Genomic DNA, 288358 nt, shown 5'->3' with positions numbered 1-288358 from the left:
TTACCATCGGGTTCCTCTTACTCCATTCCATCTGTCATAATCACTGTGGCAGTGCGATCCTGCAAAACTGCAACAGGATCACAAAGGTGGGAACTCACTGAGGTGATGTAGGCTTCTGTATCTTCAGTACCATGTTGTGAGGTGGTCACTTGGCCATGCAGGTGCCTGCACAGTCCACCTGCTTCTCACCACACTCCATCAGAGTGACTGCAGTCTGCTGACTCACCTCCACATGTTAAACAAGCACTCCAATTTGGGACACGATCTGGGGTGCCTGCAGCATGGGGCAGTTTATCCCCATTTTCTCAGATGTAGCAATTCTTCTCGAGTTAGGGCTTGGGGGATCCCGGATTACTTGCAGGGTCCGGGCGGTTGCTGACCAAAAGCAACCTGGATGGAAGATGCTTTTTTTGTTCTTTCGTCGCTTCTGCCTTGTGACCAAATTACCACATATTTCGGCTGGCTGTGCAGCCATCTTTATACTGGGTAGCTCCTGGTCTAGCACCCACTCCTTCACTTTTGGGGCAGACCAGCGATAAAACTGCTCCCAGCAAATCATGTTCATCTGTCCCATGTATTTGCTTCAGAATCCGTCACCCGCTTCCGCAGCTGTCAACAGTTTCCTATGGACATTGGTCATTCCTCTGGGCCTCAGTCCATCTGGCGTTCTACTTGCTGGTATCATGCCATCAGTAACACCACCTGTGCTAGCTGAGGACGCGTGTGTTCCTCCTACAGAAACCCCCTCTACCTGCCTCCATACACCAAGCCACCCACCTAATATACCACTTACAAATACATATGGATGACTGGCGGTGGGGATACTGGCATTCACAATACCAAATCCGGCAGCGAGATGGATAGTATCCAGACAGGGGTAAGGTAAGTATACTTACCCTCACCACCCGCAAACCAACCCTAACACTGCTACCTTAAGCTAGCTAAACTCCAGGATCCCACTACCTTAACCCAAACCCTTCAGCCTAACCAATTGACCCCAACCCCCCCCCCCCAATGTGCCTAAACCTAACTCATCCTCTGGCTTAAGCCCCATCAATAGTCAGGATGTTAAATGCATCCTCCCAGGACACCCCTCCTGTCAACAGTACCACATTTGGAACAGCACCCTATGCTTCTTTTCCTTGCCCCCTCAGTCTTTAATTGTCAGGCCAGCCTCTTTTATTGATTGCATAGTCAGGTGACTTGCAGTGGAGGATATGTCATCACCGCAACATTCCTGGTTCCTGCACTAAAACTCAGCACGTCACGTCTACCTCACTACTTACAGGTCAGCAGACAATGAGGTACTGGAAGAACCCTGCCCTTTTATTTCGTGTCATCTATAACAAGTGAAAGATATCCCCCTATATTATATAAATGTGTGTGTTCCACCATAACTCTGGAATTGCTGGAGCAATTGACACAACTTGGTACACATCTGGAAAAAAATACTGTGTGGGAAAGACACCCCTAGGGGTGGGAAGGGAGTGACATGTAAAAATAAATAATAGAAAACAACCAACATTAGTGTTGAATCATTAGTTTTTGGGCTCGCTGAAATGTATAGTGACACTTCTACTGCCATTTAAGTCCAAGTTCAGTTCCCATCAGCATGGGGTATGGGACGGGGTGAAAAATACCTCCCTCGCATGCAATACCCCACTGCGGAGCCACCTGGGTTGCATACATTAGGGCGGATGTATTAAGCCTTAACAAGAGATAAATGCCAGGGTGATAAGGAGAGATAAACGTCCAGCTCCTTACAGAGTTTTTTTTCGGTACTTGTTTCCTAGCACGGCCACAACGATCATGATCGCGGGGCATCGGGGGTAAAATCGGGGCCATCGCGGGCATCACATGCACTAAAAAATGGGCTGCGATGGGCCAGACGCGATGCCCGCTATTTCCCCATAGAGAACAATGTTAAATGCCTCAATTTACCCGCGATAACCATGATTTCCCATAGGAAACAATGTGAAATGGCTCAATTTACCCAAATTATCATAGGAACAATGGTAAATGGACCAAAAACACCCCTGAACATTGAAATGTCCCCCCAAAAGTAGTTTACGCCACCACGTGATCAACGTGAACCCGAAGCGTGGCGAGCGCAGCGAGCCCGCGAGGGGCGGCGGTACGCGTCCTCCGACCTTTTCATACCCCTACTATCCACTAGGGCGTGGAGTTGAGAATAGAATAGTGTGGCGAGCGCAGCGAGCCACCGAGCCCGAAGCGTGGCGAGCCCTGCGAGGGGACGCGGATACCTGTGAAGCCCGCGAAGGGACACGTTTACCTGTGAAGGTATCCGCGTGCGCTCGCCACGCTTCGGGCTCGGTGGCTCGCTGCGCTCGCCACACTATTCTATTCTCAACTCCACGCCCTAGTGGATAGTGGGGGTATGAAAAGGTCGGAGGACACGTACCGCCGCCCCTCGCGGACTCGCTGGGGGGGCATGTCAATGTTCAGGGGTGTTTTTTGGGCTTTCTGGCCCATTTACCATTGTTCCCTATGATGATTTGGGTAAATTGACCCATTTAACATTGTTTCCTATGGGAAATCGCGGTCATCGGGGGTAAAGTTACCCATTTAACATTGTTCCTATGGGGAAATCGCGGCCATCGCGTGTGGACCATTTAAGCATTTTTAGCCGCACACGACGCGACCGACCCGATTTTCACTGTTTTCAATGCATTTCAATGGAAAAATCGGGGGCATTGCGTCGGTCGCGTCGCAGGCCACTAAAATGGCCGCGATTTGTGGCCGTGCTAGGAAACAAGTACCTTTTTTTCAAAACACAGCCTGTAACATGGCAGTTAGCAGGTGATTGGCTGGACGTTTATTTCTCTTTATCACCCTTTCATTTATCTCTTGTTAAGGCTTAATACATCTGCCCCAATGTATCATATGGGGTGCTTTAGCATGTAATTATATCTCATGTGAAACCAAGCAATTGCTGGGGGATCTGATAAGTCCTATATGCAGACCTTGCAATCTCCAGCTCCGATACAGATGGGGCCGCACCTCGGATCGGAATCAGAGGGTACCCACATATGATATGCCATTTTTTTGCCAAGTGCTCAAAACTTATACATTTACAGGGGTACTTGTGGAGTATCACGGCTCCCATGATGGCCATCGTACATGAAAAAATCGCATTGCATGCGATTTTTAACAGAAAAGCATCCAAATGTATTGAAATTAGTATGAAACATGTTCAATGGCCCCCAAATGGTATTTTTGAGGCTGTACCACCCCCACTATCAACGCGAACCCGAAGCGTGGTGAGCGCAGCGAGCCCGCGAGGGCGTCGGTATGCGTCCTACGACCTTTTCATACCCCCACTATCCACGTCGGCGTGGAGAATAGAAAGTGTGGCGAGCGCAGCGAGACCGAAGCATGGCGAGCGCGAGCCCCACGATGGCATGCGATGGGAGCCGTGATAATCCACAAGTACCTTTACAGGCACCCTAAGGCAAGTCTTGGGCTAGGATTAACATAAGCAGAGGCATGGGGTGACATTTAATGAGATGCGAAAATGTGAGTTTTGCGGGGTTTTTTTTGCCAAAAACGTCCGAAATCACACTTTTCCCAAATTCACATATTTAATGAGATGCAGAAAACAACAAAAACCACCGATTTGGCCGCAAAATCGCACAATCTGAAAGTGCGATTTTTAGTCGCGCCGGAACTCGCATCCACATGTTTTTCCATTTAAAAGTATACAATTTGCATATTTAATGAGATGCAAATTTGCGAAAATGTGTCTAAAAATTGCCAAGCATGTTGACCAGGTTCTGATGTGAATTGGCCAGAAACCTGCACAGATTGAGATCTGTGCATGGTCCTGTGTTAAAATATGTGCTAAAGTTTTTTTTTTTTAAATGGCGTGGGGTCCCACCCAGGGCCGGCGCCACCACTAGGCAAATCTAGGCATTTGCCTAGGGCGCCGGCCACTGGAGGGCGGCATTTCGCCCCCCCCCCCCCCCCCCGTGCCGCGGGGGTTACCTGTCCTGCGGCTGTGTATATAAAGCTTGCGGCGGCGGCAGCGGGGGGTCCCTGCAGTCAATAAGAATCTAATAACGAGCGCTATCCGCCTGGCTATGCGGAAGCGCTTCTGTTGTGGAAACACTGGCGCACGCTGATTGGCTGGGATTCAGCCAATCAGCATGCGCCGTGCGGCCAGTGTTTTCACAACAGAAGCGCTTCCTGCGTAGCCAGGCGGATAGCGCTCGTTATTAAATTCTTATTGACTGCAGGGACCCCCCGCTGCCGCAAGCTTTATATACACAGCCGCAGGACAGGTACACCCCCCCCCCCCGGCGCGCCCCCACCCCGACTCGCCTGGGGCGCTCCCGCCTCCTGAGCATAACCAGCCCCGGCTCATTGAGCCGACCCTGGTTCCAAAAAAATGGGGGACAAAAGCGTAGGGGTCCCCTGTATTTCTGAAACCAGCCCCGGGCTCTTGGACCGGTCCTGGTTCCGAAAATACGGGGGACAAAAAATCTGGGTTGAGCCGTCTTTCGCCGGCGCAGCTATCACCTTCTGTAGTGCTGTCCCAGCACTATAGAGGCTGATAGCGTCTCCATAACGTCCATGGAGACGCATAGCTCAGCCAATCATTTTTTTTTATAAACACAAAACCGTACATTTAATCAAATTTGCTCACGTTTTCATGCCTAAAAGTCGCACTTTTTTTCCCCGGAATACGCACCTCATTAAATATGCGAATTCGCTGCATAAAATGCGATTTTAAAGAGTGCAATAATGGGCGATTTTAAAAAGTGCGAAAAAATCGCATTCTATTAAATGTCACCCATGGAGTTCAGACTTCACCAGTGACCCCACAATTGAGCTTGGTTTCCACGCAGCCATCTGTCCTGAATCCAGGCATGGGACAGTTACATCAAGTAGCATCAGTAAGGTCATAATAAGGGGAGTCGTACATGGGATGGCGGTAAGGATGCAGCAGGAGAACAGGATGGTCACAACAATTTGGGGTCTAACAGGAAACATCAGCATCTCCCACGCTAAGATCAGTCTTACATAATCTATGGTAATTCCATGCCGTAGCCAGGACCTGGGCCCTAAATATAGGGTACTTGTTTAGTTTCACGGTGGCAGCTCTACGCTACGTTTGAATCCTGGCAGCCGTACGCCCAATGGCTGGTTACTTCTCTAAGCTACGTTATCAGCATAGCTCATAGGCTGCCTTGTACTATGTTGTCAGCGTAGTGACTCCGCACCAGCCCAGCGCTGTCAGGTCATTGTGGCACTCGTAGTTCCACAGAGAAATAGCCAGCCCGCTAACAAAGGGGGCATCTAAACTTGACACCCCGGAAAACCGCTAACAACGGGGGCGTGAAAAGGGTCCGTCTAACATTTAGACCAGTGGTAGCCAACCCTAGCCCTCGAGAGCTACCAACAGTGCACATTTTCCAGACAACCTAGCTTCTGCACAGCTGCACTCATTAATCACTGACACATTTTAAAAGATACACAGATGGAGCTAATTAGCTCACTTGTGATTCTGTGAGGAGACCTGCAAAACATGCACTGTTGGTAGCTCTCGAGGACTAGGGTTGGTTACCCCAGATTTAGACGCTATAGCGTCTAAGTACAGCACCGGCAAACCCCTAATAAAAGGGCACGTCAAAAATTTAGACTCTAGATCATCTAAATTTTAGTGGGGTATAGGGGTGCAGCATTATTACAAAAAATAGAGACCAAAAAAATTTGAAAAACACTAGTAAACCAGTCGACAGTGACACTTGTCGACGTTACAGCTGTTGACCTTGTTTATTCCACTATCCATGGCAGCCCGAAGCGTGGCGAGCCCCGCAAGGTGACGTGGTACGCGTCCTACCGACCTTTTCATACCCCCACTATCCACGTCGGCGTGGAGTTAATTTTATATACAGTGTGGCGAGCGGACGTGGGTAACTTCACATGTATTCCGCGTCCCCTCACCACGCTTCGGGCTCGGTGGCTCGCTGCGTTCACTACACTTTATAAAATCAACTCCACGCGGACGTGGATAGTGGGGGCATGAAAAGGTCGGTAGGACGCGTAACGCTGTGCTAGCCACGCTTTGGACTGGCTTGGATAGTGGCGTATTTCAGGAACACATTCACACCTGCCGATTTTGACAGGGACGCTTACGCTGACTACACTACGCTACTTCTGACTGACTACGCTGGTCGCGCTGACACAAGGCCGATTCTGAAAGGGACGCTACGCTAAGTACGTAACTGCCGCCGTGAAACTAAGCAAGTACCAAATATAGTCTATATTACACTCACATAGGGTGTTCCTTTGCTATAAAGATCACAGTTTCAACAGGACCTGTCCGTGTGTAACAATGCGTATTTCCCTATAGAGTGTAACACTGCAAGCAGAGCCCTCCTACGTCTATGTTTAGCTGTTCGTTTTATCACTATTTATGGTTATGGTAAAACCTACCTTCAGTTAACTCCCTTTCTTCAAGGTTCCTGGGCCCACAGGGATAACGTCGGGGGTTGTAGGCGGATCCATAGGACCGGGCACCAATTCTCCAAAGCTTTGAGGCTTCCTATTATGAATGGCTCCTCTCTATTATAACCCAGCCTCCATGCTCGGTTACTCAGTTTAGTTAACAAGTCCCAGCAATAAGCAGAGAAGGACAGAATACAGGCACGGTACACATTCACTCATTGAAGAGAAAATAGGACCAACGACCAAGGTCAGGGGTACTAGGGTGGGCGTCCTGTGGGCCCAGGACCCTCGACGAAAGAGTTAACCAAAGGTAGGTTTTACCACAACACCCATTTTGTTCTTAAGGGATGACCCAAAGCAGTATATTATGGGTGGGTAGATATGCCTGAGGGGCCACCAGAACCTGGCGCCCAAATGCAGCATCTTGGAAAGCAAAGGAATCAAAGGCATAGAACCTCAGAAATGTGCGGACCGAGGACCACGCTGCTGCCTTACACAGCTGTTCAGCGGAAGCTCCACGCCGAGCAGCCCACGAAGGACCAACTGACCTAGTCGAGTGTGCAGAAATTGATGAAGGCAACGTTAGATTAGCTTCTCATAGTCCTACGTAACAACCATCCTAATCCAGTGAGCCAAGGTCTGCTTGTGAGCAGGCTATCCCATTTGTGGAACCCATAGAGCACAAACCAGGAATCCGAACGTCTGGTAGATTCCGTAAGCTGTACATACATTTTAAGGGTCTGTAACACATCCAGAGATCTCTCTTTGTTGGAGAGATTTGAGGAACAGAGGGAAGGAACCACTATTTCCCGATTAACATGGAATTTCGAAACTACCTTAGGGAGGTATGATGGTTTTGTTCGCAGGACAGCCCTGTCCTGATGGAGCACCAGAAGCGGGCAACAATAGGACATAGCCACCAAATCTGATACCCTCCTTGTTGAGGCAATATACATCAGAAAGACCACATTGGCAGTAAGCCATTATAACTCCACCAAAGTTAAAGCTTCAAATTGTGGTTCTGAGAGAGCTTCTAGAACCACTGACAAATCCCAAGGAGGGATTGGAACCAGACAGATAGAGCAGAGACCTGAACTCTAAGGGATGCCAGAAGCAGACCCTTATCCAGGCCACTCTGAAGGAAAGCTAACAGTCTTGCCACTTTAAATTGTTTGGTGTCATAAGATCTTGCTTTGCACCAAGAGAAATATATGTGCCTCACCCTATATTAGATTTGTGCCGAGGCCAGCTTCCGGGCCTGAATCATTGTCTTAACAGCTTGATCAGAGAAACCCTTCCTTTTTCATATGTCTGTCTCAAGAGCCATGCGGTCAAAGTAAACCTCTGCAGGTCTGGGTGCAGACAAGGACCTTGACTGAGCAGATCCTGTCGCAGAAACGGACCAGCCGACAGATGAACTAGATCTGAAAACCAATGTCTACTGAGCGACACAGGGGCCACTAAGATTAGGCTTCCACCTCCCCCGTTTGAACTTCCGGAGAACCCGAGGAAGAAGTGATACTGGCGGATAAGTGTGGCCAGAGCATCCGTGAATGCGGACTAAGGATCTCTGGAGCCGAACAGTAGCACCTTGTGGCGTTGAGATGCCTTCAGGTCGACGTCCGGAGTGCCCCATCTTTTGGCTATTTGGCGAAACACTGTAGTGACCACTCTCCAGAATGAACATCCTCCCAATTAAAAATGTCAACACCTGTAATGCCGGAGCTGGTGAGGGACCCGTGACGGGTGTCAGACTGTCCACTAGAGTATCCAGCAACTGAGTGAATGCCGACCAAGGGCGGTTATTGCGCCTGAGGGGCCACTGATGGATTTAGCAAACAAGCCATCCTGGTCAGAAAGTGGCGCTGTGCATGAACACAGTAATTGGGAATCTGTCTGCTGCTGTTCCTGATCACTGGCCATGCTAGCAGTTACCTACAAACCCCGGTCACACGTGAAGCTCTATGCCCGGTGACCCGCTAAGAGTGTGACTAGTACTACCGCTTCCCCAGTGCACCTGTGCGTAATGCAAAAACTGAGTAATGCACAGTATACAGTTATACACAGGGGAAATCAGCACATTTAGTCACAGACGCATACAGAAGAATATTTACCGCACACAAACTACTGTAAATGGGACTATGTCCAGTACACCATAAGCCAGAGGCTGTGCAGGACAGTGAATGTATAAACCTGTCAGCAGGTGACGTTTTTTACAGGGGAGCAGCGCTCAGTGATCCAGGAGTCTGCACAGCGGTGAAGATGGCTGCCAGCTTCTGTGAGAGGAGCCGAAGGGGCGAATCCGCAGCTAATAGCCACGCAGCAGTGAGGTGAACTGGCGCCTAAAGCTGGGGGGAGGGGCCACTGGCCAGCACAGCCTCCCCTCAGATGGACTTCCCCCACCAGTATAATGGAGCCTAATTGTTAAATGGAGGACAGCTTACCCCTCTCAGGAGAATTGCCTCCAGCCTGTGCTCTGTTACCCTGGTGGGATAGTGGAATCCCTGCTGTGGAGGACAGTGTCCACCCCAGCGCCGTGACCTGCTCCCACAGAGTACACAACGTGAACAGCGATTTATGCTCTGTATGAGAGCACTGACCCTCTCACCATCCGGCCACTCTGTTCGGGAATGTTTCGGCGCCAAGCAGTGCTGCACTGGGCTCCTGTTCCGTCCACTTTGCCTGTGCACCCCCCCGATGGATGACAGGAGGTGATGGACACAGACGAAGTGATGAGCGCTGTAGTCGCCATGACTACCAGCGCTACTGGCTCAGTGTAAAACTAGAAAAAATAAGCTAATAGTAAAAAGCTTGGTATTGCCTCCAGGCAATCCCAGAAGAAACCACTAAAAAGCCCCTGCTTCCTGCAGGTTCCAAAATAAAAAATAAATAATGAGTCACCTAGAATGAAGGCGGGGTTACAGGAGAGAGGAGCCAGGCATGATGGGAGGCCTAAAGCTTTGGAGAATTGATGCCCAGTCCTCTGGAACTGCCTACAACCCCCGATGTTATCCCTGTGGGACCCAGGAACCCTGAAGAAGAAATATTCCGCACTACACAACAAACCTTACAGCCAGCTTGTTAAAACCAGCAGATTCTAATCAAGCTTAGATTTCCTTCTGGGCAACGTACAGACATTGTGCCTGCAAGAAAACTACCATCAAGAGACAACAGTGTGATCCTTAAGCAGTAGAACCACCACAGATGTGGCAGCGTGAGTTCGGGGGAAGGGGGATGAAGAACCACCACAGGCAGCTTTCTGATCCTGAGACGTAGAACCGCCACACAGGCTGCAGGGTAACAGCGGGGCAGTCGAGCCGCTGCAGATGCAGTGTGATTATAGGATGGTGGAACCACCCCAGCGGAGGTAGCACGATCCTGGGATGGAAGAGCAGCTACAGGTGTCAGTATGTATGTATGTATGTATGTATGTATGTATGTATGTATGTATGTATGATCCTGGGGTGTAGAACTGCCGGGTGTGGTCGACAGTCATTAGGTCAACATGGGTCTATGTCGACAGGGGCAAGTTCTATAGTCAAAAGGTCGACATGGGGGTTTCCACTGTTTTTTGACCGGAATGTCAACAGTCGACATGGACACTGAAACGTAGTGCTGCGCACGCCCTAGTGGATGGTAGGGCATGAAATACTGCCTGTCGGCTCAAAAGACAGTGATAAACCCCACGTGGACCTAATGACTGTTTCCCGAACTGCCACAGACGTCAGTGCGATTCTCGAGTAGAACCTCAAACACAGAGTGAAAAACAAAAAACAGACAGACTTTATTTCCCAGCCTTCTACTCTGGAGAATAAGGACAAATCCACAATCATATAAAATAAACAGTACAAGGACAATTGGGGGAAGGGATAAAAGTCCGAGAGGCTTCATGCCGATAGATCGCTGTTATCGAACCTCTCCTGATCGTAAACCTCTGCCACTACTTTCCGCCCCGCGAACCAGCGGCCGTTCAGAGCCTGTATGGCTTTGTGCGTTTCGCTGACCATTGAGAATTCAACAAATATTTTAACAATAATTTCCGCGTCTTCCTCCTCTCCTTGCTTCTCCTGATAGATGATAACTCTGTTCACTGCGCCGAACTTGCCACATTCCTCCGTCACCTCCCCCTCCAGGTCATCATCAATGTCTCTGGGATCCACCATGTTGCGTAGGACCATAACAGTAGACTGTGTGCAGGAAAGAGAAGCGTCAGAGCAGAAGACGTTACATGTTACTTGTACAAGGTCTGACTGATAGCTCGGAGGTTGCGCATGGACTCCCAAAGCTTGGGGAGACCACCAGGTAGGGAGACAGGTCTGTATCATGTGACCGGTGGGCAGTCACATACACAGGACCTCCACCTCACACCGCCCCAAGCCAGTGCTATATGTTCCTGCTGAAACCTCAGCAGCTAGTTCTGGCTGTGGCTAGCTCATCTTGGACCATAGTCTTCTACATGTTTGCAAGGAAGATCCAGCCCGCTCACACACTCACCTCCTGCTTGCGCATGAGTTTCTGCATAACCATATGCCGCGCACTGCTACCGGAGATACTCATGTGCTCCTGCTCACTCAGCATCTCTGGCCGCTCCGACTCCAGTGCCGGTTCCTCTTCCTCCTTCTCTTTCTTTATTTCCAGCTGTGCCATGGCTGGGGGGCTGGACAGGATTGGGTTCACTAGTCCCACCTGTGGGATGGTCACCGGGAGAGTGGGCCGCACTGGCGTTACACCTGGAAAAGAGAAAACAGATTATCATTAAGTGCCACAATTGTGTCAGAGTATCACATCTCGTACAGACACTGAATGCGTCACACTGCAGACAGCACTGGATCAGCACCATGACGTCACTGCAGCAATTTCATACTATCCACAGATTACATGGATCCCAGGGAAAACCACGTACGGACTCATGTGGATACCAACCTGTAATAACACCTGGGGCTTGTGCTGCCATGACAGCCTGTGGTAAGGCACCCAGCGGCTGTGCCAGGGTTAGTGCTGGTGACACCAGACCAGGACTACCCAGCGTCCCAAGAACTGCTGCTCCAGCCACTGCTTCCTGTAGAAGACAAGATGGGAATATATCGGTTTAAGAATCAGTGACATGACCACCTTTTCAGCAGAGACAGAGGAAAGCAGAAGATTATGGTAAGGAGCGTGAGTAGAGGTGAACACTTGTGTACCGCTGCCTTGTCAGACTAACCCCCATTGAAGTGTGGGAGGAAGCAGAGGTGAAACGCGCCACCAGTACTTGGTGTGACCACTATTATATATACCACTGCTGTGTCAGACTAACCCCCCCCCCCCCCCCCCCCCCCCACCCACCCCCACTGACTGACAGACATACAGACAGGAAAGCATATGATTATGGTAAGGAATGTGAGCTATTGAAGTATGGGAGGAAGCAGAGGCGAAACGCGCCACCAGTACTTGGTATGACCACTATTATATATACCACTGCTGTGTCACACTAACCCTCCCCCCCATTGACTGACAGACAGACAGGAAAGCATATGATTATAGTAAGGAATGTGAGCTATTGAAGAAAGCAGAGGTGAAACGCGCCACCAGCGGTGTGAACACTTATATGTACCACTGCCGTGTCAGACTAACCTCTCCACCCCCCTCACTGACAAACAGTTCTTAATGTTTAGTGCTATTACCCAGGTAGGTCAAAAGGAGAGAATATAATAGAGCGGATCAGCAGATTTACACTGTGCGATTGTATTCATTACTCGAGGTCCAGACTCACCTGAGCAGTGATTTTGGCAGTTGCAGCAGCGGCGGCGACAGCAGCTGCGGGCGGTAATCCTCCAGGGGTGGCAGGCGTGAGCAGAGGCATTGGTGGAGTAACTGCTTTCCCCACACGAAGATACTGACCACCCAAATCAAACAGGTTCATGGAAGAAACTGCGTCCTGTGAGGACTGGCCCTTCTCATACTCTGAAAACAGGAGAGACAGCAGACACTGAGATCTCATCTCCTATCCAGTCGTAATCGTAGCTTTGGGATGGAGAACCAGCTGTTGTTGAACTACACATCCCAGCATGCCCTGCAACAGTTTTGCAGTATGGCAAGCACAAAGCTTTGTATAACAAACCCCTTATTGCCCTTCAGGTAAAGGCTTCTGTAGGTATCATTACAGCTCTCATCTATGGCCAGAGCAGAGTATAACAACACGCGGGGATCTTCCTCTATGCAGAATGAGGAGTGGTAAAACCCAGCAACATTCTAAGTTCAATAATGCCACCCCACCCTCTGAAACATTGGAAAGTTATCCCAATGGTGCAAGGTCTGGTGTAGCTAATTACTTGGGACCGCCACCAGATTTACTGGATCTCCGAGTATAAGTGGCGGATCCCATATCTGTAGTGGAATGTTTACTACAATCCTGGGACCGTCCCTGGGGTGTGTAAATAAAGGTCAATAGTCCAAGTCTTATGGATCCTTAAAATTGTTGGAATTCTAAATTCCAATTTTGACTAAGTAATTTTGTCTAAGTAATGATAGCCTATGATAAAGGCAAAATTGCCTTGCCTGCTCAGACAATCTATGCTAGACAATATGGACTAAGCAGGAGAAATACTGGGGGATTGTGGCTAACCAAGGAGATTTGGACTATCTAGGTAAAATCTCACCGTGTGTACACACCCCTTAAAAAAACACACAACTTTGTACTATAATTTGTTGCATTAAGAAAAGTCGTTCCCATGTTGTATTTCCAAATAAAGTTCCTATTCCTGAAGAGAGGAAGCACGCTTCTAAGCCGGGGGTGGGCTATAAGCGGCCCTCCAGATGCTGATGAACTACATGTCCCAGCATCACTTTCGGCATGGCCAAATAGCAAAACTAAGGCAAGGCATGCTGGGATGTGCACTTCATCCACAACTGGAGGGCCACTTATTGCTGAGCCCTGTAATCTAAACCTTCCGCGTGACCCACGAAAGGCTGCTGATGGATAGATGGCAGGACACTCACCTATAAAACCGTAACCTTTGTGTTTTCCCGTCGTTGGGTCCCGCGCCAGCATACAAGACTTTATCTTTCCGAAGGCCTCAAATACACTCTTGATATCGTCATCTGACAAATCCTGGTGGACAGAGGCCACATAGATCCTGTTAAAGGAGCGGGCCTCCTCTGCCAACTGGTCTATGATGGGCTGCGCCTGGCCGATGTTGCTCGGTCTGCCCACCTGAATGCAAGGAGACAGGAGAAGAAGGTGAATGGAGGCAATAGGAGTCACTACTGACCAACAACCAACATTACAGCTAACGGCTGTTTACAGAAAGGGTGAGAAAGCGCAGTAGTCATCCATCTGCTTAGCCATGTGTCATGATCTCCAGAGCAACATCATAGACGCCAAGCTTCAAGTATATTATTCCAGGAACGCCAGTATTACAGAGTACAGTAACACTATATAAGCCACTACATTCCAGGCATGGTTCAGCACGGCTGTACATTGTCTATGTCACCCACCTTTATGTTCCTTCCACCCAACATCACTGAGTTCATCTGTTCCAGTGCAAGTTGTGCGGCTTCTGGTACCTCGTATTCCACAAATGCAAATCCCTGGAAGAAAAGGAGGAGAGCCTCATATACACGAGCAGCGCTGGATCTAGTGCCCGCCACCTGTGCAGCAGTGCCCACACAGTAATTACCACGGCTTATTGTAGTCCCGCATGTGTCAGGACCATTACACGGCATATACACGAGCAGTACTGGATCTAGAGCCACCGCCACCTGTGCAGCAGTGCCCGCACAGTAATTACCACGGCTTATTGTAGTCCCGCATGTGGCAGGACCATTACACGGCATATACACGAGCAGTACTGGATATAATGCCACCACCACCTGTGCAGCAGTGCCCGCACAGTAATTACCACGGCTTATTGTAGTCCCGCATGTGGCAGGACCATTACACTGCATATACACGAGCAGTACTGGATCTAGTGCCCGCCACCTGTGCAGCAGTGCCCGCACAGTAATTACCACGGCTTATTGTAGTCCCGCATGTGGCAGGACCATTACACTGCATATACACGAGCAGTACTGGATATAGTGCCACCGCCACCTGTGCAGCAGTGCCCACACAGTAATTACCACGGCTTATTGTAGTCCCGCATGTGGCAGGACCATTACACGGCATATACATGAGCAGCACTGGATATAGTGCCACCGCCACCTGTGCAGCAGTGCCCACACAGTAATTACCACGGCTTATTGTAGTCCCGCATGTGGCAGGACCATTACACGGCATATACACGAGCAGCACTGGATATAGTGCCACCGCCACCTGTGCAGCAGTGCCCGCACAGTAATTACCACGGCTCATTGTAGTCCCGCATGTGGCAGGAGCATTACACCACATATACATGAGCAGCATAGGATGATTAGGAAGAGGTTTGTGTGTATAACCTCGGCCAGAAAAGATTTTCCGCCTCACACATCCACCCGTTATACCACAGCTTTGTAACGCACCAATCCCAAGAAAATGCTTAAGTGCCTCCCTTACAGGGATATTATTGGTCTGAAACGCCAACGGTGTGTGATCCATCGGGCATTGTGCATTTACAAAGACCTGGGCGGGACTGTTGACCCTTAACGGTGTTCTGTTTTTGTACATGGTGCAGATCACCCCAAATCTAACCCCCTTCCCACAAGCTCGCCCGCTTCCGGGGTCTCACCTTGTGCTTCATTGTGACAGAATCCCAGGACATGTCAATGCTCTTGATTGGTCCGAAGGGAGCGAAAGCTTGCCGGATGGTATCTTCTCCCAGCTCGTAATAGATGGAGCCAACGTAGACGCGGCACATTATGGCGAGGGCGCGCTGCCTCTGAGCTGCCATCTAGGAGAGAAAGCCCAGCTGTCAGGAGAGGTGTAACCCACGAGGGGGGGGATTATGCGCACACCAACAACATGTCACCTGCCTCAACCCCACCTCCCACCCTCCACCGGACACTCAATCCCTTTATCTCACCACCTCCAAACGGCAAGCCAGTGGCCGCGGCTAGCCCTCCCAGACCTGCAGGAGGAGGAAAGCGGTTAGGGGACACGCTACAAATAGAAGGACCAGGATCCATTACCTGCAGTGTGACAGCCTCTTCCGCTGGCGGCGTTTTCCAGTGCGCTAACACTGACACTCGCTCTAAGCGGCCACATTACTTACACTCTCTAAAAAGACAATGTTCTCAATACAGAACAGAACGGAAGAATTAAGTCGGAAACAGCACCACCTAGATGATGATTAGTGCCGTCATGCATCACACCTCCTCCCAGGACCCGTCATAGCCCATGTTACAGTGTCTACGTGTGCCCCGTGCAAGTTACCTACACCACAGGTGCCGTACCCTCCCAGGGCCCAGCTCTCTCACACACACACACACACATCTCATGGATGGGGTGAGAATAATCACAGGAACAGACACACAGCTACGGAGTTATGGACATTAATGCCAGTTAGGAACTGACCGGCTGGCGCATTATATCACTTCACCGGGCGTAATGCATATGCCCCAGAATACCAGAGCAGATAGTAGGGGCCAGGGAAGCAACGCTCACCTAAGCGAGACTCCCACGCATTGTATGCCAACGGACGCTGCATAGGCACAATGGCATTGTCCAGTCTACTCAATGTGCAGTTGGGTTTGACCTTTGTATGTCTGCACTCTGTTACATAGTCATTTCCTGTGCTTCACAGGGATGTAGGTTTAGCACTGGGGAAGAATGGGATAGAATCCGGAGCTGCAGTTCAAATCCCGGCGTTCAAAATCCCGAGGCCGAAATCCTGACACTTTCTCCCTCCGTGGGTGTCCACGACACCCATAGAGGGAGAATAAATTAGTGTGCCGAGCGTAGCGAGCCCACGAGGGGGGGCGATCCACACCCCCCCTTGTTGGCATTCCGGCATTGGGATTTTGAACGCTGGGATTTCATATCAATCCCCTACCCACAGTGCACACACAACTGGTGCGATGATATAAACACAACGCTGTGAAGCACTGACAGAGACACAAATATAAAGTCATCTACAGGGACTGAGGGGGAATAGTTCCAACTGGAACAGAAGATGAATGTTAATAAACAAGTCCCAGCTTAAGTGGAGCTAAACGTAGGTTCCGTAGTCTCCTATGGTAACAGATGGCGCAGACCGGTACAGGTGAGCTGTAACAGAGGCCAACAGGGCAGCTTACTCCCAGTCACAGAGATGGGGTGAGGGTACCAGCAAGCGCTGTAGTCAGGTTCCGTGTTATAGACACAGGACACACACGCCATGCAGTCACAGACCAGCAAGCACTCACTAAGGATCCGTGTTATAGGCATAGGACACATAGGAGAGACATGCACTCACACGCCATGCAGTCACAGACCAGCAAGCGCTGTAGTCAGGTTCCGTGTTATAGACACAGGACACACACGCCATGCAGTCACAGACCAGCAAGCACTCACTAAGGATCCGTGTTATAGACACAGGACACATAGGAGAGACATGCACTCACACGCCATGCAGTCACAGACCAGCAAGCACTCACTAAGGATCCGTGTTATAGACACAGGACACATAGGAGAGACATGCACTCACACGCCATGCAGTCACAGACCAGCAAGCACTCACTAAGGATCCGTGTTATAGACACAGGACACATAGGAGAGACATGCACTCACACGCCATGCAGTCACAGACCAGCAAGCACTCACTAAGGCTGCGGGCGAGCTGTGACAGCTGGCAGGGTCAGTATTCATCTGACCCCCCCTGCATACGCTGATTCCCCCTCACGTTTTTGGAGCGAGGGGGAAACGGCGTATGCGGACACTAAAACAGCGAGACTCACAGCTAAATGCCGCGGGCTCCCTACATTAGCCGCAAGCCTCGCTGTTTGGGGGAATCCGAGTTCCCTGGAATGGGAGAATAGGGTGAGTGGCCGGCGCGGGGGTTAAACAGCGAGGATCGCTTGTTTTCGGCAATCCACACCGTTACCCCCTCGCCGGCTGCATGGAGTACAGTGTCCCCTCTATTCATTGCCCAGGATCGGATGTGGAGACGCAGAGATGGAAACACCAGTCAGTCGTCCCTTAATGCAAGTCACTGATGCTCGGTTAGCGGTGGGAGAGGCGTTGTCTCAGAAGGTGCCATAAAAGCACCATTGCTATAGACCACTGAGCTCACAATCCACATTCGTGCGTGCGCTATAATATCCTGCTCTGCGGTTACAGCCAAGCTGTGCAGCAGCCAACGACGCTGGGATAGTACACGCTTCCACCACCTGCAGGTGGCATGTACCCCTCGGAGTACCAATGCTGCCATCACCCCACTCCATGTGATACATGAGCAGGTTCAGCCTCTCCGTAACGGAGGCCAATGCCCGCTGCTTAGTCCCGGAGGTCCCCTACATGTTACACAATGACAGTACTGGGGTGTCTCCTGCTCTATTAATGCTTGTTGCCGTTGTCTGCCCAGGTGTTTCCATTTTCTGCACACTGCCTTACAAAACTCTGGCTCCTGTCACGCTGTACAGATCACACATCACCATGGCAACATGCTGGCTACGCCCCCCATTACTCCACAGCCAATGACACACTGACCCATAGGAGATGGCATACTCCCGTGTAACATGCATAGCTCTGATTGGCTGCAGGATCTTGTAGCCCTGCCCTACACCGCAATATGTACCTAGTTATGAAGAATACACATAACCGGTGCTCTGTTCCTAAATGTGGCTTGTAAATGTAATTATCCAAAGGCAATTTAATAAAGGTAGAGACCTCAGGGGGTGGGACCTGTAAAGCGGACTGGTATCGCCCCAATAACCATCAATCTGACCCAAAAACTATACTTTCTGTATAATAAGCTGCTCCATCGCACCAGGAGCAGTATACGGCGCACAACCTCAGAGTACGCAGGCACTTCCCCTTCTGTAACGGGAGGCTCTGCCCACTGCAGGATGGGTATATCACATAGGTGGGGGGTGGGAGAGGTGGTCTTTACATACCCTAATGCAGTGGTAGCCAACCCTAGCCCTCGAGAGCTACCAACAGTGCACATTTTCCAGACAACCTAGCTGCTGCACAGCTGCAATCATTAATCACTGACACATTTTAAAAGATACACAGATGGAGCTAATTAGCTCACTTGTGATTCTGTCAGGAGACCTGCAAAACATGCACTGTTGGTAGCTCTCGAGGACTAGGGTTGGCTACCCCAGCCCTAATTCAACATGGTCAGCGACTATACGCTATACCGGCCATCCACCCGCCAACATCGCCCAGCCTCAGGTACCACATTGGCTTAACATGTTCCAGCATCATACAATTATTCAGAATTAATTATATATTACCAACACTGTAGAGATGTACATTACTAAACATTATATGCACAAATTATGCAAATGATCTTATAAATCACACCCCCAGGGCAGGTTCCGTAAATATACAGGACACCGAGCAGACGATTACCAACATGTGCAATGGATCATGTAAAAGAAAAAAAGGAGAGTTATGGTAGACCTACCTTTGTTAACTCCCTTTCCTTGAAGTCCATGGGAACCACAGGGGACATCGGGGTTGTAGGTGGATCCAGGTGGTCCGAGGCACCAATCAGCGAAGCTTCTAACGATTTCCCAGGATGCCCGGGCCCTCTCCCCTACAGCCCCGCCTCCAGGCTCATCTAGTCAGTTTTTAGTAACAAGCAGGAAGCGGAGAAGAGAGAAGGACAGGAGGCACACATGCCCATAGACTCATACATACATAAGAGCTAACATGAGCCAAAAAAAGGGTCATTGCAGGTCACATAAGGATAATACCACTTCTAGGGATACCTCAGTAGCAAATTAAAAGGGAGGGCGCCCTGTGGTTCCCATGGACTTCAAGGAAAGGGAGTTAACAAAGGTAGGTCTACCATAACTCTCCTTTTCCTTTTCAGGGTCCATCGGGGATGTCACAAGCCGTATATTCAAGGGAGGGAATTTGCCTGAGGTGCCAGAAGAACCCGACGACCAAAGGAAGCATCCTGGGAGGCGAACGTGTCAAAAGCATAAAATCTAGTGAAAGTATGGACAGATGACCACGTTGCAGCCTTGCACAGTTGTTCGGCAGAAGCTCCTCTGCTTGCCGCCCAAGACGGACCAACCGCCCTGGTAGAATGTGCTTTGATTGACACAGGGATAGGTAACTTTGCCTGCTGATACGCTTGATGGATGGCCATACGAATCCAGCGGGCAATGGTCTGCTTTGTGGCCGGCCAGCCCTTTTTGTGAAACCCGTACAGTACAAAAAGAGAGTCAGATTTCCTGACTGTTCTGGTACGTTCCACATATGTAGTCAGAGCCCTGACCACATCTAGAAGGCGTTCCTGCTGGGAGAAATTTTCTGCTGTAAAGGCCGGTACCACTATTTCCTGATTCAGGTGGAACCTGGAAACAACCTTAGGAAGGTGTGACGGTTTGGTTCTCAGGACCGCCCTATCCGTATGGAAGATAAGGAAGGGAGGTTTCCAGGACAGGGCCGAGAGATCAGAGACCCTCCTAGCAGATGAAATTGCCAGGAGGAAAACTGTTTTTACAGTAAGCCACTTAAGGTCCACTGAGTGTAAGGGTTCAAAAGGTGGCTTGGTCAATGCTTGTAACACTAGCGTAAGGTCCCAAGGCATGGTAGGAGGAGTATATGGTGGCTGTACATGTAGTACTCCTTGAAAGAAAGTGCGGACATCTGGTAGAAGCGCAATTTTTCTTTGGAACCAGACCGACAGGCTTTCTGAAGGAAAGCCAAAATTCTGGCTATTTTAAAGACTTTGGGATTTTCATTTCGGCAAGTACACCAAGAAAAGAACGTGTGCCAAATCCAGTAGTAGATTCTGGATGACAACGGTTTACGTGCCTGAACCATAGACCTAGCCACTCTGGAGGAAAAACCTTTCTATTTCAGTAAGGTAGTTTCAAGCGCCACGCCGTCAAAGACAGACGCTGAGGGTCTGGGTGTAGGCAGGGACCCTAAGACAACAGATCCTTCCGAGATGGCAACAGAATGTGTGGCAGGTGCGACATTTGTAGCAAGTCCACAAACCAAGGCCTGCGTGGCCAAAATGGGACTTTCAATATCAGATTCCCGCGTTCCACTTTGAATTTCCTGATGATCCTTGGGATCATGTTGACTGGAGGAAATACGTACGGGAGATGAAATCCCCATGGAACTGTCAGAACGTCTGTGAATTCGGCTAGAGGATCCCTTGTCCTGGATCCGAACCTTTCCACTTTGCGGTTGTGCCTGGACGCCATGAGATCCACGTCCGGCACGCCCCAACTGTCTGTCAGAGTGGCAAAGACCTCCGGGTGGAGAGAATATTCCCCCGGATGAATGTCCTGACGGCTCAGGAAGTCTGCTTCCCAGTTCAGGACACCCGGGATGAAGACAGCTGAGAGTGCCGGAAGATTTTGTTCCGCCCACAAAAGAATTCTGGAAACTTCCTGTAGGGCCGCCACACTGCGGGTGCCCCCTTGGCGGTTTATGTACGCCACCGTCGTGGCGTTGTCGGACCGGATCTGTACTGGTTTACCCTGGAGCAGGTCCCTTGCTCCAAGCAGAGCGTTGTACGCTGCCCTCAATTCCAGGACGTTGATGGACAGCCTGGACTCCTGCACTGTCCATATGCCTTGCAAGGACTAGGATCCTACTACCGCTCCCCAGCCTCGCAAGCTGGCGTCGGTTGTGAGGACCAGCATTTCAGCGAACCAGAATTGTCGGCCTGTTGACAGGTGCTGCGATTGTAGCCACCACTGGAGGGATTCCCGGACTTCCCGTGTCAGTTGGAAGGAGGTAGTCCTGATATGATGGGTCAGGCCGTCCCACCTCTTCAATATGAGACTCTGAAGAGGCGAGAGTGGAACTGGGCCCACTCGACCATGTCGAAAGTGGATACCATCCGACCTAGGATTTTCATCGCCCAATGAACTGTGACCGTTTGGCTGGAGAGGAATTTGCGAATGTGCTGGTGTAAGGCAGCACTTTTGTCCGCTGGAAGAAAGAGCCGGAGGGCCTTGGTGTCCAGAAGAGCTCCCAGGTGAAGCATGCGTTGCGATGGAATTAGGGTGGACTTTTCCCAGTTTAGGAGCCACATGTGGTCCTGTAGAGTTGCAATTGTTGTCTGCAGGTGCAACAGGAGGATGTCTGGCGACTTTGCCACCAGCAAGAGGTCGTCTAAGTAAGGGAACACCCGAATGCCCTGCTGGTGTAGGAGGGAGGCCATTACCGCCATGATCTTCGTGAAGGTCCTTGGGGCAGTGGCCAGTCCAAAAGGCAGAGCCCTGAATTGAAAGTGCCTGTTTAGGATCGCGAACCTCAGGTACTGTTGGTGTGCTGGGAGGATGGGGACATGTAGGTAGGCATCCCGGATGTCCAGGGATACCATGTAATCTCCAGCCTCCAGTGCCAGGATTATTGACCTCAACGTTTCCATTCTGAACTTGGACACTGACTGACTTGTTTAGCGCCTTTAAGGTCAGAATGGGTCTAAATGTCCCGTTTTGTTTTGGGACCAGAAAGAGTGTTGAGTAAAACCCCTGTCCCTTCTGGTGGGCAGGTACGGGGACAATAACCTGAGACTGTAGTAGGGACTGCAAAATCTTTTGCAGGTGGTCTGCTTTTACAGGGTCATGTGGAAGGCCTGTGCAAAATAACTTTTTGGGTGGTGTCCTTTTGAAGGATATGGAGTAGCCCCGAGACACCACTTCCCTCACCCAGGCATCCTTTGTTGTGGACAGCCACCGTTGGGAGAATAGGAGAAGTCTGCCTCCCACCTGGGGCTCTCCCTGCGGGAGGCCCGGCCCCGTCATGCGGAAGGCTTGTCAGGCTTGTTTGGGGCCTGTCTAGCAGCCCAAGCCTGCTTTGGTTTTGCCTTACCAGGTTTACGTGAGGGGGAAGGCTTTGTAAAAGGTTGGCCTCTGGCCTTGCCCTGTGGGCGAAAGGACCGAAAGGCGGGTCTAGACTTTTGAGGAAGGGCCATTGGGAGACATGCAGTTTTAGCTGCAGCCAGAGAGGCTACTATTTTATTAAGTTCCTCTCCAAAGAGTGTTTCACCCTTAAAGGGTAGTAACTCCAGGGTCTTTTTTGACTCTAAATCCACTTTCCAAGGCCGGAGCCAGATGATGCGGCGTGCTAGCACAGAACTAGCTGAAGCCTTAGCCGCTAGTGTGCCAGCATCTGACATGGCGTCCATTATATAGGAAGCTGCTTGGAGGATACACAGTTTAGCATCCTCAGATGCGTCCTGTGTAAGCTCCTCCTCCAAGGTCTGAACCCACAGGAGAATAGCTTTAGCCGCCCAAGTAGCCGCTATAGTAGGCCTTTGAACTGCGCCAGTGTAGGAAAACGTGGCCTTAAGAGCCTGTTCCAGGCGCCTGTCAGTTTGGTCCCCAAGATTGGACCCAGATGAAACGGGCAGCACCGATGGTTTTACCAGTCTTGTAACGTGGGGATCCACTGAGGGTGGTATCTCCCATGGTTTACAATCCTCTGGTGGGAGGGGGTATTTGTTTAAAACCCTCTGTGGAATGCTGGCCTTCTTGCCTAACTCCTCCCACTGATTTGTCCTCATTTCTGTTAGGTAATCAGAATGTGGGAACTGGGCCTTAAGGACCTTTTGCTTTTTAAAGACATCTTTTGTCTTAGCGACAGGTTCAGGCTCCTCAGGGTCATATAATAAAACCTCTTTAATAGCATGTATCAGGGCTGCCACGTCAGGAGTCTCTGCATGAGCGGCAGGAGTATCCATGGGCATGGGGTCATCCTGATCATCATCCAAATTGATGTCATCACCTGCATTGTCGACATCATTCCCCCCATCGCCAGTATCAGTGTCATCCCGTGTATCTGCCAGCAACGGAGTTAACAGGGATCTACTGGGCTGTACTGTCTGGGGCAGCAGCTTTTGCATAGCCACCGTAGTCTGTTGCAAGGTCTGCACCGTGGTCGACAGGGCATCCACCCAAGGTGGAGGGGGCTGGACTACAGGGGGAGTAATAGTGGCGGGCAAGCGGTCCACAAGAGTACCCAGCAATTGTTGGAAGGCTGCCCATGGGGGTTGTTGTACCGTGGCAGTGTACTGCGCAAGGGATATGCAGTTGACACACAGGCCATCCTGAACAACATCCATATCAGACAGGCCTGCAGCACAGCCCTTGCAGGACAAGAGCTGAGGGGATTCTGTCTGCTGACGCCCTCTTTTAGACATGGTGTAAAACACACTGACAAGGAGAGCTGACAGTGCACAATAGGGTAATTCAGGAAAACCTAGAGTGATATAACTGAGTGTTGTGACCAATGAGGTATTGCCTCAATATTAGAGATGAAGGGACAGATCACTGGACAGAAGAAGTAAAAATCTAGCACAAGTCACACACACACACTATAGTCAGAAATAGACTACCTCACCCTGTGTCAACCGCTTAACTCTATGGAGAAAAGTGGGAATAAGGGTGGCTGTGAAAGCAGCTACTGAACCTGTAGGCGATTTCACAGGGGAGAAGTGTGCCCGCTCTCTGGAAGTGCTGCTGCAGAAATGGCGCCTGTCTGAGAGAGGGGGGCGGGCACCAAAGTCACGGCTAATGGGACGGCAGATCTCTATTGAGATTGGCGCCAAAGCCAAGGGAGGGGCTGCAGACCCGACGCCGCCTCCCCTTGCTGGACTTCCCCCACCGGGGATAATGTAGCTGATAATGGGGTCCCCTCTGACCCGTTCTGCGCTATTCCCCGGTGGTCTAGTGGGGTCCCGGGCCGAGGCCTGTACCCACGCCAGCTACCGCGTGCGTCTTCCACGCTAGCACGGTACAGCAGCGGTTTGCGCTCCAGGTGGAGCCTTACCTGCCCTCGATTCCGGCCACGCTGCCCGGGGGAGACCGTCGGCGGTGCTAGGCGTCGCGGTCTTCCCCGCCGAGGTCCTCCGTGACAGACGTCATTGGATGGAGCCGGCGCTGGGAGGGTGATGCGGCCGCTCGCTCCGCCGACAGTGATTGACGGCGGTGAGCGGCCTCAGCCGCAAAGCGGCTTCTGCCGCCGAGGCTGCAGATTTAAAAAAAAAAGGAAAAATAAAAATGAACAATAGCTTTGTGGGGTTACCTCAGTGAGGTAACCCCCGCTGATACAAAAGGTGCGTCTGCTTCCTGCAGGCACCAAACAAAAACTGACTAGATGAGCCTGGAGGCGGGGCTGTAGGGGAGAGGGCCCGGGCATCCTGGGAAATCATTAAAAGCTTCGCTGATTGGTGCCTCGGACCCCCTGGATCCACCTACAACCCCGATGTCCCCTGTGGGACCCATGGACCCTGAAAAGGAAATTGCAAGTTAAGGTCACATGATAAAGCCTTCGGTCCGCTGTGATTACACGGATGTACAAACACCCCTTACCTTACTCCTCTCTGACACGCAGCTAGCTCTGTATAACCAGTCTATGCTATCTAGTACAGGAACCTCTGTACCAGGTGACTGCTGTGTGATCACACACACACACACACATTACCCCCTTACCTTACTCCTCTCTGACACACAGCTAGCGCTGAATAACCAGTCTATGCTATCTAGTACAGGAACCTCTGTACCAGGTGACTGCTGTGTGATCACACACACACACACACACACACACACATTACCCCCCTACCTTACTCCTCTCTGACACGCAGCTAGCGCTGTATAACCAGTCTATGCTATCTAGTACAGGAAGCTGTGTACCAGGTGACTGCTGTGTGATCACACATACATTACCCCCCTTACCTTACTCCTCTCTGACACGCAGCTAGCGCTGTATAACCAGTCTATGCTATCTAGTACAGGAACCTGTGTACCAGGTGACTGCTGTGTGATCACACACACATTACCCCCCCTTACCTTACTCCTCTCTGACACGCAGCTAGCGCTGTATAACCAGTCTATGCTATCTAGTGCAGGAACCTGTGTACCAGGTGACTGCTGTGTGATCACACATACATTACCCCCCCTTACCTTACTCCTCTCTGACACGCAGCTAGCGCTGTATAACCAGTCTATGCTATCTAGTACAGGAACCTGTGTACCAGGTGACGGTACTTGTGAGTTATCTGGGCGTCCGATTTTGGTACTAGATCGCATGCGATATCGCATGCGATTTAGCATGCGATTTGCATAAGATTTGCTATTCATTTCATTACCCCACTATCCCCAAAGTGTGTCTATCAACGTGAACCCGAAGCGTGGCGAGCGGCGGCGGTACGTGTCCTCCGACCTTTTCATGCCCTACTATCCACTAGGGCGTGGAGTGAGAATAGAATAGTGTGGCGAGCGCAGCGAGCCCGAAGCGTGGCGAGCGCAGCGAGCCCCGCGAGGGGACGCGGACACCTTCACAGGTATCCGCGTACCCTTGCGGGCTTCACAGGTGTCCGCGTCCGCTCGCCACGCTTCGGGCTCGCCACACTATTCTATTCTCACTCCACGCCCTAGTGGATAGTAGGGCATGAAAAGGTCGGAGGACGCGTACCGCCGCCCCTCGCGGGCTCGCTGCGCTCGCCACGCTTCGGGTTCACGTTGATAGACACACTTTGGGGATAGTGGGGTAATGAAATGAATAGCAAATCTTATGCAAATCGCATGCAAATCGTAAATCGCATGCGATATCGTATGCGATATCGCATGCAAATCGTAAGTACCCAAATCGGACGCCCAGATAACTCACAAGTACCCAGGTGACTGCTGTGTGATCACACATACATTACCCCCCCTTACCTTACTCCTCTCTGACACGCAGCTAGCGCTGTATAACCAGTCTATGCTATCTAGTACAGGAACCTGTGTACCAGGTGACTGCTGTGTGATCACACATACATTACCCCCCCTTACCTTACTCCTCTCTGACATGCAGCTAGCGCTGTATAACCAGTCTATGCTATCTAGTACAGGAACCTGTGTACCAGGTGACTGCTGTGTGATCACACACACATTACCCCCCCTTACCTTACTCCTCTCTGACACGCAGCTAGCGCTGTATAACCAGTCTATGCTATCTAGTACAGGAACCTGTGTACCAGGTGACTGCTGTGTGATCACACACACATTACCCCCTTACCTTACTCCTCTCTGACACGCAGCTAGCGCTGTATAACCAGTCTATGCTATCTAGCACAGGAACCTCAGTACCAGGTGACTGCTGTGTGATCACACACACACACACATTAACCCCCTTACCTTACTCCTCTCTGACACGCAGCTAGCGCTGTATAACTAGTCTATGCTATCTAGTGCAGGAACCTGTGTACCAGGTGACTGTTGTGTGATCACACATACATTACCCCCCTTACCTTACTCCTCTCTGACACGCAGCTAGCGCTGTATAACCAGTCTATGCTATCTAGTACAGGAAGCTGTGTACCAGGTGACTGTTGTGTGATCACACACACATTACCCCCTTACCTTACTCCTCTCTGACAGGCAGCTAGCGCTGTATAACCAGTCTATGCTATCTAGTACAGGAACCTGTGTACCAGGTGACTGCTGTGTGATCACACACACATTACCCCCCTTACCTTACTCCTCTCTGACACGCAGCTAGCGCTGTATATAACCAGTCTATGCTATCTAGTACAGGAACCTCTGCACCAGGTGACTGCTGTGTGATCACACACACATTACACCCCCTACCTTACTCCTCTCTGACAGGCAGCTAGCGCTGTATAACCAGTCTATGCTATCTAGTACAGGAACCTCTGTACCAGGTGACTGCTGTGTGATCACACACATTACCCCCCTTACCTTACTCCTCTCTGACAGGCAGCTAGCGCTGTATAACCAGTCTATGCTATCTAGTACAGGAACCTCTGTACCAGGTGACTGCTGTGTGACCACACACACATTACCCCCTTACCTTACTCCTCTCTGACACGCAGCTAGCACTGTATAACCAGTCTATGCTATCTAGTACAGGAACCTGTGTACCAGGTGACTGCTGTGTGATCACACACATTACCCCCCTTACCTTACTCCTCTCTGACACGCAGCTAGCGCTGTATAACCAGTCTATGCTATCTAGTGCAGGAACCTGTGTACCAGGTGACTGCTGTGTGATCACACACACATTACCCCCTTACCTTACTCCTCTCTGACACGCAGCTAGCGCTGTATAACCAGTCTATGCTATCTAGTACAGGAAGGTGAAATGACGACAGGTAGTATAGAACTAGTGTCTCTGTGGTCATTGTTCAAAAACCGCCCCATTGAAGGACCAACGGCTCCCCCCTCCCTCTGCAGGCCCTGGGAAAACAAGAACAGGTAGAGGTAAACAGCCCGCCCCCCCACACAGCAATGGTGCCCCAGAAGAAATGAATATTTCTATTGACCGATTGTAAAGGTGAGAGAGGGTCTCCAAAGCTCATTGTCACTGCTGCCATCTGAAAGACAGTAAAGACAGAGTTCAGTCCGCTGCCACTTTCCGTGTCATTCGTTCTCTGCGCTAGATTCAAGTAGACAGAGGTAACAGAGAACCTGCAGAAATAAAGGGAGATAGGGGCTAATCCGCTAGTGTACAGTGATGGGGGAGGATCCCTGCGTTACACAGGAGATCGCGAGACATAGCGCCATGGGGGTGGGAACAATTCATGTACAATGCCGTAGAGATTTACAGTGGAAATGGCAGTCACCCCCTTATCTGGTGGGGGGTAGGGAATCCTCAATTACATTGATCGGAGGGAAACAGTGCTTCTCTCGGATTAGTCTAATGCCAAAAAAACGTTCTGAATGTTGAAAGCTTTTGTTAAAAACAAAAAAATAAACCACATTATAGTAAAACATTTAAAGCCACAGAAGGAAGAGGAAGGGAAATAAAAGAGGCGTATAAGACCCTTCTCCTGCCCGGGTCACAGCCAGTGAGTGGTGTCTGGCCCAGGCGTATGGAGGGGGCCCGGACAGGCTGCCCTTACCTGGAGGTTGGTAAGCTGCTGATGCTGGTGTGCAATAGTTTGCTTCACTAAGACACTCTTGATGCTCTGCTCCATCGCGTACTTCTTAGCCTATGGAAAAGCCATAAGACACACATGAGTAGGACACAAACACAAGCCCAGCGGAAAGTGTAGAAGACACAGAAAGGCGTCCCGATCGGATCTCTAGCCTTTAGGTTCCGCAGCAGGCGTTCCTCCATGCTCTGCGCTATACGGGGCACCCCCACCTTACCTCTCTACCACATGGGTGAGGAGGGGCAGCCTCCTCCAAGCCTGGTCACCTTTCCCACTCGCGGCGTTGCTCCAGCAGTGGGGTGAGCTCTATAAAATAGAAGCGGGAGAATCCCAGGAGGTTCTGACGCTTGTTTAGCGGCTGCAGTGACAATGAACTAATCATGCTTCTGAAATGGATCTCTGAGGCAGACGCCAACACAGCAAAGTCACAGACACCAGCATAGAATACATACCTGCCCCCGTACACCGGGAACTAACGGGCCCGGCTGCCTCTTAGAGGCAACATCTGGCTTACAGTAAGCTCTAACCCGGTGCTGACTGACCTGACACCATAGCTAAGCTGGCCACACATTAGACGATAATCAGCCATCCGTACACAATGGATGATATAGTGGCACATTATTCAGATGCATGCGGTCCAGCCTCCCACTGACCCCGAGGCCCAGCTGATGTGGGCAAGTGGTAGTGCGTACACACTACCCAATGAGCATGATATGTCGGTGCGACATACCGCCTAGTGCAGTGGTTCCCAACCTCAGCCCTCAAGTACCCCAACAGTGCACGTTTCCCAGGTCACCCAGCAGGTGCACTCATTTACTGACACAGGTGGAGTAATTATTTCACCTGTCATTCTGTGAGGAGACCTGGAAAACATGAACTGTTGGGGGTATTTGAGGACCACTGGCCTACTGTATACCACGCTTAACTCACTTGTGCATGACTGAAGACAACCAGAAACCATGGCCTGTTGGGGGTATGCGAGGGCACGTATCGGGAACTCCTGCTATAAAACATATCTGCAAAGTGTACAGCTTATATATATATATATATATATATATATATATATATATATATATTCCAGCCGTGACACAATTACCTGAGGGAACAATAGGAACATGTTTATAAAGCACCCTCTCCGCGGTCACCCACCGCACACGTGCCAGCCTTACATAGCACCCTCTCCGCGGACACCCACCGCACACGTGCCATCCTTACATAGCACCCTCTCCGCGGTCACCCACCGCACACGTGCCAGCCTTACATAGCACCCTCTCCGCGGACACCCACCACACACGTGCCAACCTTACATAGCACCCTCTCCGCGGACACCCACCACACACGTGCCAACCTTACATAGCACCCTCTCCGCGGACACCCACCACACACGTGCCAACCTTACATAGCACCCACTCCGCGGTCACCCACCGCACACGTGCCAACCTTACGTAGCACCCTCTCCGTGGTCACCCACCGCACACGTGCCAACCTTACGTAGCACCCTCTCCGCAGTCACCCACCGCACACGTGCCAACCTTACATAGCACCCTCTCCGCTGGGAATGAATGCTTTCTCAGATTTTGACAACAAAAAAAAATCCTTTTACTTTAATAAAAATAAAAATTTTCAAAATATGCTAATTTCAGAGGAAACAACCAGAACACGCCCCAGGGAGAGGGCACACGTATTATCAGCATAACCCCGGATTTGTTTTTGTGATTGTTAATTTTTTGATAAATATTATTTTTACCCAACGATAAATATTTTTTCCTGATATATTATTAACTATCAACTTTATCAAATTATTATTTTTTTTATATCTTCCTTATTATGTACTGTAATACAGCTATGTTAGTATTCTGGGGAATATAGGAGGAATACTATTATTCCCATTTACTAGTTGGCTAAGCACATCGTGATCCCTGCAGCTGATACAACACAGGGATTTATTGTGTATACACTGTCCGACATACCAGCTGTACATTGTGAGTCTGTCAGAGGGTGTGTACCCCCAATGTGTCTGAACAACATTGATCACAGACCTTCTGCAACGGCCCTGAAGCACAGCTCATATATCTGCAGGCAGGGGGGGTAGCGATGTCAGATCTGCCCATGTCAGGATGGGTAAACACAGGACTGTCAGACGTGCCATCCAATCCAGTGATTGGGTTTAAGTGTTCCGCACAAAGCAACCTACCAACACTCCCCCAACATACCTAGCCACATGAGCATGCAGGGACGTCACTGGGGTTCACTCAGCGTGCTGCTAAGTCAGCCTAGTGGATTTCTGCTCGCACCCCTCAAGGGATAAAATCAGACAAAATTAGGTCCACCATGCGGTTTTGTGCAATGACGCAGCGCAAACACCATCGCAGCAGGGCGCTTACGTTGGACAATGGCGATTCTCGCACTAGCAGCATTCTCACACAGAGCAGCGGATGAACTGAAGGGCTCGGAGAGCTCCGTTCCAGCGCTATTCACTGCCTGCTGAACTGAATCAATCCAAGTGTCTGCGGTTCTGAAGGCAAGTTTGGGATGCTAAGATATATGGGTATCACAGCCAACGTGGATCAGACGTTATGGATTGTATCCCAGGGCCAACATTTACAGCAGTGGTTCCCAACCCTGGTTCTCAAGTATCCCCAACAGGGCATGTTTTGCAGGTCTCCACACAGAATCACAGGTGACATAATTAGCTGCACCTGTGGATCTTTTACAATGTGTCTGAATAATGAGTGCACCTGCTGGGTGACCTGGAAAATGTGCACTGTTGGGGGTACTTGAGGACCAGGGTTGGGAACCACTGATCTACAGGAACAATATATTGGCAAGTCTTAGCAGTCTGCCTGTGATCTAGTGACATCTACAGCTAAATACAGGGACTGCAGCACAATTACAATGATGAAAATCAGGATAAATATATTATACAATAAAATAGAAAAATTCACCTTCCCACAGCATACATAAATATTATGGATGATACAAGCCCTGTAATGTGTCCTTAGTCTGCCTCTATACAGATCAGTATCCAGCCCTGGAATAACAAACTGATCACCAAACAATGGAATAACATATACACAATGCAGAGCGGGTCTAATAACATGCGTTCATTCTGTAAAGCCGTTAGCCAGCTTTTTACTGTTCACCATCACCCCCAACATATAACGGAACAGGCCGGAATATTCCTCTTCATAGTTCCATGCTCCTTATGGTGAAAATGAAGCATTTACTAATAATGCAAAACACTGCTCACCAGTACAGGAGGGGACCCTGGACCATTATAAGCCCTGGCAGCCTGTCTTACACTAAGACACAGTAATATTATTGTGCATGATATATGAGTCTGGTGCTTACTGACCTCCATTTACCTGCAGCCATGTAGCCTGCGGTTCTCACTGTAACACATGGGGGTGCACATCATCTCTATAGCCCAACCAATGTGCCCAGACAGGGCCCACCCAGCACAGATATCCCACTACAACCAATTTGGGGGAAGGAGAACAGGGGCAGAGAGGGGACTATGAAGGACCATTGCATGCAGGTTGCCTGGTTCTGGAGTTTGGGCTTTAGATTATTCAGCTTCCAGGTCTGGTTTTAGAGAAGCTGATAGACCTGCTAGATTTCCACCATAATGCAACAGGGTAACAGTGATGCGTTCTACACAGCTACAGCCTGTGCGGCACAGCAGAGCGAGTGGCTGGTCAGTGTGTGCTGTTCTGTACACTCAGATAGGGGAGTACTCACCTTCTGCAGGGCCTCCTGCTGCTCCAGGGTGAGCGGTGGGAGTCCCAGTTTAGATGAGGTGCTCTGGCCATTTTCCAGTTTAATGGAGTCAACTCCCTGCAAAAAAATAAGAAATCTCATTAACAGCATGTAATACACATATCCAATCTCTGCGCTCACTATGGTAGGCTGAGGTGGACGCCCTGATAACATGGCCGGCAGCTGCATGACCTCACAATAGCACATTATTACACACTAATACGGTACAGTGGCGACATAGTCCCCCATCCACTACTGAGAGCTCTCACAGCAATTGGTTTCATGCAATTCCCCTACAACCTGACCGGAACACTTGTGATTTGGTACTTTAGTGCTTTGTATTTACATAACATTTAATACATGCAAGCTCTCCTATGTAGCTCTTAAGGTGCCCATACACAGTGCCAGGGTACTAAGCGATGCGTGCACCCACGGGCATCCTATCGCACAGCACAGTCTGTGCAGCCCGAGATTTTTGAACTAGGTCCCAATCGCATGCGATCTAGTTCAAAACACACGGGAATATTGTACCGTGTATGGGCACCTATACAATTATGAGATTTTATACAATCATTTGGTTTCGATCACATCTGTTCGATAAATCGAATGATTGTATGCATTTTATGTACCATGCAATACGTAGATTTGGCCAGTTGAATGTCACGCTGATAGATAGTATGTGCTGCACATAGTATTTATTGAATGGCATGCGGGATCGCATGTGGTGTTTAACCAAATGCGATCACCTGGGGTGCCTTGGGAGACTTGCAGGGGTGCCCTGGATCAATTAATTTAATATAATAGGCAAAACCAGTGCTGGTGACTACCAATATTACATATATCTATAAATCTATTTATATCTAGTGTCCGTGAGTCTCCGAAACACTGCCATCTGCTGACAGAAAGTGAAACTACATCTCTTTCTCACACATACAGATGTAGCCCCTGCCATCCTTGGCCGCGGCTCGCCAGACCCTCCCCGCTAGCGAGCGTCGGCGGACAGGGGCTACACTGAACTGGGACGCGCATGCGTCTCTCACACACACGCGCGCGCGCGTCCCAGTCTCTCGGCGGGGACGCTGCGTGTCTCTGCCCGTCTCCGCTTCAGGGAGATGGGCAGGGTTAGGGGGGGGGGGGGCGCTCGGGGTACCAGCGGCGGGGACCGGAGGGAGGCTCCATTGCCAGGGGGCGTGCGAGCATTTCGTACGCGTGCGCCTTCTGGCGGGTTAGAAATGCCAGCCCCTGCAAAGATAAGCCAACCTCCATCTGTACACAAACACAGGAAGTAGCAGACTAGCGTTCATCTTTGCTTCAAGCAGCCTTACTAGTTATAAAATATGTAGGCAAACAGAAGCGAATCTTATCCCTCACCACATAATTTAATCTAAGGATTACATATAAAACACAATTTACTAAATCAAATATTTTACTTTCTTAATAAGAATGCTTTGGCCTGGGGTGCCATGAGACCAATCTGATACAAAAGGGTGCCACGACTGAACAAAGTATGGGAACCCAAAGTCAGTCCCCATTACCCCACACAGGGGGTGATTCTGGTTGGCTTGCAGTGCAAACTCCTTCTTTAATGGACAAAACCATGCTGCAATGCAGGTGGGGCAGATGTAACAGGTGCAGAGGTTAGATTTGGGAGTGTTATTTTGTTTTAAATACTAGAAAAATACTGGCTGCTTTATTCTTAGGGAATCCACACACTAGAACGATTTTTTTTGCAGAATGGCCGATTTTTTTACCGCAAATCAGCCGATCGCATGCGCACTCTGGCTGATCTTTTGCTAAATCTTCTGATCTTACATGTTTGCATGAAAGATCAGGAAATTTAGCAAAACATCCATAGGAACGCACATCGGAACTTAACCCTTCGTTGCATTATACCCCCCATCTCCCCGGTATCACTCCCCCTCCCCACATCTATCTCATTATATCCCCCATCTCCCTGGTATCACTCCCCCTCCCCACATTTACCTCATTATATCCCCCATATCACTCCCCCTCCCCACATTTACCTCATTATATCCCCCATCTCCCTGGTATCACTCCGTCTCGACACATCTACCTCATTATATCCCCCCATCTCCCTGGTATCACTCCCCCTCCCCACATTTACCTCATTATATCCCCCCATCTCCCTGGTATCACTCCCCCTCCCCACATTTACCTCATTATATCCCCCCCATCTCCCTGGTATCACTCCCCCTCGCCCCATCTACCTCATTATATCCCCCCATCTCCCCGGTATCACTCCCCCTCCCCTCATTTACCTCATTATATCCCCCATCTCCCCGGTATCACTCCCCCTCCCCTCATTTACCTCATTACACCCCCCATCACCTCGGTATCACTCCCCCTCCCCTCATTTACCTAGTCCACCCCTGTTCACACCGGCCCCCTATCTCCGGTAATACCCCTCTCCACCTCCTTATATCCCCCGGTGACGGACGATACCCCCGGTTTGGCGCTCCCCTCCCGGACTCACCAACATGATCGCAGCCGCCATCCGAGCCTTCGGGATTAATCCTCCGCGAGTAAGAGAATATCGCGAGATTTGCCGCAGGAAGTGGTGGTCACATGGTACATCGGTTCTCGCGAGAACGTCGGACCGAGTCTGACTCCTTCCCGCCCCAAGTCCCGCGAGATGACGGCGTCAGCTGCTCTGCTTGGTGTGGACCTGTCAGAGAGCTCGTCACTTTGTTTCTCTAGTTTTAAACGTTGTTTTGTACAGAGAACAGGCGGGCGGGTAGTACACAGTCACACACAGTGACACAGGGCGGCCGCGGGCTGGCTGGCTGGCTGGCTGGGGGCCCGCCCGCACTCACACAGGAAGCCTGTAGCTCCTCAGTCAGTGTATACAGACAATCAGGGGTGTATGTACTACATTGCGTTTTTACTGAAGTGGGGACGTTGCCCACAGCAAACAGATTCTAGATTTTATATTGTATAAAGTACTAAACAAATGAAGTAGAATCTGAGCGGTTGTTATGGGCAACAGCGCCACTTCTTGCACACTTTAGTAAATATTCCCCAATCTGTGACCACACCGGCCTCACTGTGCCAGGCAACCTCAGATTTCAGGAGGATCCTTGGATATCATGGGGGCACTTTACCATGCCTAGGGACTACCTGTTGCCGCCGGTAACCTCCTATTTATATACAATAATGTATAATATATTATTTACTTACAGTTTCTTATATAGTGCAGCACTAATTGTTTATATGTATAAAGGTGGCCATACACAGTACAATTATTGTATACAATTTGGACTAGAATGTATTGCATCGTATATCATGGAATGGAATCTCATTACACCCACCACTTGTACCGTGTGTATGGGCACCTTTATGCTGCTCCTCACCTCTATTGGGGGCATTCAGGTGTTGTACACCTGGAGGATAATACATCCTGAGTATCCTGGGAGTAGGAACGTCTCCAAATGACCCCCCTAAGGGACCCTACCTCTTATCCCCCAGGTTCTGTTGTTTCTGGCCTGTGTGTACATGAGGGGACACAAGCTCTCCCCGCTACATAGACATGACGGGTTAGTCAGAGGCCGCGCTTATTCTTCCTGGTTCTGGTGTTTCTGGCCTGTGTGTACATGAGGGGACACAAGCTCTCCCCGCTACATAGACATGACGGGTTAGTCAGAGGCCGCGCTTATTCTTCCTGGTTCTGGTGTTTCTGGCCTGTGTGTACATGAGAGGACACGAGCTCTCCCCGCTACATAGACATGACGGGTTAGTCATAGGCCGCGCTTATTCTTCCTGGTTCTGGTGTTTCTGGCCTGTGTGTACATGAGAGGACACGAGCTCTCCCCGCTACATAGACACGATGGGTTAGTCAGAGGCCGCGCTTATTCTTCCTGGTTTTGGTGTTTCTGGCCTGTGTGTACATGAGAGGACACAAGCTCTCCCCGCTACATAGACACGACGCGTTAGTCAGAGGCCGCGCTTATTCTTCCTGGTTCTGGTGTTTCTGGCCTGTGTGTACATGAGGGGACACGAGCTCTCCCCGCTACATAGACATGACGGGTTAGTCAGAGGCCGCGCTTATTCTTCCTGGTTCTGGTGTTTCTGGCCTGTGTGTACATGAGGGGACACAAGCTCTCCCCGCTACATAGACATGACGGGTTAGTCAGAGGCCGCGCTTATTCTTCCTGGTTCTGGTGTTTCTGGCCTGTGTGTACATGAGGGGACACGAGCTCCCCCCGCTACATAGACATGACGGGTTAGTCAGAGGCCGCGCTTATTCTTCCTGGTTCTGGTGTTTCTGGCCTGTGTGTACATGAGGGGACACAAGCTCTCCCTGCTACATAGACATGACGGGTTAGTCAGAGGCCGCGCTTATTCTTCCTGGTTCTGGTGTTTCTGGCCTGTGTGTACATGAGAGGACACGAGCTCTCCCCGCTACATAGACATGACGGGTTAGTCAGAGGCCTCGCTTATTCTTCCTGGTTCCGGTGTTTCTGGCCTGTGTGTACATGAGAGGACACGAGCTCCCCCCGCTACATAGACTTGACGGGTTAGTCAGAGGCCGCGCTTATTCTTCCTGGTTCTGGTGTTTCTGGCCTGTGTGTACATGAGGGGACACGAGCTCTCCCTGCTACATACACATGACGGGTTAGTCAGAGGCCGCGCTTATTCTTCCTGGTTCTGGTGTTTCTGGCCTGTGTGTACATGAGAGGACATGAGCTCTCCCCGCTACATAGACATGACGGGTTAGTCAGAGGCCGCGCTTATTCTTCCTGGTTCTGGTGTTTCTGGCCTGTGTGTACATGAGAGGACACAAGCTCCCCCCGCTACATAGACATGACGGGTTAGTCAGAGGCCGCGCTTATTCTTCCTGGTTCTGGTGTTTCTGGCCTGTGTGTACATGAGGGGACACAAGCTCTCCCCGCTACATAGACATGACGGGTTAGTCAGAGGCCGCGCTTATTCTTCCTGGTTCTGGTGTTTCTGGCCTGTGTGTACATGAGAGGACACAAGCTCCCCCCGCTACATAGACATGACGGGTTAGCCAGAGGCCGCGCTTATTCTTCCTGGTTCTGGTGTTTCTGGCCTGTGTGTACATGAGAGGACACGAGCTCTCCCCGCTACATAGACATGACGGGTTAGTCAGAGGCCGCGCTTATTCTTCCTGGTTCTGGTGTTTCTGGCCTGTGTGTACATGAGGGGACACAAGCTCTCCCCGCTACATAGACATGATGGGTTAGTCAGAGGTCGCGCTTATTCTTCCTGGTTCTGGTGTTTCTGGCCTGTGTGTACATGAGAGGACATGAGCTCTCCCCGCTACATAGACATGACGGGTTAGTCAGAGGCCGCGCTTATTCTTCCTGGTTCTGGTGTTTCTGGCCTGTGTGTACATGAGGGGACACGAGCTCTCCATTCTACATAGACATGACGGGTTAGTCAGAGGCCACGCTTATTCTTCCTGGTTCCGGTGTTTCTGGCCTGTGTGTACATGAGAGGACACGAGCTGTCCCCGCTACATAGACATGACGGGTTAGTCAGAGGCCGCGCTTATTCTTCCTGGTTCTGGTGTTTCTGGCCTGTGTGTACATGAGGGGACACGAGCTCTCCCCGCTACATAGACATGACGGGTTAGTCAGAGGCCGTGCTTATTCTTCCTGGTTCTGGTGTTTCTGGCCTGTGTGTACATGAGAGGACACGAGCTCTCCCCGCTACATAGACATGACGGGTTAGTCAGAGGCCGCGCTTATTCTTCCTGGTTCTGGTGTTTCTGGCCTGTGTGTACATGAGGGGACATAAGCTCTCCCCGCTACATAGACATGACGGGTTAGTCATAGGCCGCGCTTATTCTTCCTGGTTCTGGTGTTTCTGGCCTGTGTGTACATGAGAGGACACGAGCTCTCCCCGCTACATAGACATGACGGGTTAGTCAGAGGTCGCGCTTATTCTTCCTGGTTCCGGTGTTTCTGGCCTGTGTGTACATGAGGGGACACAAGCTCTCCCCGCTACATAGACATGACGGGTTAGTCAGAGGCCGCGCTTATTCTTCCTGGTTCTGGTGTTTCTGGTCTGTGTGTACATGAGAGGACACGAGCTCTCCCCGCTACATAGACATGACGGGTTAGTCAGAGGTCGCGCTTATTCTTCCTGGTTCCGGTGTTTCTGGCCTGTGTGTACATGAGAGGACACGAGCTCTCCCCGCTACATAGACATGACGGGTTAGTCAGAGGCCGCCCTTATTCTTCCTGGTTCTGGTGTTTCTGGCCTGTGTGTACATGAGGACACGAGCTCTCCCCGCTACATAGACACGATGGGTTAGTCAGAGGCCGCGCTTATTCTTCCTGGTTCTGGTGTTTCTGGCCTGTGTGTACATGAGAGGACACGAGCTCTCCCCGCTACATAGACATGACGGGTTAGTCAAAGGCCGCGCTTATTCTTCCTGCTTCTGGTGTTTCTGGCCTGTGTGTACATGAGAGGACACGAGCTCTCCCCGCTACATAGACACAATGGGTTAGTCAGAGGCCGCGCTTATTCTTCCTGGTTCTGGTGTTTCTGGCCTGTGTGTATATGAGGGGACACGAGCTCTCCCCTCTACATAGACATGACGGGTTAGTCAGAGGCCGCGCTTATTCTTCCTGGTTCTGGTGTTTCTGGCCTGTGTGTACATGAGAGGACACGAGCTCTCCCCGCTACAAAGACATGACGGGTTAGTCAGAGGCCGCGCTTATTCTTCCTGGTTCTGGTGTTTCTGGCCTGTGTGTACATGAGAGGACACAAGCTCTGCCCTCTACATAGACATGATGGGTTAGTCAGAGGCCGCGCTTATTCTTCCTGGTTCTGGTGTTTCTGGTCTGTGTGTACATGAGAAGACACGACCTCTCCCCGCTACATAGACATGACGGGTTAGTCAGAGGCCGCGCTTATTCTTACTGGTTCTGGTGTTTCTGGCCTGTGTGTACATGAGAGGACACAAGCTCCCCCCGCTACATAGACATGACGGGTTAGTCAGAGGCCGCGCTTATTCTTCCTGGTTCCGATGTTTCTGGCCTGTGTGTACATGAGGGGACACAAGCTCTCCCTTCTACATAGACATGACGGGTTAGTCAGAGGCCGCGCTTATTCTTCCTGGTTCTGGTGTTTCTGGCCTGTGTGTACATGAGGGGACACGAGCTCTCCCCGCTACATAGACATGACGGGTTAGTCAGAGGCCGCGCTTATTCTTCCTGGTTCTGGTGTTTCTGGCCTGTGTGTACATGAGAGGACACAAGCTCTCCCCGCTACCTAGACATGACGGTTTAGTCAGAGGCCGCGCTTACTCTTCCTGGTTCTGGTGTTTCTGGCCTGTGTGTACATGAGAGGACACGAGCTCCCCCCTCTACATAGACATGACGGGTTAGTCAGAGGCCGCGCTTATTCTTCCTGGTTCCGGTGTTTCTGGCCTGTGTGTACATGAGAGGACACGAGCTCTCCCCGCTACATAGACATGACGGGTTAGTCAGAGGCCGCGCTTATTCTTCCTGGTTCTGGTGTTTCTGGCCTGTGTGTACATGAGGGGACACAAGCTCTCCCCACTACATAGACATGACCGGTTAGTCAGAGGCCGCGCTTATTCTTCCTGCTTCTGGTGTTTCTGGTCTGTGTGTACATGAGAGGACACGAGCTCTCCCCGCTACATAGACATGACGGGTTAGTCAGAGGCTGCGCTTATTCTTCCTGCTTCTGGTGTTTCTGGTCTGTGTGTACATGAGAGGACACGAGCTCTCCCCGCTACATAGACATGACGGGTTAGTCAGAGGTCGCGCTTATTCTTCCTGGTTCCGGTGTTTCTGGCCTGTGTGTACATGAGGAGACACAAGCTCTCCCCGCTACATAGACATGACGGGTTAGTCAGAGGCCGCGCTTATTCTTCCTGGTTCTGGTGTTTCTGGTCTGTGTGTACATGAGAGGACACGAGCTCTCCCCGCTACATAGACATGACGGGTTAGTCAGAGGTCGCGCTTATTCTTCCTGGTTCCGGTGTTTCTGGCCTGTGTGTACATGAGAGGACACGAGCTCTCCCCGCTACATAGACATGACGGGTTAGTCAGAGGCCGCGCTTATTCTTCCTGGTTCTGGTGTTTCTGGCCTGTGTGTACATGAGGGGACACGAGCTCTCCATTCTACATAGACATGACGGGTTAGTCAGAGGCCACGCTTATTCTTCCTGGTTCCGGTGTTTCTGGCCTGTGTGTACATGAGAGGACACGAGCTCTCCCCGCTACATAGACATGACGGGTTAGTCAGAGGCCGCGCTTATTCTTCCTGGTTCTGGTGTTTCTGGCCTGTGTGTACATGAGGGGACACGAGCTCTCCCCGCTACATAGACATGACGGGTTAGTCAGAGGCCGTGCTTATTCTTCCTGGTTCTGGTGTTTCTGGCCTGTGTGTACATGAGAGGACACAAGCTCTCCCCGCTACATAGACATGACGGGTTAGTCAGAGGCCGCGCTTATTCTTCCTGGTTCTGGTGTTTCTGGCCTGTGTGTACATGAGGGGACACAAGCTCTCCCCGCTACATAGACATGACGGGTTAGTCATAGGCCGCGCTTATTCTTCCTGGTTCTGGTGTTTCTGGCCTGTGTGTACATGAGAGGACACGAGCTCTCCCCGCTACATAGACATGACGGGTTAGTCAGAGGTCGCGCTTATTCTTCCTGGTTCCGGTGTTTCTGGCCTGTGTGTACATGAGGGGACAAAAGCTCTCCCCGCTACATAGACATGACGGGTTAGTCAGAGGCCGCGCTTATTCTTCCTGGTTCTGGTGTTTCTGGTCTGTGTGTACATGAGAGGACACGAGCTCTCCCCGCTACATAGACATGACGGGTTAGTCAGAGGTCGCGCTTATTCTTCCTGGTTCCGGTGTTTCTGGCCTGTGTGTACATGAGAGGACACGAGCTCTCCCCGCTACATAGACATGATGGGTTAGTCAGAGGCCGCGCTTATTCTTCCTGCTTCTGGTGTTTCTGGCCTGTGTGTACATGAGGACACGAGCTCTCCCCGCTACATAGACACGATGGGTTAGTCAGAGGCCGCGCTTATTCTTCCTGGTTCTGGTGTTTCTGGCCTGTGTGTACATGAGGGGACACGAGCTCTCCCCGCTACATAGACATGACGGGTTAGTCAGAGGCCGCGCTTATTTTTCCTGGCTCTGGTGTTTCTGGCCTGTGTGTACATGAGAGGACACGAGCTCTCCCCGCTACATAGACATGACGGGTTAGTCAAAGGCCGCGCTTATTCTTCCTGCTTCTGGTGTTTCTGGCCTGTGTGTACATGAGAGGACACGAGCTCTCCCCGCTACATAGACACGATGGGTTAGTCAGAGGCCGCGCTTATTCTTCCTGGTTCTGGTGTTTCTGGCCTGTGTGTATATGAGGGGACACGAGCTCTCCCCTCTACATAGACATGACGGGTTAGTCAGAGGCCGCGCTTATTCTTCCTGGTTCTGGTGTTTCTGGCCTGTGTGTACATGAGAGGACACGAGCTCTCCCCGCTACATAGACATGACGGGTTAGTCAGAGGCCGTGCTTATTCTTCCTGGTTCTGGTGTTTCTGGCCTGCGTGTACATGAGAGGACACAAGCTCTGCCCTCTACATAGACATGATGGGTTAGTCAGAGGCCGCGCTTATTTTTCCTGGTTCTGGTGTTTCTGGTCTGTGTGTACATGAGAAGACACGACCTCTCCCCGCTACATAGACATGACGGGTTAGTCAGAGGCCGCGCTTATTCTTACTGGTTCTGGTGTTTCTGGCCTGTGTGTACATGAGAGGACACAAGCTCCCCCCGCTACATAGACATGACGGGTTAGTCAGAGGCCGCGCTTATTCTTCCTGGTTCCGGTGTTTCTGGCCTGTGTGTACATGAGGGGACACAAGCTCTCCCTTCTACATAGACATGACTGGTTAGTCAGAGGCCGCCCTTATTCTTCCTGGTTCTGGTGTTTCTGGCCTGTGTGTACATGAGGGGACACGAGCTCTCCCCGCTACATAGACATGACGGGTTAGTCAGAGGCCGCGCTTATTCTTCCTGGTTCTGGTGTTTCTGGCCTGTGTGTACATGAGAGGACACAAGCTCTCCCCGCTACCTAGACATGACGGTTTAGTCAGAGGCCGCGCTTATTCTTCCTGGTTCTGGTGTTTCTGGCCTGTGTGTACATGAGAGGACACGAGCTCCCCCCTCTACATAGACATGACGGGTTAGTCAGAGGCCGCGCTTATTCTTCCTGGTTCCGGTGTTTCTGGCCTGTGTGTACATGAGAGGACACGACCTCTCCCCGCTACATAGACATGACGGGTTAGTCAGAGGCCGCGCTTATTCTTCCTGGCTCTGTTGTTTCTGGCCTGTGTGTACATGAGAGGACACGAGCTCTCCCCGCTACATAGACATGACGGTTTAGTCAGAGGCCGCGCTTATTCTTCCTGGTTCTGGTGTTTCTGGCCTGTGTGTACATGAGCGGACACGAGCTCTCCCCGCTACATAGACATGACGGGTTAGTCATAGGCCGCGCTTATTCTTCCTGGTTCTGGTGTTTCTGGCCTGTGTGTACATGAGAGGACACGAGCTCTCCCCGCTACATAGACATGACGGGTTAGTCAGAGGCCGCGCTTATTCTTCCTGGTTCTGGTGTTTCTGGCCTGTGTGTACATGAGAGGACACAAGCTCTCCCCGCTACCTAGACATGACGGTTTAGTCAGAGGCCGCGCTTATTCTTCCTGGTTCTGGTGTTTCTGGCCTGTGTGTACATGAGAGGACACAAGCTCTCCCCGCTACATAGACACGACGGGTTAGTCAGAGGCCGCGCTTATTCTTCCTGGTTCTGGTGTTTCTGGCCTGTGTGTACATGAGAGGACATGAGCTCTCCCCGCTACATAGACATGACGGGTTAGTCAGAGGCCGCGCTTATTCTTCCTGGTTCTGGTGTTTCTGGCCTGTGTGTACATGAGGGGACACAAGCTCTCCCCACTACATAGACATGACGGGTTAGTCAGAGGCCACGCTTATTCTTCCTGCTTCTGGTGTTTCTGGTCTGTGTGTACATGAGAGGACACGAGCTCTCCCCGCTACATAGACATGACGGGTTAGTCAGAGGCCGCGCTTATTCTTCCTGCTTCTGTTGTTTCTGGTCTGTGTGTACATGAGAGGACACGAGCTCTCCCCGCTACATAGACATGACGGGTTAGTCAGAGGTCGCGCTTATTCTTCCTGGTTCCGGTGTTTCTGGCCTGTGTGTACATGAGGGGACACAAGCTATCCCCGCTACATAGACATGACGGGTTAGTCAGAGGCCGCGCTTATTCTTCCTGGTTCTGGTGTTTCTGGTCTGTGTGTACATGAGAGGACACGAGCTCTCCCCGCTACATAGACATGACGGGTTAGTCAGAGGTCGCGCTTATTCTTCCTGGTTCCGGTGTTTCTGGCCTGTGTGTACATGAGAGGACACGAGCTCTCCCCGCTACATAGACATGACGGGTTAGTCATAGGCCGCGCTTATTCTTCCTGGTTCTGGTGTTTCTGGCCTGTGTGTACATAAGGGGACACGAGCTCTCCCCGCTACATAGACATGATGGGTTAGTCAGAGGTCGCGCTTATTCTTCCTGGTTCTGGTGTTTCTGGCCTGTGTGTACATGAGAGGACATGAGCTCTCCCCGCTACATAGACATGACGGGTTAGTCAGAGGCCGCGCTTATTCTTCCTGGTTCTGGTGTTTCTGGCCTGTGTGTACATGAGGGGACACAAGCTCTCCATTCTACATAGACATGACGGGTTAGTCAGAGGCCGCGCTTATTCTTCCTGCTTCTGGTGTTTCTGGCCTGTGTGTACATGAGGACACGAGCTCTCCCCGCTACATAGACACGATGGGTTAGTCAGAGGCCGCGCTTATTCTTCCTGGTTCTGGTGTTTCTGGCCTGTGTGTACATGAGGGGACACGAGCTCTCCCCGCTACATAGACATGACGGGTTAGTCAGAGGCCGCGCTTATTCTTCCTGGTTCTGGTGTTTCTGGCCTGTGTGTACATGAGAGGACACGAGCTCTGCCCTCTACATAGACATGATGGGTTAGTCAGAGGCCACGCTTATTCTTCCTGGTTCTGGTGTTTCTGGTCAGTGTGTACATGAGAAGACACGAGCTCTCCCCGCTACATAGACATGACGGGTTAGTCAGAGGCCGCGCTTATTCTTCCTGGTTCCGGTGTTTCTGGCCTGTGTGTACATGAGGGGACACGAGCTCCCCCCTCTACATAGACATGACGGGTTAGTCAGAGGCCGCGCTTATTCTTCCTGGTTCTGGTGTTTCTGGCCTGTGTGTACATGAGAGGACACGAGCTCTCCCCGCTACATAGACATGACGGGTTAGTCAGAGGCCGCGCTTATTCTTACTGGTTCTGGTGTTTCTGGCCTGTGTGTACATGAGAGGACACGAGCTCTGCCCTCTACATAGACATGACGGGTTAGTCAGAGGCCGCGCTTATTCTTCCTGGTTCTGGTGTTTCTGGCCTGTGCGTATATGAGAGGACACGAGCTCTCGCCGCTACATAGACATGACGGGTTAGTCAGAGGCCGCGCTTATTCTTCCTGGTTCCGGTGTTTCTGGCCTGTGTGTACATGAGAGGACACGAGCTCTCCCCGCTACATAGACATGACGGTTTAGTCAGAGGCCGCGCTTATTCTTCCTGGCTCTGTTGTTTCTGGCCTGTGTGTACATGAGAGGACACGAGCTCTCCCCGCTACATAGACATGACGGTTTAGTCAGAGGCCGCGCTTATTCTTCCTGGTTCTGGTGTTTCTGGCCTGTGTGTACATGAGCGGACACAAGCTCTCTCCGCTACATAGACATGACGGGTTAGTCATAGGCCGCGCTTATTCTTCCTGGTTCTGGTGTTTCTGGCCTGTGTGTACATGAGAGGACACGAGCTCTCCCCGCTACATAGACATGACGGGTTAGTCAGAGGTCGCGCTTATTCTTCCTGGTTCCGGTGTTTCTGGCCTGCGTGAACATGAGGGGACACAAGCTCCCCCCGCTACATAGACATGACGGGTTAGTCAGAGGCCGCGCTTATTCTTCCTGGTTCCGGTGTTTCTGGCCTGTGTGTACATGAGGGGACACAAGCTCTCCCTTCTACATAGACATGACGGGTTAGTCAGAGGCCGCGCTTATTCTTCCTGGTTCTGGTGTTTCTGGCCTGTGTGTACATGAGGGGACACGAGCTCTCCCCGCTATATAGACATGACGGGTTAGTCAGAGGCCGCGCTTATTCTTCCTGGTTCTGGTGTTTCTGGCCTGTGTGTACATGAGGGGACACAAGCTCTACCTTCTACATAGACGTGACAGGTTAGTCAGAGGCCGCGCTTATTCTTCCTGGGTCTGGTGTTTCTGGCCTGCGTGTACCAGAGAGGACACAAGCTCTGCCCGCTGCATAGACATGACGGGTTAGTCAGAGGCCGCGCTTATTCTTCCTGGTTCTGGTGTTTCTGGCCTGTGTGTACATGAGAGGTACCCCCGCTACATAGACATGACGGGTTATGCTGGCCACACATCAGACCAACTTTTTTAAAACCCTTCAAACCTCCAACCATCCAACATGACAGTCCAACTAAAACAGTTCCCCACACATCTAACCAACTTTTCTTCCAACCAGTAAACTTTTTTTTTTCAGCCAACTTCTGTCCAAGTCCTGATGTCACAGAAGTGGGCGGACAGGTTCTGCCTAGTTTTTTTTTTTTTTTACATTTATTTTAATAAAATGGTTTAATTCCACCTTTATGTAGTAGAGAGCAAGTGAAAAGTGAAAGTAAATGAACTCTGCTTCACACACCAGGCAATCTCCTCAAAGTTACATGTTCACATTGTTAAATGCAAATAATTTGCAACAATATTCCTCAGTGTTGCAATATACACAATAGATTACCTTTTAAAAGATATTGCTCATGTTAGCCCTTCTAATACCCCTTTTACACCAAAATCCATAGTCGGACCCTGGTCTTCAAACACTGGAGTATCCAGGGTCTGTTGGGCGTTGCCAAGGCATTTCCCCTCACCGCCGCCCCACGCTCGCCCATCTGCACTGGTAGGTGTGAACGGGACTGCGAACTAGCAGTTTGCCTTACCGATTCACACCCAACGTATGCACATCCGCAGAAGAAAAACATTGCTCCCCTGCGCGTACACACAGTGAATAACCCCCTATGTGTGCAATGCACCTTATATGTATAGTGAATAGGCAGTCATTTTACAACTGGTCTATTCACTATATAACTGGGATACCAGTACAGCTGTAATGCAGATTGAATCAAATGGACACTACACACAAAGCGATTAAGGGGCATTTTCTAAGCAATCTCCCCAGATCACTTAGAAAATGTCCCTACGTCGTTTCATGTGTAGGGGCATAGTGATGTGCATCCCTACATTTTTCTTTTGCCCTGGCGATTAATATCCAGCACGCTGGATACATTTATATCTCCTCCGTATATGCCCGATTACATCACAACACTACACCCACATACGCTACACTACAACCCCCTATACACCACACTACATCGCTACACTACACCTCCTCTATGTCACACTAGTATGCTACACTACACACATCCTAAATGCACTGCAGTATATCGTTACACTACACACCCCTATATGCCACCCTACAACAATACACACACACATAATACTTTCTATATCTTTGACTGGTTATGGCAGTGTAAATGTGTGTGCCGACTAATTTCATATACATATTTGTATGTCACGGGACATATTTGACTGTCTATGGGTTTCTAGCAGGTTGGCAGTTAGATTGGGCAGTGGAGTGGTTGGTGAGGAAAGGGTTGAGACACTGGCAAAGGTGGTAATTGAGATAGTGGGGGACACTGGACTGAATGTGAGATATGTACAGTGAGATAGGGGTGGGAGGGAGGATACTAGGCAGGCAGTTTGAAGGGAGCACTGACCTGGGGTTGTTGCTGGTGTTCCTTCCTGACATGCATGGTCCTGCAGACTTGTTGCTGCACCATGCTATTACACAGCAGCCTCCGAGCAGCCCCTCAGCTCTGGCTGGGATAGGGCATACCAGTGTGTGCTTGTGAAGAGGCTGCCTCACCATGGTGGTACTTCAGTGCAGGGGCACAATGTAGCGCAGTCTGCAGGTGCCAGTGCCGGCCCAAGAGACTAAAAATAGACCAGCCTGTGGGGCATCTGACACCCTGTCCCAAGCCCGCTACTGCCCCGCCTAACCCCAGGTCGTGCCCATGCCTCATACGCAGCGCAGGGAGAGTGAACAGCAGCAAGGAGTGTACCTAAGGCGGTGACCCCTGCACGCAGCCTTTACCTTGACAATACCGCAAGACAAGTGCCGGGAGCCAGGACGCGATGCTGCAGTAAGTGTTCTTTGATCAGGCCGCAGACACAGCCCATCAAAGTTTCGGTGCGCGGGGACAGGGGTGGACAGACGGGGGGCGGGTCGCAAGAACTGATGACAGGACACCCCGGGACCCGGCGCTGATGACAGGGGACCCGGGACCCGGCACTGCCTGCAGTACACCCTGGGATTACGCCCAGTTTTGCCCACTTTGAAACCATGCCCTTGTGTACGCCCACATGACGCCAATATGTCCCGAGGGAGTTCGGTGCACATTTGTAGACAGTATTGGTGAGAACGAGTGCGCAGACACTACGTTGCGCATGCGCAGATAGCTAAAAAGCGCCCTCCGAACGAATTCGGAACGGACCGCACCAACCAGAATAAGGCCCTAAGTGTCACAAATATTTGCTGTAGATTTTTCTACTGATCTCTATTCTGACGAATAAGTTTCTACATGTATGACCTATCACTATTATCATGGAGAATACAGATTGTCAGCTATTCACAGCTATTCTGTGTTGTCACCTGCTGCTGTCGGTAATCCCAGGGCAGGAATTCCCACATAGCTCCGTGGTTCCTCATAAGCAAGGATGATCGTATAGACATTGTGTGAATGATCGCTGTATTGTATATTGTACAATGTCCTCTGCATTGTATAGAGATCGTGAATAATCTCTGTATTGTTCTATTGGACTGTACAATGCTTGGAACTTGTTTCCTAGCACGGCGCCCACATTTTCTACATACGGTACCATACAGATATCATATCGCATCGCATGCTGTGTTATAGTGACATGCGATACGTGCGATGCGATTTCAGTACCATTCACGTTCCCGCTCACTGACATTCCCGCCCCCTGTTGGATTCCCTCAGAAATCACTCTGAGGGGATTTTCTGTGACTAGTGGGCGCATCCGTCCGAGCTCCTGCTGTTTTATTGATATACGCTATTAAATCTATTGACATTGCAGCATCATTGGATATCTTCACGTTGCCTCAGTCCGAGCAGGAGGCGATTTAAGTTTTTTCAGGACCGTGGACTTCTCCCAGTCGCACAGAATTGCGCAAACGGCCACATGATGCGCCTTGCAGTTAAGGAGTCAATGTGGCGGTGCCACGTGAAGGCGTGCCAACTTCAGGTCAGCTTGCGTGCGGCGCAATGGTTCCCTGGCTGCCACTTACTGTTTCTCACATTGCTACGGTTCCTGTGCTCGTGGGCACAGGAGATGACGTCTGTGGAGTATTGTGCGCAGCAGCTCCACATCTCCAAGAAGACCACAGTGCTGTACAACCGCTGGGTCAGGGAGGCGTGTGCCCTAGATGTCATGGCGCAGCCACAGCGGTGCATCGGTGGGCCAGGGATAATCGTGGAATGTGATGAGACATTGTTTGTGAAAAGAAAAAGTAATGCAGGACGAATTTTGCCACAACAGTGGATCTTTGGCGGTATATGCCGGGAAACTGGACAATGTTTCTTGGAGAAGGTGGCCGCCCAGGATGTGGCCACATTGATGAACTGCATCATGCAGAATGTAAAGGCCGGCACAAATGTGTACACCGACTGCTGGAGGGCATCTATAGCTCTGAACAATTACAACAGGCTGGCTACCACCATTTCACTGTAAATCACAGATATATCTTCATTGATCCAGCAACAGGTGTTCACACAAACTGCCGTGAGGTTGTGGGGCCAATGCAAATGGCGCAACAAGCGCCAAAGAGGAACAGCCAGGCATCAGCTGAAATCTTACCTCACAGAATGTATGTGGATAAAGACACTTGGAGCTGAGGATCCTTTCAAAAGGATTCTGGAAGCACTTAAACTGCCCCCAAAGGACGATTAGCTGTGTGTGGAAGTGTCCATTAATATTGTCTTTTTAATAGTTTTCTTAATGTTATCTTTTCTTGTTCTAATCAGTGATCAATCATTCTTGTAATCAATGTTATTAATTATTTATGATTATTTAATGAGATTCTTTAAGTAAATATCAGTTTAACGTTAACACATGTCGTCATTACTTTGTCAGATATATGATAATGCAGGTTCCTAATACACTTCCACTATCCACACCACCCCGAAGCGTGGCGAGCCACCGAGCCCGTAGCGTGGCGAGCGGACGCGGAATACATGTAAAGTAATCTGCGTCCCCTCACAGGGCTCGCTGCGCTCGCCACACTATATAACATCAACTCCATGCCGACGTGGATAGTGGGGTATGAAAAGGTCAGAGGACGCGTACCGCCGCCGCTCACCACGCTTCAGGGTGGCGTTGATAATGGGGTTGACGCTAAACAATAGCAGATTCTGTTACAGTGTCTTATATGGCGCAGCAGACTCCGCTACAGCGTCTTATATAGCGCAGCAGATTCCGTTACACTGTATTATATAGCGCAGCAGATTCCGTTACACTGTCTTATATAGCGCAGCAGATTCCGTTACAGTGTCTTATATAGCGCAGCAGATTTCGTTACAGCGTCTTATATAGCGCAGCAGATTCCGTTACAGTGTCTTATAAAACACAGCAGATTCCGTTACACTGTATTATATAGCGCAGCAGATTCCGTTACACTGTCTTATATAGCGCAGCAGATTCCGTAACAGCGTCTTATATAGCGCAGCAGATTCCGTTACAGTGTCTTATATAACGCAGCAGATTCCGTTACAGTGTCTTATATAGCGCAGCAGATTCCGTTACAGTGTCTTATATAGCGCAGCAGATTCCATTACACTGTATTATATAGCGTAGCAGATTCCGTTACACTGTCTTATATAGCGCAGCAGATTTAGTTACCGCGTCTTATATAGCGCAGCAGATTGCGTTACAGCGTCTTTTATAGCGCAGCAGATTCCGTTACAGCGTCTTATATAGCGCAGCATATTCCGTTACAGTGTCTTATTGAGCGCAGCAGATTCCGTTACAGTGTCTTATATAGCGCAGCAGATTCCGTTACAGTGTCTTATATAGCGCAGCAGATTCCGTTACAGTGTCTTATATAGCGCTGCAGATTCCGTTACAGCGTCTTATATAGCGCAGTAGATTCCGTTACAGTTACTTATATAGCGCAGCAGATTCCGTTACAGTGTCTTATATAGTGCAGCCGATTCCGTTACAGCGTCTTATATAGCGCAGCAGATTCCGTTACAGTGTCTTATATAGCGCAGCAGATTCCGATAGTGTCTTATATAGCGCAGCAGATTCCGTTACAGTGTCTTATATAGCGCAGCAGATTCCGTTACAGTGTCTTATATAGCGCAGCAGATTCCATTACAGCGTCTTATATAGCGCAGCAGATTCCGTTGCACTTTACAATTGGAAACAGTGATTAAAAAAACTGGGTAGTTACAAACCGACATGGAGGTAGGAAGGCCCTGCTCGCAAGCTTACAATCTATAAGGATAAGGGCATTCCATAGGATGGGAGCAGCCCGACAACAATCCTGCAAGTGTAAGTGGGAGCAAGTAATGAGTGTGGATGAGAGACGTAGATCTTGTGCAGAGCGGAGAGGTCGAGTGGAAACAACAGTGATCAAACAAGCTGGGTAGTAACAGACTGACCTAGAGGTAGGACCTAGGGCCTAGGACCTAGGGTCCTGCTTGCAAGCTTACAATCCATAGGAATATCGGGGGAAATTTACCAATATGAAAAACCTAGTTTTTCGTATTGGTATTTCCCCTACGACTGTTTCAGTTGTATGCAAAGTCGTGTTCCGGAGGGGAATGTACAAAGCAGTCATATACGACTGCTTTGTAACCCACCGATGTCGTAGGAATTCGTATTAGCTGGCCATATATACGGCCGCTAATACGAATTCGTACAGGCAGTCTGCACGGATCAGTCAGATCCGTGCAGGCTGCAAGGTGTAAAAAAAATAGAAAAATTAAATAAATAAATAAAAAACGGCGTGGGGTCCCCCCCACAGCTGTAACCAGCACCAGGCTGAAGGAGCCGGGGCCGGTAATTAAAAATCAGGGAACCCGACAAATAGGGGTTCCCCGATTTTTAACAACCAGCTCCAGGTCCGGGGCTGGTTCCCAAAATACGGGGGACAAAATGACTAGGGGTCCCCCGTATTTTAAGAACCAGCCCCAGGCCAAACCAGCCAGCAGGGTAATGCTACAGCCGGGGGGAGACTTTTTATACAAGTCCCCCCGGCCAAAGCATTAACCCCCTGACCAGTCAGCCTGGCCAGGGGCCCTGGGGGAGTGGGGACCCCCCCAATAAAGGGGTCCCCCCCCTCCAGGACTTACCTGACCAGGCTGAAGCCTGGTGCTGTCCTCGATGCCCCTGGGCGGTGGGCATCGAGCTGATAGTGGTGTAAAAAATAGAATAATCTATTGTCTAATACTGGGGCACTATGAGTCCCAGCAAGCCTCCCCCGCAAGCTGGGACTTGGAGAACCACAAGTCCCAGCCTGTGGGGCATTAAAGGGCCCGCTGGGTCTTGTAGTGCCACAGTATTAAAAATAGTAAAATAAAACACACTGACACACACTTAAAATAAAACTTTAATACATACAAAGCCCTTACATACTGATACTTACCTATCTTCTTCCCGTAGGTAGCCCTGGTCCTGATGTCCTGTGTGGTCTTCTGGTCCATGTCGACGTCGCTGTCCATGTCGGCGATGGCGTCCGGAGTCCGACGAAATCCATGTGGGAACCTATGGAAGGAAACCATACTCACCTGTCCCAGGGCGACGTAGTCCAGGTAAGGGGTCTTTGCAAAAAAACAAACCGACACCCGAAACCAGCCCGGACAGCTGAGCCGCACGGTGTTGGTGTACATCGTGCGGCTCCGCCTCCCGAATGCCGCTATTGGCCGCCTTGCGGCCTAGCGGCCAATCAGGAGCCGCTAGGCCGCAAGGCGGCCAATAGCGGCATTCGGGAGGCGGAGCCGCACGATGTACACAAACACGGACTCCGGACGCCGACGCCATCGCTGACATGGACAGCGACGTCGACATGGACCAGAAGACGACACAGGACATCAGGACCAGGGCTACCTACGGGAAGAAGATAGGTAAGTATCAGTATGTGTGGGCTTTGTATGTATTAAAGTTTTATTTTAAGTGTGTGTCAGTGTGTTTTATTTTACTATTTTTAATACTGTGGCACTACAAGACCCAGCGGGCCCTTTAATGCCCTGCAGGCTGGGACTTGTGGTTCTCCAAGTCCCAGCTTGCGGGGGAGGCTTGCTGGGACTCATAGTGCCCCAGTATTAGACAATAGATTATTCTATTTTTTACACCATAATCAGCCCGATGCCCACCGCCCAGGGGCATCGAGGACAGCACCAGGCTTCAGCCTGATCAGGTAAGTCCTGGAGGGGGGGGACCCCTTTATTGGGGGGGTCCCCACTCCCCCAGGGCCCCTGGCCAGGCTGACTGGTCAGGGGGTTAATGCTTTGGCCGGGGGGACTTGTATAAAAAGTCCCCCCCCCCGGCTGTGGCATTACCCTGCTGGCTGGTTTGGCCTGGGGCTGGTTCTTAAAATACGGGGGACCCCTAGTCATTTTGTCCCCCGTATTTTGGGAACCAGCCCCGGACCTGGAGCCTGGAGCTGGTTGTTAAAAATCGGGGAGCCCCTATTTGTCGGGTTCCCTGATTTTTACACCAATAAGCAGCCGTATTATCAGTACGGCTGCTTAGTACATCAGGAACCACCATTCTTTTGAATGGTGATTTCTGTCGTATTCTATCGATGGTGTAGACATTCGTATTTGTAAATACACATACGAATGTTCCATCTTTAGGAATACGAATTGTTGTATTTTCGGGATTGAATGTGTAAAAAATAGGTGTATTTCTGCCTACGAATACACCTATTTTTTACGAATCCATTTTGGTAAATTTCCCCCATCATCTGGCCCTGGTCATACTACTCTACACTGGTAACCAGGACTCCGGCTCCTCCATCATCTCCGTTATAATGGACTCTAGACTTCTGTCCCTCTATTAAAGTGCAGTGCACCAAAGGTCGACCCATGAAAAAAAGACCAGTCCTGTTTTTATAGGTTTTTATCTTGTAGCACACGGGCCCCCAATGACTGTACTGCATCCTCTGGCATCTGCACTTTACCAGTCATAGTCCGCATGGATGGGCAAGTATGAAATAGTTCAAAAAAGGAAAATAAAACCGTGAAAAATTCATGTCGACCATAGGCTGTGTTGACCATTTTGACCTAATGCATGTCAACCAATAGTGACGTAATAACTATGGGCCTAATGGGCTACACACAGAGCAATCTCACCAGATCACTGGGAAATACTCGTACATCGCTCTGTGTGTAGGGGCGATAGCGACGTGCGGCTATCACCTGGTGATTATTCACCTCCTAATCGCTGGTCAGGGCCAGTATTCTCTGACAGATCGCTCAGCACACAGCGCTGGCACATCCTGGCTGTTCTGTGCAGTGTCCACCAGGAGGCAGCGTAAGCCAATGTTACCACGCACAGGCCTATACTGCAGACTGCTGGATTGCTGGGTGAGCACCTAGACTTGCCAAGGTAAGAGGTGTCCTCATTATCCATATAGGATCTATCTACCAAGCCCAGACGGGGCATTTATCTGATGCCACCTTTATGTGGCCTTAACCCATTGCAGCCTATGGGCAACCTTTTCGCAAGCATGTCATTTTGGAGAGGCTTCCTCTGGGAGCGTCCAGGGCTCATGTGTTACACAGGGTATTGGGTCATTGGGTCGACACAAGCATTAGGTTGACAGTCAAAAGGTCGATGGGTTTTTCATGTTTTTTTTTTTGTCATGAATGTCGACACAGTCCACAGCCTGCCATAATCACGCTACGGTGGCTTAAACGGACGCACCAATCAGTGCACTGAAAGTGGGCGTCGCAGTCCTCGCACATTTGCAGAGATACGGCCGCCAAACTCATGTGTTGACATTTTCCATATCACCCATTTGCTTGTGTCGACTGTTTCCAGTGTCGACCTTGCGCATGTGACCGTGTCCATCTGTCTGGTTTACTAAATAAGCCCCTTAGTGTCTGCGCTTAGCTCTGACTATCACTAGATAGTAGTGCGGGGGGCGGCTCAGCTGCTGCGCCATTGGCCGGACTCGGACATTCTGCTTCCGCTGGGAATCTGCCCGGAGCCTATTTCCTGTCGGTATGACAGCGTGAATGGGGCTCGCTGAGATTTTCTCCAATTAGTTTTCATGTCTTGTGCTCGGAGATAATAGATTCCTGACCCAGCGGTTATGGAAATGTTTCCCAGGCACAATCTTGGCTCTTCCGCTTGTTTTCTGAGCGCAGCAGGAACAAACATCGCCCTGTCTCAGGACTGTGCGAGATGAAAGGCGGCTGCTTGCAGGGCAGACCCTACAGAACAATAGCTGGAATACGCAGCACGTCAGGAAGTCTGTGCGCAGAAATGGCCAAGTTCTAGCTCTCTATACTCTGTACGAGTTCTTGCAGTGCATCGCGCCTCTCCCCTCTGTGCGAACTCTTGCAGTGCATCGCACCTCTCCCCTCTGTACGAGTTCTTGCAGTGCATCGCGCCTCTCCCCTCTGTACGAGCTCTTGCAGTGCATCGCACCTCTCCCCTCTGTACGAGTTCTTGCAGTGCATCGCGCCTTTTCCCTCTGTACGAGTTCTTGCAGTGCATCGCACCTCTCCTCTCTGTACAAGTTCTTGCAGTGCATCGCACCTCTCCTCTCTGTACGAGTTCTTGCAGTACATCGCACCTCTCCTCTCTGTACAAGTTCTTGCAGTGCATCGCGCCTCTCCCCTCTGTACGAGTTCTTGCAGTGCATCGCGCCTCTCCCCTCTGTACGAGCTCTTGCAGTGCATCGCACCTCTCCCCTCTGTACGAGTTCTTGCAGTGCATCACGCCTTTTCCCTCTGTACGAGTTCTTGCAGTGCATCGCACCTCTCCTCTCTGTACAAGTTCTTGCAGTGCATCGCACCTCTCCTCTCTGTACGAGTTCTTGCAGTACATCGCACCTCTCCTCTCTGTACAAGTTCTTGCAGTGCATCGCGCCTCTTCCCTCTGTACGAGCTCTTGCAGTACATGGCGCCTCTCCCCTCTGTACGAGTTCTTGCAGTGCATCGCGCCTTTTCCCTCTGTACGAGTTCTTGCAGTACATCGCACCTCTCCTCTCTGTACAAGTTCTTGCAGTACATCGCGCCTCTCCCCTCTGTACGAGCTCTTGCAGTGCATCGCGCCTCTCACCTCTGTACGAGTTCTTGCAGTGCATCGCGCCTCTCCCCGCTGTACGAGTTCTTGCAGTACATCGCGCCTCTTCCCTCTGTACGAGCTCTTGCAGTACATCGCGCCTCTTCCCTCTGTACGAGCTCTTGCAGTACATCGCCCCTCTCCCCTCTGTATGAGCTCTTGCAGTACATTGCGCCTCTCCCCTCTGTACGAGTTCTTGCAGTACATTGCGCCTCTCCCCTCTGTGCGAGCTCTTGCAGTACATCGCCCCTCTCCCCTCTGTATGAGCTCTTGCAGTACATTGCGCCTCTCCCCTCTGTACGAGTTCTTGCAGTACATGGCGCCTCTCCCCTCTGTACGAGTTCTTGCAGTACATTGCGCCTCTCCCCTCTGTACGAGCTCTTGCAGTACATTGCGCCTCTCCCCTCTGTATGAGTTCTTGCAGTGTAACGCGTCTCTCCCCTCTGTACGAGTTCTTGCAGCACATCGCACCTCTCCCCTCTGTACGAGTTCTTGCAGTACATTGCGCCTCTCCCCTCTGTACGAGCTCTTGCAGTACATCGCGCATCTCCCCTCTGTACGAGTTCTTGCAGTACATTGCGCCTCTCCCCTCTGTACGAGCTCTTGCAGTACATCGCGCATCTCCCCTCTGTACGAGTTCTTGCAGTACATTGCGCCTCTCCCCTCTGTACGAGCTCTTGCAGTGCATCACGCCTCTCCCCGCTGTACGAGTTCTTGCAGTACATGGCGCCTCTCACCTCTGTATGAGTTTTTGAAGTACATCGCGCCTCTACCCTCTGTACGAGTTCTTGCAGTACATCGCGCCTTTCCCCTCTGTACGAGTTCTTGCAGTACATCGCGCCTCTCCCCTCTGTACGAGCTCTTGCAGTACATCGCATCTCTCCCCTCTGTACGAGCTCTTGCAGTACATCGCATCTCTCCCCTCTGTACGAGTTCTTGCAGTACATCGCACCTCTCCCCTCTGTACGAGTTCTTGCAGTACATCGCGACTCTCCCCTCTGTACGAGCTCTTGCAGTACATCGCGACTCTCCCCTCTGTACGAGCTCTTGCAGTACATCGCATCTCTCCCCTCTGTACGAGCTCTTGCAGTACATCGCATCTCTCCCCTCTGTACGAGTTCTTGCAGTACATCGCATCTCTCCCCTCTGTACGAGTTCTTGCAGTACATCGCACCTCTTCCCTCTGTACGAGCTCTTGCAGTACATCGCACCTCTCCCCTCTGTATGAGCTCTTGCAGTACATCGCGCCTCTACCCTCTGTACGAGTTCTTGCAGTACATCGCGCCTTTCCCCTCTGTACGAGTTCTTGCAGTACATCGCGACTCTCCCCTCTGTACGAGCTCTTGCAGTACATCGCATCTCTCCCCTCTGTACGAGCTCTTGCAGTACATCGCACCTCTCCCCTCTGTACAAGTTCTTGCAGCACATCGCACCTCTCCTCTCTGTACAAGTTCTTGCAGTACATCGCGCCTCTACCCTCTGTACGAGTTCTTGCAGTGCATCGCGCCTCTCCCCTCTGTACGAGTTTGTGCAGTACATCGCCCCTCTCCCCTCGGTACGAGCTCTTGCAGTACATCGCACCTCTCCCCGCTGTTCGAGTTCTTGCAGTACATTGCGCCTCTCCCCTCTGTATGAGTTTTTGCAGAACATCACGCCTCTCACCTCTGTATGAGTTTTTGAAGTACATCGCCCCTCTCCCCCCGGTACGAGCTCTTGCAGTACATCGCGCCTCCCTCCACCCCCCTTTCCCACCTCTGTATCGAGTTTATTACTGACCCCCAATGCCTCTCTTCCTTCCATACTTTGCATTGCCTTCCCCATTGTATGACAGTTGCAGAGAGTTGCTGAGCGCTGGATGGTTATTACATGGGGCTGCAGTCCGGGGGTCTATGTTTAGAACCGCAGAATAGCATTTTGATCCTTTCTTTCTTCCTCTGACCCCTCAGTTTGTTTCCACCTCCTGCGGTCGCTGTATTACAGTCAGTGTTGCATTATAACAAATGCTATTTTGGCCGTGACCTTGCTCCTGCTTGCTCTGTGTATTTATCTTGGAATGATGCCTTCCTTACGTTTTACCGTATACACTGATTGCAGTCAGGAGGGGAATTATTCCTTACAGGGACATTTGTAGAGGACATTCTGTCTTATTCTCCTGTCAGCATCTTCTAATAATACCTCCCCCCACCCTCCTCCCAATAATACCCCCTTCTCTTACACACACAGAGCTTTTCAGTAATTCGCAGCATGGAAGTTGCTCAATAAATGTATTGGCCGGCACATGTGCGTGTATGGGAGCGGTTAATCTAGACAAGGAACAGACAACGTAAATGCGACATGTATGTGACGGAGCCATCGTCATGCACGGTGTATTTTGCAGGGTGTCGTGGAATCGTTTTTGTTTATTCTCACCAGGACGCCTAAGTCGGCAGAATCTAAACAGCGTCAGCGTATGCCGGCCAGTGTAAGGCGGACTCATTGCTCGCCATAAATGCTTGTATGCAGATAGTAAGTAGGGGTTTTGGATATCGAGGTCTCTCGTAGTAACCAGGGCTGGACTGAGACTGAAGATCGGCCTGGGCATGTAAAGCACACAGGCCCTCCTCAGCGATGGCGTCGGCCTCCTGACATCCCGCTCTGGGCCAGGATGTATTATGTAATGACAAACGATTCTAGCAGCCGGGAAAAAGTCGCTTGAAGTTTTACGTTAGAATGTAGAACTTTTTCAGCAATCGCCGTGCAAATGGGATCCGACTTCTCACTGCAGGAAGCGTCTGACTTTTTATAACCACCCTGAATGCGATGTATATAGGGGATGGCGAATTTGCAATGGGGACCGATATTTATGTACTGCACATAACCGCTTCTTGCATAGTCGCCCTGGTGCTCGCACGGGGAGGGGGTTGGCAGGTATGGAAGTGGGCAGGGGGCATTCGCATGCGTTTCCTGGGTGTCCCCGTGTGAACACAGGCAGACACCTGCCTTCCTGGAGCATGCGGCTGATAGGTCAACCGTCCGCCCTGGACCCGGGTGCCGCAAGACCGACTTAGATTTGCGAAAAAGGTAAAAAAAAATTGATGGTTGGTGACCATGGAATGATTCTGGCCCTGTCCGCTGAGCGGCGGGGATGTGCGGGCCGCTACAGGGGGTGGCCATTTGTGAGCGGGCAGATGGCTCACTGGTCAGCGAGTCAGTCAGAATCACCTCATAGTGTAACAGCTGCAGGCCAGGAAATAACGGGAGCGGGAACACAAAACAGCTCTATAAAGTCAGACATAGTTACAGCCGGTTCCTCGGGGTGACTTATAATCTTACTGCACACGTGTAACACGGAAATAGGAAATATACTTTGATCTGTCAAAATAGCTCATGTGCTCTACATGTCATGTTTTCATTTTCTCCCTGGTACATGCATCGTATAAATGACAGGATGCTAACTGGGTGCACAAGCAGCTTCTGCTGATGAAATGATATACAGCATGCCTATATTCTATATGTGATTCTATAGTGTATTCCAGCCACACAGTGTAGAATTATTTGTCAGTGAGAGGGGCCTAACGGCTTCCACCCCCACCTGCGAGACACTGCAGCCAGAGGGTGGGATGGCAGGACAGTGCCTGAAAAACGGGATTGTCCTTTCAAAATTTAGACAGTCTGAAGGCATGTAAGAGGCTCCCAACATCCACCTATCACATCGCACCTTGCACCCATCCCACCAAGCAGAATGCCCGGCCATGCCTATAAATGCATCGGGCTCTGACTGCCACCTATCTGTTGCCCATAGCGCAGGGAGATGGAACTGCTCGCGAGGCCTCCACCGGCTCAGCATCTGACTCACTGGCGTGGCGTATCACACCCCCAGAGCAGTCAAACGGTTAATTCAGTCCCGGATAGTAACTAGAGGTGAAGCAAGGGTGGCAAATCAGGTGACCTCAAGCCATTCAGAACCTCAGGTCAAGTAGCCAGATCATTTCCAGCTGGTACTACTATGGTTGGAATATACCTAGGGGATGGACCTCCAGCTACCACCTGCCATCTCCCAAATCTGCGTACAGCACCGGGCATCCACCAAGTGGGGACTTTTAATATTACCAGGAACATCTCCCGGGCACTCTCCAGATTGGAAACCGAGGATGTGATGAAGGTTTCCCTCCGTTTCAACGGACAATGCATTCCAAAGGGATCAACCCACTCACGTGAGCTCAGCATACTCTATGGTTAGTTTGTGCCCACTGAAAAATGCATTGCCCATTTAACGGCATGCAACATGCTGCAGCTTTGCCAGAAAAATGGTATGAATTTAAAATAAAGAGACTTTTATTGTGCTGGAGAGAATAAAGAATGAAATAACTTCTGTATGATGAAAGGTCTGAGAATGTCCCGGTATTATTACAGAAATAGCCAAGTAATGTAAACCATCAAAAACGTCATATTCGACTGAAATAACAACATTGGTTTCCTGCTACTTCCTGTGCTAGGCCGATCTGTGTATTCTTTATCTTTCCTGAGCATCGCCCCCTCTAACTGGCCTCAGATGTCCCCCAGCATGGGTCGGACAGGATACCCAGCTCTCACTATATATAGGATTGTGTACAGTCCCAGAGGATGAGCCATCTGAAACGTGTTCTCTGTGTGTTGTGTGATATTAGGCAGCCCTGGCAGACCTTACACAGTATTCATGAATTGGATACTGTGAACAAACTACATATCCCACCATCCCCTGGGGTAACGGGTAATTGGACATGCACAGTAGCTACAGTATATGTATCTTTTTTTTTTTTAGCAGGACCATTTTCTTACAGATTGGATGGAGGAGGGGGGTGAGGGAGAAGGAGAAGACCTAGCTTTCAGCTGGAGACCAGGAGGAGGGTTAGACTTTGGCTATTCCAATATCTGGAGGTCCTATGCACATGAACAATGATTGGAGAGACTGCTGTCTGAGATGACACAAGGTGCTGAATCCAGGAGGCCGCAAAGGCTGATTGACCTCAAAGTCAAAGACACTCGCCTCCTTCACTCATTGCAGAAGAAACTGAACCATGACAATTATGGAGGAACCTATGGCCCAGAGCAAGGTTTAGGAGCACTACATCAAAAGCTCATTCCCCGTCCGCAGAGATTGTCGCATCCACAAGATTGAGAGATGTTCCTGGTGAAGCTACAGGTATTGGATAGTAGTGCTAAGTCTCAAGACCCCAGATCAAGAAGGTCTTTCCAGATTCTGGGATCTACTGTACACCATGAGGGGCAAGGGGCTAAGAGATGCTGTTACCTAACTTCCTCCAAGTGTTGAAGCCCTAGCACCGTAAAGCTAGGACTCCTGGATGGGTTGAGGGGGCCAGCAGCAGAAGTGAGTAGGACTGTGGCACTTTCCATCTGTAGACTACATCAGTGACTATAGGATGATTGGTGAAGGATGACAGAACCGACAGAATAATAGCATCAGCCACTACTGGCCAGGTAGCCCAGAGGTACGGTGTCACCTGTAAGGAGTCAGAGATGATAGCTTGCGATGGGGTGAAGGTTTCCATCACTGTTTATTTATAAGGAGCCACAAAAGTCTGCATCTCCAAACAATCAATATAACAAATTACACATAAAGCAAATATCACATTAAAAACAAAAACATAGCACAGGCATATAAGGTTGGCTGATACAGGAGCACGAAGGCAGAGGAAGTTCTGTCCGGGGATGAGGGCAATGTGGAAACAATAGGAGCTAGTGGGAAGGACTGGTAGCTAGTGGTGACCAGAGGGTGTAGTAATAGGTGGGAGAAAGATTGGCTTCAGTGAAGAGGTGGGTTTTAAGAAAGCTCTTGATACATTGAAGGTTGGTGGAGGATTTTGGACAGTTGGGGTAGCTGGTTTCATCAGGGGAGAAGTTTTGAAGGCAGCCGTTACAGAGGAAGCGAGACAGAGGTTATAGAGAGATCTAAGGGAGAGTAAGTGGTGATAAGGTCACAGGAAGGCAAGACGTGGGCTCTGAGGGTGAGTGCTAGAATTATTTGTCTCTGGGGAATAACAAATGCAGGTGGAAACCAGTGGCAGAGAAGAGCTTCTTCAGTGGATCTCAGGTGTAGACATGGTAATATGGACCCTCAGCACTTACCCAACTCTCGGACCCCCCCCCCCCCCATCCCCACTATATACTGCAACAATATCATCCTTACAGATAGCCAAGGAACATAGGAGAGGGGATTGGGACAAGGCCTTAGTCCATGGCAGATGGGATCTGAGAACAACCCTCATCTTCTAGAGTAGAAGCTGTTCTTAGATTGGTCAAGAAGGGTATCACCAAGAAATACGGAGGGCACCAGTGATGGAGGCCACTAGGAACAAGGCCATTAAGCTCATAATCTTCTGTAATCATGGGCAGGAAGGAACTTCACCAACAGCAACAGAATGGTCCCAGGCAAGTAGGCAGCACGGACAGTGGACAGTCCACGGGTGAGAAATGATGCTGGTAAGAAATATATATATATACACATGTATGTTTCATAGCTTCCATGGCAACAAATGTGTGAGCAAACGCAGGCTTTAATATATATAATATGACACATCTGCGTTTTCCCAACCCTTCCCTTGTACTCGGGCGCTTCCTGTCATTCAGATTCTCAGTGGGAGCGGGATCGTAGCAGCACCAGACACGCACATTGAGATCACAGCACATGCGCAATTTGCCGATAATCTCTCTGTTGCGTGATAATCGGCCATTGCGCACAGACATGAACTCTGCCCAACATGCCGGAATCACAACGCAGAGCATGGTGGCGGCTGTGAGGAGCATAACAGAAAAGAGGGTGGGGCTGACCGGAGTTGAGGGCGGGACCAATCATGGGTGGAGTCTGTGGTGACCCAGCAGTAGATTCATGTGTGTATAGGTTTCGGAAATGGAAGATGACTGTTATTCGGATCATTCACCTCCGCCCCAAAAGCTCTGATCATCAATGTGCAGGGATGTGATGGGTCCTACATACAGATACATGTTCCATGTGACACAGAGCTGCAGACCATGAAGCTGCCTACATACGTGACCAGTGTGTGCGTGTACTGGTAGAACAGAGGTGTGTGCGGTACGGGCAGGTCATGTACAAAAGAGCATTCACAGTCTCGTATGTCCGGTGCTGGATGTTTACATTTCTCACAATCACACAAAGCACAAAGCTGTTGGCAGAGAGCAGCACATGGCACTATGAGCCTCTGTTCCCGGGTACCCACAATGCCGCTGGTCGCTCCCTCACTGTCTACTAATTGTTCTCACTGTTCCACCAGCCGCCTTTCACTTCACCCCACCTTCTGGGCGTAACAACAGTGGGTGCAAGGGGGGAGAGGCATTGCTATGGGGCCTAGAGGCTTAGGAGGCCTGGACACAGATTATAAAGTTGCATACCAATTTCCCAGATTTTCCTGCAAAGCAGCTGGGTCTGATCCTTCGCCCGGCCTGGTCTGTGTGATATTACATTGGCAGTGAGAGGAGTGTGTAGTGGTTGTTAGAATGGTAAGGGGCCACTGCAATGTGGCATAGTATGAGCTGGAGGCCACTGTAATCTGGCACAATATGAGCTGGAGGCCACTGCAATGTGGCATAGTATGAGCTGGAGGCCACTGCAATGTGGCATAGTATGAGCTGGAGGCCACTGTAATGTGGCACAGTATGAGCTGAAGGCCACTGTAATGTGGCACAATATGAGCTGGAGGCCACTGTAACGTGGCACAGTATGAGCTGAAGGCCACTGTAATGTGGCATAGTATGAGCTGGAGGCCACTGTAACGTGGCATAGTATGAGCTGGAGGCCACTTTAATGTGTCATCTCATCTACTCATTGTAATGTTGAGGGCACTATAAAGTTACATAGTAAGGACTAAGGCACTTTAATATGGCACAATATAAACTGGAGGGCACCGTAATGTGGCACAATATGAGCTGGAGGGCACTGTAATGTGGCACAAAATGAACTGGAGGCCATCGGAATGTGGCACAATATGAGCTGGAGGGCACCGTAATGTGGCACAGTATGAGCTGAAGGCCACTGTAATGGGGCACAATATGAACTGGAGGGCACTGTAATGTGGCACAATATGAACTGGAGGGCACTGTAATGTGGCACAATATGAGCAGGAGGCCACTGTAATGTGGCACAATATGAGCTGGAGGGCACTGTAATGTGGCACAATATGAGCTGCAGGGCACTGTAATGTGGCACAATATGAGCTGGAGGCCACTGTAATGTGGCACAATATGAGCTGGAGGCCACTGTAATGTGGCACAATATGAGCTGGAGGCCACTGTAATGTGGCACAATATGAGCTGGAGGGCACTGTAATGTGGCACAATATGAGCTGGAGGCCACTGTAATGTGTCATGGTCTCATCTACTCATTGTAATGTTGAGGGCACTATAAAGTTACATAGTAAAGACTGAGGCACTTTAATGTGGCACAATATGAAATGGAGGCACTATAGTGTGGCATACAATAAACTAGGGCACTACAGAATGACATAATATGAACCATGGACATGGTATGCCATAATGTGATTTGGGGTTACTGTGTAGCATAATGAGTACTGGCAGCCCTACAATGTAGCATAACATGAACTAGGGCACTACTATGGGGCATAACATGAACTAGAGCACTACTATGGGGCATAACATGAACAAGGGCACTACTATGGGGCATAACATGAACTAGGGCACTACTATGGGGCATAACATGAACTGGGGCACTACTATGGGGCATAACATGAACTGGGGAACTACTATGGGGCATAACATGAACTAGGGCACTACTATGGAGCATAACATGAACTGGGGCACTACTATGGGGCATAACATGAACTAGGGCACTACTATGGGGCATAACATGAACTGGGGCACTACTATGGGGCATAACATGAACTAGGGCACTACTATGGGGCATAACATGAACTGGGGCACTACTATGGGGCATAACATGAACTGGGGCACTACTATGGGGCATAACATGAACTGGGGCACTACTATGGGGCATAACATGAACTGGGGCACTACTATGGGGCATAACATGAACTAGGGCACTACTAATATTAATAATTAATAACTGCCCTGAAGAGGTGTCTCTCAATAAGCATTGGAACAGGGTTCCCTTCAATATGTTTCTATGGGGCCTGCAAAGTTCTGGTTATGCTCCTGACAACCACCCATACTCCACATCCCTCCTGCTCAGAGTTCCACTACTCCCCTTATTCCACATCCCTCCTGCTCAGAGTTCCACTACTCCCCTTATTCCACATCCCTCCTGCTCAGAGTTCCACTACTCCCCTTACTCCACATCCCTCCTGCTCAGAGTTCCACTACTCCCCTTACTCCGCATCCCTCCTGCTCAGAGTTCACCACTGCCCTTACTCTACATCCCTCATGCTCAGAGTTCCACTACACCCCTTACTCCATGCCCTCCTGCTCAGAGATCCAACTCAACCCTTACTCCAGATTCGTCAGGCTCAGAGTTCCACCACGACCCTTACTCCACATGCCTTCTGCTCAATCCCACCACGGCCCTTACTCCATGCCCTCCTGCTCAGAGTTCCACTACACCCCTTACTCCATACCCTCCTACTCAGAGTTCACCACTGCTCTTACTTCATGCCCTCCTGCTCAGAGATTCACCACTGCCCTTACTCCATGCCCTCCTGCTCAGAGTTCACCACTGCCCTTACTCCATGCCCTCCTGCTCAGAGTTCACCACTGCCCTTACTCCATGCCCTCCTGCTCAGAGTTCACCAATGCCCTTACTCCATGCCCTCCTGCTCATGGTTCACCACTGCCCTTACTTCATGCCCTCCTGCTCAGAGATTCACAATGACCTTTGATCCTCAGCTTTCCTTCTCAGTTACACCAACACCACCATCCTTAAAGTACTGCACCCCCGCTTAGTGTTTTATCGACACCTTTAATCTTCACCCTGTTGCTAAGTGTTCCACATCAATTTACAATACATCGTTCATGCTCATTGTTGCAATGTCATCGCTCCTCTACACCCAGTTTCTCTAGGATTTCTTTTTTGATGGACCTGCATTTTAGTATATGTAATCTACGTTGACACATAAGACTGGGACGCAACGCAATTGCCACAGAAGGACTCAACTTTGCAATTAGCACCATAGTTAAATCTACCACCAATCCTGAAGCTCACCCTAGAGCATCTCAGTCTTCATTATTGCAGATATAAGTATTCTCCAGCAGTGAGTTCTGGACAGTCAGTTTAGTAGGACACACAAGGATATTTGTGGGTTTGGTAAGCCCGGACTGTGTACCGAGAGATTGCACAATTAGTCCCTGGGATTGCCAATGGACGTGTGACACAACGTGGTCAGGAAGGAGGTTACTCCTTCAGTGCAGACTGTTTCCTGACTGCTGAAGCCAGGGATTCTCCTAAGCCACAGTCCTATCTGCAGGAGCTCCTCCAGGCTGGATTCAGGACTAGCCTCCTCCTCTCAGATGCATCCTTGCACATGACAACTTTGGCCCTGGGACATTCCAGGCCTGTCCCACTCACAAGCGCCCCCCGCTGCCTTAGTCTGACATCTAACTGGTGCCTCCGCCACATCAGTTGATGGGGTGGCGCTGTGTGTGTAGGGCATCCTCCAGGAAGTTGGACATCTTCTGGCAGTCATCCTGGCGAAAACAAAGATGGAACACCATTAAAGTCAGCCCTAGAACTTTATGATGTAAAAGAATGTACATAGAAACATAGGATGTGATGGCAGATAAGAACCACTTCGCCCATCTAGTCTGTCCTTTTATAAACAGGTTACCTCAAACCATATTTGATCCTTATTTCTGTGTAAGGATATCACTATGCCTATCCCAAGCATGTTTACATTGTACTACTGTATTTGCGTCTACCACCTCTGATGGGAGGCTATTCCACTTATCTACTACTCTTTCTGTGAAGTAATTCTTCCTCACATTTCCCCTGAATCTTTCTCCCCCTAGTGTCAGTGCATGTCCTCGTGTTCTGCTGCTCCTCTTCCTGTGACTAATGTCTCCCACCTGTACCTTCCTCCCTCTAGTGTCAGTGCATGTCCTCGTGTTCTGCTGCTCCTCTTTCTGTGACGAATGTCTCCCACCTGTACCTTCCTCCCTCTAGTGTCAGTACATGTCCTCGTGTTCTGCTGCTCCTCTTCCTGTGACTAATGTCTCCCACCTGTACCTTCCTCCCTCTAGTGTCAGTGCATGTCCTCGTGTTCTGCTGCTCCTCTTCCTGTGAAGAATGTCTCCCACCTGTACCTTCCCCCCTCTAGTGTCAGTGCATGTCCTTGTGTTCTGCTGCTCCTCTTACTGTGACGAATGTCTCCCACCTGTACCTTCCTCCCCCCCGTGTCAGTGCATGTCCTCGTGTTCTGCTGCTCCTCTTCCTGTGACTAATGTCTCCCACCTGTACCTTCCTCCCTTTAGTGTCAGTGCATGTCCTTGTGTTCTGCTGCTCCTCTTCCTGTGACTAATGTCTCCCACCTGTACCTTCCTCCCCCAGTGTCAGTGCATGTCCTCGTGTTCTGCTGCTCCTCTTCCTGTGACTAATGTCTCCCACCTGTACCTTCCTCCCCCAGTGTCAGTGCATGTCCTTGTGTTCTGCTGCTCCTCTTCCTGTGACTAATGTCTCCCACCTGTACCTTCCTCCCCCTAGTGTCAGTGCATGTCCTCGTGTTCTGCTGCTCCTCTTCCTGTGAAGAATGTCTCCCACCTGTACCTTCCTCCCTCTAGTGTCAGTGCATGTCCTCGTGTTCTGCTGCTCCTCTTCCTGTGAAGAATGTCTCCCACCTGTACCTTCCTCCCCCCAGTGTCAGTGCATGTCCTCGTGTTCTGCTGCTCCTCTTCCTGTGACTAATGTCTCCCACCTGTACCTTCCTCCCTCTAGTGTCAGTGCATGTCCTCGTGTTCTGCTGCTCCTCTTCCTGTGACGAATGTCTCCCACCTGTACCTTCCTCCCCCCAGTGTCAGTGCATGTCCTCGTGTTATGCTGCTCCTCTTCCTGTGAAGAATGTCTCCCACCTGTACCTTCCTCCCCCTAGTGTCAGTGCAGGTCCTCCTGTTCTGCTGCTCCTCTTCCTGTGACTAATGTCTCCCACCTGTACCTTCCTCCCCCCAGTGTCAGTGCATGTCCTCGTGTTCTGCTGCTCCTCTTCCTGTGAAGAATGTCTCCCACCTGTACCTTCCTCCCTCTAGTGTCAGTACATGTCCTCGTGTTCTGCTGCTCCTCTTCCTGTGACTAATGTCTCCCACCTGTACCTTCCTCCCTCTAGTGTCAGTGCATGTCCTCGTGTTCTGCTGCTCCTCTTCCTGTGAAGAATGTCTCCCACCTGTACCTTCCCCCCTCTAGTGTCAGTGCATGTCCTCATGTTCTGCTGCTCCTCTTCCTGTGACGAATGTCTCCCACCTGTACCTTCCTCCCCCCCGTGTCAGTGCATGTCCTCGTGTTCTGCTGCTCCTCTTCCTGTGACTAATGTCTCCCACCTGTACCTTCCTCCCTCTAGTGTCAGTGCATGTCCTTGTGTTCTGCTGCTCCTCTTCCTGTGACTAATGTCTCCCACCTGTACCTTCCTCCCCCAGTGTCAGTGCATGTCCTCGTGTTCTGCTGCTCCTCTTCCTGTGACTAATGTCTCCCACCTGTACCTTCCTCCCCCTAGTGTCAGTGCATGTCCTCGTGTTCTGCTGCTCCTCTTCCTGTGAAGAATGTCTCCCACCTGTACCTTCCTCCCCCTAGTGTCAGTGCATGTCCTCGTGTTCTGCTGCTCCTCTTCCTGTGAAGAATGTCTCCCACCTGTACCTTCCTCCCTCTAGTGTCAGTGCATGTCCTCGTGTTCCGTTGCTCCTCTTCCTGTGAAGACTGTCTCCCACCTGTACCTTGTTATAACCATTCATGGGGACACAAGAGCTGGGCTGTGTGACGCCATCTGAGGAGCCCGAAGTGGGTGATGAGGAGGCCGTGGCAATGACCCAGTGTAGATTCTGGTACCCGGCAGAAACATAAGGGATCCGTCAGAGAATACTCACCTCGCTGATGAAGCCGTAATGCACTAGCTCGGAGGCAAGCGTCTGAGAACTCTCACCTGCAGAAAAGTAAGAGGATCATTCAGTTCCCAGCACAGTCTACAACTAACTACTAACAGCATCGGCTGCAGAGAGCGGGGTCACCTGCCCCCCCCCCCCAGTGTGTGTGACATAACAGCATTAGCTATAGAGAGCGGGGTCACCTGCCTCCCTCCCAGTGTGTGTAACATAACAGCATCAGCTATAGAGAGAGGGGTCACCTGCCCCCCACCCAGTGTGTGTAACGTAACAGCATCAGCTACAGAGAGCGGGGTCACCTGCCCCCCCCACACACACACACTGTGTGTAACATAACAGCATCGGCTATAGAGAGCGGGGTCACCTGCCCCCCTCCCCCCCAGTGTGTGTAACGTAACAGCATCGGCTATAGAGGGCGGGTTACCTCCCCCCCCCCCGTGTGTGTAACATAACAGCATCAGCTTCAGAGAGGGGGTCATCTGCCCCTCCCCCCCCCCCCCCCCCAGTGTGTGTAACGTAACAGCATCGGCTACAGAGAGGGGGTCACCTGCCCCTCCAGTGTGTGTAACGTAACAGCATCGGCTACAGAGAGGGGGTCACCTGCCTCCCCCCCCAGTGTGTGTAACGTAACAGCATCGGCTATAGAGAGGGGGTCACCTGCCCCCCCCCCCCCCCCAGTGTGTGTAACGGAACAGCATCGGCTATAGAGAGGAGGTCACCTGCCCCCCCAGTGTGTGTAACGTAACAGCATCGGCTATAGAGAGGAGGTCACCTGCCATGTGTGTAACATAACAGCATCAGCTATAGAGAGCGGGGTCACCTGCCCCCCCCCCCCCCCCCCAGTGTGTGTAACGTAACAGCATCGGCCACAGAGAGCGGGGTCACCTGCCCCCTCCCCCCCCCCCAGTGTGTAACATAACAGCATCGGCTATAGAGAGGAGGTCACCTGCCCCCCCCCCCCCAGTGTGTGTAACGTAACAGCATCGGCTACAGAGAGCGGGGTCACCTCCCCCCCACACTGTGTGTAACGTAACAGCATTGGCTATAGAGAGCGGGGTAACCTCCACCCCCCCCCCCCCCCCCAGTGTGTGTAACGTAACAGCATCGGCTATAGAGAACGGGTAACCTGCTCCCCCCCGCCCCCCCCCCCCAGTGTGTGTAACGTAACAGCATCAGTTACAGAGAGGGGGTCACCTGCTCCCCCCCCCCCCAGTGTGTGTAACGTAACAGCATCGGCTATAGAGAGCGGATCACCTGCCCCCCCTAGTGTGTGTAACGTAACAGCATCGGCTATAGAGAGGGGGTCACCTGCCCCCCCAGTGTGTGTAACGTAACAGCATCGGCTATAGAGAGTGGGGTCACCTGACCCCCTCCCCCCAGTGTGTGTAACGTAACAGCATTGGCTATAGTGAGCGGGTCACCTGCCCCCCACCCCCAGTGTGTGTAACGTAACAGCATTGGCTATAGAGAGGAGGTCACCTGCCCCTCCCCCCCCAGTGTGTGTCCTGTTATTACTGTACTATGGTGTATATACCGTTGGTGTTACGCGGTATTCCCCGTTATGTGCACTGGAGGGGGAGATAACCTGTCCTGTTATTACTGTACTATGGTGTATATACCGTTGGTGTTACGGGGTATTCCCCTATATAAGCACTGGAGGGGGAGATAACCTGTCCTGTTAATACTGTACTATGGTGTATTTACCGTTGGTGTTACACGGTATTCCCCGTTATCAGCACTGGATTGAGAGATAACCTGTCCTGTTAATACTGTACTGTGGTCTATTTACCCTTGGTTTTACGTGGTATTCCCTGTTATGAGCACTGGAGGGGGAGATAACCTGTCCTGTTATTACTGTACTATGGTGTATATACCGTCGGTGTTACGGGGTATTCCCCGTTATGAGCACTGCAGGGGGAGATAACCTGTCCTGTTATTACTGTACTGTGGTGTATATACCGTTGGTGTTACGTGGTATTCCCTGTTATGAGCACTGGAGGGGGAGATAACCTGTCCTGTTATTACTGTACTATGGTGTATATATCGTCGGTGTTACGGGGTATTCCCCGTTATGAGCACTGCAGGGGGAGATAACCTGTCCTGTTATTACTGTACTATGGTGTATATACCGTCGGTGTTACGCGGTATTCCCCGTTATGTGCACTGGAGGGGAGATAACCGGTCCTGTTATTACTGTACTATGGTGTATATACCGTCGGTGTTACGCGGTATTCCCCGTTATGAGCACTGCAGGGGGAGATAACCTGTCCTGTTATTACTGTACTGTGGTGTATATACCGTTGGTGTTACGCGGTATTCCCTGTTATGAGCACTGGAGGGGGAGATAACCTGTCCTGTTATTACTGTACTATGGTGTATATACCGTTGGTGTTATGTGGTATTCCCCGTTATGAGCACTGGAGGGGGAGATATCCTGTCCTGTTATTACTGTACTATGGTGTATATACCGTCGGTGTTACGCGATATTCCCCGTTATGAGCACTGGAGGGGGAGATAACCTGTCCTGTTATTACTGTACTATGGTGTATATACCGTCGGTGTTACGCGATATTCCCCGTTATGAGCACTGGAGGGGGAGATAACCTGTCCTGTTATTATTGTACTATGGTGTATATACCGTTGGTGTTACGCGGTATTCCCCGTTATGTGCACTGGAGGGGGAGATAACCTGTCCTGTTATTACTGTACTATGGTGTATATACCGTCGGTGTTACTCGGTATTCCCCGTTATGAGCACTGGAGGGGAGATAACCGGTCCTGTTATTACTGTACTATGGTGTATATACCGTTGGTGTTACGCGGTATTCCCCGTTATGTGCACTGGAGGGGGAGATAACCTGTCCTGTTATTACTGTACTATGGTGTATATACCGTTGGTGTTATGTGGTATTCCCTGTTATGAGCACTGGAGGGGGAGATAACCTGTCCTGTTATTACTGTACTATGGTGTATATACAGTTGGTGTTACTCGGTATTCCCCGTTATGAGCACTGGAGGGGGAGATAACCTGTCCTGTTATTACTGTACTATGGTGTATATACCGTCGGTGTTACGCGGTATTCCCCGTTATAAGCACTGGAGGGGGAGATAACCTGTCCTGTTATTACTGTACTATGGTGTATATACCGTCGGTGTTACTCGGTATTCCCCGTTATGAGCACTGGAGGGGGAGATAACCTGTCCTGTTATTACTGTACTATGGTGTATATACCGTTGGTGTTATGTGGTATTCCCTGTTATGAGCACTGGAGGGGGAGATAACCTGTCCTGTTATTACTGTACTATGGTGTATATACCGTCGGTGTTACGCGATATTCCCCGTTATGAGCACTGGAGGGGGAGATAACCTGTCCTGTTATTACTGTACTATGGTGTATATACCGTTGGTGTTATGTGGTATTCCCTGTTATGAGCACTGGAGGGGGAGATAACCTGTCCTGTTATTACTGTACTATGGTGTATATACCGTCGGTGTTACGCGGTATTCCCCGTTATGTGCACTGGAGGGGGAGATAACCTGTCCTGTTATTACTGTACTATGGTGTATATACCGTCGGTGTTACTCGGTATTCCCCGTTATGAGCACTGGAGGGGGAGATAACCTGTCCTGTTATTACTGTACTATGGTGTATATACCGTTGGTGTTACGTGGTATTCCCCGTTATGAGCACTGGAGGGGGAGATATCCTGTCCTGTTATTACTGTACTATGGTGTATATACCGTTGGTGTTACGTGGTATTCCCCGTTATCAGCACTGGAGGGGGAGATAACCGGTCCTGTTATTACTGTACTATGGTGTATATACCGTTGGTGTTACGCGGTACTCCCCGTTATGTGCACTGGAGGGGGAGATAACCTGTCCTGTTATTACTGTACTATGGTGTATATACCGTTGGTGTTACGTGGTATTCCCCGTTATCAGCACTGGAGGGGGAGATAACCGGTCCTGTTATTACTGTACTATGGTGTATATACCGTTGGTGTTACGCGGTACTCCCCGTTATGTGCACTGGAGGGGGAGATAACCTGTCCTGTTATTACTGTACTATGGTGTATATACCGTTGGTGTTATGTGGTATTCCCTGTTATGAGCACTGGAGGGGGAGATAACCTGTCCTGTTATTACTGTACTATGGTGTATATACCGTCGGTGTTACTCGGTATTCCCCGTTATGTGCACTGGAGCAGGAGATAACCTGTCCTGTTATTACTGTACTATGGTGTATATACCGTTGGTGTTATGTGGTATTCCCCGTTATGAGCACTGGAGGGGGAGATAACCTGTCCTGTTATTACTGTACTATGGTGTATATACAGTTGGTGTTACTCGGTATTCCCCGTTATGAGCACTGGAGGGGGAGATAACCGTCCTGTTATTACTGTACTATGGTGTATATACCGTTGGTGTTACGCGGTATTCCCCGTTATGTGCACTGGAGGGGGAGATAACCTGTCCTGTTATTACTGTACTGTGGTCTATTTACCCTTGGTTTTACGTGGTATTCCCTGTTATGAGCACTGGAGGGGGAGATAACCTGTCCTGTTATTACTGTACTATGGTGTATATACCGTCGGTGTTACTCGGTATTCCCTGTTATGTGCACTGGAGGGGGAGATAACCTGTCCTGTTAATACTGTACTATGGTGTATTTACCGTTGGTGTTACACGGTATTCCCCGTTATCAGCACTGGATTGAGAGATAACCTGTCCTGTTAATACTGTACTGTGGTCTATTTACCCTTGGTTTTACGTGGTATTCCCTGTTATGAGCACTGCAGGGGGAGATAACCTGTCCTGTTATTACTGTACTATGGTGTATATACCGTCGGTGTTACGGGGTATTCCCCGTTATGAGCACTGCAGGGGGAGATAACCTGTCCTGTTATTACTGTACTGTGGTGTATATACCGTTGGTGTTATGTGGTATTCCCCGTTATGTGCACTGGAGGGGGAGATAACCTGTCCTGTTATTACTGTACTGTGGTGTATATACCGTTGGTGTTACGTGGTATTCCCTGTTATGAGCACTGGAGGGGGAGATAACCTGTCCTGTTATTACTGTACTATGGTGTATATATCGTCGGTGTTACGGGGTATTCCCCGTTATGAGCACTGCAGGGGGAGATAACCTGTCCTGTTATTACTGTACTATGGTGTATATACCGTCGGTGTTACGCGGTATTCCCCGTTATGTGCACTGGAGGGGAGATAACCGGTCCTGTTATTACTGTACTATGGTGTATATACCGTCGGTGTTACGCGGTATTCCCCGTTATGAGCACTGCAGGGGGAGATAAACTGTCCTGTTATTACTGTACTGTGGTGTATATACCGTTGGTGTTACGCGGTATTCCCTGTTATGAGCACTGGAGGGGGAGATAACCTGTCCTGTTATTACTGTACTATGGTGTATATACCGTTGGTGTTATGTGGTATTCCCCGTTATGAGCACTGGAGGGGGAGATATCCTGTCCTGTTATTACTGTACTATGGTGTATATACCGTCGGTGTTACGCGATATTCCCCGTTATGAGCACTGGAGGGGGAGATAACCTGTCCTGTTATTACTGTACTATGGTGTATATACCGTCGGTGTTACGCGATATTCCCCGTTATGAGCACTGGAGGGGGAGATAACCTGTCCTGTTATTATTGTACTATGGTGTATATACCGTTGGTGTTACGCGGTATTCCCCGTTATGTGCACTGGAGGGGGAGATAACCTGTCCTGTTATTACTGTACTATGGTGTATATACCGTCGGTGTTACTCGGTATTCCCCGTTATGAGCACTGGAGGGGAGATAACCGGTCCTGTTATTACTGTACTATGGTGTATATACCGTTGGTGTTACGCGGTATTCCCCGTTATGTGCACTGGAGGGGGAGATAACCTGTCCTGTTATTACTGTACTATGGTGTATATACCGTTGGTGTTATGTGGTATTCCCTGTTATGAGCACTGGAGGGGGAGATAACCTGTCCTGTTATTACTGTACTATGGTGTATATACAGTTGGTGTTACTCGGTATTCCCCGTTATGAGCACTGGAGGGGGAGATAACCTGTCCTGTTATTACTGTACTATGGTGTATATACCGTCGGTGTTACGCGGTATTCCCCGTTATAAGCACTGGAGGGGGAGATAACCTGTCCTGTTATTACTGTACTATGGTGTATATACCGTCGGTGTTACTCGGTATTCCCCGTTATGAGCACTGGAGGGGGAGATAACCTGTCCTGTTATTACTGTACTATGGTGTATATACCGTTGGTGTTATGTGGTATTCCCTGTTATGAGCACTGGAGGGGGAGATAACCTGTCCTGTTATTACTGTACTATGGTGTATATACCGTCGGTGTTACGCGATATTCCCCGTTATGAGCACTGGAGGGGGAGATAACCTGTCCTGTTATTACTGTACTATGGTGTATATACCGTTGGTGTTATGTGGTATTCCCTGTTATGAGCACTGGAGGGGGAGATAACCTGTCCTGTTATTACTGTACTATGGTGTATATACCGTCGGTGTTACGCGGTATTCCCCGTTATGTGCACTGGAGGGGGAGATAACCTGTCCTGTTATTACTGTACTATGGTGTATATACCGTCGGTGTTACTCGGTATTCCCCGTTATGAGCACTGGAGGGGGAGATAACCTGTCCTGTTATTACTGTACTATGGTGTATATACCGTTGGTGTTACGTGGTATTCCCCGTTATGAGCACTGGAGGGGGAGATATCCTGTCCTGTTATTACTGTACTATGGTGTATATACCGTTGGTGTTACGTGGTATTCCCCGTTATCAGCACTGGAGGGGGAGATAACCGGTCCTGTTATTACTGTACTATGGTGTATATACCGTTGGTGTTACGCGGTACTCCCCGTTATGTGCACTGGAGGGGGAGATAACCTGTCCTGTTATTACTGTACTATGGTGTATATACCGTTGGTGTTACGTGGTATTCCCCGTTATCAGCACTGGAGGGGGAGATAACCGGTCCTGTTATTACTGTACTATGGTGTATATACCGTTGGTGTTACGCGGTACTCCCCGTTATGTGCACTGGAGGGGGAGATAACCTGTCCTGTTATTACTGTACTATGGTGTATATACCGTTGGTGTTATGTGGTATTCCCTGTTATGAGCACTGGAGGGGGAGATAACCTGTCCTGTTATTACTGTACTATGGTGTATATACCGTCGGTGTTACTCGGTATTCCCCGTTATGTGCACTGGAGCAGGAGATAACCTGTCCTGTTATTACTGTACTATGGTGTATATACCGTTGGTGTTATGTGGTATTCCCCGTTATGAGCACTGGAGGGGGAGATAACCTGTCCTGTTATTACTGTACTATGGTGTATATACCGTCGGTGTTACTCGGTATTCCCCGTTATGAGCACTGGAGGGGGAGATAACCTGTCCTGTTATTACTGTACTATGGTGTATATACCGTCGGTGTTACTCGGTATTCCCCGTTATGATCACTGGAGGGGGAGATAACCTGTCCTGTTATTAATGTACTATGGTGTATATACCGTCGGTGTTACGCGGTATTCCCCGTTATGAGCACTGGAGGGGGAGATATCCTGTCCTGTTATTACTGTACTATGGTGTATACACCGTTGGTGTTACGTGGTATTCCCCGTTATGTGCACTGGAGGGGGAGATAACCTGTCCTGTTATTACTGTACTATGGTGTATATACCGTCGGTGTTACGCGGTATTCCCCGTTATGAGCACTGGAGGGGGAGATAACCTGTCCTGTTATTACTGTACTATGGTGTATATACCGTCGGTGTTACGCGGTATTCCCCGTTATGAGCACTGGAGGGGGAGATAACCTGTCCTGTTATTACTGTACTATGGTGTATATACCGTTGGTGTTATGTGGTATTCCCTGTTATGAGCACTGGAGGGGGAGATAACCTGTCCTGTTATTACTGTACTATGGTGTATATACCGTTGGTGTTACACGGTATTCCCTGTTATGAGCACTGGAGGGGGAGATAACCTGTCCTGTTATTACTGTACTATGGTGTATATACCGTCGGTGTTACGCGGTATTCCCCGTTATGAGCACTGGAGGGGGAGATAACCTGTCCTGTTATTACTGTACTATGGTGTATATACCGTCGGTGTTACGTGGTATTCCCCGTTATCAGCACTGGAGGGGGAGATAACCGGTCCTGTTATTACTGTACTATGGTGTATATACCGTTGGTGTTACGCGGTACTCCCCGTTATGTGCACTGGAGGGGGAGATAACCTGTCCTGTTATTACTGTACTATGGTGTATATACCGTTGGTGTTACGTGGTATTCCCCGTTATCAGCACTGGAGGGGGAGATAACCGGTCCTGTTATTACTGTACTATGGTGTATATACCGTTGGTGTTACGCGGTACTCCCCGTTATGTGCACTGGAGGGGGAGATAACCTGTCCTGTTATTACTGTACTATGGTGTATATACCGTTGGTGTTACGTGGTATTCCCCGTTATCAGCACTGGAGGGGGAGATAACCGGTCCTGTTATTACTGTACTATGGTGTATATACCGTTGGTGTTACGCGGTACTCCCCGTTATGTGCACTGGAGGGGGAGATAACCTGTCCTGTTATTACTGTACTATGGTGTATATACCGTTGGTGTTATGTGGTATTCCCTGTTATGAGCACTGGAGGGGTAGATAACCTGTCCTGTTATTACTGTACTATGGTGTATATACCGTCGGTGTTACTCGGTATTCCCCGTTATGTGCACTGGAGCAGGAGATAACCTGTCCTGTTATTACTGTACTATGGTGTATATACCGTTGATGTTACTCGGTATTCCCCGTTATGTGCACTGGAGAGGGAGATAACCTGTCCTGTTATTACTGTACTATGGTGTATATACCGTTGGTGTTACTCGGTATTCCCCGTTATGTGCACTGGAGGGGGAGATAACCTGTCCTGTTATTACTGTACTATGGTGTATATACCGTTGGTGTTACGCGGTATTCCCTGTTATGTGCACTGGAGGGGGAGATAACCTGTCCTGTTATTACTGTACTATGGTGTATATACCGTCGGTGTTACGTGGTATTCCCTGTTATGTGCACTGGAGGGGGAGATAACCTGTCCTGTTATTACTGTACTATGGTGTATATACCGTCGGTGTTACGCGGTATTCCCCGTTATCAGCACTGGAGGGGGAGATAACCTGTCCTGTTATTACTGTACTATGGTGTATATACTGTCGGTGTTACTCGGTATTCCCCGTTATGAGCACTGGAGGGGGAGATAACCTGTCCTGTTATTACTGTACTATGGTGTATATACCGTTGGTGTTACTCGGTATTCCCTGTTATGAGCACTGGAGGGGGAGATAACCCGTCCTGTTATTACTGTACTATGGTGTATATACCGTTGGTGTTACGCAGTACTCCCCATTATGTGCACTGGAGGGGGAGATAACCTGTCCTGTTATTACTGTACTATGGTGTATATACAGTTGGTGTTACTCGGTATTCCCCGTTATGAGCACTGGAGGGGGAGATAACCTGTCCTGTTATTACTGTACTATGGTGTATATACCGTTGGTGTTACGCGGTATTCCCTGTTATGTGCACTGGAGGGGGAGATAACCTGTCCTGTTATTACTGTACTATGGTGTATATACCGTCGGTGTTACGTGGTATTCCCTGTTATGTGCACTGGAGGGGGAGATAACCTGTCCTGTTATTACTGTACTATGGTGTATATACCGTCGGTGTTACGCGGTATTCCCCGTTATCAGCACTGGAGGGGGAGATAACCTGTCCTGTTATTACTGTACTATGGTGTATATACTGTCGGTGTTACTCGGTATTCCCCGTTATGAGCACTGGAGGGGGAGATAACCTGTCCTGTTATTACTGTACTATGGTGTATATACCGTTGGTGTTACTCGGTATTCCCCGTTATGAGCACTGGAGGGGGAGATAACCCGTCCTGTTATTACTGTACTATGGTGTATATACCGTCGGTGTTACGCAGTACTCCCCATTATGTGCACTGGAGGGGGAGATAACCTGTCCTGTTATTACTGTACTATGGTGTATATACAGTTGGTGTTACTCGGTATTCCCCGTTATGAGCACTGGAGGGGGAGATAACCTGTCCTGTTATTACTGTACTATGGTGTATATACCGTCGGTGTTACGCGGTATTCCCCGTTATGAGCACTGGAGGGGGAGATAACCTGTCCTGTTATTACTGTACTATGGTGTATGTACCGTTGGTTACTGTCGGGCACTTACTAGGCAGCAGGTCACAGCTCAGGTGTCTGTGTAACTTGTCCTCCATCTTCAGGTACAACGTGAGCTGAGCAAAAGAAAACACAATGATTGTCCTTGTAAGAGGAAAAGGTGACATTATAGGGACAGGTACCAGGTAAGGGGACAGGTTACAGGGACAGGTGCCAGGTACGGGGACAGGTTACAGGGACAGGTTACAGGGACAGGTACCAGGGACAGGTACCAGGTAAGGGGACAGGTTACAGGGACGGGGACAGGTTACAGGGACAGGTACCAGGTAAGGGGACAGGTTACAGGGACAGGTACCAGGTAAGGGGACAGGTTATAGGTTCAGGTACCAGGTAAGGGGACAGGTTACAGGGAAAGGTACCAGGTAAGGGGACAGGTTACAGGGAAAGGTACCAGGTAAGGGGACAGGTTACAGGGACAGGTGCCAGTTACGGGGACAGGATACAGGGACAGGTGCCAGGTACGGGGAGAGGTTACAGGGACAGGTGCCAGTTACGGGGAGAGGTTACAGGGACAGGTACCAGGTAAGGGGACAGGTTACAGGGACAGGTACCAGGTAAAGGGACAGGTTACAGGGACAGGTACCAGGTAAGGGGACAGGTAACAGGGACAGGTACCAGGTAAGGGGACAGGTAACAGGGACAGGTACCAGGTAAGGGGACAGGTACCAGGTAAGGGGACAGGTTACAGGGACGGGGACAGGTTACAGTGACAAGTACCAGGTAAGGGGACAGGTTAAAGGGACAGGTACCAGGTAAGAGGACAGGTTACAGGGACAGGTACCAGGTAAGGGGACAGGTTACAGGGACAGGTACCAGGTAAGGGGACAGGTTACAGGGACAGGTACCAGGTAAGGGGCAGGTTACAGGGACAGGTACCAGGTAAGGGGACAGGTTATACGGGACAGGTACCAGGTAAGGGGACAGGTTACAGGGACAGGTACCAGGTAAGGGGACAGGTACCAGGTAAAAGGACAGGTTACAGGGACAGGTACCAGGTAAGGGAACAGGTTACAGGGACAGGTACCAGGTAAGGGGACAGGTTACAGGGACAGGTACCAGGTAAGGGGACAGGTTACAGGGACAGGTACCAGGTAAGGGGACAGGTTACAGGGACAGGTACCAGGTAAGGGGACAGGTTACAGGGACAGGTACCAGGTAAGCGGACAGGTACCGGGTAAGGGGACAGGATACAGGGACAGGTACCAGGTAAGGGGACAGGTCACAGGGACAGTTACCAGGTAAGGGGACAGGTCACAGGGACAGGTACCAGGTAACGGGACAGGTTATAGGGACAGGTACCAGGTAAGGGGACAGGTTACATGGACAGGTACCAGGTAAGGGGACAGGTTACATGGACAGGTACCAGGTAAGGGGACAGGTTACAGGGACAGGTACCAGGTAAGGGGACAGGTTACAGGGAAAGGTACCAGGTAAGGGGACAGGTTACAGGGACAGGTACCAGGTAAGGGGACAGGTTATAGGTTCAGGTACCAGGTAAGGGGACAGGTTACAGGGAAAGGTACCAGGTAAGGGGACAGATTACAGGGACAGGTACCATGTAAGGGGACAGGTTACAGGGACAGGTGCCAGGTACGGGGAGAGGTTACAGGGACAGGTGCCAGTTACGGGGAGAGATTACAGGGACAGGTGCCAGGTACGGGGACAGGATACAGGGGCAGGTGCCAGGTACGGGGACAGGTTACAGGGACAGGTACCAGGTAAGGGGACAGGTTACAGGGACAGGTACCAGGTAAAGGGACAGGTTACAGGGACAGGTACCAGGTAAGGGGACAGGTAACAGGGACAGGGACAGGTACCAGGTAAGGGGACAGGTAACAGGGACAGGTACCAGGTAAGGGGACAGGTACCAGGTAAGGGGACAGGTTACAGGGACGGGGACAGGTTACAAAGACAGGTACCAGGTAAGGGGACAGGTTAAAGGGACAGGTACCAGGTAAGAGGACAGGTTACAGGGACAGGTACCAGGTAAGGGGACAGGTTACAGGGACAGGTACCAGGTAAGGGGACAGGTTACAGGGACAGGTACCAGGTAAGGGGCAGGTTACAGGGACAGGTACCAGGTAAGGGGACAGGTTATACGGGACAGGTACCAGGTAAGGGGACAGGTTACAGGGACAGGTACCAGGTAAGGGGACAGGTACCAGGTAAAAGGACAGGTTACAGGGACAGGTACCAGGTAAGGGAACAGGTTACAGGGACAGGTACCAGGTAAGGGGACAGGTTACAGGGACAGGTACCAGGTAAGGGGACAGGTTACAGGGACAGGTACCAGGTAAGGGGACAGGGACAGGTACCAGGTAAGGGGACAGGTTACAGGGACAGGTACCAGGTAAGCGGACAGGTACCGGGTAAGGGGACAGGATACAGGGACAGGTACCAGGTAAGGGGACAGGTCACAGGGACAGTTACCAGGTAAGGGGACAGGTCACAGGGACAGGTACCAGGTAACGGGACAGGTTATAGGGACAGGTACCAGGTAAGGGGACAGGTTACATGGACAGGTACCAGGTAAGGGGACAGGTTACATGGACAGGTACCAGGTAAGGGGACAGGTTACAGGGACAGGTACCAGGTAAGGGGACAGGTTACAGGGACAGGTACCAGGTAAGGGGACAGGTTATAGGGACAGGTACCAGGTAAGGGGACAGGTTACAGGGACAGGTACCAGGTAAGGGGACAGGTTACAGGGACAGGTACCAGGTAAGGGGACAGGTTACAGGGACAGGTACCAGGTAAGGGGACAGGTCACAGGGACAGTTACCAGGTAAGGGGACAGGTCACAGGGACAGTTACCAGGTAAGGGGACAGGTCACAGGGACAGGTACCAGGTAACGGGACAGGTTACAGGGACAGGTACCAGGTAAGGGGACAGGTTACAGGGACAGGTACCAGGTAACGGGACTGGTTACAGGGACAGGTACCAGGTAAAGGGACAGGTTACAGGGACAGCTAACAGGTAAGGGGACAGGTTACAGGGACAGGTACCAGGTAAAGGGACAGGTTACAGGGACAGCTAACAGGTAACGGGACAGGTTACAGGGACAGGTACCAGGTAAGGGGACAGGTTACAGGGACAGGTACCAGGTAACGGGACTGGTTACAGGGACAGGTACCAGGTAAAGGGACAGGTTACAGGGACAGCTAACAGGTAAGGGGCAGGTTACAGGGACAGGTACCATGTAAGGGGACAGGTTATACGGGACAGGTACCAGGTAAGGGGACAGGTTACAGGGACAGGTACCAGGTAAGGGGACAGGTTACAGGGACAGGTACCAGGTAAGGGGACAGGTTACAGGGACAGGTACCAGGTAAGGGGACAGGGACAGGTACCAGGTAAGGGGACAGGTTACAGGGACAGGTACCAGGTAAGCGGACAGGTACCGGGTAAGGGGACAGGATACAGGGACAGGTACCAGGTAAGGGGACAGGTCACAGGGACAGTTACCAGGTAAGGGGACAGGTCACAGGGACAGGTACCAGGTAACGGGACAGGTTATAGGGACAGGTACCAGGTAAGGGGACAGGTTACATGGACAGGTACCAGGTAAGGGGACAGGTTACATGGACAGGTACCAGGTAAGGGGACAGGTTACAGGGACAGGTACCAGGTAAGGGGACAGGTTACAGGGACAGGTACCAGGTAAGGGGACAGGTTATAGGGACAGGTACCAGGTAAGGGGACAGGTTACAGGGACAGGTACCAGGTAAGGGGACAGGTTACAGGGACAGGTACCAGGTAAGGGGACAGGTTACAGGGACAGGTACCAGGTAAGGGGACAGGTCACAGGGACAGTTACCAGGTAAGGGGACAGGTCACAGGGACAGTTACCAGGTAAGGGGACAGGTCACAGGGACAGGTACCAGGTAACGGGACAGGTTACAGGGACAGGTACCAGGTAAGGGGACAGGTTACAGGGACAGGTACCAGGTAACGGGACTGGTTACAGGGACAGGTACCAGGTAAAGGGACAGGTTACAGGGACAGCTAACAGGTAAGGGGACAGGTTACAGGGAAAGGTACCAGGTAAGGGGACAGGTTACAGGGAAAGGTACCAGGTAAGGGGACAGGTTACAGGGACAGGTACCATGTAAGGGGACAGGTTACAGGGACAGGTGCCAGGTACGGGGAGAGGTTACAGGGACAGGTGCCAGTTACGGGGAGAGGTTACAGGGACAGGTGCCAGGTATGGGGACAGGATACAGGGGCAGGTGCCAGGTACGGGGACAGGTTACAGGGACAGGTACCAGGTAAGGGGACAGGTTACAGGGACAGGTACCAGGTAAAGGGACAGGTTACAGGGACAGGTACCAGGTAAGGGGACAGGTAACAGGGACAGGTACCAGGTAAGGGGACAGGTAACAGGGACAGGTACCAGGTAAGGGGACAGGTACCAGGTAAGGGGACAGGTTACAGGGACGGGGACAGGTTACAGTGACAAGTACCAGGTAAGGGGACAGGTTAAAGGGACAGGTACCAGGTAAGAGGACAGGTTACAGGGACAGGTACCAGGTAAGGGGACAGGTTACAGGGACAGGTACCAGGTAAGGGGACAGGTTACAGGGACAGGTACCAGGTAAGGGGCAGGTTACAGGGACAGGTACCAGGTAAGGGGACAGGTTATACGGGACAGGTACCAGGTAAGGGGACAGGTTACAGGGACAGGTACCAGGTAAGGGGACAGGTACCAGGTAAAAGGACAGGTTACAGGGACAGGTACCAGGTAAGGTAACAGGTTACAGGGACAGGTACCAGGTAAGGGGACAGGTTACAGGGACAGGTACCAGGTAAGGGGACAGGTTACAGGGACAGGTACCAGGTAAGGGGACAGGTTACAGGGACAGGTACCAGGTAAGGGGACAGGTTACAGGGACAGGTACCAGGTAAGCGGACAGGTACCGGGTAAGGGGACAGGATACAGGGACAGGTACCAGGTAAGGGGACAGGTCACAGGGACAGTTACCAGGTAAGGGGACAGGTCACAGGGACAGGTACCAGGTAACGGGACAGGTTATAGGGACAGGTACCAGGTAAGGGGACAGGTTACATGGACAGGTACCAGGTAAGGGGACAGGTTACATGGACAGGTACCAGGTAAGGGGACAGGTTACAGGGACAGGTACCAGGTAAGGGGACAGGTTACAGGGAAAGGTACCAGGTAAGGGGACAGGTTACAGGGACAGGTACCAGGTAAGGGGACAGGTTATAGGTTCAGGTACCAGGTAAGGGGACAGGTTACAGGGACAGGTACCAGGTAAGGGGACAGGTTACAGGGAAAGGTACCAGGTAAGGGGACAGGTTACAGGGAAAGGTACCAGGTAAGGGGACAGGTTACAGGGACAGGTACCATGTAAGGGGACAGGTTACAGGGACAGGTGCCAGGTACGGGGAGAGGTTACAGGGACAGGTGCCAGTTACGGGGAGAGATTACAGGGACAGGTGCCAGGTACGGGGACAGGATACAGGGGCAGGTGCCAGGTACGGGGACAGGTTACAGGGACAGGTACCAGGTAAGGGGACAGGTTACAGGGACAGGTACCAGGTAAAGGGACAGGTTACAGGGACAGGTACCAGGTAAGGGGACAGGTAACAGGGACAGGGACAGGTACCAGGTAAGGGGACAGGTAACAGGGACAGGTACCAGGTAAGGGGACAGGTACCAGGTAAGGGGACAGGTTACAGGGACGGGGACAGGTTACAGTGACAGGTACCAGGTAAGGGGACAGGTTAAAGGGACAGGTACCAGGTAAGAGGACAGGTTACAGGGACAGGTACCAGGTAAGGGGACAGGTTACAGGGACAGGTACCAGGTAAGGGGACAGGTTACAGGGACAGGTACCAGGTAAGGGGCAGGTTACAGGGACAGGTACCAGGTAAGGGGACAGGTTATACGGGACAGGTACCAGGTAAGGGGACAGGTTACAGGGACAGGTACCAGGTAAGGGGACAGGTACCAGGTAAAAGGACAGGTTACAGGGACAGGTACCAGGTAAGGGAACAGGTTACAGGGACAGGTACCAGGTAAGGGGACAGGTTACAGGGACAGGTACCAGGTAAGGGGACAGGTTACAGGGACAGGTACCAGGTAAGGGGACAGGGACAGGTACCAGGTAAGGGGACAGGTTACAGGGACAGGTACCAGGTAAGCGGACAGGTACCGGGTAAGGGGACAGGATACAGGGACAGGTACCAGGTAAGGGGACAGGTCACAGGGACAGTTACCAGGTAAGGGGACAGGTCACAGGGACAGGTACCAGGTAACGGGACAGGTTATAGGGACAGGTACCAGGTAAGGGGACAGGTTACATGGACAGGTACCAGGTAAGGGGACAGGTTACATGGACAGGTACCAGGTAAGGGGACAGGTTACAGGGACAGGTACCAGGTAAGGGGACAGGTTACAGGGACAGGTACCAGGTAAGGGGACAGGTTATAGGGACAGGTACCAGGTAAGGGGACAGGTTACAGGGACAGGTACCAGGTAAGGGGACAGGTTACAGGGACAGGTACCAGGTAAGGGGACAGGTTACAGGGACAGGTACCAGGTAAGGGGACAGGTCACAGGGACAGTTACCAGGTAAGGGGACAGGTCACAGGGACAGTTACCAGGTAAGGGGACAGGTCACAGGGACAGGTACCAGGTAACGGGACAGGTTACAGGGACAGGTACCAGGTAAGGGGACAGGTTACAGGGACAGGTACCAGGTAACGGGACTGGTTACAGGGACAGGTACCAGGTAAAGGGACAGGTTACAGGGACAGCTAACAGGTAAGGGGACAGGTTACAGGGACAGGTACCAGGTAACAGGGAAAGGTTACAGGAACAGGTATCAGGTAAGGGGACAGGGTACAGGGACAGGTACCAGGTAAGGGGACAGGTTATAAAGACAGGTACCAGGTAAGGGGACAGGTTATAGGTTCAGGTACCAGGTAAGGGGACAAGTTACAGGGACAGGTACCAGGTAAGGGGACAGGTTATAGGGACAGGTACCAGGTAAGGGGACAGGTTATAGGTTCAGGTACCAGGTAAGGGGACAGGTTACAGGGACAGGTACCAGGTAAGGGGACAGGTTACAGGGACAGGTACCAGGTAAGGGGACAGGTTACAGGGACAGGTACCAGGTAAGGGGACAGGTACCAGGTAAGGGGACAGGTTATAGGGACAGGTACCAGGTAAGGGGACAGGTACCAGGTAAGGGGACAGGTTACAGGGACAGGTACCAGGTAAGAGGACAGGTTATACAGTAGGTTCAGGTACCAGGTAAGTTAACAGGGACAGGTACCAGGTAAGGGGACAGGTTACAGGGACAGGTACCAGGTAAGGGGACAGGTTATACAGTAGGTTCAGGTACCAGGTAAGTTAACAGGGACAGGTACCAGGTAAGGGGACAGAATATAGGTGCAGGAACCAGGTAAAGGTAGAGGTGCCAGGTAAGGGGAGAGGATACAGGTGCAGGTACCAGGTAAGAGCAGATGATACCGGGACAGATGTAATATAAGGTGAGAGGTGCCAGGTAAGAGGACAGGTACCAGGTAAGGGGACAGACGCCAGTGAGAGGATACAGGGACACATGTCATGTAAGGAGAGATGTGCCAGGTAAGAGGAGAGATATCAGGTAGGGTGACAGCCAGGTTAGAAGAGAGGATATAAGGGCAGGTACCAGGTAAGGGGAGAGGATACAGGGACAGGTGTAATATAAGGGGAGAGGTGTCAGGTAAAGAGAGAGTATACAGGTGTCATATAAGGGGAATGATGCCAGGGAAGAGGACAGGTGCCAGGTAAGGGGAGAGGATACAGGTACAGGTGTCATAAGGGGACAGGTTACAGGGACAGGTACCCGGTAAGGGAGAGGATACAGGGACAGGTTACAGGTGTCATATAAGGAGAGGTGCCAGGTAAGGGGACAGGTTACAGGTACAGATGTAAGGGGACAGGCACCTGGGAAGGGGACAGGTTACAGGGACAGGAACCAGGTAAGGGGATAGGTTACAGGGACAAGTACCAGGTAAGGGGACAGGTCACAGGGACAGGTTATAGAGACAGGTACCACGTAAGGGGACAAGTTATAGGGAGAGGTACCAGGTACGGGGACAGGTTACAGGGACAGGTACCAGGTAAGGGTACAGGTTATAGGGACAGGTACCAGGTAAGGGGACAAGTTACAGGGACAGGTACCAGGTAAGGGGACAGGTTACAGGGACAGGTACCAGGTAAGGGGACAGGTTACAGGGACAGGTACCAGGTTACAGGGACAGGTACCAGGTAAGGGGACAGGTTATACAGTAGGTTCAGGTACCAGGTAAGGGAACAGGGACAGGTACTAGGTAAGGGGACAGGTTATAGGGACAGGTACCAGGTAAGGGGACAGAATATAGGTGCAGGAACCAGGTAAAGGTAGAGGTACCAGGTAAGAGCAGATGATACCGGGACAGATGTAATATAAGGTGAGAGGTGCCAGGTAAGAAGACAGGTTACAGGGACAGGTACCAGGTAAGGGAGAGGATACAGGGACAGGTTACAGGTGTCATATAAGGAGAGGTGCCAGGTAAGGGGACAGGTTGCAGGTACTAGGTAGGGTGGCAGCCAGGTAAAGGGAGAGGTACCAGGTAAGGGGACAGGATACAGATACAGATACAGGTGTAAGGGGACAGGTTACGGGGACAGGCACCAGGGAAGGGGACAGGTTACAGGGACAGGTACCAGGTAAGGGGACAGGTTATAGAGACAGGTACCAGGTAAGGGGACAGGTTATAGAGACAGGTACCAGGTGAGGGAGAGGATACAGGGACAGGTTACAGGTGTCATATAAGGGGAGAGGTGCCAGGTAAGGGGACAGGTTACAGGGACAGGTACCAGGTAAGGGGAAAGGTATCAGGTAAGGGGACAGGTACAGGTTTAAAGGGACAGGTACCAGGTAAGGGGACAGTTTACAGGGACAGTGATCAGGTATGGGGACAGGTTACAGGGACAGGTACCAGGTAAGGGGAAAGGTATCAGGTAAGGGGACAGGTACAGGTTTAAAGGGACAGGTAACAGGTAAGAAGACAGTTTACAGGGACAGTGATCAGGTAAGGGGACAGGTCACAGGGACAGGTACCAGGTAAGGGGACAGGTAACGGTACAGGTGTAAAGGGACATGTACCAGGTAAGGGGACAGGTTACAGGTACCGGGTAAGGAGACCGGTAACAGGGACAGGTACCAGGTAAGGGGACAGGTTATAGGTTCAGGTACCAGGTAAGAGGACAGGTTACAGGGACATGTACCAGGTAAGTGGACAGGTTACAGGGACAGGTACCGGGTAAGGGGACAGGTTACAGGGACAGGTACCAGGTAAGGGAACAGGTTACAGGGACAGGTACCAGGTAAGGGGACAGGATACAGGGACAGGTACCAGGTAAGGGGACAGGTCACAGGGACAGGTACCAGGTACGGGGAGAGGTTACAGGGACAGGTACCAGGTAAGGGGACAGGTTACAGGGACAGGTACCAGGTAAGGGGACAGGTTACAGGGACAGGTACCAGGTAAGGGGACAGGATACAGGGACAGGTACCAGGTAAGGGGACAGGTCACAGGGACAGGTACCAGGTAAGGGGACAGGTCACAGGGACAGGTACCAGGTAAGGGGACAGGTAACAGGTAACGGTACAGGTGTAAAGGGACATGTACCAGGTAAGGGGACAGGTTACAGGTACCTGGTAAGGAGACCGGTAACAGGGACAGGTACCAGGTAAGGGGACGGGTAACAGGGACAGACTAGTTGCATGGGCCTATGGTCTTCTCCTGTAAATAACATGTACATGATACATACGTGTAAGCGTGCCTTGTCATCTCTGCGCTCTAGGTTGCAGTGCATCTGGATTACCTGTAGTGACACAGGACACAGAATGAGTCCAGGTCTGTGGGTCTGATTTGGAGGTGGGCGCAGTGGTGATGTTGGACGCAGACAGACAATGTTTTCAGTCTGTGCATGGCGTCCGTGGCACACTGCGCATGCCACTCAATTTTTACTACCAAGAGACACACATGAAAATTGCCCGCAGAGAGATGAAGTTAAGGTGGGCGCATGTGGGTGGTAATAAGGGAAGAATCTGCCCTCCATAGGCCTGGGGCAGTCTGTGATGGTGCATCACAGTGACCGTACCTTCCTAGTCTCCACCTCCAGCGGCTCAGGTGTGGGAGTCTGTGCTGTCTGTATGTCTTCCTGGGACTGCGACAGGACGCGTGGCAGAACGTGAGGACGAGACACAGCAAAGTTCATGAGTGGGTATATTCCATTTCTAGGGAAACCACAGGCGCAAGAATTGTAAGCAGGAGAGACAGGGTACGGACAGACGGAGGGAGACAGGGTACGGACAGACGGAGGGAGACAGGGTACGGACAGACGGAGGGAGACAGGGTACGGACAGACGGAGGGAGACGGGGTACGGACAGACGGAGGGAGACAGGGTACTGACAGACGGAGGGAGACAGGGTACGGACAGACGGAGGGAGACAGGGTACGGACAGACGGAGGGAGACAGGGTACGGACAGACGGAGGGAGACGGGGTACGGACAGACGGAGGGAGACAGGGTACTGACAGACGGAGGGAGACAGGGTACGGACAGACGGAGGGAGACAGGGTACGGACAGACGGAGGGAGACAGGGTACGGACAGACGGAGGGAGACAGGGTACGGACAGACGGAGGGAGACAGGGTACGGACAGACGGAGGGAGACAGGGTACGGACAGACGGAGGGAGACAGGGTACGGACAGACGGAGGGAGACAGGGTACGGACAGACGGAGGGAGACAGGGTACGGACAGACGGAGGGAGACAGGGTACGGACAGACGGAGGGAGACAGGGTACGGACAGACGAAGGGGGACAAGGTACGGACAGGCAGGGAGACAGGGTCCTGACAGGCAGGGAGACAGGGTCCTGACAGACAGGGTCCTGACAGGCAGGTAGACAGGGTACTGACAGACGGAGGGAGACAGGGTACGGACAGACGGAGGGAGACAAGGTACGGACAGACGGAGGGAGACAGGGTACGGACAGACGGAGGGAGACAGGGTCCGGACAGGCAGGGAGACAGGGTCCTGACAGGCAGGGAGACAGGGTCCTGACAGGCAGGGAGACAGGGTCCTGACAGGCAGGGAGACAGGGTACTGACAGACGGAGGGAGACAGGGTACGGACAGACGGAGGGAGACAGGGTACGGACAGACGGAGGGAGACAGGGTACGGACAGACGGAGGGAGACAGGGTACGGACAGACGGAGGGAGACAGGGTACTGACAGGCAGGGAGACAGGGTACTGACAGACGGAGGGAGACAGGGTACGGACAGACGGAGGGAGACAGGGTCCGGACAGGCAGGGAGACAGGGTCCTGACAGGCAGGGAGACAGGGTCCTGACAGGCAGGGAGACAGGGTCCTGACAGGCAGGGAGACAGGGTACTGACAGACGGAGGGAGACAGGGTACGGACAGACGGAGGGAGACAGGGTACGGACAGACGGAGGGAGACAGGGTACGGACAGACGGAGGGAGACAGGGTACTGACAGGCAGGGAGACAGGGTACTGACAGGCAGGGAGACAGGGTACTGACAGGCAGGAAGACAGGGTACGGACAGACGGAGGGAGACAGGGTACTGACAGACGGAGGGAGACAGGGTACTGACAGGCAGGGAGACAGGGTACTGACAGGCAGGAAGACAGGGTACGGACAGACGGAGGGAGACAGGGTACGGACAGACGGAGGGAGACAGGGTACTGACAGGCAGGGAGACAGGGTACTGACAGGCAGGAAGACAGGGTACGGACAGACGGAGGGAGACAGGGTACTGACAGACGGAGGGAGACAGGGTACGGACAGACGGAGGGAGACAGGGTACGGACAGACGGAGGGAGACAGGGTACTGACAGACAAAGAGAGAGATAGGGTACTGACAGACAAAGAGAGAGACAGCTGGCACACGCAGGACTTCTCACCTCACATCTTCCAGAAACTTGTCCAGCTCCATAGAAGAGACCTGACAGTACCTGAGATATAAGGGAACCAAGATCATTTCTGCTTCCCCCAAAATAGTTCCCACCTGCACCGCTCTCATCCCACCTGCACCGCAGCTCATCCCACCTGCACCGCAGCTCATCTCACCTGCACCGCAGCTCATTCCACTTGCACCGCAGCTCATCCCACCTGCAACGCAGCTCATCCCACCTGCACCGCTGCTCATCCCACCTGCACCGCAGCTCATCCCACCTGCACCACAGCTCATCCCACCTGCAACGCAGCTCATACCACCTGCACCGCTGCTCATACCACCTGCACCGCTGCTCATCCCACCTGCACCGCTGCTCATCTCACCTGCACCAGCGGCCCAGACCTCATGCCGATAACTAAACTAGGAAGATGTTTGGGGATCACAGAATAATCTTATATGTGATCAAACTAACTACAGATCTGTCGGCCACAGGTCTGCCCAGGAACACCTACCGCACCCCTAACTCCCAGCTTCTATCCACCATATGTCTGCCTCCAATTACCCATCCCAGCCTCTACCTGCCCCTGCTCCTTGTGTCTGCCTCCTATTACCCATCCCAGCCTCTACCTGCCTGTCCCCAGCACTGCCCCTTGGGTGTGCCTCCCATTACCCATCCCACCCTCTACCTGCCCTTCCCCAGCCCTGCCCCTTGTGTCTGCCTCCTATTACCCATCCCAGCCTCTACCTACCTGTCCCCAGCACTGCCCCTTGGGTGTGCCTCCCATTACCCATCCCACCCTCTACCTGCCCTTCCACAGCCCTGCCCCTTGTGTCTGCCTCCCGTTACCCATCCCAGCCTCTACCTGCCCTTCCACAGCCCTGCCCCTTGTGTCTGCCTCCTAATAACCATCCCACCCTCTACCTGCCTGTCCCCAGCACTGCCCCTTGGGTGTGCCTCCCATTACCCATCCCACCCTCTACCTGCCCTTCCCCAGCCCTGCCCCTTGTGTCTGCCTCCTATTACCCATCCCAGCCTCTATCTGCCCTTCCCCAGCCCTGCCCCTTGTGTCTGCCTCATATTACCCATCCCAGCCTCTATCTGCCCTTCCCCAGCCCTGCCCATTGTGTCTGCCTCATATTACCCATCCCAGCCTCTATCTGCCCTTCCCCAGCCCTGCCCCTTGTGTCTGCCTACTATTAGCCATCCCACCCTCTACCTGCCCTTCCCCTGCCCTGCCCTGCGTGTCTGCCTCCTATTAACCATCTCAGCCTCTACCTGCCCTTCCCCAGCCCTGCCCCTTGTGTCTGCCTCCTATTACCCATCCCGCCCTCTACCTGCCCTTCCCCGGCCCTGCCCCTTGTGTCTGCCTCCCGTTAGCCATCCCACCCTCTACCTGCCCTTCCCCAGCCCTGCCCCTTGTGTCTGCCTCCTATTACCCACCCCAGCCTCTACCTGCCCTTCCCCAGCCCTGCCCCTTGTGTCTGCCTCCTATTACCCACCCCAGCCTCTACCTGCCCTTCCACAGCCCTGCCCCTTGTGTCTGCCTCCTAATAACCATCCCACCCTCTACCTGCCTGTCCCCAGCACTGCCCCTTGGGTGTGCCTCCCATTACCCATCCCAACCTCTACCTGCCCTTCCCCAGGCCTGCCCCTTGTGTCTGCCTCCTATTACCCATCCCAGCCTCTATCTGCCCTTCCCCAGCCCTGCCCATTGTGTCTGCCTCATATTACCCATCCCAGCCTCTATCTGCCCTTCCCCAGCCCTGCCCCTTGTGTCTGCCTACTATTAACCATCCCACCCTCTACCTGCCCTGCCCCTGCCCTTTGTGTCTGCCTCCTGATAACCATCTCAGCCTCTACCTGCCCTTCCCCAGCCCTGCCCATTGAGTCTGCCTCATATTACCCATCCCAGCCTCTATCTGCCCTTCCCCAGCCCTGCCCCTTGTGTCTGCCTACTATTAGCCATCCCACCCTCTACCTGCCCTTCCCCTGCCCTGCCCATTGTGTCTGCCTCCTATTAACCATCTCAGCCTCTACCTGCCCTTCCCCAGCCCTGCCCCTTGTGTCTGCCTCCTATTACCCATCCCACCCTCTACCTGCCCTTCCCCAGCCCTGCCCCTTGTGTCTGCCTCCCGTTACCCATCCCGCCCTCTACCTGCCCTTCCCTGCCCCTTGTGTCTGCCTCCCGTTACCCATCCCACCCTCTACCTGCCCTTCCCCAGCCCTGCCCCTTGTGTCTGCCTCCTATTACCCACCCCAGCCTCTACCTGCCCTTCCCCAGCCCTGCCCCTTGTGTCTGCCTCCTATTATCCATCCCAGCCTCTACCTGCCCTTCCCCAGCCCTGCCCCTTGTGTCTGCCTCCTATTACCCACCCCAGCCTCTACCTGCCCTTACCAGCCCTGCCCCTTGTGTCTGCCTCCTATTACCAATCCCAGCCTCTATCTGCCCTTCCCCAGCCCTGCCCCTTGTGTCTGCCTCCTATTACCCATCCCAGCCTCTACTTGCCCTTCCCCAGCCCTGCCCCTTGTGTCTGCCTCCTATTACCCATCCCTGCCCCTTGTGTCTGCCTCCTATAACCCATCCCAGCCTCTACCTGTCCTTCCCCAGCCCTGCCCCTTGTGTCTGTCTCATATTACCCATCCCACCCTCTACCTGCCCTTCCCCAGCCCTGCCCCTTGTGTCTGCCTCCCATTACCCATCCCAGCCTCTACCTGCCCTTCCCCAGCCCTGCCCCTTGTGTCTGCCTCCTATTACCCATCCCACCCTCTACCTGCCCTTCCCCAGCCCTGCCCCTTGTGTCTGCCTCCCATTACCCATCCCAGCCTCTACTTGCCCTTCCCCAGCCCTGCCCCTTGTGTCTGCCTCCTATAACCCATCCCAGCCTCTACCTGCCCTTCCCCAGCCCTGCCCCTTGTGTCTGCCTCCCATTACCCATCCCAGCCTCTACCTGCCCTTCCCCAGCCCTGCCCCTTGTGTCTGCCTCCTATTACCCATCCCACCCTCTACCTGCCCTTCCCCAGCCCTGCCCCTTGCGTCTGCCTCCCGTTACCCATCCCAGCCTCTACCTGCCCTTCCCCAGCCCTGCCCCTTGTGTCTGCCTCCTTTTACCTATCCCACCCTCTACCTGCCCTTCCCCAGCCCTGCCCCTTGTGTCTGCCTCCCATTACACAGCCTATATTTGCCCCTGCACCACGTATACTGCCACGTTTCACACTCACCTCCATAATACTTCGGCCTGGCCTTTCCGTGGTATAGAGGACATAACAGCCTGTGGGTCAGTGAGTTTAGTTTTTTCCTCCAGGAGGCTGTCGTGCATGATGTCTGGGCAGGAGGAAGAGACGTGAGGTTATGTGCTGTATAATGTACAGAGGCCACATCATTAGTCTGACCCCCCTCCCTAGTATCCGCCAATGGGTAATAAACCGTTATCATGTCGCTCTGTATACACATGTATTGTGGAACACAAACTATAGTATAAGTAACACTCAGTCCATATACACACAACATACATTATTAATCAATGCATAAATACATGTGTAGCCAGTGAGGCGTGTGCTTAACGTGTACATCATTCAGCGTGTCTGTTTGCCAAAGTATTAGGTACTGGGGCTCATTAAGTGTTGTAGGTAAGGGGACCACGTGGGGTACATGAATATCTATGCGTCCACACCCCCACACCCACATAATAAGGAGCCATGTCGCTGCGCAGTTACACCCACTCTGTCACAAGTGAAGATGCCACGGAGCATGCACAGTACTAAATATGGCAAGATGTGGCGTGGAACTCCGCACCGACCTCAGGGGCACATTTATTAAGCTCGGTGAAGTGATAAAGTGCTAACTGTGAAGTTACAGGCTTGGTTTGAAAAATGACAGGTAGGAGCTGATTGGCCGGTGATAAAAACCAGATACTTTATCACTTCACCGAGCTTAATAAATCTGCCCCTCAGATCCTATGTCAGCCTCACGTGGCTGGAACGTCACATTTCCTGGCAGGAGCGGTTCACATGGTGCGGGAGACGGCATGTGCCACAGACAGTGATAAATCATCTGCATTCTGGAGTGTGTCTGCACACGCCGTGGGGAGTATCTGATCCCTACCCTCATCCTTCCACACACCCCATTCCTGCATCTCCCCACCTGGTGCCCTTCCTCCAGCTGCAGTGATGTGTTCTCGCAGCTCCCCCAGTCTGGGACTATGGTAATTATACACAGCGGACCCCAAGGACCTCACTTGTCTCCTCTGGAGACTGCACCGGGGTTTATCCAGGTGACATTAATTGCTGAGTATATCTTATTAGTGCAGAGTATTAATCACACAGGGGCTTATTCAGGGTGAGACGGATACACTATAAGAATGTGCAGAGCTGAATAATCTACCTCCTTCTTATATGTAGGCCCAATCGGTTACCATGTACAAGGAAAGGCCCGGGACCAGGGCGGTAAGGGCAGTGCAGACTGGGGCAGAGGGCATACATACAATATGATGAGTAAGGAAGGGGAGTATGTATGCTGAGTAATACAGGGTACAGCGAAAGAGGGGAGTATGTATGCTGAGTAATACAGGGTACAGCGAGAGAAGGGAGTATGTATGCTGAGTAATACAGGGTACAGCGAGAGAAGGGAGTATGTATGCTGAGTAATACAGGGTACAGCGAGAGAGGGGAGTATGTATGCTGAGTAATACAGGGTACAGCGAGAGAGGGGAGTGTGTATGCTGAGTAATACAGGGTACATCGAGTGAGGGGAGTATGTATGCTGAGTTATACTGACAGGGTACAGCTACAGTGGGGGGGTATGTATGTTGAGTAATACTGACAGCGTACAGCGAGAGAGGGGAGTATGTATGCTGAGTAATACTCACAGGGTACAGCGAGGGAGGGGAGTATGTATGATGAGTAATACTCACAGGGTACAGCGAGGGAGGGGAGTATGTATGCTGAGTAATACTCACAGGGTACAGCGAGGGAGGGGAGTATGTATGATGAGTAATACTCACAGGGTACAGCGAGGGAGGGGACTAGGATTGATGAGTAATACTCACAGGGTACAGCGGAGGAGGGGACTGGGATTGATGAGTAATACTCACAGGGTACAGCGGAGGAGGGGACTGGGATTGATGAGTAATACTCACAGGGTACAGCGGAGGAGGGGACTGGGATTGATGAGTAATACTCACAGGGTACAGCGGAGGAGGGGACTGGGATTGATGAGTAATACTCACAGGGTACAGCGGAGGAGAGGACTGGGATTGATGAGTAATACTCACAGGGTACAGCGGAGGAGGGGACTGGGATTGATGAGTAATACTCACAGGGTACAGCGGAGGAGGGGACTGGGATTGATGAGTAATACTCACAGGGTACAGCGGAGGAGGGGACTGGGATTGATGAGTAATACTCACAGGTTACAGCGGAGGAGGGGACTGGGATTGATGAGCAATACTCACAGGGTACAGAGGAGGAGAGGACTGGGATTGATGAGTAATACTCACAGGGTACAGAGGAGGAGAGGACTGGGATTGATGAGTAATACTCACAGGGTACAGAGGAGGAGAGGACTGGGATTGATGAGTAATACTCACAGGGTACAGCGGAGGAGAGGACTGGGATTGATGAGTAATACTCACAGGGTACAGCGGAGGAGGGGACTGGGATTGATGAGTAATACTCACAGGGTACAGCGGAGGAGGGGACTGGGATTGATGAGTAATACTCACAGGGTACAGCGGAGGAGAGGACTGGGATTGATGAGTAATACTCACAGGGTACAGCGGAGGAGGGGACTAGGATTGATGAGTAATACTCACAGGGTACAGCGGAGGAGGGGACTAGGATTGATGATTAATACTCAGGGTACAGCGGAGGAGAGGACTAGGATTGATGAGTAATACTCACAGGGTACAGCGGAGGAGGGGACTGGGATTGATGAGTAATACTCACAGGGTACAGCGGAGGAGAGGACTGGGATTGATGAGTAATACTCACAGGGTACAGCGGAGGAGGGGACTGGGATTGATGAGTAATACTCACAGGGTACAGCGGAGGAGGGGACTGGGATTGATGAGTAATACTCACAGGGTACAGCGGAGGAGGGGACTGGGATTGATGAGTAATACTCACAGGGTACAGCGGAGGAGGGGACTGGGATTGATGAGTAATACTCACAGGGTACAGCGGAGGAGGGGACTGGGATTGATGAGTAATACTCACAGGTTACAGCGGAGGAGAGGACTGGGATTGATGAGTAATACTCACAGGGTACAGCGGAGGAGGGGACTAGGATTGATGAGTAATACTCACAGGGTACAGCGGAGGAGGGGACTAGGATTGATGAGTAATACTCACAGGGTACAGCGGAGGAGGGGACTGGGATTGATGAGTAATACTCACAGGGTACAGCGGAGGAGGGGACTGGGATTGATGAGTAATACTCACAGGGTACAGCGGAGGAGGGGACTGGGATTGATGAGTAATACTCACAGGGTACAGCGGAGGAGGGGACTAGGATTGATGAGTAATACTCACAGGGTACAGCGGAGGAGAGGACTGGGATTGATGAGTAATACTCACAGGGTACAGCGGAGGAGGGGACTAGGATTGATGAGTAATACTCACAGGGTACAGCGGAGGAGGGGACTGGGATTGATGAGTAATACTCACAGGGTACAGCGGAGGAGGGGACTGGGATTGATGAGTAATACTCACAGGGTACAGCGGAGGAGGGGACTGGGATTGATGAGTAATACTCACAGGGTACAGCGGAGGAGGGGACTGGGATTGATGAGTAATACTCACAGGGTACAGCGGAGGAGGGGACTGGGATTGATGAGTAATACTCACAGGGTACAGCGGAGGAGAGAACTGGGATTGATGAGTAATACTCACAGGGTACAGCGGAGGAGGGGACTGGGATTGATGAGTAATACTCACAGGGTACAGCGGAGGAGGGGACTGGGATTGATGAGTAATACTCACAGGGTACAGCGGAGGAGGGGACTGGGATTGATGAGTAATACTCACAGGTTACAGCGGAGGAGAGGACTGGGATTGATGAGTAATACTCACAGGGTACCGCGGAGGAGGGGACTAGGATTGATGAGTAATACTCACAGGGTACAGCGGAGGAGGGGACTGGGATTGATGAGTAATACTCACAGGGTACAGCGGAGGAGAGGACTGGGATTGATGAGTAATACTCACAGGGTACAGCGGAGGAGAGGACTGGGATTGATGAGTAATACTCACAGGGTACAGCGGAGGAGAGGACTGGGATTGATGAGTAATACTCACAGGGTACAGCGGAGGAGGGGACTGGGATTGATGAGCAATACTCACAGGGTACAGCGGAGGAGAGGACTAGGATTGATGAGTAATACTCACAGGGTACAGCGGAGGAGGGGACTAGGATTGATGAGTAATACTCACAGGGTACAGCGGAGGAGGGGACTGGGATTGATGAGTAATACTCACAGGTTACAGCGGAGGAGGGGACTGGGATTGATGAGTAATACTCACAGGTTACAGCGGAGGAGGGGACTGGAATTGATGAGTAATACTCACAGGGTACAGAGGAGGAGGGGACTGGAATTGATGAGTAATACTCACAGGGTACAGAGGAGGAGGGGACTGGGATTGATGAGTAATACTCACAGGGTACAGCGGAGGAGGGGACTGGGATTGATGAGTAATACTCACAGGGTACAGTGAGGGAGGGGACTAGGATTGATAAATAATACTCACAGGGTACAGCAGAGGAGGGGACTAGGATTCATGAGTAATACTCACAGGGTACAGTGATGGAGAGGACTAGGATTGATGAGTAATACTCACAGGGTACAGCGGAGGAGGGGACTGGGATTGATGAGTAATACTCACAGGGTACAGCGGATGAGGGGACTAGGATTGATGAGTAATACTCACAGGGTACAGCGGAGGAGGGGACTAGGATTCATGAGTAATACTCACAGGGTACAGCGGAGGAGGGGACTAGGATAAGAAATACTCACAGGGTACAGCGGAGGAGGGGACTAGAATTGATGAGTAATACTCAGGCTACAGCGGAGGAGAGGACTGGTATTGATGAGTAATACTCACAGGGTACAGCGGAGGAGAGGACTAGGATTGATGAGTAATACTCACAGGGTACAGCGGAGGAGAGGACTAGGATTGATGAGTAATACTCACAGGGTACAGCGGAGGAGGGGACTAGGATTGATGAGTAATACTCACAGGGTACAGCGGAGGAGGGGACTAGGATTGATGAGTAATACTCACAGGGTACAGCGGAGGAGAGGACTAGGATTGATGAGTAATACTCAGGGTACAGCGGAGGAGAGGACTGGGATTGATGAGTAATTCTCACAGTGTACAGCGGAGGCGGGGACTAGGATTGATGAGTAATACTCACAGGGCACAGCGGAGGAGGGGACTAGGATTGATGAGTAATACTCACAGGGCACAGCGGAGGAGGGGACTAGGATTGATGAGTAATACTCACAGGGTACAGCGGAGGAGGGGACTGGGATTGATGAGTAATACTCACAGGGTACAGCGGAGGAGGGGACTGGGATTGATGAGTAATACTCACAGGGTACAGCGGAGGAGGGGACTGGGATTGATGAGTAATACTCACAGGGTACAGCGGAGGAGAGGACTGGGATTGATGAGTAATACTCACACGGTACAGCGGAGGAGGGGACTGGGATTGATGAGTAATACTCACAGGTTACAGCGGAGGAGGGGACTGGGATTGATGAGTAATACTCACAGGTTACAGCGGAGGAGGGGACTGGGATTGATGAGTAATATTTACAGGTTACAGCGGAGGAGGGGACTGGAATTGATGAGTAATACTCACAGGGTACAGCGGAGGAGGGGACTGGGATTGATGAGTAATACTCACAGGGTACAGCGGAGGAGGGGACTGGGATTGATGAGTAATACTCACAGGGTACAGTGAGGGAGGGGACTAGGATTGATGAGTAATACTCACAGGGTACAGCAGAGGAGGGGACTAGGATTCATGAGTAATACTCACAGGGTACAGTGATGGAGAGGACTAGGATTGATGAGTAATACTCACAGGGTACAGCGGAGGAGGGGACTGGGATTGATGAGTAATACTCACAGGGTACAGCGGATGAGGGGACTAGGATTGATGAGTAATACTCACAGGGTACAGCGGAGGAGGGGACTAGGATTCATGAGCAATACTCACAGGGTACAGCGGAGGAGGGGACTAGGATAAGAAATACTCACAGGGTACAGCGGAGGAGGGGACTAGAATTGATGAGTAATACTCAGGCTACAGCGGAGGAGAGGACTGGGATTGATGAGTAATACTCACAGGGTACAGCGGAGGAGAGGACTAGGATTGATGAGTAATACTCACAGGGTACAGCGGAGGAGAGGACTAGGATTGATGAGTAATACTCACAGGGTACAGCGGAGGAGGGGACTAGGATTGATGAGTAATACTCACAGGGTACAGCGGAGGAGGGGACTAGGATTGATGAGTAATACTCACAGGGTACAGCGGAGGAGAGGACTAGGATTGATGAGTAATACTCAGGGTACAGCGGAGGAGAGGACTGGGATTGATGAGTAATTCTCACAGTGTACAGCGGAGGCGGGGACTAGGATTGATGAGTAATACTCACAGGGCACAGCGGAGGAGGGGACTAGGATTGATGAGTAATACTCACAGGGCACAGCGGAGGAGGGGACTAGGATTGATGAGTAATACTCACAGGGTACAGCGGAGGAGGGGACTGGGATTGATGAGTAATACTCACAGGGTACAGCGAGGGAGGGGACTAGGATTGATGAGTAATACTCACAGGGTACAGCGAGGGAGGGGACTAGGATTGATGAGTAATTCTCACAGGGTACAGCGGAGGAGGGGACTAGGATTGATGAGTAATACTCACAGGGTACAGCGAGGGAGGGGACTAGGATTGATGAGTAATACTCACAGGGTACAGCGGAGGAGAGGACTAGGATTGATGAGTAATACTCACAGGGTACAGCGGAGGAGAGGACTGGGATTGATGAGTAATACTCACAGGGTACAGCGGAGGAGGGGACTAGGATTGATGAGTAATACTCACAGGGCACAGCGGAGGAGAGGACTGGGATTGATGAGAAATACTCACAGGGAACAGCGGAGGAGAGGACTGGGATTGATGAGAAATACTCACAGGGTACAGCGGAGGAGGGGACTGGGATTGATGAGTAATACTCACAGGGTACAGCGAGGGAGGGGACTAGGATTGATGAGTAATACTTACAGGGTACAGCGGAGCAGGGGACTGGGATTGATGAGTAATACTCACAGGGTACAGCGGAGGAGAGGACTAGGATTGATGAGTAATACTCACAGGGTACAGCGGAGGAGAGGACTAGGATTGATGAGTAATACTCACAGGGTACAGCGGAGGAGGGGACTAGGATTGATGAGTAATACTCACAGGGTACAGCGGAGGAGAGGACTAGGATTGATGAGTAATACTCACAGGGTACAGCGAGGGAGGGGACTAGGATTGATGAGTAATACTTACAGGGTACAGCGGAGCAGGGGACTGGGATTGATGAGTAATACTCACAGGGTACAGCGGAGGAGAGGACTAGGATTGATGAGTAATACTCACAGGGTACAGCGGAGGAGGGGACTAGGATTGATGAGTAATACTCACAGGGTACAGCGGAGGAGAGGACTAGGATTGATGAGTAATACTCACAGGGTACAGCGGGGGAGGGGACTGGGATTGATGAGTAATACTTACAGGGTACAGCGGAGGAGGGGACTGGGATTGATGAGTAATACTCACAGGGTACAGCGGAGGAGGGGACTGGGATTGATGAGTAATACTCACAGGGTACAGCGAGGGAGGGGACTAGGATTGATGAGTAATACTCACAGGGTACAGCGAGGGAGGGGACTAGGATTGATGAGTAATACTCACAGGGTACAGCGGAGGAGGGGACTAGGATTGATGAGTAATACTCACAGGGTACAGCGAGGGAGGGGACTAGGATTGATGAGTAATACTCACAGGGTACAGCGAGGGAGGGGACTAGGATTGATGAGTAATACTCACAGGGTACAGCGGAGGAGGGGACTAGGATTGATGAGTAATACTCACAGGGTACAGCGGAGGAGGGGACTAGGATTGATGAGTAATACTCACAGGGTACAGCGGAGGAGATGACTAGGATTGATGAGTAATACTCACAGGGTACAGCGAGGGAGGGGACTAGGATTGATGAGTAATACTCAAAGGGTACAGCGAGGGAGGGGACTAGGATTGATGAGTAATACTCACAGGGTACAGCGGAGGAGGGGACTAGGATTGATGAGTAATACTCACAGGGTACAGCGGAGGAGAGGACTGGGATTGATGAGTAATAGTCACAGGGTACAGCGGAGGAGAGGACTGGGATTGATGAGTAATACACACAGGGTACAGCGGAGGAGGGGACTAGGATTGATGAGTAATACTCACAGGGTACAGCGGAGGAGGGGACTAGGATTGATGAGTAATACTCACAGGGTACAGCGGAGGAGGGGACTAGGATTGATGAGTAATACTCACAGGGTACAGCGGAGGAGGGGACTAGGATTGATGAGTAATACTCACAGGGTACAGCGGAGGAGGGGGACTAGGATTGATGAGTAATACTCACAGGGTACAGCAGAGGAGGGGACTAGGATTGATGAGTAATACTCACAGGGTAGAGCGGAGGAGGGGGACTAGGATTGATGAGTGATACACACAGGGTACAGCGGAGGAGGGGACTGGGATTGATGAGTAATACTCACAGGGTACAGCGGAGGAGGGGACTAGGATTGATGAGTAATACTCACAGGGTACAGCGGAGGAGGGGACTAGGATTGATGAGTAATACTCACAGGGTACAGCGGAGGAGGGGGACTAGGATTGATGAGTAATACTCACAGGGTACAGCGGAGGAGGGGACTGGGATTGATGAGTAATACTCACAGGTTACAGCGGAGGAGGGGACTGGGATTGATGAGTAATATTTACAGGTTACAGCGGAGGAGGGGACTGGAATTGATGAGTAATACTCACAGGGTACAGCGGAGGAGGGGACTGGGATTGATGAGTAATACTCACAGGGTACAGCGGAGGAGGGGACTGGGATTGATGAGTAATACTCACAGGGTACAGCGAGGGAGGGGACTAGGATTGATGAGTAATACTCACAGGGTACAGCGAGGGAGGGGACTAGGATTGATGAGTAATACTCACAGGGTACAGCGGAGGAGGGGACTAGGATTGATGAGTAATACTCACAGGGTACAGCGGAGGAGGGGACTAGGATTGATGAGTAATACTCACAGGGTACAGCGGAGGAGAGGACTAGGATTGATGAGTAATACTCACAGGGTACAGCGGGGGAGGGGACTGGGATTGATGAGTAATACTTACAGGGTACAGCGGAGGAGGGGACTGGGATTGATGAGTAATACTCACAGGGTACAGCGGAGGAGGGGACTGGGATTGATGAGTAATACTCACAGGGTACAGCGAGGGAGGGGACTAGGATTGATGAGTAATACTCACAGGGTACAGCGAGGGAGGGGACTAGGATTGATGAGTAATACTCACAGGGTACAGCGGAGGAGGGGACTAGGATTGATGAGTAATACTCACAGGGTACAGCGAGGGAGGGGACTAGGATTGATGAGTAATACTCACAGGGTACAGCGAGGGAGGGGACTAGGATTGATGAGTAATACTCACAGGGTACAGCGGAGGAGGGGACTAGGATTGATGAGTAATACTCACAGGGTACAGCGGAGGAGGGGACTAGGATTGATGAGTAATACTCACAGGGTACAGCGGAGGAGATGACTAGGATTGATGAGTAATACTCACAGGGTACAGCGAGGGAGGGGACTAGGATTGATGAGTAATACTCAAAGGGTACAGCGAGGGAGGGGACTAGGATTGATGAGTAATACTCACAGGGTACAGCGGAGGAGGGGACTAGGATTGATGAGTAATACTCACAGGGTACAGCGGAGGAGAGGACTGGGATTGATGAGTAATAGTCACAGGGTACAGCGGAGGAGAGGACTGGGATTGATGAGTAATACACACAGGGTACAGCGGAGGAGGGGACTAGGATTGATGAGTAATACTCACAGGGTACAGCGGAGGAGGGGACTAGGATTGATGAGTAATACTCACAGGGTACAGCGGAGGAGGGGACTAGGATTGATGAGTAATACTCACAGGGTACAGCGGAGGAGGGGACTAGGATTGATGAGTAATACTCACAGGGTACAGCGGAGGAGGGGGACTAGGATTGATGAGTAATACTCACAGGGTACAGCAGAGGAGGGGACTAGGATTGATGAGTAATACTCACAGGGTAGAGCGGAGGAGGGGGACTAGGATTGATGAGTGATACACACAGGGTACAGCGGAGGAGGGGACTGGGATTGATGAGTAATACTCACAGGGTACAGCGGAGGAGGGGACTAGGATTGATGAGTAATACTCACAGGGTACAGCGGAGGAGGGGACTAGGATTGATGAGTAATACTCACAGGGTACAGCGGAGGAGGGGGACTAGGATTGATGAGTAATACTCACAGGGTACAGCGGAGGAGGGGACTAGGATTGATGAGTAATACTCACAGGGTACAGCGGAGGAGGGGACGAGAATTGATGAGTAATACTCACAGGGTACAGCGGAGGAGGGGACTGGGATTGATGAGTAATACTCACAGGGTACAGCGGAGGAGGGGACTAGGATTGATGAGTAATACTCACAGGGTACAGCGGAGGAGAGGACTAGGATTGATGAGTAATACTCACAGGGTACAGCGGAGGAGGGGACTAGGATTGATGAGTAATACTCACAGGGTACAGCGGAGGAGAGGACTAGGATTGATGAGTAATACTCACAGGGTACAGCGGAGGAGGGGACTGGGATTGATGAGTAATACTCACAGGGTACAGCGGAGGAGAGGACTAGGATTGATGAGTAATACTCACAGGGTACAGCGGAGGAGGGGACTAGGATTGATGAGTAATACTCACAGGGTACAGCGGAGGAGGGGACTAAGATTGATGAGTAATACTCACAGGGCACAGCGGGGGAGGGGACTAGGATTGATGAGTAATACTCACAGGGTACAGCGGAGGAGGGGACTAGGATTCATGAGTAATACTCACAGGGTACAGCGGAGGAGGGGACTAGGATTGATGAGTAATACTCACAGGGTACAGCGGAGGAGGGGACTAGGATTCATGAGTAATACTCACAGGGTACAGCGGAGGAGGGGACTAGGATTGATGAGTAATACTCACAGGGTACAGCGGAGGAGGGGACTAGGATTGATGAGTAATACAGGGTACAGCGGAGGAGGGGACTAGGATTGATGAGTAATACTCACAGGGTACAGCGGAGGAGGGGACTAGGATTGATGAGTAATACTCACAGGGTACAGCGGAGGAGGGGACTAGGATTCATGAGTAATACTCACAGGGTACAGCGGAGGAGAGGACTAGGATTGATGAGTAATACTCACAGGGTACAGTGGAGGAGGGGGACTAGGATTGATGAGTAATACTCACAGGGTACAGCGGAGGAGGGGACTAGGATTGATGAGTAATACTCACAGGGTACAGTGGAGGAGGGGGACTAGGATTGATGAGTAATACTCACAGGGTACAGCGGAGGAGGGGACTAGGATTGATGAGTAATACTCACAGGGTACAGCGGAGGAGGGGACTGGGATTGATGAGTAATACTCACAGGGTACAGCGAGGGAGAGGACTAGGATTGATGAGTAATACTCACAGGGTACAGCGGAGGAGGGGACTAGGATTGATGAGTAATACTCACAGGGTACAGCGGAGGAGGGGACTAGGATTGATGAGTAATACTCACAGGGTACAGCGGAGGAGGGGACTGGGATTGATGAGTAATACTCACAGGGTACAGCGAGGGAGAGGACTAGGATTGATGAGTAATACTCACAGGGTACAGCGGAGGAGAGGACTAGGATTGATGAGTAATACTCACAGGGTACAGCGGAGGAGGGGACTGGGATTGATGAGTAATACTCACAGGGTACAGCGGAGGAGGGGACTGGGATTGATGAGTAATACTCACAGGGTACAGCGAAGGAGGGGGACTAGGATTGATGAGTAATACTCACAGGGTACAGCGGAGGAGGGGACTAGGATTGATGAGTAATACTCACAGGGTACAGCGGAGGAGGGGACTAGGATTGATGAGTAATACTCACAGGGTACAGCGGAGGAGGGGACTAGGATTGATGAGTAATACTCACAGGGTACAGCGGAGGAGGGGACTAGGATTGATGAGTAATACTCACAGGGTGTGTTGATGAAACAATGTGCAGCCAATAGCTTGAGGGAATGGACCTCGAACAATACTCTGTGGAAGAGGAGGTTGTGCGCGGAGGGCCGGTGACCCGGGGCGGCTGACAGACACTGCAGGATAAATTCCTGGGGGACAGAGAATGGGGTCATTATATGCAGCCGCATCCAGAGACCGTACAGGAGAACCCGGCTCCTATAGCTCCTGTCCTCACCTTCATGTTGGGGTCCTCCAGGGACCCGACTGCTCGGGTAACGCTATCCGTAGTGACTTTATCCCCGTTGGTCTGAATCTCCAACACAGCCATCTGCAGGGAAAGCACAAGGCATTATGGGACTTGTAGTGCAGCCTTCCAACTCACAAAGGCCCAGTACAAGCTGCCCCTTGTATATTATAAGCATAGAGTGCTGCAGGACAGGCATTCCTGGGGTCATCTCTGCAGTGCATTGCTTCAGGAGTTCCCTGTTTTGGATCTTGTTGTGTATGTTATATGGAATAAACCCAGCAGACGGACACCTGCACAAAGCATGCAGCGATGTAGGGGTATACATGCTCCGTCCATCAGTGTCCTGCACCAGGACGATGTCCTCACTCACCTGCGCTCAGGGCAGGTACTCAGTAAGTCCAGGGATTGGCTGGCTGTTTATCACTCTCCATTTTATCACTTTTTGAAGCTTGATAGAGCTGGCCCTATTATAGGGGAAAGTCTATGTCACATGGGATGTTGCTATTGACAAACAATCAGAATCTACTTATTAATTTAGCAGCTTCTAGAAGAGAATAGACAGGATCTGATTGGTTGCCCATAGCAACATCCCATGTGACATAGAACTCCCAGCTTAGTAAATGTCCTCCTACACCAGGAGGCCGCCCAGTTCCACATAATACAGCGTGTTGCGGTGAGGTGATGACCTGCCGGGAACCTGGGAACTCGTGTTCCTGCAGATATGAGCGACTGCCAAGCCCTCGCTCCCTCCAGCAGCCTCATGAGGCACTGTGTGGGGGGGTGCGGGGGGTGTCACACATGCCAACATCTGGAGCCAAAACACTATCAATGTGCTCAGCAAGTACATTGCTCTGTCCTCGGTTATCACACAAGGAGGTTATCTATCTACAACACATTGCTGGGAGCTGATCACTCTCCTGCATGGAGGCCTCGCCCTAGAACCGGGCCATGACCCTAGGTGGGGCCGAGACATTGCCATCGCTACGCTGCTCTGCTTCCTGTCCCAGCAACCAACTCTGTTACATGGCTCTGATCACTCTATGCCAGGGGTTCCCAATCTTTTTTGATTCACGGCACCCTAGAGTATCAAAAACATTTTCACGGCACCCCCTAGGCCAAATTTTTATTTATTAGATTGGGTTTATATGTGATTCTTAGGGTCAGTTATTTGGTAAAGGGCAGGAGTTGCTTCTGTTTATACACATTTTATAATTGGCAGCCACCAGCACTGGTTTTGCTCATAAATAATTAGACATTAATAATTAGAATTGGTCCTGGACCACCAACCCAGGGCACCCCTGCAAGTGTCCTGAGGCACCCCAGGGAGCCACGGCACACAGTTTGGGAACCACTGCTCTATGCAATGGGATAAGGCTGGTCATAGTACCTCTACCTCACTCTCCTCCCCGGGGATCTGCCCTCAGACCTGGGCACATCACTCTAGGTGAGGACTGGGAAGTGGTACCTCTACCACACTCTCCTCCCCGGGGATCTGCCCTCAGACCTGGGCACATCACTCTAGGTGAGGACTGGAGAGCGGCATCTCTACCTCACTCTCCTCCCCGGGGATCTGCCCTTAGACCTGGGCACATCACTCTAGGTGAGGACTGGGGAGCGGCACCTCTACCTCACTCTCCTCCCCGGGGATTTGACCTCAGACCTGGGCACATCACTCTAGGTGAGGACTGGGGAGCGGCACCTCTACCTCACTCTCCTCCCTGGGGATCTGACCTCAGACCTGGGCACATCACTCTAGGTGAGGACTGGGGAGTGGTGCCTCTACCTCACTCTCCTCCCTGGGGATCTGACCTCAGACCTGGGCACATCACTCTAGGTGAGGACTGGGAAGTGGTACCTCTACCTCACTCTCCTCCCCGGGGATCTGCCCTTAGACCTGGGCACATCACTCTAGGTGAGGACTGGGGAGTGGTGCCTCTACCTCACTCTCCTCCCCGGGGATCTGACCTCAGACCTGGGCACATCACTCTAGGTGAGGACTGGGAAGTGGTACCTCTACCTCACTCTCCTCCCGGGGGATCTGCCCTCAGACCTGGGCACATCACTCTAGGTGAGGACTGGGGAGCGGCACCTCTACCTCACTCTCCTCCCCGGGGATCTGACCTCAGACCTGGACACATCACTCTAGGTGAGGACTGGGAAGTGGTACCTCTACCTCACTTTCCTCCCCGGGGATCTGACCTCAGACCTGGGCAAATCACTCTAGGTGAGGACTGGGAAGTGGTACCTCTACCTCATTCTCCTCCCCGGGGATCTGCCCTCAGACCTGGGCACATCACTCTAGGTGAGGACTGGGAAATGGTACCTCTACCTCACTCTCCTCCCCGGTGATTTGACCTCAGACCTGGGCACATCACTCTAGGTGAGGACTGGGAAGTGGTACCTCTACCTCACTCTCCTCCCCGGGGATCTGCCCTCAGACCTGGGCACATCACTCTAGGTGAGGACTGGGAAGTGGTACCTCTACCTCACTCTCCTCCCCGGGAATCTGACCTCAGACCTGGGCACATCACTCTAGGTGAGGACTGGGAAGTGGTACCTCTACCTCACTCTCCTCCCCGGGGATCTGCCCTCAGACCTGGGCACATCACTCTAGGTGAGGACTGGGAAGTGGTACCTCTACCTCACTCTCCTCCCCGGGGATCTGCCCTCAGACCTGGGTACATCACTCTAGGTGAGGACTGGGGAGTGGTACCTCTATCTCACTCTCCTCCCCGGGGATCTGCCCTCAGACCTGGACACATCACTCTAGGTGAGGACTGGGAAGTGGTGCCTCTACCTCACTCTCCTCCCCGGGGATCTGACATCAGACCTGGGCACATCACTCTAGGTGAGGACTGGGAAGTGGTACCTCTACCTCATTCTCCTCCCTGGGGATCAGACCTCAGACCTGGGCACATCACTCTAGGTGAGGACTGGGAAGTAGTACCTCTACCTCACTCCTCCCCAGGATCAGACCTCAGATCTGGGCACATCACTGTAGGTGAGGACTGGGAAGTGGTAGCTCTACCTCACTCTCCTCCCCGGGGATCTGACCTCAGACCTGGGCACATCACTCTAGGTGAGGACTGGGAAGTGGTACCTCTACCTCACTCTCCTCCCCGGGGATCAGACCTCAGACCTGGGCACATCACTCTAGGTGAGGACTGGGAAGTGGTACCTCTACCTCATTCTCCTCCCCGGGGATCTGACCTCAGACCTGGGCACATCACTCTAGGGGAGCACTGGGGAGCGGTACCTCTACCTCACTCTCCTCCCCGGGGATCTGACCTCAGACCTGAGCACATCACTCTAGGTGAGGACTGGGGAGTGGTACATCTACCTCACTCTCCTCCCCGGGGATCTGACCTCAGACCTGGGCACATCACTCTAGGTGAGGACTGGGGAGCGGCACCTCTACCTCACTCTCCTCCCCGGGGATCTGACCTCAGACCTGGGCACATCACTCTAGGTGAGGACTGGGAAGCGGTACATCTACCTCATTCTCCTCCCCGGGGATCTGACCTCAGACCTGGGCACATCACTCTAGGTGAGGACTGGGAAGTGATACCTCTACCTCACTCTCCTCCCCATGGATCTAATCTCAGACCTGTGTACATCACTCTGTGGCCCTCATTCTGATCGGTGCGGATTTTTCCGCATGCGGTCGTACCGCCGATGGTTAGCGACTGCGCATGTGCAGAGGTCACTCTGCGCATGTGCAAGCGGTTTCGCCGTACGTATTCTTTAGACGCCGCACAGGGGGCGGAGAGGGGCGTGAAGAGCTACTTAGCCTCATTACCCTATGCATACGCCCCGCGTTTCATGGGCGTTCCCATGCAAACGCAGGGCGTATGCATGGTAATGAAGCCGTGACGCATGTGTAGGGGGCGGGCATCTGACATCGCCGGATGTCAGCTGCCCGCCCCCATACATGATTTCATACGGACAAGTGTCCGTGTGGTCTAGGGTGGCGGGCGCTGGTGGAGCGTGCGGCCCTGCATTCGATGTTCGGCGACCATCGAATGCAGGGGCTGCTCCCAAGATGGAGGAGGCGTATCCCCGTCCACTTTCATGCGGACCGCCACATATCCGCGTACGGACGGAGGTGGCGATCCGTATGGAAGGCGGGGATTCGCCTGCACGGTCCTGGCCGCATATTTATGATCTGGCCGCACCGATCAGAATAAGGGCCAGGGGGCGGAGAGGGGCGTGAAGGGCTACTTAGCCTCATTACCCTATGCATACGCCCCGCGTTTCATGGGCGCTCCCATGCAAACGCAGGGCGTATGCATGGTAATGAAGCCGACGCATGTGTAGGGGGCGGGCATCTGACATCGCCGGATGTCAGCTGCCCGCCCCCATACATGATTTCATACGGACAAGTGTCCGTGTGGTCTAGGGTGGCGGGCGCTGGTGGAGCGTGCGGCCCTGCATTCGATGTTCGGCGACCATCGAATGCAGGGGCTGCTCCCAAGATGGAGGAGGCGTATCCCCGTCCACTTTCATGCGGACCGCCACATATCCGCGTACGGACGGAGGTGGCGATCCGTATGGAAGGCGGGGATTCGCCTGCACGGTCCTGGACGCATATTTATGATCTGGCCGCACCGATCAGAATAAGGGCCTAGGTGAGGACTGGGAAGTGGTACCTCTACCTCACTCTCCTCCCTGGGGATCAGACCTCAGACCTGGGCACATCGCTCTAGGTAAGGACTGGGAAGTGATACCTCTACCTCACTCTCCTCCCCATGGATCTAATCTCAGACCTGTGTACATCACTCTAGGTGAAGACTGGAAAGTGGTACCTCTACCTCACTCTCCTCCCCGGGGATCTGACCTCAGACCTGGGCACATCACTCTAGGTGAGGACTGGGAAGTGGTACCTCTACCTCACTCTCCTCCCCAGGATCAGACCTCAGACCTGGGCACATCACTCTAGGTGAGGACTGGGAAGTGGGACCTCTACCTCATTCTCCTCCCTGGGGATCAGACCTCAGACCTGGGCACATCACTCTAGGTGAGGACTGGGAAGTAGTACCTCTACCTCACTCCTCCCCAGGATCAGACCTCAGATCTGGGCACATCACTGTAGGTGAGGACTGGGAAGTGGTAGCTCTACCTCACTCTCCTCCCCGGGGATCTGACCTCAGACCTGGGCACATCACTCTAGGTGAGGACTGGGAAGTGGTACCTCTACCTCACTCTCCTCCCCAGGGATCTGACCTCAGACCTGGGCACATCACTCTAGGTGAGGACTGGGAAGTGGTACCTCTACCTCACTCTCCTCCCCTGGGATCAGACCTCAGACCTGGGCACATCACTCTAGGTGAGGACTGGGAATCGGTACCTCTACCTCACTCTCCTCCCCGGGGATCTGACCTCAGACCTGGGCACATCACTCTAGGTGAGGACTGGGGAGCGGCACCTCTACCTCACTCTCCTCCCCGGGGATCTGACCTCAGACCTGGGCACATCACTCTAGGTGAGGACTGGGAAGCGGTACATCTACCTCATTCTCCTCCCCGGGGATCTGACCTCAGACCTGGGCACATCACTCTAGGTGAGGACTGGGAAGTGATACCTCTACCTCACTCTCCTCCCTGGGGATCAGACCTCAGACCTGGGCACATCACTCTAGGTGAGGACTGGGAAGTGATACCTCTACCTCACTCTCCTCCCCATGGATCGTATCTCAGACCTGTGTACATCACTCTAGGTGAGGGCTGGGAAGTGGTACCTCTACCTCACTCTCCTCCCTGGGGATCAGACCTCAGACCTGGGCACATCACTCTAGGTGAGGACTGGGAAGTGGTACCTCTACCTCATTCTCCTCCCCAGGGATCTGACCTCAGACCTGGGCACATCACTCTAGGTGAGGACTGGGGAGCGGCACCTCTACCTCATTCTTCTCCACATAGATTCAACATCAGATCTACAGTAAATCACTAAACAGTATTTTAGCCACAATGGAGATTATTACAACTGTAATTTCTGCGTTGACTGGAAGATTATAGATTCGGAGGGCGTAATCATGGATGGGGGGGAGGTAAATGAAACCACAAGGTTCTTACCTCAAGAGCACACATGCCAAAGGAGAAGATATCTACAGCAGTTCCATCTTCCACAGCTAGAGGGAGTATGGAGAGAGTCAGGTCAGCAAAGGTCATACACAGTGGACGTCACGTGTACATACAGTGATGGGGACACATACATGTATATATGCACATTGGTATATAGGAGGTGTGCACATTGGTATATAGGGGGTGTGCACATTGGTATATAGGAGATGTGCACATTGGTATATAGGAGGTGTGCACATTGGTATATAGGAGGTGTGCACATTGGTATATAGGAGGTACGCACATTGGTATATAGGAGGTACGCACATTGGTATTTAGGAGGTGTGCACATTGGTATATAGGAGGTGTGCACATTGGTATATAGGAGGTACGCACATTGGTATATAGGAGGTACGCACATTGGTATATAGGAGGTGTGCACTTTGGTATATAGGAGGTACGCACATTGGTATATAGGAGGTACGCACATTGGTATATAGGAGGTGTGCACATTGGTATATAGGAGGTGTGCACATTGGTATATAGGAGGTGTGCACATTGGTATATAGGAGGTGTGCACATTGGTATATAAGAGGTGTGCACATTGGTATATAAGAGGTGTGCACATTGGTATATAGGAGGTACGCACATTGGTATATAGGAGGTGTGCACATTGGTATATAGGAGGTGTGCACATTGGTATATAGAAGGTGTGCACATTGGTATATAGGAGGTGTGCACATTGGTATATAGGAGGTGTGCACATTGGTATATAGAAGGTGTGCACATTGGTATATAGGAGGTGTGCACATTGGTATATAGGAGGTGTGCACATTGGTATATAGGAGGTGTGCACATTGGTATAGAGGGGTATATAGAATGGGATACAAGTGACTGGGGGTACATAGTGGGTATATAGATTAGGATATACGGGCAGGTGATCGTCTCTTACAGCCGTACTCTGGAGGAAAGAAGTGCAGAGTCCGATGTTCTTCCCGCAGGATCTTTATTGGAGTTCGAAGATCATCGGGGACCGGAAGCTCTGAAGGGGAGACACATATATCAGTGTACAGTCATGGGGTCACCTACAGTATACCTTAGCTGCATCCCCTCCAGCATTCTGCAGGAGACTCCCTGACATAGCAGCAATCTCCCTCTCTCCCTCATTAGTCTAGCAATCTCCCTCATGTCACCTAGCCCACATTACACTGTTACATCATAGTTACCTCTCCTCCTGCATTCTGCCGGAGACTCCCTGACATAGCAGCAATCTCCCTCTCTCCCTCATTAGTCTAGCAATCTCCCTCATGTCACCTAGCCCACATTACACTGTTACATCATAGTTACCTCCCCTCCTGCATTCTGCAGGAGACTCCCTGACATAGCAGCAATCTCCCTCTCTCCCTCATTAGTCTAGCAATCTCCCTCATGTCACCTAGCCCACATTACACGGCTACATCATAGTTACCTCCCCTCCTGCATTCTGCAGGAGACTCCCTGACATAGCAGCAATCTCCCTCTCTCCCTCATTAGTCTAGCAATCTCTCTCATGTCACCTAGCCCACATTACACTGTTACATCACAGTTACCTCCCCTCCTGCATTCTGCAGGAGACTCCCTGACATAGCAGCAATCTCCCTCTCTCCCTCATTAGTCTAGCAATCTCCCTCATGTCACCTAGCCCACATTACACTGTTACATCACAGTTACCTCCCCTCCTGCATTCTGCAGGAGATTCCCTGACATAGCAGCAATCTCCCTCTCTCCCTCATTAGTCTAGCAATCTCCCTCATGTCACCTAGCCACATTACACTGTTACATCATAGTTACCTCCCCTCCTGCATTCTGCAGGAGACTCCCTGACATAGCAGCAATCTCCCTCTCGCCCTCATTAGTCTAGCAATCTCCCTCATGTCACCTAGCCCACATTACATTGTAACATCGTAGTTACCTCCCCATCTGCATTCTGCAGGAGTCTCCCTGACATAGCAGCAATCTCCCTCTCTCCCTTATTAGTCTAGCAATCTCCCTCATGTCACCTAGCCCACATTACACTGTTACATCATAGTTACATCCCCTCCAGCACTCTGCAGGAGACTCCCTGACATAGCAGCAATCTCCCTCTCTCCCTCATTAGTCTATCAATCTCCCTCATGTCACCTAGCCCACATTACATTGTAACATCGTAGTTACCTCCCCATCTGCATTCTGCAGGAGACTCCCTGACATAGCAGCAATCTCCCTCTCTCACTCATTAGTCTAGCAATCTCCCTCATGTTACCTAGCCCAAGTTACACTGTAACATCATAGTTACCTCCCCTCCTGCATTCTGCAGGAGACTCCCTGAAATAGCAGCAATCTCCCTCTCTCCCTCATTAGTCTAGCAATCTCCCTCATGTCACCTAGCCTACATTACACTGTTACATCATAGTTACCTCCCCTCCTGCATTCTGCAGGAGACTCCCTGACATAGCAGCAATCTCCCTCTCTCCCTTATTAGTCTAGCAATCTCCCTCATGTCACCTAGCCCACATTACAATATTACACCATAGATACCTCCCCTCCTGCATTCTGCAGGAGACCCTGACATAGCAGCAATCTCCCTCTCTCCCTCATTAGTCTAGCAATCTCCCTCATGTCACCTAGCCCACATAACACTGTTACACCATAGTTACCTACCCTCCTGCATTCTGCAGGAAACTCCCTTACATAGCAGCAATCTCCCTCTCTCCCTCATTAGTCTAGCAATCTCCCTCATGTCACCTAACCCACATTACACTGTTACATCATAGTTACCTCCCCTCCAGCATTCTGCAGGAGACTCCCTGACATAGCAGCAATCTCCCTCTCTCCCTCATTAGTCTAGCAATCTCCCTCATGTCACCTAGCCCACATTACATTGTAACATCGTAGTTACCTCCCCATCTGTATTCTGCAGGAGACTCCCTGACATATCAGCAATCTCCCTCTCTCCCTCATTAGTCTAGCAATCTCCCTCATGTCACCTAGCCCACATTACACTGTTACATCACAGTTACCTCCCCTCCTGCATTCTGCAGGAGACTCCCTGACATAGCAGCAATCTCCCTCTCTCCCTCATTAGTCTAGCAATCTCTCTCATGTCACCTAGCCCACATTACACTGTTACATCACAGTTACCTCCCCTCCTGCATTCTGCAGGAGACTCCCTGACATAGCAGCAATCTCCCTCTCTCCCTCATTAGTCTAGCAATCTCCCTCATGTCACCTAGCCCACATTACACTGTTACATTACAGTTACCTCCCCTCCTGCATTCTGCAGGAGACTCCCTGACATAGCTCCGATGCAGCTAACAGCTTCTGTCGCGCTGTCCCAGCGCGACACAGGCTGAGAGCGTGATTGGGCGATGCGTCTCCATGGAGACGCATAGCTCAGCCCTGATTGGCTGAGCTATGCGTCTCCATGGAGACACATAAGCCGGAGACGCTCTCAGCCTCTGTTGCGCTGGGACAACGCGACAGAAGCTGTTAGCTGCATCGGAGGAAGCCGGTTCAGCCCGCTGTCAGTGCGGGGGTAGCCGGCTCTGCAGCAGAGAGACCAGCGCTGGATCCTGGATCGGTATGTATAGCGGTGTAAAAGTGAGGTGTTTGTGTGTGTGTGTGTAATAAAGTTTTACTTTTCTGTGTGTGTGTTTTATTTTAACATTCTTTTTACAGGTGGACTACAAGTCCCAGCTGGCCCATTAATGCCCCGCATGCTGGGACTTGTGGTTCTCCAAGTCCCAGCATGCGGGGGAGGTCTGCTGGCACTTGTAGTTCTCCTGTATTAAGCAATGTTAGGAATGTGAATTTAACCCTATCAGGCCGGCGTCCAATTGCCAGGGACGCCGGTGACAGCCCCGGGCTTCAGCCCTGGACGGGTGAAGCCTGGGGGGGGGGACCCCTTTATTGGGGGGGTCCCCACTCCTCCAGGTACCCCGTCCAAGGCTGACCAGCCACGGTGCTCATGGTATGGCCGGGGGACCTTATGTAAAAAGTGTCCCCCGGCTGTGGCATGACACTGCGGGCTGTTGGAGCCCGGTGCTGGTTTCAAAATACGGGGGACCCCCAGATTTTTTGTCCCCCGTATTTTTGGAACCAGGATCGGTCCAAGAGTCCGGGGCTGGTATCAGAAATACGGGGGACCCCTACGCTTTTTGTCCCCCGTATTTTTGGAACCAGGTCCGGCTCAATGAGCCCGGGGCTGGTTATGTACAGGAGGGGGGACCTCACGCCAATTTTTTTTATTACTTTTACACATATTTTACCAAAGAACCATACACAGATCACAATGATCTGTGCATGGTTCTGACAAAATCGCCAGTCAGGATCAGGTCTATTTTTTTTTTGAACTTTAGACCATTTTTTTTGGCGATTTCCAAATTCGCATCTCATTAAAAATGCGAATTGTATATTTTTCAATGGGGAAAACATCTGGATGCGAATTCCGGAGTTAAAAAAAATCGCACTTTATGCGGTTTCGCGGCATAAAGTGCGATTTATGCCGCAAATCGCCACCCATTAAGTAGTCGATTTGGGAAAAAAATGAAAAAACGGCCGTTTTTGCAATAAAAATCGCCAAAAACCCAACATCGATCTCTAATAAATGTCACCCCATGACTTCATCTTATCCAGTGTATGTGATTCCTTGTCACATTTGGCGCCCAAACAAAGACAATACAACTGGAGTCTACAATACAGCAGAGAACCTTGTGTAAGCAGCTGCCTGCGTATCAGACTGGCAAGTGTTTGGTTAAACACCGTGCAGCTGCCTGGGCGCCAGACAGGGGGTGCGCTTCAGGAACTGGTTAGTATGGTCAGTATGTGCCTGTAGTGGAGTAACAGAGCAGCTTGGAGTTATAGTGGATTATGTGAGAGGTAGCCAGCCTTAAGGGCCACCGTATCATTAAATACAAACATATGTACTGCGCATGTGGCCAGCTTTGGCAGCAGCCCATAGAAGTGATCATGGTCCCGGCGCCTGTACAATATAAGTTACAGGCACCGGGACCAGCGCGTGCGCAGTACCGATATAGGTACTGCGCATGTGCATTTGCCCGGCAGCCCGCAACAAGGCGTCCCGGAGGGAGGTAACAACTCCCAATGGCACTGCCTTTGTGACTGGCAGGTCGAACTTCCAATAGGAAGTCACAGTGAGTCGGTGCAGTCTCACAGACTGCATCTGGCTTCACTACAATGGCGGATGTTCCCTGGGGGGGCTGCAGCCCATAGGTAAAAACCGCCACTGTGACTGAGTCTGGCACATTGTATTAAGCCTCCTAAATTTGCCCTTAAAGGGGAAGTGCAGACACAGGTCATCCAACACTATGTTGTGACTCCACCCGGGGTGGTCATTAAACAAAGGCCATATCGCATACCCGAGGCAAAGCGCAGCAGTAACGCAGGAGGTGGAAGAGATGTCACGCCCGGGGGTTATAGAGGAATCCACCAGTGAGTGGAATAATCCCATTGTCCTAGTACCTCAGCCTTCAGGTGCTTTAAGGTTCTGCAATGACTTCCGTAACTAAACCAAGTGTCCCGGTTTGATTCTTACCCTATGTCCCGGGCTGATGAGCTGGTAGAACATTCAGCCAATAGTCAGGATCTCACTACAATAATCTGACAAAAGGTTATTGGCAGATTCCATTAACAGAAGCTGCTAAGGCAAAACCAGCCGTCCCCACCCCAGAGGGTTTATTCCAGTATACAGTGCTCCCATTGGGTTACACGGTGCCCCAGCAACCTTCCAGTGAGCTATGAATAAGCTGCTGCGGCCCCACAGGGAATATGCGACTGAATATTTACAGGACATTGTTATTTTCAGCTCTGACGGAGTCACACCTGCCACAGGTAGAAGCCGTCTCTACGGACACACGGGATTACCGCCAACCCTGAGAAATGGGCCATTGGTATGGAAGAGGCCAAGTATTTGGGGTACATTGTGGGCAGAGGACAGGGTAAACCTCAGCCTAGTAAGGTAGGAGCAGCTCTCACCTGGTCTAAACCTAAATGTAAGTCACAGCTTAGGACATTTCTCCATCTGGTGAGAAATTATCGCAGGTTCATGCAGGATTTCACCACTAGAGCGGCTCCACTAACCGAATGTCTGAAGAACCAGTCGCCAGACAAGATAACGTGGTCTAGACCAGTGGAAACGGCTTGGCCGGATGTAAGACGAGCTCTGTGTACCGAGTCTGTATCCCAAGCACCTGACTTTAGAAAACAATTTGTGTTACAGACTGAGGCCTCTTGGACAGGATTAGGAGGTAGATGGAGAGGAGAAGCCCATCCTCCACCTTATCCGTACATTACATCGCAGAGGGAGACCGGGACTGAACTGCGTGCAGGGTCCTGCCTCCCGCCTGATCCCTCTGCATCGCTGCCTGCGTGCAGCGCCGTACGTGCGATACGTTACAGTTATCATCAGGTCTCTGATACCTGCCATTCTCTGATATCTGACCGTATTCTGCTCACGCCGTCCTCTCCCCCTGATCCCTCTGCATCGCTGCCTGCGTGCAGCGCCGTACGTGCGATACGCTATAGTAATCATTAGGTCTCTGATACCCCCCATTCTCTGATACCTGACTGTATTCCGCTCTCGCCGTCCTCTCCCGCCTGATCCCTCTGCATCGCTGCCTGCGTCTAGCGCCGTACGTGGGATACGTTATAGTTATCATTAGGTCTCTGATACCCGCCATTCTCTGATACCTGACCGTATTCTGCTCTCGCCGTCCTCTCCCGCCTGATCCCTCCGCATCGCTGCCTGCGTCTAGCGCCGTACGTGCGATACGCTATAGTAATCATTAGGTCTCTGATACCCCCCATTCTCTGATACCTGACTGTATTCCGCTCTCGCCGTCCTCTCCCGCCTGATCCCTCTGCATCGCTGCCTGCGTCTAGCGCCGTACGTGGGATACGTTATAGTTATCATTAGGTCTCTGATACCCGCCATTCTCTGATACCTGACCGTATTCTGCTCTCGCCGTCCTCTCCCGCCTGATCCCTCCGCATCGCTGCCTGCGTCTAGCGCCGTACGTGGGATACGTTATAGTAATCATTAGGTCTCTGATACCCGCCATTCTCTGATACCTGACCGTATTCCGCTCTCGCCGTCCTCTCCCGCCTGATCCCTCTGCATCGCTGCCTGCGTCTAGCACCGTACGTGGGATACGTTATAGTAATCATTAGGTCTCTGATACCCGCCATTCTCTGATACCTGACCGTATTCTGCTCTCGCCGTCCTCTCCCGCCTGATCCCTCCGCATCGCTGCCTGCGTCTAGCACCGTACGTGGGATACGTTATAGTTATCATTAGGTCTCTGATACCCGCCATTCTCTGATACCTGACCGTATTCCGCTCTCGCCGTCCTCTCCCCCTGATCCCTCCGCATCGCTGCCTGCGTCTAGCACCGTACGTGGGATACGTTATAGTAATCATTAGGTCTCTGATACCCGCCATTCTCTGATACCTGACCGTATTCTGCTCTCGCCGTCCTCTCCCGCCTGATCCCTCCGCATCGCTGCCTACGTCTAGCACCATACGTGGGATACGTTATAGTTATCATCAGGTCTCTGATACCCGGCATTCTCTGATACCTGACTGTATTCCGCTCTCGCCGTCCTCTCCCGCCTGATCCCTCCGCATCGCTGCCTGCTTCTAGCACCGTACGTGGGATACGTTATAGTTATCATTAGGTCTCTGATACCCGCCATTCTCTGATACCTGACCGTATTCCGCTCTCGCCGTCCTCTCCCGCCTGATCCCTCTGCATCGCTGCCTGCGTCTAGCACCGTACGTGGGATACGTTATAGTTATCATTAGGTCTCTGATACCCGCCATTCTCTGATACCTGACAGTATTCTGCTCTCGCCGTCCTCTCCCCCTGATCCCTCTGCATCGCTGCCTGCGTCTAGCACCATACGTGGGATACGTTATAGTTATCATTAGGTCTCTGATACCCGCCATTCTCTGATACCTGACCGTATTCTGCTCTCGCCGTCCTCTCCCCCTGATCCCTCTGCATCGCTGCCTGCGTCTAGCACCATACGTGGGATACGTTATAGTTATCATTAGGTCTCTGATACCCGCCATTCTCTGATATCTGACCGTATTCTGCTCTCGCCGTCCTCTCCCGCCTGATCCCTCCGCATCGCTGCCTGCGTCTAGCACCATACGTGGGATATGTTATAGTTATCATTAGGTCTCTGATACCCGCCATTCTCTGATACCTGACCGTATTCCGCTCTCGCCGTCCTCTCCCGCCTGATCCCTCTGCATCGCTGCCTGCGTCTAGCACCGTACGTGGGATACGTTATAGTTATCATTAGGTCTCTGATACCCGCCATTCTCTGATACCTGACCGTATTCTGCTCTCGCCGTCCTCTCCCGCCTGATCCCTCTGCATCGCTGCCTGCGTCTAGCACCATACGTGGGATACGTTTTAGTAATCATTAGGTCTCTGATACCCGCCATTCTCTGATACCTGACCGTATTCTGCTCTCGCCGTCCTCTCCCGCCTGATCCCTCTGCATCGCTGCCTGCGTCTAGCGCCGTACGTGGGATACGTTATAGTAATCATTAGGTCTCTGATACCCGCCATTCTCTGATACCTGACCGTATTCTGCTCTCGCCGTCCTCTCCTGCCTGATCCCTCTGCATCGCTGCCTACGTCTAGCGCCATACGTGGGATACGTTTTAGTAATCATTAGGTCTCTGATACCCGCCATTCTCTGATACCTGACCGTATTCTGCTCTCGCCGTCCTCTCCCGCCTGATCCCTCCGCATCGCTGCCTGCGTCTAGCACCATACGTGGGATACATTATAGTTATCATTAGGTCTCTGATACCCGCCATTCTCTGATACCTGACTGTATTCTGCTCTCGCCGTCCTCTCCCCCTGATCCCTCCGCATCGCTGCCTGCGTCTAGCACCATACGTGGGATACGTTATAGTTATCATTAGGTCTCTGATACCCGCCATTCTCTGATACCTGACTGTATTCTGCTCTCGCCGTCCTCTCCCCCTGATCCCTCTGCATCGCTGCCTGCGTCTAGCACCGTACGTGGGATACGTTATAGTTATCATTAGGTCTCTGATACCCGCCATTCTCTGATACCTGACCGTATTCTGCTCTCGCCGTCCTCTCCCCCTGATCCCTCTGCATCGCTGCCTGCGTCTAGCACCGTACGTGGGATACGTTATAGTAATCATTAGGTCTCTGATACCCGTCATTCTCTGATACCTGACCGTATTCCGCTCTCGCCGTCCTCTCCCCCTGATCCCTCTGCATCGCTGCCTGCGTCTAGCACCATACGTGGGATACATTATAGTTATCATCAGGTCTCTGATACCCGCCATTCTCTGATACCTGACCGTATTCTGCTCTCGCCGTCCTCTCCCCCTGATCCCTCTGCATCGCTGCCTGCGTCTAGCACCGTACGTGGGATACGTTATAGTAATCATTAGGTCTCTGATACCCGCCATTCTCTGATACCTGACCGTATTCTGCTCTCGCCGTCCTCTCCCCCTGATCCCTCTGCATCGCTGCCTGCGTCTAGCACCGTACGTGGGATACGTTATAGTAATCATTAGGTCTCTGATACCCGCCATTCTCTGATACCTGACCGTATTCTGCTCTCGCCGTCCTCTCCCCCTGATCCCTCTGCATCGCTGCCTGCGTCTAGCACCATACGTGGGATACGTTATAGTTATCATTAGGTCTCTGATACCCGCCATTCTCTGATACCTGACCGTATTCTGCTCTCGCCGTCCTCTCCCCCTGATCCCTCCGCATCGCTGCCTGCGTCTAGCGCCGTACGTGGGATACGTTATAGTTATCATTAGGTCTCTGATACCCGCCATTCTCTGATACCTGACTGTATTCTGCTCTCGCCGTCCTCTCCCGCCTGATCCCTCTGCATCGCTGCCTGCGTCTAGCACCATACGTGGGATACGTTTTAGTAATCATTAGGTCTCTGATACCCGCCATTCTCTGATACCTGACCGTATTCTGCTCTCGCCGTCCTCTCCCGCCTGATCCCTCTGCATCGCTGCCTGCGTCTAGCGCCGTACGTGGGATACGTTATAGTAATCATTAGGTCTCTGATACCCGCCATTCTCTGATACCTGACCGTATTCCGCTCTCGCCGTCCTCTCCCGCCTGATCCCTCCGCATCGCTGCCTACGTCTAGCGCCATACGTGGGATACGTTTTAGTAATCATTAGGTCTCTGATACCCGCCATTCTCTGAAACCTGACCGTATTCTGCTCTCGCCGTCCTCTCCCCCTGATCCCTCTGCATCGCTGCCTGCGTCTAGCGCCATACGTGGGATACGTTATAGTTATCATTAGGTCTCTGATACCCGCCATTCTCTGATACCTGACCGTATTCTGCTCTCGCCGTCCTCTCCCGCCTGATCCCTCCGCATCGCTGCCTGCGTCTAGCACCATAAGTGGGATACGTTATAGTAATCATCAGGTCTCTGATACCCGCCATTCTCTGATACCTGACCGTATTCTGCTCTCGCCGTCCTCTCCCGCCTGATCCCTCCGCATCGCTGCCTGCGTCTAGCACCGTACGTGGGATACGTTATAGTTATCATTAGGTCTCTGATACCCGCCATTCTCTGATACCTGACCGTATTCTGCTCTCGCCGTCCTCTCCCCCTGATCCCTCCGCATCGCTGCCTGCGTCTAGCGCCGTACGTGCGATACTTTATAGTAATCATCAGGTCTCTGATACCCGCCATTCTCTGATACCTGACCGTATTCTGCTCTCGCCGTCCTCTCCCCCTGATCCCTCTGCATCGCTGCCTGCGTCTAGCACCGTACGTGGGATACGTTATAGTAATCATTAGGTCTCTGATACCCGCCATTCTCTGATACCTGACCGTATTCTGCTCTCGCCGTCCTCTCCCCCTGATCCCTCCGCATCGCTGCCTGCGTCTAGCGCCGTACGTGCGATACGTTATAGTTATCATTAGGTCTCTGATACCCGCCATTCTCTGATACCTGACCGTATTCTGCTCTCGCCGTCCTCTCCCGCCTGATCCCTCCGCATCGCTGCCTACGTCTAGCACCATACGTGGGATACGTTATAGTTATCATCAGGTCTCTGATACCCGGCATTCTCTGATACCTGACTGTATTCCGCTCTCGCCGTCCTCTCCCGCCTGATCCCTCTGCATCGCTGCCTGCGTCTAGCGCCATACGTGGGATACGTTATAGTTATCATTAGGTCTCTGATACCCGCCATTCTCTGATACCTGACTGTATTCCGCTCTCGCCGTCCTCTCCCGCCTGATCCCTCCACATCGCTGCCTGCGTCTAGCACCGTACGTGGGATACGTTATAGTTATCATTAGGTCTCTGATACCCGCCATTCTCTGATACCTGACCGTATTCTGCTCTCGCCGTCCTCTCCCCATGATCCCTCCGCATCGCTGCCTGCGTCTAGCACCATACGTGGGATACGTTATAGTTATCATTAGGTCTCTGATACCCACCATTCTCTGATACCTGACCGTATTCTGCTCTCGCCGTCCTCTCCCGCCTGATCCCTCTGCATCGCTGCCTGCGTCTAGCGCCATACGTGGGATACGTTATAGTAATCATTAGGTCTCTGATACCCGCCATTCTCTGATACCTGACCGTATTCTGCTCTCGCCGTCCTCTCCCCCTGATCCCTCCGCATCGCTGCCTGCGTCTAGCACCGTACGTGGGATACGTTATAGTAATCATTAGGTCTCTGATACCCGCCATTCTCTGATACCTGACCGTATTCTGCTCTCGCCGTCCTCTCCCGCCTGATCCCTCCGCATCGCTGCCTGCGTCTAGCGCCGTACGTGCGATACGTTATAGTTATCATTAGGTCTCTGATACCCGCCATTCTCTGATACCTGACCGTATTCTGCTCTCGCCGTCCTCTCCCCATGATCCCTCCGCATCGCTGCCTGCGTCTAGCACCATACGTGGGATACGTTATAGTTATCATTAGGTCTCTGATACCCGCCATTCTCTGATACCTGACCGTATTCTGCTCTCGCCGTCCTCTCCCCCTGATCCCTCTGCATCGCTGCCTGCGTCTAGCACCGTACGTGGGATACGTTATAGTAATCATTAGGTCTCTGATACCCGCCATTCTCTGATACCTGACCGTATTCTGCTCTCGCCGTCCTCTCCCCCTGATCCCTCTGCATCGCTGCCTGCGTCTAGCACCGTACGTGGGATACGTTATAGTAATCATTAGGTCTCTGATACCCGCCATTCTCTGATACCTGACCGTATTCTGCTCTCGCCGTCCTCTCCCGCCTGATCCCTCCGCATCGCTGCCTGCGTCTAGCGCCGTACGTGCGATACGTTATAGTAATCATCAGGTCTCTGATACCCGCCATTCTCTGATACCTGACCGTATTCTGCTCTCGCCGTCCTCTCCCGCCTGATCCCTCTGCATCGCTGCCTGCGTCTAGCACCGTACGTGGGATACGTTATAGTTATCATTAGGTCTCTGATACCCGCCATTCTCTGATACCTGACCGTATTCTGCTCTCGCCGTCCTCTCCCCATGATCCCTCCGCATCGCTGCCTGCGTCTAGCACCATACGTGGGATACGTTATAGTTATCATTAGGTCTCTGATACCCGCCATTCTCTGATACCTGACCGTATTCTGCTCTCGCCGTCCTCTCCCGCCTGATCCCTCCGCATCGCTGCCTGCGTCTAGCACCATACGTGGGATACGTTATAGTTATCATTAGGTCTCTGATACCCGCCATTCTCTGATACCTGACCGTATTCCGCTCTCGCCGTCCTCTCCTGCCTGATCCCTCTGCATCGCTGCCTGCGTCTAGCGCCATACGTGGGATACGTTATAGTAATCATTAGGTCTCTGATACCCGCCATTCTCTGATATCTGACCGTATTCTGCTCTCGCCGTCCTCTCCTGCCTGATCCCTCTGCATCGCTGCCTGCGTCTAGCACCGTACGTGGGATACGTTATAGTTATCATTAGGTCTCTGATACCCGCCATTCTCTGATACCTGACCGTATTCCGCTCTCGCCGTCCTCTCCCCCTGATCCCTCCGCATCGCTGCCTGCGTCTAGCGCCATACGTGGGATACGTTATAGTAATCATTAGGTCTCTGATACCCGCCATTCTCTGATACCTGACCGTATTCTGCTCTCGCCGTCCTCTCCCGCCTGATCCCTCCGCATCGCTGCCTGCGTCTAGCACCATACGTGGGATACGTTATAGTAATCATTAGGTCTCTGATACCCGCCATTCTCTGATACCTGACCGTATTCTGCTCTCGCCGTCCTCTCCCCCTGATCCCTCTGCATCGCTGCCTGCGTCTAGCACCATACGTGGGATACGTTATAGTTATCATTAGGTCTCTGATACCCGCCATTCTCTGATACCTGACCGTATTCCGCTCTCGCCGTCCTCTCCCGCCTGATCCCTCTGCATCGCTGCCTGCGTCTAGCACCGTACGTGGGATACGTTATAGTAATCATTAGGTCTCTGATACCCGCCATTCTCTGATACCTGACCGTATTCCGCTCTCGCCGTCCTCTCCCCCTGATCCCTCCGCATCGCTGCCTGCGTCTAGCGCCGTACGTGCGATACGTTATAGTAATCATCAGGTCTCTGATACCCGCCATTCTCTGATACCTGACCGTATTCTGCTCTCGCCGTCCTCTCCCGCCTGATCCCTCTGCATCGCTGCCTGCGTCTAGCGCCGTACGTGGGATACGTTATAGTTATCATCAGGTCTCTGATACCCGCCATTCTCTGATACCTGACCGTATTCTGCTCTCGCCGTCCTCTCCCCCTGATCCCTCCGCATCGCTGCCTGCGTCTAGCACCATACGTGGGATACGTTATAGTTATCATTAGGTCTCTGATACCCGCCATTCTCTGATACCTGACCGTATTCTGCTCTCGCCGTCCTCTCCCGCCTGATCCCTCTGCATCGCTGCCTGCGTCTAGCGCCGTACGTGGGATACGTTATAGTTATCATTAGGTCTCTGATACCCGCCATTCTCTGATACCTGACCGTATTCTGCTCTCGCCGTCCTCTCCCCCTGATCCCTCTGCATCGCTGCCTGCGTCTAGCACCGTACGTGGGATACGTTATAGTTATCATTAGGTCTCTGATACCCGCCATTCTCTGATACCTGACCGTATTCTGCTCTCGCCGTCCTCTCCCCCTGATCCCTCCGCATCGCTGCCTGCGTCTAGCGCCGTACGTGCGATACGTTATAGTAATCATCAGGTCTCTGATACCCGCCATTCTCTGATACCTGACCGTATTCTGCTCTCGCCGTCCTCTCCCGCCTGATCCCTCTGCATCGCTGCCTGCGTCTAGCACCGTACGTGGGATACGTTACAGTAATCATCAGGTCTCTGATACCCGCCATTCTCTGATACCTGACCGTATTCCGCTCTCGCCGTCCTCTCCCACCTGATCCCTCCGCATCGCTGCCTGCGTCTAGCGCCGTACGTGGGATACGTTATAGTTATCATTAGGTCTCTGATACCCGCCATTTTCTGATACCTGACCGTATTCTGCTCTCGCCGTCCTCTCCCGCCTGATCCCTCCGCATCGCTGCCTGCGTCTAGCACCGTACGTGGGATACGTTATAGTTATCATTAGGTCTCTGATACCCGCCATTCTCTGATACCTGACCGTATTCTGCTCTCGCCGTCCTCTCCTGCCTGATCCCTCTGCATCGCTGCCTGCGTCTAGCACCGTACGTGGGATACGTTATAGTAATCATCAGGTCTCTGATACCCGCCATTCTCTGATACCTGACCGTATTCTGCTCTCGCCGTCCTCTCCCGCCTGATCCCTCCGCATCGCTGCCTGCGTCTAGCGCCGTACGTGGGATACGTTATAGTTATCATTAGGTCTCTGATACCCGCCATTCTCTGATACCTGACCGTATTCTGCTCTCGCCGTCCTCTCCCCCTGATCCCTCCGCATCGCTGCCTACGTCTAGCGCCATACGTGGGATACGTTATTGTAATCATTAGGTCTCTGATACCCGCCATTCTCTGATACCTGACAGTATTCTGCTCTCGCCGTACTCTCCCACCTGATCCCTCCGTGTCGCTGCCTGCGTCTAGCGCCGTACGTGGGATACGTTATAGTTATCATTAGGTCTCTGATACCCGCCATTCTCTGATACCTGACCGTATTCCGCTCTCGCCGTCCTCTCCCCCTGATCCCTTCGCATCGCTGCCTGCGTCTAGCACCGTACGTGGGATACGTTATAGTTATCATTAGGTCTCTGATACCCGCCATTCTCTGATACCTGACCGTATTCTGCTTTCGCCATCCTCTCCCGCCTGATCCCTCCGCATCGCTGCCTGCGTCTAGCGCCGTACGTGCGATACGTTATAGTTATCATTAGGTCTCTGATACCCGCCATTCTCTGATACCTGACCGTATTCTGCTCTCGCCGTCCTCTCCCCCTGATCCCTCCGCATCGCTGCCTGCGTCTAGCACCATACGTGGGATACGTTATAGTTATCATTAGGTCTCTGATACCCACCATTCTCTGATACCTGACCGTATTCTGCTCTCGCCGTCCTCTCCCGCCTGATCCCTCTGCATCGCTGCCTGCGTCTAGCGCCATACGTGGGATACGTTATAGTAATCATTAGGTCTCTGATACCCGCCATTCTCTGATACCTGACCGTATTCTGCTCTCGCCGTCCTCTCCCCCTGATCCCTCCGCATCGCTGCCTGCGTCTAGCACCGTACGTGGGATACGTTATAGTAATCATTAGGTCTCTGATACCCGCCATTCTCTGATACCTGACCGTATTCTGCTCTCGCCGTCCTCTCCCGCCTGATCCCTCCGCATCGCTGCCTGCGTCTAGCGCCGTACGTGCGATACGTTATAGTTATCATTAGGTCTCTGATACCCGCCATTCTCTGATACCTGACCGTATTCTGCTCTCGCCGTCCTCTCCCCATGATCCCTCCGCATCGCTGCCTGCGTCTAGCACCATACGTGGGATACGTTATAGTTATCATTAGGTCTCTGATACCCGCCATTCTCTGATACCTGACCGTATTCTGCTCTCGCCGTCCTCTCCCCCTGATCCCTCTGCATCGCTGCCTGCGTCTAGCACCGTACGTGGGATACGTTATAGTAATCATTAGGTCTCTGATACCCGCCATTCTCTGATACCTGACCGTATTCTGCTCTCGCCGTCCTCTCCCCCTGATCCCTCTGCATCGCTGCCTGCGTCTAGCACCGTACGTGGGATACGTTATAGTAATCATTAGGTCTCTGATACCCGCCATTCTCTGATACCTGACCGTATTCTGCTCTCGCCGTCCTCTCCCGCCTGATCCCTCCGCATCGCTGCCTGCGTCTAGCGCCGTACGTGCGATACGTTATAGTAATCATCAGGTCTCTGATACCCGCCATTCTCTGATACCTGACCGTATTCTGCTCTCGCCGTCCTCTCCCGCCTGATCCCTCTGCATCGCTGCCTGCGTCTAGCACCGTACGTGGGATACGTTATAGTTATCATTAGGTCTCTGATACCCGCCATTCTCTGATACCTGACCGTATTCTGCTCTCGCCGTCCTCTCCCCATGATCCCTCCGCATCGCTGCCTGCGTCTAGCACCATACGTGGGATACGTTATAGTTATCATTAGGTCTCTGATACCCGCCATTCTCTGATACCTGACCGTATTCTGCTCTCGCCGTCCTCTCCCGCCTGATCCCTCCGCATCGCTGCCTGCGTCTAGCACCATACGTGGGATACGTTATAGTTATCATTAGGTCTCTGATACCCGCCATTCTCTGATACCTGACCGTATTCCGCTCTCGCCGTCCTCTCCTGCCTGATCCCTCTGCATCGCTGCCTGCGTCTAGCGCCATACGTGGGATACGTTATAGTAATCATTAGGTCTCTGATACCCGCCATTCTCTGATATCTGACCGTATTCTGCTCTCGCCGTCCTCTCCTGCCTGATCCCTCTGCATCGCTGCCTGCGTCTAGCACCGTACGTGGGATACGTTATAGTTATCATTAGGTCTCTGATACCCGCCATTCTCTGATACCTGACCGTATTCCGCTCTCGCCGTCCTCTCCCCCTGATCCCTCCGCATCGCTGCCTGCGTCTAGCGCCATACGTGGGATACGTTATAGTAATCATTAGGTCTCTGATACCCGCCATTCTCTGATACCTGACCGTATTCTGCTCTCGCCGTCCTCTCCCGCCTGATCCCTCCGCATCGCTGCCTGCGTCTAGCACCATACGTGGGATACGTTATAGTAATCATTAGGTCTCTGATACCCGCCATTCTCTGATACCTGACCGTATTCTGCTCTCGCCGTCCTCTCCCCCTGATCCCTCTGCATCGCTGCCTGCGTCTAGCACCATACGTGGGATACGTTATAGTTATCATTAGGTCTCTGATACCCGCCATTCTCTGATACCTGACCGTATTCCGCTCTCGCCGTCCTCTCCCGCCTGATCCCTCTGCATCGCTGCCTGCGTCTAGCACCGTACGTGGGATACGTTATAGTAATCATTAGGTCTCTGATACCCGCCATTCTCTGATACCTGACCGTATTCCGCTCTCGCCGTCCTCTCCCCCTGATCCCTCCGCATCGCTGCCTGCGTCTAGCGCCGTACGTGCGATACGTTATAGTAATCATCAGGTCTCTGATACCCGCCATTCTCTGATACCTGACCGTATTCTGCTCTCGCCGTCCTCTCCCGCCTGATCCCTCTGCATCGCTGCCTGCGTCTAGCGCCGTACGTGGGATACGTTATAGTTATCATCAGGTCTCTGATACCCGCCATTCTCTGATACCTGACCGTATTCTGCTCTCGCCGTCCTCTCCCCCTGATCCCTCCGCATCGCTGCCTGCGTCTAGCACCATACGTGGGATACGTTATAGTTATCATTAGGTCTCTGATACCCGCCATTCTCTGATACCTGACCGTATTCTGCTCTCGCCGTCCTCTCCCGCCTGATCCCTCTGCATCGCTGCCTGCGTCTAGCGCCGTACGTGGGATACGTTATAGTTATCATTAGGTCTCTGATACCCGCCATTCTCTGATACCTGACCGTATTCTGCTCTCGCCGTCCTCTCCCCCTGATCCCTCTGCATCGCTGCCTGCGTCTAGCACCGTACGTGGGATACGTTATAGTTATCATTAGGTCTCTGATACCCGCCATTCTCTGATACCTGACCGTATTCTGCTCTCGCCGTCCTCTCCCCCTGATCCCTCCGCATCGCTGCCTGCGTCTAGCGCCGTACGTGCGATACGTTATAGTAATCATCAGGTCTCTGATACCCGCCATTCTCTGATACCTGACCGTATTCTGCTCTCGCCGTCCTCTCCCGCCTGATCCCTCTGCATCGCTGCCTGCGTCTAGCACCGTACGTGGGATACGTTACAGTAATCATCAGGTCTCTGATACCCGCCATTCTCTGATACCTGACCGTATTCCGCTCTCGCCGTCCTCTCCCACCTGATCCCTCCGCATCGCTGCCTGCGTCTAGCGCCGTACGTGGGATACGTTATAGTTATCATTAGGTCTCTGATACCCGCCATTTTCTGATACCTGACCGTATTCTGCTCTCGCCGTCCTCTCCCGCCTGATCCCTCCGCATCGCTGCCTGCGTCTAGCACCGTACGTGGGATACGTTATAGTTATCATTAGGTCTCTGATACCCGCCATTCTCTGATACCTGACCGTATTCTGCTCTCGCCGTCCTCTCCTGCCTGATCCCTCTGCATCGCTGCCTGCGTCTAGCACCGTACGTGGGATACGTTATAGTAATCATCAGGTCTCTGATACCCGCCATTCTCTGATACCTGACCGTATTCTGCTCTCGCCGTCCTCTCCCGCCTGATCCCTCCGCATCGCTGCCTGCGTCTAGCGCCGTACGTGGGATACGTTATAGTTATCATTAGGTCTCTGATACCCGCCATTCTCTGATACCTGACCGTATTCTGCTCTCGCCGTCCTCTCCCCCTGATCCCTCCGCATCGCTGCCTACGTCTAGCGCCATACGTGGGATACGTTATTGTAATCATTAGGTCTCTGATACCCGCCATTCTCTGATACCTGACAGTATTCTGCTCTCGCCGTACTCTCCCACCTGATCCCTCCGTGTCGCTGCCTGCGTCTAGCGCCGTACGTGGGATACGTTATAGTTATCATTAGGTCTCTGATACCCGCCATTCTCTGATACCTGACCGTATTCCGCTCTCGCCGTCCTCTCCCCCTGATCCCTTCGCATCGCTGCCTGCGTCTAGCACCGTACGTGGGATACGTTATAGTTATCATTAGGTCTCTGATACCCGCCATTCTCTGATACCTGACCGTATTCTGCTTTCGCCATCCTCTCCCGCCTGATCCCTCCGCATCGCTGCCTGCGTCTAGCGCCGTACGTGCGATACGTTATAGTTATCATTAGGTCTCTGATACCCGCCATTCTCTGATACCTGACCGTATTCTGCTCTCGCCGTCCTCTCCCCCTGATCCCTCTGCATCGCTGCCTGCGTCTAGCGCCGTACGTGCGATACGTTATAGTTATCATTAGGTCTCTGATACCCGCCATTCTCTGATACCTGACCGTATTCTGCTCTCGCCGTCCTCTCCCGCCTGATCCCTCCGCATCGCTGCCTGCGTCTAGCGCCGTACGTGCGATACGTTATAGTTATCATTAGGTCTCTGATACCCGCCATTTTCTGATACCTGACTGTATTCTGCTGACGCCGTCCTCTCCAGTCGCCTCTAAGCCCAGATAGAAGGGATTTATCCTCTAATTCTTACTAATCCATCTTTCTTAACCATTAACCTTCTTTTCTACAGGAAAAATCTGAAGTGCTGCAGAAAGGGTTTAGGAACAGTGAGTCTGGTGGAAATTTACAAAGATGGGAGTTCTGCTTCACATGTGATGTTGCTATGGGTAACCGATCTTATGCTATCTTTTATCTTCTAGAACAGGGGTGTCCAAACTTTTTGGGACGAGGGCCAGATTTGGTGAGGTGAAAATGTGGGGGGCCGACCATTCAGCCTGACATTCTTAGAAGCATTAATCACATCAGAATGGTCCCCCACTCTGCCCCCATTCACTATGTTCCCCAGCCTTCCCCTTCTCTGTATTTCCCCCAGCCTGCCCCCATTCACTGTATGTCCCCCAGCCTGCCCCTCCTTCACTGTATGTCCCCCATTCACTGTATGTTCCCCACTCTGCACCCATTCACCCTGTCCCACATCCTGCCCCCTTCTCTTAATGTCCATCAGTGCCTCCACTATGTACCCCACTCTGCCCCCATTCACTGTATGTCCCCCAGCCTGCGCCTGCTCCTCCTTCTCTGAATGGCCATCACTGCCTCCATTCATTGTATGTCCCCCACTCTGCCCCCTCCCTTCTCTGTATGTTTCCCAGCCCCTTGTGTGAGCCAGAGGACGGAAAGGCAAAGCAGGCACTGCAAGGACAGGAGATGCTTGGGCTCCCGCTGCCACCCTCCTCCACTCTGCATGTTATGGGCGCAAGCTTCCCCCTTGCTGCCCCCCTCCCCGCACACTGCTGTCACTGTGATTGTGGAGTAGGGTGATCTACGATTGCAGCAGCAGGGGTAGGACACCAAACACATCTGACTGTGGCGGCCGGCACCTCCTCACTGCAGCAGACAGCAAGGTAAAGGCGCGCTCACCGGGGCCCCACCTTTAGTGTCCTGTGCTTCCCACATCTGATGCTCTGCCCGCTTCCAGCTGGAGGCTGCGGGCCGCAATTGGCCCCCGGGCCTGACTTTGGGCATGCCTGGTCTAGAAGGTGCTAAGTAAATAAGTAGAGGTTTATATGGCAGTGTGCGCATTACTATACATGTGTGTCCAGAGAAGCAGTGAATGGTTTAGTGTCCTTTTTATCACTGTGTGTGCAGTGCAGGTGCGGGCAGTGCAGGTGCGGGCAGTGCAGGTGCGGGCAGTGCTGGTGCGGGCAGTGCAGGTGCGGGCAGTGCTGGTGCGGGCAGTGCAGGTGCGGGCAGTGCTGGTGCGGGCAGTGCAGGTGCGGGCAGTGCTGGTGCGGGCAGTGCAGGTGCGGGCAGTGCAGGTGCGGGCAGTGCAGGTGAGGGCAGTGCAGGTGCGGGCAGTGCAGGTGTGTGCAGTGCAGGTGTGTGCAGTGCAGGTGTGGGCAGTGCAGGTGCGGGTAGTGCAGGTGCGGGCAGTGCAGGTGCGGGCAGTGCTGGTGTGTGCAGTGCAGGTGCGGGCAGTGCTGGTGTGTGCAGTGCAGGTGTGGGCAGTGCTGGTGTGTGCAGTGCAGGTGTGGGCAGTGCAGGTGCGGGCAGTGCAGGTGCGGGCAGTGCAGGTGCAGTGCAGGTGCGGGCAGGGCTGGTGTGTGCAGTGCAGGTGTGGGCAGTGCAGGTGCGGGCAGTGCAGGTGTGGGCAGTGCAGGTGCGGGCAGTGCAGGTGCGGGCAGTGCTGGTGCGGGCAGTGCAGGTGTGTGCAGTGCAGGTGTGGGCAGTGCAGGTGCGGGCAGTGCTGGTGCGGGCAGTGCAGGTGTGTGTGCAGTGCAGGTGTGGGCAGTGCAGGTGCGGGCAGTGCAGGTGCGGGCAGTGCAGGTGCGGGCAGTGCAGGTGCGGGCAGTGCAGGTGTGTGCAGTGCAGGTGTCGGCAGTGCTGGTGCGGGCAGTGCAGGTGTGTGTGCAGTGCAGGTGCGGGCAGTTCAGGTGCGGGCAGTGCTGGTGCATGCAGTGCAGGTGCGGGCAGGGCTGGTGTGTGCAGTGCTGGTGCGGGCAGTGCAGGTGCGGGCAGTGCAGGTTTGGGCAGTGCAGGTGCGGGCAGTGCAGGTGCGGGCAGTGCAGGTGTGTGTGCAGTGCAGGTGTGGGCAGTGCAGGTGCGGGCGGTGCAGTGCAGGTGCGGGCAGTGCAGGTGCGGGCAGTGCTGGTGCGTGCAGTGCAGGTGCAGTGCAGGTGCGGGCAGTGCAGGTGCGGGCAGTGCAGGTGCGGGCAGTGCAGGTGTGTGCAGTGTAGGTGTGGGCAGTGCTGGTGCGGGCAGTGCAGGTGTGTGCAGTGCAGGTGCGGGCAGGGCTGGTGCGGGCAGTGCAGGTGCGGGCAGTGCAGGTGCGGGCAGTGCAGGTGTGTGTGCAGTGCAGGTGCGGGCAGTGCAGGTGCAGTGCAGGTGCGGTGCAGGTGCGGGCAGTGCTGGTGCGTGCAGTGCAGGTGCAGTGCAGGTGCGGGCAGTGCAGGTGTGTGCAGTGCAGGTGTGGGCAGTGCTGGTGCGGGCAGTGCAGGTGCGGGCAGTGCAGGTGTGTGCAGTGCAGGTGTGGGCAGTGCAGGTGCGGGCAGTGCAGGTGTGGGCAGTGCAGGTGCGGGCAGTGCTGGTGTGGGCAGTGCAGGTGCGGGCAGTGCTGGTGCGGGCAGTGCTGGTGTGTGCAGTGCAGGTGTGGGCAGTGCAGGTGTGTGCAGTGCAGGTGTGGGCAGTGCAGGTGCGGGCAGTGCAGGTGATGATACTGCAGTTATATAGGTACGCATCAGAGGATGCCTCACAGCATGAACAGACCAGTTACTTAACCAGTGCTGCTGACTAACTGATAGCACATACAGCTGTACTCACTGTTACATGCGCACCAATGACCGAGTTTTGTAGCATGTCATACAGCTCTGACTCCAGCTGTGGAGCGTGTTCTGCAAACAGATACATGTGCAGGGCTGCTGGAACAGCTTGGTAGCAGTTATTAGACAGGACTTCTGCCTCCCACCTTGTGATTCTACACACAAAGTGAACTTGGCAGCCATCTTGGGATAGGGCATGAAGCCTACCTGCACAACACTCTTGTATTGCAGCATATATCTACAATGCACCATCAAGCACTGCGGCCATTTAACACTATTTTTATGAGGATTGTTCATATGAAAAAAAGACGAAATAAAATGAAGCTGTTACTGGGATCCTGATAACAACTCCCTCCGTGAGGAGCTGGAAACCATCTTTCTGCAGCCAGCAAATGCATCACTGGAGGCTGTAGGAGAGGGGTCCTGAAGATCCCTTTCCAGTAATATTTGTAATATAGCAGTCATAAGCTTCTATTGGAATATAGGTCAAAACCAGAGCGCAGCAGCCACCACAGAGAACCACGGCTGCTGCATTTGCCGTCAGATAGACCACGGCTAATATCGGTCTCCCATCATCCACACCTCCGGCCAATAGGATGCATCCTTTCCCCACATCACACATTTACAGTTCTACCAAATGTCCCAGTCTTGCAAACCAATGTCTGTGAGGGGAGGAGTCAAGAAAAGGGGAAGTGGCCACATAGAAGTGGCCACGTTGGGGGCTGTTCCCGTGTCATGCCCCCTCTTTACAGTGTCATGGCGAGAGAACGAGGCATTACTGAACTTTTTGCAACTTTTGGTGGACACTTATTTAATGAACTGTGGAATGCGGAACCTCAGGGACGGTGTGTTACAGCCACGTAGTTGGTGGCACTTGTTACCCCGTTATTCTATGTACATGTGACTTACCGTTCACAAACACCCGGTGCCAGACTGAGGAGTGATCGTTCCGCGGAGAGACCGGAAACAGAACAGAGAGACAAAGACACAAAGTCAGTAGTACAAGCAGCCATATGTATATAACGCATACAGTCAAATCCCGACGGCCAAAGCGCGGACCACCAATGACCGATGGTGTGTGGAACGTGTCGGTATTTTGACCAACATTGATTATGCCGACATGGTGAAAATGCAGAGATGGTCAAAATATCGACATCTAAAACGTCGACAGGTCAAAGAGTCAACATGAGATTTTCCTGATCTTTTTCATTGAAACTGACTTGTTCATCCTTCACCACGGATGGAGAAGCTGCAAACTATCAGTGATTGACAGATGGAGGCGGTGAGGGGGCGGATTGCTGCTGCTTTAGGGGAGGAGCATGGCCAGATATGCACCCGGCCAATGGTGTCACAGGTGATCCGGTGCTGCCTCTTAGCACATTAGGGCCCAATTCAGATTTGATGGCAGTGCAAATTTGTTCTCAAAATGGGCAAATTCATGCTGCACTGCAGATGGGGCAGATGTAACATGTGCAGAAAGAGTTAGGGGTTGGGTATATGTTTCTGTGCAGGGTAAATAAATACTGGCTGCTTTATTCTTACACTGCAATTTAGTTTTCAGTTTGAACACACCTCACCCACATCTAACTCACTCTGCACCTGTTACATCTGCCCCTCTGCAGCGCACCATGGTTTTGCCCATTTTGAGAACAAATTTGCCCTGCGGTCATAGAACAGATTCCTAGCGCAGCGTCCTGTGGCATTACCGTGTCAGCAGAGGCGACAGCGGCTACACCCACATCTACATCAGGGTCATTGTCCAGGGGGTGAGGGGGGGGGGGGGGGGGCAGAATCCAGGGTCCTATAGTGCCCAATGGCAATGGTGACGCAGAACCTTATGCTTTGGGCCAGATCACCAGGGCACAGGAGATGGCTCAGCTGCCCCACGGGTATATCCTGATAACCTGCAGCTAAGCGGGATCCTTGTTATTGTCCCATTCTTCTGAATGCGACAGTTACGGATGAACAGAACGAGAGAACAGGAACATTTCATTGGGAACCTGGAATTCTCTGCAGCTTTGCTGATGCGTCATACAGAGCACAGGGAGAACAGAGCGACGTCCTGGCCGACATTCTTACGCTGTCTGCGCTGGAGGTGGCCGCTATATATAGTACATCCAGGAGGTTTATATTGCCAGCAGCGCTCAGCAGCCCAAGACGACGCACGAAGAAATGCAGCCGTGGAATTAGTATGTAAGCCGTGTTCCCTACGGAGATCTGGGGCCCTGTGCTCCAGAAAACCTGGCTCTGCAGCACTGCAGTGAGTCGGTCATGTGTTCCAGGGGGACTGGGAAACAGAGTGTGACTGATACACAGGGGGGGTTATTCTAATACAAATCGTGTTCGCACGGGGGACTGGGAATCACTGTGACTGATACACAGTGGGGGTTATTCTAATACAAATCGTGTTCGCACGGGGGACTGGGAATCAGAGTGTAACTTACACACAGTGGGGGTTATTCTCATTCAAATCGTGTTTGCACGGGGGACTGGGAATCAGAGTGTCACTTACACACAGTGGGGGTTATTCTCATTCTAATCTGAGTGTTCACAGTGCGCGTAGGTTTTTATGCACATGCACCACAGAACTCCGGGGGGAGGGGCGGCCAGGGAATTTGACTATGGGAACCCTGAGTGTTTCATGGGCGTTCCCATGGTGATTCCCCATGACGTGGGGCAGTTGGCGTCAGCGGATGTCACCATAGAGATGTCTCAGGTCTGCGAGTGCTGAAGAGATCATTGGCCGACCATGGGACGGTTTCCCCCCCGCACCCAAGGCTGCGAAGCGATGATTATACAAGTCATGCATTCACATACCTGCAGGGGTTCAGGGGGGGGAGCGTGCGGGCGGCATCTGGGGGACTTTCGCAGCCTTGTGAGTCAACCAGAATAAGGACCAGTATGTGCGCTCACAGCGATCCTTCCCAGATCCTACACAGATTACCAGCCAGCACACGTCTGAATCAGGCCCTAGTCGGTGATCACAACCATGCTGCGCTGCAGGTGGGGCAGATGTAACAGGTGCAGAGAGAGTTAGCTTTGGGGGAGTTATTTTGTTTCTGTGCAGGGTAAACACTGGCTGCTATATTCTTACACTGCAATATAGATCTCCGTTTGAGCACACTCCACCCAAATGTAACTCCCTCTGCACCTGTTACATCTGCCCCACCTGCAGAGCAGCATGGTTTGTCCATCTGCAGATATTGCTAACAGAGTCAGGCTCCCGTGTCCACGACCAGCTGACACCCGGGAATTTGCTGCCTCGTTTGGGTGACTCAGCAAATTCCTGCATCACATGTCAGAAAGCAGCCGGCAATTCACCCCGATCAGATGACAAAGCCGGGTCACACCTGGGATTATGTCCATGGGTGCACCCCAGAGGCCGCCTGGGTGACCCCCTTTCAGACTGGCTTATTGCCTGGTCAGCGATTGCAGATCATTTCCAACTGCTGGCTGTGAACAGGTCCTGGGTCACATTGACCCGGATGACCCATTCACATGGCGCAGCGACACGAGTGGGTCCTGGGTCACATTGACCCGGATTACCCATTCACATGGCGCAGCGACACGAGAGGGTCCTGGGTCACATTGACCCGGATGACCCATTCACATGGCGCAGCGACACCAGAGGGTCCTGGGTCACATTGACCTGGATTACCCATTCACATGGCGCAGCGACACCAGAGGGTCCTGGGTCACATTGACCCGGATGACCCATTCACATGGCGCAGCGACACGAGAGGGTCCTGGGTCACATTGACCTGGATTACCCATTCACATGGCGCAGCGACATGAGAGGGTCCCGGGTCAGCCATGATGTACGTTCTCGTGCAATAAGCTGGGACGTTTCTGCCAGCCTGGAAGGGGAATTAGTATTAGTTTAACCCTTTAATTGGACCTGAGACCCACCGAAGGAGGCAGCTACAGGAACCAGGGTGTGGCGCTTGTGTGGGCAGCGGGAGAGGCGCAGATATCCGTGGTCACAAAGTGGGCTCCACTGTTACCCCCATATCAGACAGAACAAGGCACATCCCTTCCCCCTGTCAGAGTACAGATCCCACGCAGACAGGAAGCTCACACTACTGCTATCCTGAGGTCAGGAGGGTGCACCCCGGGGGGATAAACCCCCACCCTGTCCTGTAACCTCCCCACCCCCGGGGGAGATCTGCCTGACATCTCCTCTTACCTGAGCCGATCTTGATGAGCCCGTTGTGCTGGATGAATATTGTGTCATTGGTGAGATTTCCATGTATGATCACGGGATCACATGAGTGCAGGTAGCTGGGGGGACACAGAACATGCAACTCAGACATGGACCTTCCCTGCTACAGTGCCACCCTTACATATACATGGCATTACCAGTCTCCCTCATATATATACATGGTGGCAGTGCCAGTCTCCCTCATATATATACATGGTGGCAGTGCCAGTCTCATATATATATATACACAAATGTAGTTGAACCAGCACTAAGTACTAAAACCAACAAGTCCAGCAGTATAAACTAGTTGTGAAACAAGGGGTTAATGGCTGTCACCAAAGTCCAATTTCTGCAGGTCACCGGCTGGAGGGGGTCACCAGGCGCAGCAGAACGCTTCACCCTGACATCAGAGGGCATGGCTGCTGCTCCTGTTGACCCCCTCCAACCTGACACCGTCCAGGCGCCACATTGCAGGGGAGAAGCGCTGCAGGAATCCGGGCACGGTGAGAGCAGATTTGCCTTGGCGATATGTTTCACGCCATGTGGTAACAGCCCATGCCATTTTTACTTTGGTACGAGCAAAACTTATACCAACTTGTTTTTAATGCACCATGAAGCGCATCTTCTCATGTGTATGTATGTATGTATGTATGTATGTATGTGTGTTATATACATATAATATACACACACATGATGGCAGTGCCAGTCTCTCACTTATACTTAAACAAAGACAATGCCACTCTCCACCCTTACTATTACACATTGGTAATGCCACCCTGTCCCTTCCACATACATCATGGCAGTGTCAGTCACCCCCTTTACTTATACAGCGGTGGTGCCAGTATCCCTTGTGTGCATACAAAGCGGTAGTGCCAGTTGCCCCTGTACACATACACAGCGGTAGTGCCAGTCTCCTCTGTACACATACACAGTGGTAATGCCAGTCTCCTCTGTACACATACATAGTGGTAGTGCCAGTCTCCCCTGTATTCATACACAGCAGTAGTGCCAGTCTCCCCTGTACACATACACAGCAGTAGTGCCAGTCTCCCCTGTACATACACAGCGGTAGTGCCAGTCTCCCCTGTACATACACAGCGGTAGTGCCAGTCACCCCTGTGCATACACAGCGGTAGTGCCAGTCTCCCCTGTGCATACACAGCAGTAGTGCCAGTCTCCCCTGTGCATACACAGCGGTAGTGCCAGTCTCCCCTGTGCATACACAGCGGTAGTGCCAGTCTCCCCTGTGCATACACAGCGGTAGTGCCAGTCTCCCCTGTGCATACACAGCGGTAGTGCCAGTCTCCCCTGTGCATACACAGCGGTAGTGCCAGTCTCCCCTGTGCATACACAGCGGTAGTGCCAGTCTCCCCTGTACATACACAGAGGTAGTGCCAGTCTCCCCTGTACATACACAGCGGTAGTGCCAGTCACCCCTGTGCATACACAGCGGTAGTGCCAGTCTCCCCTGTGCATACACAGCGGTAGTGCCAGTCTCCCCTGTGCATACACAGCGGTAGTGCCAGTCTCCCCTGTGCATACACAGCGGTAGTGCCAGTCTCCCCTGTGCATACACAGCGGTAGTGCCAGTCTCCCTTGTGCATACACAGCGGTAGTGCCAGTCTCCCCTGTACACACACAGCAGTAGTGCCAGTCTCCCCTGTACATACACAGTGGTAGTGCCAGTCTCCCCTGTACACATACACAGTGGAAGTATCAGTCTGCTCTGTGTGCATACAGCAATAGTGCCAGTCTCCCCTGTATTCATACACAGCAGTAGTGCCAGTCTCCCCTGTACACATACACAGTAGTAGTGCGCGTCTCCTCTGTGCATACACAGCGGTAGTGCCAGTCTCCCTTGTGCATACACAGCGGTAGTGCCAGTCACCCCTGTACATACAAAGCAGTAGTGCCAGTCTCCCCTGTACACACACAGCAGTAGTGCCAGTCTCCCCTGTACATACACAGTGGTAGTGCCAGTCTCCCCTGTACACATACACAGTGGTAGTACCAGTCTGCTCTGTGTGCATACAGCAGTAGTGCCAGTCTCCCCAGTATTCATACACAGCAGTAGTGCCAGTCTCCCCTGTACATACACAGCGGTAGTGCCAGTCTCCCCTGTACACATACACAGTGGTAGTACCAGTCTGCTCTGTGTGCATACAGCAGTAGTGCCAGTCTCCCCTGTATTCATACACAGCAGTAGTGCCAGTCTCCCCTGTACATACACAGCGGTAGTGCCAGTCTACCCTGTACATACACAGCAGTAGTGCCAGTCTCCCCTGTACATACACAGCAGTAGTGCCAGTCTCCCCTGTACATACACAGCAGTAGTGCCAGTCTCCCCTGTACATACACAGCAGTAGTGCTAGTCTCCCCTGTGCATACACAGCGGTAGTGCCAGTCTCCCTTGTGCATACACAGCGGTAGTGCCAGTCACCCCTGTACATACACAGTGGTAGTGCCAGTCACCCCTGTACATACAAAGTGGTAGTGCCAGTCTCTCCTGTACATACACAGCGGTTACATCCTATTATGGGCCTCATCTCACCTCAGCGCTGACAGGATCTGTGTGCACCACCTCTTCCATGCCTGGGACACAAGTTACACAAAGTTAGGGCAGTAGTATCACTGATTGTTAAGGTCATTATCTCAGAAGGTGCAGACAACACAATCAAATCATCTGATGAAACCACAACCAGAGCAACGGAACGCATCAGAATCATATCTAAAGGGCAATGTCTTACCTGTGACAGATGCTGAGGGCCAAAGGTAATAGGGTGTGAGAATCAGAAAGTCAGAGATTTGGAGAGTTTTCCCTTTTTTTTTTTTAAAGCGGCAATAATTTATATGGCAAAATCATCCTGGTTGTGCAGTGTAAATGATTGCCGCTTTAAAAAAATGGGAAAACTCTCCCAAATCTCTCACTTTTGACCCTATGGGTGACATTCTATGGGATGAGATTTGTGTTTTTTGGCGAATATTAGTAAAAAAAAATGGCGACATCGCATTTTTCCTTGAAATCGCATATTTAATAGGATGCGCTAAGGGACGGATATCGCATATTATGTGCGATAACTCATGCGGACTGAAAGTGTGGGAAAAAAAATCAAATTTTTATCGCATCCAGATGTTTTCGTACAGAAAAGTATTCAACTCGCTTATTTAATGGCATGCGTTTTCTCAAATCACATTTTTTTCAGACCAGGTTCTGTTGAGCGATTTGGCCCAGAACTCACTTTGGTCAAGTGCACAAATGGTTAATTTCAACACAGGTGCCCTCAATTTCACTCAGAAACACCCCTACATATACCCCAACATCATTAAGGACACCTGTGAGGGTTTGAGACATGGAGATTTTGCAGAGTGGTTTGGAGTTGCTTATCTGTGATGTGGCCCATTTGGAGGAGCTGCGCAGGAGGGAGGATGCTGCGCACCAGATCCAGGTAGCCCCCCAACTACTGCGTACCCCCCGTATGTATCGTGCTCGGCTGTACCTGGACTCCCTCTCGGATCAGCAGGTTGTGGGGATGTTTAGGCTGAACCGCAATAATCTGTTGGACTTATATGAGCAGGTGAGAGATGATTTGGACCCTTTTGGGGGGAGCCAACTATGCAGTGTCTGGGCTGCAGAAATTAATGTGTGCCCTCTACTATTTGGCCACAGGCTCCACTCAGTCTGTGACCTCATGGTCCTTGGGGGTATCACAGGCCACTTTCTCTAAGCATTTTACTCAAGTGTTACTTGCTTTAAAGAAGTTGTGGCGGACATACATCAGATTCCCCAGTTCTGAGTTGGAGTGGCAGGACCACAAGTTGGCTTTCTATAGACTCTCAGCATTCCCGCACGTGCTGGGAGCTATAGACTGCACACACATTGGGATTAGGGCACCGCACGTGCGGGGCCACGTCTATGTCAATAGGCGTGGGCGGCTGTCCCTGAACGTGCAGGTTGTATGTGATGCTCCGCGACGTGCATGCCAGGCAGGACCTCAGGGGGTATGATGCGCTTTAACTTGACCTCATAGGACGTGTAGCAGACAGTGGTGGGGCTTCCTCCGCCAGTCTTGGTGGCCTCCTCCAACTCCATGGCCATTTTACTTTTCAGCTGCCTTTTGATGTCATTGAATCTCTTCTTGACATTTCTGACCAGGCGCTTGTGCTGACTGACAGCGTTCACCGCCTGGGTGATGTCCTTCCACATAGCCCTTTTCCGCTGTGCAGTGGTCTTGTGGTGACTTTTCCCCAGTAACCGGTCAAACACTGGCATGATAGCCCGGACAAGTGCAGCATTTTCCTCATATGAGAATCTCACCTTTCGGCCACTTTTTGTGCGGCCAGCTTCTACCTCCTCCTCCTCCTCATTTTCTACTCTAGCCATGTACCCCTCCTTCTCCATGCCAGTGTCTTCCTCCTCCTCACCTCCATCTTCCTCCACCACTGACATGTGGCCCTCCTGCAGCTGCTCTGGGGTATAGGATGGGGATGCCAGCGGATCCTCCACCTCCTCCTGCTGGGGCTGGTCTGCCAGGGCCTGGTCTGGGGCTGGCCTTGCTGTGGCCATGCTGCCTGCCACACTGCTGCCACTCCCTGTAATGGAGGACGACCTCAGCAGTCCTCTGCTGCCTCTCCCACTTGGCTGGCTGCTGCCACTGCTCCCTCTGCCACTGCTCCCTCTGCCACTCCTCACTCTGCCACTCCTCACTCTGCCACTCCTCCCTCTGCCACCAACACCTCTTCCTCTTCTCACACTGCCACTGCTCCTCTCCATGCTCCTTACTTCCTATCAAAGAGTGAAATGGCGCCAATGCCCCTTTATATAGGGGGTGTGATGCATAATGGAGGGGACAGAGGTGGGCCAATAGGTTAGGGCAGTGGTTCCCAAACTGTGCGCCTAGGCTCCCTGGGGTGCCTCGGAGCACTTGCAGGGGTGCCTCGGTTTGCTGGTCCAGAACCGATTAAAGTTTTTGTGGTCAATGTAGTAGGCAAAACCAGAGCTTGTGGTTTCCACTTTTAAAATATATGGATAAACAGAAGTGAATCCTGTCCCTCACGATGAAATATAAGCACAACTTATTTAATTTAATATTGTTTTCTGAAATTCTCAGTAGCAAACTTTGCACCTAGGGGTGTCGTGACAAATATTCTGATAATCTAGGGTGCCGTGATGCAAAAAAGTTTGGGAACCACTCGGTTAGGGTGTTCTTATTCATGCAGAGACAGTCTTGTAAATCGCACTCCGGTTGGTCCAAAACTCGCACATGACCGGCGGAAGAAATCACACTTTTTTGTGTCATAAAATCGCACCACTTCGCACTTTTCAGCCTCCAAATCGTATCCCATTAAATATGCGAATTATTACCAAAAATGCGAAGAGCGGCGATGTGGTGCGAGATAAAAAAATGCGCATTTATCTCATCCCATAGAATGCCACCCTATGTGTCTTGAATATCAACCATTAACACAGGACTGTGAGATGCCGACTAACAGGTGTTCCTGACTGGGTGGATTTTCCTGTTCCTGGGTGTACTATTCATAAACCGTGCCATAATGTATATCCTGGGGCAGGGCCGGACTGGCAAATGGCAGAGGGGCCGATGACCAGGTGGGCCGATTTGTCCAATCAGAGTGGAAGCACCAGCTCCTGATCCGCACACAGAGAGAGATGCTGAAATCATGGTGGGTCCGGCGGCTCTCTCTGGGCAAGATGCACAAAAAGCTTCAAAAAGTGATAAAATGGAAAGTGTTAAACAGCCAGCCAATCAGCTCCAACCTGTCATTTTTCAAACCCAGCCTGTAACATGGAATTTAGGAGCTGATTGGTTGGTTGTTTATCACTCTCCATTTTATCACTTTTGAAGCTTAGTGCATCTGGTGCCAACAGGGTCCAGGAGAGATTGGGGGCATCACATGCAGCTTCAGCGTGCGAGGGCACAAATGCCAGGGCCGATTCGGAGGCCCAGTCCATCCCTGCCCTGGGGTAATAGTTAGACAACAGTCCCAGCATAGGCCTATAGGGTTCAGGTCTTGGTCGATAGGGCCACATTACAGGGCCCCTGTCCCTACACAGACTCACCTTCGCATTCATTGTTTTACGATTTTTTTTGGTCTTCTTTAGGAACTGCCTCAGACTCCCTGAAGAGACATATTCTGTTATAAAGACCACCTGGGGAGACAGAGCAATGTTATACACAGGAGAGGGATCTTCCCCCCCCCCCCGGGATGTCACACATACACAGGAGAGGGATCTCCCCCCCGGGATGTCACATACACAGGAGAGGTATCCCCCCCCCCCCCCCCCGGTCTGTCACACATACACAGGAGAGGGATCTTCCCCCCAGTCTGTCACACATACACAGGAGAGGGATCTTCCCCCGGTCTGTCACACATACACAGGAGAGGGATCTTCCCCCGGTCTGTCACACATACACAGGAGAGGGATCTTACCCCGATCTGTCACACATACACAGGAGAGGGATCTTCACCCCGGTCTGTCACACATACACAGGAGAGGGATCTTACCCTCGGTCTGTCACACATACACAGGAGAGGGATCCCAGATAATCAGTATCACACATACACAGGAGAGGGATCTTCCCCCCCCCCCCCCCGGGATGTCACACATACACAGGATGTATCTTCCCCCGGTCTGTCACACATACACAGGAGAGGGATCTTCCCCCCGGTCTGTCACACATACACAGGAGAGGGATCTTCCCCCGGTCTATCACACATACACAGGAGAGGGATCTTATCCCCGGTCTGTCACACATACGCAGGAGAGGGATCTTTCCCCCAGTCTGTCACACATACACAGGAGAGGGATCTTCCCCCCGGTCTGTCACACATACACAGGAGAGGGATCTTATCCCCGGTCTGTCACACATACACAGGAGAGGGATCTTCCCCCCCGGTTTGTCACATACACAGTAGAGGGATCTTCCCCCCGGTTTGTCACATACACAGTAGAGGGATCTTCCCCCCCGGGATGTCACACATACACAGGAGAGGGATCTTCCTCCCCGGGATGTCACACATACACAGGAGAGGGATCTTCCCCGGGTCTGTCACACATACACAGGAGAGGGATCTTCCCCAGTTCTGTCACACATACACAGGAGAGGGATCTTACCCCCGGTCTGTCACACATACACAGGAGAGGGATCTTACCCCTGGTCTGTCACACATACACAGGAGAAGGATCTTCCCCCGGTCTGTCACACATACACAGGAGAGGGATCTTCCCCCGGTCTGTCACACATACACAGGAGAGGGATCTTCCTCCCGAGCTGACACACATACACAGGAGAGGGATCTTACCCCGATCTGTCACATATACACAGGAGAGGGATCTTCCCCCCGGTCTGTCACACATACACAGGAGAGGGATCTTCCCCAGTTCTGTCACACATACACAGGAGAGGGATCTTACCCTCGGTCTGTCACACATACACAGGAGAGGGATCTTCCCCCGGTCTGTCACACATACACAGGAGAGGGATCTTACCCTCGGTCTGTCACACATACACAGGAGAGGGATCTTACCCTCGGTCTGTCACACATACACAGGAGAGGGATCCCAGATAATCAGTATCACACATACACAGGAGAGGGATCTTCCCCCCCCCCCCCGGGATGTCACACATACACAGGAGAGGGATCTTCCCCCCGGTCTGTCACACATACACAGGAGAGGGATCTTCCCCAGTTCTGTCACACATACACAGGAGAGGGATCTTACCCTCGGTCTGTCACACATACACAGGAGAGGGATCTTCCCCCGGTCTGTCACACATACACAGGAGAGGGATCTGACCCTCGGTCTGTCACACATACACAGGAGAGGGATCCCAGATAATCAGTATCACACATACACAGGAGAGGGATCTTCCCCCCCCCCCCGGGATGTCACACATACACAGGATAGGGATCTTCCCCCGGTCTGTCACACATACACAGGAGAGGGATCTTCCCCCCGGTCTGTCACACATACACAGGAGAGGGATCTTCCCCTGGTCTATCACACATACACAGGAGAGGGATCTTATCCCCGGTCTGTCACACATACGCAGGAGAGGGATCTTTCCCCCAGTCTGTCACACATACACAGGAGAGGGATCTTCCCCCCGGTCTGTCACACATACACAGGAGAGGGATCTTATCCCCGGTCTGTCACACATACACAGGAGAGGGATCTTCCCCCCCGGGATGTCACACACAGGAGAGGGATCTTCCCCCCTGGGATGTCACACACAGGAGAGGGATCTTCCCCCCGGTTTGTCACATACACAGTAGAGGGATCTTCCCCCCCGGGATGTCACACATACACAGGAGAGGGATCTTCCCCCCCGGGATGTCACACATACACAGGAGAGGGATCTTCCCCGGGTCTGTCACACATACACAGGAGAGGGATCTTCCCCAGTTCTGTCACACATACACAGGAGAGGGATCTTACCCCCGGTCTGTCACACATACACAGGAGAGGGATCTTACCCCCGGTCTGTCACACATACACAGGATAAGGATCTTCCCCCGGTCTGTCACACATACACAGGAGAGGGATCTTCCCCCGGTCTGTCACACATACACAGGAGAGGGATCTTCCTCCCGAGCTGACACACATACACAGGAGAGGGATCTTACCCCGATCTGTCACATATACACAGGAGAGGGATCTTCCCCCCGGTCTGTCACACATACACAGGAGAGGGATCTTCCCCAGTTCTGTCACACATACACAGGAGAGGGATCTTACCCTCGGTCTGTCACACATACACAGGAGAGGGATCTTCCCCCGGTCTGTCACACATACACAGGAGAGGGATCTTACCCTCGGTCTGTCACACATACACAGGAGAGGGATCCCAGATAATCAGTATCACACATACACAGGAGAGGGATCTTCCACCCCCCCCGGGATGTCACACATACACAGGATAGGGATCTTCCCCCGGTCTGTCACACATACACAGGAGAGGGATCTTACCCCGGTCTGTCACACATACACAGGAGAGGGATCTTACCCCCGGTCTGTCACACATACCCAGGAGAGGGATCTTCCCCCGGTCTGTCACACATACACAAGAGAGGGATCTTACCCCCGGTCTGTCACACATACACAGGAGAGGGATCTTCCCCCGGTCTGTCACACATACACAGGAGAGGGATCCCCAGATAATCAGTATCACACATTCACAGGAGAGGGATCTTCCCCCGGTCTGTCACACATACACAGGAGAGGGATCCCCAGATAATCAGTATCACACATACACAGTAGAGGGATCTTCCCCCGGTCTGTCACACATACACAGGAGAGGGATCCCCCAGTCTGTCAGACATACACAGGAGAGGGATCCCCAGATAATCAGTGTTACACAGTAGAGATGGAGTGCTAGCTCTATGTCCCATAAATGCCGATTTGTCTCACCCGTGCTGATGTGTCCCTCACATCCAGCCAGTACTTGTGGAACTTCACTACATTTGGATGATCTATGACGATAAGGTTCTGAAACATGGTGCGGATCTTCTCCTAGAGACAGATGTGAGAGTAAGGGGTGAGTAAGGGGTGACACAGCCCTCGCCTGGTAACGTGACTGTCAGGTACACCACACAGAGCTACGGCACCTGTACAGGGAGTAAGGGGGGAGGAGAGCGACACAGCCCTCGCCTGGTAACGTGACTGTCAGGTACACCACACAGAGCTACGGCAAGGGGTGAGAAGAGCGACACAGCCTTCTCCTGGTAACGTGACTGTCAGGTACACCACACAGAGCTACGGCACCTGTACAGGGAGTAAGGGGTGAGGAGAGCGACACAGCCCTCGCCTGGTAACGTGACTGTCAGGTACACCACACAGAGCTACGACAAGGGGTGAGGAGAGCGACACAGCCTTCTCCTGGTAACGTGACCATCAGGTACACCACACAGAGCTACGGCGCCTGTACAGGGAGTAAGGGGTGAGGTGAGCGACACAGCCCTCGCCTGGTAACGTGACCATCAGGTACACCACACAGAGCTACGGCGCCTGTACAGGGAGTAAGGGGTGAGGAGAGCGACACAGCCCTCGCCTGGTAACGTGACCATCAGGTACACCACACAGAGCTACGGCGCCTGTACAGGGAGTAAGGGGTGAGGTGAGCGACACAGCCCTCGTCTGGTAACGTGACCATCAGGTACATCACACAGAGCTACGGCGCCTGTACAGGGAGTAAGGGGTGAGGAGAGCGACACAGCCCTCGCCTGGTAACGTGACTGTCAGGTACACCACACAGAGCTACGGCGCCTGTACAGGGAGTAAGGGGAGAGGAGAGCGACACAGCCCTCGCCTGGTAACGTGACTGTCAGGTACACCACACAGAGCTACGGCACCTGTACAGGGAGTAAGGGGAGAGGAGAGCGACACAGCCCTCGCCTGGTAACGTGACTGTCAGGTACACCACACAGAGCTACGGCGCCTGTACAGGGAGTAAGGGGTGAGGAGAGCGACACAGCCCTCTCCTGGTAACGTGACTGTCAGGTACACCACACAGAGCTACGGCACCTGTACAGGGAGTAAGGGGTGAGGAGAGCGACACAGCCCTCTCCTGGTAACGTGACTGTCAGGTACACCACACAGAGCTACGGCACCTGTACAGGGAGTAAGGGGTGAGGAGAGCGACACAGCCCTCGCCTGGTAACGTGACTGTCAGGTACACCACACGGAGCTACGGCACCTGTACAGGGAGTAAGGGGTGAGGAGAGTGACACAGCCCTCGCCTGGTAACGTGACTGTCAGGTACACCACACGGAGCTACGGCACCTGTACAGGGAGTAAGGGGTGAGGAGAGCGACACAGTCCTCGCCTAGTAACGTGACTGTCAGGTACACCACACAGAGCTACGGCGCCTGTACAGGGAGTAAGGGGTGAGGAGAGCGACACAGCCCTCGCCTGGTAACGTGACCGTCAGGTACACCACACAGAGCTACGGCACCTGTACAGGGAGTAAGGGGTGAGGAGAGCGACACAGTCCTCGCCTAGTAACGTGACTGTCAGGTACACCACACAGAGCTACGGCACCTGTACAGGGAGTAAGGGGTGAGGAGAGCGACACAGCCCTCGCCTGGTAACGTGACTGTCAGGTACACCACACAGAGCTACGACACCTGTACAGGGAGTAAGGGGTGAGGAGAGCGACACAGCCCTCGCCTGGTAACGTGACTGTCAGGTACACCACACAGAGCTACGGCACCTGTACAGGGAGTAAGGGGTGAGGAGAGCGACACAGCCCTCGCCTGGTAACGTGACTGTCAGGTACACCACACAGAGCTACGGCACCTGTACAGGGAGTAAGGGGTGAGGAGAGCGACACGGCCCTCGCCTGGTAACGTGACTGTTAGGTACACCACACAGAGCTACGACACCTGTACAGGGAGTAAGGGGTGAGGAGAGCGACACAGCCCACACTTGGTAACGTGACCGTCAGGTACACCACACAGAGCTACGGCACCTGTACAGGGAGTAAGGGGTGAGGAGAGCGACACAGCCCTCGCCTGGTAATGTGACTGTCAGGTACACCACACAGAGCTACGGCACCTGTACAGGGAGTAAGGGGAGAGGAGAGCGACACAGCCCTCGCCTGGTAACGTGACTGTCAGGTACACCACACAGAGCTACGGCGCCTGTACAGGGAGTAAGGGGTGAGGAGAGCGACACAGCCCTCTCCTGGTAACGTGACTGTCAGGTACACCACACAGAGCTACGGCACCTGTACAGGGAGTAAGGGGTGAGGAGAGCGACACAGCCCTCGCCTGGTAACGTGACTGTCAGGTACATCACACGGAGCTACGGCACCTGTACAGGGAGTAAGGGGTGAGGAGAGCGACACAGCCCTCGCCTGGTAACGTGACTGTCGGGTACACCACACAGAGCTACGACAAGGGGTGAGGAGAGCGACACAGCCCTCGCCTGGTAACATGACTGTCAGGTACACCACACAGAGCTACGACATCTGTACAGGGAGTAAGGGGTGAGGAGAGCGACACAGCCCTCGCCTGGTAACATGACTGTCAGGTACACCACACAGAGCTACGACACCTGTACAGGGAGTAAGGGGTGAGGAGAGCGATACAGCCCTCGCTTAGTAACGTGACCATCAGGTACACCACACAGAGCTACGGCGCCTGTACAGGGAGTAAGGGGTAAGGAGAGCGACACAGTCCTCGCCTAGTAACGTGACTGTCAGGTACACCACACAGAGCTACGGCACCTGTACAGAGAGTTAGGGGTGAGGAGAGCGACACGGCCCTCGCCTGGTAACGTGACTGTCAGGTACACCACACAGAGCTACGACGCCTATACAGGGAGTAAGGGGTGAGGAGAGCGACACAGTCCTCGTCTGGTAATGTGACTGTTAGGTACACCAGACAGAGCTACGACACCTGTACAGGGAGTAAGGGGTGAGGAGAGCGACACAGCCCTCGCCTGGTAACGTGACTGTCAGGTACACCACACAGAGCTACGGCACCTGTACAGGGAGTAAGGGGTGAGGAGAGCGACACAGCCCTCGCCTAGTAACGTGACTGTCAGGTACACCACACAGAGCTACGACGCTTATACAGGGAGTAAGGGGTGAGGAGAGCGACATAGCCCTCGCCTGGTAACGTGACCGTCAGGTACACCACACAGAGCTACGGCACCTGTACAGGGAGTAAGGGGTGAGGAGAGCGACACAGCCCTCGCCTGGTAATGTGACTGTTAGGTACACCACACAGAGCTACGACACCTGTACAGGGAGTAAGGGGTGAGGAGAGCGACACAGCCCTCGCTTGGTAACGTGACTGTCAGGTACACCACACAGAGCTACGGCGCCTGTACAGGGAGTAAGGGGTGAGGAGAGCGACACAGTCCTCGCCTAGTAACGTGACTGTCAGGTACACCCCACAGAGCTACGACGCTTGTACAAGGAGTAAGGGGTGAGGAGAGCGACACAGCCCTCGCCTGGTAACGTGACTGTCAGGTACACCACACAGAGCTACGACACCTGTACAGGGAGTAAGGGGTGAGGAGAGCGACACAGCCCTCGCCTGGTAACGTGACTGTCAGGTACACCACACAGAGCTACGGCACCTGTACAGGGAGTAAGGGGTGAGGAGAGCGACACAGCCCTCGCCTGGTAACGTGACTGTCAGGTACACCACACAGAGCTACGGCACCTGTACAGGGAGTAAGGGGTGAGGAGAGCGACACAGCCCTCGCCTGGTAACGTGACTGTTAGGTACACCACACAGAGCTACGGCACCTGTACAGGGAGTAAGGGGTGAGGAGAGCGACACAGCCCTCGCCTGGTAACGTGACTGTCAGGTACACCACACGGAGCTACGACACCTGTACAGGGAGTAAGGGGTGAGGAGAGCGACACAGCCCTCGCCTGGTAACGTGACTGTCAGGTACACCACACAGAGCTACGGCACCTGTACAGGGAGTAAGGGGTGAGGTGAGCGACACAGCCCTCGCCTGGTAACGTGACTGTCAGGTACACCACACAGAGCTACGGCACCTGTACAGGGAGTAAGGGGTGAGGAGAGCGACACAGCCCTCGCCTGGTAACGTGACTGTTAGGTACACCACACAGAGCTACGGCACCTGTACAGGGAGTAAGGGGTGAGGTGAGCGACACAGCCCTCGCCTGGTAACGTGACTGTCAGGTACACCACACAGAGCTACGGCACCTGTACAGGGAGTAAGGGGTGAGGAGAGCGACACAGCCCTCGCCTGGTAACGTGACTGTCAGGTACACCACACAGAGCTACGGCACCTGTACAGGGAGTAAGGGGTGAGGAGAGCGACACAGCCCTCGCCTGGTAACGTGACTGTCAGGTACACCACACAGAGCTACGGCACCTGTACAGGGAGTAAGGGGTGAGGTGAGCGACACAGCCCTCGCCTGGTAACGTGACTGTCAGGTACACCACACAGAGCTACGGCACCTGTACAGGGAGTAAGGGGTGAGGAGAGCGACACAGCCCACACTTGGTAACGTGACTGTCAGGTACACCACACAGAGCTACGACACCTGTACAGGGAGCAGCACTTACCTCATGGACCTTGAAGATTCTTTTATCAGTGAAATTCAGCTCGTTCCACACGACCTCCACGCCTTCCTCCGTATCCATAGCCAGAAACGTGCTCTCAATGCCAGGCATGTTCCCCTGATTCACCTGCGGCCAACAAAGTAATGTTATAGCACAGATAAGTAATAACAAGAGAGAGGCAGGAAATGTGATAGTACTGCAGCGCTAGAGAAAGCCAGTGGCAACACTGGAGGCACTGGCTGCTGGGCTCCTGCAGTCAGAGGGGCACCAAGAAAGAAAGCGCAAATGGGCTGCTGAACAAGGACAGATCTCTCTCCACTCACAGTGATGTATTACAGTCACTGCTGACTGTGGTCCTGGCTCACAAACCCCTTAGCCGTCCCCTTGTACCAAAGTGTGGTGAATGTGTGATAACAGAACATAGGGGGTAATTCAGGACGGTAAGCATCGGAAATCACTGTTTACTGGGCACTTTAACGCCTGCAAAAAATCCATCGATAGTCACCAACCATCGAATGATGTAGTGTATACAGTATACAGTGAGCTACAGCTCGGCTCTGTCTGATATGAGATAGAAAGGAGAGCAGACGCTGTTTTAGGGAAATACACTGATAACTCTATTACAGGTTTTTTATGAAAGCTTGGAGAGAGATAAAATCCCATCCAATCCACTCCTATTTCACCTCCGGGCACCGGGTAGCGATACGATAATAGACCTGGAAGATATTACACGAGCCGCCATATCAGCCCCACCAGCTAAGTCACTACTAGACTACAGGGATGTTTTCACATACTGCAATGTCAACATCACATTACTGTCGGCTTGATGTGTCGAAATGGTGCCTCACTATGCTTGGTGCACTATTCTATTCTCCCACCACGCCCTAGTGGATGGTAGGCATGAAATACCCCCTGTCGGCACATGTCGGCTCAAAAAAACTGTGACAATCTAATGTCAACCTTTTGACTGTCGACCTAATGCTTCTGTCAACCTTCCAACCCCGTCGTATCCCCCAGTAACACACGAATCTGGCCGTATTGTACATGTATCACCCGTCGGCCTCCTCCGGAGCTACTGCTGGTATTCGCACACAGTCTGAAATGTGCAAAACCGCAGGTTTCCATTACTCGGCCACAGACTCATTCGCACGCCTTCTTCCCAGTCTCTGGGGTACCGAGCGGAGCTCCCCCCGTCCATTTCCAGCCTGAAACACAACATTTCCCTCCGCTAGATCATTATTATTTTATCAGCATGTATGAGGCGCTGAGCAGCGGCGGTCCATCCTGTGGTCTCAGCAACATTACAGCAGCCTGACGCAGGAGCGCCCATTACTGTATCACCTCTGAGCCTTTACGCCAGGCATGTCCAAACTGTGGCCCTCCAGCTGTTGTGGAACTACACATCCCAGCATGCCTTGCCATAGTTTTAGCATTCTCTAATAGCAAAACTGTGGCAAGCATTATGGGACTTGTAGTTTCTCAACAGCTAGAGGGCCATAGTTTGGACATGCCTTCTTTGCGTTAATGCTGCAGCCAAATCTGTGTCATTGCGTACTCGGGGGGCGAATACGTTTGCAGCTGCGATCCCGTACGCGGAGGATGTGTGACGATTTGCTATTGCTGCCGATGCACTGAGGCGCTTGCGCCATGCTTTCTGCGCTCAAGATCGCAGATGTAGGCTGAAACGAAACCAAGGAAATGTTTGCGACACCCCCGCGCTTTGCCGCCATGGTTACAGAACACAGAGGCCCTTATTCTGATCGGTGCGGATATATCCGCGTGCGTTCGGCCCGCCGATGTTTTGTGTCTGCGCATGTGCAGAGGCGTCTCTGCGCATGTGCGAGCGGGGCGTACGGCCAAATCCCGCATGAAATGTGAACACTCCGAACAGGGGGTGGAGAGGGGCGTGAAGGGCTATTTGGGCTCATTACCATATGCATACGCCCCGCGTTTCATGGGAGTTCCCATGAAAACGCTGGGCGTACGTATGGTAATGCGGCCGTGACGCACGTGTAGGGGGCGGACATATGACATCGCCGGATGTCAGCTGCCCGCCCAGATCCCTGCTTTTGCACGGAAAAATGTCCGTGTGGTCTGAGGTTGCGGGTGCTGGTGGAGCACTCGGTCCTGCATGGGGGAGGTTCCCTTAGATGGAGGAGGCGTATTCCGTGAAAAATACACGTGCGGTCCGTTCGGACAGCTTCTTATCGCATACGGACGGAGTTGGCGATCCGTATGGAAGGCGGGGTTTCGCACGCACAGTCCTGGCCGCATAATCGGCTCCGGCCGCACCGATCAGAATAAGGGCCAGAGAGACACTTGATTCATGATACTGACTATGCGCTAATAATGCAATGTTGCATTGGCGTTATATGTCCTGTTCTGTTATCACTATTAATGGGATTATTTCATTGTTTATGAGTAAGAATAACTGGATCCCCACGGCTTCAATTGGAGATTCAGGTTCCTCAGGGATGTGGTGCGAGATGTCATAGGGAGCGATTTTTAGAATGTGCGATTTTTTGGTCAAAAATGCCCTAAAAATTGCACATTCCCATTACAAAAAAAAAAATCGCCAGAAATTGCAAATGATTTTTGACTTTCGCACCATATCACATGAGCGATTTTCGTGACATGTGCGATATAGTGCGATTATTTAGCTGTCTATAAAATTGCACCGTTACATCTCGTGGTCTCTGCATTTGCACCAGAGGACCCCACGAGTGGGCTGTGAGGTGGCTGAAGCTCGCTAGGAGGTTACCGACTACAGGAGAGAGACTCCGCGCTTCAGAGGACAGAGGGCATCTAAGGTTCAAGCGCTGCCACCAATAACAGGGGGACATTCATGGGAGCATCCGGGAGATTTATAAACACTTTCCATGGACAAGAAGAAAATGGAGCCCCGTATATGGCCTCAGAAGGGCCACACGTGGCTCCCCAGGGCACAGTGGTCTTGCTCAGAGTGAGAGCATATATGAAACATATAGTTACAGAGGGGCAGAGGGAAATCCTCGGGGGTGAGCGCCTGGATTTACGCCAGTGATCCAACATGATTGAGTAGTGCCACGTGCCACGCAACATAGTGCCACGTGACACTGCGGTCAATGAAATGATAAGCCCTCAGGGTTACAATCCTGCGCTGTGAAGGAGACGCCAGTCCCAGGCTGCGGCACACCACAGGTGTGTACATATAGAGATGGGAAGGTGCCTCTGGTCAGGTGCTGATAACAACCAGGCCAATCCCTTGTGTATCAGATACACAGAGCTGACTGCTGGACTCTGCCCGGGACAATGCTCCCTTGTGTGAGGGTCATGTGTTCCTGAGGGATGTGTGCTCGGACAGGGGACAAGCCGGAAGGGCAGAGGAACGCTCCCAGAATGCTTTGCTCTATGATTGAGGTCAATGTAAAAGTGCACAGGCTAAAAATAATCTGTGGAGCGAGGGAACCTACCAACTGGAGCAGAAGTAAGTGTGGCAGCCTGGCGCGTGCCTGATCCTGGATCCACCACGTGTGTGTGTGTGTAGTGCTGCCTGTGTCAGCCTATCAGGGTGCAATGGGCCACGTACAGAGATTGGGTGCAGCCGCTGTGCTGATGCCACAGGCCAACTACTGACGGGTCCGATAACGCAGCGATGGATCGTCTACATGAACATCGGACGTCCGATAACGCAGCGACGGATCGTCTACATGAACATCGGACGTCCGATAACGCAGCGACGGATCGTCTACATGAACATCGGACGACTCAGTAACCCTCAGATGGTGGGAAGTCTGCATGGTTGACACATCACCGACACAGCTATAATTTATAAAAGGCTCACCCCCGTCCCAAAATGGTACTGTGATTGTTACCGCATCCACTGATCTGCAAATGCGCAGATCAGCAACCATCGGAGATGTTCGTTAACCATCGGGTTCGCGCACATCACTGAATCAGCGCTGCTGTCAGCTAATGCTCGTCACCGGTATCGCCGTATACAGGCCGATTCAGACCTGAACATCGATGACATAATACTGCACATCGTAACGATTCTTAGTGCGCTTGCGCGAAGTCCCCCTGCACACAAAGCCATCGCTGTCCATTTGCAAGTGGTGACAGGTGCCAGGTGTTTGTGGGTGGGAACCCGGCGATTTCTGGGAGTGGCACCGAGAAACACAAGCGGATCCTGCCCGTTGGATGCTGACATCATCAACGGCCCCAATCTCCCCTCACCTATCACTGAGGAAGTCTAACGCGGCCGCTGCACGCGGGAGCGGGTGGGAAATCCATTCATTGGGGAGTGGCTGTGAATGGATTTCCGCCATATTCGCACAGCTGCGAGCACATTCACAGACAAGCACCCGGGTGGGATTTCACTGTGGCAGGGTGGCGGCTAACTGATCGCTGAGCTGCGATCAGGTCTGAATTGTGCCCACAATCCTGCAGGATATCGCCAGGGGCCAAACTCCCAAACTTGGCAAATCTGACTGCTCAGCAGCCCCCATAGGTTTCTATGGCGGAAACGGAGGGACCGGGGCGGGAATCTGAGCTGCTGGACTCCTTGGATCAGTCGGGTGATACCTAATATTTGCAGTTATCCCCCCAAAACGGGTGATTTCAGGTGGATATGGTGCAAATAGTGAATGAGAATTAGGCCCCTAAAGGCCCCCGTACGCTGCTACGATTTGGCCCTTTTCTACACAATTTAGACACATTGGATCGCAGCAGTCCCTGGTGAATGGGACCGGATCCAGGGATTGTCACTGCTGCACCAAGGTGGGTGGTGAATGGGATCCCATGCCCCCGGGGACCGCGAGGAGTTACTAGGGGCGGCACCTGTTATGGGCGGCAGCACGTGCCCCCTGTCATTTAGATGATTTAGAAAATAAAAAACAGCTACAATAAAAGATACCTGACCGCCATCGGTCGGTTCCCGTCTGACACCTCCCGCGGGAGCCCAGAGCCGCACATCGCCGGACCCACCTGACACCTTCCGCGGGAGCTGAGAGCTGGGAGGCCAGAGGAGGAGGAGGACTCTAGTGGGAAAGCAGACAAGGGAGGTGATAGTCAAATATAAAGCTATATATACACTGTTTACTCTCTCTCTCTGACTGTTCCCTCACCCCCTTCCCCCTCTCTTCACTCCTCCTTCTCTCTCCCTCTCTATTACTCACTGTGCACTATAACCCCCTCTCTAATAGGGGGGGGGGGGGGGGGGCAGACAAAAATGTTGTGCCTAGGGGCGGCCTGACCCCTAAATCCAGCCCTGGGTATCACACGCAATATATCTAGCCGCCGGGGAACAGTGGAGAGTTACTGAGGTATCACATGCGATATATATATCCGCCAAGGGCAGCAAAGAGTTACTGAGGTATCACACACACGAGGCTGCAGTCGATACCGCGGCCTAGTGTATGAAGGTATTATAAGGGCCAGATTTATCAGCTTCAAAAAGTGCTTAAATGGAGAGTGATAAACAACCAGCCAATCAGCTCCTACCTGCAATTTTTATACCCAGCCTGTAACATGACAGATAGGAACTGATTGGCTGGCTGTTTTTCACTCTCCATTTGATCACTTTTTGAAGCTTAGCACATGTGGCCCTAAGGAACAGACTCCGCCTATGTTAGAAGCGCCAGGACTATACACCTATTATATACTCGGGAGTCGGGGGACAAATCCTCTATTTCCAGGCTAGAAGTGGGGTCCGCGGTGGTAAAGAACTCCGTCCTCTCTTGTTTATGGCGGTGAAAGGCGCAGAAGATGTCACCAGCGATAATTGCAGGGAATGAACGCCTCCGATGTTATCTAGATAACAAAACTTTGACAGTAATTATACAAACAGGCTCAAACTTTTTATTCTATATCAAATTCCATACACTGGCCACACATGGGACACAGCGGAGCCTTTACAATCACAGAAGCTGAGACACGCCTCTGTAAGAGGTCACGGCACACCGGCATTTGGCTCAGTGTGCCTGTTACCTACGGCAACTGCTCACCGAACGCCAACCAAACACAATCCCATCAGGAAGCACATTAGCTACGTTCCAATTACCACTGGATGAAAAGAGGGCAAGTCCTGAATGTGGGTGTCCTCTGACCACCCAGACAGCATTGTACTTCTGAGGGGTCTCTGTACGCTGGGACTGTGCCAAGCACGTCACCTACAGTATTTCTGTACCTCCTGTGACTGCCAGAGGAGCACCAAACGCTACTTGTTCTCCGGCTGATCTGGACTGTGCCCGGCGTCTCCAGGCTGAAACCCTATGCCAGCTACTCTGTGCAGACTGGTCCATAGTGAGGGACCAGTGGGCGCAATGTCAGACTACATACTACCTGCCAATGGTCCTGATGGCAGCAGCATCTGAGATATGAGTACGCCTAAACGTAGGCCAAGAACACACTTACCGGCACGATATGCCATTTCCAGGATAATGGGGATGACATATATATATTCTGGTCGGCCATGCTGGACAGCCAAACAGAAGATGGTGTACAATGTGGTGCAGCTAAATTAAGAAATAAAATTGCACAGTGTTGTCTTACTTCTCGCTGATTGGCCGTCATGCAAGTGTCTACCTGGCCCTGCTGCAAGGTCAGTAATATGTGCAGACACCGGCGGCCTCATTACTCCCTTAGACCAATTCACATTACACCATGGAGTGGTGTCCATTATTCACCACTTGTACACATTGCGCCAGGTAGAGCCCTATAGAGTAACATCACTTATGCACGCTATGCCCACAGTAGTAGTGCTGCTTACGCACACAATGCCCACAGTAGTAGTGCCGCTTACATACACAATGCCCACAGTAGTAGTGCCACTTACACACACAATGTCCACAGTAGTAGTGCTGCTTACATACACAATGCCCACAGTAGTAGTGCCGCTTACATACACAATGCCCACAGTAGTAGTGCCGCTTACATACACAATGCCCACAGTAGTAGTGCCACTTACACACACAATGTCCACAGTAGTAGTGCCACTTACACACAAACACAATGCCCACAGTAGTAGTGCCGCTTACATACACAATGCCCACAGTAGTAGTGCTGCTTACATACACAATGCCCACAGTAGTAGTGCCGCTTACATACACAATGCCCACAGTAGTAGTGCCGCTTACATACACAATGCCCACAGTAGTAGTGCTGCTTACATACACAATTCCCACAGTAGTAGTGCCGCTTACGCACACAATGCCCACAGTAGTAGTGCCGCTTACATACACAATTCCCACAGTAGTAGTGCCGCTTACGCACACAATGCCCACAGTAGTAGTGCCTCTTACATACACAATGCCTACGGTAGTAGCTCTGCTTACGCACACAATGCCCACAGTAGGAGTGTCACTTACAAACACAATGCCCACAGTAGTGGTGCCGCTTACATACACAATGCCCACAGTAGTAGTGCAGCTTACATACACAATGCCCACAGTAGTAGTGCCGCTTACATACACAATGCCTACGGTAGTAGCTCTGCTTACGCACACAATGCCCACAGTAGGAGTGTCACTTACAAACACAATGCCCACAGTAGTGGTGCCGCTTACATACACAATGCCCACGGTAGTAATGCAGCTTACATACACAATGCCCACAGTAGTGGTGCCGCTTACATACACAATGCCCACAGTAGTAGTGCAGCTTACATACACAATGCCCACAGTAGTGGTGCCGCTTACATACACAATGCCCACAGTAGTGGTGCCGCTTACATACACAATGCCCACAGTAGTAGTGCAGCTTACATACACAATGCCCACGGTAGTAGTGCCGCTTACATACACAATGCCCACAGTAGTGGTGCCGCTTACATACACAATGCCCACAGTAGTAGTGCAGCTTACATACACAATGCCCACAGTAGTAGTGCCGCTTACATACACAATGCCCACGGTAGTAGTGCCGCTTATGCACACAATGCCCACGGTAGGAACACTGCTTACATACACAATGCCCACAGGATTAGTGACCACATATGCCCACAGGAGTAGTGACCACATATGCCCACAGGAGTAGTGACCACATATGCCCACAGGAGTAGTGACCATATATGCCCACAGGAGTAGTGACCACATATGCCCACAGGAGTAGTGACCACATATGCCCACAGTGGCTTACACATATCGCACACAGGAGATACAACACTTATGCACATCGAGGCCTTGGGAGTAGCGCTGCTTACGCACATAGGCTCTCATTCAGGCTGGCTCGGTAAGATGACCGATGCAGTACGTTGGTGCATCTATCCTGACTGTTACCGCTCAGAGATGCAGCGCAGAAATGGGTGCTAAGTCAGTGGATTTTACTGAGCACTTCTGGGAAGTACGGGGGGTGACTGATCTGGCGTGGGCATATAGCAGACATGTCGCTGGAACCATCCGCATGCAAAGGTGCACAGCCACACACACCAGATGTCCTATATTTCCTGCATGTGTTATTACCGCCTGTTTGTGATGTCATTTTCCTCTTTGTGATGTCATCACCAATATTTGCACCAACTCTGGTTCCCCCACCTAGAGTCTATCTGTGCAGAGGCGATATATGACCTATAGAGGGCACCTGAGTAACCAGCACCCCACCCTTATATCCCTAACGCCTCATATGCATGGCTGCTCCCCTGCTCAGCTTCATCTGCTGCAGAATGGACCCCTCAGAGAAGACACTGTTCATGTTCTAGCCAAGATCTGTGGCATTGTGTGTGTCTGACAGGAGGCCGGAGACGCGGACATTTACCAGAACATGGCGATCAGATAAATCACCCAAACAATGGGGTGTTTATATCTGCGCTGTAGGAGCAATCCGGAGCCTTAACCGTTTACACGCATAACTCACTGACATGAGGCCAGAGGATAAACCTGGCAGACAACCGGTACAAGGATCCTGCTGCGCCACAAACCCTGATCACCTAGAACAGGTATCTGCACCTGGACTGTCTTACTATATTGTGTCAGTAATGCCCTCCACAGAGGACCATGCGCCATATGATCCTGCATACATACTGATCTCACACCGCTCTCCTGCATCCATACTTATCTCACACCGCTCTCCTGCATCCATACTGATCTCACACCGCTCTCCTGCATCCATACTGATCTCACACCTCTCTCCTGCATCCATACTGATCTCACACCGCTCTCCTGCATTCATACTGATTACAGTGATAGTGATCTCACACCTCTCTCTTGCATCCATACTGATCTCACACCGCTCTCCTGCATCCATACTGATCTCACACCTCTCTCCTGCATCCATACTGATCTCACACCGCTCTCCTGCATCCATACTGATTACCGTGATAGTGATCTCACACCTCTCTCCTGCATCCATACTGATCTCACACCGCTCTCCTGCATCCATACTGATCTCACACCGCTCTCCTGCATCCATACTGATCTCACACCGCTCTCCTGCATCCATACTGATCTCACACCGCTCTCCTGCATCCATACTGATTACAGTGATAGTGATCTCACACCTCTCTCATGCATCCATACTGATTACCGTGATAGTGATCTCACACCTCTCTCCTGCATCCATACTGATCTTACACCTCTCTCCTGCATCCATACTGATTACAGTGATAGTGATCTCACACTGCTCTCCTGCATCCATACTGATTACAGTGATAGTGATCTCACACCGCTCTCTAGCATCCATACTGATTACAGTGATAGCGATCTCACACCTCTCTCCTGCATCCATACTGATCTCACTCCACTCTCCTGCATCCATACTGATCTCACACCTCTCTCCTGCATCCATACTGATCTCACACCTCTTTCCTGCATCCATACTGATCTCACACCTCTCTCCTGCATCCATACTGATCTCACACCTCTCTCCTGCATCCATACTGATCTCACACCTCTCTCCTGCATCCATAGTGATCTCACACCGCTCTCCTGCATCCATACTGATCTCACACCTCTCTCCTGCATCCATACTGATCTCACACCTCTCTCCTGCATCCATACTGATCTCACACCTCTCTCCTGCATCCATACTGATCTCACACCTCTCTCCTGCATCCATACTGATCTCACACCTCTCTCCTGCATCCATACTGATTACAGTGATAGTGATCTCACACCTCTCTCCTGCATCCATACTGATTATAGTAATACTGATCTCACACCTCTCCCCTGCAGCGATAGTGATTATAGTAATACTGATCTCACACCTCTCTCCTGCATCCATACTGATTACAGTGATACTGATCTCACACCTCCCTCCTGCATCCATACTGATTACAGTGATAGTGATCTCACACCTTTCTCTTGCATCCATACTGATTATAATGATAGTGATCTCACACCTCTCTCCTGCATCCACACTGATTGTAGCGATCACACACCTCTCCCCTGCATCCATACTGATTATAGTGATAGCGATCTCACACCTCTCTCCTGCATCCATACTGTTTGGAGCGATAGCGATCTCACACCTCTCTCCTGCATCCATACTGATTATAATGATAGTGATCTCACACCTCTCCCATGCATCCATACTGATTATAGTGATAGTGATCTTACACCTCTCTCCTGCATCCATACTGATTGTAGCGATAGCGATCTCACACCTCTCTCCTGCATCCATACTAATTGTAGCGATAGCGATCTCACACCTCTCTTCTACATCCATACTGATTATAGTGATAGTGATCTCGCATCTCTCTCCTGCATCCATACTGACTGTAGCAATAGTGATCTCACACCTCTCTCCTGCATCCATACTGATTATAGTGATATTGATCTCACACCTTTCTCTTGCATCCATACTGATTATAGTGATAGTGATCTCACACCTCTCTCCTGCATCCATACTGATTATAGTGATAGTGATCTCACACCTCTCTCCTGCATCCATACTGATTATAGTGATAGTGATCTCACACCTCTCTCCTGCATCCATACTGATTATAGTGATAGTGATCTCACACCTCTCTCCTGCATCCATACTGATTATAAGGATAGTGATCTCACACCTCTCTCCTGCATCCATACTGATTACAGTGATACTGATCTCACACCTCTCCCCTGCATCCATACTGATTATAGTAATAGTGATCTCACACCTCTCTCCTGCATCCATACTAATTGTAGCGATAGCGATCTCACACCTCTCTCCTGCATCCATACTGATTATAATGATAGTGATCTCACACCTCTCTCCTGCATCCATACTGATTACAGTGATACTGATCTCACACCTCTCCCCTGCATCCATACTGATTATAGTAATAGTGATCTCACACCTCTCTCCTGCATCCATACTGATTGTAGCGATAGCGATCTCACACCTCTCTCCAGCATCCATACTGATTATAGTGATAGTGATCTCACACCTCTCCCCTGCAGCCATAATGATTATAGAGATAGTGATCTCACACCTCTCCTGCATCCATACTGATTATAGTGATCTCACACCTCTCCCCTGCATCCATACTGATTGTAGCAATAGTGATCTTACACCTCTCTCCTGTATCCATACTGATAATGATAGTGATCTTACACATATATCCTGCATCCATACTGATTATAGTGATCTCACACCTCTCTCCTGCATCCATACTTAATATAGTGATAGTGATCTCACACCTCTCTCCTGCATCTATACTGATTATAGTGATAGTGATCTCACACCTCTCTCCTGCATCTATACTGATTATAGTGATAGTGATCTCACACCTCTCTCCTGCATCCATACTGATTATAGCGATCACACACCTCTCCCCTGCATCCATACTGATTGTAGCGATAGTGATCACAAACACACACCTTTCTCCTGCATCCATACTGATTATAATAATAGTGATCTCAGACCATGATTCTGTATACTGTACATATTGGTTATAGTGATACTGCTCTTGCACCTCCTTCCTGTACATATAATTATTAGCGTGATCTCACAGCTCCAGTACTAGTGATAGGTGTAGAGGGGGAGGGTTATTGCATTACGCCCTCTTTGTCCTTAGCTGACACTTTAGCGATAGAAGATGAATGGAGGCTGCGGAGAGAGAGGAGGTCTGACCCTGGTGTATTGTGGGGTTAGCTACAGGGCAGCCGCCCCTGATATCAGTGTACTACACAGGGTCTGGCAGCTGAGATGGGAATGACCTGGGTGGCTGCACTATAGATAAAGAGCATAATATTATTACACCACAGCAAAACAGGACACACAGCACTGATCTCCTGCACGTATCACCAGCACTGGGCACACAGCGCGGGTCTCCTGCACATATCACCAGCACTGGGCACGCAGCGCGGGTCTCCTGCACGTATCACCAGCACTGGGCACACAGCGCGGGTCTCCTGCACATATCACCAGCACTGGGCACACAGCGAGGGTCTCCTGCATGTTTCACCAGCACTGGACACACAGCGCGGGTCTCCTGCACGTATCACCAGCACTGGGCACACAGCACTGGTCTCCTGCACGTATCACCAGCACTGGGCACACAGCGAGGGTCTCCTGCACGTATCACCAGCACTGGGCACACAGCGAGGGTCTCCTGCATGTTTCACCAGCACTGAGCACACAGCGCGGGTCTCCTGCACATATCACCAGCACTGGGCACACAGCACTGATCTCCTGCACGTATCACCAGCACTGGGCACATAGCGCGGGTCTCCTGCACGTATCACCAGCACTGGGCACACAGTGCGGGTCTCCTGCACGTATCACCAGCACTGGGCACACAGCGCGGGTCTCCTGCACGTATCACAAGCACTGGGCACACAGCGCGGGTCTCCTGCACGTATCACCAGCACTGGGCACATAGCGCGGGTCTCCTGCACGTATCACCAGCACTAAGCACACAGTGCGGGTCTCCTGCACGTATCACCAGCACTGGGCACACAGCGCGGGTCTCCTGCACGTATCACAAGCACTGGGCACACAGCGCGGGTCTCCTGCACGTATCCCTAGCACTGGGCACACAGCGCGGGTCTCCTGCACGTATCACCAGCACTGGGCACACAGCACGGGTCTCCTGCACGTATCACCAGCACTGGACACACAGCGCGGGTCTCCTGCACGTATCACCAGCACTGGGCGCACAGTGCGGGTCTCCTGCATGTATCACCAGCACTGGGCACACATCGCGGGTCTCCTGCACGTATCACCAGCACTGGGCACACATCGCGGGTCTCCTGCATGGATCACCAGCACTGGGCACACAGCGCGGGTCTTCTGCACGTATCACCAGCACTGGGCACACAGCGTGGGTCTCCTGCACGTATCACCAGCACTGGGCACACAGCGAGGGTCTCCTGCATGTTTCACCAGCACTGGGCACACAGCGCGGGTCTCCTGCACATATCACCAGCACTGGGCGCACAGCGCGGGTCTCCTGCATGTATCACCAGCACTGGGCACACATCGCGGGTCTCCTGCACGTATCACCAGCACTGGGCACACATCGCGGGTCTTCTGCAAGGATCACCAGCACTGGGCACACATCGCAGGTCTCCTGCACGTATCACCAGCACTGGGCACACAGCGCGGGTCTCCTGCACGTATCACCAGCACTGGGCACACAGCACGGGTCTCCTGCACGTATCACCAGCACTGGGCACACAGCGCGGGTCTCCTGCACGTATCACCAGCACCGGGCACACAGCGCGGGTCTCCTGCACGTATCACCAGCACCGGGCACACAGCGCGGGTCTCCTGCACGTATCACCAGCACCGGGCACACAGCGCGGGTCTCCTGCACGTATCACCAGCACCGGACACACAGCACAGGTCTCCTGCACGTATCACCAGCACCGGACACACAGCGCGGGTCTCCTGCACGTATCACCAGCACTGGGCACACAGCGCGGGTCTCCTGCACGTATCACCAGCACTGGGCACACATCGCAGGTCTCCTGCATGTATCACCAGCACTGAGCACACAGCGCGGGTCTCCTGCACGTATCACCAGCACTGGGCACACAGCGCGGGTCTCCTCTACATATCACCAGCACCGGGCACACAGCGCGGGTCTCCTGCACGTATCACCAGCACTGGGCACACATCGCAGGTCTCCTGCATGTATCACCAGCACTGGGCACACAGCGCGGGTCTCCTGCACGTATCACCAGCACTGGGTACACAGCGTGGGTCTCCTCTACATATCACCAGCACCGGGCACACAGCGCGGGTCTCCTGCACGTATCACCAGTACCGGGCACACAGCGCGGGTCTCCTCTACATATCACCAGCACCGGGCACACAGCACGGGTCTCCTCTACATATCACCAGCACCGGGCACACAGCACGGGTCTCCTCTACATATCACCAGCACCGGGCACACAGCACGGGTCTCCTCTACATATCACCAGCACTGGGCACACAGCGCGGGTCTCCTGCACATATCACCAGCACTGGGCACACCAGCACGGGTCTCCTGCATGTATCACCAGCACTGGGCACACAGCACGGGTCTCCTGCATGTATCACCAGCACTGGGCACACAGCGTGGGTCTCCTGCACATATCACCAGCTGTGGGCACACAGCGCGGGTCTCCTGCACGTATCACCAGCACTGGGCACACAGCTGGACGCACGGCCACATCACTGTTACCTGTCACACACACACGATGGAGGAGGTTATTAATCCGCTACTCTCCTACCTGTTCCTTCCTCTTGTGCCAGCGTCCGCAGGGACTCTCTTCCACCACCTCACTCTCATCCTCGCTCTCCTCATCTCTCTCCTTCTCCGGCTTCTTCTGTGAGGGAGAAATGTGCGTCAGAGCCATAGTTACTGTCACAGGGATGTACACATGTCACCGTGCCAGGCTATACAGCTACCAGGGCTGATCAGTGGGGTAAAGGGCTGAGTACAGACATAGCAACACCCTCTGCTGAACAACAACCTCTGTATATCTCAGCTCCACCTCATGCCTCCCCCACTGACACCCATCACACTGAGGCACCTCCCATAGTCCACACAGGCCAGAGAGGCGTGTACTGTGTATACATACACCAGGAATGTGTATACAATCCACAGTCATATAACACTGACACGCTCCCTGAGTGCTGTAGCAGAGATCACTGACACACTCACTCAGTGCCGGAGCAGAGATCACCGACACACTCACTGAGTGCTGGAGCAGAGATCACCGACACGCTCACTGAGTGCCGGAGCAGAGATCACTGACACACTCACTGAGTGCCGGAGCAGAGATCACTGACACACTCACTGAGTGCCAGAGCAGAGATCACTGACACACTCACTGAGTGCCGGAGCAGAGATCACTGACACACTCACTGAGTGCTGGAGCAGAGATCACTGACACGCTCACTGAGTGCCGGAGCAGAGATCACTGACACACTCACAGAGTGCCGGAGCACAGATCACTGACACACTCACTGAGTGCCGGAGCAGAGATCACTGACACGCTCACTGAGTGCCGGAGCAGAGATCACTGACACACTCACTGAGTGCCGGAGCAGAGATCACTGACATGCTCACTGAGTGCCGGAGCAGAGATCACTGACACACTCACTGAGTGCCGGAGCAGAGATCACTGACATGCTCCCTGAGTGCCGTAGCAGAGATCACTGACACACTCACTCAGTGCCGGAGCAGAGATCACTGACACACTCACTGAGTGCTGGAGCACAGATCACCGACACGCTCACTGAGTACTGGAGCAGAGATCACCGATACGCTCACTGAGTGCCGGAATAGAGATCACTGACACGCTCACTGAGTGCTGGAGCAGAGATCACTGACACGCTCACTGAGTGCTGGAGCTGGAGCAGAGATCACTGACACACTCACTGAGTGCCGGAGCAGAGATCACTGACACACTCACTCAGTGCCGGAGCAGAGATCACTGACACTCACTCAGTGCCGGAGCAGAGATCACTGACACACTCACTCAGTGCCGGAGCAGAGATCACTGACACACTCACTGAGTGCCGGAGCAGAGATCACTGACACTCACTGAGTGCCGGAGCAGAGATCACTGACACGCTCACTGAGTGCCGGAGCAGAGATCACTGACACGCTCACTGAGTGCCGGAGCAGAGATCACTGACACTCACTGAGTGCCGGAGCAGAGATCACTGACACTCACTGAGTGCCGGAGCAGAGATCACTGACACACTCACTGAGTGCTGGAGCAGAGATCACTGACACTCACTGAGTGCCGGAGCAGAGATTACTGACACTCACTGAGTGCCGGAGCAGAGATCACTGACACGCTCACTCAGTGCCGGAGCAGAGATCACTGACACTCACTGAGTGCCGGAACAGAGATCACCGACACACTCCCTGAGTGCCGGAGCAGAGATAATTTTTACACTACTGCTTTGATCCAGGTTAGTGCCCGATTTGGTCGTGTACAGTGTGAACGGGTCCAGATACCAGGCCAGGTAGTGAGCAGGGTTGGTCCTGGGACGGACCCCATGTACAGGGCAGTGTGAACAGTGAACATCTGACCCAGGTCCCATTTACAGCACACAGAGAGCTGGATCCTTGGTGCATAGAGGGGAATTGCTCATTGGGTCACCACTGAAGGTCAGCTTGGCTCACGCCGACACATGAAATAGGTTGATATGGTTGCAAGGTTGACACAAGCATTTGGTCGACAATGGCTATGTCGACAGTCACCCCCTCCCAGTTTGGGGGGTTGAAGAGTAGATGGCACCTGGCACGTTGCCCTTGTACTGGATGCATTAAGGGTCCATGACCAGTGCGGTATAATATCATAAGGACGCCGCCTGCTGCCGGTGCATTGTAGTTATCTGGGACTGACGACACAGTGTGAATCTACCCCACCTGCTTCAGCCAAACATAAGCACCCTGCTGACGGAGCCCCTACACGGAGCCGGAATGTATATGTGCTGCCCGAGCCCCTACACAGAGCCGGAATGTATATGTGCTGACCGAGCCCCTGCACAGAGCCGGAATGTATATGTGCTGACCGAGCCCCTACACAGAGCCGGAATGTATATGTGCTGACCGAGCCCCTACACAGAGCCGGAATGTATATGTGCTGACCGAGCCCCTGCACAGAGCCGGAATGTATATGTGCTGCCCGAGCCCCTACACAGAGCCGGAATGTATATGTGCTGACCGAGCCCCTGCACAGAGCCGGAATGTATATGTGCTGACCGAGCCCCTACACAGAGACGGAATGTATATGTGCTGACCGAGCCCCTACACAGAGCCGGAATGTATATGTGCTGACCGAGCCCCTACACAGAGCCGGAATGTATATGTGCTGACCGAGAGCCGGAATGTATATGTGCTGACCGAGCCCCTACACAGAGCCGGAATGTATATGTGCTGAGCGAGCCCCTGCACGGAGCAGGAATGTATATGTGCTGACCGAGCCCCTGCATGGAGCTGGAATGTATATGTGCTGACCGAGAGCCGGAATGTATATGTGCTGACCGAGCCCCTACACGGAGCCGGAATGTATATGTGCTGACCGAGCCCCTACACAGAGCCGGAATGTATATGTGCTGACCGAGCCCCTGCACGGAGCCGGAATGTATATGTGCTGACCGAGCCCCTGCACGGAGCCGGAATGTATATGTGCTGACCGAGCCCCTGCACAGAGCCGGAATGTATATGTGCTGACCGAGCCCCTACACAGAGCCGGAATGTATATGTGCTGACCGAGCCCCTGCACAGAGCCGGAATGTATATGTGCTGACCGAGCCCCTGCACAGATCCGGAATGTATATGTGCTGCCCGAGCCCCTACACAGAGCCAGAATGTATATGTGCTGAGCGAGCCCCTACACAGATCCGGAATGTATATGTGCTGACCGAGCCCCTACACGGAGCCGGAATGTATATGTGCTGACCGAGCCCCTACACAGATCCGCAATGTATATGTGCTGACCGAGCCCCTACACAGAGCCGGAATGTATATGTGCTGACCGAGCCCCTGCACGGAGCCGGAATGTATATGTGCTGACCGAGCCCCTGCACGGAGCCGGAATGTATATGTGCTGACCGAGCCCCTGCACGGAGCCGGAATGTATATGTGCTGACCGAGCCCCTATACAGAGCCGGAATGTATATGTGCTGACCGAGCCCCTGCACAGAGCCGGAATGTATATGTGCTGACCGAGCCCCTACACAGATCCGGAATGTATATGTGCTGCCCGAGCCCCTACACAGAGCAAGAATGTATATGTGCTGACCGAGCCCCTACACAGATCCGCAATGTATATGTGCTGACCGAGCCCCTACACAGAGCCGGAATGTATATGTGCTGACCGAGAGCCGGAATGTATATGTGCTGACCGAGCCCCTACACAGAGCCGGAATGTATATGTGCTGAGCGAGCCCCTGCACGGACAGGGAATGTATATGTGCTGACCAAGCCCCTGCACGGAGCCGGAATGTATATGTGCTGACCGAGAGCCGGAATGTATATGTGCTGACCGAGCCCCTACACGGAGCCAAAATGTATATGTGCTGACCGAGCCCCTACACAGAGCCGGAATGTATATGTGCTGACCGAGCCCCTGCACGGAGCCGGAATGTAAATGTGCTGACCGAGCCCCTGCACGGAGCCGGAATGTATATGTGCTGACCGAGCCCCTACACAGAGCCGGAATGTATATGTGCTGACCGAGCCCCTGCACAGAGCCGGAATGTATATGTGCTGACCGAGCCCCTACACAGAGCCGGAATGTATATGTGCTGACCGAGCCCCTGCACAGAGCCGGAATGTATATGTGCTGACCGAGCCCCTACACAGATCCAGAATGTATATGTGCTGCCCGAGCCCCTACACAGAGCCTGAATGTATATGTGCTGAGCGAGCCCCTACACAGATCCGGAATGTATATGTGCTGACCGAGCCCCTACACGGAGCCGGAATGTATATGTGCTGACCGAGCCCCTACACGGAGCCGGAATGTATATGTGCTGACCGAGCCCCTACACAGAGCCGGAATGTATATGTGCTGACCGAGCCCCTGCACAGAGCCCGAATGTATATGTGCTGACCGAGCCCCTACACAGAGCCGGAATGTATATGTGCTGACCGAGCCCCTGCACAGAGCCGGAATGTATATGTGCTGACCGAGCCCCTACACAGAGCCGGAATGTATATGTGCTGACCGAGCCCCTACACAGAGCTTCAATGTATATGTGCTGACCGAGCCCCTACACAGAGCCAGAATGTATATGTGCTGACCGAGCCACTACACAGAGCCGGAATGTGTATGTGCTGACCGAGCCCCTACACAAAGCCGGAATGTATATGTGCTGACCGAGCCCCTGTAGGAAGTCGGAATGTATATGTGCTGACCGAGCCCCTGCACGGAGCCGGAATGTATATGTGCTGACCGAGCCCCTGCACAGAGCCGCAATGTATATGTGCTGACCGAGCCCCTGCACGGAGCCGGAATGTATATGTGCTGACCGAGCCCCTACACAGAGCCGGAATGTATATGTGCTGACCGAGCCCCTGCACGGAGCCGGAATGTATATGTGCTGACCGAGCCCCTGCACGGAGCCGGAATGTATATGTGCTGACCGAGCCCCTGCACAGAGCCGGAATGTATATGTGCTGACCGAGCCCCTACACAGAGCCGGAATGTATATGTGCTGACCGAGCCCCTGCACAGAGCCGGAATGTATATGTGCTGACCGAGCCCCTGCACAGATCCGGAATGTATATGTGCTGCCCGAGCCCCTACACAGAGCCAGAATGTATATGTGCTGAGCGAGCCCCTACACAGATCCGGAATGTATATGTGCTGACCGAGCCCCTACACGGAGCCGGAATGTATATGTGCTGACCGAGCCCCTACACAGATCCGCAATGTATATGTGCTGACCGAGCCCCTACACAGAGCCGGAATGTATATGTGCTGACCGAGCCCCTGCACGGAGCCGGAATGTATATGTGCTGACCGAGCCCCTGCACGGAGCCGGAATGTATATGTGCTGACCGAGCCCCTGCACGGAGCCGGAATGTATATGTGCTGACCGAGCCCCTATACAGAGCCGGAATGTATATGTGCTGACCGAGCCCCTGCACAGAGCCGGAATGTATATGTGCTGACCGAGCCCCTACACAGATCCGGAATGTATATGTGCTGCCCGAGCCCCTACACAGAGCAAGAATGTATATGTGCTGACCGAGCCCCTACACAGATCCGCAATGTATATGTGCTGACCGAGCCCCTACACAGAGCCGGAATGTATATGTGCTGACCGAGAGCCGGAATGTATATGTGCTGACCGAGCCCCTACACAGAGCCGGAATGTATATGTGCTGAGCGAGCCCCTGCACGGACAGGGAATGTATATGTGCTGACCAAGCCCCTGCACGGAGCCGGAATGTATATGTGCTGACCGAGAGCCGGAATGTATATGTGCTGACCGAGCCCCTACACGGAGCCAAAATGTATATGTGCTGACCGAGCCCCTACACAGAGCCGGAATGTATATGTGCTGACCGAGCCCCTGCACGGAGCCGGAATGTAAATGTGCTGACCGAGCCCCTGCACGGAGCCGGAATGTATATGTGCTGACCGAGCCCCTACACAGAGCCGGAATGTATATGTGCTGACCGAGCCCCTGCACAGAGCCGGAATGTATATGTGCTGACCGAGCCCCTACACAGAGCCGGAATGTATATGTGCTGACCGAGCCCCTGCACAGAGCCGGAATGTATATGTGCTGACCGAGCCCCTACACAGATCCAGAATGTATATGTGCTGCCCGAGCCCCTACACAGAGCCAGAATGTATATGTGCTGAGCGAGCCCCTACACAGATCCGGAATGTATATGTGCTGACCGAGCCCCTACACGGAGCCGGAATGTATATGTGCTGACCGAGCCCCTACACGGAGCCGGAATGTATATGTGCTGACCGAGCCCCTACACAGAGCCGGAATGTATATGTGCTGACCGAGCCCCTGCACAGAGCCCGAATGTATATGTGCTGACCGAGCCCCTACACAGAGCCGGAATGTATATGTGCTGACCGAGCCCCTGCACAGAGCCGGAATGTATATGTGCTGACCGAGCCCCTACACAGAGCCGGAATGTATATGTGCTGACCAAGCCCCTACACAGAGCTTCAATGTATATGTGCTGACCGAGCCCCTACACAGAGCCAGAATGTATATGTGCTGACCGAGCCACTACACAGAGCCGGAATGTGTATGTGCTGACCGAGCCCCTACACAAAGCGGAATGTATATGTGCTGACCGAGCCCCTGTAGGAAGTCGGAATGTATATGTGCTGACCGAGCCCCTGCACGGAGCCGGAATGTATATGTGCTGACCGAGCCCCTGCACAGAGCCGCAATGTATATGTGCTGACCGAGCCCCTGCACGGAGCCGGAATGTATATGTGCTGACCGAGCCCCTACACAGAGCTTCAATGTATATGTGCTGACCGAGCCCCTACACAGAGCCAGAATGTATATGTGCTGACCGAGCCCCTACACAGAGCCGGAATGTGTATGTGCTGACCGAGCCCCTACACAAAGCCGGAATGTATATGTGCTGACCGAGCCCCTGTACGGAGTCGGAATGTATATGTGCTGACCGAGCCCCTGCACGGAGCCGGAATGTATATGTGCTGACCGAGCCCCTGTACGGAGTCGGAATGTATATGTGCTGACCGAGCCCCTGCACGGAGCCGGAATGTATATGTGCTGACCGAGCCCCTGCACGGATTCGGAATGTATATGTGCTGACCGAGCCCCTACACAGAGCCGGAATGTATATGTGCTGACCGAGCCCCTGCACAGAGCCGGAATGTATATGTGCTGACCGAGCCTCTACACAGAGCTTCAATGTATATGTGCTGACCGAGCCCCTACACAGAGCCGGAATGTATATGTGCTGACCGAGCCCCTACACAGAGCCGGAATGTATATGTGCTGACCGAGCCCCTGTACGGAGCCGGAATGTATATGTGCTGACCGAGCCCCTACACGGAGCCGGAATGTATATGTGCTGACCGAGCCCCTGCACAGAACCGGAATGTATATGTGCTGACCGAGCCCCTGTACGGAGCCGGAATGTATATGTGCTGACCGAGCCCCTACACGGAGCCGGAATGTATATGTGCTGACCGAGCCCCTGCACGGAGCCGGAATGTATATGTGCTGACCGAACCCCTGCACGGATTCGGAATGTATATGTGCTGACCGAGCCCCTACACAGAGCCGGAATGTATATGTGCTGACCGAGCCCCTGCACAGAGCCGGAATGTATATGTGCTGACCGAGCCTCTACACAGAGCTTCAATGTATATGTGCTGACCGAGCCCCTACACAGAGCCGGAATGTATATGTGCTGACCGAGCCCCTACACAGAGCCGGAATGTATATGTGCTGACCGAGCCCCTGTACGGAGCCGGAATGTATATGTGCTGACCGAGCCCCTACACGGAGCCGGAATGTATATGTGCTGACCGAGCCCCTGCACAGAACCGGAATGTATATGTGCTGACCGAGCCCCTGTACGGAGCCGGAATGTATATGTGCTGACCGAGCCCCTACACGGAGCCGGAATGTATATGTGCTGACCGAGCCCCTGCACGGAGCCGGAATGTATATGTGCTGACCGAGCCCCTACACAGAGCCAGAATGTATATGTGCTGACCGAGCCCCTACACAGAGCCAGAATGTATAGGTATATGACCGGCTAAGTGTCTGCGCAGGCTGAGCTTGCGTTTCAAGGCCGGACGCAGCCAGCGTCCTGTGTGCTCTGCGGCTGTCCTGCGGTCATCTCCCAGTTCGCTGTGCTGTGCGCCACTCCCCTCACGATGAGTGACAGTTCCCAGTGTCCGGCAATCCTCCAGTCCGCCGCCATTGCTCCTGGCCACAAGCATGGTGGATACAAACAGACTTTCCTGCCTTAGCCTGACATGGGGGCTGCCATGCTCCTTTCAGTCACATGTCAGGCTGAACCAATCATGTGCAGTCTAAGCTCCCTGTCATACCTACCCATCCAATCAGGGCCTCCCAGTGGGTATAAGTATGCTGGGAGCCCACAGACTGATGCTGGTGCTTCAATTGTCAATTGGTATTTCAGCTCTTGTGCAGTTCTTGGCCTAGCTCCGCATTCGATGTTCCAGCCATCGTTCAGTACCCAGTCGATGTTCTAACCATCGGTCAAGCATTTGATGTTCCAGCCATCGTTCTGCATTCCATCTCAATCCCAGGCAGCTCCAGTAAAGTATTGCTCTCACATTGGTGTTGGCTGTTTGCCACTGAAAGGACTTCATCAGTTCGCTCACTGCATCTGTACCTGTCCTCCATTGTTATTGGTTACCATCCTGCATATTTACTTCCTGCCCGTTGCCAAGTACAACCTTCCTGTTACCATCTATTTCAATAAACCTGGTTGTACTTTTATCTGGTCTCCTTCCGGCCTCTGGGTGCACCACGGTGCTAGTCAATGCACTAAGGTCTCCTGAAGCCTCCCCGATTTATATATCGGTCCGAGTTCCCAACAGAGGTCTTCGTTACAGCGACTCAGACCCCTGGCGTGACAAGTAGTTTCTCTTTGATGCATAATTGTTCTCCTTCTAGATTGTCTTAGTAGCTGTCCTCCAGTTTATATATGAGAAGTCTGTCACACAATCTTTCTGTGCATGTCTGCTGCTTGTACAGGCAAATTCCCATATCCCATTGGGCTATGCTGAATGAAGGCAGGAACCATGGCCCAGATTAGTATCAAGGTAGAGAACCTTGTTCTTCTGGTGGCAATATTCTGTACACTTCTATCGGTTGTAAAAATATAATATATTTGCTGGGAACCCTGTAATGTCCTAGCACAATTATGCTGCTTTCAGACCACAAAACTGGCTTTGACCAGGTATTTTAAAACGTTTCTAAAAACGGGTCTGCCAGCTAAAACCCCTTTTCAGGTAAAAAGTGCGGTCTGAAAGGGGTATGAGGGGTACAGATCACGTAGATTTACTTTTATATCTAGTTTATGTTAAGGCTTACCACACTATCGCTCTAAATTGTGATGCTCATGGCTTACACAGGTTCCGGGGCTGATTAAAACCAAATGTAATATGGGCTTGTAGCCAGCCTACCACAGAACCTGTGTATCCATAAATGTTCAGATTTAAAGATGTAGCGGCCCATTTATCATATAATATTCCTGTAATACACAGATTCCGGGGTTAGCCGCAAATATTAAGTAACCCCGGAATGTATGCAGAAATCTCCGATCCCCCCTGCATCGCCCATAGGTTACTATGAGAGAAGTATCAGCATTGGGCAGCATTACAGTGGGCAGGGCAGTGCAGTCAGTGGGGTTGGCCAGCGGTCAGCGCTAACTACGCATGCGCAAACCCCGGCGTCAGAACAAAGTCACAGCACTGGGATCCTCCATCTGTTCTGTCCTTCAAAACACTAGTGGATAATGTATCAAAGATTCTAAACAGGAGACATTGCCCATAGCAACCATCAGATTCTAACTGTCATTATACAGAACGTATTAGGTGAACGACAGCTAGAGTCTTGTTGGTTGCTATGGGAGACCCCTCCACCTGCGCTCTGCAGAAGGATTGATCTCCTCCCAGTCCAGCTCTGGGAGCCAGATGGCGTCTCCCGTCTCACATGTGTGTGCTCCGTGTATAAGAGATATGGGGCCTTATTCTGGTTCACTCGCAGAAGCAAACTCCTTCTTTAATGGACAAAACCATGTGCACTGCAGGTGGGGCAGATGTAACATGTGCAGAGAGAGTTAGATTTGGGTGGGGTTTGTACGGCAAACTGAAATCTATATTGCAGTGTAAGAATAAAGCAGCCAGTATTCACCCTGCACAGAAACAAAATAACTCACCCAAATGCACTTTTACATCTGTCCCACCTGCAGTGCAGCATGGTTATGTCCATTAAAGAAGGAGTTTGCTTTTGCGAGTGAACCAGAATCATGCTCATACTGTATGTTAGTACCAGATCTCCCCATTGGCCAATCTCGCACCTGCCGACATGCCTGTTACCCCGATCCGTTGCCTCCATAATGCTTATCGATGTTCCGATTACCACTCATGTGAGGATTCTCTCGTCTATAGGGCTCTGAGCCCCCTCCCAGCACACCTGTGTACACACAACACACCTGGAGGAGGAGATGATTTACTATCGCCTGTGCTGATCTCACGCAGATTACCTGCAGAGCAATCTGAGGTCAGGACAATGGGGGAGATTCTGCTTCTAAAGGGTTAACACGGTGACAAGGACACACAGGGATTAGTCGCTAACGGAGGCCCCCATGGGACGGTGCTACCTGGGGCACAGGTCGTAGGGCGCCTCGGTCTGGGCACAAAAGAGTTAAGGGCACGAGATGATGGAACCAGCTGCTTGGGGTGACATAAGCTGGCACCAGAGGGGTTAATGGGGATGTGTTACTGCCACAAGCTCACCTCCGACTGCATCCTGTGCCAGGGCTTCCAGATATGTGCGGCGTCTCCAGATGGCACATTCAGAAAACGTTCACCCTTCTACCAGCGTGTTCTGCATAAGCCTATAGTGCCCCCTGCTGGGCGAGAGAGACACCATCACACTACGATTATCCTTTATTTATAAGATGCCACAAGTATGGCAGGGCACTGTACATACCGTGTGCTAGCGGGCAGGGCACTGTACATACCGTGTGCCAGCGGGCAGGGCACTGGGCATACCATGTGCCAGCGGGCAGGGCACTGTACATACCATGTGCCAGCGGGCAGGGCACTGGGCATACCATGTGCCAGCGGGCAGGGCACTGGGCATACCGTGTGCCAGCGGGCAGGGCACTGTGTATACCATGTGCCAGCGGGCAGGGCACTGTACAGACCGTGTGCCAGCGGGCAGGGCACTGTACATACGGTGTGCCAGCGGGCAGGGCACTGTACATACCGTGTGCCAGCGGGCAGGGCACCGTACATACCGTGTACACAGTGTAACAGGGGTACGTTTACTCCTGGGGATGCTGCCTGTACCATTGGCTGCCATGTGCCCGCAGTTTAAAGGGCTGCACACATGCGCAATCGTAGATTATCGATTTTAATCAATTTGTGTTCAGTACTGAATTAGGCCGAACTTTCAGAACTTCTGCGTCTCCACACAGGACCACATTCTGTGCAATGCATAAAGGGCCCAATTCAGACATGCTCGCTCGGCTGCGTGAGCAGGTTAAAGCCGCCCTACCCAACAACTGCCCCCCTGATGCGGACACATTCGCGCTTGCAGCCGCGCACAGGAGAAATGATTTGATACTTACTTGGCAATGAATGATTTCTCCTACTGTGCCCGGCGTTCCCAGCCGCCCCATGATCCTGGAGTCACTCGGCGGCAGCACGCATCCATGCAATTTGGGGGCGGACACTGACGTCATGCTCCTGCCCCGAACAGGCAGGGGTACGCCTGCGTTTTCTGGGGCCCCATCATTTTTGTGGGTACGCCCATGAAATGCTTGGGGCCCCTCGCATGTTAGTTACCCAGTGTATGGGTACAGAACGGAAGCCTTCGCATGGTCCGTATGCTGGCCTCGCGCACAGCGTACCGTGTGCATGTGCGGTTTATCAATGTTCAGACGGGAGAAATCAGCGCGGTGTAGCAGATTATAGCGCAGTTCCGCGTGGGGTGCACACATGCATTGTTAAGTCTGGTAAAAGATTTTCGGATTGTGGTCAGAGGTTTGGAAGGGAACGTAATGTTCCAGTTAGCCATGCCAGCTGTCTGTTACCTGACGGATGAGGCTATAGAGCATGGAAGCGGTGAACAGCGTATTGGGGCAATGAGACCGCACGTCATCCGGACACTGAAGTACAGATGGAGCCGGGAGGGTGGTCGCTACATAGCTGCGGTTTTGGAAATAAACAAATGAAGGTATCGAATAGGTGTGAATTTATCCCACGGGTGATCCTGAATAGATGGTCATAGTGGTTGGGTCTATTGTTTGGCAGAGCCAAACTTCCCATTAGGCACGTGAGGGATGTGCCTAGGGGCGGCACATGTTTGGGGGGGGGGGCAATCGGGTGCTTGTGAGAGTACTGTCAGCCTGAAATGTGCCAGTAACTTGAATAGATGGATAGGAAAGTACGGATTCTTACCGGTTAATAAGCTTTCCTCTACTCCACCATGGCAGCTGACCTATGGGTTTCCTCCTCATTAGGTAGATCTGGAAAGGAAAAAAAGACACAACACTGCCCCTATATAAGGCCCGCCCCTACCAGGTTCAGTGTCTTAATTATCAAGCAAAATTTTTTTTTAACATAACATAACGTACTTATATTACTTCATATATCCCAAGGGAGGGAATAATGCTGCCATGGTGGAGTAGAGCAGCAAGTGAGAGAGTTTAAATAGTGCGCAAGCAGTATCATCCAAAACCCATTTGAATGGTGGAGTAGAGGAAAGCGTATTAACCGGTAAGAATCTGTACTTTCCTCTACCTCCCCATGGCAGCTGACGACCTATACCATAGCAGTACAAAAATAATTTTGGGTGGGACAATTTTTAGAAAGAAAAAAAAAGGAAAAAGGAAGAGATTTTCTTTTCAAAGGATACAGGTTGGCATTCACCTATATATCTTCCCACTCTGATTAATCTTTTTTTTTTTTTGAAAGGAGAAATATTATATATTCTTCAAATTACTGCGCTTAGTATCTTCCTGCCCAGTTTTGCATCACTGGAGGATTCGATGTCCAAGCTATAATGTTTTGAGAAAGTGTGTGCTGAGGCCCAACAAGCTGCTTTGCACAGTTCTTCTAGGGACGCCGCCCCTTTTCTTGCCCAGGAAGAGCCTACTGCTCTGGTTGAGTGCGCCTTTAAGCTTTGTGGTACCTCTTTTTTATTTATCTTGTATGCTTCAGCTATACATGTTTTAATCCATCTAGCGATGGTTGCTTTTGATGCTCCTAGGCCTCTGTTTTTACCTTCTGTAACCACAAAAAGTCTTTTTGTTTTCCTCCAATCCTCTACTCTTTGTAGATAGATTGTTAATGCTCTTTTGACATCAAGTTTATGAAATTTCTGTTCTTTCTCATTTGCTGGTTTTGCACAGAATGATGGTAACACTATTTCTTGGTTAATGTGAAAGGCAGATACCACCTTGGGCAGGAAATGTGGGTTTGTCCTTAGGACGACTTTATTTTCATAGAAGTTTAAGAATGGTTCCTCCGCCCACAGGGCTTGCAGCTCCGACACTCTCCTTGTAGATGTCACAGCCACCAGGAATGCAACCTTGGCTGTTAACCACTTGATTGGTACCTCCTCAAGGGGTTTGAAAGGACTTTCTGTTAGGGCGTTTAACACTAGATTCAGATCCCAGGGCGTAGTCGGACTGCGGAATGTCGGTCTTATCCTTTTAGTTGCCTGTACGAACCTTTGCACGTATTTATCTTCTGCAATTTTTTTGTCCAGTATTGCCCCTAGTGCAGACACCTGAACCTTGAGTGAACTGACTGAGAGCTTCTTGTCTAGCCCGGCCTGCAAGAATTCCAGTACCGTTGGAATGGCTTTATGATCTTTCCCTGTTGTTCTACAGAACTGTATATACGCTCTCCATATCCTATAATAGGTACCTGAGGTTGAGTTCTTTCTAGCCTTAAGTAGTGTTTTTACTACTTTTGAAGAAAAGCCTTTATTCACCAGGGTTCTGGTTTCAGCAGCCATGCCGCTAGGTTCCAGTTTCTGGGCTGTGGCTGCACGTATCTTCCCTGCCTCAACAGGTCTTCCCGATTCAGAAGTCTCCAGGGACCCGCTACTGCCATCCTGACCAACTTTTGGAACCATGCCCTTCTTGGCCACATGGGTACAATAGTTATCACCATTGCCTTCTCTCTCTGTATCTTGCTTAACAGTCTGGATATGACCGGGAATGGCGGAAAGACGTACATCAGACCTCGGCCCCATTGTGCCGTTAGTGCATCCACCTGCCAGGACTCCATCTCCCAGTGCCTTGAAATGAACGTCGGGACCTTCCTGTTGCTTCTGGTTGCCATCAGGTCTACTTCTGGGTATCCCCACATCTGTACTATTTCCCTGAATACCTCTTGGGATAGCTCCCACTCTCCTGGCTTCAGCTGCCTCCTGCTTAAGGCATCTGCAAGTTGGTTCTTTTGCCCTGCAATGAACACTGCTGAAAGGCTTTCCGTCCAAACTTCTGCCCAGTTCAATACTCGGGCCACTGCTGTCATCATGGTTTTGCTCTTTGTACTTCCCTGTTTGTTGAGGTATGCCACTACCACCAGATTGTCTGTTCTGATCACCACATTCTTCTGGTATAGCTGAGACTGAAAGTGTAGACACGCTTCCTTCACTGCATTCATCTCCCTGACATTTGAATGAAGCATACGGTCTTCTCTTGTCCACTTTCCTTGCGCTGCTGACCCTTGACACACCGCTACCCAACCCGACAGACTGGCATCGGTCGTCACCAGTACTTGTTCCCCTGTGGCGAAAGATTTTCCTTGTCTTAACCTTCCTTTGTTCGCCCACCAGAGCAGGTCCTGTTTTGCTCTTTTTGACAGGAGAATCTTCTGTACTGTGTTCTTGCCGTCTCCATCCCATTGGGACAGAATGTAGCCTTGCCCAGTTTATCGTGTCTGACGCGGCTGACATGAGGCCCAGTATTCGTAAGCAGTCCGCTGACCGAACTACTCTTCTTGCTAGAAAATAGTTTATTTCCTGTCTCAGCCTGGTTCTTCTTTCCTGAGTCAAGACTGCTTTCATTGACACCGAGTCTATGATGACCCCCAGGTACTTCACTGTTGTTGTTGGCTGTAGCTGGCTTTTCTTTACATTTATGATCCAGCCATGTTCCTGAAGGTACGCTATCACCCTGCCCATGTGCCTTATCGCCTGTTCTTCTGAGCGTGCCATCACTAGCAGATCGTCGAGATATGCCCAAACTGTTATGCCTTCCTCTCTGAGCTTTGCCACAAGCACGATCAGGACCTTGGTAAATGTCCTTGGTGAGGTTGAAAGGCCGAACGGCAGCGCCGTGAATTGGTAAGTTATACCTGATATGCGGAATCTTAGAAATGTTTGGTGCTCTGAATAGATCGGTATGTGCAGGTAGGCATCTTTCAGGTCTATTGTAGCCAGAAATGCATTTCTTTTTATATCTGGAAGTATTGTCCTGAGGGATTCCATCCTGAATTTTTTTGCTGTCACATACATATTTAGCCTTCTCAGGTCCAGTATGGTTCTGAATCCTCCCGACTGCTTCCTGACTACAAAGAACCTTGACTGCCATCCTAGCATCTCTTGTCCATTGGGAACCGTCACCACTACTCCTTGTGTTATCATATCTTGCAGACTTTGTTTTAAGGCAAGTCTTTCCTCTTTGTTTTTCGGTACAGGTGAGTCTTCTAGCCATACCCCTGGAGTCTGTACAAATTCTATCTTGTAACCTGACGATATGACCTCTGTCACCCACCTGTCCTTTGTAGATCGGGCCCAGACTGAGTAGAACTTCATCAGTCTGCCCCCGACCCTTTCCTTGGCGTCATTGTGTTTGCCGGAATCCGAACCTTCCGTCTCTGCCTCTTTGGCCACGAAAGGAACTTCTTCCTCCGAACCAGGGTCTTCTGTACCCTCTGCCCGGTCTATATGTCCTTGCCTCTTTAAAGTCCTGGGGCTGGAACCTCTGAGACCTGCTGAACGGCCTCTTAGAGCCTCTGTCTTGGGGAAGCCACACCGATTTCCCACCTGAGGTTTTTGATATAATATCGTCCAAGTTCTTCCCAAATAAGTATTCTCCTTGAAATGTGAGCGATACCAGTTTATTCTTAGATTGTGCGTCTGCCGACCAGGGTTTTAACCATAGCGCTCTACTGGTAACGGTGGTGCTTGCATTTGCTCTAGCGGCCAATCTAACAGTATCCAGGGATGCATCGCATATGAATTCGACTGCCACTTGCATATTCTGAATTATTTTGAGCAATTCTGACCTTTTGACGCCATCTAATAGGTCAGAACTCCAGGTCCTGGCACCAGGACCATAAGACTCTTGAGGTCACTGCTATTGCGGAAGAGGCCTTGATAGATGCCCCTGATGTGACACGCTGTTTACGTAAGCTCATTTCCATTTTCCGCTCCATCGCGTCTTTAAACACATTGGCATCTTCTAGGGGTAGGGTAGTTTTCCTAGATAATCTAGCGTTGGCTGAGTCCACCTTAGGGGCCACTTCCCACTTCTTAACCTGTTCCGCATCAAATGGGTACATTTTGTTAACTCTCAATGGTACGGCTACCTTTTTATCTGGGCTTGCCCACTCTTCCTCTACTATATCCTGCAATGTTTTAGATAGAGGGAATGACTTTGGTTTTTTCTTTTTATCCTTAAATAAAAGATCCTGCAATTTCCCTTCTTCCTGAGGGTCCTCAATGTTAAGTGATTTATTTATCAATATGAGGAGATTGTTCAGGAGATCTGGGTTAAAGTCCAGCTCCGCTTTTTCTTGGGTTACTTCCCCTTCTTCCAATTCCTCAGGTATATCAATGGCAGGACCCTCACCTGGATCAGAGTCTTCTGATAGGGTGTCTCTGGGCCTCTTATGTGACACCTTTTTTAAATCCTCTTTCGTGACAAAAGTATCAGCTAGTGATGTCCTTAGCGTAGATACTATGGGTGACATTCTATGCGTTGAGATAAATGCGCATGTTTTTTTAGCGCACCACATCGCCGCAAATCGCACTTTTTCAAATCGCACTTTTCGGTCAAAATTCGCATATTTAATGTGATGCGTTTTGGAGGCTGAAAAGTGCGAAGTGGTGCGATTTGCGGCGAATTGGTGCGCTGTCTTTAGTCCTGAAAATGTGCGATTTTCATGTCTGAAAATCGCACGTTTGCAGGAAAGCGCAAAGTAAAAAAAAAAAAACGCACGCGGGGTCCCCCGCCCGAGCATAACCAGCCCCGGGCTCATTGAGCCGGTGCTGGTGACATAAAATCAGGGTCCCCGACAAATCGGGGTCCCCTTGATTTCATGAAACCAGCACCAGGCTCAAGGTCCGGCGCTGGTTCCCAAAATACGGGGGACAAAATGACTAGGGGTCCCCCGTATTTTAAGAACCAGCACCGGACCCAACCAGCCAGCAGGGTAATGCCACAGCCGGGGGACACTTATTATATAAGGTCCCGCGGCCAAAGCATTAACCCCCTGGCTGGTCAGCATGGGCAGGGGTCCTGGGGAAGTGGGGACCCCCCCAATGAAGGGGTCCCCCCCTCCAGGACTTACCAGCCCATGCTGATAGTCTGGGGCTGTCCCCGATGCCCCTGGGCGGTGGGCATCGGGTTGATGAATTGTGTAAAAAAAGAAGTAAAACTATTGTTTTCTACTGGCGAACTATGAGTCCCAGCAAGCCTACCCCGCATGCTGGGACTTGGAGAACCACAAGTCCCAGCATGCGGGGCATTAAAGGGCCCGCTGGCACTTGTAGTTCTACAGTACAAAAAATAGTTAAAGAAAACACACTGACACCCTGAAAAATAAAAGTTTAATACACACAGAACACACACACACTGATACTTACCTACCTTGAGCCCGTAGGTCGGTCCCTGGATCCGGGCTCCGGGGCTCCAGGGCAGAAGAGTCCGGTTCCGGGGCCTTGGTCCTGGTTCTGGGGCTGGTCCTGGGGTTCCGGGGCTCCTGGCCTGAAGAATCCGGGGTCCGAGGTAGTCCCCAGGGGTACCTAAGGAAGGAAATCCTACTCACCTGGTCCCCGGCGACGACCTCGGCATCCTCTCCGGCTGAAGCGCTGCTCCCATCTGGTACCCGGCTTACAGGACTTCACCGGCGCAGAGATGTTTCTTCCTCGGCGTCTCTGGACAGAATGATTTCTGGCCAATCAGGAGCCGAGAAAGTCGGCTCCTGATTGGCCAGAAATCATTCTGAATACAGACGCCGAGGAAGAAACATCTCTGCGCATCTAGAGCAGAGATGTTTCTTCCTCGGCGTCTCTAGTCAGAATGATTTCTGGCCAATCAGGAGCCGACTTTCTCGGCTCCTGATTGGCCAGAAATCATTCTGTCCAGAGACGCCGAGGAAGAAACATCTCTGCGCCGGTGAAGTCCTGTAAGCCGGGTACCAGATGGGAGCAGCGCTTCAGCCGGAGAGGATGCCGAGGTCGTCGCCGGGGACCAGGTGAGTAGGATTTCCTTCCTTAGGTACCCCTGGGGACTACCTCGGATCCCGGATTCTTCAGGCCAGGAGCCCCGGAACCCCAGGACCAGCCCCGGAACCAGGACCAAGGCCCCGGAACCGGACTCTTCTGCCCTGGAGCCCCGGAGCCCGGACCCAGGGACCGACCTACGGGCTCAAGGTAGGTAAGTATCAGTGTGTGTTCTGTATGTATTAAACTTTTATTTTTCAGGTTGTCAGTGTGTTTTCTTTAACTATTTTTTGTACTGTAGAACTACAAGTGCCAGCGGGCCCTTTAATGCCCCGCATGCTGGGACTTGTGGTTCTCCAAGTCCCAGCATGCGGGGTAGGCTTGCTGGGACTCATAGTTCGCCAGTAGAAAACAATAGTTTTACTTCTTTTTTTACACAATTCATCAACCCGATGCCCACCGCCCAGGGGCATCGGGGACAGCCCCGGACTATCAGCATGGGCTGGTAAGTCCTGGAGGGGGGGGACCCCTTCATTGGGGGGGTCCCCACTTCCCCAGGACCCCTGCCCATGCTGACCAGCCAGGGGGTTAATGCTTTGGCCGCGGGACCTTATATAATAAGTGTCCCCCGGCTGTGGCATTACCCTGCTGGCTGGTTGGGTCCGGTGCTGGTTCTTAAAATACGGGGGGACCCCTAGTCATTTTGTCCCCCGTATTTTGGGAACCAGCGCCGGACCTTGAGCCTGGTGCTGGTTTCATGAAATCAAGGGGACCCCGATTTGTCGGGGACCCTGATTTTGTCACCAGCACCGGCTCAATGAGTCCGGGGCTGGTTATGCTCGGGCGGGGGACCCCGCGCTCGTTTTTTTTTTATTTTAACCGTTTTGTTTTTTTTAACACCAGAACCCTGCACAGAACATTGCGATCTGTGCAGGGTTCTGGCTAATTCGCCAAACAGACCCTGGTCTGAAATAAGTGCGATAATTAGACAACTAAAAATTGCGATTTGCAAATGCGCATAGCATTAAATAAGCGAGTTGTATACTGTTCTGTACGAAAACATCTGGATGCGATAAAAATGCGAATTAATCTCGCACTTTTGGTCAGCATGCATTAACGCACATAATATGCGATTTCAGTCCCTTAGCGCATCCCATTAAATTGGCGATTTGAAGGAAAAATGCGATATCGCCATTTTGTTGTCTAATTAACGCAAAATAACGCAAATCGCATTCCATAGAATGTCACCCTACGTCTGCCATTTGATCTGGCCTCATAGTTTTTTTTACAATTTTCACATACTGCACTTTTCCATTTTTCTGGCAGAGGTGCATCACACACAGAGCATTTTGCTGCATGCAGTTTCTTGTGTTTTTGTTTAACCTCCAATTTCTCTTTGCTTGACTCTGATCTGTAATGACAACAGTTATCCACTAATATGCCAGAAACATTACAATCAACTCCTTTTGTATTTTCCTAGGCTTACCCTGACTGTGCCTGCTGCTTCCTATCTTCCTCCATTTTGCTACAGATTCACTGCTAGCAGAAAACATACTATTAAGGAATGCACAGGGTAACCATAAAAATCACTCCAGCAGCAGCGCTGCCTGCGGAGTCTTACCCGATTCAACCGTCTGGCACATGAACCTCTGCAGCGTCTGCTTGTTGCCGCGCTGCCGTTTTTATCTGAGCTGCTCCCCTCTCCCCCTGTCAGACGCACCGCGTCCTTCTGCCCAGCTTTAGCGCCCTCTGATGACGTCAGACGCCGTCCAGTGTTCCTGGGCGCTCACGCCGGCGACTCACATAGCGCGATGACGTCAGACGCCCCGTCTGACGCTGGCCCCGGCGTCTCCAGCCATATCACATTGTGAAAACCCGGCGTTTCTAGGGGGAGATGCAGCGTAGGTGTTTGCGTGTCACCTCTTACCACGCGCCCGCCGGACTCCTATGCATAGCCCTTCCGTAGGGCGCAGGTATTCCTTATTAGGTTCCTATGCCCCGCTACTGCACTAGGCAGAGGGGTTGCCAGATTAGGTATCCCCACTACACTCGGTAGCGGGAGACCTCTATCTTCTAAGCCTAAACCCCTAACTGCACCAGGCAGTGGGGAAGGCTGCAGCAGCTTTCAGGGTAAGCCTCCTCTACCTGGAAAGGAAAAAAAAGACGCTGAGCCTGGTAGGGGCGGGCCTTATATAGGGGCAGTGTTGTGTCTTTTTTTCCTTTCCAGATCTACCTAATGAGGAGGAAACCCATAGGTCAGCTGCCATGGGGAGGTAGAGGAAATGCAGATACTGCCCCTGTAACCTGTCCTACTTAGTACATATGTACAAATTATTAAAACATCGCGACCACGGCACTCAGCATCACCACGTGACAGGTGCGACCACGACACTCAGCCTCACAGGCGTGACCATGACACTCAGCCTCACAGGCGTGACAGGCGCGATCACGACACCCAGCGTGACAAGGGCGACCACAAAACTCAGCGTGACAAGGGCAACCATGACACTCAGCTTCACAGGCGCGACTGCGACACTCAGCTTCACAGGCGCGACCGCGACACTCAGCTTCACAGGCGTGACCTCGACACTCAGCTTCACAGGCGCGACCGCGACACTCAGCATCACAGGCGCGACCGCGACACTCAGCTTCACAGGCGCGACCACGACACTCAGCTTCACAGGCGCGACCACGACACTCAGCTTCACAGGCGCGACCACGACACTCAGCTTCACAGGCGCGACCGCGACACTCAGCTTCACAGGCGCGACCGCGACACTCAGCTTCACAGGCGCGACCGCGACACTCAGCTTCACAGGCGCAACCGCGACACTCAGCTTCACAAGCGCAACCGCGACACTCAGCTTCACAGGCGCGACCGCGACACTCAGCTTCACAGGCGCGACCTCGGCACTCAGCTTCACAGGCGCGACCGCGACACTCAGCTTCACAGGCGCGACCGCGACACTCAGCTTCACAGGCGCGACCGCGACACTCAGCTTCACAGGCGCGACCGCGACACTCAGCTTCACAGGCGCGACCGCGACACTCAGCTTCACAGGCGCGACCGTGACACTCAGCTTCACAGGCGCGACCGCGACACTCAGCGCGACAGGCATGACCACAACACTCAGCGTCACAGGAGCGACTACGGCACTCAGTATCACCACTGACAATGATGGCAGCTTGGTACATGTGGGGAACAGTGGCAGCTTTGTACATGTGGAGGATAGCGGGCACTTGGTAATTGTGGAGGATGGTGGGCGCTTTGTATAGGTGGGGAACAGCGGCAGCTTGGTACATGTGGAGAATGGTGGGAGCTTGGTACATGTGGAGAATGGGGGGGGGGGATCTTAGAATGCACACCCAATAATATACATGAGGTGCTATCATGCTGGGACTTGTAGTTCTGCAAAGAAAAATACATGGTGCAGATGCACACTCCATATTTTTAATCAATAATAGAGGCTCTTGGTATATTAATTGTCCAAGAAATATTTGCCCACCAACCAGCTTCACGGTGGCCTCATTTCTGGTGGGTCCCTAATACTAAGTTTTAATCTGGGGCGCAGAACCCCAAAAAGGTTGGCATAGGCCAGTCACCCCAGGGCAGCACACAAGTGAAAAACTAAGCTATAAGTGTATTAATAGGAAAGTAGCAGAAGCTAGAGGTTAAAAAGTGAAGTGCTAGAAAGTATAATATTAGTGGAAAATAAATAGTGCTAAATAAATGTTAGGGTGTGCCACCCCGAAAGCAACACGGTTACACCAACCCGAGGGGAGACGCGCCCCAAATCCATCCCCAAGACTAGCAATTAATGTCAATTTTAGGTCTTACCTTCATTGTGCCTCCAGTTTGCAGTCTGTGGCTACCAGGGACCAAGCTGGTGAACTAATGTTCAGATCAGGTGGGCGGGGTGCTACTCTAAGTTGAAGGAGTCCCAACCTTCAGGTGTACAGGTGTACACAATATTAGCTTAGGGGGGGGGGGGGGTCTTAGAATGCACACCCAATATACATGAGGTGCTATCATGCTGGAACTTGTAGTTCTACAAAGAAAAATACATGGTGCAGATGCACACTCCATATTATTAATCAATAATAGAGGTTCTTGGTATATTAATTGGCCAAGAAATATTTGCCTACCAACCAGCTTCATGGTGGCCTCATTTCTGGTGGGTCCCTAATACTAAGTTTGAATCTAGGGCGCAGAACCCCAAAAAGGTTGGCATAGGCCAGTCACCCCAGGGCAGCACACAAGTGAAAAACTAAGCTATAAGTGTATTAATAAGAAAGAAGCAGGAGCTACTACGGCGCGACTACGGCACTCAGTGTCACAGGCGCAACCACGGCACTCAGCATCACAGGCGCAACCACGGCACTCAACGTCACATGCGCAACCACAGCACTCAGTATCACCACTGACAATGATGGCAGTTTGGTACATCTGGAGAATGGCGGCCATCTGGTGCATGGGGAGAATGGCGGCAGCTTGGTACATGTGGAGGATAGCGGGCACTTGGTACTTGTGGAGGATGGTGGGCACTTTGTATAGGTGGGGAACAGCGGCAGCTTGGTACATGTGGAGAATGGCGGGAGCTTGGTACATGTGTGGAATGACGGGCACTTGGTACAGCTGGGGAATGACAGCAGCTTAGTACATGTGGAGAATGGTAGGCACTTGGTACATGGGGAGGACGGCGGGCACTTGGTACGGGATGCAGTCAATTTGCAAGTGGTCGGGATCCCGGCGGTCGGAATCCCGACACTGGAATCCCGACCGCCGAAATCCCGAAACTTTCTCCCTCCGTGGGTGTACACGACACCCATAGAGGGAGAATAAAATAGCGTGCCGAGCGTAGCGAGGCACCGGGCCCGCTGCGTGGCGAGCGCAGCGCGCCCGCAAGGAGGGGCGCTCCACGTCCCCCCCATGTCAGGATTTCGGTGGTCGGGATTCCGACCGCCGGGATTCCGACCGCCGGCATTACATATCGGATCCCTTGGTACATGGGGAGGACGGCGGGCACTTGGTACATGGGGAGGACGGCGGGCACTTGGTACATGGGGAGGACGGCGGGCACTTGGTACATGGGGAGGACGGCGGGCACTTGGTACATGGGGCGGGCGCTTGGTACATGGGGCGGGCACTTGGTACATGGGGAGGATGGCGGGCACCGACCATAAAAAAGTTGATTTATTCCAGATGAAAAAAAAGACATACAAGGTACATCAAAACAAGTAAAAATATCAAAGAGGGCATACAATAAAAAATGACAAAAGCCACAAAAAATTATAAAAATAAAATCCGTAATAGGTGGAGACAGTCCCAGATGGAAAAAGGTAGGTCGCAAACAACAAATGGTGCCCCTTCACTCACCAACAGGGCTGGACTGGCCATCTGGCACTTCTGGCAAATGCCAGAAGGGCCGAGGGGCCAATTTTGGGGCCACTGTAGTACTATGTGAGTGTGTGGTGCATACTTGCCTACCTGACCCTCTCCATGCGGGAGAAAATGCTCTGTTCCTGGACTTCCCTGGTAATGTATGATTGCCAGCACCTGTGGGGAGCTAGGTAAAGGTGTCACCACAGGTGCTGGCAATCATACATTACCAGGGAAGTCCAGGAACAGAGCATTGTGTCCCTTCTGGAGAGGGGCATGCTGGGAGGTATGGGTAATGTATGATTGCCAGCACCTGTGGGGAGCTAGGTAACTGATAAGAAAGGTGTCACCACAGGTGCTGGCAATCATACATTACCAGGGAAGTCCAGGAACAGAGCATTGTGTCCCTCCTGGAGAGGGGCATGCTGGGAGGTATGGGTAATGTATGATTGCCAGCACCTGTGGGGAGCTAGGTAACTGATAAGAAAGGTGTCACCACAGGTGCTGACAATCATACATTACCAGGGAAGCCCAGGAACAGAGCATTGTGTCCTCCTGGAGAGGGGCATGCTGGGAGGTATGGATAATGTAGTATTGCCAGCACCTGTGAGGAGCTAGGTAACTGATAAGAAAGGTGTCACCACAGGTGCTGGTAATCATACATTACCAGGGAAGCCCAGGAACAGAGCATTGTGTCCTCCTGGAGAGGGGCATGCTGGGAGGTATGGATAATGTAGGATTGCCAGCACCTGTGGGGAGCTAGGTAACTGATAAGAAAGGTGTCACCACAGGTGCTGGTAATCATACATTACCTGGGAAGCCCAGGAGCAGAGCATTGTGTCCTCCTGGAGAAGGGCATGCTGGGAGGAATGGATAATGTATGATTGCCAGCACCTGTGGGGAGCTAGGTAACTGATAAGAAAGGTGTCACCACAGGTGCTGGCAATCATACATTACCAGGGAAGCCCAGGAACAGAGCATTGTGTCCTCCTGGAGAGGGGCATGCTGGGAGGTATGGATAATGTATGATTGCCAGCACCTGTGGGGAGCTAGGTAACTGATAAGAAAGGTGTCACCACAGGAGCTGACAATCATACATTACCAGGGAAGCCCAGGAATAGAGCATTGTGTCCTCCTGGAGAGGGGCATACTGGGAGGTATGGATAATGTATGATTGCCAGCACCTGTGGGGAGCCGGGTAACTGATAAGAAAGGTGTCACCACAGGTGATGGTAATCCTACACTACCAGGGAAGCCCAGCAGCAGAGCATTGTGTCCTCCTGGAGAGGGGCATGCTCGGAGGTATGGATAATGGATGATTGCCAGCACCTGTGGGGAGCTAGGTAACTGATAAGAAAGGTGTCACCACAGGTGCTGACAATCATACATTACCAGGGAAGCCCAGGAACAGAGCATTGTGTCCTCCTGGAGAGGGGCATGCTGGAAGGTATGGATAATGTATGATTGCCAGCACCTGTGGGGAGCTAGGTAACTGATAAGAAAGGTGTCACCACAGGTGCTGACAATCATACATTACCAGGGAAGCCCAGGAACAGAGCATTGTGTCCTCCTGGAGAGGGGCATGCTGGGAGGTATGGATAATGTATGATTGCCAGCACCTGTGGGTAGCTAGGTAACTGATAAGAAAGGTGTCACCACAGGTGCTGGCAATTATACATTACCAGGGAAGCCCAGGAACAGAGCATTGTGTCCTCCTGGAGAGGGGCATGCTGGGAGGTATGGATAATGTAGGATTGCCAGCACCTGTGGGGAGCTAGGTAACTGATAAGAAAGGTGTCACCACAGGTGATGGCAATCATACATTACCAGGGAAGCCCAGGAGCAGAGCATTGTGTCCTCCTGGAGAGGGGCATGCTGGGAGGTATGTATAATGTAGGATTGCCAGCACCTGTGGGGAGCTAGGTAACTGATAAGAAAGGTGTCACCACAGGTGATGGCAATCATACATTACCAGGGAAGCCCAGGAACAGAGCATTGTGTCCTCCTGGAGAGGGGCATGCTGGGAGGTATGGGTAATATAGGATTGCCAGCACCTGTGGGGAGCTAGGTAACTGATAAGAAAGGTGTCACCACAGGTGCTGGCAATCATACATTACCAGGGAAGCCCAGGAACAGAGCATTGTGTCCTCCTGGAGAAGGGCATGCTGGGAGGTATGGATAATGTAGGATTGCCAGCACCTGTGGGGAGCTAGGTAACTGATAAGAAAGGTGTCACCACAGGTGCTGGCAATCATACATTACAGGGAAGCCCAGGAGCAGAGCATTGTGTCCTCCTGGAGAGGGGCATGCTGGGAGGCATGTATAATGTATGATTGCCAGCACCTGTGGGGAGCTAGGTAACTGATAAGAAAGGTGTCACCACAGGAGCTGACAATCATACATTACCAGGGAAGCCCAGGAACAGAGCATTGGGTACTTGTTTCCTAGAACGGCCACAATCGTGAGTGATCGTGGCTCTTAATTAAGGGACACGATCCTCACGATGTGGCCGATTTTTTAAAATTTTTTCACTTTGAATGACAGAAATCGGGTCAATCGGTCGGTCGCGACCAATTAAAATCGGCCGCGATGCGACCGACCGATTCACCCGATTTTTCCATAGACTTCAATGTTAAAAAATCTTTTAACATTGAAATCGGGAGGATCGCGTTGGTCTTGTGCCATTATAATGGCACAAGATTAGATGGACTTGATTAAGTCCATCTCACATAGGGAAAAATGATAAAAAAGGTGAAATGGGCCAATATGACCCATTTCACATTTTTTATGTGGCCGCCATGACCCCACGATAGACGTCAACCCGAAGCGTGGCGAGCGCAGCGAGCCCGCGAGGGGCGGCGGTACGCGTCCTCCGACCTTTTCATTCCCCTACTATCCACGTCGGCGTGGAGTTGAGAATATATAGTGTGGCGAGCGCCGCGAGCCACCGAGCCCGAAGCGTGGCGAGCGCAGCGAGCCCCGCGAGGGGACGCGTATACCTGTGAAGTTATACGCGTCCGCTCGCCACGCTTCGGGCTCGGTGGCTCGCTGCGCTCGCCACACTATATATTCTCAACTCCACGCCGACGTGGATAGTAGGGGAATGAAAAGGTCGGAGGACGCGCACCGCCGCCCCTCGCGGGCTCGCTGCGCTCGCCACGCTTCGGGTTGACGTCTATCGTGGGGTCTAGCCCACTTAGTAACATTTGGGGGGGCAATTGAAAAAAATCTGGTAAAAAAAAAAAAAAAATCGGGTGAAAAATCGGTCGGTCGGATCGATCGCATCGTATGCGACCAAATCGCATGCGATGCGATCGATCCGATTTTTTATCTTACGACCACAACGATCTAAATCGTTGTGGCCGTGCTAGGAAACAAGTACCGAGCATTGTGTCCTCCTGGAGAGGGGCATGCTGGGAGGTATGGATAATGTATGATTGCCAGCACCTGTGGGGAGCCGGGTAACTGATAAGAAAGGTGTCACCACAGGTGCTGGCAATCATACATTATCAGGGAAGCCCAGGAACAGAGCATTGTGTCCTCCTGGAGAGGGGCATGCTGGGAGGTATGGATAATGTATGATTGCCAGCACCTGTGGGGAGCTAGGTAACTGATAAGAAAGGTGTCACCACAGGTGATGGCAATCCTACACTACCAGGGAAGCCCAGCAGCAGAGCATTGTGTCCTCCTGGAGAGGGGCATGCTGGGAGGTATGGATAATGGATGATTGCCAGCACCTGTGGGGAGCTAGGTAACTGATAAGAAAGGTGTCACCACAGGTGCTGACAATCATACATTACCAGGGAAGCCCAGGAACAGAGCATTGTGTCCTCCTGGAGAGGGGCATGCTGGGAGGTATGGATAATGTATGATTGCCAGCACCTGTGGGGAGCTAGGTAACTGATAAGAAAGGTGTCACCACAGGTGCTGACAATCATACATTACCAGGGAAGCCCAGGAACAGAGCATTGTGTCTTCCTGGAGAGGGGCATGCTGGGAGGTAAGGATAATGTAGGATTGCCAGCACCTGTGGGGAGCTAGGTAACTGATAAGAAAGGTGTCACCACAGGTGCTGTCAATCATACATTACCAGGGAAGCCCAGGAACAGAGCATTGTGTCCCTCCTGGAGGGGGGCATGCTGGGAGGTATGGATAATGTATGATTGCCATAGGGTGACCAACTCATCCCTTTAATCCGGGACACATATTAATTACACAGGTTCTGTGGCAGTTTAAAACCAGGTGAAATGGAGTCTTGAGGTGTGGCAGTTTAAAACCAGGTGAAAGCCAACCACAGAACCTGTGTAATTAATATGTGTCCCGAATTAAAGGGATGAGTTGGTCACCCTAGATTGCCAGCACCTGTGGGTAGCTAGGTAACTGATAACAAAGGTGTCACCACAGGTGCTGGCAATCATACATTACCAGGGATGCCCAGGAACAGAGCATTGTGTCCTCCTGGAGAGGGGCATGCTGGGAGGTATGGATAATGTATGATTGCCAGCACCTGTGGGGAGCTAGGTAACTGATAAGAAAGGTGTCACCACAGGGGCTGGCAATCATACATTACAGGGAAGCCCAGGAGCAGAGCATTGTGTCCTCCTTGAGAGGGGCATGCTGGGAGGTATGTATAATGTAGGATTGCCAGCACCTGTGGGGAGCTAGGTAACTGATAAGAAAGGTGTCACCACAGGTGATGGCAATCATACATTATCAGGGAAGCCCAGGAGCAGAGCATTGTGTCCTCCTTGAGAGGGGCATGCTGGGAGGTATGGATAATGTAGGATTGCCAGCACCTGTGGGGAGCTAGGTAACTGATAAGAAAGGTGTCACCACAGGTGCTGGCAATCATACATTACAGGGAAGCCCAGGAGCAGAGCATTGTGTCCTCCTTGAGAGGGGCATGCTGGGAGGTATGTATAATGTAGGATTGCCAGCACCTGTGGGGAGCTAGGTAACTGATAAGAAAGGTGTCACCACAGGTGCTGGCAATCATACATTACCAGGGAAGCCCAGGAACAGAGCAGTGTGTCCTCCTGGAGAGGGGCATGCTGGGAGGTATGGATAATGTAGGATTGCCAGCACCTGTGGGGAGCTAGGTAACTGATAAGAGAAGTGTCACCACAGGTGCTGGCAATCATACATTACAGGGAAGCCCAGGAGCAGAGCATTGTGTCCTCCTTGAGAGGGGCATGCTGGGAGGTATGTATAATGTAGGATTGCCAGCACATGTGGGGAGCTAGGTAACTGATAAGAAAGGTGTCACCACAGGTGCTGGCAATCATACATTACCAGGGAAGCCCAGGAACAGAGCATTGTGTCCTCCTGGAGAGGGGCATGCTGGGAGGTATGGATAATGTAGGATTACCAGCACCTGTGGGGAGCTAGGTAACTGATAAGAAAGGTGTCACCACAGGTGATGGCAATCATACATTATCAGGGAAGCCCAGGAGCAGAGCATTGTGTCCTCCTGGAGAGTGGCAGGTAGGCAAGTATGGTGGTGTGGTGGGATTCATGCTGATTCACTTACCATCAGCCTGAGGACCCGGCCGGCTGCCCACTGGTGGCCAGAGCAGGAAAGACAGTGGCACATGGGATTTGTAGTTTAACTGTTACTGCTCAGACTCTGAGCAGTCAAAGATGAACTACAAATCCCATGATGCCATTGTTCCTGTTAAAGATGGCCACCGCGGAGCTAGACAGCATATGGGCTGTCCTGCCTGTCCACACCGAGCTGGAGGAAGGTTAGCTGCCCCGCCCCCTCTCCCAGTGCTCTGCCAGCTGTAGGAGGGGGCTAAACAGGAGGGGAGTGTCTCCACATCGAGCAGGTGGGCGGGGCTACACGGCAGCCTGGGTGTGAGGAGGAGGCAGCTGCAATAAAGACACTGGGCCCACCCAGCAATAGTGTGGTGAGGTACTATATATATATATGTGTGTGACAGTATATATATATATATATATATATCTCATATACATGTGTACTGTGTGTGGCTATATGGCATGTGTGCTGTGTCTCTGCCTGTACTGTACATAGATAAGTGTGTGACTGTACATATATGTGTTGTACTATTTGTGTGACTATATGTGTATGTGTGTAACTGTATGTTTATATGTGTATTTGTGTGACTATGGGCCTTATTCTAGTTAACTCTTAGAGGAAAATTCCTTCTTAGCTGGACAAAACCATGTGCACTGCAGGTGGGGCAGATGTAACATGTGCAGAGAGAATTAAATTTGGGTGAGTTATTTTGTTTCTGTGCAGGGTAAATACTGGCTGCTTTATTTTTACACTGCAATATAGATCTCACTTTGAAGTAACCAAAATCTAACTCTCTCTGCACAAGTAACATCTGCCCCACATCCAGTGCACATGGTTTTGTCCATCTAAGAAGGAATTTGTCAGAAAGAGTGAACTAGAATAAGGCCCAATATCATACCTCCCAACATGACCCTCTCCAGGAGGGACAAAATGCTCTGCTTCTGGATTTTCTTCTGAATGCATGATTACCTTGATCTGTGTTGAACAGGATAATTAATAAGTAAGGTGTTTCAACACAGGTGATGTCAATCATAAATTAAGACAGAAGGGCAGAAGCAGAGCAATGTGTCCCTCCTGGAGAGGGTCATGTTGGGGGGTATGCAATATGTGTGTGACTGGACATATGCAGTGGCGTAAGTTGGACCATGTCGCCTGGAGGCAAGAATAAAGTGGTGCGCCCCTCCCCATAGATAGAGATAGCTAGAGAGAGGGAGAATGATATAGGGGGAACGAGAAAGATATGAGGAGAATGAGAGAGTTAGGGAATCATGGAGAAAGAGAGAAACAAGAGAGTGTCAGGGAGAGAAGATGGTGTCATATATAGAGAAAGTGAAAGGGAAGAGAGAAGGGGTGAGAGGTTGTAATGGTTGCTAGAGGGGAGTAAAGGTGAGTACACACGGGTGCAATTTCATGTAAAATCGCTGGGAATATGGTCGCTGAGCGATAAATCTTCAGCTGCGCGCTCCCGTGTGCACTGCCTAATGGTCGCAGGAGCATGCTCCTGCGACCAGCGGCTTTCCCCGGCGATCGCTGTGCCGGGAGGTCAGTGCCGGGGAGGTCAGCGTTGATCTCTCCAGCCCCGTGCCGCTGCTCCCTCCCTCCTCCCATCAAAGTGACAGCAGCAGCGTCTGCTGCTGCTGCGCTCCCCCTCCGCCCCGTAGCTGATGAAAAGGAGACACTGAGCAAGATACAGAGGGTGAGAAATAGAGGGAACAGGTAGACAGGGTGGGGGGCAGGTAGAGAGGGTTGACAGAGGGAGCTTAGGCAGAGACAGGGTGTCATGAGAGGGTATACGGTCGTTTTGTAGACCACATTTAGGTCGACAGTCATTAGGTCGAACACGTTGGGTCGACAGGGGGGAAGGTCGACATGGGACAAGGTCAACATGGGTTTAGGTCGACAGTAGTTAGGTCGACATGGGTTTTTCACTGTTTTTTGAGCCGACATGTGCCGACAGGCGGTATTTCATGCCCTACCATCCACTAGGGCGTGGTGGGAGAATAAAATAGTGCTGAGCGCAGCGAGCGATGCGAGGGGCTGCGGTTCACCTCCAACTGTGTCCATGTCGACATTCGGGGAAAAAAAAAACAGTGAAAAACCCATGTCGACCAAAACCCACGTCGACCTTGTCCCATGTCGACCTACAACCCTGTCGACCTTCCCCCCTGTCGACCCAACGTGGTCGACCTAATGACTGTCGACCTAAATATGGTCTAGGAAACGATCCACACCCCATGAGAGATGGGTAAGAGGAGTGAGAGGGGGGTTTGGGGGGGGGGGGGAGAGAGAGGGTGAGGCAGAAAGAGAGAGAGAGAGGGGTCCGTTATATAGAGAAGGGGGGTGAGGCAGAGAGAGGGGGGGGGGACGCGTGTGCTGGAGTTATGTGCTGGAAGAGGGTACTGCACCCTAAGTAGATGGGACAGTGTTTAATAGTCATGCATTACGGTGTGTGCCACCAATGTGTAGTGGGCATAACTGATTGTGTAGCCCTCTAATGGCCTTACGGTGTGTGCCACCAATGTGTAGTGGGCATAACTGATTGTGTAGCCCTCTAATGGCCTTACGGTGTGTGCCACCAATGTGTAGTGGGCATAACTGATTGTGTAGCCCACTAATGGCCTTACGGTGTGTGCCACCAATGTGTAGTGGGCATAACTGATTGTGTAGCCCTCTAATGGCCTTACGGTGTGTTATCATGTGTAATGGGCATAACGGATTGTCATATTCTGTAATGGGCATTACAGTGTATGCACTATACCCACAATGCCCTGTCAGCATGCCACAATATATGAATGGTGGCCACATCAGGGGGGCCTGTGTGCTCACAATGCCAGAGATGCTTTTTGGTCCCAGTCCGGCCCTGCTCACCAACATGTTTCGGGCATTAAAGTTACCCTTTTTCAAGGTGTAGAGGGTGTGTCACGGGTGCTGGTACAAACTCATGGGTGTGAGATTTATGTAAAACCTGGTTGGTACCACACCAAACGATCATGTATATAACCATTACCATTCCTACCTAATACATACAATATTAATCATCTACAATGATATAACACAATTAGAAGTGTTGCCATTCAAGAACATCGATCTTACCAATTATCAAACATATCTGACATGGATGGTTCCGTTTCTGGATCCATAGCGCATTTGCGCTGGCGCTGATAGGAACGCACCATTCCTGCTCGGTGACCCGCAAATCCTGGAAGAGCAGATGTTTACACGGCTACTTTTAACCGCAGCTTCCCTGTATCAGGAGGTTAATTCACCATATTTCCCCTCCTTTGGAGTATCTGCGCCAGAGCAATGACCCGCAGGACAGTGGAGACAGACTGGTGTGTTATCCGGCACCATTTTGGGTGGTTACTTTCCCATACATGTCTCTTTAGTGTATGAAGATGTCCTCATTTTAGGAACAGATGTCCGTAGAGCCACAGGTAAAACAGAACATAAAGAACATGTGCACAGTAAGTATGGACATCATTTCATCCTATTTTTAAAAAGTGCGATGGAAATACTGAGTGATATTATAAAAAACATTTCATTTTAAATTCTGTCGCAAATCATGTTTGGGATACGGTCATTAGGTCGCAAGCATTGGGTCAACACCATTAGGTCGACATGGGTCTAGGTTGACGTGGGTAAGGTCCACATGGGGTTTTTCACAGTTTTTTGCGCCGACATGTGCCGACAGACGGTATTTCATGCTCAACCATCTACTAGGGCGTGGCGGGAGAATAAAATAGTGTTACGTTTCAGTGTCCATGTCAACTGTGTTGACATTCGGGTAAGAAAAACAGTGAAAAAACCCATGTTGACCTTGCTCATGTCGACCTAATACTTGTATCGACCTAATGACATGTCGACCTACACCCATGTCAACCTTTATGCATGTCGACCTAATGGTGTACACCCAATGCATGTCGACCTAACTGCTGGAGAAGAAATGATCCATACCCCTATGTTTTTAACCCATTGGGTTCAATGGTTTTTAACTCCTATTTCATCTTCATTTCTGCGCAGGAGTCTTCTTCTCTGTCATTCACCTTCCAGTTATGGTTCTAAGCCCACAGAAAGATGACATATGTTTCTCATTCATATCGTGTCATTGTTCTCAAGTGACATGACAAATTGTCTGACTCCACCCCCTTTTTAATATTATGACAGTGCTCACCTAGTCGAATTTTCAAAGACCTAATGGTCTTACCCAGTGGTGTAACTACTGTAAGGCAGCCCCAGCTGCCGCTTGGGGGAGCAAGCCGCAGCAGGTTCTGTGTGGGTGCCGGCACCTGCTCGACACACTGACATGCTGCTGCCTGCCGCTGCCCACTGGCTGAGCACTGAAGGCGAGTCAGCCACAGCGCGGGTGGGGCCGTGGCAAAGATAACAAATCCCCCCACTGATTCAATTGACTGTACACAGAGCCGGTTATTGGCTACTGTGTACAGGATGGGTGGGCGGATGTGCGTGCTACAGCGGCCTGGGATGCGTCGGAGCCAAGGGAAGCAGCAGTGTATGCTGGTTTCTCTTCCTCTCTCCTGCTTCAGCTTATCCATTATGTGTGTGACGTCATCACGGCACACGCTGGGGAAACACGCTGGAGAGGAGCCTGGGAGGGGCGCCACAAACTTTTTGGCAGGGGGGAGCAAAATTTATAGTTACACAACTGGTTTTACCGACATATTTTTTTTACACGTTGTAACAATCAGATCAGGTGATCGATCAAATTAAAGTATGCCTTCCGTTATTATTATTATCTGAGATCAATGTATGTCTGATATTGTTGTAAAGTTATGTCTCCTGTGATTATTATGTTTGGAATCAGGACATGTCTTGTATTATGTGTTCAAACTGTAAAGGCCCCCATACACTATGCGATTTTGGGACGATTTCATCCGATTTCGGCACTTTGTGCCGATAATCGGATGAAATCGGCCCAAAATCGTAGGTGTGTGATATCTGATCCGATCTGATGCGCGGTCCCGTGCGCATCGGACCGGATCAGGGAGGTCGGACGGTCTGTACATACGATCACGTCCGACCTCCCTGTATGCATATGCCTGCCACCTGACAGACATATGCATGCAGACACCGGGGGAGCAGTGGGGCGGGCAGCGGGTCCCTGAGCGCTGGCGAGTGCTGCTGACTGACCTGGCCGGGCGGTGGTGGTGGTGTACTTACACAAAGCAGCAGCGGGGACGGGACGCACAGTGGCGGCTATTATATTTTTTAAAATACTTGTCAAATGACCGGCCGCTCTCTGATTGGCCGGAGAGCTCTCAGCCAATCAGAGAGCGGCCGGTCATTTGACAAGTATTTTAAAAATATAATAGCCGCCACTGCGCGTCCCGTCCCCGCCGCTGCTGCTATGTGTAAGTACACTGCGCTCACCGCACACGCCGCCCGTCCCCGCCGCCGCTGCCCGCCCCCACTACCGCCGCTGGCCGCCCCCACCACCGCTGCCCGTCCCCACTACTGCCGCTGCCCGCCCCCACTACTGCCCACCGCCCTGCAGCTCCCCGGGGTTTTTTTTACATGGGATAAATCGCATGCGATTTATCCCATGTAAAAATGGCACATCAAGTGCCAAATTGTATGTGAGTCTCCCGGGAAGCTGCCGGGCGGCTCGCAGGTAAATTGGGTCCGACTTGTCCCTAGGACAAGTCGGCCTAATGTATGGGGGCCTTAGGTGACCCTGGTTTGAGTTTGAGGCCTGTATTCCCTCAGAGTGACCATCTGTAGAAATCCTCTGAAGTTAGGATGTAAGATAAGATCGTAGACCCCTCATAAACCAGATTGGGGGGAAGAGCAATAGTGTCCGGGCAACAGGCCAAAGGTGCTCTGCCCCTCCACTAAATTACCTCTTATCACTTGAGGAATGTGTAAAATCTACTTCAAAGCAGGGACAAATTCTTCATTTATCAGCAAATAAAGGGTCAAAATCCCAAGGGTGGGAGGGATGAGGGAGGCTGCAAGTATAACTAAAGGTGCCCATACACGTACCAATTACCCAGTGCTTTTTGTGCTAAAGAAGCATCGCATCGCATGCACAACAATGCTATTTTAGCACAAAAAGTACCGGGTAATCAGTACGTGTATGGGCACCTTAAGACACTTCTCCCTATAGACAGTTGTACTTCTTGGGGCGCAGCATAGAGCTGGAAGTGACCGCTTGTTTCTTGTGGAGACCCCCCACGTCAGAATTTGTATTTACGTGTAAGCTACGGTTCTGTCATTTCTTTTTATTTCCTTTTATTCGTGAAATTGCATTTATCTTGTGTGGGCTTTTGAAATCATTATACTATCTTGTAACCATTTTTATCACTTAAAGCTCTGTAGTATTTCTAGGAATAAATAATACATATTTCCAGTCTCTGATTCTGTGTTTTTAGTACTCATTAGCCTCAGAAGAGAAACGCTACAACGTTACCATTTTTATACTGCGTTGTGTGGTCAGGTGCGAGCCAAGCCGCTCCTTGCGCAGTTTCAAGTGCTAAAATAAGGTTTTGGCTGGTGGCAGTGTACCTCAAAGAAGGGACCCGAGTGTCCAAAGTGAACCCCAGTCACGGCCGGGGCTGCTCAGATTGACATATCGGAGCAGGCGACCGGTGGGTCTGTGACACATGTGCACTCACATATATATATATATATATATATATATATATATATATATATATATATATATATAATGTGTATATATATATACAAAGATTTGTGTGACAAGTGATGAACTGATCTGTACTGTACACCCTCCCAGTTTGTGCAGACCTATATTAGTGTACCACTGCTTCATCATTTTTACATAAGCGGCACATTTGACATTTGCCGCATCGATAAAGCCCTTTGGATTTAATGGGGTCATGTGTACTGAGTGTGTTCATGGCGCTTCTTACAATCATATTTTTTAGGTTGTTTGCTTTCCTGTATACATATCTAGAGGTGGTATATGTATTCAATGTTGGATCATGTTTTAATACCCCCCCAATGTTTTTTAATGATACCTTCTATTTGTTTAGAATCATTTTTAAACTTGGTTATAAATCTCACACCATTTTCCTTTTTAGCCTCAGTTTTCTCTCCTTGTCTAGATATAATAGTTCCATCAGCCATATGTCTTTTGTGTATCAATTCTAAGCCCTTTGCTTTGGCATTTTAGCAATATTGGCATCATAGCCCTTATCATAAATCTGTTTTTCTAATTGGTCTGCATGTTGTGAATCTTTCTATCGCGTACAATTTTGGCTAATCCTGTGGAATTGGCTCTTCAGTATACTCCGCAGCCAATTAAAATGGTGGTTTGCTAAGTCTATGAACGAATTACAGTCAGTGGGCTTTTCAAAGTTCCTAGTCTTAATACAATCATCTTGTATCAACAAATCAAAAAAGTTTCCCTCCGCATTCGTTTTTGGAACGTGAGTTTGATGGTAGCATTGTTATTGTTTAATCATTTGCGAAAATTCTCCAAGGAGGTTTCATCCCCCTCCAGACAAATATGATGTCGTGTATATATCGCCACCAGCACAACAGGCTGGAACGCAGATTCGCACAACCCCACACAGCGTAGTCCTCTCACCACCCCATGAAGAGGTTGGCATAGCTTGGTACCAGCCTGGTGCCCATGGGGGTCCCCGTGAGCTGCAGATAAAAGTTCTGATTTGAACCAAATATAAAGTTTACGCTCCAATGTGTGTGATTGTATGTATTTGTGTATATATATATATATATATATATATATATATATATATGTATGTATATATATATATATATATATATATATATATATATATATATATATATATATATATATATATATATATATAGTGTTCATTCTAGCACCCGCTATCTTTGAAAATCCATGTCGTTTCTCTTCCCTGCCTGGGGTGTCGCTGTCTGCTGTAGTGATTCTAGCACAGTGTGGTCTGTATATCAGCACTGATATGCAAACCAGACCTGTGCTAGAAACACCACAGCAGACAGCGACACCCCAGGCAGGGAAGAGGAACTACATGGATTTTCAAAGACAGCGGGTGCTAGAATGAACACTATATATATATATACAATGTGTGTGTGTGACCAGGGGTGCCGAGAGAGTGGGGGAGCAGGTACAATTTACCCGGGCCCAGGCCTGTCAGGGGGGCCCTGGTCTGGACACACAGGTTTTTTATTTTTATTTGGTGGCAAGTACCCCCAACATGACCCATTCCATTAGGTACAAAATGCTCTGTTCCTGGACTTCCCTGCCTGTGGTAGTTACAGAGGTTGGACTCCAGCACAGTCCAAAATTCAAAGAGGGGTGTCACATCAACTGCCAGTGTGTCCAGGACAGTGATGCTTGGGGTGGCAGTATATGTGACCCCCCCTTTTGAATATTGGACTGTGCTGCAGGCTCACATCTGTAATTGCCACTGGTAAGAAAGTCCAGGAACAGAGCATTTTGTACCTAATGAAATGGGCCATGTTGGAGGGTATGTGTAAATCCTTTGCAAAGAGCATGTAACGCCTGGCAGAGCATGTTAACCCCTGGCAGAGCATGTAAATCAGGGCAGACAGGTTAACCCCTGGCACAGAATGTTAACCCCTGGCACAGAATGTTAACCCCTGGCAGAGCATGTTAACTTCTTAATATGCAATGAGCATTACGGTGTGTGGCATAACGTGTAATGAGCATTATGGCATGTGGTATAATATGTAATGGATGTGTGACATGTGTAATAGACATTACAGTGTAAATTTTTGCACGTGTATCCACCTTGGAATCAGTGGTGTAACACCGGGTCCGCAGAGTGTGCGTGGATCTCCGTCCATGGGGGCCCCAGGAAGTTGTTGTACCGGGGCCCAGGATTTCTCTTGGCGGCCCTGTGTGTGACTATGTATTTGTGTATGACTATATATATTCACTGTGTGTGTGACTATGTGTGAGTATAAGTGTAGCACTGTATGTGTGTGCGTAACTGTTTGTATGTGTGTGACATGTGTACGTATGTGTATAAGTGTAGGACTGTATGTGTGTGTGTGTATAAGTGTAACTATATGTATGTGTATGTATGTATGTGTGTGACATGTGTACATATGTGTATAAGTGTGTAGCCCAGAATACTGTTCGTGCACAGTGTAATGTATGTACTGTACCAGTAATGAATTAGACGCCGGGTTGCAAAAGAGAGTCACAGATTTATTGATAACAGAAATAAATTGAACAAGGCATGTACACAGAGGTAGTATAGACAATGTTGTGTTATACAACATACAGAAGACGTATTGTGTTATACAATGCACAGTGCAGAAGACAGATTGCATCATGTAGTTATAGCACTTACAGTATCCCAAACGTTCCCTGACTGTTTCCGCTTTGGAACATTTTTATAACATTTAAAAAAAACAAATTGACATTTCTATATGGGACCTTTAAATTACTGAGATTACAGAATGTGGAGCTTGGCGCTAATACCAGTACTCAACAACTAGTCAGCCTAGTAACCTGCCCATGGCTATACAGCAGACTGCTGCTGCAATACCAGTACTCAGCATCTAGCCAGCCTAGTGATGTGCCCACTGCAACTAGGTGGCCTGGTTACTGCAATACCTGTACTCAGCAACTAGCCAGCCTAGTGATATGCCAGCTGCAACTAGGAGGACTGGCTACTGTAATACCTGTACTCAGCAACTAGCCAGCCTAGTGATGTGCCCACTGCAACTAGGAGGACTGGCTACTGCAATACCTGTACTCAGCAACTAGCCAGCCTAGTGATGTGCCCACTGCAACTATGAGGACTGGCTACTGTAATACCTGTACTCAGCAACTAGCCAGCCTAGTGATATACCCACTGCAACTAGAACTGGTTACTGCAATACCTGTACTCAGCAACTAGCCAGCCTAGTGATATACCCACTGCAACTAGGAGGACTGGCTACTGCAATACCTGTACTCAGCAACTAGCCAGCCTAGTGATATACCCACTGCAACTAGGAGAACTGGTTACTGCAATACCTGTACTCAGCAACTAGCCAGCCTAGTGATGTGCCCACTGCAACTATGAGGACTGGCTACTGTAATACCTGTACTCAGCAACTAGCCAGCCTAGTGATATACCCACTGCAACTAGGAGGACTGGCTACTGCAATACCTGTACTCAGCAACTAGCCAGCCTAGTGATATACCCACTGCAACTAGGAGAACTGGTTACTCTGTAATACCAGTACTCAGCAACTAGCCAGCCTAGTGATATACCCACTGCAACTAGGAGGACTGGCTACTGCAATACCTGTACTCAGCAACTAGCCAGCCTAGTGATGTGCCCACTGCAACTAGGAGGACTGGCTACTGCAATACCTGTACTCAGCAACTAGCCAGCCTAGTGATATACCCACTGCAACTAGGAGGACTGGCTACTGCAATACCTGTACTCAGCAACTAGCCAGCCTAGTGATGTGCCCACTGCAACTAGGAGGACTGGCTACTGCAATACCTGTACTCAGCAACTAGCCAGCCTAGTGATATACCCACTGCAACTATGAGGACTGGCTACTGCAATACCTGTACTCAGCAACTAGCCAGCCTAGTGATATACCCACTGCAACTAGGAGGACTGGCTACTGCAATACCTGTACTCAGCAACTAGCCAGCCTAGTGATATACCCACTGCAACTAGGAGGACTGGCTACTGCAATACCTGTACTCAGCAACTAGCCAGCCTAGTGATATACCCACTGCAACTAGGAGGACTGGCTACTGCAATACCTGTACTCAGCAACTAGCCAGCCTAGTGATGTGCCCACTGCAACTAGGAGAACTGGTTACTGTAATACCTGTACTCAGCAACTAGCCAGCCTAGTGATATACCCACTGCAACTAGGAGAACTGGTTACTGCAATACCTGTACTCAGCAACTAGCCAGCCTAGTGATATACCCACTGCAACTAGGAGGACTGGCTACTGCAATACCTGTACTCAGCAACTAGCCAGCCTAGTGATATACCCACTGCAACTAGGAGAACTGGTTACTGTAATACCAGTACTCAGCAACTAGCCAGCCTAGTGATATACCCACTGCAACTAGGAGGACTGGCTACTGCAATACCTGTACTCAGCAACTAGCCAGCCTAGTGATATACCCACTGCAACTAGGAGAACTGGTTACTGCAATACCTGTACTCAGCAACTAGCCAGCCTAGTGATGTGCCCACTGCAACTAGGAGAACTGGTTACTGTAATACCTGTACTCAGCAACTAGCCAGCCTAGTGATATACCCACTGCAACTAGGAGAACTGGTTACTGTAATACCTGTACTCAGCAACTAGCCAGCCTAGTGATATACCCACTGCAACTAGGAGAACTGGTTACTGCAATACCTGTACTCAGCAACTAGCCAGCCTAGTGATGTGCCCACTGCAACTAGGAGAACTGGCTACTGTAATACCTGTACTCAGCAACTAGCCAGCCTAGTGATATACCCACTGCAACTATGAGGACTGGCTACTGTAATACCTGTACTCAGCAACTAGCCAGCCTAGTGATATACCCACTGCAACTAGGAGAACTGGTTACTGTAATACCTGTACTCAGCAACTAGCCAGCCTTGTGATGTGCCAGCTGCAACTAGGAGAACTGGTTACTGCAATACCTGTACTCAGCATCTAGCCAGCCTAGTGATATACCCACTCACTGCAACTAGGAGAACTGGTTACTGCAATACCTGTACTCAGCAACTAGCCAGCCTAGTGATATACCCACTGCAACTAGGAGAACTGGTTACTGCAATACCTGTACTCAGCATCTAGCCAGCCTAGTGATGTGCCCACTGCAACTAGGAGAACTGGTTACTGTAATACCAGTACTCAGCAACTAGCCAGCCTAGTGATATACCCACTGCAACTAGGAGGACTGGCTACTGCAATACCTGTACTCAGCATCTAGCCAGCCTAGTGATATACCCACTCACTGCAACTAGGAGAACTGGTTACTGCAATACCTGTACTCAGCAACTAGCCAGCCTAGTGATATACCCACTGCAACTAGGAGAACTGGTTACTGCAATACCTGTACTCAGCATCTAGCCAGCCTAGTGATGTGCCCACTGCAACTAGGAGAACTGGTTACTGTAATACCAGTACTCAGCAACTAGCCAGCCTAGTGATATACCCACTGCAACTAGGAGGACTGGCTACTGCAATACCTGTACTCAGCAACTAGCCAGCCTAGTGATATACCCACTGCAACTAGGAGAACTGGCTACTGTAATACCTGTACTCAGCAACTAGCCAGCCTAGTGATATACCCACTGCAACTAGGAGAACTGGTTACTGCAATACCTGTACTCAGCAACTAGCCAGCCTAGTGATATACCCACTGCAACTATGAGGACTGGCTACTGTAATACCTGTACTCAGCAACTAGCCAGCCTAGTGATATACCCACTGCAACTAGGAGAACTGGTTACTGCAATACCTGTACTCAGCAACTAGCCAGCCTAGTGATATACCCACTGCAACTAGGAGAACTGGTTACTGCAATACCTGTACTCAGCAACTAGCCAGCCTAGTGATGTGCCCACTGCAACTATGAGGACTGGCTACTGTAATACCTGTACTCAGCAACTAGCCAGCCTAGTGATATACCCACTGCAACTAGGAGGACTGGCTACTGCAATACCTGTACTCAGCAACTAGCCAGCCTAGTGATGTGCCCACTGCAACTAGGAGAACTGGTTACTGCAATACCTGTACTCAGCAACTAGCCAGCCTAGTGATATACCCACTGCAACTAGGAGGACTGGCTACTGCAATACCTGTACTCAGCAACTAGCCAGCCTAGTGATATACCCACTGCAACTAGGAGAACTGGTTACTGCAATACCTGTACTCAGCAACTAGCCAGCCTAGTGATATACCCACTGCAAATAGGAGGACTGGCTACTGCAATACCTGTACTCAGCAACTAGCCAGCCTAGTGATATACCCACTGCAACTAGGAGGACTGGCTACTGCAATACCTGTACTCAGCAACTAGCCAGCCTAGTGATGTGCCCACTGCAACTAGGAGAACTGGTTACTGTAATACCTGTACTCAGCAACTAGCCAGCCTAGTGATGTGCCAGCTGCAACCAGGAGGATTGGCTGATTTAATACCTGTACTCAGCAACTAGCCAGCCTAGGGATGTGCTCATTGCAACCAGGAGGATTGGCTTATTTAATACCTGTATTAAGCAACTAGGCAGCCTAGTAACTAACACATTGCAACCAGGGGGATTGGTAGCTATAATACCTTTACACTGCAGATAGCCAACCTAGTAACTAGTACATTACTGCACATTTTAATACAGATAGGTCCAGCCAATCCTTATGAAAATGTTCTCATTCTGTTTTGTGTATAGGCACCTACACCAGATGAGTCCCAGCTACAATCAGTTAGGGTCATAGTATGGCCATAAACCATGTAACAAACATATACCAAGGACATGGATATAAACACCCCCTAAAAAACCCCAGAACAACTATTTTCCCACAATGAAGGTTCTAGAGATCACTAACGTATAGGTGAACTGTGATTCTAGGCCGCATAAAAGAGTGGAAATGTGGAACGTTGCTTCCAAATTCTTGCAAAAGATTTATTTCTTGGAGACCTCTAACATAAGTAGACCATTGTTTGGGTCCTGGACACATCTCTGGAGCAGTTGCAGGTAGGTGAGGTTTTCATGAGTATTTGGGTCGAAAAACCCTTTGGTGTCATCGGATGGATCAGATAGAATCTGGTTCATGCCTTCATCAAAGTAGCCACGTGTATAGGCTACTTCCACTGGGATACGGTGGCTTTGTACTGGGTCAATGATGCCGCCGGTGGCAATCTGGGCTTCCAGCAGACGGATGCCATGGTCTTTTACGATGAGGCCTTTTTGTATAGCCTGGAACAGGGAGATTTTCTGACTGGTGGTGGGGTCTGTGTAGCCAGTCACAGCTTTCTCTGCAGAGAGTAGTTTTAGGTGGAGATCTAGCCCAACCACTCGATTGGCTACTGCTTCATCCACAGTCAGCTTAGTATTTTTTATTGGGTCAATAATGAAGCCAGTGGCAGCTTGAGCCTCAAGTAATACAAGTGCTGTCCCAGGTCTTAAAATATTCTTCAACATGGCTTCATAGATTCTCATTTTCTCTTTTTTGGTGGAATCGGTCTTGGATGGAATAAGTATACCAGCAATGCAGCTAGTGCCTTCAAGGTATCTTCTCACTGACTCCATTTCTGTTACTTCACTCAAGGTCTTGGTTCCATGGATTAGCTCAAGAAGAGTACTTTGGTCAATGATTTTAGATTGTAACAACTCATAGGCGGACACCGGCCCACGTAGACCCTTAAATTTCAGGTTCCTGCTCTTCTCCTCAGTCTCCTTGATGATTGTTGTGATAATTCTGAAGATTTCTTCCCAAGTTATAGCTTTGGATTCAAACTGCTCAAGAAGTTCCTTTCTCTTTTCATCTGTTATATATTTGGTGTGAAGAAGTTCCCACAGGGAGTGCGTTTTGCCTTCTAATTTGAATTCCCCAATGTTGACCTGCATTTTGATGGATTTCAGGAATGTGGCTGTGTCGGCTGCCGGTGGGTCTGCTTTGTGCAGTGATCCTTTTAGTGTGGCAACCACCCCTTCAATGGATAAATAGTACTTTTTCAGAAGTGTGTGCCATTTGTCTTTGGTAATGGTTTTGGAATGGAAAATATCCCATAGTGAGGTATTATGTCCCTTGAATTCATTACTGGAGATATCAACAGAAAATGCCTGCAGGGAATTTCTAATTGCATCTGGATATTCTGGATCTAATGGTTCTGTTGAAGAACGAGTAATGGGCACCTCAGTGTTGGCTTTCTCAGCCGGCATAAGGATCTGTAGGATCCTTTTCATAACATCTTCAAGGGCAAGCGTTCCGGCTTCATACCCTTCGAGAAGTTCCTTACTTTTCTCACTTGGGATCTGTGTAGAGTTCAATAGCTGCCACAGGGAAGTTTTTTTACCTTTGAGGTGACCGACATCAACCTCTACAGACTGGAAAAAGTTCTGGGTCTGTGCCCTCTTGTTTGCTTGCTCAGTCTCCCCTGGAATGGACTTGCTGATGGTGGCACTTCTCTTCTTTTCCAGTTGCTCGATTAAAGATACAATGCTGGTCGTGAGAATTTCGACACTTATAGAGCCAGATTTATATTTGGCCATGAGCTCCTGCCTTTCCTTTTCTGCATCTGCCAGATGGTGGGAGCTGAGAAGTTCCCAAAGAGAGATCTTTTGTCCTTGGTATTGGCCAAACTTAAACTCTACAGTCTGCAACTGCAAAGCGTTCCTCTTTGCCTGATCTATTTGGAAAAGAGGTGACCTAGAGTCTTTTACTTCCAACATATAAAGTCCAGTGTCTGGGTCCTGAATGGCCCTCTTGAGTAACTGCAGATAGGTTAAATTTTCATGAGTATTCGGATCAAAGAATCCCTTTGTGTCATCAGAGGGGTCAGAGAGGACTTGATTCATGTCTTCATCAAAGTAGCCATGTTTGTATGCAACCTCCACTGGAACTCGGTGACTGTGCACTGGATCAATGACGCCACCAGTTGCAATCTGGGCTTCCAGCAAACGAATTCCGTGCTCTTTCACAATTAAATTTTTGTTCATTGCTTGAAAGAGGGAAATCTTTTCACCCGTATAAGGATCATTGTAACCTGTCACAGCACGTTCGGCAGATAACAGTTTAGGCTGGAGCTCTTTCCCAACCACCCCAGCAGATACAGACTCCTCTACGGAGAGCTTTTTATTGTTGATTGGGTCGATGATAAACCCAGTTGCCGCTTGAGCCTCTAACAGCACCAGTGCAGTACCTGGTCGTAAGATGTGTTTCCACATAGCTTGGTAAATACTCATTTTCTCCTTCTTTGATGGATCCTTTTTAGAAGGAACAAACACACCCGCGATACAGCCAGTGCCTTCCAGATACCTCTTCACATTGTCCATCTTAGTGATCTCCTCAAGCGTTTTGTTGCCCTGAGCCAGTTCATTGAGCGTCTTCTGGTCAATAATTTCAGAACTCAGTAGTTCTCTGGCTGTGACTTGTTTCCTGAGTCCTTTAAACTTTAAGGTGGATAGCCTCTCTTCTGTCTCCACTAATATGGTGCGTATGATTTTAATAATATCCTCAACTGTTGATGTTCCTGCAATATATGCTAATAAGATGTCTTTCCTTTTCTCCGGTGTTATGTTTTGAGAATGCAGAAGATCCCAGACAGATAACTTTTGTCCTTTGAATTGACCCACAGAAATGTCAGTCATGGTGTCTTGTAATGTTTTTTGTTTTACTTCATCGATCAAGACGGTCTCAACTGTAGAGGCGCCTCCGGTACTTCCCTTAATAATGCTGGTGCAAGCACTCATGATCTCCCTTACAGAACATTTATAAATCTGCACTAGCTCATTTCTTTTACCCTCAGACAAACCCTCGCTGTGCAAAAGGTCCCAAACTGAAGCCCTCTCCGTTCCAGACTGCTTTGTTGATAAGTCACTGGGAATCGCTTGTAGTGCTTTCTGCAGTTGGTCCTCTAGAGGCCAGCGATCAGCCTCACCAGAAACTGAAGTATGCTCGGATTTCTGAATCATAGATAAAACTTCACTGACTATCTCTTCAATGGTAAGTGTTCCAGACTTGAATTTCTCCAACAATTCCTCCCGTTTATCTTCAGGGATATACTTGGAATGCAGAAGGTCCCAGAGCGACATTGATTTTTCTTTGAAGCTTCCTATGGAGATGTCTATTTTCACAGATTGGAAAGATTGCTTTATGGAACTAGGACTTGCCTTTTCAGTGTCAGTAATAATTGTGCTAATGATAGTTATCAGTTCTTCAATAGTAAGAGATCCTGAGCGGAATCTCTTCAAGAGTTCCTCTTGTTTCTCTACTGAAATATATTGAGAATGAAGAAGTTCCCAGACAGAAACATCTTTCCCTTGAAATTTGCCTGCTGTAATCTTAATGGTTTTAGCCTGTAGAATAGATTTGTGTTTGTAGTCCTTATGATAAGAAGCCATTGAGCTGTCCTTTACTTCCAGCATAAACAACCCTGTGTCCGGGTCTTGGATGCATCTCTGCAGCAGCTGAAGGTAGGTGAGGTTCTCGTGGGTATTTGGATCAAAGAATCCCTTTGTATCATCAGTAGGATCAGAGAGGATCTGGTTCATTTCTTCGTCGAAGTAACCTCGTTTGTACGCTACTTCTACAGGGACGCGGTGACTGTGTACTGGGTCAATGATGCCACCAGTAGCAATCTGGGCTTCCAGAAGACGGATCCCGTGCTCCTTTACAATAAGGTCTTTTTTCATGGCCTGGAAAAGAGAAATTTTTCCACCCGTGTAAGGGTCATTATATCCTGTAACTCCTCTTTCTGCCGACAGAAGTTTCTCATAAATCTCCGGCCCAATCAGTCCTGCGGGTAATGCCTCTTCTACAGACAGTTTCTTGTTTTGGATGGGATCAATCACAAATCCAGTAGCTGCTTGCGCTTCAAGAAGAATCAATGCTGTTCCAGGTCTCAGTATACGTTTCACTATGGCATCATAAATGGTCATCTTTTCTCTTTGTGAAGGATCTTTCTTTGATGGAACAAACACTCCGGCAATACAACTGGTTCCTTCCAGATATCGCTTAACAGAATCCAACTGGGTGACCTCCTCCACGGTCCTGCTACCCTGGGTCAGCTCATTCAGGGTGGTCTGGTCTATGATTTCAGACTGGAGCAGTTCAGTGGCTGTCACTTGCCGCCTAAGACCCTTGAACTTCAAATTGCGACTTTTTTCAGTATCTTCGATGATTGTAATGATGAGGGCTAAGAGACTTTCTTCTGTTAATGTCCCTGATTTGTACTTTTCAAGTAGTTCTCTTCTCTTCTCCTCAGTAATATACTTGGAATGTAGAAGGAACCAGACCGAGACATTCTGTCCTTTAAATTCTCCGACAGTGATCTCAGTCAGCTTAAGGTTTAACTCTTGTTGTATCTCCTCATTGCTTTTTACTTCTGAATCCTCAATTAATACTGTAATGGTTTCCTTTAGTTTTTCTACAGAGGCCTGGTGTTTGTTCAGCTGCTCTCTTCGTCTGTCCTCTGAAATATATTCAGAGTGGAGGATTTTCCAAAGAGACACTTTTTGTTCTTGCAAATTACCCGTTTTAATGTTGAGAGCAATGGCATTTAAGGCTTTGTTGAATTCACCGGTAGCAATATTTGCATTTACCTGTGGCATCGGTAAGGAGACTATGTCACCCTCTGTTTTCTCAATGGTGACCTTATTCTCTTCAGTCTCTATAATAATGTCTGTGATGATTCTAATGATCTCTTCTAGATCCCAGATCCCTGACCAATATTTCTGTAGGATCTCTGCCTTTTTACTCTCCGTAATGTACTCAGAGTGCAGAAGGTCCCACACGGAGAGTTTTTTGCCATGAAATTTGCCCTTAGTAATCTCCATTAATTTAGACTGCAGGAGTTTTTTGTTCATTTCTCTCTGTTCCCATTCTTCAATTGTTGTTATAATGATTCTGATTAGTTCCTCTGTGGTTATAGCTCCTGATTTGTATTGTTTCAGGAGCAGATGTCTCTTTTCTTCTTCCTCTATGAAGTAATGAGAGTTTAGGAGATCCCAGATGGAAATAGTCTGTCCTTTATATTGTCCAACTGCAACTTGGACAGTTTGTGATTGCAAGGAGACATCTTTGGTCTGCTTTGTGGATAGAGCCTTCTTGTCTTTCATATCCAGCAGGCACAATCCAGTATCTGGGTCCCGAATACACCGGTTGAGGAGCTGCAGGTATGTCAGGTTCTCATGCGTATTTGGATCAAAGAATCCTTTTGTATCATCTGTGGGATCTGAAAGGATCTGATTCATCTCCTCATCAAAGTACCCACGTTTGTAGGCAATTTCCACTGGGACACGGTGGCTGTGCACTGGGTCAATAATGCCACCAGTGGCGATCTGGGCCTCCAGCAGACGTATGCCATGGTCTTTTACGATCAGATCTTTCTGCATGGCTTGGAAGAGGGAAATCTTGTCACCAGTGTACGGGTCAATGTAGCCAGTAACTGCTCTCTCTGCAGACAGGAGCTTTGTTTTCAGCTGTTGGCCAAATATGCCAGTTGACGCAGCTTCATCTACCGATAATTTCACATTTGTCAGAGGGTCAATGATAAATCCAGTGGCTGCCTGAGCTTCCAGGAGACACAATGCTGTCCCGGGTGTAATTATGTTCTTTAGCATTGCATTATAGATGCTCATCTTTTCTTTCTTTGAAGGATCTTTGAGCGTTGGAACCAGCACTCCTGCAATACAGCTGGTTCCTTCCAAGTATCTCTTTACATTGTCCATCTGAGTTACTTCTTGAACAGTTTTTGTCCCCTGAGCCAGCTCTGTCAATGTTTTCTGGTCAATGATATCAGATGTCCGCAGTTCGGATGCTGAAATTTGTCTCCTGAGACCTTTAAATTTCAGCGTCTTGCTGCGTTCTTCTGTCTCCTCTATAATAGTGATGATCATTTTGATAAGTTCATCTTTACTGATTGTCCCTGATTTCAGTCTCTCTAGAAGCTCCCGCCTTTTCTCTTCTGAAATGTATTTAGAGTTCAGTAGATCCCACACCGAATGTTTCTGACCCTTCAACTCGCCTACCGTTACTTCCATCTGGGCCGACTGCAGAGAATTATATACTTCCTCCGTCACATTATATTCTGTTCCAAGAAGGTTTCTGTTGCTTTTGAGCTCAGACTCCTCAACGGACTGTACCACCAACCCAATTATGTCTTGGACTGTTAACTTATAATTCCCAAGAAGTTCTTGCCTTTTCTCCTCTTGAATGTATCTGGAGTGAAGAAGATCCCACACGGAAACCGCCTGCCCAGCGAACTGTCCATTCCTGACATCAATGTTAATGCTTTGCAGGGCCTTTTTAATTTCATCATCTTGTACAGAACGGTCAACTTCCACCAGTTGCTTTTCTGGTACTGACACATCTTGCTTGGTTTTCTCAGTCGTTTTATTTTCGGCCTCATTGATGATTGTAATAAGAATTGTAATAGTTTCTTGGACAGTGATGGTCTCAGATTTTATTTTCTGTAATAATTCTTTCCTTTTTTCATCGGTGATATAACGAGAGTTTAAAAGCTCCCACAATGAGACCTTCTTTCCTTTGAAGTCACCTACAGAGACCTCAATCTTCTCTGATTGGAGCAATGTCTGAACCTGTGTATCTTGATTAGTACTTTCCAATACCTCTGCTTCATGGATGATCTTGGTGACTACGGTAATAAGTTCATTGATGGATAAAGTGCCCATTTTATACTGTTTCAGCAGCTCCTCTCTTTTCTCTAATGAGATATACACAGAATTCAGTAGTTCCCAGACCGAAACTTCTTTGCCTTGTAAGTGACCCTGCGTGACCTGAACACGTTTTGACCCAAGAATAGTTTCTATCCCTATTTTGGATGAAGGAAGCTTGTTTACATTTACTTCCAACATGTATAGGCCTGTGTCCGGGTCTTGGATGCATCTCTGGAGCAGCTGAAGGTAGGTCAGGTTCTCATGGGTATTTGGATCAAAGAATCCCTTTGTATCATCAGTAGGATCAGAGAGGATCTGGTTCATTTCTTCATCAAAGTAACCTCGTTTGTACGCTACTTCTACAGGGACGCGGTGACTGTGTACTGGGTCAATGATGCCACCAGTAGCAATCTGGGCTTCCAGAAGACGGATCCCGTGCTCCTTAACAATAAGGTCTTTTTTCATGGCCTGGAACAGAGAAATCTTTTCACCTGTGTAAGGGTCATTATATCCGGTAACTCCTCTTTCTGCTGACAGAAGTTTCTCATAAATCTCCGGCCCAATCAGTCCTGCGGGTAATGCCTCTTCTACAGACAGTTTCTTGTTTTGGATGGGATCAATCACAAATCCAGTAGCTGCTTGTGCTTCTAGAAGAATCAATGCTGTTCCAGGTCTCAGTATACGTTTCACCATGGCATTAAAAATGGTCAGTTTTTCTCTTTCTGAAGGATTTTTTATTGATGGAACAAACACTCCGGCAATACAACTGGTTCCTTCCAGATATCGCTTAACAGAATCCAACTGGGTGATCTCCTCTACGGTCTTGCTACCCTGGGTCAGCTCATTCAGGGTGGTCTGGTCTATGATTTCAGACTGGAGCAGTTCAGTGGCTGTCACTTGCCGCCTAAGACCCTTGAACTTCAAATTGCGACTTTTTTCAGTCTCTTCGATGATTGTAATGATGAGGGCTAAGAGACTTTCTTTTGTCAATGTCCCTGATTTGTACTTTTCAAGTAGTTCTCTTCTCTTCTCCTCAGTGATATATTTGGAATGGAGAAGGAACCAGACCGAGACATTCTGTCCTTTGAATTCTCCAACATTCACCTCAGTCAGCTTGTGGTCTAACTCTTGATGTATCTCCTCATCGGTTTTTATCTCCGAATCCTCAATAAATTTTAGAATAGTTTGTTTTAGTTTTTCTACAGAGGCCTGGTGTTTGATTAGCTGGGCATTCCTTGTGTCAACTGAAACATATTTTGAGTTGAGGATTTCCCAAAGAGACACCCTGATACCTTGAAATTCTTCAGAGTCATCATGAACAGTGAAAACATTTAAGGCATTCTGAAGTTCCTCATCAACTGCCACAGATTCCGGTGGCTTGGGAATAGAGAGTGTACCATCAACCTCTCCTTTCTCAGTGATCTCTTTTGTCTCTTCAGTCTCCGTAATAAACACTGTGATAATTTTAATTATCTCTTCTAGATCCCAGATCCCTGAAGTATATTTCTGTAGGATCTCTGTCTTTTTACTCTCCCTAATGTACTCAGAGTGCAGAAGATCCCACAGGGAGACATTTTGCCCATGAAGTTTGCCCTTAGTTATTGCAATTAACTTAGACTGCAGGAGATTTTTCTGCTTTTCTTCTTTTTCTTTACTTTCTCTCTGTTCCCATTCTTCAATGGTTGTAATAATGACTCTGATTAGTTCCTCTGTGGTTATAGCTCCTGATTTGTATTGTTTCAAAAGCAACTGTCTCTTTTCTTCTTCCTTTGTGAAATAATGAGAGTTTAGGAGATCCCAGATGGAAATAGTCTGTCCTTTATATTGTCCAACTGCAACTGGGACTGTTTGTGTCTTCAAGGAGACGTCTATCGTCTTGTCTACTAGCAGAGTTTTCTTGTCTTTCATATCCAGCAGGCACAACCCAGTATCTGGGTCCCGAATACACCGGTTGAGGAGCTGCAGGTATGTTAGGTTCTCATGAGTATTTGGATCAAAGAATCCTTTTGTATCATCTGTGGGATCTGAAAGGATCTGATTCATCTCCTCATCAAAGTAACCACGTTTGTAGGCAATTTCCACTGGGACACGGTGGCTGTGCACTGGGTCAATAATGCCACCAGTGGCGATCTGGGCCTCCAGCAGACGTATGCCATGGTCTTTTACGATCAGATCTTTCTGCATGGCTTGGAAGAGGGAGATCTTGTCACCAGTGTACGGGTCAATGTAGCCAGTAACTGCTCTCTCTGCAGACAGGAGCTTTGTTTTCAGCTGTTGGCCAAATATGCCAGTTGACGCAGCTTCATCTACCGATAATTTCACATTTGTCAGAGGGTCAATGATAAATCCAGTGGCTGCCTGAGCTTCCAGGAGACACAATGCTGTCCCGGGTGTAATTATGTTCTTTAGCATTGCATTATAGATGCTCATCTTTTCTTTCTTTGAAGGATCTTTTTGCGTTGGAACCAGCACTCCTGCAATACAGCTGGTTCCTTCCAAGTATCTCTTTACATTGTCCATCTGAGTTACTTCTTGAACAGTTTTTGTCCCCTGAGCCAGCTCTGTCAATGTTTTCTGGTCAATGATGTCAGATGTCAGCAGTTCGGTTGCTGTAATTTGTCTCCTGAGACCTTTAAATTTCAGCGTCTTGCTGCGCTCTTCTGTCTCCTCTATAATAGTGATGATCATTTTGATAAGTTCATCTATACTGATTGCCCCTGATTTCAGTCTCTCTAGAAGCTCCCGCCTTTTCTCTTCTGAAATGTATTTGGAGTTCAGTAGATCCCACACCGAATGTTTCTGACCCTTCAACTCGCCTACCGTTACTTCCATCTGGGCTGACTGCAGAGAATTATATACTTCCTCCGTCAAATGATATTCTGTTTTCAATGTAGATTTGTTAATCTGTTTGATCTCTTTTACTGACTGTATAACAATATCCATGATGCCTTGGACAGTTGACCTGTAATCTGTTAATAAGCCCTTCTTTGTTGTGTCAGGGATATATTTGGAGTGAAGAAGCTTCCACACAGACACCTGCTGTCCCGCATAGTCCCCTTTCCTGACGTCAATGTTTATACTCTGCAGGGCCTTTTGAATTTCATCATCATTTACAGAATGATCGGCTTTGATGGGCTGGTTTGCAGGAACAGCTACTGTTTGTGAGACCGATTCTATCTCTTTGTTCTCAGTCTCAGTGATGACCGTTGTGACAAGCAGAATAAGTTCCTGTGTGGTCAGAGCCCCAGATTTCACCTTTTCTAATATGTCCTTCCTTTTGTCTTCAGAGAAATAACGGGAATTCAGGAGCTCCCACAGTGATAAACTTTGTCCTTTGAAGTCACCCACAGATAGAGTCACCTGCTCGGCTTGGAGTGATGTTTGGGCACTGGACTCTTGACTTTGTGAGCCTGGTGCATCCACTTCCGATACTGCTCCTTCTGTTTCAGTTATAATTATAGTTATGATTTCTTCAATAGACAATGTACCAGACTCGTATTTTTTCAGAAGCTCCTCTCTTTTCTCCACAGAAATATATTTAGAGTTCATAAGCTCCCAGATGGAAAGACTCTGTCCTTGGAACTTCCCAGTAGAGACTTGAAGAACTCTGGATTTCAATTTGTTTTGGATCTGCGAAAGGGAGAACTTCTGGTCTTTTAGCTCCAGCAGATATAATCCAGTACCGGGGTCTTGGATGCATCTCTGGAGCAACTGTAGGTAGGTGAGGTTTTCATGTGTATTTGGATCAAAGAATCCTTTAGTGTCATCAGTAGGGTCTGAAAGACTCTGGTTCATTTCTTCATCAAAGTAACCTCGCTTGTAAGCCACTTCCACCGGGACACGGTGGCTGTGTACTGGGTCAATGATGCCACCAGTGGCAATCTGGGCTTCCAGTAAGCGAATGCCGTGCTCTCTGACAATTAAATCTTTCTGCATTGCTTGGAACAAGGAGATTTTGTCTCCTGTATATGGGTCAGTGTAGCCAGTAACTCCTTTCTCTGCAGATAAAAGTTTTTCATAAATTTCATGGCCAATCAGTCCAGCGGTTAAAGCTTCATCAACTGAAAGTTTTCTGTTTTTTGTGGGATCAATAACAAAGCCAGTAGCTGCCTGAGCTTCCAGCAGGACAAGAGCAGTGCCTGGTCTCAGCAATCGCCTTAGCATGGCATCATAGATGCTTATGGTTTCTTTTTTGGCTGGATCTTGTGTTGAAGGGATGAGCAGTCCGGCAATGCAACTGCTTCCTTCAAGGTATATCTTAATTGAATCTATTTTAGAAACTTCACTCACAGTCTGTTTCTGCTGGTTTAAACTGTCAAGAGTTTCTCTGTTTAGAATTCCGGCATCGTAAAGTTCTGCTGCGGTTACCTGTTTCCTCAATCCCTGGAACCAGATGTCATTCTGACCCTTCTCCTTTTCTTCAATTGTTGAAAGGATCACAGTGATTATCTCTTGAAGGGTTGAGGAGGTCTTTGTTTTGTAATTCTTGATGAGGTCCTTTCGCATCTCTTCAGAGATGTAGGTGGAACACAAAAGATCCCACAGGGAGACTTCCTGTCCCTTAAACCTGCCTTCATTCATCTTCACCATAGTGGATGTCAGAAGGTGTTTAGTTGGTTCATCAATGTAGAAGTAGTCACCACGTTTTTCTGCCACTTGAAGTAAATACAGTCCGGTTTTAGGATCTTTGACACATCTTTCCAGCAAGCTTGTGTAGGTAAGCCTTTCATGAGTGTTAGGGTCCATGAATGCTTTCTTTTCATTAACAGCCCCTGAGATCATAATGTAAAGATCTTCATCCAAATAACCCCTAATGTAGGCCACTTGAAGAGGAAGTCTATGACTGTGAACTGGATCGATAACACCTCCAGTTGCCAGTTGGGCATCCAACAGAGCGATTCCTTGCTCTCTTGTTATGATACCTTTCTTGATGGCTTGGTAAAGGGAGATTTTGTTGCCAGATTCAGGATCTGTAAATCCACTCACTGCTTTTTCAGCAATTTCAAGTTGCTTCTGAACATCGATGCTGACCACTCCTGCAGACAATGCCTCAGTAATGGATAAGGTCTGATTTTTTGAGGGGTCTATAAGAAATCCAGTGGCAACTTGGGCCTCCAAAAGTGTCACACCAACATCTCTAGGCAGGATGCTTCTCTTTATAGCCTCATAAATACTGAGGATCTCATTGTTTGGTAAGGATATGATTCCAGCTATACGGCTTGTTCCTTCCAAGTATCTCTTAACAGACTCCATTTGAGAAACAGCTTCTACAGATATCGTGCCTTTTCTCAGGTCATCCATGGTCTTTTTGTCAATGATGTCCGCGTTGTACAAGTCCGTGGCACTCACTTCTCCTCGGATCCCTTTGAATTTCAAGCTGCTACTTTTGACCTCATATTCTTCTATAAGTGTGGTGAGGTTAGATATGAGTTGTTCTATGGTAAGCACACTCATTGTATAGAGTTTGACCAACTCTCTCCTCTTCAGGCCTGTGACATAATGAGAAGTCAGGATCTCCCAGACCGATACTGTTTGGTTGGCGAACTTTCCGAACTGCATTCTTATGTTTCTTGATCTTAAGTCTGATTTCATTTGTTCAGTAATATAGAAATAATGATCTCCCTTATTCACAATCTGTAGCAGATATAACCCTGTTTCAGGGTCCTGGACGCATCTTTCCACAAGTTGTAGATATGTGAGGTTCTCATGGGTGTTGGGATCAAAAAAACCTTTGGTGTCATCACTGGGATCTGAAAGAACTTCATTCATTTTTTCATCAAAGTATCCACGCTTATAGGCAACCTCTACTGGGACTCTGTGGCTATGCACTGGATCGATAATGCCACCAGTAGCGATCTGGGCCTCCAGCAGGCGGATTCCATGGCATTCAACGATGAGGTCTTTTTGCATGGCTTGGAAAAGGGAAATTTTTTCCTCAGTGTACGGGTCAGTGTATCCCGTCACTGCTTGCTCTGCAGAAAAAAGTTTAGCCTGTATGTCAAGTCCTATAAGCCCACGAGTCAGTGCGTCCTCCACTGAAACCTTCTCATTCTTCACAGGATCCACGATATATCCAGTGGCTGCCTGAGCTTCTAAAAGAACCAAAGCTGTTCCAGGTCTCAGAATGCGTTTCTGCATTGCCTCATAAATGCTCATCTTTTTGTTGGTGGACTGCAGAAGAATTCCCGCGATGCAGTTTGTACCTTCCAGGTATTGCTTTACGCTTTGCATTTCTGTCACTTCTTCTATTGTTTTCTTTCCCAGATTTAGGTCGTCAAGTGTTTGCTTGTCTATGACTTCTGACTGGAAAAGGTCACTTGCAGAAACCTGCTTCCGAAGGCCTTTAAACTTTATTTTTGTGCTGCTTGCATCGACTTCCTCGATGTATACAGTGACGGTTTTTATGATCTCCTGGATAACTTCAGAACTGCTGTTTTTGTATTTAAGGAGTAGTTCCTTCAGTTTGTCGACACTTATGTACTCTGAGTTCAGAAGTTCCCAAACAGACACAGTCTGGCCTTTAAACCTTCCAGTGCTGACATTGACTGTGGCTGATTTTAGAACATCAATGAGGTGGCCTTCAGCATAGATGGGGGCACTTTCCGAGAGAGACAGAAGCAAAGAGCCCGAATCCGGGTCAGCGTAGCATTTTCCTTTCAGCTGCTGATAGCTAAGTTTTTCTTTTGTGTTTGGATCAACGTAGACTTTCAGCTCATTTGTTTTTTTAACTATTTCTTCATCTAGAAACCCCAACACGTAAGCCAGCTTCAACGGGACGTAATGGTAATGATTTGGATCAATCATTCCGCCACTTGCTAATTGGGCTTGGAGCAGCGGAATTCCTTCTTTTTCCGGAATAATTTCTTTATCGATTGCCTGTCCTAGCGATATCTTGTTTCCACTGTAGGGATCAGGGTATCCGGTCACTGCACTTTCTGCACTCAGGAGCTTTTCATGAAGTTCCGGTCCTATCACACCAGACTTCACGGCACTGTCCACTGTGTGCTTTTCATTCTTTATTGGGTCAATTATAAATCCAGTTGCAGCCTGGGCTTCCAAAAGCATTAAGCCATTGGCAGGGAAGATTAGATTCTTTTTCATTGCCTCATAAATGGTCATTTTTTCCTTTGTTGAAGGCAGATAAACTCCAGCGATGTTTCCGGTTCCCTGGAGACATTGTTTTATATCTTCCAGCTGGGAAACTTCCTCAATGGAGATGAGTCCGAGTACAAGTTCATCAAATGTTTTCTGTGTAATAATACCCAAATCTACAAGCCGTACAACCGGCACATTTCCTCTCAGCCCTTGAAAACTAATATGAGTTGTCTTTTTTTCGATGTCTTTGACTATTTGCAGAATTTCTGTGATCAGCACTTCCAGTGTCCATTTCTTTGACTTATATTTTTCCAGAATTTCATACTGCTGTTCTTCAGTGAAGAATCCAGAATGAATCAGCTCCCAAACCGTAGTGTTTCTTGCTTCAATCCTGGTGTTCTTGAATGTTTGCCTGACCTCATCATCAGAGTAAATGTCTTGTATTGGAACCTCAGCAAAATCTTGGGGCAATGGCAGCAAATAAATGCCGGTGGATTCATCTTTTTGTGAACGACCGATGAGTTCTGAATAAGTCACCCTTTCTTTGGTGTTTGGGTCATAGAAGGACTTTGTGTCATCTGTGGGATGAGAAAGGCTTTCAAGCACTTCTTTGTTAATATAACCAAACTTCATGGCAACAGAATCTGGGAGATGGACGTTGTTTATTGGATCGATAACACCCCCAGTGGCTAGCTGAGCATCCAAGATGAGTTTGGCATGTCTTTCTTCAACTAGACCTTTCTTCATGGCTTCATAGAGTGAGATTTTCTTTCCGGAAAATGGGTCCTGGTAACCTGTTACAGCTTCCTCTGCAGAAACAAGTTTGTCATAAATCTGTGGGTCAATGACTGCTGCTTTGAGAGCCTCATTCACGGACAACTTTTGGTTGTTCACTGGGTGTATCATGTGTCCAGTAGCAGCCTGGGCTTCTAGCAATGGCAGGACGGTGCTAGGCAACAAGATGTTCTTCTTGGTCGCTTCGTAGAAACTGATTCTTTGGTTGGATGGCTGAATGAGGATTCCACCAAGCACACCAGACCCGTTCAAGTACCGCTGGACGTTTTCCATTTTCAAAACATCATCTACTTTTACTTTCCCCTCTAGGACTTGTTCAAATAGTACTTTATCAATGATCTCATACTCCAACAAATTGTAGATGTTCACCTGTGCTCTCAAGGCAGGGAACCGAATCTCTGTCCACTTTTTTATTTCCTCCTCAATCAGTATGATTATTTGTTCAAACGTTATCTTCTTCAGTCTGTAATGCTCTAGAAGCTCTCTCCTCCTCCACTCGTTGAAGTATTCAGAGTTTATGAGAACCCAGGCCGAAACGTTTTGCCCCCTGAATCTTCCATATCTGACATAAATCTCCTGGTTCTGGAAAGAATTCTTGATGTGGCTATTGATGTGGAGATGATGCTTTGTACTGATGAGGGGAAGAAGACAAAGTTTGGTTGATGGTTCTAAGATACATTTCTCCTTCAGTTGTAGGTAGGTGAGGTTTTCATTGGTGTTAGGATCAAAGAACCCTTTAGTGTCATCACTTGGATCTGAGAGTACCACATTCATTTTCTTGTCAAAATACCCTCGTCTGTAGGCAACTTCTACAGGAATTCTGAGGCTGTTTATTGGATCAATGATTCCTCCGGTGGCAATTTGGGCTTCTAGAAGTCTGATGCCATGTTCTTTCACAATTAGTTCCTTGCTCATAGCCTGGAAGAGAGATATAATTTCTCCTGTATAAGGATCTTTATAACCAGTGACTGATTTTTCTGCTGACAGAAGTTTTTCATAGAACTCTGGACCAATTATGTGTGACTTCATAGCCTCCGCAACTGAATATTTTTTGTTTTTCACTGGGTCAATGATATAGCCTGTTGCTGCTTGAGCTTCAAGTAGAATCAAGGATGTTCCAGGTCTTAGAAAGCCCTTTCTCTTAGCTTGATATATGCTCATCTTTTCTTGGGTATCTGTCAGGATCAATCCACCAATACTTCCAGTACCTTCCAGGTATTTTTTGACTGTGTCAATATTGACCACATCCTTTGCTGATGCTTCACCTTGTTGCAATTTCTCAAACAAATCCTTGTCAATAATTTCAGAGTCCAGCAACTGTCCAGGAGTAACAGACTCTCTTAGCCCCGCAAATGTGATTTTGGCAGAGGACACCATTTGCTTAATTGTCTCATCAACTTTTTTAGACAACTCTTCCCCTGAAAGGCTTCCTGATATGTACTGTTTGAAGAGGGACTCTCTCATCTCAATAGTGAAATACTCCGAGAAGAGTAGTTGCCACAGGGAAACGAGTTGTCCTTTGAATTTCCCAGATGTTATTGTAAGTTTTATTCCATCTAAAGTCACTTTGGTCTTGAAATCTACAAATGAATTTGGTGCTTTGAGTGCATCCTGAGTATTGTCAAACACAGGGATTAGGTAGAGTCCTGTATGGGTATCAACAAAGCATCGCTCCAGCAATTGTCCATAGGTGAGATTCTCTTTTGAATTTGGATCAAAAAATCCTTTTATGTCTTCCGTTGGTTTGAGCAAACTATTATTCATTTCCTGGTCAAAACAGCCACGTGTGTAAGCCACCTTCTCCGGAACACGATGCCTTTTTGATGGGTCAATGATTCCACCAGTAGCCAGTTGGACTTCCAGAAGATGAATTCCATGATCTTTCAAAACAAATCCCTTGTTTATGGCTTGAAACAAAGAGAGTGTTTCTCCAGATACAGGATCTGTGTAGCCTGTGGCTGCTCTCTGTGCTGACAGAAGTTTTTCATAAAGTTCTGGTCCAATCAAGCCATTTTTCACAGCCTCATTTACAGTCAATTTCAAGTTCTTGATGGGGTCTATCAAGTAACCAGTGGCTGCCTGGGCTTCCAAGAGAGCTATGGAAGTTCCTGGCATAAGAAAATGTTCTTTCATTGCTTGGTAAATGCTTTTTCTCTCATTGGTTGACACTACGGCCACTCCGGCAATGCACCCAGTTCCCTGGAGATAACGCCTCACAATCTCTTGCTCTGCAACATCTTGTATGGAGATTTTTCCCTGCTGCAAGTTTTCATAAGTTGTTTTATCAATGATCAGTGAGTCCAGCAGCTCCTCACTTGTAATTTTTCCCATTAAGCCATTAAAAGTGAGTTCCAAAGGTAGGAAATACATTTTTGAATCTGGATCAATCGTACAATGCTTTCTCAACTCTCGGTAAGTGACCAGGTTATTAGAGTTTGGATCCAGGAACCCACCGACATGATTATTAGGCTCAGAAATTATTTTTGCTGTTTCTTCATCAAGCAAGCCACGTTTATAAGCAACTTCCAAAGGAACATGGAAACTGTGAACAGGATCAACGATTCCTCCTGTAGCAACTTGGACCTCTAGCAGATTAACACCCAAGTTCTTGTCAATAAGTTCCTTCTTGATTGCTTGGAAAATTGAAATCTTGTCTCCAGTGTATGGGTCATTAAACCCAGTCACTGCTCTTTCTGCTGTGAGCAGCTTCTCTTTGAGTTCAAGACCCACCAATCCTTCCTGAATGGCTTCAGTCACCGAGAACGTCTTGTTCCTTGCTGGATCTATAATGAAACCAGAGGCAGCCTGAGCTTCCAAAAGAGCAACTGCACTCTCTGAAGGAAGGAAGTTCTTTTTCATGGCCTGATATAAGCTCATTTTCTCATTGGTTCTCTTTATGTACACTCCACCGATACTTGCCAGTCCATGTAGGTATTGCTGAACCTCTTGTATTTCTCCCACCTGCTGGGTGGTCTCTTTGCCTTGTGTGATTTCATCATATTGGGCCTGGCTGATGATGTTGGCGTTGAACAGTTGTTCTGGTGTTACCGTATCCCTCAGCCCTTGCAGAGTCCCCTGTAGAGGAAGCAGAAGTTGTCCACTGTCGGAATCTTTGATGCATTTGGACAAAAGCTCCTGGTAAGTGGATTCCTCCTTGGTGTTGGGATCAAGGTAGCACTTGGAAAATTCCGAAACTTCTGTAAGTGTTTTACGCATATGTTCATCAATGATGTTAAGCTTCACGGCCTCGGACAAAGGCACGCGGTTTCCACTTACATGGTCTATGATGCCACCGGTGGCCGCTTGAGCCTCCAGGAAGCGCACAGCATCATTTTTAGACACCAGGCCTCTTTTGTATGCTTGATACAGGGATAATGTTTCTTCTTTGTCTTTATAACCCGTTGCTGCCTTGCTTGCGGAGGTGAGTTTTTCCCGATACTCCGGCCCGATGGCTCCCTCTTGGATGGCTACCTCTACAGTGAGGTTTTGGTTATTTGTTGGATTGATGATGCCGCCGGTGGCAGCCTGGGCTTCCAGCAGAGCTATGGCTACTTTCTCAGACACAAGTGTCTTCTGCAGAGCTTGATAGATGCCGACTTTCTCCTTTGTATGAGCTGATAAAAAGCCACCGATGCTGGGAGAGGCTTTGACAGGCTCAATCGCTTGCAAGGTCTCATGATGGCCGATGGCTCCATTAATGTGAGAGGTCTCGTGGTGGCTTCTGGACTCAACCATATGTTGAGTTGCGTGATGGCTCTGAGAACTGACAGTGTGCGAGGAATGATGACTTTGGAAACTGTGGTGCTCCACTTTTCCTGCAGTATGTTTTACTGTGTGAGTAAGTTTCCTCTCCATGGTTGTGGCTGGGTGAGGGGCAGAGAGTTTCTTCTCAGTATGGCGTGGTTGTCTCGATCACTGTTGAAAGAAAAGAGGGAAATGTTATGTTTATGGCTGACATATGTGCGATCATTATTATTATTATTATCCTTTATTTATATGGTGCCACAAGGGTTCCACAGCGCCTAACAAAGTACATAAATAAATGAGAAAAACAAGTACAAACAGCTGCATCAGCAGATGACACTGAAATAAGCATCAGGGTGGCAGAGACCGGGGCTTTGGAGCTGTTGTAGGGAGTAGAAGATAGTCTAAGAAAGAGAAGTAATGAGGGAAGAGGGCCCTGCTGGTGAGAGCTTACATTCTAAAGGTGAGGGGTAGACAGACATGGGTGACACAGATGGGGTAGACAGCTAGTGTGGAGCAGAGGGTTAGGATGAGGGATGGCTGGGTTTGGGGAAGAAGTGGGGTCTAGAGAGCCTGTCTGAGGTTGTATAGAGAGGTGCAGAGTCTGAGGGGGAGAGGTAGAGAAATCCAGAGGTAAGGAGCAACACAAGCATCATTTTGGAGGCAGAAGTGGGAGGTAGTAGCCAGTTGGCAGGAGAGGCAGTGTGTATTAGTGGAGTGAAGAGGGAGTGTCAATGTTAGGAGAGATAAGGTCAGAGATGTAAAGGTGTACACACACAGTACGATTTGAGCTTCCGATTTTGACAATATATTCAATATCGGAAGAAAAGATAGTACATATGGCACAGTGTGTATACAGCTTGTAACGCCGGTGTGTGCCACCGCGAGTCGCAGGAAATGATAGAAGGTGCACACAAGCCAATAATGACTATATTGTGTACAGCTCAGTGTTCTGGTATAGTCACAATCTCACAGGGTTTATAGCCAGTATCGGTGGTTTCTGTGCTCCGGGAGTTCAAGGGAAATCTCATGGTCAGAATCTCCCCGTGTGTCTGCACCTTAAGTGGTAGAGGAGTGGATGAGACGTGTACATGTGAGAAGGGGCTGCTCGCCCCATAGTAACCAGCACACATGGCAGACTGTATGTCACTATGGGCCTTATTTTGGTTCACTCTTTCTGACAAAATCCTTCTTAGATGGACAAAACCATGTGCACTGCAGGTGGGGCAGATGCAAAATGTGCAGAGAGAGTTAGATTTGGGTGGGGTTTTACTTCAAAGTGAGATCTATATTGAAGTGTAAAAATAAAGCAGCCAGTATTTACCCTGCACAGAAACAAAATAACTCACCCAAATCTAATTCTCTCTGCACATGTTACATCTGCCCCCCTGCAGTGCACATGGTTTTGTCCATCTAAGAAGGATTTTGTCAGAAAGAGTGAACCAAAATAAGGCCCTATGTAAGAAGCTGGGGACATTTCTTTCATGACTGTGAGCCGGCTGTAGAGGATACACAGATCTTACCCCGTAGATGTGATTTAGTGCTCCCCCCAGAACTTCACAATAAGGTGGGAGCAGCCCTGGATGCTGCAGCTGACATGTGCCGCAATACTGCAAGCAAACCACTGGGTGGCGCAAGAAGTCTACGTTTAGACAGTACTCCGGCTAATAAGTACTCCGGCTAAGATTGCCAATCACGGTCGGTCTGGGGTAGGAACAGGTATGACCAGGATCACACCAAAAACACGGCCTGAGAATTATGCAAATTTACTAAGCAGCCGAATTCTCGGGATTGGTATTTTCCAATGGTGACGTCATTGGTATTTGGCTGCCGAGTTTCTCAGGTAAGTCCCCTATTACTAGTAACACAATGCACGCTCTGAGTTATATGGTTATTTGTAGCACATTATGGAGCTTTAACGACCCAGATTATATAGGGGGAGAATCTTCTCCGCCCCCCTTCGCCGCCCATCGCATTTATAATTATCGCATATGTTGTAACATATGCGATAATTATAGCAAAGGACAGCTCTTGCGTTAAGAGCTGTCCTTTGCGGTGAGAGTCGCCGGGTCCCAGCAGGTCCCGGCAGCTCTCCCCTCCCTCCCACACCCGGCGCTGCTGCTGCTGCTGCTGCGCCGGGCTCTCCTCCTCCCTGCACCCGAGAGAGGATCAGTGCAGGGAGGAGGTAACAGGTCCGGGCAGCACAGCTCTGTGCTGCCCGGACACAGGTGAGGGGGGAGGGGGTGATGCGGGGGTCTGTGTGGGGCGGTGGTGGGCAGGCGCGGGGCAGCGGAGTGTTGCGGTAGAAGTCCATTGGCTTCTATGGGGCATCGCCAGATTTTTCTGGCGAGGCCCCCCGACGTGGTAACCCAATTTTCGCTTAGAGAATCTCCCCCATAGTCTTATCTGATGCTGCCATTATGGGCCTTATTCTAGTTCACTCTTTCTGACAAAATCCTTCTTAGATGGACAAAACCTGGGCCCTTATTGTGATTGAGTCGGGCGGCTCTGTGTGCGGACGGACGGCCGATGGTTGGTGTGCAGAGGCGTATCTGCGCATGTGCGAACGCCTCACACGTCCGAACACGGCGTGAGGTCTGTACAGAAAATGATCGTACGGAACCATCTGAGCAGGGGGTGGAGAGGGGCGTGAAGGGCTGTTTGAGCTCATTGCCATATGCATATGGCTAGTGTGGCCAATCCCGGGATCGGCGGGATCCCGGGATTTGGCCTAAAAAAGTCCGGGATTTCAATCCCGGGATTGGAGAATCCAATCCCGGGATTTCGGGATTAGACTGCGCATGCGCAGTCTAATGCCGGGCAGCGTCTGAGCACTCGCTCAGACGCTGCCCGGCTGTTCCCGTAAACTGACCCGACATGCGGCCTGCGTGACAGTAGAGGTCACGCTGCGCAGGCCACACGTCACCAGTGACCGCCTACCCGCCGGCCTGCCTCCGCCTGCCCGCCTCTTCTCTGCCGCCCGCCTGCATGCCAGCCTGCCTCCGCCCGCCCACCTGCCTGCTGTCTTCGATGGAGGTGCACTTGCCGGGAGGCACCGTGCACCTCCAAACCCACTTCTGGCCGCCCGCCCACTCTCTTATGTAAGTAGATGTGCGGGTCGGCCGGGGTGGGTCCAATGCTAATAATGGGCTTTTTGGTTTGGATGCCAATCCCGGGATCCCGGGAATCCCGGGATTGAGCATTTTTCAATCCCGGATCCCGGGATTGAAAAAATGCCCCGGGATTGGCATCCCTACATATGGCCCACGTTTCATGGGCGTTCCCATGAAAACGCTGGGCGTACGTATGGTAATCCGGCCGTGACGCACGTGTGGGGGGCGGACATATGACATAGCCGGATGCCAGCTGCCCGCCCATATCCCTGCTTTTGCACGGAGAAATGCCCGAGTGGTCTGGAGCACTCGGTGCTGCATGACCGCTTGGTCCATCCTCCGATGGTTGGCAACCATCGGAGGATGGGGAGAATCCCACAGATGGAGGAGGTGTTCACTTGTAACATCCACTCGCGGTCCGTTCGGTCGGTGTCTTACCGCATTCGGACGGAGTGAGCGATCCGTACGGAAGGTGGGGCTAAGAACACTCGGTTCTTGACCGAAAATAAGCATCCGTCTGATTAAACTAGAATAAGGGCCCATGTGCACTGCACGGGGGCAGATGTTACTTGTGCAGAGAGAATTAGATTTGGGTGGGGTTTTACTTCAAAGTGAGATCTATATTGCAGTGTAAAAATAAAGCAGCCAGTATTTACCCTGCACAGAAACAATATAACTCACCCAAATCTAATTCTCTCTGCACATGTTACATCTACCCCCTGCAGTGCACATGGTTTTGTCCATCTAAGAAGGATTTTGTCAGAAAGAGTGAACTAGAATAAGGCCCTATGTCCCTTCCAGAACAGCATGGAGTCACCCCAGTAGGCGGCGACCCTTCGGCATGATTGTGTCATCATGGCAGAGTCCAGGCTGCCGGCAACTAGGGGGTTAATCTGAAATAAAATGCAGGTAATAAACCCAGATGCGGGATTTGTCCCGACCTGTCCACATTCCAGCTCTGCAATCAGAATTAGGTAACAATGACCTGATGTCGGTGATCTCAGCGCTGATCATTGCCCAATACCATAACAAGGACTGCGCGGCACGTAAGGGAGCAAGATGACGCCACCGTACAGTATGAGGGAAATCCACAGTGCTCGCATGTTCCTGATGTTAGCGTGTTATATGTAATATGTGTCTCTAACCCAGGGGTAGCCAACTCCAGTCCTCGAGAGCTACCAACAGTTCACGTTTTCCAGCTCACCTCATAGGTGCACTCATTACTGACTGACACATTTTCAAAATATCCACAGGTGGAGCTAATTAATTACATCACTTGTGGATCTGTGAGGAGACCTGGAAAACATGCACTGTTGGTAGCTCTTGAGGACTGGAGTTGGCTGCCACTGCTCTAACCTATCCACTTGTGAGCTGGAGAGTACACCTGACATGTACCAATAGGAGAACGTATAGAACGCTACAGTGCACGATGACTGGGGCGAAGAATGAGGCCCACAGCCTGAGAAACAACCGCACGATGACTGGGGCGCAGAATGAGGCCCACAGACTGAGAAACAATCACACGATGACTGGGGCGCAGAATGAGGCCCACAGCCTGAGAAACAACCGCACGATGACTGGGCGCAGAATGAGGCCCACAGCCTGAGAAACAACCGCACGATGACTGGGCGCAGAATGAGGCCCACAGCCTGAGAAACAACCGCACGATGACTGGGGCGCAGAATGAGGCCCACAGCCTGAGAAACAACCGCACGATGACTGGGGCGCAGAATGAGGCCCACAGCCTGAGAAACAACCACACGATGACTGGGGCGCAGAATGAGGCCCACAGCCTGAGAAACAACCGCACGATGACTGGGGCGCAGAATGAGGCCCACAGCCTGAGAAACAACCGCACGATGACTGGGGCGCAGATTGAGGCCCACAGACTGAGAAACAACCGCACGATGACTGGGGCGCAGAATGAGGCCCACAGCCTGAGAAACAACCGCACGATCACTGGGGCGCTGAATGAGGCCCACAGCCTGAGAAACAACCACACGATGACTGGGGCAAAGAATGAGGCCCACAGCCTGAGAAACAACCGCACGATGACTGGGCGCAGAATGAGGCCCACAGCCTGAGAAACAACCGCACGATGACTGGGGCGCAGAATGAGGCCCACAGCCTGAGGAAAAAACGAACGATGACTGGGGCGCAGATTGAGGCCCACAGACTGAGAAACAACCGCACGATGACTGGGGCGAAGAATGAGGCCCACAGCCTGAGAAACATCCGCACGATGACTGGGGCGCAGAATGAGGCCCACAGACTGAGAAACAACCGCACGATGACTGGGGCGCAGAATGAGGCCCACAGACTGAGAAACAACCGCACGATGACTGGGGCGCAGAATGAGGCCCACAGTCTGAGAAACAACCGCACGATGACTGGCGCGCAGAATGAGTCCCACAGCCTGAGAAACAACCGCACGATGACTGGGGCGCAGAATGAGGCCCACAGCCTGAGAAACAACCGCACGATGACTGGGGCGCAGAATGAGGCCCACAGTCTGAGAAACAACCGCACGATGACTGGCGCGCAGAATGAGGCCCACAGCCTGAGAAACAACCGCACGATGACTGGGGCGCAGAATGAGGCCCACAGTCTGAGAAACAACCGCACGATGACTGGGGCGCAGAATGAGGCCCACAGCCTGAGAAACAACCGCACGATGACTGGGGCGCAGAATGAGGCCCACAGCCTGAGAAACAACCGCACGATGACTGGGGCGCAGAATGAGGCCCACAGACTGAGAAACAACCGCACGATGACTGGGGCGCAGAATGAGGCCCACAGACTGAGAAACAACCGCACGATGACTGGGGCGCAGAATGAGGCCCACAGCCTGAGAAACAACCACACGATGACTGGGGCGCAGAATGAGGCCCACAGCCTGAGAAACAACCGCACGATGACTGGGGTGCAGAATGAGGCCCACAGCCTGAGAAACAACCGCATGATGACTGGGTGCAGAATGAGGCCCACAGCCTGAGAAACAACCGCACGATGACTGGGGCGCAGAATGAGGCCCACAGCCTGAGGAAAAAACGCACGATGACTGGGGCGCAGATTGAGGCCCACAGACTGAGAAAAAAACGCACGATGACTGGGGCGAAGAATGAGGCCCACAGCCTGAGAAACAACCGCACGATGACTGGGGCGCAGAATGAGGCCCACAGACTGAGAAACAACCGCACGATGACTGGGGCGCAGAATGAGGCCCACAGACTGAGAAACAACCTCACGATGACTGGGGCGCAGAATGAGGCCCACAGTCTGAGAAACAACCGCACGATGACTGGCGCGCAGAATGAGGCCCACAGCCTGAGAAACAACCGCACGATGACTGGGGCACAGAATGAGGCCCACAGCCTGAGAAACAACCGCACGATGACTGGGGCGCAGAATGAGGCCCACAGTCTGAGAAACAACCGCACGATGACTGGGGCGAAGAATGAGGCCCACAGCCTGAGAAACAACCGCACGATGACTGGGGCGCAGAATGAGGCCCACAGACTGAGAAACAACCGCACGATGACTGGGGCGCAGAATGAGGCCCACAGACTGAGAAACAACCGCACGATGACTGGGGCGCAGAATGAGGCCCACAGTCTGAGAAACAACCGCACGATGACTGGCGCGCAGAATGAGGCCCATAGACTGAGAAACAACCGCACGATGACTGGGGCGCAGAATGAGGCCCACAGCCTGAGAAACAACCGCACGATGACTGGAGCGCAGAATGAGGCCCACAGTCTGAGAAACAACCGCACGTTGACTGGCGCGCAGAATGAGGCCCACAGCCTGAGAAACAACCGCACGATGACTGGGGCGCAGAATGAGGCCCACAGTCTGAGAAACAACCGCACGATGACTGGGGCGCAGAATGAGGCTCACAGCCTGAGAAACAACCGCACGATGACTGGGGCGCAGAATGAGGCCCACAGCCTGAGAAACAACCGCACGATGACTGGGGCGCAGAATGAGGCCCACAGACTGAGAAACAACCGCACGATGACTGGGGCGCAGAATGAGGCCCACAGACTGAGAAACAACCGCACGATGACTGGGGCGCAGAATGAGGCCCACAGACTGAGAAACAACCGCACGATGACTGGGGCGCAGAATGAGGCCCACAGCCTGAGAAACAACCGCAGGATGACTGGGGCGCAGAATGAGGCCCACAGCCTGAGAAACAACCGCACGATGACTGGGGTGCAGAATGAGGCCCACAGCCTGAGAAACAACCGCACGATGACTGGGTGCAGAATGAGGCCCACAGCCTGAGAAACAACCGCACGATGACTGGGGCGCAGAATGAGGCCCACAGCCTGAGGAAAAAACGCACGATGACTGGGGCGCAGATTGAGGCCCACAGACTGAGAAACAACCGCACGATGACTGGGGCGAAGAATGAGGCCCACAGCCTGAGAAACAACCGCACGATGACTGGGGCGCAGAATGAGGCCCACAGACTGAGAAACAACCGCACGATGACTGGGGCGCAGAATGAGGCCCACAGACTGAGAAACAACCGCACGATGACTGGCGCGCAGAATGAGGCCCACAGTCTGAGAAACAACCGCACGATGACTGGGGCGCAGAATGAGGCCCACAGCCTGAGAAACAACCGCACGATGATTGGGGCGCAGAATGAGGCCCACAGTCTGAGAAACAACCGCACGATGACTGGCGCGCAGAATGAGGCCCACTGCCTGAGAAACAACCGCACGATGACTGGGGCGCAGAATGAGGCCCACAGTCTGAGAAACAACCGCACGATGACTGGGGCGCAGAATGAGGCCCACAGCCTGAGAAACAACCGCACGATGATTGGGGCGCAGAATGAGGCCCACAGCCTGAGAAACAACCGCACGATGACTGGCGCGCAGAATGAGGCCCACAGCCTGAGAAACAACCGCACGATGACTGGGGCGCAGAATGAGGCCCACAGCCTGAGAAACAACCGCACGATGACTGGGGCGCAGAATGAGGCCCACAGACTGAGAAACAACCGCACGATGACTGGGGCGCAGAATGAGGCCCACAGCCTGAGAAACAACCGCACGATGACTGGGGCGCAGAATGAGGCCCACAGCCTGAGAAACAACCGCACGATGACTGGGGCGCAGAATGAGGCCCACAGCCTGAGAAACAACCGCACGATGACTGGGGCGCAGAATGAGGCCCACAGCCTGAGAAACAACCGCACGATGACTGGGACGCAGAATGAGGCCCACAGCCTGAGAAACAACCAAGCGATGACTGGGGCGCAGAATGAGGCCCACAGCCTGAGAAACAACCAAGCGATGACTGGGGCGCAGAATGAGGCCCACCGCCTGAGAAACAACCGCACGATGACTGGGGCGCAGAATGAGGCCCACAGCCTGAGAAACAACCGCACGATGACTGGGGCGCAGAATGAGGCCCACAGCCTGAGAAACAACCGCACGATGACTGGGGCGCAGAATGAGGCCCACAGCCTGAGAAACAACCGCACGATGACTGGGGCGCAGAATGAGGCCCACAGCCTGAGAAACAACCGCACGATAACTGGGACACAGAATGAGGCCCACAGCCTGAGAAACAACCGCACGATGACTGGGGCGCAGAATGAGGCCCACAGCCTGAGAAACAACCGCACGATGACTGGGGCGCAGAATGAGGCCCACAGCCTGAGAAGCAACCGCACGATGACTGGGGCGCAGAATGAGGCCCACAGCCTGAGAAACAACCGCACGATGACTGGGGCGCAGAATGAGGCCCACAGCCTGAGAAACAACCGCACGATGACTGGGGCGCAGAATGAGGCCCACAGCCTGAGAAGCAACCGCACGATGACTGCTCCGTGACTTCCGTGCACCTGCGATTCCCTGGTTTAGGTGGAGTACACTAACGACATTACTCATCCCTCAATCATTTTCTCCTATTGAATTAATAAACCAATTATTAATTGAAATGAGACACTGAGACGGAGAGGACGAGATGAGTGATTGGAGACGCCGCTGCAGGGTGCATAACGACACGTACTGTGCCCGTCTATTGCGCACAGACAGTGACAGTAATTAGGGGTGAGGAGAGTTATTTGCATTACAGGGATCTTGGCCCTTATTCTGGTTCACTCGCAAAGGCAAATTCCTTCTCAAATGGAGAGAACCATGTGCACTGCAGGGGGGCAGATGTAACAGGTGCAGAGAGATTTAGCTTTGGGTGAGTATTTTGTTTCTGTGCAGGGTAAATACTGGCTGCTTTATTTTTACACTGCAATATAGATCTCACTTTGAACTAAATTTTTTTTTTTTTTTTTTTAAAAACTCAGGAGCCCGAGGTGTGCTCCCCACCACCAGTGCTGTGCCTAAACACGTGCAAAGGAGGCCGTGCGATCGAAATGGGTCCGTCTCCGAAGAGACAGGGCCCCGTTTTTCCCCTAACCCCTCTCAACCATAAGGCTGAAGAGGGGAAAATAGGGAACGGTGGGTCCTCTTCGCCGAAGCTTAGAGAGACCCTCATTCCTCAACCCCCGAAAGGGTTAGGACGGTGGGTCCTCCGCAGCCCGTGCTTTGGAGAGACCCGCAGTGGACTTCCCTCTGCCTTGCGGCTCGGGGTCGTCCTCGGGGGGACCGAAGCTCTCCCCAAAAGGCGAGAGCTTCGGCACATTGGGGAAATGGAAGGCCCAGAAGGGTCGACCACACTACCCAAAAAAACGTGACAAACTACAAAAAAATACAAGGAACGTGAAAAGTGACAAACGTGAGAGGGGGAAGAGAAATAAATAATATAGGACCCTAGCCAGAAGGCCAGGGTGGGGGTGTGAAAAATTGTCCTACCTCATCCAAAAGGACGAGGTAAGGACGTGAAGCGCATACCTAGAGGGAAAGTGCGCAGTGCTAGTGCCATACTAGTGCATGGTGATTTTGGGATCACCCGTGCATGTTCGGCACCCCCGAGTTTCCCCGGGGGCACAGTGCAGCCTCGGACTCCAAGCAGCCAGCCAGTCAGCGTCCGACCAAGTGTTTCTCCGCCCTACCAGCAGGCCCTTTCCGACCCCCCGGCATGGGAATGGATACTCCACCGGGCTTTTCGATGAGTCTCCCCCGCAGCGGCCGAATAGACCAACCGAAGGAGAAGAAAACACCTACTCAGTCCCGACGTTTCACCTCTCCCAAGGATTGAGTACTGGGCTGGGCTTTTCGCTGTCTCACTGGCCGAGGTCCAATGTACCCCCCGGACAGTGAGCAATCTACTCGGTCCCAGCTTTTCCCGTCTTCCTGGGATTGGATACTAGACCGGGCTTTTCGAGTGACTCTCCCTCGGAGGCTATAGACCCCCGAACAAGAGCCCCATCTACTAGGCCCGATGCTTCTCCCCTCCCTACCAGTAGGAAGGTATGCTCCCCCCCTACGGCAGGATGAAGATACTCAGCCAGACCTTACACCCGCCCAGAACATGAGGTACACTACTAAAACCCCAGCCAAATCTAACTCTCTCTGCACCTGTTGCATTTGCCCCACCTGCAGTGCACATGGTTTTGTCCATTTGAGAAGGAATTTGCCTTTGTGAGTGAACCAGAATAAGGGCCCTTGTTTGTCTGCTACCCAGAATGCATTGCTGCACTCTGCCTTGTCATATAAACAAATCATGCAGTCAGTGGATCACACACCCAAATGGGGAACAAGTGTTACTGATAAATAAACGCGTCCTACATCCAGGAATTGTGGGTAATAAAATGCAAATGACCAGCTGCGGCTCTGCACAAGCAGGAATATACTGTAGTCCTCATATTCAGGACACATGTAGGGGGCTGAGGATAAGGTGATCTACTGAAAGGGGACAGCCAGGCTGGACCTACTGGGAGCATGGTGTGTTACCCAGGTGCACTCGTAACATCTGCCCCTCTACAGTGCAGCATACCTCCCAACTGGCCCATTTTTCGTGGGACCATCCCGGTATTTTGGGGTGGAAATGCCATTCAGGGCCGGCTAAGGGGTCACATGAGGCTATGGGGTTACTGGCAGGTGAGGGGTTAATGCTCCGGGCTGCAGATACCTGGCCTGCATTGTGTATAATACCTGCTGCAGTGCGTTCCTATATGGGGCTAGGCTATGGGGTGATATGAGGCTATGGGGTTACTCTGGCAGGTGAGGGGTTAATGCTCCGGGCTGCAGATACCTGGCCTGCATTGTGTATAATACCTGCTGCAGTGCGTTCCTATATGGGGCTAGGCTATGGGGTGATATGAGGCTATGGGGTTACTCTGGCAGGTGAGGGGTTAATGCTCTGGGTTGCAGATACCTGGCCTGCATTGTGTATAATACCTGCTGCAGTGCGTTCCTATATGGGGCTAGGCTATGGGGTGATATGAGGCTATGGGGTTACTCTGGCAGGTGAGGGGTTAATGCTCCGGGCTGCAGATACCTGGCCTGCTAACACCGATACCCTGCATTGTATATAATACCTGCTGCAGTGCACTCCTATATGGGGCCAGGCTATGGGGTCACTGGTGCAGTGCGCTGGCTCCTATATGGGGCTAGGCCAGGGGTGTCAAACTCAAATTCATCGGGGGCCGCATCAGCAGTTTGGTCACCCTCAAAGGGCCGGTTGTATCTGCAGGACTATGTGTCCACTCTTTATTATCATAAATTATTGTCACTGCATTCAATTATTACTGTTTTTTGTAATAATGTAAGTAATAACTAGCTCTGAAAGCAGAAACATCGTCAGAATAATGACAAGTAGATATTCAAATGTACAATTTTTGGAAAAATGATTTTGGGAGGAGTTACCTGGATAATACTTGAGAAAGTTCTCAGGAAAGATCTTCCTTCCTGATAGGGGAGATTGGGGGCGTGAAAATGACTTATTGGGCTAATATGAGCTGCTTGGATTTTGAGAAAGATGGAAATGGTCACATAGCTATCCCAACACGTCTTAAGTGGCTCAGTCGACCTGAACACTGTTTGGCCTTGAAGTCAAGTTAGGAGGAGAGCAAGGCCTGGTGTGTAAACGTCACCCTCAGTGACAGATCCCCATGTACAGCGGCCAGCCCGAGCTTGACACTACTAACCTATTAGTCAGCCACCTCGCACACACGGTTACCACATGGAATCCAGCAGTAGTAGCGACCAATCACATACTTCCATTGCACCCATCCGCTACTACCAGCGCGGATCGCCAGCTGTGTGACGTCCCAGTCCCAGCATTTCCCAGCACCAACCCTGCAGCTCCGGCTACGTGAGCTGATTGAAGGGAGAGTGACGTCACACAAGTTCCACAACTCCATCTGGATGCACGCCCTGATTGGCTGCTACTCCATGCAGTAGTAGTGCAAGCCGTCAGACGTGCGGCATGATGTAGGAGACACAGAGCTTCTGGTAGCTCTAATGCATCTCATGGGACACAATGCCCCTGCGTGCTATCTCCTCAGCAGACTGCAGGCCAGGATCTCAAAAAAAGAAGCGAGAATAAAAGGTGAAGGCTGGCGGCGGCTGCGCGGGCCACATGACGAGGTCTGGCGGGCCGGATTTGGCCCGCGGGCCTTGTGTTTGACACCTGTGGGCTAGGCTATGGGGTCATATGAGGCTATGGGGTTACTGGCAGGTGAGGGGTTAATGCTCTGGGCTGCAGATACCTGGCCGGCATTGTGTATAATACCTGCTGCAGTGCGTTCCTATATTGGGCTAGGCTATGGGGTCACATGAGGCTATGGGGTTACTGGCAGGTGAGGGGTTAATGCTCCGGGCTGCAGATACCTGGCCTGCTGACACTGATACCCGGCATTGTATATAATACCTGGTGCTTGGCACCACGCTGTGTCCTGTTGACACTGGGCTCTACCATGGGAGGGGACCAGTTCCACACCAACCGGGGCACATTCCTGTCTGCGATCTGCATTGTCAGGGCCCTGTGACACCTATAGCTGACAGGCGTCACATTCCAGAAGACATGCAGGAGCCGAGATGGCAGACTGGACAGAGACGCCAAGATTATTATTATTATCGTCGTTTATTTATAAGGGTTCCGCAGCGCCCGACAATACATAGATGAGCAAAAAACGATACAAGAAAGATGGTGATTACAGTACAAATGCAAATGAGGACAAGTACATATATAAGACAGTTGCAACATGGATAACTGCACTAGCACCTGTGGTAAAGGAGGGGTACACTGACACACACCTGTGGTAAAGGAGGCGTACACTCTCATACACACACCTGTGGTAAAAGATGGGTACACTATCACACACACCTGTGGTAAAGTATGGGTACACTATCATACACACAAGGGCGTGATACAGCCCTGGTAGTGATCATTGCACATGTGCGTTCCCTCTGTTTACCAAAGGACAAGTGACCGTTGGCCGCTGTGTGATTGACAGCGGACGGCTGTTTGGGGGCGTGCCACCGGTGTTTTCTGGGTGTTCCCCGGGCTTTCAGAGGGAGGGCCGCTGGTGTTAGGGAGCGGCCTCCGTCTCACCACGGCCATCACAGCGCCGAGTTAGTCCTGGCTTACGACGGCGTTTCACATCCCCCTCAGGACCGGCGCGCGGTCTCGGTCTGACCTCTGACTCGGCCCCCTCTCGGCGGTTGATAATGGGGTCGCATGCGATCCTGTGGCCCATGAAGGTCCGGGGGGGGGCGGATGGCCATACATTGCTGCGATACATCGCTATACGGCCATACAATGCTGCGATACATCGCTATACGGCCATACAATGCTGCGATACATCGCTATACGGCCATACAATGCTGTGATACATCGCTATATGATACAGCGCAAGAGGACTTGGATGAACTCGCTCCCAGTGCTCTGAGAGGACATAATGACATGGGTACAGCCTCCGTCCTCCCAGGGATTGCTGTGCTCTGTGCTGTACGTTATACATCGGGGGAGAGTGTCAGTAATCACACCCCCCCCACGGACAGCCTCACCCCTCTAAGCTATGCTGCAGACACCAGAAATGGGAATACAGCATGCTGCAACCTGCATCAGTACACAACCTACATCCCGCGGGGATCGCGGCGCCAATGACCTCCCCGCGGTGATCGCAGCGCCAATGTATACGTGTTACAGACAGGGAGGAAAGTGATCCTGTGTCCTAGAGACTCCGATAACATCCCACAAACATTGCATACATCACAGTGACAGGAACCACCCAGACCAGCCTGTATGATTGTAACTATATAGCACTGACTTCATCCACGTACAGAGCTCACTTTACCCTCCCCCCCCCCGTACAGAGCTCACTTCCCCTCCCACCTACAGAGCTCACTTTACCCCCCCGTAGAGAGCTCACTCCCCCCACATACAGAGCTCACCCCCGCCACGTAGAGAGCTCACTCCCCCCCCCCCCCCACGTACAGAGCTCACTTCCCCTCCCACCTACAGAGCTCACTTTACCCCCCGTAGAGAGCTCACTCCCCCCACATACAGAGCTCACCCCCGCCACGTAGAGAGCTCACTCCCCCCCCCCCACATACAGAGCTCACTCTCCCCCCCACGTACAGAGCTCACTCCCCCCCCCACATACAGAGCTCACTCCCCCCCCCCCCACGTACAGAGCTCACCCCCACCTACAGAGCTCACTCTACCCCCCCCCATGTACATACCTCACTTCCCCGCTGGATTCTGCATCTCATGTGTGACTGTGATAGCGTGTGCCCTAATTGATCTTTATAATGTGTCAGCTCATTATACACAACATAATCCCCTGGATACAGATGTGATAATAATAACTAATAGCCTCTCCCACACTGATCGCACCCGTTCCCCCTTCCATCCCCGTCCTGTCACACTGATTCCACTCCACCCACTGAGTCATTATAATGTGATAGCGGTGGTACTGTGATATTCAGGCCGGATACACCTAGTGTATGGGGGACGCGTCTCGTCCAATAATCAGAGTGCCAGGCAGAGAGTGCTGCATTCTTATCATTGGGAACCTGAGTGCGGAAATGTAGCTAAAGTGGGGTACACCCTGGGGCGATAACGGCCTGATCACTAGTGATAACACCACGCACCCCAGCCTGTGTAATGAAGAAGGACCAATTATTTTGGTATTTCTGAAGCTGGGCACACGGTGAGATATTGTGTTCGATCTTTACTATATAGTCAAAATCAAATTGAAATGGAATGGACATTGAATGGTTTTCAGCCTCATTTGATACCGATTCGATTCTGTAAAATTAAATTGCAGGCAAGACTATATGGTTCAAATCAAATTCGATTCAATCCCGATTCGATACCAATGGAATCAGGATCAAATCACAAGCAAAATCGCACTGTTTGTACACAGCGTAACATCGTTCAGTATGTATCCAGGTTCCGGTATGTCGTCCTGTCAGCTGGATACACTAATAGCTATAGATGATCACGGTAAGAGCGCCTCGCCCACAGGAGCTGACAGTCTCGGTGGGTGGGTGCGTGCTGCAGGAACGTCTCAGTGTTATATATATGTGAGCTCAGGTTCTGCATTTCTGTCCCAGAAAAACTGGTTGTGTCAGATTGGTGACAGCGTAGATAAGTGCTGAGTATATAGGGGGTTGTGTGTATACCCTCAGGGCTGTAGTATAATGAATACTGAGATTGTGCTCTGCAGCCGAAGGCCACATGGTAAGGAGGAATACCAGAGATGTCGACACCACAATGTCAACAGTTATGATGCAGCACATTGTTGAAATGTTGACTTTGAATATGTTGGCATCTGCATAATTCTGACGCGAAATGGGAGGGGGTAGGCAGCAGCAGCAGAGGAATATAACAAAAACATGTGTAGTATGGTCAATCGTGGGGGTGGGTGTACAGGCTTTATCTTTGCAGGGCTGGCGTTTCTAACGCCAGTCCCGCTATCACGCCAGCCCCGCCAGGGGGGCGCGCGTGCAGGAGACGCTCTTGCGCCCCCTGGGCAACGGAGCCTGCCTCTGGTTCCCGCCGTCACCGCTGGGATGCGCGTGCATGTGAGACGCACGCGTGTCCCAGTTCAGTGAAGCCCCTGCCGCCGGCGCTCCCCAGCGGGGAGGGTCTGGCGAGCCACGGCCACAGATGGCAGGGGCTCCATCTGTATTCTCCAAAAATTCAAGCAGGATGCTGGAGGTCTATTCCGACAGGTCTCCTAACAACAAGAGATATAAGGGGAAATTTACTAAGAATACGAATACGACTCAGTTGTATTTTGCCGGAAATACGATTCGTAAATAGGGCAGAGTTACTAATCTGCCGTATTTACCGAATCGTGTTTGGGCGATGGCGCAGGCGACTGTATTCTGACGTATTTGTATTCGTATTTAGCGGTTGAATATACGGCCGCTAAATACAAATACAAGTCGGCAGCCTGCACGGATCAGTCAGCCAGAATTACCGTTGGGTTTTTTGGGGTTCAATCGCACAAGGCCTTCAATGATCCTGGCACACTCCTTTAATATTTAATGAAACCCAGGAGACTAATGATAGTGAATAATTCTCCAAACATGCAAGAACATATGGTAGAAACATCATGACAGCACCCGTCATCTCAAGGATGGGCGGGGAGCTGAACAATGGAGGAATCTGATAGGAGGATTTGAATGGTTGCTGTCCATTTAAACCTGCTCAGGACAACAGCACCGGTTGCCCTGAGGAAGATCTGCGAAGCGTACGCCAGCTATACCAGCCGTGCGGTAGCTCTGCATGTACTAGATAGTCTCGAATTGTGTCCTCATCTATAAGTCCTTTAATGTTACATTAAACTGTGTTATTAACTAATAAAAATCTTGGTAACTGACCAAATCACTTTGTAATAAAATCTGCCGGCCTTCCCCATGATGCCCACTCGTTTCTGATCTGGTGGACAGCGTAACATAGATCTGCCACCTATTACAGATATAAAAACAATAGCATCACGGGACAGTGTAGGTGGATGTTACAAAATATCATTGTCTCCATAGATATATGTAAGTTATAAAGCTGCCAAAAATTACTCAATAAAAGCTACATTTTATTGTGTAACAGTTCTTTTTTTCTTTTGGTGCACGGTACACCACACACGTGACAAACCTTATTCTGTCCCAAAAGCAGCCAGAATTACCCCCATAGTTTATCTGGATCAAATGTCTATTTTCCAGTATGGAACCTAAGGGGTGCTTTTACCCTTGGGGAGGACTGTGGGGGATCCACATGTCAAAGAAGGAATGTAACATTCAATTTCCTTTTATTATTTCTGTCACCTGTCCAAAGAGCAGCGCCACAGGAAGTGCACCAACCCCCTTATTTTTTGCTATTGTTCTATAAAGCCCCTTTGGGACCAGGCCTCGTACATATTCCTTTCTGGCAGCTCCTCTGAAGCAGCGCGTAGTTTCTTCTAAATGTATCTGTTAGGGTTAGGCTCAAAGGGGGGGGGAGGGGATCGGGCTTTCCCACAGAAGGAAGCGTCTGCCTGAGATCCCACAAACCCACACGGCCTGCCTGATACCCCGTACCCCTGCGGCCTGCCTGAGATACCCCAAATCCCTTGGGCCTGCCTGAGATCCTCTGTACCCCTGTGGCCTGCCTGATACCCTGTACCACTGCGGCCTGCCTGAGAACACCCGTACCCCTGCGACCTGCCTGAGATCCCCCAAACCCATGCGGCCTGCCTGATACCCTGTTCCCTTCGGCCTGCCTGAGAACCCCGTACCCCTGTGGCCTGCCTGATACCCTGTATCCCTGCGGCCTGCCTGATACCCCGTACCCCTGCGGCCTGCCTGAGATCCCCCAAACCCATGAGGCCTGCCTGATACCCCGTACCCCTGCGGCCTGCCTGAGATCCCCCAAACCCATGCGGCCTGCCTGATACCCCGTACCCCTGCGGCCTGCCTGAGAACCCCCAAACCCCTGTGGCCTGCATGAGATCCCCCGTACCCCTGCGGCCTGCCTGATACCATGTACCCCTGCGGCCTGCCTGATACCATGTACCCCTGCGGCCTGCCTGAGAACCCCTGTACCCCTGCGGCTACAAGGTGCAGTGTAGGAGGGGAGGTGTCTAGAATGAGAAGCGGTCATCTATTAGAATGAACTTAGGTCTACAGTCATTAGGTCGACCCCACTAGGTCGACTGGCAGGAAGGTCGACCTGACTTAAGGTCGACATGGGCCAAGGTCGACATGACTTAAGGTCGAATTTGCATAAAGGTCGACATGACTTAAGGTCGAATTTGCATAAAGGTCGACATGGGTTTTTCACTGTTTTTTTGAGCCGACATGTGCCGACAGGCGGTATTTCATGCCCTACCATCCACTAGGGCGTGGAGGAGGTTATTAAAGCTGTGGCGAGCGAAGCAAGCCACCGTGCCCGAAGCATTGCGAGCGAAGCGAGCAATGCGAGGGTCCGATTCTCATTGCCAACTGTGTCCATGTCGACTGTGTCGACATTCGGGTAAAAAAACAGTGAAAACCCCACGTCGACCTTCCTCATGTCGACCTTTATGCAAATTCGACCTTAAGTCATGTCGACCTTGGCCCATGTCGACCTTAAGTCAGGTCGACCTTCCTGCCAGTCGACCTAGTGGGGTCGACCTAATGACTGTAGATGTGGTCTGACAGATGTACCAGATTCCTCTAGAACAGGGAGCAGGGTTATCTGGAATCCATAGATTAGGGACAGACACCTGTGATAATGGATCCTCCTATAAATAACTCATTTTATGGCTTAAGACCGAGAAAGTGTATTTGTCCCTCACTGATATATTGTTTTATACAGCACCAGGGACTACGGACAGACACAGTATGGGGGTACAGGTCCTACGTAACACTGCTCCCTGGTGTACAGTATGGGGGTACAGGTCCTACGTAACACTGCTCCCTGGTGCACAGTATGGGGGTGCAGGTCCTACGTAACACTGCTCCCTGGTGCACAGTATGGGGGTACAGGTCCTACGTAACACTGCTCCCTGGTGCACAGTATGGGGGTGCAGGTCCTACGTAACATTGCTCCCTGGTGCACAGTATGGGGGTACAGGTCCTACGTAACACCGCTCCCTGGTGCACAGTATGGGGGTGCAGGTCCTGCATAACACTGCTCCCTGGTGCACAGTATGGGGGTGCAGGTCCTGTGTAACACCTGCTCCCTGGTGCACAGTATGGGGGTGCAGGTCCTGCATAACACTGCTCCCTGGTGCACAGTATGGGGATACAGGTCCTACGTAACACTGCTCCCTGGTGCACAGTATGGGGGTGCAGGTCCTGCATAACACTGCTCCCTGGTGCACAGTATGGGGGTGCAGGTCCTGCATAACACTGCTCCCTGGTGCACAGTATGGGGGTGCAGGTCCTGCATAACACTGCTCCCTGGTGCACAGTATGGGGGTGCAGGTCCTGTGTAACACTGCTCCCTGGTGCACAGTATGGGGGTGCAGGTCCTGCATAACACTGCTCCCTGGTGCACAGTATGGGGGTGCAGGTCCTGCATAACACTGCTCCCTGGTGCACAGTATGGGGATACAGGTCCTACGTAACACCGCTCCCTGGTGCACAGTATGGGGGTGCAGGTCCTACGTAACACTGCTGCCTGGTGCACAGTATGGGGATACAGGTCCTACGTAACACTGCTCCCTGGTGCACAGTATGGGGGTACAGGTCCTACGTAACACTGCTGCCTGGTGCACAGTATGGGGGTACAGGTCCTACGTAACACCGCTCCCTGGTGCACAGTATGGGGGTGCAGGTCCTGCATAACACTGCTCCCTGGTGCACAGTATGGGGGTGCAGGTCCTGTGTAACACTGCTCCCTGGTGCACAGTATGGGGGTACAGGTCCTACGTAACACTGCTCCCTGGTGCACAGTATGGGGGTACAGGTCCTGTGTAACACTGCTGCCTGGTGCACAGTATGGGGGTGCAGGTCCTGTGTAACACTGCTCCCTGGTGCACAGTATGGGGGTGCAGGTCCTGCATAACACTGCTCCCTGGTGCACAGTATGGGGGTGCAGGTCCTGTGTAACACTGCTGCCTGGTGCACAGTATGGGGGTGCAGGTCCTGCGTAACACTGCTCCCTGGTGCACAGTATGGGGGTTCAGGTCCTGCGTAATACTGCTCCCTGGTGCACAGTATGGGGGTGCAGGTCCTACGTAACACTGCTCCCTGGTGCACAGTATGGGGGTGCAGGTCCTACGTAACACCGCTCCCTGGTGCACAGTATGGGGGTGCCGGTCCTGTGTAACACTGCTCCCTGGGGCACAGTATGGGGATACAGGTCCTACGTAACACTGCTCCCTGGTGCACAGTATGGGGGTGCAGGTCCTGCATAACACTGCTCCCTGGTGCACAGTATGGGGGTGCAGGTCCTGTGTAACACTGCTGCCTGGTGCACAGTATGGGGGTGCAGGTCCTGCATAACACTGCTCCCTGGTGCACAGTATGGGGGTACAGGTCCTACGTAACACTGCTGCCTGGTGCACAGTATAGGGGTGCAGGTCCTACGTAACACTGCTCCCTGGTGCACAGTATGGGGGTGCAGGTCCTGCATAACACTGCTCCCTGGTGCACAGTATGGGGGTGCAGGTCCTGTGTAACACTGCTGCCTGGTGCACAGTATGGGGGTGCAGGTCCTGCATAACACTGCTCCCTGGTGCACAGTATGGGGGTACAGGTCCTACGTAACACTGCTGCCTGGTGCACAGTATGGGGATACAGGTCCTACGTAACACTGCTCCCTGGTGCACAGTATGGGGATACAGGTCCTGCGTAACACTGCTCCCTTGTGCACAGTATGGGGATACAGGTCCTACGTAACACTGCTCCCTGGTGCACAGTATGGGGGTGCAGGTCCTACGTAACACTGCTCCCTGGTGCACAGTATGGGGGTGCAGGTCCTACGTAACACTGCTGCCTGGTGCACAGTATGGGGATACAGGTCCTGCATAACACTGCTCCCTGGTGCACAGTATGGGGGTACAGGTCCTGCGTAACACTGCTCCCTTGTGCACAGTATGGGGATACAGGTCCTACGTAACACTGCTCCCTGGTGCACAGTATGGGGGTGCAGGTCCTACGTAACACTGCTCCCTGGTGCACAGTATGGGGGTACAGGTCCTGCATAACACTGCTGCCTGGTGCACAGTATGGGGGTGCAGGTCCTGTGTAACACTGCTGCCTGGTGCACAGTATGGGGGTGCAGGTCCTGCGTAACACTGCTCCCTGGTGCACAGTATGGGGGTGCAGGTCCTGCATAACACTGCTCCCTGGTACACAGTATGGAGGTGCAGGTCCTGCGTAACACTGCTCCCTGGTGCACAGTATGGGGGTGCAGGTCCTACATAACACTGCTCCCTGGTGCACAGTATGGGGGTGCAGGTCCTGCGTAACACTGCTCCCTGGTGCACAGTATGGGGGTGCAGGTCCTGCATAACACTGCTGCCTGGTGCACAGTATGGGGGTGCAGGTCCTGCGTAACACTGCTCCCTGGTGCACAGTATGGGGGTGCCGGTCCTGCGTAACACTGCTGCCTGGTGCACAGTATGGGGGTGCAGGTCCTGCGTAACACTGCTGCCTGGTGCACAGTATGGGGGTGCAGGTCCTGCGTAACACTGCTCCCTGGTGCACAGTATGGGGGTGCAGGTCCTGCATAACACTGCTGCCTGGTGCACAGTATGGGGGTGCAGGTCCTGTGTAACACTGCTGCCTGGTGCACAGTATGGGGGTGCAGGTCCTGCGTAACACTGCTCCCTGGTGCACAGTATGGGGGTGCCGGTCCTGCGTAACACTGCTGCCTGGTGCACAGTATGGGGGTGCAGGTCCTGCGTAACACTGCTGCCTGGTGCACAGTATGGGGGTGCAGGTCCTGCGTAACACTGCTCCCTGGTGCACAGTATGGGGGTGCAGGTCCTGCGTAACACTGCTCCCTGGTGCACAGTATGGGGGTGCAGGTCCTGTGTAACACTGCTGCCTGGTGCACAGTATGGGGGTGCAGGTCCTGCATAACACTGCTCCCTGGTGCAGAGTATGGGGGTGCACGTCCTGCATAACACTGCTCCCTGGTGCACAGTATGGGGGTGCAGGTCGTACGTAACACTGCTGCCTGGTGCACAGTATGGGGGTGCAGGTCCTACGTAACACTGCTGCCTGGTGCACAGTATGGGGGTGCAGGTCCTGCGTAACACTGCTCCCTGGTGCACAGTATGGGGGTGCAGGTCCTACGTAACACTGCTCCCTGGTGCACAGTATGGGGGTACAGGTCCTACGTAACACCGCTCGCTGGTACACAGTATGGGGGTGCAGGTCCTACGTAACACCGCTCCCTGGTGCACAGTATGGGGGTACAGGTCCTACGTAACACTGCTGCCTGGTGCACAGTATGGGGGTGCAGGTCCTGCGTAACACTGCTCCCTTGTGCACAGTATGGGGGTGCAGGTCCTACGTAACACCGCTCGCTGGTACACAGTATGGGGGTGCAGGTCCTGCGTAACACTGCTCCCTTGTGCACAGTATGGGGGTGCAGGTCCTGTATAACACTGCTCCCTGGTGCACAGTATGGGGGTTCAGGTCCTGTGTAACACTGCTGCCTGGTGCACAGTATGGGGGTGCAGGTCCTGCGTAACACTGCTGCCTGGTGCACAGTATGGGGGTGCAGGTCCTGCGTAACACTGCTCCCTGGTGCACAGTATGGGGGTGCAGGTCCTGCGTAACACTGCTCCCTGGTGCAGAGTATGGAGGTGCAGGTCCTGCGTAACACCGCTCCCTGGTACAGAGTATGGGGGTGCAGGTCCTGCGTAACACTGCTCCCTGGTGCACAGTATGGGGGTGCAGGTCCTGCGTAACACCGCTCGCTGGTACACAGTATGGGGGTGCAGGTCCTGCGTAACACTGTTGCCTGGTGCACAGTATGGGGGTGCAGGTCCTGCGTAACACTGCTCCCTTGTGCACAGTATGGGGGTGCAGGTCCTACGTAACACCGCTCGCTGGTACACAGTATGGGGGTGCAGGTCCTGCGTAACACTGCTCCCTTGTGCACAGTATGGGGGTGCAGGTCCTGTATAACACTGCTCCCTGGTGCACAGTATGGGGGTGCAGGTCCTGCGTAACACTGCTGCCTGGTGCACAGTATGGGGGTGCAGGTCCTGCGTAACACTGCTCCCTGGTGCACAGTATGGGGGTGCAGGTCCTGTGTAACACCTGCTCCCTGGTGCACAGTATGGGGGTGCAGGTCCTGCATAACACTGCTCCCTGGTGCACAGTATGGGGGTACAGGTCCTGTGTAATACTGCTGCCTGGTGCACAGTATGGGGGTACAGGTCCTACGTAACACTGCTCCCTGGTGTACAGTATGGGGGTACAGGTCCTACGTAACACTGCTCCCTGGTGTACAGTATGGGGGTGCAGGTCGTGCGTAACACTGCTGCCTGGTGCACAGTATGGGGGTGCAGGTCCTGCAGAACACTGCTTCCTGGTGCACAGTATGGGGGTGCAGGTCCTACGTAACACTGCTCCCTGGTGCACAGTATGGGGGTGCAGGTCCTGCGTAACACTGCTGCCTGGTGCACAGTATGGGGGTGCAGGTCCTGCGTAACACTGCTCCCTGGTGCACAGTATGGGGGTGCAGGTCCTGCATAACACTGCTGCCTGGTGCACAGTATGGGGGTGCAGGTCCTACGTAACACTGCTGCCTGGTGCACAGTATGGGGGTGCAGGTCCTGCATAACACTGCTCCCTGGTGCACAGTATGGGGGTGCAGGTCCTACGTAACACTGCTCCCTGGTGCAGAGTATGGGGGTGCAGGTCCTGCGTAACTCTGCTCCCTGGTGCACAGTATGGGGGTGCAGGTCCTGCGTAACACTGCTGCCTGGTGCACAGTATGGGGGTGCAGGTCCTGCGTAACACTACTGCCTGGTGCACAGTATGGGGGTGCAGGTCCTGCATAACACTGCTCCCTGGTGCACAGTATGGGGGTGCAGGTCGTGCGTAACACTGCTGCCTGGTGCACAGTATGGGGGTGCAGGTCCTGCGTAACACTGCTCCCTGGTGCACAGTATTGGGGTGCAGGTCCTGCGTAACACTGCTGCCTGGTGCACAGTATGGGGGTGCAGGTCCTGCATAACACTGCTGCCTGGTGCACAGTATGGGGGTGCAGGTCCTGCATAACACTGCTTCCTGGTGCACAGTATGGGGGTGCAGGTCCTGCATAACACTGCTGCCTGGTGCACAGTATGGGGGTGCAGGTCCTGCGTAACACTGCTGCCTGGTGCACAGTATGGGGGTGCAGGTCCTACATAACACTGCTGCCTGGTGCACAGTATGGGGGTGCAGGTCCTGCGTAACACCTGGGGACCAAGCAAGCTTTAGCATGAGCCCTGGCACAGGACGAAGGGGGTGAACCCGTCACCCCTTGTCCCCACCCCTGAGTTGCCCTGTGTTTTTCTCTCACCGGCTGCCAGGTACTGTGTTTACCCACACACAGCAACACTAGGTACAAATTACAGTGTGGCGGGGCTGCCTCATCCTGTGCCAAGATCAACACAGACGCCAGACTGCAATGCCCAGAGCTCAGCGCCCACAGCGCACTGTATTACCACCAGGGCACCATTCCTACAGTTCTGGTACCAGGTGCTGGAGTCGTGTAATGCCAAGCAGTATTGGGTGTGGGCACCAGCACAGGCCAGCCTAAGGGGGCATCTGAGGGGCGATATCGCATTCCACAGGCTACTCTGGAATAACACCATCAGGAAAATGTAATAGGGCCCAATACTGCGGAGGTCCAGGGACAACCAGGCACCCGGCCTGTAGCTATGGTGCGTGCAGTTTAGGGTGACCAACTCATCCCTTTAATCCGGGACACATAATAATTACACAGGTTCTGTGGCTGGCTTTCACCTGGTTTTAAACTGCCACAGAACCTGTGTAATTAATATGTGTCCCGGATTAAAGGGATGAGTTGGTCACCCTAGTGCAGTTACTGGGATGCCGGCGGGCGCTCCTGTGCCCCAGTACAGAGATCAAGGCCTCTGGCTATGGTGCGTGCAGTTACTGGGATGCCGGCGGGCGCTCCTGTGCCGCAGTACAGAGATCCAGGCCTGTGGCTATGGTGCGTGCAGTTACTGGGATGCCGGCGGGCGCTCCTGTGCCCCAGTACAGAGATCAAGGCCTCTGGCTATGGTGCGTGCAGTCACTGGGACACCGGCGGGCACTCCTGTGCCGCAGTACAGAGATCCAGGCCTGTGGCTATGGTGGGTGCAGTTACTGGGATTACGGCGGGCGCTCCTGTGCCCCAGTACAGAGATCCAGGCCTGTGGCTATGGTGCGTGCAGTTACTGGGATGACGGCGGGCGCTCCTGTGCCCCAGTACAGAGATCCAGGCCTGTGGCTATGGTGCGTGCAGTTACTGGGATGCCGGCGGGCACTCCTGTGCCCCAGTACAGAGATCCAGGCCTCTGGCTATGGTGTGTGCAGTTACTGGGACGCCGGCGGGCGCTCCTGTGCCCCAGTACAGAGATCCAGGCCTGTGGCTATGGTGCGTGCAGTTACTGGGATGACGGCGGGCGCTCCTGTGCCCCAGTACAGAGATCCAGGCCTGTGGCTATGGTGCGTGCAGTTACTGGGATGCCGGCGGGCGCTCCTGTGCCCCATTACAGAAATCCAGGCCTCTGGCTATGGTGCGTACAGTTACTGGGATGCCGGCGGTCGCTCCTGTGCCCCAGTACAGAGATCCAGGCCTGTGGCTATGGTGCAGTTACTGGGATGCCGGCGGGCGCTCCTGTGCCCCAGTACAGAGATCCAGGCCTGTGGCTATGGTGCGTGCAGTTACTGGGACACTGGCGGGCGCTCCTGTGCCCCAGTACAGAGATCCAGGCCTGTGGCTATGGTGCGTGCAGTTACTGGGACGCTGGCGGGCGCTCCTGTGCCCCAGTACAGAGATCCAGGCCTGCGGTTATGGTGCGTGCAGTTACTGGGATGCTGACGGGCGCTCCTGTGCCCCAGTACAGAGATCCAGGCCTGTGGCTATGGTGCGTGCAGTTACTGGGACGCCGGCGGGCGCTCCTGTGCCCAAGTACAGAGATCCAGGCCTCTGGCTATGGTGGGTGCAGTTACTGGGATGCTGGCGGGCGCTCCTGTGCCCCAGTACAGAGATCCAGGCCTCTGGCTATGGTGGGTGCAGTTACTGGGATGCTGGCGGGCGCTCCTGTGCCCCATTACAGAGAACCAGGCCTCTGGCTATGGTGCTTGCAGTTACTGGGATGCCGGCGGGCGCTCCTGTGCCCCAGTACAGAGATCCATGCCTGTGGCTATGGTGCGTGCAGTTACTGGGATGCCAGCGGCGCTCCTGTTTCCCAGTACAGAGATCCAGGCCTGTGGCTATGGTGTGTGCAGTTACTCGAACGCTGGCGGGCGCTCCTGTACCCCAGTACAGTGATCCAGGCCTGTGGCTATGGTGCGTGCAGTTACTGGGATGCTGGCGGGCGCTCCTGTGCCCCATTACAGAGATCCAGCCCTCTGGCTATGGTGCTTGCAGTTACTGGGATGCCGGCGGTCGCTCCTGTGCCCCAGTACAGAGATCCTGGCCTGTGGCTATGGTGCGTGCAGTTACTGGGATGCGAGCGGGCGCTCCTGTGTCCCAGTACAGAGATCCAGGCCTCTGGCTATGGTGCGTGCAGTTACTGGGGTGCCGGCGGGCGCTCCTATGCCCCACTACAGAGATCCAGGCCTCTGGCTATGGTGCGTGCAGTTACTGGGATGCCAGCGGGCGCTCCTGTGCCCCAGTACAGAGATCCAGGCCTGTGGCTATGGTGCGTGCAGTTACTGGGATGCGAGCGGGCGCTCCTGTGCCCCAGTACAGATGTCCAGGCCTGTGGCTATGGTGCGTGCAGTTACTGGGATGCCGGCGGGCACTCCTGTGCCCCAGTACAGAGATCCAGGCCTGTGGCTATGGTGCAGTTACTGGCACGCCAGCGGGCGCTCCTGTGCCCCAGTACAGAGATCCAGGCCTCTGGCTATGGTGCGTGCAGTTACTGGGACGCCGGCAGACGCTCCTGTGTCCCAGTACAGGGATCCAGGCCTGTGGCTATGGTGCAGTTACTGGGATGCCGGCAGGCACTCCTGTGTCCCAGTACAGAGATCCAGGCCTGTGGCTATGGTGCAGTTACTGGGATGCCGGCAGGCACTCCTGTGTCCCAGTACAGAGATCCAGGCCTCTGGCTATGGTGCGTGCAGTTACTGGGATGCCGGCAGGCGCTCCTGTGTCCCAGTACAGAGATCCAGGCCTGTGGCTATGGTGCAGTTACTGGGATGCTGGCGGGCGCTCCTGTGCCCCAGTACAGAGATCCAGGCCTCTGGCTATGGTGCGTGCAGTTACTGGGATGCCGGCAGGCACTCCTGTGTCCCAGTACAGAGATCCAGGCCTGTGGCTATGGTGGAGTTACTGGGATGCCGGCAGGCGCTCCTGTGTCCCAGTTCAGAGATCCAGGCCTGTGGCTATGGTGCAGTTACTGGGATGCCGGCAGGCGCTCCTGTGTCCCAGTACAGAGATCCAGGCCTGTGGCTATGGTGCGTGCAGTTACTGGGATGCCGGCGGGCGCTCCTGTGTCCCAGTACAGAGATCCAGGCCTGTGGCTATGGTGTGTGCAGTTACTGGGATGCAGGCGGTCGCTCCTGTGTCCCAGTACAGAGATCCAGGCCTGTGGCTATGGTGCAGTTACTGGGATGCCGGCAGGCGCTCCTGTGACCCAGTACAGAGATCCTGGCCTCTGGCTATGGTGCGTGCAGTTACAGGGATGCCGGCGGGCGCTCCTGTGTCCCAGTACAGAGATCCAGGCCTCTGGCTATGGTGCGTGCAGTTACTGGGATGCCGGCGGGCGCTCCTGTGTCCCAGTACAGAGATCCAGGCCTGTGGCTATGGTGCGTGCAGTTACTGGGGCACTGGCGGGCACTCCTGTGCCCCAGTACAGAGATCCAGGCCTGTGGCTATGGTGCGTGCAGTTACTGGGATGCCGGCGGGCGCTCCTGTGTCCCAGTACAGAGATCCAGGCCTGTGGCTATGGTGCGTGCAGTTACTGGGGCACTGGCGGGCGCTCCTGTGCCCCAGTACAGAGATCCAGGCCTCTGGCTATGGTGCGTGCAGTTACTGGGATGCCGGCGGTTGCTCCTGTGTCCCAGTACAGAGATCCAGGCCTCTGGCTATGGTGCGTGCAGTTACTGGGACGCCGGCAGGCGCTCCTATGCCCCAGTACAGAGATCCAGGCCTCTGGCTATGGTGCGTGCAGTTACTGGGATGCCGGCGGGCGCTCCTGTGCCCCAGTACAGAGATCCAGGCCTCTGGCTATGGTGCGTGCAGTTACTGGGATGCCGGCGGGCGCTCCTGTGCCCCAGTACAGAGATCCAGGCCTCTGGCTATGGTGCGTGCAGTTACTGGGACGCTGGCGGGCGCTCCTGTGTCCCAGTACAGAGATCCAGGCCTCTGGCTATGGTGTGTGCAGTTACTGGGATGCCGGCGGGCGCTCCTGTGCCCCAGTACAGAGATCCAGGCCTCTGGCTATGGTGCGTGCAGTTACTGGGATGCCGGCGGGCGCTCCTGTGTCCCAGTACAGAGATCCAGGCCGTTGGAATTGAATTTTCTCACACACACCTTCCTCACATTCCCATCGCTGCGTTGTCTGTATACTAGGAGCGGCAGTGGTACTGAGCGCTGACTGGTCCCATGTGGCGGTGGGCCAGGGACAGTAAATGACGTTGTTATTATTATAATAAGCTGGGTGTGGGCACCGTAGTAATCAGGGTATTGTTGTGTGCAGACAAAGCTCTACACAGTACAACTGGCACACACCACTGGTGCCCTGACGGGCGCAGTGCATCGTACCAGACACCCGCCCCACATGCCAGACAACATACGGGTCAGGGACATTGTAATCACTGCTGGGACTGATGCGTATGGCCACATAACCTCTGTACAGCGATATGCTGTATGTGTGCGCTATATGAGTAACTGGCACAGTGGGCACTGGACCCATCTGGCACATACGCAGAGGCCTAGAAGTGTCAGAGTAATACACCCTTCTCCAATACCAACACAATGTGCATCACAATGATTCATATTATACACACTCCAGAGCCGGCACAGTAACACCCCCTCCTGCCGGGAATATCGATATCAGGTGTCAGAATCCTACACAGACATCTCCCCAGCTTCCTGAGGCTGATCTACATACAGGGTAGGAACAGGTACTGAGAGCTGCACCAAACAGGAGTAGTACTGTGCAGGCATATATACATACATACATACATACAGGGTAGGAACAGGTACTGAGAGCTGCACCAAACAGGAGTAGTACTGTGCAGGCATATATACATACATACATACATACATACATACATACAGGGTAGGAACAGGTACTGAGAGCTGCACCAAACAGGAGTAGTACTGTGCATGCATATATACATACATACATACATACATACATACATACATACATACATACATACTTATAGGGTAGGAACAGGTACTGAGAGCTGCACCAAACAGGAGTAGGACTGTGCAGGCATATATACATACATACATACATACATACATACATACATACATACATACAGGGTAGGAACAGGTACTGAGAGCTGCACCAAACAGGAGTAGGACTGTGCAGGCATATATACATACATACATACATACATACATACATACATACAGGGTAGGAACAGGTACTGAGAGCTGCACCAAACAGGAGTAGTACTGTGCAGGCATATATACATACATACATACATACATACATACATACATACATACAGGGTAGGAACAGGTACTGAGAGCTGCACCAAACAGGAGTAGGACTGTGCAGGCATATATACATACATACATACATACATACATACATACATACATACAGGGTAGGAACAGGTACTGAGAGCTGCACCAAACAGGAGTAGGACTGTGCAGGCATATATACATACATACATACATACATACATACATACATACATACATACATACAGGGTAGGAACAGGTACTGAGAGCTGCACCAAACAGGAGTAGTACTGTGCAGGCATATATACATACATACATACATACAGGGTAGGAACAGGTACTGAGGATTGCACTCATCAGTAGTACTGTGCATACATATATACACAAAGGATGAAAACACATGCTGAGTATTGCACCAAACAGAAGTAGTACTGTGCAGTTACTCATACATACGGGATAGGAAAATGTTCTGAGTATTGCACCAATCAGAAGTAGTACTGTGCAGACATACATACATACATAAATGTTAGGAACAGGTACCGAGCATTGCACTCATCAGAAGTAGTACTGTGCGGACATATATACATACAGGATGGAAACACATGCTGAGTATTGCACCAAACAGAAGTAGTATTGTGCAGTTACTCATACATATAGATTAGGAACAGGTACTGAGCATTGCACCAGTCAGGGCAGTGCCAGATTAAGCCTTCGGGGGGCCCGGGGCACTTTAGACAGGGGGGGCCCCCTTGCACTTGTCATTACTCGCCGCAAACTGTATAGGAGAACATTACACTGTCAAAACACAGAGTAAAGGCAGTATAAACTTGGTCAATGGGTAACTGCAGGGGATATATACAGTAGATATAGATATATTATATACAGGGCTATTTTTCAGCAGGCTCCAGCAGGAATTGAGGCCCTTATTCTAGTTCTCTCTTTCTGACAAAATATTTCTTAGATGGACAAAACCATTTGCACTGCAGGTGAGGCAGGTGTAAAACCCCACCCAAATCTAATTATCTCTGCACAAGTAACACCTGCCCCACCTGCAGTGCACATGGTTTTGTCCATCTAAGAAATATTTTGTCAGAAAGAGTGAACTAGAATAAGGGCCTCAATTCCTGCTGGAGCCTGGTGAAAAATAGCCCTGATTATATATATATATATATATATAGAGAGAGAGAGAGAGAGAGAGAGAGAGAGAGAGAGAGAGAGAGAGAGAGAGAGAGAGAGAGAGAGAGAGATGTGTGGTAAGTGGCACTCCTTTGGACTTCACAAAAATGACTATGCAGACGCAATCAGCTCCAACATTTCAGATTTTACTCAGTTTTTAAGGATTGAACCATTTCTTTGAGTGCAGCACCCGGGCAGTTGTCATGTGTATCTTGGAGTGCCGGTAACCACGTATCTATTTATATATCCAGGGCTATTTTTCAGCAGGTTCCAGCAGGAACTGAGGCCCTTATTCTAGTTCACTCTTTCTGACAAAATCCTTCTTAGATGGACAAAACCATGTGCACTGCAGGTGGGGCAGATGTAACTTGTGCAGAGAGAATTAGATTTGAGTGGGGTTTTACTTCAAAGTGAGATCTATATTGCAGTGTAAAAGTAAAGCAGCCAGTATTTACCCTGCACAGAAACAATATAACTCACCCAAATCTAATTCTCTCACATGTTACATCTGCCCCACCTGCAGTGCACATGGGCCCTTATTCTGATCGGTGCGGATATTCCCGAATTCTTACGGTGCGGTCCGCACGCCACGGTGTGCTGCCGCGTGCGGCCATCGTCCGTAGAAACGCCCACGTGTCCTCCGCATTCGGACGGACTCACTCTTTAAGAACAGGGCGTGTTTACGGACGAAATACAAACCATACGTGTGCGGGTGAAACACTCCGATTCTGCACGGTATTACAGAGTATGCACGGGAATCCCGCATCCAAACGGATGGCAAGCGGTGCTTCCGCACGGAAGCGGTGTATTTACGCCAAACTACAAACTATTATGTCTATTCTGCAATACATCACATGACCCACTTATTCAATTACCTATCCTCATACAAAAATGCCTGTTTGGAATTGGAATCAATTAGATGCCAATATATCCTTACAAGCATGCCTAACACATGCATTGCACACATTAACCCTTACAGCAATTGAAGTGCAATGGTTTCAATTAAAGCACTGACAAGCGTCCTATTAGTGAGTAATGAGTAAAGGAGTCGATTGTATTGGGTTCAGGTGTTAATGCTTGTAGTCATTAGGCGTTCCGTTCGGCTACCGCAAGACCGAGTGGTTTCCGCAAAGTAATACTTGACTTATGGACACCGCACATTTCTATCGGTTTTGGTCGCGTGCATTCGGAGTGCTATCCGAATGTACGCCCCCCAACATAAGTGTACTCCCCCGTGTCCGCCCATGTTTCCTCCCAGTTTTTCCCACTTTGAAACTACGCCCATGTCTCATTCCGCATGACGCCCATAATACGCCCATATTTCAAGACTGATTGCGGGGCACAGTTTTGTACGGGATTTGCACGAACAGGTACGGAGTCAATGCGTGGCACATGCGCGTGGCGTTCTCCACGCATGCGCAGACGCCGTAAAGACGCTATCCGAAAGTATGCGGAAAAGTACGCATCAATCAGAATAAGGGCCATGGTTTTGTCCATCTAAGTAGGATTTTGTCAGAAAGAGTGAACTAGATCAAGGGCCTCAGTTTCTGCTGGAGCCTGCTGAAAAATAGCACTGTATATCTCTCTCTCTCTCTCTCTCTCTCTCTCTCTCTCTCTCTCTCTCTCTCTCTCTCTCTCTCTCTATATATATATATATATATATATATATATATACACACACACACACACATACCACATGAAAAGCCTGTGTTTGTCCCAGTGCTGCCTCTGATTAAAAACCCTCCCATGACTAGGCTGCTGCTGCTGTTCTCCATGGGTCTGAGAAGCATGTAATGAGTTCCACCAATCAGAGCTCAGCACAAACGTCTCAGCCTCTGCCCTCTGGTGCAAAGTGTCATGGGACTTAGTCAACTCCCAGCAATGCACTGCACACTTGTGCGGTCAGTGTGTCTTGGCTCCTGATGCTCAGCATCATAATCATTGTCACATTGGCAGATAGATAAAGCTGAAGCACTACCCCACTGCCATGCACAAAACCTTTAGCTAAAAAAAAAAAATGTTTTGCCAACCACAAGGCGCATGCCAAAATACATGCCAACCACAAGGGGCCCCTAGCTAGAGGGGGGCCCAGGGGCACTGGCCCCTTGTGCCCCCATTATAATCCGGCCCTGAGTCAGGGGTAGCACTGTGCAGTTACTCATACATACAGGATAGGAACAGGTACTGAGCATTGCACCAGTCAGGGGTAGTACTGTGTAGTTACTCATACATACATACATACATACAGGATAGGAACAGGTATTGAGCATTGCACCAGTCAGGGGTAGCACTGTGCAGTTACTCATACATACAGGATAGGAACAGGTACCGAGCATTGCACCAGTCAGGGGTAGCACTGTGTAGTTACTCATACATACAGGATAGGAACAGGTACTGAGCATTGCACCAGTCAGGCGTAGCACTGTGCGGTTACTCATACATACAGGATAGGAACAGGTACCGAGCATTGCACCAGTCAGGGGTAGTACTGTGTGGTTACTCATACATACAGGATAGGAACAGGTACCGAGCATTGCACCAGTCAGGGGTAGCACTGTGCGGTTACTCATACAAACAGGGTAGGAACAGGTACTGAGCATTGCACCAGTCAGGGGTAGCACTGTGCGGTTACTCATACATACAGGATAGGAACAGGTACCGAGCATTGCACCAGTCAGGGGTAGCACTGTGTAGTTACTCATACATACAGGATAGGAACAGGTACTGCGCATTGCACCAGTCAGGGGTAGCACTGTGCAGTTACTCATACATACAGGATAGGAACAGGTACTGAGCATTGCACCAGTCAGGGGTAGTACTGTGCAGTTACTCATACATATAGGATAGGAACAGGTATTGAGCATTGCACCAGTCAGGGGTAGCACTGTGTAGTTACTCATACATACAGGGTAGGAACAGGTACTAGCATTGCACCAGTCAGGGGTAGCACTGTGCAGTTACTCATACATACAGGGTAGGAACAGGTACCGAGCATTGCACCAGTCAGGGGTAGCACTGTGTAGTTACTCATACATACAGGATAGGAACAGGTACTGTGCATTGCACCAGTCAGGGGTAGCACTGTGCAGTTACTCATACATACAGGATAGGAACAGGTACTGAGCATTGCACCAGTCAGGGGTAGTACTGTGCAGTTACTCATACATATAGGATAGGAACAGGTATTGAGCATTGCACCAGTCTGGGGTAACACTGTGTAGTTACTCATACATACAGGGTAGGAACAGGTACTAGCATTGCACCAGTCAGGGGTAGCACTGTGCAGTTACTCATACATACAGGGTAGAAACAGGTACTAGCATTGCACCAGTCAGGGGTAGCACTGTGCAGTTACTCATACATACAGGGTAGGAACAGGTACTGAGCATTGCACCAGTCAGGGGTAGCACTGTGCGGTTACTCATACATACAGGATAGGAACAGGTACTGAGCATTGCACCAGTCAGGGGTAGCACTGTGCAGTTACTCATACATACAGGGTAGGAACAGGTACTAGCATTGCACCAGTCAGGGGTAGCACTGTGTAGTTACTCATACATACAGGATAGGAACAGGTACTGCGCATTGCACCAGTCAGGGGTAGCACTGTGCAGTTACTCATACATACAGGATAGGAACAGGTACTGAGCATTGCACCAGTCAGGGGTAGTACTGTGCAGTTACTCATACATATAGGATAGGAACAGGTATTGAGCATTGCACCAGTCAGGGGTAGCACTGTGTAGTTACTCATACATACAGGGTAGGAACAGGTACTAGCATTGCACCAGTCAGGGGTAGCACTGTGCAGTTACTCATACATACAGGGTAGGAACAGGTACCGAGCATTGCACCAGTCAGGGGTAGCACTGTGTAGTTACTCATACATACAGGATAGGAACAGGTACTGTGCATTGCACCAGTCAGGGGTAGCACTGTGCAGTTACTCATACATACAGGATAGGAACAGGTACTGAGCATTGCACCAGTCAGGGGTAGTACTGTGCAGTTACTCATACATATAGGATAGGAACAGGTATTGAGCATTGCACCAGTCTGGGGTAACACTGTGTAGTTACTCATACATACAGGGTAGGAACAGGTACTAGCATTGCACCAGTCAGGGGTAGCACTGTGCAGTTACTCATACATACAGGGTAGAAACAGGTACTAGCATTGCACCAGTCAGGGGTAGCACTGTGCAGTTACTCATACATACAGGGTAGGAACAGGTACTGAGCATTGCACCAGTCAGGGGTAGCACTGTGCGGTTACTCATACATACAGGATAGGAACAGGTACTGAGCATTGCACCAGTCAGGGGTAGCACTGTGCAGTTACTCATACATACAGGGTAGGAACAGGTACTAGCATTGCACCAGTCAGGGGTAGCACTGTGTAGTTACTCATACATACAGGGTAGGAACAGGTACCGAGCATTGCACCAGTCAGGGGTAGCACTGTGCGGTTACTCATACATATAGGGTAGGAACAGGTACTGAGCATTGCACCAGTCAGGGGTAGCACTGTGTAGTTACTCATACATACAGGATAGGAACAGGTACCGAGCATTGCACCAGTCAGGGGTAGCACTGTGCAGTTACTCATACATACAGGATAGGAACAGGTACCGAGCATTGCACCAGTCAGGGGTAGCACTGTGCAGTTACTCATACATACAGGATAGGAACAGGTACCGAGCATTGCACCAGTCAGGGGTAGTACTGTGTAGTTACTCATACATACAGGGTAGGAACAGGTACTGAGCATTGCACCAGTCAGGGGTAGCACTGTGTAGTTACTCATACATACAGGATAGGAACAGGTACCGAGCATTGCACCAGTCAGGGGTAGCACTGTGTAGTTACTCATAAATACAGGGTAGGAACAGGTACCGAGCATTGCACCAGTCAGGGGTAGCACTGTGCAGTTACTCATGCATACAGGATAGGAACAGGTACCGAGCATTGCACCAGTCAGGGGTAGTACTGTGTAGTTACTCATACATACAGGGTAGGAACAGGTACTGAGCATTGCACCAGTCAGGGGTAGCACTGTGTAGTTACTCATACATACAGGATAGGAACAGGTACCGAGCATTGCACCAGTCAGGGGTAGCACTGTGTAGTTACTCATAAATACAGGGTAGGAACAGGTACCGAGCATTGCACCAGTCAGGGGTAGCACTGTGCAGTTACTCATGCATACAGGATAGGAACAGGTACCGAGCATTGCACCAGTCAGGGGTAGCACTGTGCAGTTACTCATACATACAGGATAGGAACAGGTACCGAGCATTGCACCAGTCAGGGGTAGTACTGTGCGGTTACTCATACATATAGGATAGGAACAGGTACCGAGCATTGCACCAGTCAGGGGTAGCACTGTGTAGTTACTCATACATACAGGAAAGGAACAGGTACTGAGCATTGCACCAGTCAGGGGTAGCACTGTGCAGTTACTCATACATACAGGGTAGGAACAGGTACTGAGCATTGCACCAGTCAGGGGTAGCACTGTGCGGTTACTCATACATACAGGGTAGGAACAGGTACCGAGCATTGCACCAGTCAGCAGTAGCACTGTGCAGTTACTCATACATACAGGATAGGAACAGGTACCGAGCATTGCACCAGTCAGGGGTAGTACTGTGTAGTTACTCATACATACAGGATAGGAACAGGTACTGAGCATTGCACCAGTCAGGGGTAGCACTGTGTAGTTACTCATACATACAGGGTAGGAACAGGTACCGAGCATTGCACCAGTCAGGGGTAGCACTGTGCAGTTACTCATACATACAGGATAGGAACAGGTACCGAGCATTGCACCAGTCAGGGGTAGCACTGTGCAGTTACTCATGCATACAGGGTAGGAACAGGTACCGAGCATTGCACCAGTCAGGGGTAGCACTGTGCAGTTACTCATGCATACAGGCTAGGAACAGGTACTGAGCATTGCACCAGTCAGGGGTAGCACTGTGCAGAGGTCAGTTTATACAGCAGTAGTTGCATCTTGCACTATAGTCCAGAAGAACTATGCAATACCCATACATACGAGATAAGGACAGAACCTGAGAATTACATGCAGTATACAGAGCAGGAGAAGTGATACTGTGCACTAGGGTAATAGTAATACTGTACATTCCTATAGATGGAGGCACAGTGATTGGTGATACATAGTGAGAGTTCTCCCTGGCGGCTCTGATGTGGGGGAGTGATACTGTGCACCAGGGGCGCAGTGATTGGTGACACATAGGGGGTTACATACCTCCCAACGTGACCCTCTCCAGGAGGGACACAATGCTCTGCTCCTGGACTTTCCTCTTAAGTTATGATTGCTGTCACCTGTTTTGAACAGGTTAAGTGAAAAGAAAGGTTTTTCAGCACAGGTGATGGCAATCATTACTTAACAGGGAAGTCCAGAAATAGAGCATTCTGTCCCTCCTGGAGAGGGTCATGTTGGGAGTTATGGGGTTATTCCATACTTGCCTACCTGACCCTCTCCATGCGGGAGAAAATGCTCTGTTCCTGGACTTCCCTGGTAATGTATGATTGCCAGCACCTGTGGGGAGCTAGGTAAAGGTATTTCAGCACAGGTGCTGGCAATCATACATTACCAGGGAAGTCCAGAAACAGAGCATTTTCTCCCGCATGGAGAGGGTCAGGTAGGCAAGTATGGGTTACTCTAGTTCTGCCAAATTCCTTCTTAGATGGACAAAACCATGTGCACTGCAGGTGGGGCAGATGTAACTTGTGCAGATAGAGTTAGATTTGGGTGGGGTTTTACTTCAAAGTGAGATCTATATTGCAGTGTAGAAAAAAAACAGTCAGTATTTACCCTGCACAGAAACAAAATAACTCACCCAAATCTAATTCTCTCTGCACCTGTTACATCTGCCCCCTGCAGAGCACATGGTTTTGTCCATCTAAGAAGGAATTTGCCTCTAAGAGTGAACTAGAATAAGGGCCATAGTGAGAGTTCTCCCCGGCGGCTCTGATGTGGTGGAGTGATACTGTGCACCAGGGTAATACATTCCTATAGATAAAGGCGTAGTGATACATAGTGAGAGTTCTCCCTGGCGGCTCTGATGTGGTGGAGTGATACTGTGCACCAGGGTAATACATTCCTATAGATAAAGGCGTAGTGATACATAGTGAGAGTTCTCCCTGGCGGCTCTGATGTGGTGGAGTGATACTGTGCACCAGGGTAATACATTCCTATAGATAAAGGCGTAGTGATACATAGTGAGAGTTCTCCCTGGCGGCTCTGATGTGGTGGAGTGATACTGTGCACCAGGGTAATATATTCCTATAGATAAAGGCGTAGTGATACATAGTGAGAGTTCTCCCTGGCGGCTCTGATGTGGTGGAGTGATACTGTGCACCAGGGTAATACATTCCTATAGATAAAGGCGTAGTGATACATAGTGAGAGTTCTCCCTGGCGGCTCTGATGTGGTGGAGTGATACTGTGCACCAGGGTAATACATTCCTATAGATAAAGGCGTAGTGATACATAGTGAGAGTTCTCCCCGGCGGCTCTGATGTGGGGGAGTGATACTGTGCACCCGGGGAATACATTCCTATAGATAAAGGCGTAGTGATATATAGTGAGAGTTCTCCCCGGCGGCTCTGATGTGGTGGAGTGATACTGTGCACCCGGGGAATACATTCCTATAGATAAAGGCGTAGTGATACATAGTGAGAGTTCTCCCTGGCGGCTCTGATGTGGTGGAGTGATACTGTGCACCAGGGTATTACATTCCTATAGATAAAGGCGTAGTGATACATAGTGAGAGTTCTCTCTGGCGGCTCTGATGTGGTGGAGTGATACTGTGCACCAGGGTATTACATTCCTATAGATAAAGGCGTAGGGATACATAGTGAGAGTTCTCCCTGGCGGCTCTGATGTGGTGGAGTGATACTGTGCACCAGGGTAATACATTCCTATAGATAAAGGCGTAGTGATACATAGTGAGAGTTCTCCCTGGCGGCTCTGATGTGATGGAGTGATACTGTGCACCAGGGTAATACATTCCTATAGATAAAGGCGTAGTGATACATAGTGAGAGTTCTCCCTGGCGGCTCTGATGTGGTGGAGTGATACTGTGCACCAGGGTAATACATTCCTATAGATAAAGGCGTAGTGATACATAGTGAGAGTTCTCCCTGGCGGCTCTGATGTGGTGGAGTGATACTGTGCACCAGGGTAATACATTCCTATAGATAAAGGCGTAGTGATACATAGTGAGAGTTCTCCCTGGCGGCTCTGATGTGGTGGAGTGATACTGTGCACCAGGGTAATACATTCCTATAGATAAAGGCGTAGTGATACATAGTGAGAGTTCTCCCCGGCGGCTCTGATGTGGTGGAGTGATACTGTGCACCAGGGTAATACATTCCTATAGATAAAGGCGTAGTGATACATAGTGAGAGTTCTCCCCGGCGGCTCTGATGTGGGGGAGTGATACTGTGCACCCGGGGAATACATTCCTATAGATAAAGGCGTAGTGATACATAGTGAGAGTTCTCCCTGGCGGCTCTGATGTGGTGGAGTGATACTGTGCACCAGGGTATTACATTCCTATAGATAAAGGCGTAGTGATACATAGTGAGAGTTCTCTCTGGCGGCTCTGATGTGGTGGAGTGATACTGTGCACCAGGGTAATACATTCCTATAGATAAAGGCGTAGTGATACATAGTGAGAGTTCTCTCTGGCGGCTCTGATGTGGTGGAGTGATACTGTGCACCAGGGTATTACATTCCTATAGATAAAGGCGTAGTGATACATAGTGAGAGTTCTCCCTGGCGGCTCTGATGTGGTGGAGTGATACTGTGCACCAGGGTAATACATTCCTATAGATAAAGGCGTAGTGATACATAGTGAGAGTTCTCTCTGGCGGCTCTGATGTGGTGGAGTGATACTGTGCACCAGGGTAATACATTCCTATAGATAAAGGCGTAGTGATACATAGTGAGAGTTCTCCCCGGCGGCTCTGATGTGGTGGAGTGATACTGTGCACCAGGGTAATACATTCCTATAGATAAAGGCGTAGTGATACATAGTGAGAGTTCTCCCTGGCGGCTCTGATGTGGTGGAGTGATACTGTGCACCAGGGTAATACATTCCTATAGATAAAGGCGTAGTGATACATAGTGAGAGTTCTCCCTGGCGGCTCTGATGTGGTGGAGTGATACTGTGCACCAGGGTAATACATTCCTATAGATAAAGGCGTAGTGATACATAGTGAGAGTTCTCCCTGGCGGCTCTGATGTGGTGGAGTGATACTGTGCACCAGGGTAATACATTCCTATAGATAAAGGCGTAGTGATACATAGTGAGAGTTCTCCCTGGCGGCTCTGATGTGGTGGAGTGATACTGTGCACCAGGGTAATACATTCCTATAGATAAAGGCGTAGCGATACATAGTGAGAGTTCTCCCTGGCGGCTCTGATGTGGTGGAGTGATACTGTGCACCCGGGGAATACATTCCTATAGATAATGGCGTAGTGATACATAGTGAGAGTTCTCCCTGGCGGCTCTGATGTGGTGGAGTGATACTGTGCACCAGGGTAATACATTCCTATAGATAAAGGCGTAGTGATACATAGTGAGAGTTCTCCCTGGCGGCTCTGATGTGGTGGAGTGATACTGTGCACCAGGGTAATACATTCCTATAGATAAAGGCGTAGTGATACATAGGGAGAGTTCTCCCTGGCGGCTCTGATGTGGTGGAGCGATTAGTAGGACAGAAGATACGGGATGTGTTACCGCCGGCTCCTGTGATTTCAGCTGTAGCTGCTGTCAGCATGTCATAAACCACAGTAATCTGATGTAATCCGTCCTGCTGTCTGTGCGCTGTCTCTTCTGCCCTGCGGCAGCGTTACCTGTCTATTTATAACGCAGTGATCACCCTTTCCTGCCTGCTCCCTACTGCCCAGCAAACGGGTCCTCTCAGAATAACAACGAAACGCGTTAGCATCGCTTTGTCCTCTGAAAAAATCTTTTTAAATAATTTTTTTTTCCAATTCTTTAAAGTTTTCCTTTTTAAAACATTGGTCAGTAGCCGTATACTGATATATGACTGATACATCGCTGCTGATATATGACTGATACATCGCTGCTGATATATGACTGATACATCGCTGCTGATATATGACTGATACATCGCTGCTGATATATGACTGATTCATCGCTGCTGATATATGACTGATACATCGCTGCTGATATATGACTGATACATCGCTGCTGATATATGACTGATACATCGCTGCTGATATATGACTGATACATCGCTGCTGATATATGACTGATACATCGCTGCTGATATATGACTGATACATCGCTGCTGATATATGACTGATACATCGCTGCTGATATATGACTGATACATCGCTGCTGATATATGACTGATTCATCGCTGCTGATATATGACTGATACATCGCTGCTGATATATGACTGATTCATCGCTGCTGATATATGACTGATACATCGCTGCTGATATATGACTGATACATCGCTGCTGATATATGACTGATACATCGCTGCATTACGCTCACAGTATCAGTGCGGAATCGCTGCGTGTTCTACGGGTTCCGAGTTACCCCAAAGAGTATGGAAATGTCAATGAGTAAACAGGGAACTTTCCTGCACCGGTCACACAACCCGTATTTACACAACACTGGGGGCATGGAGCCCATATCCCACCTGGGGAACCAGAAATACGGGACAAGCTGTCCCAAACCTGCCAGATTCCTCAGAAAGTCCCCTGCAGGGCAGATGGGAGGGGACAGGGCACTCACCAGACAGGTGATAGTGGAGGATGAAGGAAGGGGGGGGGGGGTAGCTTCCGGGCCAAACTGACACTTTAATCTATAGGGATCTGTACAGCGAAGCTTACAAGGGATGAGTAGGGGCTGTGTAAGGTGACTTTCCAACATGACCCCCCCCCCCATCTGATACTACCGCACCAGCTGTAACCCCAGGGAGCAGTAGGGATTGATGCTGTAACGCATATCCAAGCGCAGCCGAGGAATCAGCGGTTACACCGAGTTGTGCCAGTGACATCATTCCCGGGTATAGTGCGAAACGCGTCACCCAACCTCTCACCCTATGTCCCTGCCGAAGAGCAGCCACCATCCCGGCATCTTATATTAGATGTGGACATTTCTCATCACATCCCCAATATATGTACACGGTGCGATGCGCAGTACTGATGGGCCAAGTGGTTCTTATCTGCCGTCAAATTCTATGTTTCTATGTACTGAGCCTGGGAGATAGGCTTCCAACTGCCATGTTACAGGCTGTATTGAAAAATGACAGTTAGGAGATAGTTCATTGGGACTATGTGAGTCTATGCACAAGGCCCTGGAGAAGGATAAAGTACCTTTCAGCCAGCTCCTAACTGTCAGTTTTGAAACCTACCCTGTAACAAGGCAGTTAGGGGCTGATTGGCCGGTACATTGTGTTATACAGTAAAGCCGACTGCGATGTACAATAACAGGGAGCGGGGTAATGCGCAGGGAGCGGGGTAATGCGCAGGTAGCGGGGTAATGCATGCAGGGAGCAGGTGTGTACAGCGCCGCAGCTCGTGTCACATTATATAGGATGACAGCGGGGACTTACCTCTCAGTTATATACAGTCAGGACGAGATCTCCAGGAGTCCTATAAACAGAGGAACAGCCCAGTCACTACAGGCATGTATCACATACAGGTCTGTACTACAGTATTAGTGACAGCGTACAGTGATATATGTGCACAATGCAGAGCTTTCTGCTCCTCCTACTAAAACACAGGCTCCTCCTACTGCGCTATATATATATAATGTCCTTTTCATGCAGGACTTTGTTTTTTTTGGGCAACCTGTCCTATAATTATCTATAATCACATTACAGTATATTTCAAATCTGCACGCCTTACAGAGCTACATTACAGTGTGAGAATAACGCTGCCTGTGTGAGTAACTGAGCCCCTGCTAACACCATGCTGCACTGCAGGGGGCAGATGTAACATGTGCAGAGAGTTAGGTGTGGGAGGGGCGTGTCCTAGCTCAGAGTTACATTGCGGTATGAGAATACAGCTGCCCAACATGTGAGGGCTACATGCAGAAGCAGCCAGTAACTGAGCCCCTGGTAACACCATGCTGCACTGCAGGGGGGCAGATGTAACATGTGCAGAGAGTTAGGTGTGGGAGGGGTGTGTCCTAGCTCAGAGCTACATTACAGTGTGAGAATAACGCTGCCTGTGTGAGTAACTGAGAACCTGGTAACACCATGCTGCACTGCAGGGGGCAGATGTAACATGTGCAGAGAGTTAGGTGAGGGAGGGGTGTCCTAGCTCAGGGCTACATTGCAGTGTGAGAATAACGCTGCCTGTGTGAGTAACTGAGCCCCTGGTAACACCATGCTGCACTGCAGGGGGCAGATGTAACATGTGAAGAGAGTTAGGTGTGGGAGAGGCGTGTCCTAGCTCAGAGCTACATTACAGTGTGAGAATAGAGCTGCCCGTGTGAGTAACTGAGCACCTGGGTAACACCATGCTGCACTGCAGGGGGCAGATGTAACCTGTGCAGAGTTAGGTGCGGGAGGGGCGTGTCCTAGCTCAGAGCTACATTGCAGTGTGAGAATAAAGCTGCCCAGTATGTGAGGGCTACATGCAGAAGCAGCCAGTAACTGAGCACCTGGGTAACACCATGCTGCACTGCAGGGGGGCAGATGTAACATGTGCAGAGAGTTAGGTGTGGGAGGGGCGTGTCCTAGCTCAGGGCTACATTGCAGTGTGAGAATAAAGCTGTCCAGCATGTGTGGGCTACATGCAGAAGCAGCCAGTAACTGAGCACCTAGGTAACACCATGCTGCACTGCAGGGGGCAGATGTAACATGTACAGAGAGTTAGGTGTGGGAGGGGCTTGTCCAAGGTCAGAGCTACATTGCAATGTGAAAATAAAGCCGCCCAGCATGTGTGGGCTACATAAAGAGACCCAGTTCCATTACCTCCGGCCCCCGCAGCGAAGCTCTGTATGGATAAGCACCGGCTCTCAGGAATGAGGATGGTCCTCTCTGTACATCACACAGGAACGTGTCGCTCTGCACCTGGGAACACAGGAGAATTGCGTTATTGTACAACTGATGTACTATCTGCCTGCGAGCCGCTGAGATGTGATATAACTGGGGCCACCTCACTGTACCAGAGCCACAATGGAGCGGATGGGGCCACAGCCCCAGGCCCCATATAATATAGGCCTATCAGCATGAGAGCCTGGCACCCAGGGAGCACAGTCTGCCATAAATCAATATTACATCAGAATTTCTTGTTCCTCAGAAAATAATGTCATTTATCTACTTTTACACATTTAATGAAACAATGGAGATGTTCCCCAATCAGCCAATCAGCTTCTCACTGTCATTTCATTCACTGTGCTAGATCAATGACAGAAGCTGATTGGTTGCTTAGGTACATGCACAGCTGACAGGTAAGTTACTGTATTACACCGGTACCCCTACAGCTGACAGGTAAGTTACTGTATTACACCGGTACCCCTACAGCTGACAGGTAAATTACTGTATTACACCTGTACCCCTACAGCTGACAGGTAAGTTACTGTATTACACCTGTACCCCTACAGCTGACAGGTAAGTTACTGTATTACACCTGTACCCCTACAGCTGACAGGTAACTTACAGTATTACACCTGTACCCCTACAGCTGACAGGTAAGTTACTGTATTACACCTGTACCTCTGCAGCTGACAGGTAAGTTACTGTATTACACGGGTACCCCTACAGCTGACAGGTAAGTTACTGTATTACACCTGTACCCCTACAGCTGACAGGTAAGTTACTGTATTACACCTGTACCCCTACAGCTGACAGGTAAGTTACTGTATTACACCGGTACCCCTACAGCTGACAGGTAAGTTACTGTATTACACCAGTACCCCTACAGCTGACAGGTAAGTTACTGTATTACACCTGTACCCCTACAGCTGACAGGTAAGTTACTGTATTACACCTGTACCCCTACAGCTGACAGGTAAGTTACTGTATTACACCGGTACCCCTACAGCTGACAGGTAAATTACTGTATTACACCTGTACCCCTACAGCTGACAGGTAAGTTACTGTATTACACCGGTACCCCTACAGCTGACAGGTAAGTTACTGTATTACACCGGTACCCCTACAGCTGACAGGTAAGTTACTGTATTACACCTGTACCCCTACAGCTGACAGGTAAGTTACTGTATTACACCTGTACCTCTTCAGCTGACAGGTAAGTTACTGTATTACACCTGTACCCCTACAGCTGACAGGTAAGTTACTATATTACACCTGTACCCCTACAGCTGACAGGTAAGTTACTGTATTACACCTGTACCCCTACCCTACAGGTAAGGTATTATACCGGTACCCCTACAGCTGACAGGTAAATTACTGTTTTACACCTGTACTCCTACAGCTGACAGGTAAGTTACTGTATTACACCGGTACCCCTACAGCTGACAGGTAAGTTACTGTTTTACACCTGTACCCCTACAGCTGACAGGTAAGTTACTGTATTACACCTGTACACCTACAGCTGACAGGTAAGTTAATGTAGTACACCGGTACCCCTACAGCTGACAGGTAAGTTACTGTATTACACCCGTACCCCTACAGCTGACAGGTGAGTTACTGTATTACACCTGTACCCCTACAGCTGACGGGTAAGTTATTACACTGATACACCCCAGTGACGGGTAAGTTATCACACTGATACACCCCAGTGATGGGTAAGTTATCACACTGATACACCCCAGTGACGGGTAAGTTATCACACTGATACACCCCAGTGATGGGTAAGTTATCACACTGATACACCCCAGTGACGGGTAAGTTATCACACTGATACACCCCAGTGATGGGTAAGTTATCACACTGATACACCCCAGTGATGGGTAAGTTATCACACTGATACACACCAGTGACGGGTAAGTTATCACACTGATACACACCAGTGACGGGTAAGTTATCACGCTGATACACCCCAGTGATGGGTAAGATATCACACTGATACACCCCAGTGACGGGTAAGTTATCACACTGATACACCCCAGTGACGGGTAAGTTATCACACTGATTCACCCCAGTGACGGGTAAGTTATCACACTGATACACCCCAGTGGCGGGTAAGTTATCACACTCATTCACACCAGTGGCTGGTACGTTATCACACTGATTCACCCCAGTGGCGGGTAAGTTATTACACTGATACACCCCAGAGACGGGTAAGTTATCACACTGATACACCCCAGTGACGTGTAAAGGCCCCCATACACTAGCCGATTTTGGTCAGATTTCAGCCAGATCAGTCGGATCTGGCCGAAATCGGACCTAAATCGGCTAGTTTTGATGTCCCCTCAGATCCGATGCGCGGTCCCGTGCGCATCGGATCTGCGTCGGGTGGTCGGACCTGCTGCACGTCCGATCACCCGACTTGGGACCTAGTGGGGCGGCGCGGCGGTAGAGGGAGCAGGGGGGGCTGGGGACGCTGCGGTTGACACAGGCGGCAGTAATGTAGAGGCAGGCAGGGGGAGCCGGCGGGAGCTGTCAGTACGGAAGGAAAAAAAAAAAAGCCCATACTATGAATGGGCAGCCTGTGATTGGCTAAGCGCTCTCTCAGCCAGTCAGCAATTGGCTGAGAGAGCGCTCAGCAGCCAATCACAGGCTGCCCATTCATTGTATGGGCTTTTTTTTTTCTTCGGTACAGACAGCTCCCGGCTCCCCCTGCCCGGCTCAGCTGTAAGTAATTGCCGCAGCGTCCGTCCCCCCAGCCGCCTCAATGTCCCCCTGCCCCCTGCTCCCTTCACATTGCAGCTCCCCTGGAGTTGCAAATGATACATCGCATGCGATGTATCATTTGCAAAACTTGGCACATCAAGTGCCAAATCGTGTGTCCCCCTCCTGGGGAGCTGCAGGGGGGAATCAGGTCCGACTTCTCCTTAGGACAAGTCGGACTAATGTATGGGGGCCTTAAGTTATCACACTGATACACCCCAGTGACGGGTAAGTTATCACACTGATACACCCCAGTGACGGGTAAGTTATCACACTGATACACCCCAGTGACGGGTAAGTTTTTACACTGATACACCCCAGTGACGGGTAAGTTATCACACTGATACACACCAGTGGCTGGTACGTTATCACACTGATACACCCCAGTGACGGGTAAGTTATCACGCTGATACACCCCAGTGACGGGTAAGTTATTACACTGATACACCCCAGAGACGGGTAAGTTATCACACTGATACACCCCAGTGACGTGTAAGTTATCACACTGATACACCCCAGTGACGGGTAAGTTATCACACTGATACACCCCAGAGACGGGTAAGTTATCATACTGATACACCCCAGTGACGGGTAAGTTATCACACTGATACACCCCAGTGACGGGTAAGTTATCACACTGATACACACTAGTGGCGGTGACGGGTAAGTTATCACACTGATACATCCCAGTGGCGGGTAAGTTATTACACTGATACACCCCAGAGACGGGTAAGTTATCACACTGATTCACCCCAGTGACGGGTAAGTCATCACACTGATACACCCCAGTGACGGGTAAGTTATCACACTGATACACCCCAGAGACGGGTAAGTTATCACACTGATACACCCCAGTGACGTGTAAGTTATCACACTGATACATCCCAGTGGCGGGTAAGTTATCACACTGATACACCCCAGAGACAGGTAAGTTATCACACTGATACACCCCAGAGACGTGTAAGTTATCACACTGATACACCCCAGTGACGGGTAAGTTATCACACTGATACACCCCAGAGACGGGTAAGTTATCACACTGATACACCCCAGTGACGTGTAAGTTATCACACTGATACACCCCAATGACGGGTAAGTGATCACACTGATACACCCCAGTGACGGGTAAGTTATCACACTGATACACCCCAGTGACGGGTAAGTTATCACACTGATACACACCAGTGGCGGGTAAGTTATCACACTGATACACACCAGTGGCGGGTAAGTTATCACACTGATACACCCCAGTGACGGGTAAGTTATCACACTGATTCACCCCAGTGACGGGTAAGTTATCATACTGATACACCCCAGAGACGGGTAAGTTATCACACTGATACACCCCAGTGACGTGTAAGTTATCACGCTGATACACCCCAGTGACGGGTAAGTTATCACGCTGATACACCCCAGTGACGGGTAAGTTATCACGCTGATACACCCCAGAGACGGGTAAGTTATCACGCTGATACAACCCAGTGACGGGTAAGTTATCACGCTGATACACCCCAATGACGGGTAAGTTATCACGCTGATACACACCAGTGACGGGTAAGTTATCACACTGATACACCCCAGAGACGGGTAAGTTTTCACACTGATACACCCCAGAGACGGGTAAGTTATCACACTGATACACCCCAGAGACGGGTAAGTTATCACGCTGATACACCCCAGTGACGTGTAAGTTATCACACTGATACACCCCAATGACGGGTAAGTTATCACACTGATACACACCAGTGACGGGTAAGTTATCACACTGATACACCCCAGTGATGGGTAAGTTATCACACTGATACACCCCAGAGACGGGTAAGTTATCACACTGATACACCCCAGTGACGGGTAAGTTATCACACTGATACACCCCAGTGACGTGTAAGTTATCACACTGATACACCCCAGAGACGGGTAAGTTTTCACACTGATACACCCCAGAGACGGGTAAGTTATCACACTGATACACCCCAGAGACGGGTAAGTTATCACACTGATACACCCCAGAGACGGGTAAGTTATCACACTGATACACCCCAGAGACGGGTAAGTTATCACACTGATACACCCCAGAGATGGGTAAGTTATCACACTGATACACCCCAGAGACGGGTAAGTTATTACACTGATACACCCCAGTGACGGGTAAGCTATCACACTGATACACCCCAGTGACGGGTAAGTTATCACACTGATACACCCCAGAGACCGGTAAGTTTTCACACTGATACACCCCAGAGACGGGTAAGTTTTCACACTGATACACCCCAGAGACGGGTAAGTTATCACACTGATACACCCCAGAGACGGGTAAATTATCACACTGATACACCCCAGTGACGGGTAAGTTATCACACTGATACACCCCAGTGACGGGTAAGTTATCACACTGATACACCCCAGTGACGGGTAAGGTATCACACTGATACACCTCAGTGACAGATAAGTTATCACACTGATACACCCCAGTGACGGGTAAGTTATCACACTGATACACACCAGTGATGGGTAAATTATCACACTGATACACCCCAGTGACGGGTAAGTTATCACACTGATACACCCCAGTGATGGGTAAATTATCACACTGATACACCCCAGTGACGGGTAAGTTATCACACTGATACACCCCAAAGACGGGTAAGTTATCACACTGATACACCCCAGTGATGGGTAAGTTATCACACTGATACACCCCAGTGACGGGTAAGTTATCACACTGATACACCCCAGTGACGGGTAAGTTATCACACTGATACACCCCAGTGACGGGTAAGTTATCACACTGATACACCCCAGAGACGGGTAAGTTTTCACGCTGATACACCCCAGAGACGGGTAAGTTTTCACACTGATACACCCCAGTGACGGGTAAGTTATCACACTGATACACCCCAGTGACGGGTAAGTTATCACACTGATACACCCCAGAGACGGGTAAGTTATCACACTGATACATCCTAGTGGCGGGTAAGTTATCACACTGATACACCCCAGTGACAGAGATATATGTGTGCGTGTGTGTGTGTGTATGACACTAATAATACGGCTACAATTACACAACCCCCTCTGTCTGTAAAAGTGTCACAATCAGCCAGAGGTAAAGCGCATTAATAACTGTAATATTACTTGGCACAGCAGGGAGTGGGCAATAATGTAGTCTCTGCTCAGTCTCTGCCAGCTGTGACAAAGGGCAATAAGGAGAGAGCAACTATGTTACCCATCAGTCAGGGCACTGTGGAGCGGGCACACTATAGAATACCCCATGAGTGAGGGCACTGGGGAGGGGGCACATTATAGAATGCTCCATCAGTGAGGGCACTGGGGAGGGGGCACACTATAGAACACCCCGTCAGTGAGGGCACTGGGGAGGGGGCACACTATAGAACACCCCGTCAGTGAGGGCACTGGGGAGGGGGCACACTATAGAACACCCTGTCAGTGAGGGCACTGGGGAGGGGGCACACTATAGAACACCCCATCAGTGAGGGCACTGGGGAGGGGGCACACTATAGAACACCCTATCAGTGAGGGCACTGGGGAGGGGGCACACTATAGAACACCCTGTCAGTGAGGGCACTGGGGAGGGGGCACACTATAGAATACCCTGTCAGTGAGGGCACTGGGGAGGGGGCACACTATAGAATACCCTGTCAGTGAGGGCACTGGGGAGGGGGCACACTATAGAACACCCCATTAGTGAGGGCACTGGGGAGGGGGCACATTATAGAATACCCTTTCAGTGAGGGCACTGGGGAGGGGGCACACTATAGAACACCCTGTCAGTGAGGGCACTGGGGAGGGGGCACACTATAGAACACCCTGTCAGTGAGGGAACTGGGGAGGGGGCACACTATAGAACACCCTGTCAGTGAGGGCACTGGGGAGGGGGCACACTATAGAATACCCTGTCAGTGAGGGCACTGGGGAGGGGGCACACTATAGAATACCCTGTCAGTGAGGGCACTGGGGAGGGGGCACACTATAGAACACCCCATCAGTGAGGGCACTGGGGAGGGGACACACTATAGAATACCCCATCAGTGAGGGCACTGGGGAGGGGGCACACTATAGAACACCCTGTCAGTGAGGGCACTGGGGAGGGGGCACACTATAGAACACCCTGTCAGTGAGGGTACTGGGAAGAGGGCATAACTATAGAATACCCTGTCAGTGAGGGCACTGGGGAGGGGGCACACTATAGAATAGCCTGTCAGTGAGGGCACTGGGGAGGGGGCACACTATAGAATACCCTGTCAGTGAGGGAACTGGGGAGGGGGCACACTATAGAACACCCTGTCAGTGAGGGCACTGGGGAGGGGGCACACTATAGAACACCCTGTCAGTGAGGGCACTGGGGAGGGGGCACACTATAGAACACCCTGTCAGTGAGGGCACTGGGGAGGGGGCACACTATAGAACACCCTGTCAGTGAGGGTACCGGGGAGGGGGCACACTATAGAACACCCTGTCAGTGAGGGCACTGGGGAGGGGGCACACTATAGAACACCCCATCAGTGAGGGCACTGGGGAGGGGGCACACTATAGAACACCCCATCAGTGAGGGCACTGGGGAGGGGGCACACTATAGAACACTTTGTCAGTGAGGGCACTGGGGAGGGGGGCACACTATAGAATACCCCGTCAGTGAGGGCACTGGGGAGGGGGCACACTATAGAATACCCTGTCAGTGAGGGCACTGGGGAGGGGGCACACTATAGAACACCCTGTCAGTGAGGGCACTGGGGAGGGGGCACACTATAGAACACCCCGTCAGTGAGGGCACTGGGGAGGGGGCACACTACAGAACACCCTGTCAGTGAGGGCACTGGGGAGGGGGCACACTATAGAACACCCCGTCAGTGAGGGTACCGGGGAGGGGGCACACTATAGAACACCCTGTCAGTGAGGGCACTGGGGAGGGGGCACACTATAGAATGCTCCATCAGTGAGGGCACTGGGGAGGGGGCACACTATAGAACACCCTGTCAGTGACGGCACTGGGGAGGGGGCACACTATAGAATACCCCGTCAGTGAGGGAACTGGGGAGGGGGCACACTATAGAATACCCCGTCAGTGAGGGAACTGGGGAGGGGACACACTATAGAACACCCTGTCAGTGAGGGCACTGGGGAGGGGGCACACTATAGAATACCCTGTCAGTGAGGGCACTGGGGAGGGGGCACACTATAGAACACCCTGTCAGTGAGGGCACTGGGGAGGGGGCACACTATAGAATACCCTGTCAGTGAGGGCACTGGGGAGGGGGCACACTATAGAACACCCTGTCAGTGAGGGCACTGGGGAGGGGACACACTATAGAATACCCTGTCAGTGAGGGCACTGGGGAGGGGGCACACTATAGAACACCCTGTCAGTGAGGGCACTGGGGAGGGGGCACACTATAGAACACCCCATCAGTGAGGGCACTGGGGAGAGGGCACACTATAGAACACCCTGTCAGTGAGGGCACTGGGGAGGGGGCACACTACAGAATACATCACCAGTGAGGGCACTGGGGAGGGGGCACACTATAGAATACCCTGTCAGTGAGGGCACTGGGGAGGGGGCACATTATAGAATACCCTGTCAGTGAGGGCACTGGGGAGGGGGCACACTATAGAACACCCTGTCAGTGAGGGCACTGGGGAGGGGGCACACTATAGAACACCCCATCAGTGAGGGCACTGGGGAGAGGGCACACTATAGAACACCCTGTCAGTGAGGGCACTGGGGAGGGGGCACACTATAGAATACCTTGTCAGAGAGGGCACACTATAGAATACCCTGTCAGTGAGGGCACTGGGGAGAGGGCACACAATAGAACACCCTGTCAGTGAGGGCACTGCGGAGAGGACACACTATAGAACACCCTGTCAGTGAGGGCACTGGGGAGGGGGCACACTATAGATTACCCTGTCAGTGAGGGCACTGGGGAGGGGGCACACTATAGAATACCCCGTCAGTGAGGTCACTGGGGAGGGGGCACACTATAGAATACCCTGTCAGTGAGGGCACTGGGGAAGGGGCACACTATAGAATACCCCGTCAGTGAGAGCACTGGGGAGGGGGCACACTATAGAACACCCCGTCAGTGAGGGAACTGGGGAGGGGGCACACTATAGAACACCCCGTCAGTGTGGGCACTGGGGAAGGGGCACACTATAGAATACCCTGTCAGTGAGGGCACTGGGGAGGGGGCACACTATAGAACACCCTGTCAGTGAGGGCACTGGGGAGAGGGCACACTGTAGAACACCCTGTCAGTGAGGGCACTGGGGAAGGGGCACACTATAGAATACCCTGTCAGTGAGGTCACTGGGGAGGGGGCACACTACAGAATACATCACCAGTGAGGGCACTGGGGAGGGGGAACACTATAGAACACCCTGTCAGTGAGGGCACTGGGGAGGGGGCACACTATAGAACACCCTGTCAGTGAGGGCACTGGGGAGGGGGCACACTATAGAACACCCCATCAGTGAGGGCACTGGGGAGAGGGCACACTATAGAACACCCTGTCAGTGAGGGCACTGGGGAAGGGGCACACTATAGAATACCCCGTCAGTGAGGTCACTGGGGAGGGGGCATACTACAGAATACATCACCAGTGAGGGCACTGGGGTGCGGGCACACAGGATATATAAAGTGTATATAATATGATCTATCAGTCAGTATTGGAGATAAGGTATCCCTCCGACCCCCCTCCGCCCCCCTCTCACCTGTCTCATGTGACCGAGTTCCCAGCTCTCCTGTCACTTTCAGGCTCATTCCAGCTCTGAGTCCCAAATCTGCCCAACCTCCTGTGTGATTATTTAAAGGGCTGGGACAGTCCTGCCCTCCCCTCCCCGCCCTCCCCATCCTGAGCCATACAGGAGGGGCTGGCATGCCAGGTATGTGGGGTGGTGGGGGCAGCCCCCCTAGCACAGGAGCGATGATCACACCTGTGAAGGGTTAATAACCAGTATCCCCGGCAGTGAAAGGGTGATAGGTGCAGTCAGTGACCACTGGGGGGCGCTCTCAGTCCCATCACTATCAGTGTCATTGCTGATTCATTCATTATTATTACTCCACACTTAACTCAGGAGTTTACCCTGGGCACCCTCTCCCACATAGATTGTAAGATCCTGGGACTAGAAATCTATTTTAGGCTTGTGTTTAGAATTAAGGGCTAAAAGCAGTGAGTTGTTTTACTGAGAACAAAATAATGTTTTTATGTCTGTATTACTGTCCTGTATCTATGTCCCTATATATATACTCACACAGTACCACTGTTATACCAGCATATAGCCCCAGCCCTTCCGCTGTACTGTGCGGGTCTGTATTACTGTCCTGTACCTATGTCCCTATATATATATATATATATATATATAGATATATATATATATATATATATATATATATATATATATACATATACTCACACAGTACCACTGTTATACCAGCATATAGCCCCAGCCCTTCCGCTGTACTGTGCGGGTCTGTATTACTGTCCTGTACCTATGTCCCTATATATATATATATATATATATATATATATATATATATATATATATATATATATATATATATATATATATATATATATATACTCACACAGCACCACTGTTATACCAGCATATAGCCCCAGCCCTTCCGCTGTACTGTGCAGGTCTGTATTACTGTCCTGTACCTATGTCCCTATATATATACTCACACACACACAGTACCACTGTTATACCAGTGGCCATGGCAGCACAGGAGGCAGAGGGAGGGCAGGACATGCCTGAGGGTCTCCGGGGAGCCGAGGGGAGGGGGATCTCCATTCTCGTGTATCTGATAGATCTCAGACTCCCTTGTGAGATATCTATGGAGGGTAGGGCCGCTGGAACGCCCGGACAGGAATGGGTTACCATCCCTCAGTCACACAGGCCTCAGTGCGGCTTCTCGCCTCATAACATTGTGGGCCTGATTCAGAGTCATGGGCTACGCCAGTATTTACTGAGTTCAGCAATTATCGGCTGATGTCACATTGCGACCGCGCCAATGCACCTTATGGTATCCATACAATAGGGTGATATTGCATACAATCCTCCGATTTTGACTGTATCTGTGCGATAGATGAAAGATATATATCAAAGAAATATCGAATGTCCCCCCCGATGCAATGCACGGTCCCACCGGTCGAATGTCGCGATATTATGTGCTGCACATAATATTTATTAAAAAACACATTGCGATCGGCAGGTGGCAGGTGTGCTGGCATTGGTTTTGGGAAGCGGGTGGCAGTAGCGCTGGTGGTGGGCATCGGTGTAACGGAGTGCTGTGCAAGAGGGCCGGCGTGCGGTGCTGGTCTGCGGCAGGAACTGAGCAGCAGAATTTGAAAAAACTTCAAAAGTCTGGGCGACACTCTGATTGGCTGAGAGCTCGCTCTCTCAGCCAATCAGCGGCCGAGCAGTGTTTTTTTTCCATATTCTGCCGCCCATCGCTGACTACCACCGCAGGCAAGCCCATCGCATCCGATCGCATACGTGTATGGGCACCATTAGCGATGCAGTGTGATTGGCAGGAGGCAACCACTGGAAGTGGCTGCAAAAACGCAGGGGTGCCACTGCCATTTTTGGGATTGATATTCCGATGACATATGCAGAAAATGTCACCGGTCTGTTGGCCATTGTGAGTGGTCGTCTGCTCACTCAGAGAGTCAATGTGTTCATGATCTGCTTCCGGTTCTGATCGCAGCCGCGGACAGCTCTGATTCAACATGGCTGCTGTAATGGTTGGCGTTACTACGTCACAGCACTGAGGTCATGGCTGCTGTAATGGTTGGCGTTACTAGGTCACAGCACTGAGGTCATGGCTGCTGTAATGGTTGGCGTTACTACGTCACAGCACCGAGGTCCTGGCTGCTGTAATGGTTGGGGTTACTGCGTCACAGCACTGAGGTCATGGCTGCTGTAATGGTTGGCGTTACTAGGTCACAGCACTGAGGTCATGGCTGCTGTAATGGTTGGCGTTACTAGGTCACAGCACTGAGGTCATGGCTGCTGTAATGGTTGGCGTTACTAGGTCACAGCACTGAGGTCATGGCTGCTGTAATGGTTGGCGTTACTACGTCACAGCACCGAGGTCCTGGCTGCTGTAATGGTTGGGGTTACTGCGTCACAGCACCGAGGTCATGGCTGCTGTAATGGTTGGCGTTACTACGTCACAGCACTGAGGTCATGGCTGCTGTAATGGTTGGCGTTACTAGGTCACAGCACTGAGGTCATGGCTGCTGTAATGGTTGGCGTTACTACGTCACAGCACCGAGGTCATGGCTGCTGTAATGGTTGGCGTTACTACGTCACAGTACTGAGGTCATGGCTGCTGTAATGGTTGGCGTTACTAGGTCACAGCACTGAGGTCCTGGCTGCTGTAATGGTTGGCGTTACTACGTCACAGCACTGAGGTCATGGCTGCTGTAATGGTTGGCATTACTGTGTCACAGCACTGAGGTCATGGCTGCTGTAATGGTTGGCGTTACTAGGTCACAGCACTGAGGTCATGGATGCTGTAATGGTTGGCGTTACTGCGTCACAGCACTGAGGTCATGGCTGCTGTAATGGTTGGTGTTACTAGGTCACAGCACTGAGGTCATGGCTGCTGTAATGGTTGGCGTTACTGCGTCACAGCACTGAGGTCATGGCTGCTGTAATGGTTGGCGTTACTGCGTCACAGCACTGAGGTCATGGCTGCTGTAATGGTTGGCGTTACTAGGTCACAGCACTGATGTCATGGCTGCTGTAATGGTTGGCGTTACTGCGTCACAGCACTGAGGTCATGGCTACTGTAATGGTTGGCGTTACTACGTCACAGCACTGGTCATGGCTGCTGTAATGGTTGGCGTTACTACTTCACAGCACCAAGGTCATGGCTGCTGTAATGGTTGGTGTTACAACTTACTATGTCACAGCACTGAGGTACTGGATGCTGTAATGGTTGGCGTTACAACGTCACAGCACTGGGGTTATGGCTGCTGTAATGGTTGGCGTTAGTACGTCACAGCACTTAGGTCATGGCTGCTGTAATGGTTGGCATTACTGCGTCACAGCACTGAGGTCATGGCTGCTGTAATGGTTGGCGTTACTAGGTCACAGCACTGAGGTCCTGGCTGCTGTAATGGTTGGCGTTACAACATCACAGCACTGAGGTCCTGGCTGCTGTAATGGTTGGCGTTACTACGTCACAGCACTGAGGTCATGGCTGCTCTAATGGTTGGCATTACTGCATCACAGCACTGAGGTCATGGCTGCTCTAATGGTTGGCGTTACTAGGTCACAGCACTGAGGTTATGGATGCTGTAATGGTTGGCGTTACTGTGTCACAGCACTGAGGTCATGGCTGCTGTAATTGTTGCCGTTACTATGTCACAGCACTGAGGTACTGGCTGCTGTAATGGTTGGCGTTACAACGTCACAGCACTGGGGTTATGGCTGCTGTAATGGTTGGCGTTAGTACGTCACAGCACTGAGGTCATGGCTGCTGTAATGGTTGGCGTTATTAAGTCACAGCACTGAGGTCATGGCTGCTGTAATGGTTGGCGTTACTAGGTCACAGCACTGAGGTCATGGATGCTGTAATGGTTGGCGTTACTGCGTCACATCACTGAGGTCATGGTTGCTGTAATGGTTGGCGTTACTGCGTCACAGCACTGAGGTCATGGCTGCTGTAATGGTTGGCGTTACTACGTCACAGCACTAAGGTCATGGCTGCTGTAATGGTTGGCGTTACTACGTCACAGCACTGAGGTCATGGCTGCTGTAATGGTTGGCCTTACTACGTCACAGCACCGAGGTCATGGCTGCTGTAATGGTTGGTGTTACTACGTCACAGCACTGAGGTCATGGCTGCTGTAATGGTTGGCGTTACTAAATCACTGCACCGAGGTCATGGCTGCTGTAATGGTTGGCGTTACTAGGTCACAGCACTGAGGTCATGGCTGCTGTAATGGTTGGCGTTACTAGGTCCCAGCACCGAGGTCATGGCTGCTGTAATGGTTGGCGTTACTGCGTCACAGCACTGAGGTTATGGCTGCTGTAATGGTTGGCGTTACTACGTCACAGCACTGAGGACATGGCTGCTGTAATGGTTGGCGTTACTAGGTCACAGCACCGAGGTCCTGGCTGCTGTAATGGTTGGCGTTACTAGGTCCCAGCACCGAGGTCATGGCTGCTGTAATGGTTGGCGTTACTACGTCACAGCACTGAGGTCATGGCTGCTGTAATGGTTGGCGTTACTGCGTCACAGCACTGAGGTAATGGCTGCTGTAATGGTTGGCGTTGCTACGTCACAGCACTGAGGTCGTGGCTGCTGTAATGGTTGGCGTTACTACATCAAAGCACCGAGGTCCTGGCTGCTGTAATGGTTGGCGTTACTACTTCACAGCACCGAGGTCATGGCTGCTGTAATGGTTGGCGTTACTATGTCACAGCACCGAGGTCATGGCTGCTGTAATGGTTGGCGTTACTAAATCACAGCACCGAGGTCATGGCTGCTGTAATGGTTGGCGTTACCAGGTCACATCACTGAGGTCATGGCTGCTGTAATGGTTGGCGTTACTAGGTCCCAGCACCGAGGTCCTAGCTGCTGTAATGGTTGGCGTTACTACGTCACAGCACTGAGGTCATGGCTGCTGTAATGGTTGGCGTTACTACATCACAGCGCTGAGGTAATGGCTGCTGTAATGGTTGGCGTCACTACATCACAGCACTGAGGTAATGGCTGCTGTAATGGTTGGCGTCACTACGTCACAGCACTGAGGTCATGGCTGCTGTAATGGTTGGCGTTGCTACGTCACAGCACTGGGGTCATGGCTGCTGTAATGGCTGGCGTTCCTACGTCACAGCACTGAGGTCCTGGCTGCTGTAATGGTTGGCGTTACTACGTCACAGCACCGAGGTCCTTGCTACTGTAATGGTTGGCGTTACTATTTCACAGCACCGAGGTCATGGCTGCTGTAATGGTTGGAG

The 288358-nt window shown here is 51.2% G+C and overlaps 4 protein-coding genes across 6 annotated transcripts; all 4 read right to left on the bottom strand.

The window, feature by feature from the left end:
- Positions 1-10231: 10231 nt before the first annotated feature.
- Positions 10232-34833, bottom strand: PUF60 (poly(U) binding splicing factor 60). Of its 2 annotated transcripts, XM_083145024.1 has the most exons (11): positions 34681-34832; positions 32169-32264; positions 28395-28484; positions 27816-27866; positions 15156-15317; positions 13948-14040; positions 13450-13663; positions 12224-12414; positions 11395-11530; positions 10966-11201; positions 10232-10658 (listed from the first exon to the last, which is right to left on the bottom strand). In XM_083145024.1, the coding sequence occupies exons 1-11, from the start codon at positions 34699-34701 to the stop codon at positions 10359-10361; spliced, it is 1590 nt and encodes a 529-aa protein (XP_083001150.1). In that variant the 5' UTR covers positions 34702-34832; the 3' UTR covers positions 10232-10358. The 2 variants fall into 2 exon arrangements, with proteins under 2 accessions (XP_083001150.1, XP_083001149.1); XM_083145023.1 differs by lacking the exon at positions 27816-27866 and having other exon boundaries at positions 34681-34833.
- LOC146005642 (uncharacterized) lies at positions 19128-25634 on the bottom strand. Its single transcript, XM_083145026.1, has 2 exons — positions 22478-25634; positions 19128-22278 (listed from the first exon to the last, which is right to left on the bottom strand). Exons 1-2 carry the CDS (start codon positions 23688-23690, stop codon positions 22112-22114), a joined length of 1380 nt encoding a protein of 459 aa, XP_083001152.1. The 5' UTR covers positions 23691-25634; the 3' UTR covers positions 19128-22111.
- Positions 34834-61264: 26431 nt separating the features above from the next.
- Positions 61265-197701, bottom strand: NRBP2 (nuclear receptor binding protein 2). 2 transcript variants are annotated; one of them, XM_083145021.1, is made up of 19 exons: positions 197624-197701; positions 168284-168379; positions 153672-153794; positions 149026-149127; positions 145672-145761; positions 142147-142187; positions 139581-139675; positions 136304-136327; positions 113721-113810; positions 112781-112836; positions 106698-106790; positions 106479-106611; positions 94316-94418; positions 91103-91153; positions 89270-89405; positions 88937-88990; positions 79099-79162; positions 68776-68831; positions 61265-66396 (listed from the first exon to the last, which is right to left on the bottom strand). In XM_083145021.1, the coding sequence occupies exons 1-19, from the start codon at positions 197684-197686 to the stop codon at positions 66328-66330; spliced, it is 1539 nt and encodes a 512-aa protein (XP_083001147.1). In that variant the 5' UTR covers positions 197687-197701; the 3' UTR covers positions 61265-66327. The 2 variants fall into 2 exon arrangements, with proteins under 2 accessions (XP_083001147.1, XP_083001148.1); XM_083145022.1 differs by lacking the exon at positions 197624-197701 and adding an exon at positions 179036-179151.
- Positions 197702-210589: 12888 nt separating this feature from the next.
- On the bottom strand, positions 210590-283144 carry EPPK1 (epiplakin 1). Its single transcript, XM_083144991.1, has 4 exons — positions 283091-283144; positions 273542-273640; positions 272174-272213; positions 210590-229756 (listed from the first exon to the last, which is right to left on the bottom strand). Exon 4 carries the CDS (start codon positions 229694-229696, stop codon positions 211235-211237), a length of 18462 nt encoding a protein of 6153 aa, XP_083001117.1. The 5' UTR covers positions 229697-229756; positions 272174-272213; positions 273542-273640; positions 283091-283144; the 3' UTR covers positions 210590-211234.
- Between the last annotated feature and the right edge of the window lie 5214 nt (positions 283145-288358).

Source organism: Crinia signifera, chromosome 5, assembly GCF_055691185.1.
Source record: "Crinia signifera chromosome 5, ASM5569118v1, whole genome shotgun sequence".
Taxonomy (NCBI): domain Eukaryota; kingdom Metazoa; phylum Chordata; class Amphibia; order Anura; family Myobatrachidae; genus Crinia; species Crinia signifera.
Note: the sequence above shows the minus strand (reverse complement) of the source record. Positions and strands in the feature narration are given on the sequence as shown.

Bases quoted from the DNA above. Each gene is read 5' to 3' on its own strand.
- LOC146005642 (XM_083145026.1), bottom strand. From the start codon at position 23,690: ATGTCTAAAAGAGGGCGTCAGCAGACAGAATCCCCTCAGCTCTTGTCC. The intron at 22,279-22,477 runs CTGCATGTCTCC...ACGGGGCCGGGC, and splicing joins CTCTCTGGCTGCAGCTAAAA to CTCCCGCAGGGAGAGCCCCA.
- PUF60 (XM_083145024.1), bottom strand. From the start codon at position 34,701: ATGGCGGCTGCGATCATGTTG. The intron at 15,318-27,815 runs GTCAATAGAAAT...TTTCTCTCCTAG, and splicing joins CTCTCTCACCTTTACAATCG to ATGGCAGCTCAGAGGCAGCG. The intron at 13,664-13,947 runs GTGGGTGACATA...CCTTGCATTCAG, and splicing joins TGGGTGGAAGGAACATAAAG to GTGGGCAGACCGAGCAACAT.
- NRBP2 (XM_083145021.1), bottom strand. From the start codon at position 197,686: ATGTGCCACTGTCTTTCCTGCTCTGGCCACCAGTGGGCAGCCGGCCGG. The intron at 145,762-149,025 runs GTGAGACAAATC...CTGTCTCCCCAG, and splicing joins TGAGGGACACATCAGCACGG to GTGGTCTTTATAACAGAATA. The intron at 68,832-79,098 runs GTAAGTGCCCGA...ACTTTTCTGCAG, and splicing joins GAGCTGTGACCTGCTGCCTA to GTGAGAGTTCTCAGACGCTT.
- EPPK1 (XM_083144991.1), bottom strand. From the start codon at position 229,696: ATGGAGAGGAAACTTACTCACACAGTAAAACATACTGCAGGAAAAGTG.